The sequence below is a fragment of the Thamnophis elegans genome, chromosome 4 (assembly GCF_009769535.1).
Source record: "Thamnophis elegans isolate rThaEle1 chromosome 4, rThaEle1.pri, whole genome shotgun sequence".
NCBI classification, from domain to species: Eukaryota; Metazoa; Chordata; class Lepidosauria; order Squamata; family Colubridae; genus Thamnophis; species Thamnophis elegans.
The window spans coordinates 75,704,267-75,941,287 of NC_045544.1; the positions used below are offsets into that span (position 1 = coordinate 75,704,267).

Sequence of the window (237,021 nt, forward strand, 5' to 3'; positions counted from 1 at the left end):
AACTCCCCCATTTGAATAAATTGGAACCTCTCGTGCTGACGTCAGTGAAATGTTACCATTCATAAAAGCTTCTCATTTTGTATTAACAAGAAAAATAGTATCTGTTGGTTTCAGAATTATAATGCAAAGCCATGTTTGTATGGTTCAAAAAAGGAGGACAACTTTCTGAATTTGCCTTTTTTTTGAAATGCTCATCCTAAGGTATAGCTTTAAACCAAATGTTGCATTAAAACTAGTAGTATCTGTTTTGTTAATATTGGATGCCATGCAAAACCAGCATCTGTTGAATTAAACACACATGCAAAGGGAAGGATAAAAGTGTAGGAAGGATTTAAAGAGATTCTAAAAAATCAGCCATAATAATTACCTGAAGCTTGTCTGAACATTTCCAGAAAATCCTCTTGAGAAGAAGTAAAGAAATACATACCTAAAATTATAAGGCAAACAAACCAGAATTTGAAGCCAGAGTGTCTGACGGCAGAGTGGTCCCAGTTAGTTTGCCATTCCTATCACTAGTATCCATCCATCAGTATTCTGTGCCTACTAAAGAAATGAATGAAACAGGACAGTTTCAGACTTCAACAGATAGTTAGAACTGCAGGAAAAACCATTGCAACAAGCCTTGAGGATCTGTACACTGCACGAACCAGAAAGAGGGCTGAGGAAATAACTACAGACCGCTCAAATACTGGACATAAACTGTTTTAACTTCTCCCATCTGGACACCCGCTATAGGGCATTAAGACTCATGGTGGCGCAGTGATTAGAATGCAGTATGGCAGGTTAATTCTGCTGATTGTTGGCTGCTAGCAGTTCAGCAGTTCGAGTCTCATCATCTCAAGGTTGATGCAGTCTTCCAGCCTTCTGAGGTTGGTAAAATGAGAACCCAGATTGTTGTCGCAGGCAATATGCTGACTCTGTAAACTGCTTAGAGAGGACTGTAAAGCTCTGCGAAGCAGTATATAAGTCTAAGTGTTATTGTTATTGCATGCCAAAACAATTAGACACAAAGATAGTTTATTCCCCTATGCCATCACTCTGCTGAACACCTAATTCATGCAGCACTGTCTTAGGACTAAAAATATTTACGGTACCTATGTAATAGTGTTACATTGATATTGTCTTCCTCATGTTCTTTTTTTCTTTCTATTTTCTCATCTGCCTCATCTTCTCATCTTTCCTACTACTTTCTCCTATTGGTATCTATGATTTATCACATGTTGTATCTTATGATTAATGATTGTAATTATGATCTATGACCTATCATTTTTTGTTGTATGTACATTGAAACTTATGCACTGGAGACAAATTCCTTGTGTGTCCAACCAGGCTTGGTCAATAAAGAATTCTATTCTATTCTATTCTATTCTATTCTATTCTGTATGCTTAGATCATACTCAGCTGTGTATGTATAGAGACAATTATGTTTCTTATTTTTTTCCTTCATTCAGAGCCATTATGCTTGCCTACAACATTAAATTTGATATTAAATTTACTGTATTTTAATATATATTTCATTATTCTTTATCTCTGTTCAGATTTTTTAAAAGATAGAATTAAAAAACCAGTTTGCTACAATTAAATAAACATTTCCATCATTATTTATTTTGTCTAACTTTCTATTTTTGTAACTACGGACAAAGCAATTTTCAAACAATTTTACTGAGTAAAACAGGGCCTTATAGTCACTAGTTATTTAAAGCCATAATACTGGATTTTAAAGATGAATTTAATTGGATGCTGACAATAACTATAAACCTTACTAACATCATAATGGAATGGGGAACAATACAGAAATATGTAAACTTATAATTCTAGTCATAGACTAATGCTTAAAATATTGCATGCATTTTATAGTTTTTTCCTAATCTTCCACTAAATTTTATAGAGAGAGAAATTTGCATATGCCCATTTACATCCCTGTTGTCTGAATGGCTAGACTGTTTTAAAAAGACACTATAAAGCACCAAAACATATTGCTCTAAGCACCATAGACAATTTTTTTCAGGCAGAAAAAGCCAGAAGGTTTATGTGCCCACTTTATGTCTGAGGAAAACAGAATTTCCCATGGGCTGTTTTGCGCCCCAACCCCATGCCCCCCACACCTCCCTTTAGAATTCTCCCAAAATGTTTAACTCGCTAATTTACTCTGGAGAACATTTATAGCTTTTTTATTTTTAGGATTGTGTGTCCACATAAGACAGACTGCAGAACTGCCTTTTCTCTTTCCTGTCTAGAAGTTTTGGGTTAGTCTCTTGTGTGGGATTGTGGTTTATGATGCATATTGTCTTAAAATGGCTAGTGTGGGATTTCCCCCTGCTGCTAAGCAAGGCTGAACTATTGTGATTATTAATTTCCAATTATCCCTTTATCAGTGCTGTGGAAAGATTAGACATATGTTTTTTTTTCACATAATAAATTCTGAAATTGCTCCCTCTCTGAAAAATCTATTTCATTTAATATTCCCATTACGCTCTTGATCTGATCAGCAGTGAGGTGATGAAAGCCTTGCAGCTGCCAAACATATCTGTATTCTCGTGTGTGTGTGTGTGTGTGTGTGTGTGTGCGTGCGCGCGCTAAATTTATAGAACATAGAAGAATAGGGACAATTGGATTGTGTCTATTGAGAAATAAGCTATACATAACTACTTACAAAATTTTGGGCTCAATTTTTGTCATAAGTCAAGGACTACCTATACAGCAACAAAACAGGATGGGGACAGTTTCCATCCAATGTGACACCTTTTGTCTGTTCAAAAGGCAGCATTCAGCATCTATGAGATTTTGCCTGATCTGATTATGATTTGTCCATGCATGGCAAACAGTGGTTAAAGTTCCTTGTTTAATAATTCAGCATTAAAAAGTTGGATTATAACCTTTTGATTTATATGTCGATGCAACTGATATGGTTTTTGAGACTAAGCAAGAGTTTGAGGATGGGGAACATCCAATTCTTTCAAAAATTCCTTTCAGATCTTTTCAAACCAAATTTTAAACCTTTAAAAAAAATTGTCTCTAGAAAAGAATAAATAGAAAGGAAAAGGAAACTCTAGGAATCTCTTTGGGGTTATGAATTAACTGTGGCCAGAGATCACTAGCCATTTGTTTGCCTGGAAAAGATTAAAGACATTAAGTGAAGATTAGGCTACACCCACAAATTCCCATCAGCCAGGGAACAGCAATAAGTTGTTGATTTCCTGTCTAGATATGGAACTGATACCAAAACTGCTATGTGCAAAGGAGATATCATTGAAGCCAATGTAAATCTTAGGAAATCCCCCACTAAAAGGGGGAATTTTGTGATAGAAAGTAACAATTAAACACTGCCTGCTATCCTGTCATGACATCTCCCAGGCATACAAGCTACACTTAGAAATTGATAAACTCATCTGGGAAAATGTTGAGCTGGAGAAGCTAAGGGTTTTTCACATGTACAGAACCCTGATGGGAGAAGACAAAGAAGTTGAAATGGGTAGATGATGTGGCAGATAAGAAGTTTTGAAGTTGGTGAAAATAAATTATGAAAGGCAAATTTAAATTGGATTTAGATGGATTTATCTGCCCAAGAAAGGCAGGTTCCAGGATGAACTGAAAACCACTGAAGATCTAGAGGGTCCTGGATGAAGGGAAGATAATCAAAATTAAAGGAGATTTTGAAGGATCACCTTTATCAGCCCAGAATTCCAAAAGGAGAATAAAATCAACATTCTGTTAGTCATCAGAGATGGGCAACCAAGTTTATCCGACACCCTTGATAACTCTAAAAGGGAACTTATAGGTAGGCTTCGACTTACAAGCATAACTGAGCCCCAAATTTCTGTTGCTAAGCAAGACAACCGATAAGTGAATATTGCCCCATTTTTCTATCTTTCTTGCCACAGTTGTTAAATGAATCACTGCAGTCATTAAGTTAGTAACACAGTTGTTAAGGGATTCCCCACTAATTTTATCGCAAAGATGATCACATGATCTAGAGACAGTGCAACCATCATAGACATTAACCAGTTGCCAGTCATCTGAATTTTGATCACAGGACCATGGGGATGCTGCAATGGTCATAAGTATGAAAAATGGTCATAAATCACTTTTTTCAGTGCCATTGTAACTTGAATGGTCACTAAATGAACAGTTCTAAATCAAGGACTGCCTGTATTCATTGCTACATACAAAATTACATTCTAAATTAGCTGCACTCATTATAATAGTAGCCAAAGAGTTAAATTTACAGACAAGGGTATAACTAAGCTTGAAAAAGCAAGGGATACATTGAATTGTCGCATCCTAATCTCTCTTCTGATCCCTTTGCAGAGCGTCGTTCTGCAATCTTGAACAGGAGGGGAAAACATGATCTACTTAAGCTGAGTGCCTCCTACATGATCTACCTTACGTAGCAGAAAAAGAAATGACTTTTCTCTCTTGAGTTAGGTCAGGAATAAAGACAAAATGATTTACAAGGTTTGTCTGGGTTGAATCCTAAAAAGTCTCACTCCTATTTGTGACAAAGAGAAATGGGGGAAATCACTTTGAATTGAAGCTTAGGGCTAACAGAAATAAAGAGAATACCTCTTTATTTTGAATTTAATTTAAATCTTCAGGACTAGAATTGCTTCAGAAAATACTTAGTTTCCTGGTCTTACATACCTTTATATGTTATATTTAATAAATCTGGAAAAAATGATGATATGCCAGGCAATTGGAAGAAGGTGAAAGTTGTTCCTCTCTGTAAACAGGATGAAAGTATACTCCAGGAAACTTTAGGCAAGCCAGATACTATGTATTCTAGAGCTGATAATCAACAACCCTTTGTTGTGGTTAGTTGCGAAGTCGTGTCCATCGCAACCCCATGGACAACATTCCTCCAGGCCTTCCTGTCCTTTACCATCCTTTGGAGGTAGAGCTTTCAAGCTCATGGCTACTGATTCGGTGACTCCATCCAGCTACTTCATTCTCTGTTGTCTCCTTCTTCTTTCCCAGCATTAGGCTCTTCTCCAGTGAGTCCTTTCTCCTCATTAAGTGGCCAAAGTATTTGAGTTTCATCTTCAGAATCTGGCCTTCTAAAGAGCAGTCAGGATTGATCTCCTCTAGGACTGACCAGTTTGACCGCTTTGCAGTCCAAGGGACTCACAAGAACCCTTACCTCCCTTGAAAACAATTCCCACTGCTAGATTAATCTTCCATTTTTTGTTGGATTACTTTTGTAAATTGTGGAAATGTTGTAGATGTAATACTTTGACTTAAGCAAAGCTTGTGACAAAGTAGCACACAAAGTAGCTACTAAATAAATTATGTATTTATTAGATGGCATAACTTTTAAAAAGATGGGTCAAAACTTTACAGAAAAAAATACTGGTCAGTGGCATCTGATGAAACCGACATGAGATATCAAGTAGGAAATCACCTGGTTCGGTGTTATTTAACCTTATTATTAAAAATCTGCATATAAAGATACAGAGGATGCTTATCAGAATTGCAGATGACACAAAATGTGTCTAACAGTTAATAGTCCAAAGAGTAGAAAAAGGACTGAATATGGTATTAAAGAAATGGACTAAAGATAACATAATTGTTTGTTTAATAGACAAATGAAAAGATATTCATTTAGGAAACAGAAATCAAACACACAAGAATAGACTGGAAGATATCTGACAATAGTTAAGAAGATCTTGGAATTATAGTTGATTGTAAATAAAATATGAATCTGTAGTGTGATGTGACTGCAAAAAAAGAAGCAAATGCAGTTTGCATTTATTTCTGTTAAGCGACAGAAATATAATGCACAAATCACAGGAAATAATAGATCAGCTTTACTCTCTGTTGGACAAACCTACTCTTTAATACCGTGTCCAGTTTTAGAATGAGAACTCTTAAGTAGGGTTCAAACCAACTGGAACAAGGTCAGAGAAGGACAGACCAGCAGACTAGCAGCTAAGTCTTATGGAGAGAGATGGAAGGATCTGGAAACATTTAGCCTTGAAAAGAAAAGCCTGAAAGATGTGGGTGGGGGTAGATACGATAGCACATTAAAATGTGTGAGAGGATGTCACACAAAAGAACAGGTCCTGACCTTCATTGTATCAAGTGCAGGATATGCAGTAATGGATCGGCATTACAGGAAAGCAGACTCCAATTGAATGTGAGAAAAAAACCTCAGCTAGTTCAATAAGGGCAATTTCATGGTGGAAACAATTAGCCAAAGAAACAGTGGGCTTCCCCATCTATCAGTCTGGGAAGCTATGCTTTAATGTGGATTCCTGCACCAAGCGAGAAATTGGGTTTTATGCTCTAAATGGCCCCTTCCAACTCTAGAATTTTACTGCTCTATCATGGACTCATGGAAGATACTACTAATTCTAAAAAAAAGACCCTGATATACATTAAAATGTTAATATAGTATACAATGTTTAGTATACATACATACATTAGTTTTGGTTTAGAAAAAGCTTTCTAGCTTAATTGTATTCTTACCATCATTGCAAACATCCTACTGCTTTTAAACTATGATATTGTGAGTACACATGCATTTAACAAATTTATTCCTATCGTCATCACTGTTAGACATAACTACCCATGGCTTTTTAAAATGGGTTACACACCAAAAATGAATATAAGCATATATGCTACTTAATTTTCACCTTATACATTTGTGTTTAAAAAAAACAACAAGCAGAAACTGTTTTCAGATTCTCTCTACTTGCAATCTAATTTAGATTCTAGTGTAATAGCATGTTAATTAACATAATAAAAACCCATGTAGCCCAATTCAGTTGACCAAACATTTCTGGATTCAATGTACCCCTGTCTAGTGCAAGGTTCATAGAATAAGATACAGTACTCCTAATTTATGCTGATTTATAACAAAGGATTTGCATTAAGGATCCTTCAGCGGAGAGCTTCTGGTACTTCCACCAGCCCAAAGCAAAAAAAACCACAACTGTGTTTATGCATCATGGTATGACTTGGTTTTCTTTCATTCAATTGTGTTCGATTCTCAGAGATTGTATGCCCAAGCCAAGGCAGTTTTCTAGGCATGTTTTTTCAGAAGTGGTTCACCGTTGCCTTCTTTCTAGGGCTGAAAGACAGTGACCAGCCCAGCTAACTTTATGCCTAAGGCAGAACTTGAACTCACAGTCCTCTGGTTTTTAGCCTGATGTCTTAGCCATATTGCCAAACTGACTCTCATGTTATGCCATAGTTGGTTTTAATTATAATCTGTTGAATGACCACAATCAGGCTGAGCTTCTGACGCACAATATACCAAACCAGGATCAGTTGAACCACGTGGTGAATGGGTACCACATGTGCATCCAGCCAATATGCAGCTCTTGTTCTTGTTTCTCCTACACACTTTTTGTTCAAACTTGAAAGAAGCAGTGGGTTATAACTGAACTACCAAGAATATCTAGTGAGTGAAGGAATATTGGCTGAGTGGTATGATATATTAGGCTAGCTAGAATGTTGGTTGGTTGATTTTTGGTTTACATATGTAGTTGATTTATGATTCAATATGTTACATGAAGCCAAGCAGTTGGTTTAATCTAATAGACTGTGGTATAGTTGCATGTGGGCATACAGTTGTGTAAACACAGTTGTTATATGCCTTTTCTGAAAACTGCCTAAACTCTCTAAAATACTTTGTGGCAACTCAAATGCTCTTGTATCTTTGTAAAACCACAGAGTTGTCAGCTATTAAGCCCTGCTAACCATTCTGCATTATCTCAGAACCAGCTGCTTGTTATTCAGTGAGTGCCAGTTTCATTTCAAGTATTCATTTTGTGTTTATCAAGGAACTTGGTGCTATGAAATATCCATATACTCCATATCTGTTCATCAAAGCATTAGCATGGGTTGGTTTTGTATTACACAACAATTCTGTAGAGTCAATGAGAAATGGATGAGTTTTAGAGGGTTTTTTAAAAAATCCGCGTGAGGCAAAATAAAAGTGTCTCTTTTTCAATTGTTGAGGCCTATGCCTGTACAGGGCATATGTTAAGGCTGATGGTAGGTAAGAGAAATTAGGCTGTTGCCGGACTAATTGAATGTTGTTCCTTGAAAGAAGGCATAACTATTGGTTTAGCTATAAACTTCTAATTAGAGTTAAATTATTTATTATTATTTTTATTTACTGCATTTCAATACTATCTTTTCATTAGCCCTCAATGTAGCATACCATAGGAGGGACTTCTAGTGTTGTTTCCATTTTAAAAATGCAACCCTGTTTGGTGATTATATTACAAAAGAATGACTGTCCAAAATCACTCAATGAGCTTTATGCTCAAGTAGGAACTTGAATTTGAGTCTCACCAACTCAAGTACAGTACCTTGACTAATGCATTATATTTCCTCTCTTACTTCCAGGCAGTTCCCCCATCACACTCGTTTACAAATCCTTGAAATCACCACCTGGCCAGTTAAGCTATTAAACCTTAGCTCTATCAATATCTCATAAGATATGTAACTTTTGGCTTAGACTTCTCCCTTAAAGCTCAACATCGTATTTTTTGTCTGTCACAACTGACTAGACTTCAGAATTAATGCTCACAATAGCGTTCTGAAAAATTAAACTATAAATACACTTTTAAAAAGTCTTGGGATTATGTTCTCTATTGGAATTCAATCTCGACATTACATCGAACGGAGTTAATAAAAAGTAAATTGTCCCATATGGCTTCTGCTAGCATCTGTATTTATAGTGAATGAGGTCCATTTCTTACATTTAAGGAAATTCCAGAGCAGCATATATTCTATGCCTTAAAAGTTCAAAGCCTTTTACCAGTCTAGAGCCTTCCAATATGATAACTAGGGATTATGATATTAGAAGTGTTAAACACACTTCTAGAACATACGCTGGTGACCATTTGGTGACCAAGAATCCATGAAAGGGTAATGAGGCAATGGCTGAACATGTGTTTTTTGCCCTACGTTCTTTAAGGTAAGGGTTGCTCCCATTGAAAGTATTTAATTTCTCTCCTGTGCCACTAATTCAGTGGCCAAAAAATAATAATAATTGAGCAGTTTAATTAAGGGGAAATGCTGTTTGTTCTTGATTCTTGAGCTAGATTTAATAAAAATGTCCAGGATGTCTCTTAAATGTCCTGAATCGCATTAAAAAAAAGAAAGGAATTTTTTAAATGCAAATATTCTCTAACTTACTCTGGATTCTCATTCTCTGGAACATTATAAAAGAAAAATTACAAAGCCACAATATATTGTCTAGTATTTGCATTCATTTGGATCACAATTTAAATAAAAACAAGGGGATATACTTTCAAGTGGAACAACAGATGTCCAGCCTATTTTATTTTCTAATCTTTCTTTCTAATCAGTTCTGCTTAAAGTACTCCCTCCTCAATTTGCCAGTTGATGGTCTTATAAGAAATTCCTGATATCTCAGCTAATTACCTGCTGACATTTAGGAACCATAATCGTATTAAAAATAGATCTAAAACTAAAAGCTCAGGATTTGTGAAGCTCATGGCAATAAAGAAAAAGCAAAAAAAGCTACCTTGACAAATACGGTATATGGTTTGCTCTGTCAACATGGAAGTTGGTATCTTTTAAAAAGTATCCTTTTAAATTCCAATAAAATGATTTGGGAAACTGGCCAAGATTAAGTTGATCTTCAGATTCAAAAACTGACCAAGGAAAAGACAACATTGGAAGATCAATTCCTTTAAAAACTAGAAAAAGATCCATGTTTTCTCCAACTTACAATGGCTGGCTGGCTGCTTTCGTTAAGATAGCTATAGGCAGAATGTACCATTCAAACATGTCGATTGAAAATATGATTCTAATACACATCATCCCTGCCCTTGAATGTGAAATATTTTTGTGGCTTGCTCTTTTCCAGGATAGTTGGAGGTTCAGCACAAGGATAGACATGTTAAAGAAAAGCATTATTTTTATAACATTTTCTCTATAGTGTTGGCATTAATCATCAATATAATTGTATAAATTTGTTTATAATTGCATGACCTTATACCTATGTAATTCAGTTACAGGAAAATTATACATTTTTGTGGCTTTAACTACTACTCATCATGAATGTTGCATTTTTGGATAGATGATGCATTTGTGGTTATGAGGTACTATTTCTTCTAAAAATGGTATTTTAAAACAGACAGGCGTGTTAATGTACACTGAGGAAAGTATTAAATATACTGCTCTTTGGTTTTTAAATTGTCCTCCTGAAATAGGACAATAGATGGAGATGGTAGCTCAGACATTGTTTTGATACTTTATTTGGCAGAGACTTAAGTAGAGATGCTACTTAAGGTCATCCTCTCAGATTTGTCAGCTTTTCCACAATGGTGAGAGAACTTGGGCACTGCTCATCCATTGAGCTACTGCAGTTGAAGATATTCTTACATCATTTCTTTCTATTTTATCAGCAGATCTGAGAGAGGTTAAGATCTTCCCTTACCTCCTATGTCAACCAAAGTCTCTCTTTCCTTCTCTTTGGACACCAGTCAGATTATGGTCACACAGGTGACTACACTCACACTCTTTCTCCTCAGATAACTTCCCTCCACTTGGATGCTTGAAAATTTCTCTCTTTTAGACATGTTAGGTTTCTCTGATTGTGAGATGCTGATTGTTGGATACTGGTTGTAGATGTGTCGTGTATTGCTCAGCATGAATTACTGTGAGTTTTGCTACTGTTAGCGACTTTGTGTGCTGAACTGATTATATGATACTGGACTGTGTTTGATGGATCATCCCTTAACTGAGAATGTTGATGACTGACTGTCTTAATCGTGTATGAATTGGACTCTGGATACCTCTATTTCCACAGAAGTAAAAATACTATCTGTTTTACAATTCAGTGTCTCCATATGCTGGTTTATGCGTTTCTTCCACACCACTCTCACTACGCTTCTCTGCACACACTCGTTCTCCTAACGGGGAACTCACCTAACACATACTCACCTAACGGGGAACTCACCTAACACATACCACATTTGGGCTCCAAATATTGGGACAACGATGAGATGGCTTTGAAGAGATATCACAACCTTTTTGCTGTTAGCTAATGATCATTCAAATATTGGCAGCCAAGAAATGGTACAATTATTCTCTCTCCTCCTTTCCTATCACCAGAAGAAAGGGGATGCAAGAAGATAAAGAAAGGAACCAGAAGGGTGGGTGTGGCTTGGTGGGCATGGCATGACATGGTGGGCATGGCATGGCTTGGTGGCCATGGCATGGTGGGCGTGGCATGGCTTAGTGGGCATGGTTTGGTGAGTGTGGCTTGGTGGGCGTGGCAGGGGATGTTCATTCCCTCCCCACTCCAGGGGAAGGTTACTGCAAAATCCCCATTTCCTCCTGATCAGCTGGGACTCGGGAGACAGAGAATAGATGGGGGCAGCGCCAGTCACAGGTGGTATTTACTGGTTCTCCAAACTACCCAAAATTTGCACTACCGGTTCTCCAGAACTGGTCAGAACCTACTGAATGCCACCTGTGATATGTATGTATGTCCTTCCTGCCTTTGTTATTTTTATAAATAACTCATGGCAAACATACTGAGAGAATAGTTGATCCAAAATCTCCCAGCCAGTTTTCATGCATCCATCAGGACTAGAACCCACTCTCTTCTGGTTTATAGCCTCTAGTCTAGCTTCCCTCTCTGAGGGAGATGGGTGGTTCAGAAATGCGAAAAATAAATAAATAAAAATAAAACCACTAGACCAAATTTATATATAAGTGGAAAAAATATAGATATTTAATAGGATTAACTATATAGAAGACATCAATGAATTGGGAGACTAGAACCTACAGGTGGTCCTTCCTTGTGGTGGTTTAGATTAAGACTCGACAGCAGGAAAAATGAATCACTGACTGGTAGTGAGAGCAATGTGTGAGCACAGGAATATGTCATTTTCTACACCACAAACAGCATAGTGTTTGGAGTTGTTGGCGTAGGTAACCACAGCAAAATTGCTATGGCAATATTTGAAGAAGAGGAAAAACTTATAGTTGGCATTTATGGATATTTAATTTAGGGCAGACTGTCTAAGACAAGATTAAAATTCAGAAAGCGTCTCTTCTTTCCAAAGCAATCACACCTCTGGGAATCTGTCTAGTTAAACAAAAACAAACAGACTTTCTCTTTTAGCAATATTTCTCTCTTATTTAATTCAGCCGCCCGAGCCAACATAAAAGGTCTCCTCAATTACCAACCTGGCATCATCCAGATGTTTTGAACAGGAACTCCCATCTTTTCTAGCCAGCAGTCAATTAAATCCAGCTCAGCTACATAACAGTTGATTGGGAAAGGTTTCTCTAATATGAAGCTGGTTTAAATACCACTTTACCACTTGACTGGGGGAAGCATAATTTTCCACATGTCTACTTGTTGATAAAAGTTTGTACGTAGAATTCAAATGTGCAAGTCTGCTTGTAAGAAATCCCAGTTTATTTAAAATGTGAAGGTTAGGTTACATAGGACAGAATTTATACTTAACCCACCACTAAGCCTGGTTAAGATGCTTCAGTGAAGCCTAGACGGATTTTTCAGAGAGGGCTGCAATGCAAAGAGGAGCAAGAAAAACTTTTATTAGCCAGCTTCCACTTAGGCGATTCCTGAATTCAAGGTCATATTAGACCATCTTAAACTAATACCTGATATTCTATAAAAGAGGAAAAATTTAGAGACTTCCACAGTAGAAGCAAAAATGGTACCGAGGTCCTAAGGCAAAATATGACAAGTGCTCTGATTTGACAGTGAATTCATGTTGCCACAAGCATAAGCATGTTTTCTTGGATGTACCTACTTGATGTAGCTTCCACTGCCTTTAATGCGTCTAACCTAATGGACAGGATAGTCTGCTAGGAAAGCAACCATAGCTCTGTTAATTTTGATGGACTTGTTCTACCAGCAATTGTTATTATTGTGGTTATTAATAGGTTCAGAGATCTTCAGGAAGATCATGGTCACAGCAAAGTAGCTACACAGCAAAGCAGGCTCAAAAGAAAAAAGTCTGGATTGGAAGGAGAAATCTCATTGCTGGTAGAAGAGGTTGCTTTCACTGGGCACTTACTAACCTGAATCCTCTTGTCACTCTCCTCACCATGTCTTCAGGGCCATCAATACCATTTGACAGAGTCTGAGGTTGTATGCAGCAATGGGAAAGATTTTTTTCTCTTGCATTTCCAGATACCCAAATCCCGGCTTCTGGCATTAAGACATTACTATACTACATAATTCAGATATCACTCTCTGCCTGGCTCTTAAAAGTGCTACATATTAATATAGATCAGTAATGGCTAACTGTTTCCAGACCAAGTACCCAAAGCTCTGTCGTGCACAAATGCATGTGCGCCCCCCCATGCATGTGCACCCCTGCATGCCCTCTGCCCCCTGTCCATGGTGTGTGGCCCCCTGCATGCATCCTGACCCTGTGCACGCCCCCTGAACATGTCCTGCTCATGTGTGCATAGCCCCCTGCATGTGCCCTGTCCAATGCATGTGTGCATGCTCCTGCATGAGCCCCTCCCCTTGCACATGCACAGCAGAGACCCAAAGACCAGCTGGCCAGTGGAAGGTGCACATGCATGCACAGCGGAACTGAACTGGAGCGATGGCTCATGTACCCAGAGAGGCGTTGTGTGCCACCTCTGGCACGCGTGCCATAGGTTTGCCATCACAGATAGAGATAGTTCTTTGTAGCTTCACAATATGTGCCCCAGCTATCAGTGCAATGGTTTCTGATTGGTGCAAAGGCTGATTTTCAGTTCTAAAAAGTTGCCAGATTGTCCTCAAATAGTAGCTTTTGTAAAGAGAATTTGAAAAATTCTGAAAGCAGTTTCTCAGTTTCTTTCCTGTAATATTTCTTCTTGTCTTATATAGGATATATAATATATCCATAGAAACAGGAAACAAAATATTTCATTTAAATAAGTTCAATGGCTATTCCAATTGACAAATGTCCCTGTCAATCTTCTTTTGTATACAAGTAGAATGTAACATACCACGGCTCCTGTATAACTCCTTTTAAAATTACTGGTTCGGATAGAGTTTCAAAGAAGATGAAAATGCATAAAACCCTCTTTCCCTCTGACAGCAAGGCACCACTTCACAGAAGGTAGCTCAATCCAGCTGGCTTGAAGCAAGTAGCTTCATTATATCTGGCTGCAAATGTCAGTGATGGATGAAAGAATTAGATGTTGGCCAAGGATTTTTAGTCTTCTAAAAATCAGATAGTAAACAGTGTAATTCCTAAAGGTCACCTCTTCTGGCAGCAGAAAAGGGGAAAGGGACAACCACCTCAAGCTGTCACCATTGTTCTCTTTCAGGAGTACCAGCTTTTGAGCAGTTTAATCTGCTTGAGAGAATTCTTAATGTTCTTATGTTGCTCCAAGCTTTCCATTTTCATGCAATGTATGAAAGCCCCGATTTATAACAACAGTCTGCGGAAACAAAATTAGCTCAGAACTCAGGACTTTGATTTGTGTATGTAGGGTTTCAAATCACTGTTGATTCCTGGCAATTACTCAATTAATCCTGCAATTTTCTTGGCAACGCTTTTCAGGAATAGTTTGCCATTGCCTTCTGAGAGAATGACTGGCCCAAGGACTCCCAGATAGGTTTGTGTTTCTAGCCTGTTGCCTTAACCAGTAAACCAAATTATCTGTCTCTTTTTAAATTATTATTATTATTATTATCTCTTTCTAAAGATAAATATCTGTAATTATATCTGTTTGACACAGCCTTTCAAATGGTGTGTATTTAAACCTCATGAAAAAAAATGGCAGCATAAAATTCTTGGTGATTTTTCCAGTTTAGTTATCTGCACAATATTCTTCACCAATTCATCCTACTGGAATTGCTCATTCTGGCTCTTGGGGATATTTGGTCCATGGGATCTTTTGTAGCCTTGTCAGAGATAGGATGGAGAAATGAGACATAAACAGAGAGTGCACAAAATTACAGCAAAACTTATTCTGAGCACTTATGTGAACTTATAGGGTTCAAATCCGGCAAAAATCAAAACCCAGTTTTGACAGTAATAACCCAGTTCCATTTTTATTGCATATCTATTCCATACAGAATGGAAAGAAATAAAGTCCCTATCTTATGCTAAGGTTTAATGTACAACTCCTTCTGTATTTTAGAATAATACTAGGCACAAGAGGCTTTGTTGTTTGTTGAATTGTGCATCCAAGCAGGAGGGGGGGAAAACCCTTATCCCCTTCATGTAGTTTTCATAAAAAATAATTTCTTTTAGGAAAGAGAGATGTTCTCTTTGGCAACAGTAACAGCTTTTTTCCAATGGCCAGTTGCAACATGGGCAAATGTCAAATGCATTCCCCAATTCCCACTGGGCTGCCCCACCCTCTACCGGGCCCATTTCTATCAACATGTATTTTGTGTAGGAAGACACAAAATCCAAGAGAGCAAGCAAAGAAAACATATAAAGGCCAGAATTAACATGATTGTCTCTGTTCTCCAGTAGACCTGTGATCGAAGAAAGTCAGCATAATGATAAATCTAGATGAATAAAATAAGAGATACTGGTGTTAGTCAGATGAACTATCCTATGTCATTAGCCTGACATTAGCATTATGAATCCTAATACATTTGATACTTAAAGGTTGCTTCTTGGAGCTTTTCTAGAGTTTTTAAAAGTTCTTTTGCAAGCTGCTTTGGTAGCATTTGTTGTGTGAAATGCATGAAGCAAATAAAATATTTTATAATAAATAAAATAAGGAGGTTTGTCTTTTTAACTGACATTACTACTTGATGCGACATAGCTTGTTGCATTTACTTAAAAATAACTAATTCCGCTGGAGGAGGAAGGTGCAGTTGTTACTACTTATGGAATAGATGCAGCTAAAAAATAGACATGATCTCATTCTGACAAAGTTCAGAACAGTGAAGCCATCCCAAACATGCATATGTGTTCTTTTGGAGTGTTTTGCTACAACTGAAGAGGGGATATTTAGAACTTTTTGTTCTTGGAATTTTGCTAGAATATAAGCTGCAGACATATAGTTGCATCTCATTACCACAGACTTACTATAAACAAAAAAGTTCCCAATAATTAGCTCATGTAACAATGCCAGCAAACAATAATCATATGCCTTTATAGTTGAACTGAGTAGACTGTCTTCTCTCCAGCTGAACTCTTAACTCTATTGATAATTTAAAATTATAAGCCTGCCGAATTTATAGCAATTCAACATATGTGACAACAGAGAAGAGAATGAAAATGCAATACTACAGTAATAGTGCATCAGTATCAGAGATGTTCACATGTGCGTCTTGCTCGGAAAGTTATTTATGAGTGCATGCTATTGCTAATACTGGTATTTAAAGTTATAAAATCATAAGAGCTGGAAAAGGCAATTTAAGCCACTGAATTCAACATCTTGTTCAATGCAAGAATTTAAAATACAGCAGTCCAAACAGATACCTGTTTGCCGAAACAGAAGGGAAACTGACCAACTCTGGGTAATTGATCCACTGGTGAACTATTCTTAAGAGTGATAGGGTGGTTGTTTTTTTTTTAAACTCACACTCATTCAGAATCTGTATTTTTGTAACTTAAATCCATTATAAAGTTTATCTTGCACCCTGGAAGGAATAACAGGTCTTGACCTTCTTCTGTGTGACTTTCTTTTAGGTATTTGGAAAAGTGCTATCCTATTCCCCTCAGTCATCTTTTCTGAAGGCCAAACGTACCTTTCAGCCTATCTTCATATAGATGACCGTAAGTCCACTATCCAACTTTGTTGCTCTTGTTTGATCCTGTTTTGCATTTGTCTGAATCTTTGACGCCTAGAACTGGAGTACTCAAGGCGAAATCTGACCAATAAACTAGAACAATGGCTTTCCAGCAATTGGAACTTATACTTTGGTTGATGCAATGTAAAACTTCATTTGCTTTCTTTACAGCCACATTACACTGCTGGCTCATATTCAGTTTGCAATCAATTACTATTCCAAGATCCTTTTTTGTAAGCACTTGTAATCTGTCTCACCTCTAACCTGTTTCTGCATAAATAGCCTATCTTCACCCTGCATCACCCCAATTTAAATCCTCACTCTACACATCTGATGAAGTGACTGGCAGCTCATGAATGCTTATGCCTTTTAATAAAATGTGTTAGTTAGAAAAGGTACTATCATGCTTTTATTTTTTCTTACCATAGAGTAACACAGCTCTCCTCCTACAAAGGGATCTCTCTAGGGATCTAGTGATGCCTCATCAGGTTTGTCTAGTCACATGAACACCCCAAATATTGAACTGAGAGGGTTCATAAAATGCACATACTTTTTCCAGAAGTGGAAAAGTTGATTATCTTCTGGAATGCAGTCAGTATTAAATCCAATTAGACTTTGCTCTGGACAAAAGAATTGGGAAATAAAGTTTACAAGGGTGTTGTAATACCAAAATAAAAGGTTGGTAAAGAAGGGGCAAAAGCGGTTTTTATTCAATACTCTACTCAGAGATGACTTGACTGATGCATTAAAAACTAGTAGTGCTGTCAATTTATTGTCAGTCCATAGGAGCAATATACACACATACTGAACTTCTCTCTACATCTCCTGATTATCAGTTATGGGAACTGAAGTCCCAGTTCTAGATTTAGGTTTTTCATTAGTCTTTTCAGTGTTCAAAATACATGAACATGTTCTGATTCTGTTCTGTGCATAGACTTCACAAATGACAAATCTGATAGAATTTGCCAGAATTCTCTTTTAACCATTCTCTTTTAACCAGCTACATGATTTATCTATTTGAAAGACTGCTTAAATGAAATTGACCCGTGTCTAGATGTGCAATATGCATTATTGACAATAATTTAGACATTATCAATATATTACAAGACAACTTTTGGTAAGAAGCAACAGCATCAAGAAAGAATCTTTATACTTTAGAAAGGTTGTGATATATTTTTTATAGTTTTGAGGCATCAAATGTTTTTATATTTAACATGAAAATGCATGTCATACTAAATTTATATAATATGATTTAAAACTTTTCATCAGAACAAATGTACATAAAATTGTATAGCATTAACTTCTGGTGTTCAGTATCATTCCAGGCATGGGATTCAGAAATATTTTACTGAATTCAGTAATAAATTTAAATTTCTTTAGGGTTAAACCTTATAATATCCATATAACTATCTGGAAATACATTCATTAAATGCAGGCAGGACTTATTTTCCCATAAGCAATTCTAGGAGGATTGAAATAACTATAGTCTTCCAGATGTCGGTATCCAATTGCCAACAGCTAGCATGGCCAATAGTTAAGGATAACAAGATTTTTAGTTTAACATCTGGACAGCCACAAATCTTCCAGCCTCATTGCACTGACTTACCCTGTGTGATTACCATTACTTTTGGTCTTAAATATAATGGTACATAATTGTCAAAGATGTGTTTTTATAACACACTTTTCTTCCCAAAGGAATCTAGAATAGTTACAATTCTAAAAGGCAACAAAATATAAAAATTAAAACATAGTTCTTTTAATAAAGCAATATAATAAATAATAAAAATATATGAATGCTATTTAATCACAGGGAAAATATTTGATCCAACAGGTTTAAAGTTCAAGAGACAGAATTTTTACTGAATGTCCAACTATATGAGCTATTTGACAATGGAACAGGCTGCCTCAGAAGATTAATGTTCGTTTATGACAGATGTTTAAGCATCATGATCTGTATCTATGTGGGACGCTGTGAGAATAGGAGTCCTGCTTTAGCAGGAAGCTGGTCTCCATGAAGTTTCAAGTTCGAGTCTAAACCATGGAGTACTATGAACCATAACACATTTGGCTTCCATGGCTTACTTTTCAATGTGAAGGAAATTGATGGCAGATTGTGGTTTAATAATGTGGAATATTTGTAGCTCAGGGTTAAAATGAAGGTTCTTGGTGCTCTCTGAGCTTCATTGTTTTCTTGTAGACTTTTCATTACCCAAACTAGTAACATCATCAGTGGTAGTAAGGAATGAGGTTTGGTCTCACTTTATCATTTCTCGGCTGTGGCCAGGGGGGCATTTGCCCAGGTTCGCCTGGTGCACCAATTGCGACCCTACCTGGATCGGGAGGCCCTTAGAACAGTCACTCACGGCCTTGTGACCTTAAGACTGGACTACTGTAACGCGCTCTACATGGGGCTGCCCTTGAAGAGTATTCGGAGACTTCAGCTTGTCCAGAATGCAGCCGCGCGAGCGATTGTGGGTGCACCTCAGTACACCCATGTTACACCTATCCTCCGCGAGCTGCACTGGCTGCCTGTTGGTCTCCGGACTTGCTTCAAGGTGCTAGTCGTTACTTTTAAAGCCCTACATAATATTGGACCTGGGTACTTGAGATACCGCCTCTTACCAATTACCTCCCTATGACCAATTAGATCCCACAGATTAGGCCTCCTCCAAATTCCATCTGCTAGCCAGTGTCGACTAGCAACTCCCCGGGGGAGGGCCTACTCTGTGGCTGCTCTGGCCCTCTGGAACGATCTCCCCGTGGAGATCCGGACCTTCACCACCCTTCCGGCTTTCCGCAAAGCCACTAAGACCTGGCTGTTTCGGCAGGCCTGGGGCTGATGAGTTCCCAGCCCCACTTGAATTATTGCGACTGTTGTTGTGTTTTAATTTGCTTGTTTTTTTTTCTGTGTGTACTCCCCTTCCCCTCTGTTTGTTAGCCGCCCTGAGTCCCTCGGGAATAGGGCGGCATACAAATTGAATAAACATAAACATAAACACAACATAAACATATTCTAGTGGCTTTCCCTGTCAGTATTGATGGAAGTGGTCCTGGAGTCTCTTTGGTTGGACTATTTACTGTTCATTTGTTTGGCAGTTCTTTGATTGGGGTATTGTTTACTTCTTGACTATTGGTCTGATGCTAATCTTGGTATTAAATCTATGCTCATCTGAATGTTGATTTCTGCTGGGGAGGTGTTTTTATCATTTTTCTCTCTTTTTGCTTTGCTGACTGTCTCTTTGCACAGTATGTAGATGTTGCATATGTCTATGTGTCAATTGATGGCCAATTTGTAAACTTGCCAAGCTTCCAGGAATTCTTTGTTGTTTTTCGACTTGGCTTGGTCTAGGATGGTCCCAGTTTCCCAGTTGAAACTATGGTTAAGTCTGTCTCTATGTTGGGAAATTACAATTTTCATCACGTCTTCTGACTACTAGTTAGTGTTTATGGACCCGCTCTGCCCGGACCCTGAGGATGTGGTTTGTTTGGTCCATATGGTTACTCATTGGGAATCTATCCCCCCCTGAAGTTTATGAACTTTATATAGTAAGCCATAGTTAAACAAACCATGTTTGTAAAGCTGTAGTCTGCATTTAGTCATAGCAATCTATTCACACCATAAACATCTGTTAACTTCCCCACTTTGAACTTCTATGAAAATTGCCAGGGATCTTTCCACACCTCCCCAATGGCTTCCCCAATGTCTGAATAAAAGAATTAAAACATTATTATTATTATTATTATTATTATTATTATTATTATTATTATTATTATTAAATAAATAACTGAAGGCAGCAAACATATCAAATACTCATTCCTCTTCCTATTTTATTTAACTAAATCAGAATAGGCAAGATAAATATAGCCAGTATTCCCCAACTTGGAGCCCACTCTCATTGTCCCCAATGGGTCAATGGCAGGCAGGGAGTAATGGGGTTTGTAATCTCACACATCTGGATAGTGCCTGTTAAAGGCCAAGCTATCCACTTTTGGAGTTCCACATCAAAAGCAGCCCTTGGCATGCAGCTGATTTTATATGCTTTAACACCAGGGCTTTTCACATCCCTTCTTGACAGCAACACCAAAGAATCTTGTCTTACCTTAAGGACTAATAAATTTAAGGTGGCATCAATTTTTATGGATGGCAGAGGAACCTTTCTTCAGAAGTGACTCTTTGCAGACACAGCTCTTGAAATGGTAACCGAAAGAACTGCCATCCAGAATATTCTTTCCCCATCCCCAACTGTCTTGCTGGTGACTCAAAACTGACCAAAAAAAGGATGCTTAAAACACAGCCTGGGAACCAGACAAGGATAGCACTAGAGGAACAAGGGGGAAAATTAAAGAACATTCCGTATCACTGATAAGGAAAGCTTCTTTGCAACTTTCTATTTACCGGTACAGAACCTAGCTGTTAGGAAAATGCAACACATGCCAGCGGGTGCATAAAAATATGGCTAGGTAAGACTATCAGCTGAGGTTTACGGTCTTGCCATCGCGGAGGTAGGGAAGGCTGGCAGATGTGCATTAATTCTGTTTTTGAAACTGGGTTGTGACTTTGGAGCTCCAGCCCCTTTTATAGTTTTCCCAATTAGGAACGGCTGCCTGACGTCACGGCTATCTGGGATTGGTTGTGCAGATCCGACACTCAAGGGGAGCCACACAGCCAGAGAAACTTTTAAAAGACTGGTCCCCCCCCTCCCCGCCAGTCTGAACTGCCTGAAAAAGGTTAGTTCTTACCTAGGCGTACTAGCAGCTTGCTCAGCCTGCCTGTTTTCTCTCTCCCGAGAGGGGAAAACCACTGAACTACAAAATCAGCCCCTGCTGCAGGCTTCCAGCTATATTCCGCGAGCTCCCTCGCCTAACGATGTATTCTTCTTACTCGGTGCAAGAAACTTTTTGACTGAACTTGCCTCGCACGGTGCAAAGGCAACGCGGGAAGGCGGTGGATGAGACGCCGAATCTAAAGCACTTTGATTTGTGGGGGTGGGGTGGGGTGGGTGAAAGGAGCCGCACTTTCCAAGAGCAACAGAGGGGGATTGCAAAGCGCTAAGGGACTCCGTGCGTTTCTTTTGTCTGCGCCGAAAGTTGGTGGGAATTTGCCCGGCGGCAGAGAAGTCCCTGGAATTGGAGGAGATGGCTTGGATCAGGTGGGCTTTCCTGTTCTGTGCCTGCGCCTTTTGGTGCACAGGGCTTGACGCTTCCGAAAAGGCGAAGGTGAGGACGGTCACCTACGTGTTGCAGCCGGGAGCGTCTCAGAGCCGCTGGCAGAGCGGAAGGCAGCAGCAACGCCTGTTCAACCTGGAGCTGGCGGATTCTCCTTACGGCAACTCTTGGCGGCGCAGCAGGCGCAGCAGCAGCTTGGAGCGAACTCGCCGGATAATCAAACCAGGCAACCCCAGCGTGCAGCTCCGCTTGGGTCCCACCGTGCGTCTTCAACACAAACCTGCCGGCATCCACACGGCAGCCTCCTCATCTTCTTCCACCTCCTTCGCCAGAGCTGGAAAAATCGTCTTGCGCTCCAAGACCCAGCAGCGCCAGAGCAACGGCACCGCCGGCGCTAAGATCCACCCTAAAGCCCATCTGCGGCAGCTGCAAGGGTAAGGAGACAACGGCGACGCTCTCCCGCCTGGCCAAGGTGCTCTCGCCATTTGGGAGTGTCTAACCCTCCCCCCCCCCCACTCACCCACTTCCACCCGGGCCACTTAAGATCGCGCATGACTGGCAGACCCATAATCCGATGCATGATGCTCACGTTGCTTAGGGTTTCCCACAATGCCGTTCTATCCCCATTTTCCCCCCAGAGTGCAGTTCCTGTAATTCCCAAACAGAATGACCCGAAAGAGATGGAGGTGATTAGGAATTTTGAAAGTGGTAGCATAATATCTCTGGACAGCATCATGTGTTGGTCCTTTTATTTAGAATCACTTCCAAAGCCCGGTGTTCTCCAGATGGAGGGAAACAGCAAGGCCAGTCAGCGCTTGGGTGAATTCTAGGAGTTAAGGTCCAGAAATATCTGGAAAATAGCAAGTTAGGAAAAGCTGCTTTGACTGTGGTTTAAAGGACAGTGTGAAAAGGAGCAGGGGCAGAATCTCCCTTCTAAAGTTTTGGCTTAGTTGTCATTCACATAAATGAACATAGCTATAGAAACTGAAAGAATAATTTAAACACATGGTGTATATAAGTCTTTTGAGTTCATGGTTTTTGTAGAGGAGCATGTTAAACTGGAGATACTTCTGGCTGAATGTTCAAATAAATAAATAAATAATAAACATTTATAGGCCGCCCTTTTCCCTGAGGGGACTCAGGACGGCTTACAATAATGAGGGAGGGGAGTGCAGGACAAAACACAAAAAGAAAATGTGAGTAAAAATAATTAGCAGTAAAAACACAACATTCATTCAACATTCGGGAGGGGCGAAAATAAAGTCTTATCCCCAGGCCTGATGGGATAGCCAGATCTTGAGGGCTGTGCGGAAGGCCTGGACGGTGGTGAGGGTGCGGATCTCCACGGGGAGATTGTTCCATAGCGTCGGAGCTGCAACCGAGAAGGCTCTCCTCCGCGTAGTCGCCAGTCGGCACTGGCTGGCGGATGGAATTCTGAGGAGGCCTACTCTATGCGATCTGATGGGACGGAGGGAGGTAATCGGCAGAAGGCGGTCTCTCAAATAGCCAGATCTACTACCATGGAGGGCTTTAAAGGTGGTAAGTAGCACCTTGAAGCGCACCCGGAGATCAACAGGTAGCCAGCGCAGCTCGCGGAGGATAGGTGTTATGTGGGCGAACCGGGGTGCGCCCACAATCACTCGCGCGGCCGCATTCTGGACTAGCTGAAGTCGCCGGATGCTCTTCAAGGGCAGCCCCATGTAGAGCACATTGCAGTATTCCAGCCTAGAGGTCACAAGGGCCCGAGTGACTGTTGTGAGGGCCTCCCGGTTCAGGTAGGGTCGCAACTGGCGCACCAGGCGAACCTGGGCAAATGCCCCCCCTGGTCACAGCTGACAAGTGATGGTCGAAACTCAGCTGTGGATCCAGGAGGACTCCCAAGTTGCGGACCCTGTCTGAGGGGTATAAATTTTGTCCCCCCAGCCTGAGTGATGGAACGTCGGCCGAATTGTTGGGAGGAAAACACAACAGCCACTCGGTCTTGTCCGGGTTGAGTACCAGTTTGTTAGCTCTCATCCAGTCTTTAACAGCCTCAAGACCCCGGTTCATCACGTCCACCGCTTCATTGAGTTGGCACGGGGCGGACAGATACAACTGTGTATCGTCCGCGTATTGATGGTATTTTATCCTGTGCCTCCGAATGATCTCGCCCAGCGGTTTCATATAAATACCTGCTCCTTACTTGGATAAAAGAGTGAATTGTTTGTCAACACTATGCTTGATGCACGTGCAGCTGTCAAATTAAAAAAAGAGCTTGGTGGTTCCCTAGTTTATACAAATACAGAGAGTCCTCTACTTATGATTGGTCACTTAACAACCATTTGAAGTTACAACAGACCTCCCCAGATCTACTTATAACCTGTTTTTGGAGTTAGGATGGTTGCATAAACTCCTGTGGCGATGTGATCACACTTGGGTGCTTGGTAATTGGCTCACCTTTACAGCCATTTGCAGCATCCTGTATCAGGTGACCATGATTTGCAACATCTTTTATGGGTTTCCGGCATTTACTTCTGGTAAAAAAGCCTATTTGTGAAAATCGATAAATGTTAATCGTTTAACGACCTCCTGTTTACTTACAACCATTGTATAAAATGGTCAGAAATTCAAATGCAATCATGTGACACCTCAATTTATGACTGCAACAACTTAAGACTGTAATTCCAGGCTCAGTTACAATCATCAATTGAGGACTACCTATAGTACTTTAGATGAAAATGTGTTAAGCTATTTTCATATGATGCGTAAATCCATCTCATATGGTTAATTTAATAATGTTATAATAGAAAGCAGGTTCTTCTTTGAAACAATATTCTAATACAACTCTTTTCTCTTGAATCTTTTTCCACTTCAAAAATTATGGAGGACCCCCAAAAAACTTTTGTTTGTATGAATTATATTAATAGATATTCACCATATTAAAAATTAAAATTGATGCATTTGCTGCCACTATAGTTTTTTTTACTATAGTTTGATGGGGTTTTAATATTGTGTTCTTTTTCAACATAGGTTGGCAAATAATTTTGATTTAGTTAATCTTTGAAAGGATCTTGGGGACCCTTAGGGGTCCTAGGACCACACTTTAAGAAGTACTTGCCTAACTCATTAAATCATGGATTCAAATATAGTAATGGTCCAGTTAAAGGTTTGCTTGATTATATTTTAAGTAGTTAGTATGATTAAATATCTTTATTCTTTGCGGTAACCAACCATAGTTTTAAAGGGAAAAAGTCAACTTTACTTTTAGATGACAAAATCACACTCAGCTTATTTCAGTAGAAGCATATACTATGTTGGACAAACAGAGGAAATGCCTCTTACAAATTAGCACAGCTCTTTCAATATATTTGAAAGTCTTTGTGTTAAAAGGTAATATTTTGCTTGAATTTGTATATCACTCTTATTTCTTAAAAAATGTAATGATTTAGATATCATATTCAGTGTTTTGGGAACCTTACTCTTAATACCATTTATAATGATCACTGATTAAATTCTTGAGGGAGAAACTCAGACATGTTTTAAGTCACCCACTATTTTACAATATATGGGCATTTGCAAGAGCATTTCATTTAAGCTTGTGGAAGCCTAGCTTGTACCTGCAACAAAAGATGGCAGAAGTAATTCTTAAACTTGGATAAGTACTCAAACTTTCATTGATGGAACCTATCGGTGATATGGTTTATCTACTACCTCAATGCAGAAAAGCCAAAAATTATCCATAAGGATTATAAAATCATAATATTAAATATTTGTCCTCAGCTGGCCTTTATTTATGCCCCTAAAATGCTATTGGTCCACCTGGCATGAGGTGGAGTAGCCAATTTGGTCCCAGTTTTCATTTATTTGTTTATTTTGACTTCCTTTTTCCTTTGGCTTGTGGGAGGTAGATTGAGCCCACTGTGGTCAGAGACGTTCAGCTTTGGGTCCTTAATCTTAGAGAAGGTGGTGAGAATGTAAACAGCTGAGGCATTTGGATGCCTCTAGTCCTTTTCATGCTTATGCAGCCAAGAGAGATGTGCCTCTAGGTCACATACAATGAAAGTGAGGTAACCACAGAGGAAAAAAGAAAGCCCTCTCACAGACAGTCAGGAAAGACCTATTGCCTTCTAAGTACTGAAGAATCTATTCTTATTTGGGACATTTATAATTACTTTCCTTCAGGCCCAAAATCCGCCACTCCTCCTGCCTACCCCTAGCATTCCACTGAAGTGTCAGCCCAACTGCTCCCCCCCCTATTTTTTCCCTGTTTTAGTCTCTTGTTATAGTTCTAGCTGGCTTTTTTAGCTCATTCCCCCTCCCTCTCCCTGCTTTGAAAGGGTCCCCAAGGAGAGAAAAATAGTGAGCTATTGAAATGCAGCAGAATTTATTGGCGACGTCTGCACCTGGCAGTTGATCCTTTCCTCTACTATTTTTTTGCAGGGTGAATGTCTGTGGTGGGCAATGCTGTCACGGCTGGAGCAAAGTTCCTGGGTCCCAGAGGTGCACCAAACGTAAGTAACCATGTGGAAGGATAAGCTTTTAAACATGAAACAAAGGCCTCTCCTCTCCAAAGTAGAAAAATAGTTACTGGACCTTGCATCGTCCTGCAGTATGTAGGAGGATACAAGGCCTGAAATGATGGCCTAAAATCTCCCTCAGATACTTGTCATGAGAAATTTACCATGCTAGCGGCCTAATTTTATATTCAGTCCTACTTAAATATTATTTATTTATTTATTTATTTATTTATTTATTTATTTATTTTTGTTTACTTATTTATTAATTTTGCCACCTCTTTTGCTGCAATTAAAATAATGCACCCTTTATGAATTATACAAATCTGAGAGACTTCTGTACCAGGTCGCAAAATGAATTTGTGCTAGGAAATGTAAACCCCTCCCCCGCACACACACTTTTCTTTGGATTTGACAAGTCACAGCATGACAGTCCCAATGGTTTTTATACTTAATGTTTTAAACTTTGGATATTGGATTGGTTTGCATGTAGATCTCTCCATCCTTAATGACATTTAAGTGACTTCCTACATCTGGTTCAGATTTCCATAACTTCCTCCCAATGAAACAGGGTCTTTCTGGTGGTGAACTTATCTCTTAACGGGAGAGAGGTTTAAATATTGATATCATGGGAGAGAGGTTTAAATGTTGATGTCATGTTTGTGTTAGAGGAGCCTTAATCATTCTGTTTTAATTCCTCCCCACTTTCTAAATCACTAGGGTTCAAAATAGGAATGGCTTCTTCTCTTAAATGCAAGAGTTTGACTGTTCCTGAACAAAAAGCAGATATTTTGCAGAACAGCAACTGAAGGCTGTTAAAACATTTTGCAGTCAGAGGTTTCTCTACTGAACTCTGTGTAGCAGATGTGGGATGAGGGTCTGTTTGTCCTGTCCTGCATGAAAGCCAAAAGAGGGAGCAGTTTGTTTTCTGACCTGGGATGTGAAAAGCAAAGTTTCTTCTTCAGCACATATTATATTGCCACAATAGTTGCTGGAGGTGAGGGGCAGGTAGCTCTTCATTCGCCTAGTCTTCATCGAGGGAGCAATGAAAAACAAAACTATATTAAGATAAAGCAAGTTCAGCTTTCTAAGGAAATCTCTGGAGATATACAAATTCAAAGCCCTCTTTTCAGTCCCTCCCAATAAATCCATAATGGTAGAACTGATACAAGGAAAACATTTCAGCAAAAGGACTCGAGTGAAAATTTTGTTTTGTTGAGTCTTTTCTTTACATTTCATATTTTGAGACAGCAAGAAACAATAACATATAAAACATTTTGAAGCTGAAGTACCTGTGTCAGATTGCAATCAGAGTGCAGTTAAAATGATATGCACATCATGATGTCATCAGATGTTGCATTTATGTATGTTGGTGCAAGTGTGCAGCCATGGTAACTTGTGCTATCATGTCATTGCATGCGTGCTTCATTTGCCACCTCGTGAGTACTTGTGAAGTAAAACTGTTCTGAATTTGAAACACCTTATCTTAAATGAGAAAAAAACATGGAATAGGCTGTTTTGATTATTCTGAACATGTTTCACGTTCCAAACAGATAATTTTGCATTCAAAACAGGTGTTCTGAGCTTGGAATACTTCCAAACTATTAAAACAGCCTGGGACAGGGCATTCTGAACTCAAAATTAGGTGTTTTGAATTTGATGCAGTTCGTGTTCCAGAATTCTTTTAGCCACCCAGCAAGAAATCTACCTAGTGTCAGTGAAGAAAACCTTACTTTAGTCTGGTCTTCTGGCTAGACCTATAATAGAATTGGATTAGATTATGGAATACCTGGTACACAAATATTGCAATTGTATGAAAGAAAGGAAAGGGTGTCCCCAGTATAGTTAGGAAAAACATCAAAACTGTACACCAAGTTACCTCAGGATTCTTAAAGGATTTTGTCATGTACGCCTTACCTTAGTCATGAAATTTTACTGTAGGTATAAATGTTGTCAACTTCTGCATACAACTTCTCTTCTATTTCAATCACCTGTTTTAATTCTACAAAAATCTATTATAGAGGAAAAGATAAAATAATTGCTGAGATTCAGTGTTACACTCTAAATATATCACATAACCAGTGGTGGGATTCAAAAATCTTTACTACCAGCTCTGGGAGCGTGGCTTGGTGGGTGTGGCGGGGGAAGAATACTGTAAAATCTCCATTCCCACCCCACTCCAGGGAAAGGTTACTACAAAATCCCCATTTCCTCCTGATAAGCTGGAACTCAGGAGGCAGAGAATAGATGGGGGTACCGGTTCTCTGAACTACTCAAAATTTTTGCTACTGGTTCTCCAGAACTGAACTACTCAAAATTTTTGCTACTGGTTCTCCAGAACTGGTCAGAACCTGCTGAATACCACCTCTGATGTAAACCCAAAGAACTTAGCCCCAGGGATTCTCGGTGGCTACTTTCAGTTACCTCTGGAAAGATGCATGAAGCAATTCCTTTGAATGCTTCCAATATATACCGGTATCAAAGGAATAAATACACAGACTGCCTCTGTTACAGTTCTTACTGGGAAGACTTTTAATTTTATTAATTTTAATGTTTTATGAAAATGATATTGACAAATAGCTTTTATGAGCAGACCTTAATATAATCCTTGTGACCCCCCAAGATCTTGCTTCTAATTTTAGTATGACTTTGTTCATTTTTCTCAGCACTGGCAGGAGACAGACCCATGTGTATCTCACTGAATAGAAAATTAATGTTTTAATGCTTTGCACACAAACATGGTATTTATGCAGTATGTTATCAGTTGTTATTCCTTTGTAATATCTTTTAAGAAACGTTGGCTAACATTTTCAAACATCTATTGAAAAATTTAGAAAAATACAGGGAAGAAAGCCATAGTCCCATGCCAGTGAAATTACTGACTTCCTTTCCTCTTTCCAACATCCTATCAATTAATATTTATTAATATTTAATATAATGAATGATTCATCTTTTCAGCTCAAAGGGCTAGAAATGTTTCTAAAAATATCTGGTTTGCCATGATTTTCACAGTCCTTGCGGTGTTAATATCGAAGTCTGTATTAATGCAGTATTTTCACAGAATGAACAGATATTGCATTATACAGAGGAAAATGGCGACAGGTGGGGAAAAGTTAATTGGCTCCTGCCCACCTGGTCTTCATATGATGCTGTTTCCTTTGTTCCTACTGCTGAAATTGTTTCTATCAGTCTGGCTGGCAGATGTCCTGCAAAGACCTTGATTTTACATAGTCAGAAATAAATGTTTCTGTTTCATTCCACATTTACATATAGAGATATATCCAATGCATTCCTGATGAGAATGTCTGTCTCCCAGCCTGCATGCAGAAGTAGAAATGCTTTATTGGGGACACACTATAATCTAGTACATTCCCATCCCAGACGGAAAATAATCTGCCTTTAATGTGCAACAAAGCAATGGCTTTATGAGTCTGAGCATCTGTTGCTGAAGCATATGTTATTACAACAACGCATTTGCATTTTGATATGCATTCCTTAAGGTCCATGTTGAGGTTCATGTTGAAAGCTTTCATCTCTCAGGGCATGCCTTAATGGCCCATTCTTCCTTCCTCTTCTTAAGAAGTGAAGCAACTTATTTTTGTAGCTAACTGGTAGTGATCCCTTCTCCCTACAGCTGCAAAAGTTCACTAATGCTTTGTGTTGGTTTATTCACCGGTATAACTACTTGTATTGAAATTCGTTTCTTTCTACCATTTCTTGTGTTTGGAGAGTTTCTAATATGTGTATGTTAATGTAAGTGTATGTTAAGATTGTGATGGGTTTTGATTTTAATAGTGTATTTTTAACCATGGTAAATATGGTAGCTCTAAAATATATCATATTTTTCGGACTATAAGACGCACTGGAGTATAAGACGTACCATGATTGTGAAGAGGTAAATTTAAAAAAAGGTTTGCATTCTGCAGACACCCCAAACCCTCTGCACGTCTTGTTTCTGCCCCCCCAAAAGGCCATGCAGAGCTTTGGGAGGCTTGTAGAGTGCCCCTGGCGCTGGGCAGGGGGGCAAAAACCAGCAAAAAATGGGGCATTTTTTGCAAAAATAAAATAAAGGGCATGGGAGGCTTGTAGAGTGTTCCTGGGGGCTAGGGGAGGGCAAAAATGAGCAAAAATGATCCATTTTTGCACCCCCAGCACCCAGGAGCACTTTGCAAGCCTCCCAAACCCTCTGCACATCCATTTTGCAAAGGGGGCCAAAAATGATGTATTCACTGTATAAGACCCACCCAGATTTTCACCCTCTTTTGGGGGGTAAAAAGGTGCATCTTATACTCTTATACAGTAGTAAGCAAATAAAACTATCTTGCTTTGGAGTTTTCCTTCTAGGCACTGAAAAAGGAAAATGGCAACTTATTGCTGTTATCAAATGGTAAATTGCCAATCTATACATTATGTGGCAATCTGGAAGCTTCACTCCAGGGATGCATTCTCCTACATATACAAATTCAATATTGAGAAAGTAACATTGGAGCTCTGCCTACTGGCTTTATCTTTCATGTTAGATGCATTTAATAAGTGCAAGCATTTGACCTATTTACAGATGTCAAACTGGAAGAGATATGGTAGAGAATCCCCAAACTGATATTTGTAAATATTATCTGTTCTGAGGCAAAAGAGCATATGTTTAGTTCAAGTCAAATAAACTGTTGAAGAAGAAAAGCATGCATTGGCTGGCTTTGTAAGATAGCCAAAAATGACCATTGATACAAGTTAAACATGGGAATTTACTGAATGTGCAGGAAACGAAATGAATATCAAAATAATATAACACCAATAGAATACCGGGAAGGAAGAACATTACGTGGTCAACTTCTGCACAAGATTGAAAGGAAAGCGGTAAGGATAAAACCTGAAAATGGCTAACAACTGGAACATTAAAAAAAGAAAAGAAACTGAAGGCTTGATTTTGGCTGCTCAAGAGCAATCTATTTCAACTGATGCAATCTAAAGCCAGAACTGGAAAAAAAATCATCACATGATTCAAAGCACAGATTGTGCAAAAAAGCAGAAGAAACACTCAATTATACATACTCAGCTCATGCAGAAGATTGTGCAAATTGATTATAAACAAAGACATAACACCAAGGCCAAAATGATTCACTGGTACAACTGAAAAATTATCATGTGCCACTAATGAAAAATTGATTGGAATATAAGAGTTGAAAAGTAGTAAAAAATGAGTAGATTAAAACATTTGTGGGATTTCCAAATACAAACTGGAGCACCACTTGAACACTGACAACATTGACAAAATCACCATTAGTCAATTTCATAAGGCAGCTTGGGAAGGACTCAGTAAATGGACAAATATAAAATTCAGTCTCTATATCTGGCTGACTGATAATATATTAAATGTATATGCTGCATTACTACCAGTGACTCTGGGTGGTTAGGACTAGTATCCTTCCCATGCATGGAGCTTGCACGTGGGAGAAATGAACTGGTTGGGCCTCTAGAGTCTGACATCACCATGACTTAAAGTTTCTTTATCGTTTTTATGTGGTGAGTTTTTAAAAAAAATATGGTCTGCTGTTCACCATATTTTAAAGACCCATTGGAAAGATAAACTTCTCCAGGATGTGGTAAATTCCTTGTGGCTGTGCATTCTTAAGAATTACTGACCACATGAAAATGACTCTGACACTTTAAATGTAATGCAAACATTGGACCTTAAGCAGTACGCACTGAGTCCTGATGAGCAGGAACTGTATATATGCTCCATGTATCGGGTGTTGGTCAAATGAGAAGGCAGCCCACATGTTATCTTTATGATGCAGAAGCTATTAAAAACATCCTTTATGTTTTGAGTTCTTCATGTTGCTATAATATATAGTCATGGTCACATGTGATTCTTTCAATAGCCTGGAAACTTTCCACATGAATGAACCCTGTCCTTGGTGTTAGAATGGAAACTCTTTAGAGTAATAAGGATAACTGTGAGCTAATCCATTCCACATACACATTAACTGTAGAATCAGCCTTTTTATCTATGGACACAGTTGGAATTTTGAGATAATTTTGAGTGGTCTCTACTTGTATTCTCTTGAGATATGGATCCTGTCAGACATATCACGCTGCTTTAAAAAAAAACACCCAGTTTATTCAGTTTTCATTTTCTAGCAAGTGCAGCCTAAAAGGATTGACACATGATATAAGAGAAATGCAAAAGAAGAATCTTTTGGTTCCAAGCAGAGGCTGATTGCAGAGAGACAGAAGAGATGATGAAAGGACTGAATGATTGAAATGATTATATTAATCATATAAGAGTGGGTAAAGTAAAAAGAGATTTAGTGTTGTTGGTACAGACACCTGTGGAACTCTGGCTATTCCATCTCACTAATGGATGAATCAGGGATATTTGGTAGACAAAAAGCATCCTGGAAATTCTTTGGATCAGTATGTATCCAGTCTTGGATCTAAGTACTGAAGGTTTTGGGATTTAAGGGACTGTGTTGCAGATGGGATACACAGTCATGATTGTGGATGGGGCCATGTATATATGTGTGTGTATGTGTGTGTGTGTGTGTGTGTGTATATATATATATGTCTGTCTGTCTGTCTGTCTGTCTGTCTCTGTGTGTGTCTATGTGTGTGTGTATATATATGTATGCGTGTGTATGTATATATATATATGTATATGTATATATGTGTGTATATGTATGTGTGTATATATATGTATATATATATGTATGTATGTATATATGTATGTGTGTATGTGTGTGTATATATATGTTGCGTATGTATACACACACACACACATATGTGTGTGTGTGTGTGTGTATGTATGTGTATGTATGTATATATATATATATATATATATATATATATATATATATATATGTATATATATATATATATATATATATTTGTGTTGCATGTGTGCTGATAAATAAATAAAGGGAAACTAGTATAGATCTATTTCAAGCTATTTAGCTCTCATCAGCTAGACATACCCTTACTGGGATTTGAACCTGTGCTGTATTACATATTTGGCAGTTGTGTTAGCCACTAAGCCACAGGTTCTCCTCCTTTATCAGCTGAGCCAGGGAAATAGGTATGTATTTTATGTCACAACCCCTGGTATGCCCAAATATGGGAAGAAGCATATTGCTTCCTTTCTCTGTCTATCGGCTCATCACAAGAGACCATCCAGACAGAAAGCCATTATTTTTTACTGTTGCCTTTGTTACATTTGTGTTGCATTTGTGCTGATAAATAAATAATCCCTGTAAGGGTATGGCTAGCTGATGAGAGCTAAATAGCTTGAAATAGATCTATAATAGTCTCCCTTTATTTATTTATCAGCACAAATGCAACACAAATGTAACAAAGGCAACAGTAAAAAATAATGGCTTTCTGTCTGGATGGTCTCTTGTGATGAGCTGATAGACAGAAAAAGGAAGCAGTATGCCTCCTCCCATATTTGGGCATACCAGGGGTGTAAAACACACACACACACACACACACATAGTTTACCGCAGCTTTTTTTCAGTCTCAATAACTTTAACATGTGTGAATTTCTACTCCCAGAATCTCCCAGCTAACATCTTAAAGCTTTTGAGAAACACTGGTTTAAAGGATCTGAAATATAATGTAGACTGGCAGGTTCTAGATTCTGAACACCAAATATCTGTTGTGGTGAGTACTGCCAGTTCATAAAACGTTTGCCCCTGAAGATGTGGTCAGTCACAAAACACTCATTTGCTAGAAAATAAACTTGTTAAGAATGCTAACATATGGGGAGGAGCTTGGAGGCCTGAGAGTGGGGGATGAGGCCTGCAAGCACTATGTTGAGGCTTCATAATTATCATTGCAAGGATTGGTCACATGAAAAGGAAAATAGAGATCTGTAACTCTGATGATTATGCTAATGTCTCTTGGAAGTAGAAATCTGTGGCTAGCGGGTTTCCCAGATTTGGTCTGAAAACAAATGGCTATCGTAAATCCTGTATGATATTTCATATTGAAAAGTATGGATACATGCCAATAATTGAAAACTCTGAATTGGTATTTACAGAGAGAAGATTGAAGATTGTAGAACTCTGATTTGTAGCCTTGTTTCTTCATCCTTGTGAATTCCTGTCTGTTCATTTTCTAAACGTGGTTCTTTGAACCTGCAGTTGTAGGTTATGCTTTAAGCCTGAAGTTACCAAGGCAGAGTACTGATTATGGAAGCTGTATGTTTCAGCAGTCTCTCTTTATTTCTTTCTTTCTTTTCCAGCAGCCTTATGTTTTTTGTTTATTCAAAGCATCTCATCACCTAACTTCTTCTTGTGTGTTCCTTTTCTAAAGACATGGAGACAAGCAGTTTTGGCTCCAGATACATATCTTGAGAAAGATGAAAACATTTGTATTACATCTCATGCCTTGGTATGAAGCACTCAAGACAACTCATTAAAGATTAACAAAACCTTTTTAAAAAACTCTCACAAAGTAAAACAAACAAACAACCCAGAAAAGAACCAAATCGGATTATAGCAGTTGATCAGTTTAGATATTACTTTGCTGAAGAAAACCCCAAAATAAAATGCACATCTCCTTAGATTTTTGGCAAAATGCCGTTCAGAAAAAAGCTCTAAATATTTTTCCAAATGCCATTCAAGATAGGCAGCCTAATGGTAATGGAGAACAGTTTATTGTCATGTAAATTTTATGTGTCAGTGAATGATGTAGAATGGTCTAATGTGAAGAACAAATCCACTGTGGATAGCAGTTCCTTGCAGGTAGTCCTCAACTTACAACCATTTGTTTACTGACAGAAGTCACAACAGTACTGAAAACAGTGACTTATATATGATGCAACATCGCCATGGTCACTCGATTAAAATTTGGTTGCTTGGCAACTGTTATGTATTCACCGTGGTTGCAGCATTCCGGGATCACTTGATTGCCTTTTGCCACCTTGACAGATGGCTTTCAATAAGCAAAGTCAATGGGGGAAGCCAGATTTGCTTAATGATGGTGTGATTCACTTAACATCTTCTGTAATTCGCTTGACAATCATGGCAAAAAAATGGTTTGTAAAATGGGTTATGACTCACTTAATAACCATTTTGCTTAGCAATGGAAATTCCGGTCCAAATTGTGTTCATACATCGAGGACTATCTTTATATATTTCTGGTAGGGGTACCAGGTATGGATTGCAGGAAGTTGGACAGCTGCAAGGTAGCAGCAAAGGGGCAGAGCTTCCTGCAGGTCTTTGCTACGACTTAGTGGTCAACTGGATTTTACCAATTCTGATAGAATAGCCCTGTTTTTTTATAATATTCCTATAGCTGATGCAGAATTGATTGAAATTCTATTTTCTTTGTTAGTTTGGCGAAAGAGAAGAAGCAATGTAGTTGCTGATTACAACCATAGCAATTTTATGCCATGTCTTTGCAAGTGTAAAACCTAGGCTTGTGAGTGAGCGAATTTTCATTTTCCTGATATTTTAGGCATTTTTAGTTCTGATTATAGGGAAATGCACACTGGTCACTGATGTGGCTGTCATGGTAAGCTCTCATAGATTGCTTCTGCCACCATAGATATGCTTTCCACTTCTGTGAGGGGATGTAATTTTATTTTTATTTTATGTTTATTTATTATTTGTCAAGCATGTATAACAGAGAACAGATAAGTATAAACATGATTATGAATACATGAAATGGATATGAATAAATGGGGACATTAGGACAGGGACAGTAGGCACTTTGGTGTGTTTTTGCATGATGATGATGATGATGATGATTATGTGGTTAATCTTTGGTGAGATTCACAGCCTTTGCAGCTGGTTGGTAGCTCAACAGCTCAAGTCCTATCCAAGGACCTAGGAACTATTAAGGCAATTTTTTTATTATTTATTGTGTATTATTTATTATTTATTAGTTATTAGTTGTTATTTATTAGTTATTAGTTGTTATTTATTAGTTATTAGTTGTTATTTATTATTTATTAGTTGTTATTTATTAGTTGTTAGTTGTTATTTATTAGTTGTTATTTATTAGTTGTTATTTATTAGTTGTTATTTATTATTTATTAGTTTTTATTATTTATTATTTATTATTATTTATTGTTTATTATTATTATTATTATCATCATCATCATCATTACCATCATCATCATCACCACCACAACAGAATTGTATCACAGCGGCCAGTTGTTTCACCAGATTTGGCATTGATTACTAGTCGGGCCCCACCCAGGGGCCTAGGACGTCGTAACGTATTTTTGTAATATGCGTGCAGATCCAAGCAGTGCGGCCTTTTGCATTTGACTGATGGTGATTTTGTCAATTTTTAACTATTTTAAATGTAATTCCAGTGCTTTTGGAATAGCACCCAGTGTGCCGATTACCACTGAAATTACCACTGCTGGTTTGTGCTATAGTCGTTGAATTTTGATTTTTAAGTCCTGGTATGTCGCGATTTTTTTCATGTTCCTTCTCGGCGACCCTACTATCACCTGGTATTGCGATGTCTATGATTGTAGCCTTATTTTTTTTTCTTGTAAATATGTTTTATTTTCATTTTCATTTCATACAGTCACATATATACTGTGCATAACCGGGGCCATATAACATTGAACAATAAACACAGCCATTCTTGTCAACAATACCCCCCAAAATACAAACCCAATATACCACTTCAACCCTCCATACACCCTTTCTTTCACCCCCCTCCAACTTTCCTTTCTCCCCTCCAACATTCCCCTCTACCCTACTTCCCCTCCCCCTCTATCACTCCTCTCTCCCAATACACTCCCTCCCTTCCATCTCACCCTCCCTCCAATCCTCTCTCCCACCCTCTCTACCCCTCTTTCTTCGTTCCCTCTGCTCCTCCCTTCGGTGTATTTCTACTATCTATCAATATATTCAGCTTCCTATTTTTACACTAAAATTAAAAAAGCAACAGAGTACAAGTGCAATCATATTACTTTAAAATCTGATTGTAGCCTTATTTTTCTCAACTAGTGTGATGTCTAGTGTATTATGCACCAGTATTTTGTCTGTTTGTATGCGAAAATCCCACAAGATCTTGACCATCTGATTTTTGGTGACTTTTTCAGGCTTATGTTCCCACCAGTTTGTTGCTGATTTAATATTATAATTTTTGCACAAATTCCAATGGGTCATTTGTGCTACTGAATTGTGCCACAATTTATAATTAGTCTGCGTGATTTTTTTACAGCAGCTGAGTATGTGGTCAACAGTTTCATCAGCTTCTTTGCAAAGTCTGCATTTGGCATCATCAGAGGATTTTTCGATTTTGGCCTTAATGGCATTTGTGCGGATAGCTTGTTCTTGCGCAGCCACGATTAGTGACTCTGTTTCTTTCTTTAATGTACCTGTTGTTAACCATAACCAATTTTGTTCACTGTCCACTTTATCTTTTATTTTTTCCAGAAATTGCCCATGCAATGCTTTGTTCTGCCAATTCTCCATTCTTGATTTTATCACATCTTTTCTGTATTCTTGTTTCGTCTGTTGGATCTTCAATAGATTTTTGTTCTTTACTTCGATTAATAGATGTTCTTGACTTTCTTTTAAATAATCAGCCCGTGCATGTTTTTCTTCTTCAACTGTTTGCTTCACTTGTAATAATCCTCTGCCACCTGATTTTCGGGGCAGATATAGTCTATCAATATCACCACGTGGATGTAAACTGTAGTGCATTGTCATCAGTTTCCTGGTTTTTCGGTCCAAAATGTCCAAATCAGCTTGTGTCCAGTTAACTATACCAGCTGTGTATCTTATAACTGATATTACCCAGGTATTTATGGCCTTGATTGTATTTCCACCATTCAATTTAGATTTCAAAATTTTCCTAACTCTGTTGGCATACTCTCCCCTGACAATAGTTTTTACTTCTCCATGCTTGATGTTATCCAACTGCAGAATGCCTAAATATTTGTAGGCTTCATTTTCATTGCATTTAATTAGTTTAATTAGAAATGCCATTGGGCATTTCAATTCCCTCACATGTAGTGATTTTGCCCCTTTTTATGGATACAGTGGCACATTTTTCCATGCCAAAGTGCATTGAAATATCGGTGCTGAACACTCGGACTGTGTTTGTCAGTGATTGGATTTCTATTTCTGACTTTCCATAGAGTTTCAAATCATCCATATATAATAAATGAGATTTTTTTTCAGCTTCTTTGGCTGTTTGGTAGCCTAATTTCATTTTTTTAAAGATTACTGATAGTGGTATCATCGCGATAATGAAGAGAAGAGGTGAAAGTGAATCACCCTGGAAAATTCCTCGCTTGATATTAACCATTCCATAGTTCTCATTCCCTACTGTCAACTCAGTTCTCCACTGTTTCATCGCCTTTTCAGTAAAGGATGTAATATTTTTGCTAATGCCAGTTGTTTCTAAGCATTTTATGATCCAACTATGTGGCAGTGAGTCAAATGCCTTTTTGTAATCAATCCAGACCATATTCAAGTTTGTTTTTCTGTTCTTACAATTTTCTAATATCATTTTATCAATTGGGAGCTGATCTATTGTGCCCCTGCTCCTTTTTTTGTTGCCTTTTTGCTCTACTGGCAAGATGTTATTTGTTTCCAAATAATCCATGTTATCTACAATAATGCCTGTGAGTAATTTGAAGGTTGTTGGCAAGAATGTTATTGGTCTGTAGTTTTCAGGTGTTGTTCCTTTAGTTGCATCCCTCTGAATTAAGTATGTTTTTCCAGTTGTCAACCATTCATCCATTTGGCCCTTTTGTAAAATTTCATTCAGTTGTCTGGCCAATATTGCATGTAAACTGGTCAGATATTTAAGCCAGAAACCATGTAATTGGTCCTTTCCAGGTGATGTCCAATTCTTTACTTTTTTACTCGATTTTTGACAATCTCAGTTGTTATTTCTAATACTTGCATTTGTTTGTTGCCAATGCTTTTGTCAAAGTCATGTATCCACTTTGCTTCCTTGTTGTAGTTCTTTGCATTTTCTCACAGTTCTTTCCAGAATTCAACTGTGACCTGCTTTTCTGGTTTTTCACTTTTGGTGTCGTTGTTGTTGTTGTTGTTGTTGTTGTTGTTGTTGTGATGATGATGATGATGTAACCCTGTCCTTCTATAATTTTCTAAAATAAATAGAGTAGCCTTGGGCAGGTTTTGCACCATAATATGCAAATCTCTGCAACAGCTTTGTTAGTTTTGTGTGATACCAAGTATCTTTAAAAAATGTGGCTTTTTTCCAAGGCTTTGAGCTAGGTGGGTGGTGAGTCTTTAATGGGGCCCTGCATGTTGGGTTAGATGTTTTATTGCTCTCCTGGATGTGCATTGTTGTTTCTCTTTGGCTGTTGTTTTTGGATTGTTTCTATGGATGTCAGCTGTCCAGAGACACTATAGAGTTGGTCAGCTTTATAAATCAGATGGATAGATATTGTAGAACTTGGGTGCTTTACATGCGCATTTGATTTTTTTTTTAATAAGACTGTGAAGAGGTGTTTGTTCTGTTTCCCACTGCTGCCGTGGCATGTCCCATATTTCAGTTTACAGTTCCTGCTATAGTGGTGGTATTTTAAAATATTTCTGGATGGAGAAAATGGAGAGGCCAGACTGAATTGAGTGAACCAAGTTGAAATAAACAGCTGGCTAATATGGTAGTATGGTGTGAAAACATATAGTTCGAATATATATTTTTAAAAGTAGAAACAAATTCAAGCTGGCTGCTTTGCAGAGCTTACCTCTCAAAGACAAAAGGGAGATGCTTTTATTGATTCATTGTTAGAAAACACTTAATGCAAGTACAAGTCTGCATAAATTACAACCCATCTGGCCAAATGAAACTTCTAGTGATATAGGATAATTCACCAGACCCAACAATCATTTTTTTTTTGTTTATCAACTGTCTCGATTTGCAAGACCCAATAATTGGTGAGTCCTAAGTGATTCTGCTCTGCCATAATGTAATTCACTGCAAATGTGATAGGCTTACACAATGATGCGAAGAATGCAAACATTAACTGAAAAAAACATGTTGCATGATAGGAAGATGAGATCATTTTTAGTATCCAACCTAGTAAACTCAGTTATTAGGTACCAGAAACATTCCAGAACACTACATTTGTAGCAGCTTAGATAGCAATTGCATTTAACTAACAAATTACAAAGAGCCAAGAATATGGGCTATGTTGTTCAAAGTTAAAATTTAAGGTTTGATTGGGAGTGCAGGATTTAGACTGGCAAGGAGAAGGCATGACTTCTGCTTTATTTCTAGAGGTCATGTTTACACAACTGTAGATGTCACTACAGGAATGCATCAGATGTTTTTAAATGGGCCAACTAAGAATTCCAGCAATGACACACACTTTTATTAGAATTCCCAGTGCTTTCACAAATATGATAAAGTCATAGTCTTTATAGAAAAACATAGCCCTGCATATTTAACCCTCTGGTGCTGCCAAGAATTGTAGAAGAGCTCCTCCCTCCCAAATATAGTGCCAAAATACAGAACACTATTGACAGATAGCAAATTGTTATCATATGAGAGCTGTAAGTCTGTGTTTGTGCAGAAGTCATTCATTTATCTAATCCTTAATGTTTGTAGCGGGGAGAGATAAATGAAAAGATTGTGTAGCCAAAGATGGCTTAGTCGCATGAACTGAAGGAAATGGGGCAGAAGAAATCAGAAAGCAAAGATTTATTATAATGATGAGTGAAAGAAATTCTGGTTTGAAAGCAGAAATGGAAAGAGATGAAAACTTACAGTAAAGAAGAACCAGAGGAAAGTGGGAGTTCTACACAGTACGTAACAAACAGGAGAATGGAATGCTGAGTACTCAGGGGAACTTTCAAAAATATGGTTGGAAATTAGAAAACCAGTCTATATATATTGATTTGAACTTGCTATTAAGTATATTTCCACAATTTGTTTTCCTTTTTTCAGAACTTAGCTGTCACCTTCCGTGACCCGTCAAAAGCGCGTTCCACAAAAGCGCGGTCGACGAAATCGCGTATGTGACGTCATCACAACGCGACGAAAAAGATTGAAAAATTGAAATAAAAATTAAATTACAGCAAGCCGATTCACATAAAGGTAAGGGTTAGGTTAAGGGTTAGGGTTAGGGTTAGGTTAAGGGTTAGGGTTAGGGTTAGAGTGTTAGCGTTACGTTTAGCGTTAGGTTAAGGGTTAGCGTTAGGTTTTTCGTTACGTTAAGGGTTAGGTTTAGGGTTAGGTTAAGGGTTAGGTTTAGGGTTAGGTTTAGGGTTAGGTTTGGGGGGGTTAGGGGAAGGTTTTAGCTTTATTTTTACATTTTTCAATCTTTTTCGATCTTTTTCGTCGCGCTGTGATGACGTCACATACGCGCTTTCATCGACCGCGATTTTGTCGTCCGCTGTTTTGTGGTAGAACCGTCATCTTCATATAGACATGGTTCCCAACCTTTTTTTGGCCATGCCCCACCTAAGCATCTCTAAAATCCTGATGCTCCCCCATGACATATAATTCTTACTTTACTCAAAAGGTGAATTCTACTCATGCGGAGGAAGCCTAAAAAGCCACTGGTTTAAACAAGGTTTAAATTGCCCACCTGTGGCCTGGGCCCCATGTTCAGATAATTATTAGCGGTCTGGTCACCTCCTGATTGGATCATTGCAATGTGCTCTACACTAAGGTGACCAGATTTTCAGATTGGTAAAGAGGGACACCTTTGACCGGGGGGTGGGGGGGTTGATTAAAAATTTTATATGGAGCAACAAAAATTTTCATACAACGCAAAAATAGTATTGTTATGTTTTTTTTTATTTCAACATAACTACAATTTACAAATATAAATTGTAACTGTTGCCAAACATCCAAATTTTGATCACGTGAGGATGCTGCAACGGTTGCTAAGTGTGAAAATGGTCACTAAGTGTGAAAAATGGTCATCAGTCACTTTTTTCAATGCCATTGTAACTTTGGTCACTATATCACCTTTCTTGCCACAGTTCTTAAGTGAATAAATGCAGCTGCTAAGTTAGTAATATAAGTGAATCTGGTTTCTCCATTTGACTTTGTCAAAAGGTGATTATATGACCCCAGGACACTGAAACCATCATAAATACGAATCTGTTGCCAAACATCAAAATTTTGATCGTGTGACCATGAGGATGCTGCAATGGTCGCTAAGTGTGAAAATGGTCGCTAAGTGTGAAAAATGGTCATCAGTCACTTTTTTCAATGCCATTGTAACTTTGGTCACTAAGCCCATTATACCACCTTTCTTGCCACAGTTCTTAAGTGAATAAATGCAGCTGATAAGTTAGTAATATAAGTGAATCTGGTTTCCCCATTTGACTTTGTCAAAAGGTGATTATATGACCCCAGGACACTGAAACCATCATACATACGAATCTGTTGCCAAACATCAAAATTTTGATTGCGTGACCATGAGGATGCTGCAATGGTCGCTAAGTGTGAAAATGGTCGCTAAGTGTGAAAAATGGTCATCAGTCACTTTTTTCAATGCCATTGTAACTTTGGTCACTATACCACCTTTCTTGCCACTTAAGTGAATCTTAAGTGAAGATGTTATATCTTAAGTGAATCTTAAGTCTTAAGTGAAGATGTTATACAGTAGAACCTCTGGTCACGAACGCTTCTGACCAAAATATTCACATTCTCCCCCCTCCCCCCCGCTGCTGATTTCCCCTTCTGCACCATTTTTTTTGTAAGCGCCAAATTTCCAAAATTAGGTTTGATTCATGACCAAATCAGTTTGCGACCAATGTTATGGAACGAATTATGGTTGTGACTAGAGGTTCTACTGTATTCATGCCTTTACATACTCTATATCACCTCAAAATGTTGCACAGCCTTCATAAGTTTCTAATACAGATAAAATTAAATACAACATCAAAACCATAAAAAAGTAAAATTAACCTGGCTGGAAAATCCTATGCCTGTCTTGCTATTATTACTGACACACTTGCTGCAGTATTTGATGGCTAAAAGAAAAAAATATATTGTTAAAGTGTGTATTATATTCACTCCAGTGACGTGTGGTGACAGTTACCATTGGTGAGGCAAGACCGCAGCAGCGGCGAGAAGCAACGTCCCGGACATAAACGCGAGACACCTGTCGGACACAGTGGCGGGGGTGTTGCTTCTCGCTGCCGTCGCGCTCCACCGCCTTGCCCCCCACCTCCTCCGATGAACAATCCTGCTGCCCCGGCCTGCAGCCAGCCCACCACCCCTCGCCCGACCTGCTCCCTGCCTGGACTCACCGCTCTTCTCCTCCTCCTCCTCTTCCTCCTCGTCCCTGCTCGGTGCTGGGCTGGCTGCAGGCTGGGGCATCAGGATTGTTTGTCGGAGGAGGCGGGGGGGGCAAGGCGGTGGAGCGCGACGGTGGCGAGAAGCATCTCAGATGGACCCGGGACACCCAGAAGGCAAGCCGGCACTTCGGCATGCCTTTTTAAGTGCCGGCTTGCCTTCCGGGTGTCCTGGCTCCATCTGAGATGCTTCCCTCCGCCGTCACGTTCCACCGCCTTGCCCCCCCGCCTCCTCATACGAACAATCCTGCTGCCCCAGCCTGCAGCCAGCCCACCCACCCCCGCCCAACCTGCTCCCTGCCTGGACTCACCGCTCTCCTCCTCCTCCTCTTCCTCCTCCCCACTCGGTGCTGGGTTTTAAAGGGGTCTCCCCTCCCCAGTAGCCAGCCCACGCAGCCAATTCCTCCCTCCACCACCACTGTGTCCAACAGGCCAGGTGTCTCGCGTTTATGGCGGACATAAATGCGAGACGCCTGGCCTGTTGAAACACAGCGGCGAGAACGTCCCTGCCGCTTCCGTGCTCCGCCGCCTCGCCCCCCTGCCTCCGACCCCACCGCTGTGAAGAAAGAAAAAAAAACACACACACAAACCTCACAATAGAAAAATTACAAATTAAATTACAATAAATTTGAATCCCCCCCTCCCTCCGTCTGATCCACCTTTTCCAGATGTGGAAACTCTCTCAACTCTCCTCTTGTCCGCCCAACATAAGCGTGCTCAACGTAAGCGTGCTCATAAGGCATGATTTGCTGTTCCCCGATCAGGAGGCGGGAGAATCAGTGCCTCTTTTGCATATGAAAGTTTTCGGTTTTTAACTCCTCCTTAACTTTTAAAAGGCAAACAATTCCTTAGGCAAAAGAGGCCCTGAGTTCTCTGGCCTCCTCCCATAGTTAACACTGAGAGCAGACACCAAACCACTGTGACTTGGAATCTGGTAGCAACTACCCTGGCTTTAATTATTTTTTAAAAAAATATTTAAAATAGTCTGGGCTGTTTATGCTGTTTTATATTTTTACTGTTTCCTTGGATATCGTAACCCATCATCTGCAGAAGTGCCATCCATAACAAATTTAAAATAATAATTGTATTGTATGAAGTATGTCTTTTCACCTCCTTCCTCCTCCATTAAAAATATAGTTTAATGATGCTTTGGGTGGGTCATTAATGACATTGCTTGGAATAAAGACTTTACTTTTACTTATGGAACAATCTCTGGGCTGTGTATCATCCTGTGAAGCTGTGGCATGCTATCTAATCTAACACGCTATGAGTAACTATATCTGTTCTTCCAAACATGCCCAGAACAGTTATAGAAAAAAATACATTTTCAGCTTGATGTCTTCCACAGAATCTTTACCTAACCAGCACTAGCTATAATCTTATTTTTCAAACACCTCTAGAAAATATTTAATTTATTAGGCCAATTTATTTACTTTTATATATTTTTTAATGAAGTTAGTTTTATTCAGGCTACAGATAGAACACTATTTTTGATTGAACTCATTAAATAAAACATTTAAATAAGTAAGACCATGAAAGGATTATAATTCAAATGAACAAACCAGGAATTTAAAAATTCATATGTTATCTTACACTTAATTTGTTGTGATCAGTTAAACATATTGTATATATTTAATCATATTCAAAGTCTACTAGAAATGGGTATCGGGAACCATGTTAACATAATATAAATCGCTGAATAATGTCATATGTTATAAGCTTGATTCATATTACTAAGAAGCTATTCTGGTTTAAGGAACGTAAAATTCTATGCATAGATAAACTCAATTTTGGGCTGTACTAATTCATGCATTTGATTACAGTCTAGAAATAGTTTCCTGTTTGAGTTGAAATCTTTGTCAGATGTAATTTTAAGGTATAAGGCATTGTTTTTAAGATGCAGCATAATTCTGTGTTATTACATTCCTTTCCATGCATGAAAGGATTCAGATCTCATTCTGAGGCATGGAAGCTCACTTCTTGTTTTGTAACTGAGAACTTTGACCGCTAAGGGGTATTGGGGACCATAAGATACCAATGACTACATTAACTCTTTTGTAATGTGCATAACAGGATAGGTTCACTGAGGTTTTTAAGCTAGCATAACTCTTTGGAATCACCCATACACCATCCCAAGTTGTGGCATCCGAATGCCACTGAGAGCAACAGCTGTGATTTACAGTTCTTCAGGAGGCCATGCATAACTGCTTTAATCTTGGAGGGTGCACTGCACAATTCCTAAGGAGACACGAGTTACATAGTGACAGCTTTGTTGTTCTGGGGCAAACAGGAGGAGGAAGGGGAATATTAATATGTTTGCTGCTTTGAGTTATTTATAAAGTTTAAAAAAGGGAGGGAGGGTTTAAAAATCAAATAAATAAACATGGTCAATTAAACTTAGGGTGAGCCCTGTTTTAGCATTCACAAAGCCTTAATTTCTCCTCTGAATTGGGACTCCTAGCTGGTTGCATTTCTTATAAGGAAGAAATTTGCAAATAAAATGTACACTTTCTGGCTTGTTTGAGAAGAGAAAGATAGAATTCTCATTCAGATAACATACTAATTTTTAAAATAATCCTCTAGTTTAGTTGTTCCTGCTCATGGAAAATATTGAAATGAGAAAGAAATTATTCCATGCATGTGTATACAATCTATGAATGATAAAGAGGATGCCAGGCAAAGTAGCTTCATTTCTTGCCTCCTCAGTATTAGTGGTGGGTTACGACCGGTATGTCCCAGTATGGGCGTACCGGTGCCTGCCGGGAGCACTAGATACCGTTCCGGTATGGTGCTCCGGAGGGCCCACCCGCCCGCCCGAGCTCCTTACCAGTATTTGAAATTTTGGGGGCTTCTGTGCAGGTGCACGGAGTGCAAGGCGCCTGCGCGACACTCTGACGAGCAGCTGGAGCAGAGTGTTGCAAGCGGTAAATATGAATCCGCGCATGTGCACGTGCACTAAGCACATTGATGTGGTGGATGCCTGGCCCTGTTGCACCATTCCAGTTGCAACGGGATCTGGAACCCACCACTGCTCAGTATCTATTGATAATTCCCATTACTTTTTTCAGAAGTGAAGGAATACGACTCCCCATTTCTTGGGGTTTATTCAAGGATAGATCTGTCTAGTTGAATGAAAGAATGTAAGATTAATGCAAATGGATCACCTTCATCTGAGTTCAGTTTTTAAAATGTGGAAAGTTCTATTCATTGACCACTGCTTTGTTTGATTAGAGAACTTGCCTTCCTGTCTGAAAGTTGCTGAGAAACGTGTATACCTTGATTTCTAATGAATACTTATTGGCATTGCATCCTTCCTTGTTTTGTCATGAAAGAACATTCACTTTGGATAATCTTCATCACTAGAAATAGTCATTTGTAATCACAAGAAATGCATCAGCAAGCATTATACAAAATAGGTTCCCACTGACATGTTTCTGTCAACCCTAACTTGGGAGTGAGGGTTGGAGGTGAGAGTGTTGCAACTAATTTAGTAGAATGAGCATGCTTAGCTTGAGCTAGCTTATCCAATCTTACTACTAATAACCACCTGGATATGTCATTTTCTTAACAGCAATATGGAAGAGATTAGTCAGTGTCTTCTGTTTGGGTAGAAATACAACCATGGTATAAAACAGAACCATTTTCTCAGCTCACTAAGGCCACTGAGCCCAAATCAGAATAAGCAGATAACTGTTTAGCAGCACTCAGAAGAAAACTGCTTGTATCAGCCCTAGGTCTAATGTAAAGTTCATTCATTTGTTTCTTTACAATTATGTATTTGCTTCTTTTTCTCACATCTCTAATGAAAAGTTCTTTCATTGAAGAGAGAGAAGTCCTATCATAAGGAGAAAGAAGATCTGATGTAACAGTGGTCCATCCAATTCATTCCACCAGTGCATCTTGAATATCCCAACTACTGTAATAATTAAAAAACAAAACAACAGAAATTACAGCATTTGTGAAAATATCAACAGACCCAATACATCATGGTCATAAACTGTTTCAGCTTTTTCCCTCAAGGTGACACTACAGGACATTGCACGGCAAAACTGCCAATTACCTCCCTACGACCAATTAGATCCCACAGATTGGGCCTCCTCCGAATACCATCTGCTAATCAATGTCGACTGTCGACCACTCAGGGGAGGGCCTTCTCTCTGGCTGCCCCGGCCCTCTGGAATGATCTCCCCGTGGAGATCCGGACCCTCACCACTCTTCAGGCTTTCCGCAAAGCTATCAAGACCTGGCTATTTCGGCAGGCCTGGGGTTGATGAGTTTCCAGCACCACTCGAATTTGTTGCGACTGTTGTTTATCTTTTAACTTGTTTTGTCTTGTTATTTGGTTTGTTAGCCGCCCTGAGTCCCTCGGAAATAGGGTGGCATACAAGTGAAATAAACATTCCCAAACATTCCCAACAAAACAACTAGATACAAGAACAGTTTCCCCCCATATCATCTCTCTGCTGAACAACTAATTCCCATAACATTGTCCTATGCCCTAGAATGGTCAAACTACCTAGTAGGGCTGTATTACTGAGAAGCCATGGTGGCGCAGTTATTAGAATGGAGTACTGCAGGGTACTTCTGCTGACTGCCGACTGCCGACTGCTTGCAGTTTGGCAGTTCAAGTCTCACAGGCTCCAAGTTGACTCAGACTTCCATCCTTCTGAGGTTGGTAAAATGAGGAGCCAGATTGCTGGGGGCAATATGTTGACTCTGTAAACTGCTTAGAGAAGGTTGCAAAGCACTGTAAAGTGGTATATAAGTCTTAAGTGCAATTGCTATTGCTATCGTTCTCATCTTTCCTATTACCTACTGTATTTCCTTAACTTCTTATAACTTTGTTGTTTATATCTTATGATTTATGTTGATTGTTTTTATTTAGTAGCCTATTATGATTTATATTGGTTATTTAGTATCCCATGGCTATCATTAAGTGTTGTATCTTATGAGTTATAATGAATATATTTTATTGAAGATTATGATCATGATTTATCACTTGTTGCTAGTATGTACATTGAGAGCATATGTATCGGAGACAAATTCCTTGTGTGTCCAATCACACTTGGCCAATAAAGAATTTTATTCTGTTCTGTAATAAAACCGAGACAATCCCCATCCCGGTCATTCAGCAGATAATTTAACTTGCGGACCGAACATCAATGACCATGGAGTAAAATAATGGAAATTTTTCAGAGAGAACTGAGCATCCTAGAATACCCTAACGATGTATTTTGCTAGCATAAATAATTTCCTCCAAATGCTGTAATTTGGGGATAGAAAAGAGTTTGGCTACACTTGGAATTTTGAAATCATGTTGCAGGAGTTCTACAACATGCTCTCACATGACCACAATTAGTTACAAAATACCCCTTTACCTGAAATCAAACTGTTGATGTTATTCTTTTCATTTCCTCTAGGCAAGTAAGATGTTATCTGCATCTCTGCATCTCCCAGCTTATTTAGTTGTTTTTTTCCCCCGGAGGAGGCAAAATCATTCTAAGAAAGCTATGGGCTCTCTAATAGGAGCATGCTGGGATTTTTATAAAATAAGATAATGCTATAAGGCCTGATGCTTTTTGCCTTGCAGCATCTCAGCTTTTTATGTTTTAATTTAGAAAATTAACATAAAAATGAGGTCAGGCAGGGTGGGAATCTAGGGGAGGCAAAATTATTCAGAACAACAGAAGAAAGCTTAACAAAAGGTTAAGAGTTAAAAAGGTTAATAAAGGTTAATTGGATGTGTTTGCCCCTAATTCTGCAATTGTTACTTACTTGAACTGCATCTGGGGCCTGCGTGGTTGCATAGGGGCTTTTTGGAAGATGCAAGTGACAATAAATACCACACTGCATTTTAATTTGATATTAAAATATTTTGGGTTTAAAGAAAATTATGGGATTTAATGGCAGGTTTCAAGCCCCATTCATCTGGGCAAGGCCAAAGAAGTAAGAACAACATGTATTTTAGTCAGGAATATTTAATGTAGAATTCTGTTTTTCATACTTGGCAACTAAGATATGTGAAATCCAACTCACAGCCAGCCTGCTGAGTCTATCTTAAGGTAAATACTAACTCCACACATCTTAAAGTTGTCATGATTGGGAGGGAAAAGGCTAGACTAAGGTAAATACAGAATCCTGGAAACTTCCAAGATTTCCTACTGTCATCTGTATTGAGTTTCATAAAGTAGAGTAATCTATGAATTCCTCTGGGTTGAGTTGCTGTTTATGATATAAGCTGCCAATGGATTTGCCTTCTGTTCCTTGATTGTTTAGATCTACTCTCCTTTACATTATTTTCCCAGCCTTCATACATCTCTCACCTCCGTAATAGCAATAGGATTCTATGCTTAATTCCTTGCAAAATGCCTGCAAATTCAGGAGGATTTGGTTCTTGGGGCATTCTCTGAGACTAAAATCACATTGTAACACTGTGCTGGATATTTAAAACAATAAAAATAAAATGTTATTTAAAAGTTAACTTTTTATTCTGAATTAGAAGTAAAGCCTGATATTTTGTCCTTGAACAATTTGGTATTGTTTGTTATTGTGGCTTCAATTAAAAATGGCTCTGGTGACACAAAACAGCTTTTTCTCACTATTGCCAGCAATTGCATAAAAACTATTTGACTCGAGGGTATTTTCCTAATAGGTGAATTAAACATGCTGTGTCTTGTTCTGTATTTTCAAGCCAGAGGATGGAAGTGCCAGTGTGTTTAGAGGCCTGATATATACAAAAGGGTGAAATTCCAAAGTATTTTAGGTAACTAATAATAATAATCTGGCTATAAGTGATAGTCAAGGTATGTTATTGACAATTATCTGCTCTAATGGAAGAGCTGGATCTGCTCATTGAATTCAGTTGATCAATACCAGTTTATGTTTGTAGGCTGAGCAGAGGTGAGTTATGCTGTGCTAAGAAATCTGATGATGGCTTGAAATCATCCATGACCAGTTGCTTTGCCAGTGTTCTTGTGTGCTTACTAGTAGAAGCTTTCACGAAGCCTGTAGGAAATCTGTCTCAGCTACTCAATCATTCTCACCTAAACTAATCGTTATGGTTAAGTGTCAGGCTTTTGGTCTGTCAGTTCCTTGTGCATTATATGCAATTAAAGGTCCCATGAGACTAGAAGAACATGGTAGGGGTTTGGTTTTTTTTTCATTCATTGGAGACCTGAAAGCAATTGGATAATTTGAAATAACAATGAGTTCTTAGTCCAGAATAGAATAGAATAGAATAGAATAGAATAGAATAGAATAGAATAGAAGCAGCTTGCCAATGTCAGTTTTACAGTATGGAGCAGATTTGAAAGTGAGAAATGCATTTGATGTGTATCAGAGGGTGTGCTCTTTTTGTTTCAGGACACAACAAATACATAAAACATATGAAGAACTTCTGTGTCAACACTTTTCAATAGTACTCAGCAAAAATATTTACCCAAAGAGAAATAAAGTACAACTCTCAAGTGATATGTTTTAAAATAATTAAGTTTTCTTTCTGAAAATGTGTTTCTTGCACAGCAGTGTTGCACCGTAGGCTTTTTTATGTACATCTATTACATATAATATCTGTATAATTGAAGCAGGTTAAAGTTACTGGCTGTTTCTTTTTCTGGCTTATCTGTCCTCACAGGGGTAGCATTATTGATTATTAAAAGGCCATAATTCATGTCTAGTAAATTCTTACAGATTTACATTGTATGTCTTGATCTCATAGTCTTGAAACTTGACTGAATTGTTATATTCCTCCACACTTCAGGCAAACAGGCTACTGTGGTGATCTATGTCATAGTTTTTCATAGATTCTATGAAAACACTTCCATATATCTAAAAACAATCAGGGAGAAATTTGCAGCCTCCTTTGAATTTACAAGCTTTTCTCTTTTACAGTGGACAGAAGCATCAGCTTTTGGGAGAAAAGACATTAAGTATCACCACAGAAATCTTGGTTGGCACCTTCAAACTCTGCATATTTTAATCAAAAAAGGAAGTATACCTCAAATGGAGCACATACACATTTTAGAAAATGAAAGTGGGTAGCTGCCATCCAGTGCATTACATGAATGTTGGCCTACCTGCCAAGAAAAGATATTTAAAAAGCAAGGATGGTAGAATGCATGTTTTGGAAGCGACTAAATCCTACTAAATCTCCCTGATGAATGATTCCCAACTTTCATTTGAAATCCTGTAATGAAGATTAGTTCTCTATTCAGTGACCCTGTTGCCAGAAATTCTGCCTAATTGATTGGTAGTGATCATCTTGAAGGGAGGAGGCAGAATATAGGAATTTGCACATGTTTGGGTAAACCAGAGTTTTATAACTGGCTAGATCTCAAGCTACCAATTTGTGAAGTGGATGTATTTTGCTTGCAGCATATTCTAAACGTTCCATATGCTTCCCTCTTCCCCCCAATACCTGAAAACGCTGTACAACTACTGATTTGATTGATTTGACAAAAGTGAGGGTGGTTTTTACTAAAAAAAAAGTGCCATAAAGGTTGAGTATTTGTGTCAGGGTATATAAACCAAGTAGCTGATAAAGACAGATTTGTAGATTTGCTGGTAACAAACAACCTACATCAGCCCTTCTGCAGTTAGTGCCTTTCAACTATAAAGCTCAATGTCTTTAATTCCCAGGCAACATGGCTATAACCAGGTAGCAGGAGGTTGGGGAAATCTGGTTTTTATTTTCACCCTGAAGAAACTCTTAATTTGATAGTCACAATAACAGCTTATACCAGATTTAACTCTTCAGATAACTCCAGTAAGCAGCATGAGACCGAAGATCTCAGGAAGCTGTAAATTCTGCCTATTTTGTACAACTGTAAGTGTAATATTTGTGTCTGCTACTCAGCAATGACACCAATGACTTTAGATATGGGGTCTTTACTGCACTGTATAGAATTTAATCCCAAAGAGTTGGTTTTGCTTAAAGATTGTGTAACATAAACATATTTTATTTTTCTATTCACTTGTCCCTTTTGTCCCCTTAGCTAACTGTTCACCACCATGCCAGAATGGAGGGATGTGTCTACGACCCCAGTTGTGTGTCTGTAAGCCAGGCACAAAAGGAAGTATTTGTGAGGATGCCACCAAGCAAGAAACTGTTTCACCTGGGGGATCAAGTCCAGCTACTCCACCCTGGCCTATCCCTCAGCGGTCAGTTCAGCAGATGTTTTCAAAGAAGGTGCAGATCCATCAGAAACCGAATCCCATGGCTCAGATGACATTCACACTCAAACAGAAACCTCCTGGATTATCTCAGCAGGCACAGCCACAGTAAGCCTTTTCATTACTGTATGCATGTGAGCATGTTTTAAATTTGCAGTATGAACTATATGGGACTGTGCAGCTTTTATAAGGCAAATTTATGAGTGTCCTCAACTTCCTTCATAGTATTTGTATTTGTATTTATTAGACATTTATAGGCCGCCCTTTTCCCTGAGGGGACTCAGGGCGGCTTACAATCAAAAAAGAAAGGGAGTGTAGGACAATACAAAAAGAAATGTGCACAAAAGTAAATTAAACAGTAAAACTCAACATTCACTCAGCTTTCGGGAGGGGCAAAAATAAACTTATCCCCAGGCCTGACGGGCTAGCCAGTTCTTGAGGGCTGTGCGGAAGGCCTGGACGGTGGTGAGGGTACGAATCTCCACGGGGAGATTGTTCCATAGTGTCGGAGCCGCAACAGAGAAGGCTCTCCTCCGAGTAGTCGCCAGTCGGCACTGACTGACGGATGGAATACGGAGGAGGCCAACTCTATGCGATCTGATGGGACGCAGGGAGGTAATTGGCAGAAGGCGGTCTCTCAAATAGCCAGATCCACTACCATGGAGCGCTTTATAGGTGGTGAGTAGGACCTTGAAGTGCACCCGGAGATCGACAGGTAGCCAGTGCAGCTCACGGAGGATCGGTGTTATGTGGGCGAACCGTGGTGCGCCCACGATCACTCGCGCGGCCGCATTCTGGACTAGCTGAAGTCTCCGGATGCTCTTCAAGGGCAGCCCCATGTAGAGCACATTACAGTATTCCAGCCTGGAGATCACAAGGGCTCGAGTGACTGTTGTGAGGGCCTCCCGATTCAGGTAGGGCCGCAACTGGCGCACCAGGCGAACCTGGGCAAATGCCCCCCTGGTCACAGCTGAGAGATGGTGGTCAAAAGTTAGCTGTGGGTCCAGGAGGACTCCCAAGTTGCGGGCCCTTTCTGAGGGGTGTAAGTTTTGTCCCCCCAGCCTGAGTGATGGTATGTTGGTCAAATTTTTGGGAGGGAAACACAACAGCCACTCGGTCTTGTCTGGGTTGAGTATCAGCTTGTTTGCTCTCATCCAGTCTTTAACGGCTTCTAGACCCCGGTTCATCACGTCCACCGCTTCATTGAGTTGGCACGGGGCGGACAGATACAACTGTGTATCGTCCGCATATTGGTGGTATTTTATCCCGTGCCTTCGGATGATCTCGCCCAGCGGTTTCATGTAAATGTTAAATAGTAGGGGGGATAGGACCGACCCCTGCGGCACCCCATAAGTTAGGGGCCTCAGGGACGATCTCTACCCCCCCACCAACACCGACTGCGACCTGTCCGAGAGATAGGAGGAGAACCACTGCAAAACAGTGCTGCCCACCCCTATCTCCCGCAGTCGTCGCAGAAGGATACCATGATCGATGGTATCGAAAGCCGCTGAGAGGTCCAGGAGAACTAGGATGGAAGCATGGCCTCCATCCCTAGCTCTCCAGAGATCATCGGTCAATGCGACCAAAGCGGTTTCTGTGCTGTAACCGGGTCTGAAGCCAGACTGGAAGGGGTCAAGATAGTTAGCTTCCTCCAAGGTACGCTGAAGCTGGAGAGCCACCACCTTCTCAACAACCTTCCCTACGAAGGGGAGGTTGGAGACTGGACGATAGTTATTAAGAACAGCTGGATCCAAAGACAGTTTCTTCAGGAGGGGTCTTACCACCGCTGTCTTGAGCGCGGTGGGAAAGTACCCCTCCCGAAGAGAGGCGGTAACAACCGCCTGGATCCAGCCTCGTGTCACCTCACTGCTGTTGGCAACCAGCCAGGAGGGACACGGGTCCAGTATGCAGGTGGAGGCACTCACAGCTCGCATAGCCTTGTCCACATCCCCAGAGGCAACTTCCTGAAACTCAACCCAGAGATGGTTTGCCAAGTCTTCTCCTTGTGTCTCGGCTGGATCTACTGGGGTGGAGTCCAGGTCCACTTGAAACCGGGCAACTTTGTCCGCCAAGAACTGGACATACTCCTCAGCCTTACCCTGTAGGGAGTCCCCCGTCTCCCTCCTATTTAGGAGGGAGCGGGTTATCCTAAACAGGGCGGCTGGGCGGGACTCGGCGGACGCTACCAAGGAGGCAATATATGTTCTTTTTGCTGTTCTTAAGGTCCGAATATACTCCTTGGTGCATGCTGTTAAAAGTGCCCGTTTCGACTCGGACCTATCGGACCTCCACGAGTGCTCTAGGCGTCTCCTCCGGCGCTTTACCTCCCGGAGCTCCTCAGTGAACCAAGGAGGCCTCCGGGGGCCGCTGACCTGGAGGGGCCGTAGCGGCGTAATCCGGTCTAGAGACTCCGAAGCTGCCGAGTGCCAGGCAGCGACGAGGGTCTCCGCCGAACTGTGGGCGAGGGTATCAGGAAATAGGCTGTTACATAGAGAACTTTTTCTATAAATTTGAGCATTTTCATAAAGCCAATAGTTTTCTATAATTAAAGGTCGTGACATCATTTTAAAAAAATCAATAGGTCTGATTCTTATTGTATATTACATCAAAGGTAATGTTGGTAGGATAAGTGCCTTTGAAAACTTGTTGAATATGGTAGCAAGGAATTTGGTTTAGTGGCATTTTGTGGACCATAGGGTTATATCAGTGACAGCCCAATGGAGAGCCATGGCACTGAGAAAGTACAGGACAGTTTTGTATAATAGCACCAACAGTTGGATTCAAATTTAATTGTCTTGAGAGCTGGAAAATCGGGAGTAACCTAGGACCTTGAATGAAGTGCCTGCTATAATAAAAATAAAGTGGATTCTTATGTCCATTGATATAAATGCTGCTGTGGCATTTATAAAAGAAAATATTGTCTAGATCAATGGTCACTCATATTCTTCAGCATGCTTGTATGTAAATATGTAAATGAATGTCCCCATTCATAGATCTAGACCTAGATATAGATATATAGATATAGATGTGCATGTGCACCTCCTCCACCCCAAAAGCAATCTGAGCTATATCATGATTGCTGTAATTTGTAGAGGAAAATTAATGCCTTTTATAACTAAGGTATCTTTCGTCAGTCATCTTAAAGCAGTGGTTCTCAACCTGTGGGTCGCGACCCTTTTGGTGGTCGAAGGACCCTTTCACAGGGCTCAGCTAAGACCATCGGAACAACATATTTTAGAAAAAAATACAGAAAACATAAAATAATTTTATGGTTGGGGATCACCACAACATGAGGAACTGTATTAAAGGGTCGCAGCATCAGGAAGGTTGAGACCCACTGTCTTAAAGCAACCAACATTGCTTCAGAAGAAAGTTAAAATGTCTTCTGCCAGTGATTTTGCCAAAGATATTACTAGAACAAGTAAAGGGGGTTCAGGTTAGGGCCTTTAAGAAAATTATTGTCATCTACAACTCCTTTAGGAATTGCATTGAATTGAATTTATTCGATTTGTATGCCGCCCTATTCCCAAAGGGACTCAGGGCGGCTGAACAAAAGCCAAGGGGAGGGGATTACAATACAAAAAAGTAAGACAAAAACACAACAGGACAATACAGACAATTAAAAAAAACACAACAAGCACAGCCAATTCGAGTAGGGGTGGAACTCAACAACCCCAGGCCTGCTGGGACAGCCAGGTCTTAACAGTTATACGGAAGGCCTGAAGGGTGGCGAGGGTCCGAATCTCCATGGGGAGATCGTTCCAGAGGGCCGGAGCAGCCACAGAGAAGGCCCTCCTCCGGGTGGTCGACTACCGGCAATGGCCGGCAGATGGAATTCGGAGGAGGCCTACTCTGTGGGATCTAATGGGTCTATGGGAGGTAATTGGCAGAAGGCGGTCTCTCAAGTGCCCAGGATTGGAAGGAAGGATTGGAACAGAAAATAAGGACCGACAACTGACCATACTAGACCCACTTTTTAAATGCAGGTTTGTACTTGGACGTGAACAGAGTTACTGACTTATTTTGCACTCTCTAACACTTATGTCGGTTTTAAATTTTTACTTCTGGAATCTACATCACACCACATTGCAATTTAAAAGAATCCTTAATATGGCCTTTTATCCTTTTATCTTTTCTCCAGATGATGTAATATGTCAAATGTGTTACCACTGTTTTTCGTTGAAATGATGTGAGGCATGGCAGTACTAGGCATCCACAATAAAATTCTTATAGTAAGCATTCACAACCAACTTCCCCACATACTTGCTCAAAGGCAGTAGTTCTCCTTAAAAGCCTAAGAAGGACAAAAGTTTCATATCACATTAAGGAAGGATTTCCATATTAAGACCATTACTAGTCAAGGAGTCTGAATAACATGCAAGCTGGCAATTGTGTGGGTCCCAAGCAAAGCAATTGTTATCAAGAATCAGTACTTTTCTAGGAACAGAGTGCTGGCCTCTTAAGAACTATTAAGAACTTAAGAACGGTTTTAATGAAATCTATTTCTTGGGAAATCGCTTGTTAGAATGGTATTCCTTGACTATCTTATATTGCTTTGGGCTTGGATCAAATGGTGTACAAGACAATTTTCCTGGGGGCTGGGAGATAAAAATGAGCCAAAAATGGCCCATTTTTCATGAAAATTGTCCCGTTTTTTGTTAAAAAAAGAGAGGCATGCATAGCCTTTAGGAAGCTTGTAGAGTGGTCCTGGAGACTGGGGGGGGGGGGCAAAAACGAGCAAAAACCAGGCTGTTTTTTGCTTGTTTTTGTCTTCCCCAACCCTGGAGTACTTTGCAGGCTTCCCAAATCCTCTGTACATCTATTTTTGTGAAGCGGGTGAGGTTTCAGGAGGCCAAAAATGCTGTATTCAGTGTATAAGATGCACCCAGATTTTCACCCTCTTTTTGGGGGGGAAAATGTTCATCTTATACTCTGATAAATAGGGTAGTCCAGATAAGAACCACAACTATGAGTACTAGTTCTATCGTTATTAAAAGATTATGTTAATAGAATCTTCTGAAATGCTTCCCATGCAGTCTGTGGCTCTTCCTCCTGTCTTACAAAGCCCTCCCTCCTCCCTTCCTTCCTTCCTTTCCTGCCTTTATTATATTTACAAATAACTCAAGGTGGTTAACATATCCAACACAACTTGCTCCTCCTATTTTTTCCACAACAGCAAACTGTGAGTTGAGTTGGACTGAAAGAAAGCAACTGGCCAAGGTCACCCAAGTGGATTTCTAGCCTTTTGCCTTAACTACTAGACCAACCTGGCTAAACCACTAGATCTAGCTTAATCACTACACCAAACATACTATTATATTTACAACCATAGGATAAAACAATATTCCGCCAAAAATAAGAACAAAAAACAATAAAGCAGAAACAGAAAACACTGGCACCACAACCAAACTTCTCCAACACTTATCCTTCAACTCTGGTTTCATCCCATTCCCACATTTCAGAAAGCCAGTTCTTCAGTGTTTTCCAGACAGTTAAAAGGATGAGGGCCTGTTGAACCTCAAGAGGAGAAATGTCTATGGGGCAAAGACTGTCACAAAAAAGGAATACTTCCTTGGTCTCTTTTGCCATCAAGGAAAGTTTGCCTTGATGTCATCTTAAGTAGGGTTTATCAGACTCAAGAAAAGGTTTATGATATCTAATTATCAGTGGGAATACAGTGGGTAATTTAAAAGGCTACAGACAGTGATCTACTTACGATCATAATTGCGACCAGAATTTGTCTTGATGGCAAAATTTAAGGGAAGGGACCTGCAGTGTTTTTATTAAAGCAAGAATAACAGTATTTGGGGGGGGGGGAGCACAGCAATGAAAAGGACATGATTGATTGACCATTGTCAAAAGTAATCTTATCAAGTTTTAAAGTCAAAATTAATACTGTCTCTAGGACAATTAGTTAATTTATGTGCTTATTCAGTTCATCTTCCTATGTTAAAAATATCTCTTTGTACATGCCGTTATCAAAGCACAGCATAATTGGAGGAAATTGACTGCAAAAAGGGATTCAGTCAGCACTGCTTGAAGAGTTCTCATTCAAATAAGTATTGAATGAGAACTCTTCATGAGAGTATTGAAGTTCAGATTACCTTTAATCTACATGGTTAAAATAGAATAAGGGCTTCTCCCCAGCTTTTCAATAATACCTTGTGAAAACTGATCCCCTTTTCAAATGTTCAGAAATCAAAATTGCTATTTTTAAAGAAAGCCTCAGAGAACCCTGTCTTTTATCTTGAATTGTAGACATTTGCAAGAAAGAACGAAACACCACTAATACTCTTTTGTCCACTGAGACGTTTAAGCTTCTAGACACAAGATTGTTGTATGCTTGCCTCTAGAGTTCTCTCCCCATCCTCTTTGATGCCTTTAATTGAAAATGCAAAAACAGTCTTATGCAACTTTATGTGAAACTGAACTATTGTTTTATTATTCTGTTGTTTCCAATTTGATGGCAGACTTTTTTTTTTGAACACATGACATTGTTGGCCTCTTTTCAAAGGGATTCCTTGGTAGGCTGTATGCTATAATAAACTTTATTGTAATCCTATCACATGTATTATGCAGTGTTCATATGATACTCTTTTTAGTTAATAGAGTTTCTTTTGGCCTTGTGAATTGAAATAATATTATCTTAATGTATTTGCAAGGAGAAAAGAAGCAAATGGAAAGTATATTGTGTCTGGTAATTTAAAATATATAATATTCAATGAAAGGATAAATCATCGCTAGAGTTTTGAAAATTCAAAGCTAATACAGTGTTTTTACTGTTATGCTGTTGGGCAGTAGGTGGCAAGCTTCACTTTTCCTTTTCCTTGTATTTATTTTCAAACTACAGATAGGCCAGAATTTCAAGAGGCTTATTTGAGTTCTCTGCAAGATGTCATTTCTTGGCGGACAGAATTTGATTGACCTCTTTTTTATTCAACTGGAATTTTGAGTAGAAAGGCTTTTCCTATTTCCAGAAGGTAGAATAAATGTGAATAAATGCATAAATTATTGTTTCTAGACTGGATTTAACAAAAATATAACTACTATAGCCAGTACATTGCAAATGAGTATCTGCCAAATATTGTTCTATTTAATTTGTGTCATGGGGCTGCATCACATACATCTTCCCTAGTTTTGAAGGTATCCTATGAATAATCAGTTCCCAGTTTATCATATCTCACTTGCCACAAACAAAATACTTGACTGAAGGAAATGAAAAGAAGGAAATACCGGCTTAAATCCTTTCCTAAGGAAAAATACCAGTTACGAGGAAAGATGGCATTGTGAATATCGCTTCTCTATTGATTCTTCCTGTGGGATAGTTCTGTGAGCAAATCTGATAGTAAATCAATGAATTGGTCTGAGAAGGTTTCTTCCGTGTTATTCATAAATGTCCATAGCTGGCATAGTACAATACAATACAATAGCAGAGTTGGAAGGGACCTTGGAGGTCTTCTAGTCCAACATTCTGCCTAGGCAGAAAACCCTATGTCATTTCAGACAAATAGCCATCCAACATCTTCTTAAAGACTTCCAGTGTTGGGACATTCACAACTTCTGGAGGCAAGCTGTTCTACTTATTAATTGTTCTAACTGTCAGGAAATTTCTCCTCAGTTCTAAGTTGCTTCTCTCCTTGATTAGTTTCCACCCATTGCTTCTTGTTCTACCCTCAGGTGCCTTGGAAAATAGTTTGACTCCCTCTTCTTTGTGGAAACCCCTGAGATATTGGAACACTGCTAACATGTCTCCCCTAGTCCTTCTTTTCATTAAACTAGACATACCCAGTTCCTGCAACCGTTCTTCATACGTTTTAGTCTCCTAATCATCTTTGTTGCTCTTCTCTGCACTCTTTCTAGAGTCTCCACATCTTTTCTAAATCGTGGCAACGAAAACTGAATGCAGTATTCCAAGTGTGGCCTTACCAAGGCATTATAAAGTGGTATTAAAGTGGTATAAAGTGATCTTGATTTTATCCCTCTGTTTATGTAGCCTAGAACTGTGTTGGCTTTTTTTGGCAGCTGCTGCACACTGCTGGCTCATATTTAAATGGTTGTCCACTAGGACTCCAAGATCCCTTTCACAATTACTACTATTGAGCAAGGTACCACCTATACTGTACCTGTGCATTTCGTTTTTCTTGCCTAAATGTAGAACTTTACTCTTTTCACCATTGAATTTCATTTTATTAGATAGTGCCCAATGTTAAAGTTTGTCAAGATCCTTCTGTATCTTAAGCCTATTTTCTGGAATGTTGGCTATTCCTGCCAGCTTGGTATCATCTGCAAATTTGATGAGTTCCCCATTTATTCCCTCATCCAAATCATTGATGAAGATGTTGAAGAATACTGAGCCTAAAATAGAGCCTTGGGGTACTCCACTGCATACTTCCCTCCATGTAGATGCAGTTCCATTGAGGACTACACGTTGAGTGTGATTGGTCAGCCAGTTATGAATCCATCTGGTGGTGATGCTGTCTAACCCACATTTTTCTACTTTATTTAATAGCAGGTTATGATCTACCTTATCAAATGCCTTACTGAAGTCCAAGTAAACTATATCGACGGCATTTCTTTGGTCCACTAATTTTGGCACTTTGTCAAAGAATTAAATAAGATTAGTCTGGCATGATCTGTTTTTGACAAACCCATGTTGGCTTTTGGCTATTACTTTAGTATTGCTCTAAGAAGAATGGACCAAAAAGAATAATTCTATGTGTTCAAGGTTCTATAATAGAATGTATGAATGACCTTTCTTGGGGAAAATGCTGCCCAGGAAACAATCAGTCAAGGGAGGCAGGCCACCTAGTGGCCAGAGAAATAAACTTAGCAAATACCTATCTTAATGAATCAAGAAGTTAAAAGTGGAAGTGGAAAGTTTGTGCCTTCAGACTTGCAAGATTCTGCAAATGTAGCCTTACAGTAAAGTAGAATTAGTTCAACTTGTCGCGTTTTCTGTGGTTTATCTGGGAGGGTGACAAGGCACATGATCAAGGTCAATGCTTCTATATTGAAAAGGGATGGCATATTTTTTGTGCTATTTTGAGCTGGAGAACAGATGAAAACTATAATAAAAGTTCTCAGTGCTCTCACCTGCATTCCCTTGTGTCCCTCCCTCCCCTAAATATTAATGTGACCCCCTTAGTCCTAAAAAGCTTATTTATCTCTGATTAGCCAAGAGTTACTCTGGCATGTTTCACAGGGCACCCAATTGGTTTCTAAGAAGTTGGAGTAATATTTTGAGCTGTAAATGACATATCAAAGACTTCTTTCCTACTAAATGATCGTGTCCTGCAGCTGACTGAGATCATTAGCAAAAGTGGCTTCTCATAAGCTTGCCTTCTAATCTTTGACAGGTGGGGTCCTGGAGATATGTGGTATGCCCCAAATATGGTTTGTTCGATTGGTGTCATCCTTGTATATTTCTGCTTCTGAGAAAAGTTTCATTTGACCTTTAAGCAGCTGATTATTTCATTTGTTCTGGATGAAAAGTTTCTCCTGATGCCCTACTTAACATGGTCTCAGACTCTAGGCTGCATAGATTTTTTTTTGGGGGGGGGGAGAATTTACAAACGGCACTTTTTCCATTCCTGAATCCATGCAAACTCTTTTGAAGCCAACTAATGCCGTCATGTTTACCACTGTAGATCTTGGAAAGCAAGAAAAGGGCAAGGAATGAGCCAAAGCTCTAAGCGATTATTGTCAAAGAATAGCTGCAAAACCACCAAGCCGCCCTTCCTTCATTGCATTTAAAAACCTATTTTTACCTGTGAGGGTGAAAGGGAGAATGCTGTTGGTACTTGGCCAGTCAGACGTTCCCCTCAGCAGCTGTAACCATAGTGACACATTGAAGTGGATGGAATTGGGAGGGAGGAGTGTAAATTCTAAAGTAGGCTTACAGACAGACACCAGAGGTCAGAATAGTAAAAGTTGCCTTAGAAGAGAAGAGGTGGTTCTGAAAGAACCAAAATCCCATCATCCTCAGCCATGCATAAAGCAGAGGCACTTGGACAAAAAACAACTCTTTTCCAATCAACAGCATGGCGCTCTTTGCAGCTGGATGATTGTTATAAAAGAAAAGGGTGGGAGGCAGAAATCTTGTCAATTTCCCCTCAGCTTCTTCTCCCTGTCTATCACCAAGGGAACAGTTGCAAGAATCTGCAAAGAGACCAAACAGACTTAAACCCTATCACATTTGAAAGTGAAACCAGCAGGATACAGTGCCCAAGGATATGCAAAAATGATCTAAACAGTTCCTGTGAAGTTTGACCTGTGAAGCTGCCAAGGCACCTTTCCCCTTTAAGGACCAGTGCATCGAATGCTAGCTGAATTGAAAGTGTAAAGTTGGGTGGGAAGAGAAACAGTGTGAAAGCTCTGCAGGGCCTTATTCAGTGGTGGTATTCAATTTTTTTTTTACTACCAGTTCTGCTTGGTGGGGGTGGCATGGCTTGGTGGGCATGGCAACGGAAGGACCTGTAAAATTTTCATTCCCATCCCACTCCAAGGGAAGGTTACTGCAAAATCCCCATTTCCTTCCGATCAGCTGGGATTCGGGAGGCAGAGAATAGATGGGGGTGGAGCCAGTCAGACCTGGTATTTACCGGTTCTCCGAACTACTCAAAATTTCCGCTACCGGTTCTCCAGAACTGGTCAGAACCTGCTGAATACCACCACTGGCCCTCATTGCTGCAAATAGAAACTTATTTTTGGTTATTGCACAAATATATTCGTTCAATTGAACACAGATCATGAGAACGGAGAGCTCTAGAGAGCATTCTGGAGTAATACAAATAGCCTGTGTAGAAACACTCTTAGTTTTCCCTTTGAATAATTAATTGCTTTTATGTGACTCACTTGTTGACCAAAAGGTGGAATGAAATTTAAAATAAGCTTTTAAAACATTCTTAATATCTAAGAAATAGTTTTGTAGAGAGAAACCTACACAATGACGGAAAAAGTTGTAGTATTCAGCTGTATCCTTTTGATCCAACCTGCACAATATTTTATTTTCTTTGGATTTTTCTGGGCAAATATTTTATTTTCTTTGGATGAAAATATTTTGCATCATATTACTTTTCTGTTTCCCTAGCCCATCCATTCATCTTTTGTTTGTGTCATATCCATACCGTAGTTGTTTCCCTTGCAAATATGCCTTTTTTTTTGCTTCTCCCTATCCCTGTGGAACTTCCAGATTCCACTTATCCCCCCTTCTCTGCTTCAGTCCAGTCCAGTCCAATTCCTAACTCTTTCGTTGTATATAGCAGCTGTCCCCAATTTAATAGTATTTGCAGAAATGTTGGCAAATCTGGCCAACATCAACACACATTTACCCTACAAGGGACTCCAACTACACAAGCCTAAAGCTTAGGAGAAAAAAAGAATTTTTAAATTTTAATTTAAAGTTATATTCAGTCCAGAGGTGGGTTCCTGCCAGTCCTAACCTCTTCTATAGAAAAGGTTCCACAAATCTACAGTGCGGTTTAGAACCGGTCCCAGCTCCCTCCCCCCGCCCGTCCACACATCATCAAGATGCAGAGCTAGAGAAGGAATGCTGGGAGTTGCAGTCCCCAAGTCTTAAAGCTATCAAGTTTGAACACCCCTGCTTTTTTTTAAAGGGTTAGGGGTACAAGGGTCTTGTAACTTGACAGCTTTAAGACTTGCATGCTTCAAATGAGTTTCTGAGCCAACATTTTGGTTTCTAAGCAAGAGCATTGTTAAGTGAGTTTCACTACATTTTACAAGTTGGCCACACCCACCCAGTCACATGATTGCCAAGCCACTCCCACACAGTCCCATGGCTGGCAAGCCACTCCCACCCAGTCACATGGTCGGCAAGCCACTCCCACAAAGCAGGCCACACTTACAGAAGAGGTTCTAAAATTGTTTGAAACCCACCACTGATTCAGTTCGTAAATTTCATTTGAGATACAGTCAATAGCAATATATAAAAATAGGAATATTAATTTTTCATTAGACAGAACAAGGAGAAATTTCCAAAATCACTTGGATGGCCATCCAGGAGACAAGTTATGAAGAACTCTATTCCTGTGAAGTTTCCAAGAGTTGGCCTAATTAATTTACAAGCCTCCAGACAAAGTTCAAAGAAAACACATTCATTTATTAGGACTAACATCTTGGCACGGACTTCTGTGGAGCCGAAACTAAATCCCACTTAATGGCATCTGAACTTTACCCCTGTGTCCCCTCCCCTCTGGTTGAGGTCATTAATCACATTCGCCAACAGGACGTTACGGCAGGGTTTGGGATATGTGCATTCACACCCCAGTACAGAAATATGAGACTTTTACTCTGGCCAAAAGTATGCATGGCATCCCCCCCTCCTCAAGTTGATAATAGTCATGGAAACGCTTTAGACATTGACAGTTCAGTTATAGCACTAGCAAGAGCACATAGACTTATATACCGCTTCATAGTGCCTTTACAGCCCTCTCTAAGCAGTTTTACAGAGCCAGCATATTGCCCCCAACAATCTGGGTCCTCATTTTACCCACCTCAGAAGGATGGATGGAAGGCTGAATCAACCTTGAGCCAGGTGAGATTTCAACTGCCAAACTGGCAGCCGAAGTAGCCTGCAGCATTGCACTCTAAACACTGCGCCACTGCGGCTTATACGTCTGAACACCTGTGGGGACAGTTTGCTGAGTGCATGGTGAAACAGAGTTGTGAATTTGAAACCTTTTTATCCTCTGGGGCAGCCCAAAGATTAGATGATGGACATGCTGTCATAAATTATTTCTTTTTACTAGAACTACGGTATTAAAAAAAGGTCTTACCTGGCACCACCAGTGTGACTTACAGACAAGAGTGGTCGAAACTGCTTTTTGCTTGTTGAGATCTATCCAAAAACAAATTTTGACAGATTTAAAGACTTGGATCCAACTTGAGGCTCTTACAAAGTTAGGGAAGGTTTTTAGCCAGTGTTTCATTGTGGGAGTCTACTAATATTGGTTTACGTAGAATCTAGAAAATGGGGTTTCTATGCAAAAGCTTTTTGAAGCAATGACCATGTTTTGTATCGAGGTTGATACAAAATCACAATGTATCGAGTTTGATATGAATCACAATGTTTATGAAACCTTATACTTTATAATTTTTATATATGCATTATAATTTTAAATAAAAGGAAATGGGGAAATTAATAAATATAATAAAATAGCATACATATCAATTGTATTTGATTGAAATCAAATAAATTAATGGTTTAAAAAAGTTGCTATTGATTTTTCATGATAAAGTGTTGGGAAGTCCTCTGCCAATTGAGAAGCAATAACTGTCAAGTTCATTTTTATTTTAGCTTTGGTGGGCTTTGTAGGGAATTCCTAGAGAACGCCTGTTAAATGTTTCTTGCACTAAAAGTGAAGTTCAAAGGCAAACCTTCTTTTTGATGCTGAAAGGGGCAAATTACTGAAAGTTACTATATAATTTTTGCCAAGTTGTTTGACTTATTATGAATGTTACTGTGGTTTTCTCATTTCAATAATAGTCCCAGTGTTTTAAATTAAGGATGACTCACAAAGGATTTTATATCTGATCTAATATCCTGTGTAATATGCAATGTAATGTAGCTGAAATCCATGTCATTGTTTCATTTTAAATATCTTGATCAACGTCTTTGTAAACTGTTTTCTAGTGATTTTAGTTAGTATATATAAGCACAGGTTTTATCTATATGCAGACAAATTTTAACTATCAAAATAAAGAACATATTCTAGAATTCACTACAATACTCCTATTCATTCTTTTTCTTTCATATGGAAAACACTGAGCTAGCCTGAACTTTAAATGAATGCCCAATTGTGTGACCTGTATTCTGTTGTAAATTTCTCATTGAAGGAATAATACAAAATTCTGTACGGAGTATTGTTAGGATTTTTCAATTTTATGCTCAAAGCATCTTTTTTTTTTCAAGATGCTTTCACTTACTGTTTTTTTTTAAATGTCAGTAGCATATGTTTTATATGGTATCTGGCTTTGCTTTCACATAATACTGTATATGGAATAATCTGCAGGAATGTGTAGAAATAGGATTTGGTTCAGAAAATTGTTTGTGAAATGAAGTTTGCAGAATTTACAATGAATCAGATATCCTACCATATTTGGTCAGATCTGTTGTCCAAAAAAATATGTGCTTCTTCTCTAGTGTATAGTGCAGATTGTTTATTTGTTTTTTGGGATTATCAAATGATAAAAGAGGCACACTATCCCATTTAAGGCACATTTTTCCACTGAATCTCCTAAATTTGCTTTGTTGCATGGACCTGCTACTAATTCAGCTGTCACTAATTCAAAATTCTATGTGGAAAGTCTTCTTGGTCATATGTTTCATGGTTGTAGTTGGACATCAATTAGTTCTGGGTATGAATTGACTCTCTTTAAAAATGAGAATGCCACTTCATGAGCAAAGAGATTGTAGTTGGATAAGCTAGTTCTTTTATATCTTCAACAACCAGATTTTCTTTAAAAAGAAACAATAGAGCTGATTTCATCTCACATGTATTTCCCCACATTTCACATATCTACACTTTATGATCTGTAGTTCTGTTTGAAGGAATACTCTCACATATGTGCAAAATAGTAAAGTATTTTTATATATACATAAAATCCATTTTTAAGCTCTTGTTGCCATCTGGAGTGCCTAGGCTGGATTAGATTCCTTCATATAATGAGAGCTATGTTCGGTTTAGAAATACTTAGCCTTGTTTTATTGCCCTTTTTTCATTAGGCCTTTGCTGTTTTGAAAATAAAAGGCTTAATCCTATTTAACATCCCAAGACACGCTCTTACTTCTTAAAAATAATACTTTAGTCCATGTGTATATATCAGGGCCACTCCAGGATTGCTAAACACCTTTTCACTAATGGTGATGTAAGATTCCTTTTTCCAATATTTTTCAGCGGGGCTGTTTCAGTGTACTGTATTTTAATACTTTTTAAATGAATTCTGGTCATGATGTACCATTATGAGGAGATAATAATCTTTGTTCAGCAATGAAAGGAACATGATGTATAATCCAGAACCAGCCCTTTAATTATACACCATCTATTTTGTGCTATGAATGCCATGTATTTTGCCATATTCATTGCAAGACCCCCCCTATGCTAAATGGCTGTTTCGTGTTGTCCCTGATGTAGTTGTTTACTGTGAAAATGAAACAAAATGCCAGGAGTAGAATTAATGGACGCATTCACCATCCACTATCTCTGGCTGCCCACAAACTCATGACCATGTTCTTGTACAATAGATTTGTCCCCAAAGGGTCATGCTGTTGTATCAGTTTGTTATAGTGATGATTTATAATATACTTACTGGGCAGTAAATTGGGTAGCATATGTGGAAGGTAAAAAAACCCTGGGTATTTCTAGATGGAAGATTAACTAAAATTGCAAAACCTGAAGCAGAGGTATGTAAAAAGCAGCTATTTTACTTTTAGCAACAGATGGAAGCGACTAATATTGCTTCGGCTTTATTACCGTTGTTGTTAGTTATGAAGTCATGTCCGACCCTTCGCAACTCCATGGACAACATTCCTTCAGGCCTTCCTATCTTCTACCATCCTCTGGAGTCCATTTAAGCTCACACTTACTGCTTCGATGGGTCTATCTAGCCACCTCATCCTCTGTCGTCCCCTTCTTCTTTTGCCCTCAATCTTTCCCAGCATTGGGCTCTTCTCCAGTGAGTCCTTCCTTCTCATTAGACGGCCAAAGTACTTGAGTTTCATCTTCAGGATCTGGCCTTCTAAAGAGCAGTCAGGTGTGATCTCCTCTAGGACTGACTGGTTTATTACTATTAGTACAGTTCTTTAGAGGGACTTTATGGAAAAATATGGAAAAAATAAACTTTCTAAATGTTATGCTGATATAATTGAAGTTTGAATTAGAAATCAGCTATATGTAAAGTTGGATAAAAGACATTTCAGAGCCAACAATGTCTTCTAATTTGTTCAACTGCAATCCTGTCAACATTTCATAGTCCTAGAATTTCTAGGGCCTGCAAATTAAATGAGGTTGTCAGTGGGTTTTCCCCCCTTCCTTGTCCAAACTGTGGTTGTATAACTTGTATTATAGTGTCCTCATGGGCCATTATGCTAATATTATATTACTACATTTATTTATGTTTTTGCTCTTATTGGATTTAATCCTCTACAGAATGCCTTGGAAATGGGCTGCTGCATAAATTGATATAATAAATGCTAATATGCCTCCTCTTCTTCTGCATCAGACATTGGAGCATAAATTTGGATAATTTTCATATTGAAGGGTTGTTTGCAAAATATAATTGGTATTATTCAATTGTTGACTTCCTTGGGCCCAAGTAGTGTCTTTGCAATATTTCCCTGATACTATTATTTGTTTTTTGGGGGGACCTGATAAGTAAATAGTGTGATTTTTCTGACTGAAAGTGTCCAATTCCGGCGTCGTTCAATTTGTTGATGCCTAAAATGATATGTATAATTGATTCATTCATTTTTTACTGTGTTGAGCTTTTCCAAGTACATGCTTGGGGTGTGTGTGTGTGATGTTGGACTCATAGCTCCTGTTCAAAGAGCTGGTATAGCTATAGCCAAGGGGACTGTTGCATAAGTACTTCTAGTGTGCCACTTGTACCCTTAGGTGGACCAGGTGGGCCTTCAAACAGTCATTCACACCTAAGAAAGCTCATAAATGGATTAGTATTTTTACATGAAGCATACGTTACATGAAGCTACACTGGACAGCCACTTAGAAGCTATAGCTGGGCAGAATGCAAAAGCATGGGCGGTGGTGGGCATACTTTCTTATGCTTAAGTAACAAAATGTACTGTTACCAATTAGCTTCTAGGTGCTGGTTATCTTTACAAAGCTCTTTGTGCTATGAACTTGATTATTTGTGGAATTACTAATCCCTGGTTCTTTCTGCTTGTCTAGTGTGATCGGGCATTAGGTACGTTCTTCTTCTTATGGAAAATGGGCAGTCTTCTCTTTCATATTGCTTACTCTCTGGAGATCCAGATGGTCCTATCCTGATGAGGATGCTATTAAAGACTGTATATTCTCCCATGACCTGGAACAAAATAATGATTGAGCCTCTGCTGGATGTGTATTTGGTTATAGGTTGGTGCTGATTAGTTTTTATCCTTTGTAATTTTTTACTTTTTTAATTATAAGCTTCCATGTTTCCACTGTAATTCAATCTTTGCAACTTCAGATTTCCTTTCCTTTCAGAGTAATGTAACAACTAGTTATCCAAAAGGCTTTAATCTAGCTGTGTCATAAACACTATTAGTATTCCAAAAGATCTTCGGCTATTCTTCAACAGGATGAATGCCAACCACCCCAAGAGGCCCATGATTCATCATTATATTGCCAGTTACTTTTACCTTGTCTATTCATATAATCTCCTTGGTAAAATAAAGAAGCGGTTTATCATTGTTTGCAATTGATCATCCACCTCCAGCATCTTCCTATATGTTACCCAATACAGAATAGATGTTGCTTCTTTAGCTGGGATGACTGCCACACCTTGAATAATCTTGCTAGAAGAAAATATTTTTTGATCTAAACCAGTGGTGGGTTTCGGATCCTTAGCGCCTCTGCGAGCCTCAGCAATGCTCCAGCTGCTCAGCACAAGCACTGTACACGCCCTGCGCATGCGCAGAAGTGCCGAAGACTGGAACAGTATCCGGTGCTCTGGACAGACTCCAGTATGCCCGTACCGGGACGTACTGCCTGCAACCCACCACTGATCTAAATGCCTGGAATACTTTGCTCATCCCCCACAGGGGCACCCCAGCCCCGCTGCACAAATCACAGTGAGGAACATACAAAACTGAAGAGGACACTTTTTAAAAAAATACCTAGGTCTGAATTATTTGTTCATCCTCACATAGTTCCCTGAATGGGGCTTTGTCCAGCTACTGTATTAAAGAAACTGTTTTATTTTATAGGTAGAAAGATAAGTGTGGAATATGAAAGTACACTAATAGATAAGATTTTTAAAGCCATTGATTTGGGTTGGTGACAGATGGTGATTATGACAGATTTTCAGTATCATTCACCATTGTATCATACTAGAGAAGCTTTTCAGCTGTTTGAACAACATAATGGGTCACTGTAGCCCACTTTGAAGCAGGATTTATGGACAGGTGGGGGAGGAAATTACTTGAACTTCAGAAACTTAAAAGTCAGTTCCAACAAGGCACAATTGTTGAGCGTTGGGCCATTATTTGTGAGAAATGATGCTCTGGTTTTGGAACTACATTCTTCTTTAGCCTGGGTATTTTCTAGTTGTGTCATCTGTAGCTCCAAGAATTTCACAGCCAATGTGTCTGTTGTTGAGAATTCTGGAAAATGAAGGTCCCATCTATGGTCCCTAAGTTGTGGAGGCTTGCATGAAGAAAGGCCTCTTGATTTTGCTCAGTGTATTTCGCTGTGAGTTCCCATCATCTTGTCGGAAGTTAGCACCCACCCCTCTCCTGGGAAAATGAGATATTTTAGGAAATATTAAAAGGGCAGAATATAAAGGGAGGCAGAAACTCAGCCCCCCACTTTTGTCAATGGGCCATTAAGGCCTGACCCAGTCTATTCTACATAACAAAGATCTACCTCCTTCATGCAGAGTCATAATAGGAATCCCAAAGCCCTTTCATTACATCATCACCCAGCAAGAGTCAACCAAGCATGGGACTCAAAAACACAACCTACAAAGTTACCCCTGCATGGCCCCATGGGAGTCTGACAACCAATCAGAATACAAGCTCAAATTCAAATCCCAACAGAGGAATAAATCTCTCTCTCTCTCTCTCTCTCTCTCTGTCTGTCTCTGTCTGTCTGTCTGTCTGTCTCTGTCTCTGTCTCTCTCTCTCTCCCTCTCTCCCTCTCTCCCTCTCTCCCTCTCTCTCCCTCTCTCTCCATGTGCCTTTTTGGCTGGAATTCTCAAGCTATGTGGTCCTGTTCACCATTAAAGCCATCTTTACAAACATCCACCATTGTTTCCAGTGTCTTTCTCCCCACTTGGAACTGAACCCAGATGGACATTTCTTCCAACAATCTGAAATGAGGGGATCTTTCTTAGACAATGTTTTGCTGTGGAATTTTCTGTTTCCAAAATGGCTTGCCTGTTTAGTGTTTTTATAGGTGTTGTGACCTCTGATGTTTAGTTTCAATCGTCTTGATTATATTTAGTTTCACTTTTTATTGTGTTTTATTAAAATGGTTGGGCATTTTGCATTGAAGACAAATATAGAAAGGTTTAACTGAACATTTACATACATTTTTAATACCAAAAGTATATTGGTGAAGGAGGAACTTCCTGCTTTTTTTTTGACTGATTTAATTTTTTTGACAGATTTAATCTAAAATGGCTTTAAAAATTTTACCACTTTATGACTCATCTAGGAGGGTATAAAAGCTGTAATCTATATAGAAATGAAAGTGAATCGGGGTTTTTTTTTTGAGGTTTTCCTCAACAGATGTGTTAGTAGATTGATTTAATTTCTGTTGTTCATTCTCATTAAGACGTTGAGTATATCTTCATTTTGCCTGATGTTTGGGCGTTCTTGGCAAGCAGATACGGGTATTGAAATATATAAACTTGATCTATTTCCTTTGTGCAACAACTAGAACGGTTTATATTATACAAGTGTGATAAGATTCTGCAAGGAGAAAGTAGGAAACAGTAAAAAAAAGTTTTTACATTGCTGAAATAATCACTTTTTCTAGAATATGCTCAAGTGTATGTGTAGTGCCTATAATAAACTACAAATAGATTAAAGCTATAGGCTTTAATCCTGTGAAATGTTTGCTCTGAAAAATAGACGTTTATATTGTGCTTTTCTTTATGAAGCAAATACAACGGATTTACAGATCAATAATAATTTTCCTGCCAGTCCAGGTAGCTGACCTTTCTTAGTATTGAAATGATAGATGGTGAGATGTAGTAGATAAATTGTCAGACTAGGAGTAGATTAAAAAAAAATCCACCTTCACCTCACGGAAATACAGGAGTGACATTGGGACAGCCACTGTCATTTAGCCAACCCTATCTGACAGGGTTATTGCTATGGGGCAAATATGAAGAAAAAGGCCCATTGAATTATTGGAGGCGAGTCAAGTGATAAACCTACCTCTAACAAATGTATTGTTGCAGTTAGTGCCACGGGGACTTTATATGGGCAAATCTATTTATTTGGCTTCTTAAATTTCTTATCTTTTACAGTGAGACTTCCTTTAGTGTAAACTGTGCCAGTGTAAACTAAGTTATTAGTTTAATAAAGTGATTTTAAAGTTACCACAAAAATATAAATGTATATATGTGTTTTTGCACTTTGCCCAATGTACAAAACTTTTGCAAACATTTTTTGTACACATTTCAGTATAGCATTTTATCAATTTATACACTTTTGCATGTGCATTTTCCTAATTAACATGAACTTTTAATTAGTGAACTTTTAAAAACTTTACGTATTAGCTAAAACATGCCACATAAGGCATGTTGCATTCCAGTGTAAACTTTTAAAATGTCTACTTCAATATCTTTACTTCTCAATGGTAGTCCCATATTTGTGGAGGCTTAAATGCTAGTGGGCTAGTGGCACAGTGTGATGGATTATGGAAAATGGATGTTCATATTAAATAATATTTATATCACACTTAAAAATGAGGAAATAGAATGGAAATAAAAGAATAGCGGATGATAGAAATGTATAAATGAGATATGGCTCTAAAAATAATTTATTTTTAAGAGCTGAGGGGGCACAGTGGTTTGAGTGCAGTACTGCAGGCTATTTCAGCTGACTGCTATCTGCAATTTGGCAGTTCAAATCTCACCGGCTCAAGGTTGACTCAGCCTTCGGTACTTCTGAGGTGGGTAAAATGAGGACACAGCCTGTTGGGGGGAAATATGCTGACTCTGTACACCGCTTATAGAGGGCTGTAAAGGCACTATGAAGCAGTATATAAGTCTAAGTGCTATTACTGTTTTTAATTATAGTTTGTGCATTTTGTAGAGGGATAAGACAGACTTTTCCTATATGCTTCCATTTGCTAATTGCCATCAAAATAGTTCAATTTGCCTCAGCTCAATGCTGGCCAGGAATTTAGGGGCAATATTTGTTTGGTTCAGCTTTCACATAGTGGACAATCAGATCCCCCTGATGTTGTCTCATCCCCACTAATATTTTATTGGTGGGTTAGTAAACATTTCCATTACACTATCATGATATAATACTAGTTGTTGGTATGCCTGATTATTTATGTTGATGAAACTCTATTACCCCATTTGAATAGAATAAATAGGTTTGCTGAACTAGATCGTAATTTCTAGTTGTTTGTTTTATTATATTGAGGTCACATCAATATTGACAGTTATTTTTAACTTTGTGGAGATAAAACAATTGGGAATCAATAATAGTTGTTTATATGCAAAGAAATTATCTTCAGTTGAAGAAGGCACAGCTAGTGCCTTTACTTTATTAGTCTAAGTCTTGTGGTATTGTTTTAATTTAATCTTATTAGGGGTCTCAGTGTGTAGGTGCCTCTGCTTTTTCCCTCTTGATCGATGGGCAGTAACTGCTGCTTAAGATGATAATTTGAACTAGGCTAATATATTTGGGAATTCAAGCATGTACTGCTTTGAAGTCTGTAGGAGTGGGAGGAACAAAAAAAGTCTATAGCAGACATCCAATAATGAAGCATGTTAAATCAAAAGAATTAAACTCAAAGTTTAAGGATGCAATTTCAAACACCTTATAGCCTCTCTCATACATGTGTGTGTGTGTGTGTACACACATATGCATTTACACAGACATCAGTCACATACTTTTTCAAGCCATTCCATTTTTCTGCCTTTGCTGAAAGAATTTTTCTGCCTTCCCACAGAAAGATTACCATCTTACGTTTTTTATATATAAAAACTGTAGCTTTAATGTGTTGCCATCTGTGTTTTTTAGTGGAATTGTTTTGTTGACTTTGTCAGTTGGACCAATCTGAAGTGTATTGTTAAATAAATATGGAATATTTAATTATATCAACAGAAATCCAGACCACTAATTTAGAGCAGTTCGGAATACATTGACTAAGAATTGGACATACCCCATGGAATTTTTGCTTTTCATTTATTTATTTTTGAGTGACTGGTTTGTTTGTTTTTTTGAAATGCTTCAAATTTGGCAACATCCTGGGTAGTGTCCTATTTACAGGTGCTCTTGGTTGGACAGTGTGTTTGTGTGTGTGTATCTGAATTTGAAGTAGAGGGCAGGAGTTTTTAGTTTTCTCAAATGCAGAGTTTCTAGCCAGACAAATTTTTAAAAAGGCAAAAAAAAAAAAAAAGCATTTGTAGAAGAAACTAGAGATTTTCTAAACAGCCAGAGGAATGACTTATAGACTTTACATTTACCTAATGCAAATAAGAAAACAACCTATTCCTAGACTCCTGGTATGCAGTCTGGGGTTTTGGTCCAGAGCACTTAAAAAAAATATAGGCGAAGTAATTTTGGAATAAGAATGCCAAGTTATTCCAGACATTGTTGGTTCAAGCCTGTGTCTGAAATAGCTTATAGTTGCTTCTTGCGAGCTGATATTGGACCGAAGTTAGACCTATTTTTACAGCAGAACAGCAAGATTATTGTTCACATAGTTTATCTGTGTTGATCCCAAGATTGAGGCGAGGGATACAGTATTCCTTGCCTAGATTTGTTTGCATATCCCTTCATTAAAGGGTAACAGATTGGGCAGGGGGGGAAACAGACTATACACCATTTAGTTTCCTAAGTAAGGTTAAAGGATAGCAACTGTGATATTTGTATGCTTTACAAACCTAGGACATCAGCAGCTGATTGACAAGCAGCAAATTCCTAGGCTGAATTCCAAAAAGAAATTTTTCATTTGTGCAAGTAGTCCCAAGTGTCTACTTTTGCAAACAATCATGTTCGTTGAGCCAAGAATATGTGGCACTCAATTACTGCAACTTTTAGAGTCTCAAAAGTTAGTCATTTTCTGACTATGTCGTTGGGACTGTAAACAAGTTGCTCACCTGGGAATTGAATTGGATAAGATCTACACTAGAATAAGGTGACCAGACGTCCCGATTTTGGCGGGACAGTCACAATTTATAACAATTTGTCCCGTGTCCCAGGGCATTTTTAAAAAGTCCCGATTTTCTGGCTTCATGTTGAAAGCCCAGTGGATTTGCTTAAGAAATCCTAACCAGGGCAAGACAAAAGACACTCTGTCTAAACCCTCTCTCTGTCTCAGTACTTTCATTGAAGATATTAAAACGTTAAAGCAAGAAAACGGACACCCCCCTGCTCCCCTTTTACCTCATTTTATAAGAAAACATGACCTAGTACCATAGAGCTGCAGGAAATACTTGGCTAGAGAAGTCGCGAGTGTTCCTTCCTGGATTTTCTGGAGGGGAGGGGCACGGAGGTTGGAGGTCAGCTCGTGTGGAAAAAATGGTGGCAAAGTTTATTTGAAAAATATTTCCCTGACTAATTTCACCATTTTAATTTGCTCAGTTCTTTGTATTAACATCTACATCATTCTGGATTGACTTGGAGTGCTCACTTGTGCCTGCTGGTAAGTGAGCTGGGTTTTTTTCTTTTATTTTTTTAATATATTTTAAAATAATATTTTATTTATTGTGCATAGGATTTTTTAAAATAGTTTTATTCTGTGTGGATTCTTTTTTTAAATTGTCTTAGACTATTTAAAAAAAGATTCTATCCAAAATAAATTGAAGTGAAACCATTTTAAAAAATTCTATGCACAATACTTTGAAATATATTGTGCATAGAATTTTTAAAAATAGTTTTACTTCAATTTATTCTGTGTGGAATAGTTTGAAATGTTTTACTTCAATTTATTCTGTGTGGATTCTTTTTTTAAATTGTCTTAGACTATTTAAAAAAAGATTCTATCCAAAATACAAAATACCAGCTGCAGTTATTCACTTAAGAACTGTGGCAAGAAAGGTGGTATAGTGACCAAAGTTACAATGGCATTGAAAAAAGTGACTGATGACCACTTTTTACACTTAGCGACCATTTTCTCACTTAGCGACCATTGCAGCATCCTCATGGTCACGCGATCAAAATTTTGATGTTTGGCAACAGATTCGTATTTATGATGGTTTCAGTGTCCTGGGGTCATTTTAATTGCCTTTTGTGACCTTTTGACAAAGTCAAATGGGGAAACCAGATTCACTTATGTTACTAACTTATCAGCTGCAGTTATTCACTTAAGAACTGTGGCAAGAAAGGTGGTATAGTGACACCAAAGTTACAATGGCATTGAAAAAAGTGACTGATGACCATTTTTCACACGTAGCGACCATTTTCCACACTTAGTGACCGTTTTCACACTTAGCGACCGTTGTAGCATCCTCATGGTGACGTGATTAAAATTTTGATGTTAGACAACAGTTACAATTTATATTTGTAAATTGTAGTTATGTTGAAATAAAAAAATACTATTTTTGCATTGTATGAAAATTTTTGTTGCTCCGTATAAAATTTTTAATCAAGCCCCCCCCCCCCCCCCCGGGTCAAAGGTGTCCCTCTTTACCAATCTGAAAATCTGGTCACCTTACACTAGAGCCCCTTCTATAAGTGAAGTTAATTGGTTATTAGTTAGTACAAGTTAGTACCTGTTCCAAAACATAGCTCTTCTGCATGGGCATGTAACAGTGCAATGCCATATCTCCTCTGTTTAAATTGCACATGGGACACACATCTGTGGGTGCAAGACGAACAGGAAGTGCTAGAAAAGCCTGGTGTTTGGTCATTAACACCTTATCAGTTGCTACTGTGTATATGCAGGTTTTCTTATCTGAGAATATGTAGATTTTCTCATTATTATTTCTTATGCACCTAAACTTTCATACATTTTTTGAAACAATCACTTTTTAAAAAACTACCAGTTTCTTGATGACGTGATCTCTTTCTACTTTACTGGTATTCCTTGCTTACTAATTTACGACCATTTAGATCCTTTGCAGCCTCCCTCAGTCACATGATCACCATTAGAATCAGTATGTATTACCCTATTAACTAGTGTTTTCTCTTTTTTTTCTCCCACCCACCTACCTCTACCTTGCACAGCAGAGAGATTGGAGAGGAAAGCACTGTAAGACAGTATGCTATTTCCTCTTCTTTACATTGAAAGCAGGATGATCATGCTAGCAACCTGGCATAGGTGCCAGAGGTGCACTATGCAAACAACTTACAGCACTCTCTTGAAATCTTTTCCTCTCCAATTTCTGTACTCTTTGAGGAGGGGGGGGGACACACAAGATTTTTGCAAGCAATCTAGTCTTTGCTTGACCCTTTCCTGCTGCAGATAAAATTGCTTTGCTTTCGATGTGCAGAAGAGCCAGCAGCTCGTTCTCCTCTCATAGACAAAGGAATTGGAAAGGAAGGGATTACAGAGAATACCATGAGCTTTTTGTGTAGACTGCCTGTGGCTTTTAGTTCTGGGCTGTGGGACATTTGCATTGCTTTTGATGAGTACAAGTCACTGGGCAGGCACTGGGCATTCCAAGGGACAGGGGAGTGGTTAGGAAACAAATAAAAGCAGAAACTGTGAAACTGATTAGTCTTGCCTTTTTTCAGCCAGAATCTGCAGTTGTAGTTTATGTGATTCCCTACTTAGTGACCACTTTGCTTAGCGGTGGAGTTGTCAATCCCAATTAAGATTGTTAAACAAGAACTACCTGTATTTCAGAAGCTAAGTTTTTTCCTGTGAACCTGATTTAAGTCCCTTCTATTCAGTTTCACAATGCTTATTTAAAAATTCCCTATTCTCAAGTAGAGTATCCCACAAATGAAACTGATGGTGCCATTTTTGCTTGTTGTCTTTGGCAGCACATGGAAGCCACAATTCCTCAAAAGAACAGTCTTAAAAAGACAGGCTTTGTGTGTATCTTGAAGAAAAACGGGTAAAACACGAACTGTGCATTCTGAAATGCTTAAACATTCATACAGACCCGACCCTTGGACATAATAGGATATGCTTATACAGGCAAAGAAAGTGACTCTCAATCAACTTTTTCTCTACCTCTCTGCCTTCAAGAGTTTTCCCCTGTTACTTTGTGTAGTTGTAGGCCTTTTGTGAGGCCATTCTTCCTTAACCGTGGTGTCCTCTATATCATGTGTTTGCCTATAGTTTTCACTGGCAGCAATTGTTCTTTCCACATCATCAATTCAAAACCTTATTAGAGCAGACATTGTGGATCCCGTTTTTAACAAAAAAAACCTCGGCTTCCCACATAATTAGCCATTCTGGCTAGAGCTGCTGGGAGCTGTAAATTAGAAACAGTTGCCCTAGATCATACGGTTAGGAAAGCATACTTATTCATGAAAAACTTTAAGAAGATCCTCATTCATTCTTCAAAAATTGAAGTTTTCAGAGAAATGGATTTAAAATCATTTGATTTGGGGGGGGAAATATTCAGAACTAACTTTCATTGACTTGATGCTATTTGTAACAACTAAGACTTCAGCTTGTGTAATGCAAGTTATCACGTGATTTTACTAGCACTTTTGCCATGGTTGTTAAGCAAATCCTGCTTCCTCAATTGACTTTGCTTGTTGGAAGCTGGCTGGAAGGTCATACATTTAATTACATGACCCTTAGATGCTGCAATTGTCATAAATGTAAGCCAGTTGTCAAATACCTGAATTGCAACAACATGACTACCATATGGGGATGGTATCACAGTCGTAATTTTGAGGATGGATTGTAAGTCACTTTCTGAGGTCATCATAATTTTGAACCATTGTCAAATGAACAGCTGTAAATTGAGGGTTACCTGTAGCTACATGGGAACTTATCTGGGCATTCATTTTTTTTTTAAAAAATGAATCTATTTTGCTAGCCAGAATTTTAAAAGAAAAAGAAAGATCAGGACAAGTAGAAAAATTGAGATTCTTAAACAAAACAGTTTGGCTACAGAGTAATAAACAGAACCCAATGGAAATTATATAACATACCTATCACCAGCATCTGAAATACACTTCTAACAAACAATATTTTAAAAGTCTGTACTTTTATCGTTCTTATAATATTTATGACTTGGAATGTCAGAGTGTTTATCACATTTCATTGATGAGAATGTCACAGCATTCTGTATCTGTACTCAGATGCATCACGTCTATTACATTAGAATTGTTTCTGTTATCATAAAATATTTTTAATGTTACATAATAGACTATCAGAGATAGTTTCCTCTCTTAGTATTTTGGTATAAGAATCAAAATGTCATAGTAGCTGTCAATTCTCCTAACATATCCAACTTTATTCATTTTACAATCTCCTAATTTCAAAAATGCAAAAGCTTGCATTTTGCTGGCATCATCTCTCTTCCCCAAATTGCTTCATAGGCAAATAGCGGTCACCCCAATATTTTGTTTTGAAAAAAAAAAAAAACCAAAGACAAAATAATGATGGGGAATTGGAAGGATCCTTAAGGCTGAAAACTTCAAAGGCAATGTCCTCACCAGTCTGCCCTTTGAACAGGCTTTCTTCTCTTTCCCAAAGTAGCTACATTGTGGGAGCGCTCGTATTTTTTTTCAAATTTCAACTGTAGGCTCACTGGCCCAAAACCATTGAAGAAATACTCTTAAAACTCTAACTATCTCAGTGAAGACATGTGCTAGGACTTCCAAGTTTGATCTGCAAAAAGGATGGATGACTACTGTTGGCAGCAAAAAAATGCAAGAAGCTCCATTATTGTTACTGCACTTTTGCAGTGCAGATTTAATAACCCTGATGGATGCACGTACTTTATGTCCACTTAAAGCTATTGTATTTTAAGAGATATTGTGGAATTTTTAGAAACAATATTGGATTTACTTAGTGTTGAGTGTTTAAACTTCTTAGATTCCCTTGGAATGTTTCAAGACCCCTACAACATGTAGTGTGTTTGTGTGTGCCTTCAAGTCAGTATTGACTCTTGACAACTGCCATGGCAGGTCCCTACAGTTTTCGTGGTTATATTTCCAAAGTGGTTTGTCATTGCTTCCTTCACAGGGCTGAGATAGAGGAATTGGCCTAAGGTCACCCAGCTGACTTCATGCCTAAGGCAGGACTAGAATTCCTGGTCTACTGGTTTCTAGCCTGGTGCCTTAACTGCTTCCTCAAACTGGGTCTCTCTCTCTCTCTCTTTTTCATGAAGAAGAAAAGAAGAAACATGTGGTTCTATTTGTTGGCTTGTTGGATTTGTATTTCACCTTTCAGGAAAGGTGTGCCTTCTCAATTTTTCTCTCTTAGCAATCGGCCCAAGAACTTCTTGAGAGTTTTCATGTCTGAAGTTGGATTTGAAACTAGGTTTCTGTCATTCTAGGTGAACTCTGTCCCTGTTAGTTAACAAACCTAACAAACTAATTGTTGGGTGATTTGAATTTCCTTACCAAGGAATGTAGTATTCAACCCCAATTTATTCTATTAACTGGGGACAGCAGTAACAACTCTAGTTATTAAAGCAAAAGAGCCTGTGGTCCATGGCAGGAACAAGATTTACATCTTTCCTAGACAGCCTCTTTTAGTAGCAAGAAGTCTGGTTTGCCAGTATTTTGGGACAAACAGTTCCCATTTTGCTGCAGAACTAATAGTACTGACCCAGTTAGTATATAACTTCTCAGAAAGTTTCCAATAATAGCTACTAGTCAGTCTCTGTTTGTTATTATGCAACTGGTGTTTCTGGTTCTTGGCTGAATTTGTTATGCTGGCAGTTTATTGTGGAACAATATATACTACTTTTGACAGACTTTCATTGTCTGTTATATATAAATATAACTGTATGAGAGCAGAATGACAAATACATCACTCGATTCTGTAAGGAAAAGAGATATACTAGGACTGGAAATATTCTGACAAATTTAAATTAGAAAATATACATTGCCATTTAGAATCTTAAGCCATGATTTTTTTGGGGTGGGGGGGTGGGGATCAGGTTCTTTAAGCAGTTGTTGGCTGCACAGGAAGTATAAGACTTCCAATAAATAGCATTCATTTATAAAAGAAAGCTCAAGTTAGGATTGACTTATTTAGTCTAGACATCATTTTCCTTGCCAAAAGTTATTTTTCTCAACTCTGCCTGTCATAACTGTTTGATAAAAGGAGTCCAATTTTTTTTTTTATATCGGGATAATTTTTTTGAGCTCTAGATGAGTGATATTTGAGCTTATACTATAAACTGTAATGATTTTAAATTTGTTTCTACAAGGAGGCCAACATAACTGCCACAGTAATTTCTATCTGCATAAAAGAAACATAGGGAGTGTTAAGCTTTTATGATCCATTGATTGTGTTTGGCTGTTGGATCCCATATATTGACTTTAACATGCCTTTTGGTGTTAAGAGCAAGTTTAAAACCTTTGTCTATTCATATTCTGTACATAGCTGAAACTTTGAAATTGGCGAATATTGAATATTGAAATATTGAAAAGTGTGGTTTCTTTGTTACAGGTTGTATGTATGTCAAAATGTTGCTGTCAATTCTGAGTTAATAACTAATTGCTGTAAATATAAGCAACTTACTTGTACAGTAAATAGTGAATTTTTGTGTAACCAATAGGCCTAAAAAGTGTTCAACCTTGTATATAGTATATATATAGTATATAGTATTCCGTATACTATTAGACTTTGGCGGTGGCTATCACAAAGAAGAGAGATACAATGAAAATAAACCAGCAATATTTATTGCTACATATGAATGGACCCAATATATAAAAATATGTTTTTTAAGTGTGATCAAGATGATTATTATTTATTACATTTGTTATAGCCTCCTACTCCAAAAAAACTCCAAAAAAAGATTAATGATATCAGTATTGAAAAGAAAGTTTCTAAATTGTTTGGGAGAGATTGGGAGGCTTTGTGCTTGTGAAATATTTTGTTTTTCAATAGAAATCCAAAATCCATCAGCTGAAGAAAGATGCCAAAAAACAGTGAGAGAATTAAAATTTGAAAAATCAGAATTCACAGATTTATTTGAATGCTAGAACTGAAAAACACTCGCAATCCTTTTACATTAAACACCCAACCCTAGATTTCCATGGTTTTTTCATTTTAGTAATATATTTTTAGGAGGAAGAAGTAGCAATTTCATTGTGGTTTTTATTAAAGTGTGGAAGGCAAAAATTCTGGCTAACCTCATGTAATTAAATAAAGATCTAAGAGAAGTAAATCTACTTCTGTGTATCCTTGTTTTATTATATATTCCTGGCTGCTTATTTAAATGGTGGGTAGACTACTGATATGTTGCAGGCTTTTGTCTACACCAGGAATTGAATGTTACTTATTCTTTATAATCTCTGAAAATCAAAGATATTGTATTAGTAACAATGTTCAGTTAATTAAGTATTTGAATCTGTTTCACAATCCACTGTAATTGTATTAAAGATTGGGTTTATTCTAGTAGCATATTGGACTTACCATTTCCCCCCTTTTTCCTCCTTTCGCCCCACATTGCTTTAAGCTTAGTGCTGAAGTACACACTTATGTTCTGCACCCTGGTGAACTGAGAGTTTTAAGTCTTCCAGAATCATAGGAAGGATGGGCACTTATTAGGGTTCAATTGTAAGAAGGAAGGGCTGTGATTTTCTTGTATGTTTGCAACTATCACATAGCAAGTTTGCTTAGCTGATTTTTTTTAACACCAAGATTTAAATATGTTGCCATAGTCTTAGAAATTATTTGTTGCTTATGTTGTTATTAATTTCATTTCTGACCAACATAATGTTTTGCTATTAATTTCTCTATTTTTCTTATTTCTTCAAACAGAATTATCCCCCTTTCATCCCAGAGTTTGATGATGAACATGCATCATGGCCAAACACATGAATATGTTATCAAGCCTAAGTACTATCCATCAAAGAAAGTGCTCTCAGGAGAACAGTCCACAGAGACCTCTTTACCTCTAAGAATGAGCCAGGATCAGCTTGCAACATCATATCAGAGTAAGTATGGCTGAAATGCTGCAGTGAAATAAACAAACAAAAGTTAAAAGGGAGGTATGTTGTTATAATAATTGAAAATCGGTAGTAAACGTCTTCTATATTGTTGCCAAAATCACTACATGGACATATCTGGGAATTCACTAATGGTTGAGTTCAGCTTGAAAGAGACATTGATTTGGAATACAAAATGCAAAGGTTTTATTTGTCTTCTAGCAAAACAGGAGCTGATGTGATGGATTAAGACAGGCAAGGTTCAGATTCCAGTTCATCTTTAGCCATGGTAATTCACTGGGCAACTGGGTCAGTTGCTCTCTCTCGCAAGTTCCTCCAGCTTCAGATTGAGATTTTTGTGGGGAAAGAATGAAGAGAGATTCCCATGTCATCTGCTTTTGGTTTCCGGGGGGGGGGGGGAATGTATGATTTAAATCTAATAAATGCAATCCGTGATTGTGCACAAAACAAATAATTGTGGAATTCTCCTGGATTTCATGACAAAAGTGGGCTGAATGTATATGTGAAAACCTCAATTTGCAATACTAGATGGCCCTATGTAAAAAATTGAACAGCAATTGAATAGATGGAGCCCTGTAGAATTTCTAAAGCATAACTTTAGAACCATCCTTCAGAATTATTAAGACTTAGCCCAATTTTATAATTAAGATTGTAATTGGTTTCTTGATATTTTAAAAAAATTGATTGATTCAAAACATTATATACCATTTCTGCATAGTCCGTATCAAAATATTGTGATACTCTGGGATCAGCTGATGTCTTCAGGATTCTTCCACTGGTGCAAGGACTTTAGAATCTTTGGTAGCAAAATGCTTTCTATTAATTTAGTGATTTAGACGTTTTAAAAATAATAATTATGGATTTAAGTTGAATAGTAGCAGACGCAACCTTTTTTCAGCAATCTACGGAACTTCAGGAACAAAATCCATTCACAAAAAAACTTTCTCCTTTCTCCTTTGTAATCCTCAAAATCATCATCCTGATAGATAGTGGAACTTATTTTGATCCAAAGAGGAGGAGGAGGAGGAAAATGCCAGATGAGCTATTTCTACTTTAGCTTCTGCATTAATCGAACCTTGCAAGTCTGAAATTACAAATTCCACTCTCTCCTTTAGAGTCTGAGAACTTATTTCTGGTCTCTTTTGAGCCTCTTTCTCCATGCATTATGCAGCTGCAAAATAGCTCTTATTTGACCATTCCCTAGGCAACATCCCTCTCTCCTTATCCTTTCCCTGTCTCTGAAGGGCATTTCCACATACCATTGACATATCAGCAGTAAGCACATCTACTGTTGGCAATATACCATTGCATTTAACATTTTATTAAGATATATTACAATATTGGCCACTTAGCTTTTTTAAATGAAAGCAACTTCAGTGATTAATTGTAGTTGAGCTGGATGCTAAAATAAAATATGTACAGTGGAAGTTACTTGCTGATAGTGATAAAAGCTTCAGATTTTACTGAGGTTGATAGTGGAAATAGATAAACTGGGATCAGTTGGTTCAGTAGTGGCCTAGGTTTCTGTATAGACCACCGGTATCAAACTCTATTGCATCAAGTGATGTATCGTGATGTATCACATCCTTTTTTGCCTTTGCGGAGCTGGGGTGGGCGTGGCCTGTGCATGATATATCCAGCCCATGGGCCGCCAGTTTGACACCCTTGATAGAGCTTATGTTTGATACAGGAAGCATAAGATTTCCATTATTTCACCTGGCTTATGTCCTAGTTTCAGACTGCTTCACATGCATTTTAACAAGAAACCTCATCATCATCTGGTTTTTATATTAGAAAAGAGAGAAAATGGAGACTGAATACAGAGTGGCTTTTCTACAGGTGTGATACTTGAATTAGGAACTTTTTGACTGAAAGCCAATTTAAATTAATGTTGCTGTATATTCTTCTAAATCCAGTATTTAATTAATAGCTCTCAATTTGAATTCAGTTTTCTCAGTTTCGGGAAGGAATTACTTGTATGAGAATTTAAGAAAAAAACAAAGTTCTGGCACTCTGGAACTAAGAATGCTAAAATCAACATTTACAAACACCACCCTAGAATGTTCTTTCCAACAGCATGAAGTATGATTGTGCCAGAAGTCCATATCTGAAATTTTTTGAGCCTGCCACTAAATGGCCTAAAATTCCTGCCTGTCTTTTTATTTTCTCAACTGAACAGTTGAGCAAAAAATGTTACACAGGCACATCTCCATCTTTCAATAGGCTGAAATGATGCGATTGTTTACTTTCTAGGTAGAATCTAAGGTCACAATTTTGATCCTTTACAATAAGAATTGGTAGTTGGAGCCATGTTAGTAATTATTAGAGGAAACAACAGGTGAAATTAAAAGTGCAGAGTTTGCACAATAGGCAGTAAATATAGATTGAGAGTGCACACTGGAAGATATGCTTAAAATAAATATGGAACAGCTGTCTGAATTATGGCCCATTGTTGATGTTGTGCACTGAAAATAAGTTATGGGCTCCATAGAGGAATAATCAAATATGTGATCATCTAATTCAAGACCATAGAGTAGTTGAGAACTTTTAACCCAGGATTCTTGTAAACTAATCTTTTCATCTTTGCAAGCATTCTTAATATATGGGTTTGAGTTTTTTTAGTTCCTAAAGCCCTGGAAAATGTAGAGGTCAATCTGCCAGGAATTTATTTCTCAAGACTGTTTTAGTCAGTCTCCATTTTTTTTCTACATATCAAAACAAAGGATCAAGAAAGATATATTATTTAAGAATTGATTTATTACAATATGTCTTCTATAATATATGCTGAATACAGACTCTAATAATTAAAAAACATACTTAGCATTTTCATACTGGCTACATTGTTCTGAGAATAAAATATTACTACAATACATTGGAACTAAAAACTTCTATTTAAGCCACCATCCTGTTCTATATGTATTTTTGGACCTTACAAAAGTTCCATGATTTGTAACATACATCAGCATAAAACACTTTTTTTTTAAAGAATATGGAACAGGTTGAATGTACAGTCTGGCTTTAAATCTGAATCTAAATATTTGTCTAACATCATAGATCAATAGACAGACAGGCTTAAATATTGTAGAGAGATGTAAGATATCTCAGAATATATTCTATTCTTACAAGAACCTCTGGCACTAGAATAAAGTTAATTAGTCATTACCAAGTCAGAGGATTTTTATGGACAATGTTAAAGATAGGATTCTTCTTTCAACTATGCTTCTCCTTCATGTACCATCATCTCTTTCTTCTTGAATATTCTAAAGAAAGAATATTGTTTATTTATTTACATTATTTACAACAAACAAACATATATGGGTGTCTAACTCACAAACAGTGATTCTGGATGGCTTACAGGATTAGCTTCACATAATGGGTTTTAAGATTGTATGATTTGATCCATGTCCTTTGGCATATCTAGCCCAAGTCTTTACCTAGCTATTGCTCTTGGAGAAAATGGAAGCTGACAACTTCTCTTTGAAAAGTGATTATTGACAGTCTTACTCTACATATTTTATGGAATGGACATACTTGTTCAATGTATTTTTTTGAGAATTAGGAATACAGACAACCAACAGAGAAGTACGATTTCCCTTACACAGCTTTCTAATATCGATTTATAATAGCATTGGAACAAATCCTTGGAGCCATTAACAATCCCCCCCCCCCCATCTTTTCACCAAATAGACTATGCTTCACGGAGTGCCTATCGCCTTCTAGTGGCATAGCACTGCATACTTTTTTTAAATCCATGAGCTAGTTTGGTCTAGTGCAGTGGTAGTCAACCTGGTCCCTACTGCCCACTAGTGGGCGTTCCAGCTTTTATGGTGGGCGGTGGGGGTTTGCTGTAACTCTGCTTTATAAATTTTATAAAGTAAAGTTACTTCCCTACTTTATAAATCACCATTACTGTGGAACCGATGGACAGTTAGAAAATTTTACTACTAACAGAGATACAAAAGTGGGTGGTAGGTATAAAAGGTTGACTACCCCTAGTCTAGTGGTTTTAAGGCACTAGGCTAGAAATCAAGACAGTGAGTTCTAATCCTGCCTTGGGCATGAAAACCAGATGGGTGATTTTGGGCCAGCCATTTACTCTCAACCCAACTCAACTCACAGGATTGTTGTGGTGGTGAAAATAGGAGGAGGTTAGCAGAGATTGCCAAATTGTCTGCTTTGATCAAAGAAAAAAAATACAATTACTTTTGTCTTTACTTGGAAACCACTTCTGGACTTTGGGCTTTAGGTGAAAACAAATAAAATGTTGGTTTTGAGTTTTATTGTTATAGAAATGGCTAGTTTATATTATTGTGTAAAAGTAAAACGTTAATGTTTGATGTTTTATTCTACTGCACCAAAGAGTGTTGGAAATCAACACATTTTCTTTCTTTTTTTCCACTTGCCCCTTCCCCTCCCCCTGTTGCTTCCTGCTACTTTCTTTTGTATTTTTAATTATATTTTATAAATAAATAATAATAAATAAATGTGGTATGTTGCCTTTTCAAAAATGCCTAGTATGTATAACATAAATAGATTTATTTGATAAATACATAAATATGACTTTTGTTATCAAATATGGCAGTCAGATTTTGACCGCCAAGGTTCAAAGGAAAACTAGACAGTACCAAAGGGGTACAGAAAACATTTTGTTGCTATCAAGCAGTAATCTAGGGTTTTGTAGCTCAAATCTAATAGCCCAGTCAAAAACCCCATATTTTACTATTAACATACTTCATAAACACCAATCCCACATCAGTTTCATAGAGTAAAGCTAGTTGGGAAGAAACAACACTTACTCCTTAACCTTGTTTCTACAATATTTTTAATCTAGTCAGTTAGATTAACTGATTAGATTAATTAATCTAGTCAGAGCTTCCTTTTGGTTGTTCTAACAGCACATAAACATACTTTAATTATGTAATTGTATGTAATTCTTGGCATGCTAGATCCATTTTCTCTTAGAGCTTCCTGGTATTCCATATGCTGTCACATCAGATTACAAGCACGATTTCATGACATCACTGAAAACCTGCCCATTGGCTAGGTCAGGGGTGTCAAACTCAATTTCAGTGAGGGCCACATCAGGATTGTGTTTGACCTTGGGGGGGTTGTGGGTGTGGCCAGGGTGAATGTGACCGGTTAGCTCTATTTTCACTGGCAGAGGCTCCATTTTTGCTGGCCTTCGCTGTTTCCAGGGCGGCCCTGTGGGCCAGCTCTAAGCACCCCGCAGGTTGGATCCAGCTCATGGGCCTTGAGTTTGATACCCCTGGGCTAGATTGATAGCAGGCATATAGTTTGCCCACTAGAACTGGTCAGTAATTGGGGACTATTCTCTCTTGCAGTGAGCTCTCTAATATGAAGATTTCCTTTTTAGCAGCTTTCTCTTCAATTCATTTTCTTGGAAGTCTAGTTTAACCGTGTGCATGACTCAGTATGTTCTGCATTAAATTTAACTATTTTCAGATGTTCCTCTATCACACTATCCACTCTCTCCTCTCTCCAGTAACTGAGTCAGGCAGGAATAGGGAACAGGGCCATTGGTTTTCCTTTCCCATCTTAGTTGTGACTGCAGCTAATTTGATCCAAAGCCTCAGTTCTCTGGTTTTCATCTACTTTCATTTCAACATCACCAGTTCTTCACATAAATGCTTTGAGCACAAGTATTTGCACCTCTCCAGGTAGGTAGGTCTATTACCCAATCAGAAGACCAACAGCAGTCATTCAAAGCATCAGTATTCTTTTGTCCGTTCTTTGCATCAAGTGACATCTTAAACCAAATCAATTTTAATGATATGCATTTAATCTATATGACAATTTCTAGGAGATCAAGGGGGTGTCAATCTGTTGTAGTGCAACAAAAGGAATTGTATGACATTTGAAACCAAATTTATTGTGGCAGAAAATACATGTGTTCTAAGATAGCGGCATTCTGAACATTAGGGCAAAGAATCTATAATGGCCATTGTAATTTTATTGGAGACCTAGAATTAAAACTATGCCTTATAGCAGGGGTCTCCAACCTTGGCAACTTTAAGCCTGGCAGACTTCAACTCCCAGAATCCCACAGCCAGCAAAGCTGACTAGGGAATTCTGGGAGTTGAAGTCTGCCAGGCTTAAAGTTGCCAAGGTTGGAGACCCCTGCCTTATAGGACACTTGTAGTTTATGTGTACATCATTAGGTCAGAACTGAGATGAAAACAAACATTAAATACAATACAAAATATGGATATATGAACTATAGATAGTCCTCAACTTACAACAATTTGTTTAGTGACAGTTCAAAGTTACAGTGGCACTGAAAAAAGTGATTTATGACCATTTTTCATACTCACAACTATTACAGATCATGGTCACATGATCAAAATTCTAATTCTTGGCAACTGGCTTTTATTTATGACAATTGCAGTGTCCTGGGCTCCTGTGATCAACTTTTGTGACCATCTGACAAGCAAAGTCAATGGGGAAACTAGATTCATTTAATCATGTTACTAACTTAACAACTGTTGTGATTCACTTAACAAGAAAAGTTGTAGAATGGGACAAAACTCATTTAACAAAGTTTTCACTTAGCAACATAAATTCTGGGCTCAATTGTGGTCATAAGTCAAGGACTACCTGTAATAATATAGTACATAAATACAGCATAAGAACCCAGAATAGCTCCTAAGCTGTTGGGTAGTCCTTTCCCCCAAATTGCTTCCTTGTTGTAGTAGCCGCTGAAAGAAACAGTCACTAATGGAATGACCCTTGAAATGTTTACTTTTGAAGATATTTGGCATAAAATAAAATGGATTTGCTTAGTATAGGTGTTAGTAATTTTTGGCAGGCTTCACAGCAGTATACAATTTCAAAGCATAATAATATGTTCAGTAGATTTGACTTTTTGTTTGCTGTATATACCAACCATCAAAGTGGGGGAATTCCAGCATATCTTCCCTCCAGATTTGTGAATGAAATATGTCTGGTTTATGTAAAGATGACTGACAGAAGGGCTGATTAAAAAGAACTGTCTTCAATGTTGGTAGTACTACTGCGAATTGTACCTCACCTGATAGAGAAAAGCAGACAGCAGCCAAAACATAATGAGCCCTTTGGCTTATAGAAAAGCTCCGGAACAACTGTGGCAGGAATATAAAGTAATTAGGGCTTTTCTAAAGATGTATCTTCTCAGTAAGAGCTTCAGGTCAAGCATCCATGCCAGGCCTTCTGCAGTACAAGCAAAACATGGATTGTTTGGATTTGATTTGTGTGAACTCTGTCACTGTAGCTTAGGGTTTGTGTTTGATTATGTTTGTTAAGCTCAAACCAGAGCTTAGCAAAAAATATACAGCCAGTGCTACTCCAAAACTAGACTGAAGTTTGAATCAAGAATCTGTTCCCCAGATGTTGCTGTACGTCCAGGATCCCTTACTCTTAATTTTGTTGCCTGGATTATTTTAAGTTGTAATTCAGTAACATCTGGAAGGCCACATGTTTGTTGCCTACCCCTGATTTAAGTAATTTTAAAAAGAATTTGAGGAGAAAAAAGGCAAGAGATTTATTATAGGTTACATTATTTTACAAAGATGTATATTTTGTCATGATTGGGATGCCTTCTTTGGCCTTAAGTGTTTTACCAAGTTCTCAACATGTGACTTCTACATTAACAGAATAGCGTATGGTGGTGATGTTATATTTTGGAGCCTTTAAGAATGGTAGCTGCTTTGATATTATACTCCATAAGGATTTCACTGAGGGTGATTTGAATCCCAAATGATTATATATTATATATAATGTATTATATTCCAATCTTCCAGATGTGTTGGACTATTACCTTCAGAATTATCTACTAGCTTGGCCATTGACCATGCTGCTGGAAATGGTAGCCCCTCACACTTCATAGACCCCTACTGCAGTAATAAATATGTAACAAAACTTTATTTATGAAGTATAATTTCAGTTTAATTGGATTGATAGGATTTTTTTTAGCAAGGGCCCAAACTTTGCTTCTCCATTAATCTGTTGGGCTATTTAGTTGGGTCAAATAATTTTTTATGCTACTGTTCCTTATTTTTTTTTTTTTTTTTGAGAAAATTGATTTTATTAATTGCAAATAGAAATATGGCTTCTTAAAAAATAAGGCCACTTTTAAGAAGCAGCTGGTTTGGTCCTCAGTAAATATATATGGAAAAGGTTTCCAAATAGAAATATGGCTTCTTAAAAATAAAGGCTAGTTTTAAGAAGGAGCTGTTTTGATCCTCAGCAAATCTATATGGAAAATGTTTTCCTTTCATAAGCACATTTTAAGTCATAATAAGTTCAGGTTTAAAATTTCACCTCAAATCACCTCATTTCCTCTGTTTTTTTTTTCAGCAAAAAGCTGAAAGGGCTTTTCAAGAAATAATGTTATTATTGTTCCTTGCTAACTCCAAGACGTTAAGCGTGTCATGCAGCAGCAACAATCCAAAACAGCAGTCCCAGGGAGAGGATTATTCAAGAAATACTTGGTAGTTAAAAAAATATATGAAGAAATTATGATTTAGTTAAAAAAAAGTTTTGGTCTGTGTGGGATATTTCTACATATTCATATGGACACAAATTAGTTAACTCTTATGATAACTATACGCAAAACACAAAGGTAGAACTTTAATTAGAACACTGACTAGGCTTTCTTGAAATTGTCATCTTTTCACATTTGAAGAAACTGTGACAGCAGATGGCTGTCCTTCTATGGCTGGTTCTTGTAGGAGAATGAAGCAGATCAAATTTGTAACTCTATGGAATGTAGGTATCTGGCTAGAGTCGTATATCTTAGTGGAATAATGAATCAAAAACTATAGGATATATTGAAAAATGAATTCCTCAAAAATAGCTATATATTTATAGGCATGCTTTTTCATACATGTTAATTTTCATCTTTTTTTAATACAAGAACAATGTCCCCACCATTTTCCGACTTGAGTTTTTAGGATAATAATTGACAATACATATGTATCATATTCCCATAAATGTACAGTATGTATTGTCAATATGTCTCTTCTTCCTTTTGTATCTTGTAACACATCTTATATTTAATTCATGATTTTTTTTCTCCTACCACACAAAATTAGAGATATCTTTATGACATTCTTTAAATGTTACATCAGTTGTCAAAATGCGAATTGTCTGAAACAAAAATAGCATTCTAGGCAAAAAATTCATGTTAATTACAGAATTTATCTCCAACAATGACAAGCTATATTGTGTCCCATCTTAACATATATTTTTAACCTCATTCCATGTCTTAATGTAATTATTTTGAAATAACGTACAATTTATATTTGTCAAATGAATACCCAAGTATTTCACCTTTTTCTCAATCTCAAAATTGTTTTATTCATCAATTCTATTTAATTTTTTATTTTTGTTAACATTGTTATTGTCTGTTAGTCTTTAAATTAGCTAATGCACTAAATTCCTTTAGTTTTCCCATTAATAATTCAAGTTCCTTTAAGAGATCTTCTAAAGCCAGGACTAAATAATCTGCAAAAGTTCTCAACTTGTTTCTTTTTAAAATTTTACTCACACAATCTTTTCATCCTGTCTTATATATCTATTCAGAATTTCAAACACTGAAGTAAACAAAAGAGACACTGGGAAGACCTTTTTTATTCTTTTCTGTATCTTAAAAGTTTTTGTTAGTTCTCCATTAACAATGATTAATGCTTTCTGTGAAGTATAGATCAACTTTACCCATTTTTATAAATTTGCCTCTAAAATTCAAATTCCCCAAAACTTTAAATAGAAAAGTCCAATTCAGATTATCAAAAGCTTTCTCTACATCTAAAAAATGCAGCTTGCTTTTCATGGTGTAGAAACACACAATTTCATTCAAATATCCTAGAATGTCCAACACAGTTCTGACATCATTTTTTAAAAATGTCTTTTAAGAAAAAAACCCACATAAATAAATTTTGTAACAATGTTTCATTTATTCTTCGTCTAGAAGAAGTAGATTTCCTTGTATAAACTAAAATCAAAAGGATATGATCAGGAAAAATCTTTGATATAATCTATACTATAGATTATAGTATATACTACAGATTAATGGCCACATTTTTAAAAATCATATTTATTCTTGAGAAAGATATATGTCTTTCTGAAAAGTAGGTACATTCTCTAGAATTACAATTTTTCTATAGATTGTTCATCAGCTAAAAAAAACCCTTCATTCATAAAAAAAGATTCAGTAATATCTCCATGAGTTTGCTTTGTCCTCATTTGGGTAATAAATTCCCAGTCTTAGCTCCATGAAATTCAATTTCCACTCCAACAAATCTATTGTGATAGCTGTCTTAAACCTTAATAGAATTTATTAAGGAACCATGTGAAATCCATTCTGAGATACTTTTAACAAATTAAAGAAGAAATTATGCTATTCATATCAGCATTTTAAAGTATTCAGTACATTATTTAGTCTACATTTGTGAACTGAGATTGATTTATTTTGACAGGATTGCTTGAAGTAGGCCAGCTTACTGTGAACTCTCGTCTTGTTTTTTGTAGCTTATTAGTTTGATGTCCCTTTTAAGATTATTACATTTAGAAAACATAATATTTACTAACTGCACATGAAAGTTGTTTTCTTGAACAAAATTTTGAATGAGTAATGACTGGCTAATTTTAAGCCATGGTATAAACTGATTATGTGCAATGACTTCACCTGGATTCTAGTCTTCTATATTTTGAATTCAAACCATCTTGGTTGCCTTGAGGAATAACTTATACAGGGAAACAAATGGAAACCAGAGTGAAGATTGAATGCTTCTCAATTATTTTTACTGGATCTCTTAATAGCTCTGAATATCATCACATTTAATGCATTTTGGAAAGGTCTTCTGGATAAGGAATTCAAGTCACTCTCCATGGATTTACTTCTTTCAACAAGTTAGTTATAGAAAATAATGTTATGAGTTTCTACTTTAACCCCATGTTAGTTAGGCTGGAAAAACTTTCAGTATTTTTTTATGGAAGAGCTGTAGATAGATGGATGGATGGATGGATGGATGGATGGATGGATGGATGGATGGATGGATAGATAGATGGATAGATAATAGATAATAAAATGTTAAGCCAAAATATCATGAAAATCTGTTATATGTAGATAGTAATCCACAAAGGTAAGAGAGTGCAGTATTTAATAGTATGTATGACTAACAAAAAGAAACTATTTAGAAAAACATATGGAAAAATGCTGTGAAGGATTTTTGGGACAGTTGTGTAGGTGAACAAGTTGTTCTCAAAGGGAAAAAAGGTACACTTCATTGTATTTTGCCAAGATCAGATTTTTTTAGATGACTCTTCCCAGCAAGCTAATTTTGATGTGACAATTAGAAAGTGATATGGACCCATATTAGGAAATAAGTAATTTCCTCTTGAGTGTGGAGTATCAGCAGTTTAAATGATAGAAAATTTAGTTAAAGAGCATCAAAGGCTTTTAGTATCACTAAAACATTTAGTTATTTAAATACATTTATTCTTGTAAATAGTTGGCAATAGCTCTGTAATTTTAGTGTTTGCATTTCTTGCCCAGCACTGTGCTGCTTTGTCTGAAATTTTGTATTAATTCAGGCAATATATGGTGGTCTTTAGACAATAGATTTCCTTTGACTTCGGTATAAAAATTTCTGCAGAGTTTGGTGGCAGTACGATCATATTCCAAGTGGAAGAGAATGCAGATTTTCAGAGTCAAGACTCTTGCACAATATACCAATGGTGTGAAAACATTTTTTAAGATCCGTTCAGTTCATTACAGAACTAAAACAAAACAGCAACTGATCACATTAAAGTTGTAGGAAATCTAATAGGAGTCATCTCTTGAAGGAATAACATTATTATATGTAAAAAGACCTACAAACATAGTTTGTAGAATGCCGTTACCTTATATAATCTAAACTAGATATGGATTAAAGCTGTCATAATCATATCATCATATAACTCTTGCCAGATCCCCATTTTCCCCAGTTATTTTGCACTGTAGCACTAATGGCAAAATTATGATGGTTGCATGCCATGATGTTTTGAGTGACCCTTCATCAGTCACCAATACCCAACAACTAGCCTCAAAACTTGCCCCATTTTTGTCGTCAATATTGGTAGGAGTGGTCTAGGGTAATTTCTAGATTGGGCAGTTCTTTACTTTTAGCTTGTTTGACAGTTGCTTGATTGGGGTATTGTTGCTTCTTGATTGTTGACAGGGCAAGCCGCTAGTAATGGTGAATTAGCCAAGGATGTAAGGGCTTTGGAGGTTTCACTATAAAAAGTAGGCTGCACCAAATAGGATAGTCTTTTACAGACATAGTGGTGACTATCATAAATGTAAGATTCTAAATATTTGATTACCATATTTTTCAGAGTATAAGACGCACCAGAGTTTAAGACACACCAAGGTTTTAAAAAGGCATTTAAAAAAAAAAAAAGTAGGTAGGTAGGTAGAGGGATAGAGTGGAAGAGTGAGAGAAATACAATAGGTAGGTAGGGAGAGAGAGAGAGTAGTTAGCTAGGTAGATAGAGGGAGAGAGAGAGAGAAATACAGTAGGGAGGGAGGGAGAGAGAGAGAGTAGGTAGGTAGGTGGATAGAGGGTTTGTGTGTATGTATGTGTGTATGTGTGTGTGTGTGTGTGTATGAGTAGTTTATTTATATGAGTATGAGTAGTTTATTTATATGCCGCCCTTTTCCCTGGGGGGACTCAGGGCGGCTCACAATTCGGAAGGAAGGGAGGACAAACAGATTAAACACATAAGACAGTACATCATTAAAAGCACAACATTCATACAATTCGGGTGGGTTGCGGTCTTTAACCCCAGGCCTGACGGGACAGCCAGGTTTTAAGGGCTATGCGGAAGGTCTGGAGGGTGGTGAGGGTACGAATCTCCACGGGGAGATCGTTCCATAGGGTCGAAGCTGCCACCGAGAAGGCTCTCCTCCACGTGGTTGCCAGTCGACATTGACCGGCAGATGGAACTCGGAGGAGGCCTAATCTATGGGATCTAATTGGTCGAGTGGAGGTAATTGGCAGTAGGCGGTCTCTCAAGTACCCAGATCCACTACCATGAAGGGCTTTGTAGGTGACAAGTAGCACCTTGAAGCGTACCCGGAGATCGACAGGTAGCCAGTGCAGCTCGCAGAGGATAGGTGTTATGTGGGTGAAACGAGGTGCACCCACGATCGCTCGCGCGGCCGCATTCTGGACTAGCTGAAGTCGCCGAATACTCTTCAAGGGCAGCCCCATGTAGAGCACATTGCAGTACTCCAGCCTAGAGGTCACAAGGGCACGAGTGACTGTTGTGAGAGCCTCCCGGTTCAGGTAGGGGCGCAACTGGTGCACCAGGCGAACCTGGGCAAATGCCCCCCTGGTCACAGCTGACAGATGGTGTTCAAAAGTCAGCTGTGGGTCCAGGAGGACTCCCAAGTTGCGGACCCTGTCTGAGGGGCGTAGTATTTGACCCCCCAGCCTGAGAGATGGAACACTTGCCAAATTGGTGGGAGGGAAGCACAACAGCCACTCGGTCTTATCTGGATTGAGCACAAGCTTGTTAACCCTCATCCAGTCTCTAACAGCCTCAAGGCCCTGGTTCATCACGTCCACCTCTTCATTGAGTTGGCACGGGGCGGACAGATACAACTGTGTATCGTCCGCATACTGGTGGTATTTTATCCCGTGCCGCCGAATGATCTCGCCCAGCGGTTTCATGTAGATATTAAAAAGTAGGGGGGACAGGACCGAACCCTGCGGCACCCCATATGTTAGGGGCCTAGGGGTCGACCTCTGCCCTCCGACTAACACCGACTGCAACCTGTCCGAGAGGTAAGAGGAGAACCACCGTAAAACAGTGCCTCCCACCCCCACCTCCCGCAGTCGTCGCGGAAGGATACCATGGTCGATGGTATTGAAAGCCGCTGAGAGGTCAAGGAGTACCAGGATGGAGGCATGGCCTCCATCCCTGGCTCTCCAGAGGTCATCGGTCAATGCGACCAAAGCGGTTTCTGTGCTGTAGCCAGGCCTGAAGCCAGACTGGAATGGGTCAAGATAACAGTAGGGAGGGAGGGAGAGAGAGAGAGTAGGTAGGTAGGTGGATAGAGGGTTTGTTTGTGTGTATGTGTGTATGTGTGTGTGTATATATATATATGAAATATATATATATATATATATATATATATATATATATATATATATATATATATATATATATATATATATATGAATACAGTAGGGAGGGAGGGAGAAAGAGAGGGTAGGTAGGTAGGTAGGTAGGTAGGTAGGTAGGTAGGTACATGTTTCCAGTTGTATTTATCCATGTGCTGGAGAAGGAAATCGCTGACAACCTGTCGCACCTAAGACTTGTTGCTTCTGGCACAGCACTTGATTAATCTAATTCTCATCAATCACTCTAACTAAAGAGCTTTCTGAAAGGGAAAAAAAGTTTTTGCACTCTGCAAACCTCCCAAAAACAGCCCGTTTTTCACAAAAACAGGCCCGTTTTTTTTCAAATAAAAGGCATGAATAGTCTTGGGGGGCTTGCAGAGTGCTCCTCGGGGACAAAAAGGAGCAAAATGGCCCGTTTTTCACAAAAACTGGCCCTTTTTTGTCAGAAAGATTGCCTTCATAGCCTTGTGGAGGCTTATACAGTGTTGGGGGGGGGAAACGGCCCACTTTTTGCTTATTTCTGCCCTTCCCAGCCCCCAGGAGCTCTCTGAAAGGGTATGCACGGCCCTTTTTGTGAAGGGGCGGGGCTTCGGGAGGCAAAAAAATGCTGTTTTCGATGTATAAGATGCACCCAGATTTTCAGCCTTTTTTTGAGGAAAAATGATGCATCTTATACTCTGAAAAATATGGTAATCCTTTTAGTATTGCACCAGCATTGAATTAATATGACAACTGATTTTTCCCCCTTCATAATATTTTTACCTCTATTTGAAAAATATGATATTTTGTTATTTTTCTAGAGTATCAGTTGGACTATTTTCAGATATTGCTATATCAATGAGCTATTATTTTTACTTTGATTGTAATATTTGGGTATTAATCATTGTAATATATAGGCTATTATATAATTGTAGTATGTGGTGCCAGTTTGAATTTTGAGATCCCACAAAATTTTGATATCCACATTTTGTAAATTATTTTTTCAGGTACATGGTTCCATTAGTTTTGCAAACAGTAAAGTCAAATTTGCCATAGAAATTCCAATGGAAAACTTTTGCAATCCTTTGATAGTATTATTAATATTTTAAATGATTTTACTTCTAACATGATCGCATACTCTTTCATCCTTAATTGCAATTTGCATTTGACATTGTTGGAAATACTTTGGCTTTGATGCCATTGTTTGAAGGACTTGTTCTAAGCTGCTTTGATTGTTTCCTTAGTTTCTTTTTTAGGTGCTGCAGATTTCAAATATGTTAGATTTTTATCTATTTTTCTTCATAATTGTCCATATATTGGCCATGGAATAGTTTATTTTTTAAAATGTTAATCAACTTCATTTATTCCAGTTTAGTTTTTGTGTTGTCAAATGTCAGTCTGTCCGTCCTTCCTTCCTTCCTTCCTTCCTTCCTTCCTTCCTTCCTTCCTTCCTTCCTTCCTTCCTTCTTTTTCCTTCCCATCTCATTTCAAAGCAACTCTAGGCGGCTTACAGCATCAAAAGCATTAAAACCATAAAAGATACATTTCTAATATTTATATACTTGTGTAACTACTGTATGGTCATTTAGTTCCCTTATTTTTCAATCAAGATTATCCCATTTTGCTTGGAACCAATCAGTTACACTTGCAATATATCTAATTGGTGGACTGCCCAAACATTTACTGCTTTAAAAATGCATTCATCATTTAATTTAGATTTTAACCATTTTATACTCATTTGATACAGTCTTTTTTACTTTATTGTGCTCTAAATCAATAGTTTCTATCACTTATAATTAGTTGTATTGCTCAGGTGCCAAATGTCTAATAGCATTTTCATTCATTAGTTGTAGTCCATCTTCTCTTACAATCTTGCCTACTGTATAGGCAAAACTAGTATATTTGTCTAGGCCAAATATTATTCTCCTGTCTTCAGTAAAAATATGGATAAACTCAGTTTCAGATTTTGATTTACAAAGCACCTTTAGGTTATACATATGAACAAAAAAAAATCCCCCCGGCATGGTGATTTTGTATCCACAATTGGTTTTGTTCAAGTTTCTGTTGTTGCCACTGGTGCTGCTGCTAATGATTTAGGAGCTCATCCCATCTGTACTGACATGCTGTGGCACTGATGAAGTATAGCTGAATCTCAGCAAAATGACTACTAAATTGTTGATAATGGTTATTCACTTTGGCATGCTTTAATTAGATCTCTTCCTGGAAGGAAAAAAGTGATTGCAAAAGATAAGTAAAAATAAGAAAGATATAGACTTAGACTTATATAGTGTTTCACAGTGCTCTAAAGCCCTCTCTAAGCAGTTTACAAAGTCAGCATATTACCCCCAATAATCTGGATCCTCCTTTTACTGACCTTGGAAGGATGGAAGGATGAACTAGTCAAGATAGCAATAGCAGTTAGACTTATATACCGCTTCATAGGGCTTTCAGCGGTTTACAGAGTCAGCATATCGTCCCCACAGTCTGGGTCCTCAATCAGGATCAAACTCCTGATAGTAAGAATGCATAGTTAGCCTGCAATACTGCATTCTAACCACAACAAAGTTCAATAGTAAGCATCTCCCAATCCTCAAGAAACACATATTGAGGATTCTGCCTTATTATGTCAGGAGGAAGACCATACAACTGATCTAAGTGGACCCCACATTTAAATCAAACGCTATCCAAGTGATTGGCCTAGGGTCAGCTAGGGAACTTCCTGTCTGCCTTTACATCATGGAATTCCCTGATGTTCTCTTAAGGAATTATAACACCCTCACTCAAGAGTTCTACCAGCATTCTCCTGCTTCCCAACACAACAACAACATTCCAAGCTATGGTTCAATAAGAACTATGTTATTGTTATTTTTTTAAATCTCTTGCTATCGTTAACCAGACTTATGTATCCAATGCTACACCAACAGCTGCAAAGGATCTCCCCCACAGAAAAGTTACTACAAAGTGCTGGCATGCCAGAAAAAAAGAAAACCATGAAAACAACATATGGACACAAGTCATTTAAGCAGTCAAATCCAATGGCTCAACATCTCTCTGCAATACATCACATCAAATTCCTAATTAAATTGTTTAGCCATGATGAATTGTTACATCCTCCTCTGAGGACTGGGAGGCAAATTTTTAGGAATTCTATATGGATGTCACTTGTGGAAGTTGAAGCCATAGCAAAAATATAGAAAATCCGCCAATGTGACACCAAGTGATAGAGATCAAAAATCTTGTTGTTCAACTAAAATCAGGGAAGGCCCCAGGAAAAAACCCAATTCTTCCAAAGGCTATTAAAAACAATTTGGACTTTGGGCTCTTGCTCTGGCCTTGCTGTTTACCTGTATCAACACATGGCTAACAACCCAAGGATTGGGTCTCATGCACCAAATATAAAAAGGGTAAAAAGGATGATGCTACCAATTATAGATCAATTAGCTTCCTTGATACAATCAACAAACTTCATGAGAGATGGAAACATGCATACATTTATGGATTTATGCATTTAAGGACATTCCAGAACTGGCTGGAGCATACTTAAAGAAGAGCAAACTGAATTTAGAGAAGGACAATCCACCATCAACCAGTACTTAGTGCTCCACATCTAATTGAAAAATACAACCTCCCTTTATGCCATCTTTATATACTTCAAAGCAGCTTTCCATATCACAAACCAAACTATGGGGAAAGTTTGAAGCCTCTGTGATTGACAATTATTTATTTCATCTAATATGAATGGTTCATGAAGGAACATCACTGAAAAAAAGGGCCATCTTATTAATGCCATTGTAACTGAGAAAGGCTTAAAGCAAGGCTGAATATTGACACCTCCCTTTTACTTAAAGTTTTTTATAAACTCCATGATGGGCAATATCCTTGACATGAACTTTCACTCTCTAAAACTAGCTAGAAATCATATTTCTGTTTTACACTATATGGATGATGCAGCTGTATTCAAGAACATATGTTGGCCTTAAAAGAGCATGAGAACATGAATACCGTCTTGCAAGGAAGAACCAGTTGGAGCTCAATGATCAGAAAATCAAAAACACTCATGGAAGATAGATAGCCACAAGACCAAGCAGGTCTCCTGTTTCAAATATCTAGGAGTTCTGCCAAGAGTAGGAATCCCAATGGTGACTGCATCACTGAAAATGCTCAAAGAAGTTCATATGCCATCCTTAAATTCCTCAAGATAAGAGATCTCACTATATTCCTGCAGCACTCAAATTATTTCAAGTCAAGCCAATAGTGTGATGCCTCAATGGTGCCCATCTTGGCCCCTTCTCCAACTTTATACCATTAGAACTCGTTCAATCGAAATTCCTAAGCCTCTTCAAGCCTCCATATGGGTCTCTATTGCTACCTTTTCATTAGAGAGAGGCCTCATGAAAGTAGAGGGTAGAGTATGGTGGATACCATACTCAACTATTGGCTTAGATTGTACTTTTTCCCTCTAGGCCATGCCCCATTAACTATGAGGGATAGTTTTCTGTCATATGGAAAAAGTGAACTAAAATCTTATCCTTGGGATTCTCTCTAGAATTTCTATGAGCAGCAGAGACATAATCAGGCGAAAGCTCTAATTAAACAGTTGTCACAGACACAGGCTGGCAGTTGTATCTAACCAGGTCACCAACCTTTATTGCCAGTGAATCCAATGGGTAGTTTGCCTCCCTTATGACACATTTAATGAAGCTGTAAGTACCTCCCCATTGAAGGATCTTTATTCTGGCACAATGTCATACCGTGCCTCCAGTTGTCCTTGAATACCAAAGATTATTTACTCTGAGAGACAGGGCTCCTGTGACTCTGGACATGAAGAAGCAACAGAACCAATGCCTGTTACAGAAACATCGGTACTAGAGTCAGTTCACTATTGCTCTATACATCTTCAGGGCTCACTGGCAATTCTCCTCCTCCCTCTCCATACAAGTTGGCCAGACTCTGTGCAGCAGCATCTAAAATACATCACAAGATGACCTGTGGCACAAATCAGTTTTAATGGGCTCTTAGACATAAAATAAAGTGTTTTGTATCATGGTATATTTAATTTGTTCTGCTTTTCATGTGGATTTATTGTTCTCACCCCTTTCACTGTTTCCACTTTTTGGACTCTCTTTAGTTTTATAATTTATAGCTGTGTTTGTAACTTTATTTTTGTATTTTGCATTGTTTATGCCTTTACATTCCTTTACCCCACCCTCCCAATGTTGGCCCTTGACCATAATAAAGGTTGATTTGATTTCCATCTGTAGCAACTATTGCTTCATCAATTTTGCTCCTGTTCATTAAAAAGGGTATTGTATTTGTTCCTGGAAAATATAATGTAACATCGAAAAAGTCAATATTTAGCTTTATAAAATATATGTTTATTCATGCCAGCTGAAGTCATGATGATGAATTAAATGCAGGATGTTTTAACATACAATATCAGCTATGTATACTTAGAACACAGTGTTAAGTCCTAGCAACTGCCTGGAAAAGTTCCTGCAGTTTTCTTGGCAAGATTTCGGAAGTGGCTTGCCTTTGTCTTCTAACTTGGGCTGAGAGTGAGTGATTGGCCCAAGCTTATCCATTTTATTTGGTGCCTAAGGGAAGACTGAAACTCACAGTTTCCCAGTTTATAGCCTAGTGTCTCTGCAAAACTACTGTAGTTCCCATGAGGGCATCACCTTCCTTTAAATAAATAATGTACAAGTGTGAATAATAATACTGGGGAGTTACCAGATTTTTAACCCTGGTAAAAGGAAATGTATAGGATAGAGTTGGAAGTCTACTGCTGAATTGTAAGCTGCCTAGAGTAGCTTCACAATGAAATAGTGGCAAATAAATTTAATAAATAAATAAATAATACATTGGGGACATTTACTGTATATCTGATAGGCAAAATAATGCTGGTGTTTGTAGAAACATCAACTGGCATACAGTTTTCTTTCAAATTTTCAAACAGTCAAAAATAATATAAAATGATGTTCTTCTGGTTAGGAAACATTCTCTATGTCTCATTGTTCTTAATATTTCACCAGGAATCATTAAACAACAGATAAGCCAGACATTTTCCCTTATAGGGCAGAATAAAAAAAATGATAGAAGGTAAAGGTTTCCCCTGTTCAGTTGTATCCAATTCTAGGGGGCAGTACCCATCTCTGTTTCCTAGCCAAGGAAAGCAGTGTTGTCTGAAGATGCTCCCATGGTCATGTGGCACATGGCATCTTAATCATAAGGCTATCACACCCACTCTAGGCTAAAGAAAGGCTACTGATAAAAATGCAAAAGAAATGCTGTATTTGTGAAAATAATAACAATAGTTCAGTAAATCTATGTGATTGTTCAGAATCATGGACTTGATCAGTCAAATACTGCTAATTACGATAGCAGCTAAATGCCCTCAAGTTAGTATTGACTTTAATTTTCAAGTAAATCAAGTAAGTATTAATGTAGAAAAATGAAATCTTATTAAAGAATAAGGGGTTTAAATGGGTTTAAATATGAAAGACCTAAAACATTCATCTGAATCTTTAAAAACGTGCATACTTTTCAAAAACACAGCACATCTCTATATTATTTGGGTTCTATTTTGCAAGCCTTAAAATTTCTCCTGCAGGTTTTTTTAATCCTTTTTTTTTCCAGATAATTTGTTTTGTATAATACATTTTGTAAAAGAAACGTATGGGAAATGCCTCAAGTGATTCAATAAATGTGGGATTCATCTGCCCTGAACATAACTGCAGTTTGTTCTTTTGCTGTGGTGAAAAAGATATGCCTACTTCAAATTATTATTATTGTTGTTGTTGTACAATTGTATCACAGCGGCCAGTTGTTTCGCCGGATTTGGCATTGGTTACTAGTCGGGCCCCACCCAGGGGCCTAGGACGTCGTAACGTATTTTCGTAATATGCGTGCAGATCCAAGCAGTGCGGCTTTTTGCATTTGACTGATGGTGATTTTGTCAATTTTTAACTGTTTTAAATGTAATTCCAGTGCTTTTGGAATAGCACCCAGTGTGCCAATTACCACTGGAATTACCACTGCTGGTTTGTGCCATAGTAGTTGAATTTCGATTTTTAAGTCCTGGTATCTTGCGATTTTTTCATGTTCCTTCTCGACGACCCTGCTATCACCTGGTATTGCGATGTCTATGATTGTGACCTTATTTTTCTCAACCAGTGTGATGTCTGGTGTATTATGCGCCAGTATTTTGTCGGTTTGTATACGGAAATCCCACAAGATCTTGACCATCTGATTTTCGGTGACTTTTTCAGGCTGATGTTCCCACCAGTTTGTTGCTGTTTTAATATTATAATTTTTGCACAAATTCCAATGGATCATTTGTGCTACTGAATTGTGCCGCAATTTATAATCAGTCTGCGCGATTTTTTTACAGCAGCTGAGTATGTGATCAACAGTTTCATCAGCTTCTTTGCAAAGTCTGCATTTGGCATCATCAGAGGATTTTTCGATTTTGGCCTTAATGGCATTTGTGCAGATAGCTTGTTCTTGCGCAGCCAGGATTAGTGACTCTGTTTCTTTCTTTAATGTACCTGTTTTTAACCATAACCAAGTTTGTTCACTGTCCACTTTATCTTTTATTTTTTCCAGAAATTGACCATGCAGTGCTTTGTTCTGCCAACTCTCCATTCTTGATTTTATCACATCTTTTCTGTATTCTTGTTTTGTCTGTTGGGCCTTCAGTAGATTTTTGTTCTTTACTTCGATTAATATATGTTCTTGAGTGTCTTTTAAATAATCAGCCAGTGCATGTTTTTCTTCTTCAACTGTTTGCTTCACTTGTAATAATCCTCTGCCACCTGATTTTCGGGGCAGATATAGTCTATCAGTATCACCACGTGGATGTAAACTGTAGTGCATTGTCATTAGTTTCCTGGTTTTTTCGGTCCAAAAGGTCCAAATCAGCTTGTGTCCAGTTAACTATGCCAGCTGTGTATCTTATAACTGGTATTGCCCAGGTATTTATGGCCTTGATTGTATTTCCACCATTCAATTTAGATTTCAAAATTTTCCTAACTCTGTTGGTGTACTCTCGCCTGACAATAGTTTTTACTTCTCCATGCTTGATGTTATCCAACTGCAGAATGCCTAAGTATTTGTAGGCTTCATTTTCTTTGCATTTAATTAGTTGGCCATTGGGCATTTCAATTCCCTCAGATGCAGTGATTTTGCCCCTTTTTATGGATACAGTGGCGCATTTTTCCATGCCAAACTGCATTGAAATATCGGTGCTGAATACTCGGACTGTATTTGTCAATGATTGGATTTCTATTTCTGACTTTCCATAGAGTTTCAAATCATCCATATATAGTAAATGCGAAATTTTTTCAGCTTTTTTGGCTGTTTGGTAGCCTAATTTCATTTTTTTTAAGATTACTGATAGTGGGATCATTGCGATGATAAAGAGAAGAGGTGAAAGTGAATCACCCTGGAAAATTCCTCGCTTGATATTAACCATTCCGTAGCTCTCATTCCCTACTGCCAACTCAGTTCTCCATTGTTTCATTGCCTTTTCAGTAAAGGATGTAATATTTTTGCTAATGCCAGTTGTTTCTAAGCATTTTATGATCCAACTATGTGGCAGTGAGTCAAATGCTTTTTTGTAATCAATCCAGACCATATTCAAGTTCGTTTTTCTGTTCTTACAATTTTCTAATATCATTTTATCAATTAGAAGCTGATCTTTTGTGCCCCTGCTCCTTCTTTTGTTGCCTTTTTGCTCTACTGGCAAGATGTTGTTTGTTTCCAAATAATCCATCATGTTATCTGCAATAATGCCTGTGAGTAATTTGAAGGTTGTTGGTAAGCATGTTATTGGTCTATAGTTTTCAGGTGTTGTTCCTTTAGTTGGATCTTTCTGAATCAAGTATGTTTTTCCAGTTGTCAACCATTCATCAATTTGGCCCTTTTGTAAAATTTCATTCAGTTGCCTGGCCAATATTGCATGTAAACTGGTCAGATATTTGAGCCAGAAACCATGTAATTGGTCCTTTCCAGGTGATGTCCAATTCTTTACCTTTTTAACTCGATTTTTGATCATCTCAGTTGTTATTTCTAATACTTGCATTTGTTTGTTGCCAATGCTTTTCTCCAAGTCATGTATCCACTTTGCTTCCTTGTTGTAGTCCTTTGCATTTTCCCACAATTCTTTCCAGAATTCAACTGTGGCCTGCTTTTCTGGTTTTTCACTTTTGGTGTCACCATTCACATTAAGACTTTGATAAAAACGCCGTTGGTCTGATCGAAATTGCTGATTTTGTTTATATTGGATGATTCGTGCCTCATATCTTTCAATTTTTCTAGCTGTTGCTGTTATCTGCTGTTTTATAATCTCTACAGCTTCATTGATGTTTCTTGTATCCAATCTATATCTTCTGATTAGCCAATCTATGATTTTGTTGTTTTTAAGCTGTTGCTCATGCATGTTCTTTAAGTTACTAGCATTTGCCCTTAATTTTTTGATTTTTTGTTCTAGACGGATTTTCCACTTTGGCTTTGATGCTTTTTCTGTTGTGTGACTAGGTACTTTAATTTTAATGCCTAGTTCATTAGTGACTATTACAGCTGCGCTGTACATTAACTGGTTTGTTTCCAAGATGGATCCTGGTTCAATTGTTGAAAACACTGCATTAACCATTTTCATGATAGGGGCCAAAATTTTCTTAGGCACAGTTTTTAGTGATGGTAAACGTTGCCTTTCCTCATTAAGCAGAAAATGCTCCATGATCTTATCCTTCAATTCTTTTTGTTTTTGAGTTAGTTCATCAGTTGGTTCAGTGATAACTGGTTCTAGTGGTGGTGATGTTATTTCCTCCCTGAGAGCTTCTTCTGGGAGTTCTACTATAGTGTCTTTAGTTGTGTCTTGAATATCAGTTATTTCCGCTTGTGATATTGTTTTTTGGGTTTTGCAATTTGCCTGAATTTCCTCATGTTCAACTTCACTAAACACTTTATTCCGTATAATAAATCGCCTTTGATCTGCTAGTCGTTGTTCACTAACATTTGAATCTGGATATTGTTGTTTCCATAATTCATACATTCGCTTTAAATATCCTCTTTTTTCTGGCTCTGAGTTGTAGTAACAGGCCATTATGGCACGGTTTTCATCTGCACTATATTTTTGTCGTTTTGTTGGCTGGTCCACTTGTAGCCCACTTGTCGACGGATGTCCAGGGACCCCAACATCCGCCGCGGCCCTTGTTAACCCGCGCGACGACCGATGCGGTATGGAATTCTTATTCGTTTTTTTCACCATATTGTATGGGTTGGCGGGGTTTTTTTTACGGGACCAGATGCCAACCTGTTCCCAACCTTCCTCCTTTCTCATCCGGGCTTGGGACCGGCAACGGCGGAGTTGTTGTTGTTGTTATTATTATTATTATTATTATTATTATTATTATACAATTGTATCACAGCGGCCAGTTGTTTCGCCGGATTTGGCATTGGTTACTAGTCGGCCCCACCCAGGGGCCTAGGACGTCATAACGTATTTTCGTAATATGCGTGCAGATCCAAGCAGTGCGGCTTTTTGCATTTGACCGATGGTGATTTTGTCAATTTTTAACTGTTTTAAATGTAATTCCAGTGCTTTTGGTATAGCACCCCGTGTGCCAATTACCACTGGAATTATCACTGCTGGTTTGTGCCATAGTAGTTGAATTTCGATTTTTAAGTCCTGGTATCTTGCGATTTTTTCATGTTCCTTCTCGGCGACCCTGCTATCACCTGGTATTGCGATGTCTATGATTGTGACCTTATTTTTCTCAACCAGTGTGATGTCTGGTGTATTATGCGCCAGTATTTTGTCGGTTTGTATACGGAAATCCCACAAGATCTTGACCATCTGATTTTCGGTGACTTTTTCAGGCTGATGTTCCCACCAGTTTGTTGCTGTTTTAATATTATAATTTTTGTACAAATTCCAATGGATCATTTGTGCTACTGAATTGTGCCGCAATTTATAATCAGTCTGCGCGATTTTTTTACAGCAGCTGAGTATGTGATCAACAGTTTCATCAGCTTCTTTGCAAAGTCTGTATTTGGCATCATCAGAGGATTTTTCGATTTTGGCCTTAATGGCATTTGTGCAGATAGCTTGTTTTTGCGTAGCCAGGATTAGTGACTCTGTTTCTTTCTTTAATGTACCTGTTGTTAACCATAACCAAGTTTGTTCAATGTCCACTTTATCTTTTATTTTTTCCAGAAATTGGCCATGCAGTGCTTTGTTCTGCCAACTCTCCATTCTTGATTTTATCACATCTTTTCTGTATTCTTGTTTTGTCTGTTGGGCCTTCAGTAGATTTTTGTTCTTTACTTCGATTAATAGATGTTCTTGACTTTCTTTTGAATAATCAGCCAGTGCATGTTTTTCTTCTTCAACTGTTTGCTTCACTTGTAATAATCCTCTGCCACCTGATTTTCGGGGCAGGTATAATCTATCAGTATCACCACGTGGATGTAAACTGTAGTGCATTGTCATTAGTTTCCTGGTTTTTCGGCCCAAAATGTCCAAATCAGCTTGTGTCCAGTTAACTATACCAGCTGTGTATCTTATAACTGGTATTGCCCAGGTATTTATGGCCTTGATTGTATTTCCACCATTCAATTTAGATTTCAAAATTTTCCTAACTCTGTTGGTATACTCTCGCCTGACAATAGTTTTTACTTCTCCATGCTTGATGTTATCCAACTGCAGAATGCCTAAGTATTTCTAGGCTTCATTTTCTTTGCATTTAATTAATTGGCCATTGGGCATTTCAATTCCCTCAGATGCAGTGATTTTGCCCCTTTTTATGGATACTGTGGCACATTTTTCCATGCCAAACTGCATTGAAATATCGGTGCTGAATACTCGGACTGTGTTTGTCAATGATTGGATTTCTATTTCTGACTTTCCATAGAGTTTCAAATCAATTATTATTATTGTTGTTGTTGTTGTACAATTGTATCACAGCGGCCAGTTGTTTCGCCGGATTTGGCATTGGTTACTAGTCGGGCCCCACCCAGGGGCCTAGGACGTCGTAACGTATTTTCGTAATATGCGTGCAGATCCAAGCAGTGCGGCTTTTTGCATTTGACTGATGGTGATTTTGTCAATTTTTAACTGTTTTAAATGTAATTCCAGTGCTTTTGGAATAGCACCCAGTGTGCCAATTACCACTGGAATTACCACTGCTGGTTTGTGCCATAGTCGTTGAATTTCGATTTTTAAGTCCTGGTATCTTGCAATTTTTTCATGTTCCTTCTCAGCGACCCTGCTATCACCTGGTATTGCGATGTCTATGATTGTGACCTTATTTTTCTCAACCAGTGTGATGTCTGGTGTATTATGCGCCAGTATTTTGTCGGTTTGTATACGGAAATCCCACAAGATCTTGACCATCTCATTTTCTGTGACTTTTTCAGGCTGATGTTCCCACCAGTTTGTTGCTGTTTTAATATTATAATTTTTGCACAAATTCCAATGGATCATTTGTGCTACTGAATTGTGCCGCAATTTATAATCAGTCTGCGCAATTTTTTTACAGCAGCTGAGTATGTGATCAACAGTTTCATCAGCTTCTTTGCAAAGTCTGCAATTGGCATCATCAGAGGATTTTTCGATTTTGGCCTTAATGGCATTTGTGCGGATAGCTTGTTCTTGCGCAGCCAGGATTAGTGACTCTGTTTCTTTCTTTAATGTACCTGTTTTTAACCATAACCAAGTTTGTTCACTGTCCACTTTATCTTTTATTTTTTCCAGAAATTGACCATGCAGTGCTTTGTTCTGCCAACTCTCCATTCTTGATTATTATTGATAATAATAATAATAATAATAATAATAATAATAATAATAATAATAATAATAATATACCATGAAGTTACTCTCTGTCACCTGCCTAGATTCCTTTTTTAAAACAGTATATTCTTATAGATTTTTCATATTCTTATTTATAACAGGATATTTTTTATACCAGACTTTTATTTTGGTAGTTGATTACGTAACTGAACAGCTGCATTCTTGTAAATTGGAATGGTTTTCCCAGTTGCAATATATGGCTGTGAAAGTTGGACCATAAAGGAAGGCTGAATGCCAAAGAATTGAGGCCTTTGAACTATGGTGCTAGAGAAGACTCCTGCGAGTCCCTTGGACTGCTAGGCGATCAAACCGGTCAGTCCTAGAGGAGATCAACTCTGACTGATTTTTGGAAGCCCAGGTCTTTTTTTTTTCTTTATCCATACGGTAGTTTTTATTGTAACATCGGAAGCCCAGAACTTGAAGATGAAACTCAAATACTTTGGCCACCTAATGAGAAGGAAGGACAGACTTGGAGAAGAGCCTAATGCTGGGAAAGATTGAGGGCAAAAGAAGAAGGGGACGACAGAGAATGAGGTGGCTGGATGGAGTCACTGAAGCAGTAGGTGTGAGCTTAAATGGACTCCGGGGGATTGTAGAGGACAGGAAGGCCTGGAGGAACATTGTCCATGGGGTTGTGATGGTCGGACATGACTTCGTGACTAACAACAACAACAAAATTTGAATGCTGAAAGGAGTGTAGAAATTAGAGAGAATTTTGTTTTGTTTGCACTTTTAAGCAAAATTATCTTCCCACTCTAATACATAAATTGGCACACATGTATCATCTCCAATTTTTGACCTGGGGTTCTTTATCCCAAAACTGTATATCAGAATGTTGCATATAAAAATAGTTTTATAAAGGGAAAAACTACATAAAAATTAGGAAAACCTGTTGAGAAAAATATCTACATGAACAGTTTTATCCAAAAACACTTGCTTAACAAAGTAAATGCAAGCTTTGTACAGTAACTTTTTTTAAAGAAAAAATAATGACATAATTGGTCAGAAAATGCTTAGAACTGAACTTTGCAAAATGAGTAGGATTTGTCCATTCCTGATCTGTAATATGTTGAGCCACCACCTTCATTTACAATTGAAACCCCTGGGTACATGTCAGAAGCTAAGAATAAAATGAAACCTAAAATATGTACATCCACATGTAGTGACTGTTCCAAGAATCTGTGGAAAAAATAAAAAATAAAGGGTCCCAGCAGCTGCGTCAGAGGATTTGTTCAGACCAGGGTGCCAGGAGATTTGAGACAGATGTTTTCAGACATGCGGCATGCCTGAAACATTTCCAGGGGACGGGCTACAAATAGTGACTTAATAAGTGTAGAATCAGGAAAAGTATGCAGGGGAGAAAGACGCAAGAGTTTATTCACCCTCTAGGTGAATACTTAGTCATTTTACATTTTGTCTGCGTGTCAGGATTGGCTTTTGAAGCTGTCAGATCCTTGGTCTTGCTCTTTGACTGTGAATAAAGTGCAGCATTGTGATTTCTAATCCCACTCCAGTGACTTGATTTTAAATGTGGATTTGGAGTGAATCCCGGCATCCTGTTTGCTAAGCTTCCTACTCCTGTTTCAGAGGCATCACTGGATGTTGAGGAGAAAACACTAACGGCTGCCCTGTTCCATTTAGAACTTGTTGCTTTTCAAAACTTTCTTTATCTGTAAATCATTGGAAAGAAATCCATGGCTACCAAAGTGATCTGTTTGTTTTTCTTTTTTTCTTTGCCTCTGCTCCCAGTGGGAAATCACACCGGACGCATCAAGGTGGTTTTTACACCCAGCATTTGTAAAGTGACTTGTAAAAAAGGCACCTGTCAAAACAGCTGTGAGAAAGGAAACACGACAACGCTGATTAGTGAAAACGGGCATGCTGCTGACACCTTGACAGCTCCCAACTTCCGAGTAGGTAAGTTTGGTGAATCCTTATTTTCTCTTGTTAATCCTGTTGGACTTAGCTGTTTATGCACTTGGGATTTTTGTTTCAACCTTTTTCCTGAAGGATCTATCATATGTTCTCTGTAAGCCAGACTATTCGGTATCTTCTTCATTGCTCTTGATTTTCCTTCTAAAGTGCAAGAAAATAGATTTACTCAAAATCTGCTTATGTTTATGTTCACAGTATGGCAGTACTGTACTTTCATATGGACCCACACATTTTCATATGAACCCACAAGATAGAGCAGTGGCAAATAATAATAACACTCTTTCAGTGTTTAATGTTTAGTTTAATGTTTAATGTAATTTAATTTTTGGATAAGTAAACATAAAAACTCATTGGAGTTAAATGAAACATTCCTGAAAAACATTGTCTAGGAATTGTTTAACTATGTATTCCTATGAATGGAATGGGCACCAGCTTAAAAACATGTGCTTTGAATGCACTGTGAGAACCACAGATATTATGTCAGATATCCAGATAAACTGGACATTTAAAAATGTAATGAAAGGTATTATTACAATAAATGAACTTGGTATGCTTCCAAATATAACATTCAAACAGCTATCTATCAAATTTTAGACAATTGGTTTTTAAAAGATTGTTGATATTTAGGTCCTTTATGATTTCCCACCTGTAAATTAATTGACCAAGATTTAGAAAATGATTTCAGTGAACATTCATACCAATTTGTAATGCCAGGAGTAATACAAAGAAGAATACCATATATTTTAATGTTTTATTGCACAAACCTCACATTTTTGTTGCCGATTCAGGAAATTTTAGTATATTGCACTGCAAATACATTGTTCTTGTTAAGTTGCTTTTTGATTCTTTTTTTCAAATAGAATAAGTCTATTCCTATGCAGCATATAAAGCAGATTATCTCAACATACTATAAAGAAGCCAATGATAGAGACTGTCTAATTTCCTTTCTTTATAGTATGTTAAACTTTGCCTTAAAATATTCTCAGTACCTCTAACAACATGGGTGGTATAAAATGCTTATCAGTATGAAGAGCATCCAAGACTGAACACTTGATACATATAAAATACTAAGGGCTGGCTAGTCCTATCATTAAACTATGGTGAACAAAATTAATCTTATATTCTTTTTCTCTTACATTGACCCTCACTGAGCAATCAAGTGTGGGTGCTAAACAGAACACATAGTTTCCTCGACAACTGGGGAACCTTTGGTTTGGGACAAACCAAAATTGGGAACCATGGTTTACATATTGCTTTCAGTTTAGATTGTGGTTTGGCCATATAATCATATTTTAGGACAGTGGTTCTTAAACTGGGGATAATTTGGGGGTAATGGAGCAATTTGTAATTGCATGTTTGTGAATTGAGAATCCAGTTTGAGATTCCTGCTGCCAAGATGCTTGTGTAAAGCAACAGAATCTGTGTGTGCAGAGTGGGTGTGTAGGGATTATGATATTATTTGAGATTAGGAAAATAGATGGGTCCAATAGTTGAAGAGCCACCTAAACGTTTTCCAGTAAATCAAATTTGGCTTGGCATTACACATGAATGGGATCTATGCATGAAAATAGATTGTAAACTACATCAGTAACATACCATGGTGTGGATTCAGATTCTAAAGTATGTGGTAGTATATGAAGTGTTGAAAAAAAGTGGAGAATTTTTGAGCGTGTACTGCTAAGAAACTCAGTGGCTGTGATCATTGTTGAACCTAAATGCATTTGTTTGTTTTAAAGGACATGTATCAAGTGGCATAAAATGTAAGTTACTTCAGAATATCTATTTTTAAATAGGTAGGAAGAAATAGAGATAAGAAATTATCCATTTATTTCATACATCTATGTGACATATTGTTTGTCTAACAACTGAATGAAAACATTGAAAAAAGAATGTTTTGTATTGTAAGATTAAATTTTATTATTTTTAATTATTGTACTTTTTTTAAAAAAAAGTTTGTATTTTCATTTTCAATTTCCTTGAACATTAATTTTCAGATGGAAGAGCGGAATGAAAATTCAGTAATTGAATTTTTTTTAAAAAAATGATATTTCACATTTATTTCATTGTACTGCACTACAAATTTTAAAAACAGTAAAATTATTAGCTTTTTTAAAAAAGAAAGAAGCAGCAATAAGTATGGGTACAAACAGATATGGGTACAATTTTGTATTACATCAAGACTGAAATAAAGATTAAAATTGGAATAGGGAGCAAAATACATGGCTTTGTAAGTGAGAAGTAGGGCTGCCTTGTTTGCAAGTCCTAGAAGCAAAAAACCTGTAGATGATTAAGGACTGGGATGGACAGAATCCAGCTGTAGTAGCTATGAAAACAAAGGGTCTTTAGTCTACAGCAAAAGCATCTGCAGCTTTCAGAATCCATGTTAGCATCTGGAGTATTAATTGAAATGTAGTCTTTCAATACCATTCCTAGCTCTAGATTGCTCAGTTCTGTTGTTAATTCTCAAGAGCTAATAAGAGCCTAACCTTAGAAACCACAGCATTTATTACACCATGTTTTCATAATGAGGGATCCCAATGGTTCAGATTATTAATCACCTAATTGGAAATGCATGTAAAATATAAATATAAAATGTTTTTTAAATATTTGTTTTTAATTTTTTTTTAAAAAGAAATCAGCATATATATATCGTGGTGAATGCCAAAATAATATCCTTGTGGTTATTCTTTTGATACTAGCAATCTTTACATGATCAGAGTAGAATTTTGTAACTCAATAGTAATATTTCTGCGTGAGATATTTAACTTTCCCATTAGTTTATGAAAGCCTACTGGGTGACTTTAGGCCACTCTCTCTGTGACAATCCAATTTCTATTCAGTTTTGCAGTTGTGGAGAAAACTGGAAAAAAGTACAGTGTATTCTACCTTGAGCTCCTGATAAGATTGTTAGGGTTTTAAATTTAACAAACAAAGATAATTGAAACAACAGAGATTGTATCATTACTGAACTTTCTGTTTTGCATTAACAGGCATGTGTATCATTATTTAGAAGTATAATGATTCTTTCCAAGCATTTTGCATATGGCAAGTAACAATAGCCATCCATGATTAAAATAAAAACAAGAACACATTTACTTACTTTGGTGTGCACACCACATATGCAAACTCAGTCCAGTTTGGAAGGTGAAACTGAGGCAAGTTCTATCCCTGGTGACTCTTGGACAAATACTATGTTGACAAGCATCTGACAATATTTTATTCTTCTTCTAAGGCCACTTTGGTAATCTCCATGTCTCAATCCCACCATCTATCTGTGGTCTTTCTCTTCTATTTATTGCAATTATGTGGGTTTTTTTAGTCCATTCCCTGTCTGCATCACATGGCCAAAGTTCTGTACAGTATTTGAGTTTCTGCTTGCTGTTCATTATCTCAAAAGAATTTATTTCATCAAGAACTGATTGGTCCATTCTTCTTACCTTCTGTGGCATTTCTAATAACTTTCCCCAAATCAGAGTTTTCTATCTTCTTTCTCTTAGTTTCTGGCTTTTACAGTTATGCATTATCACTGGCAAGACCACTGCTTTAATTATTCTGTCCTTATGACATTGTCTGCTCTTCTTCCTATGACTAATCTCTTTACTCCTTCAGCCCATTATCTAGCTTTATTTGTTCTTGAGCACACACAAAAAAACCACCAATAGTCACTGTCAGCTATAACAGTCATTGTTATCTTAGCTGAATAGAAAAGCTAGCTGTTATGTTCTGAATATAATCTCAATCATATCAATATTGGGTGATATCAATTAAGTCCCCTCCATTAACCAAAGGGAATAGGGAAGGGAAACTATTCTGTGATTTCCATGTTGCACTTCAACCCCTTTATATCTCAGATCTGCTCTGGAGGATTGAAGAATCAAAAGGTTTTGGTGCTACAGAGAAAGAAGGAATTGCTGAATCCCTCACCCTTGGAGTGCTGATGAAAGCTTTCCATTAGTAAAGAGAAACTAGATAAATTCTTCTCATAGATTTTTTTTTTTTTACATTACATACACTTTTTCCATCATAGAATCTGCTTTTCAAAGAATTTATAATTTTAATTTCATTTATTTACTTTTTGGCAAGGAACTGAGTAATACAGGAAATGGAAAAAAATGATGAATGTTGTAGAATTTCCCAACTAACTTTTGTAATTATATGACTCATTCTTGCTTATAAATCTGTTCTGATTGAGGAAGATTGAACAACAGAAGTCTAATCTGGTGCTTATTCATGTACTGACAAAAATGGTATGACTCTGTTCTTGTGCATTTAAAGTTTTGCATCCAATTTTTTTGCATTGCACATCTGAAACGAAGTAAAATAATCTTGTGTTCCAGAGGTGCATGGCTTCCAATCATGCACAGGCCTCCTAAATCTTGGATGTGCTTCCAGGGATCTCCAAAAGCTATTACCACATTGCAATTTTTAAGGTGATAGAAAGAAAAGCTACAGAGTACATATATGGAGACTTAATCAAGTGTGTCACATTTGTAATGCAGTCCTTAGTGCACATTCAAATGCCGGAGGTGGCTATTGGTCCCAAAAAGGTAGTTCCTTCTTTGATCTTTTCATTGGTTATTCTTTCTTTGTCTGCATCACTGTACCAAAACATGCAATAAGGCTGCCAATTCTAGTTGTAACTATGACTTTTAAAAACCTGTAAATTTGTTCTAGAACCATCTATAAGCCCAGATTCATTCTTTTTCATCTTTCTCTTCCATAACTATTGACTAACTTACTCTAAGCCTTCCCACTATACCTTTTATAATAGATTATTCCCTGGAGAATTTGACCTATTCATTATGTTGATTTGTTGTAATCTAAACACTGCTCCATGTATAAATTCTTTTAATTATTTGTAAATATCACTGTTTGTTTCTCTACTGTATGGGCTATGTTTATTTACCCATAAATAAAAGAAATAAATCCAAATCCTCTCACTGCATCCCGCCATATGAAGGTCAAGTTCTGAAAAGTCATTGTTGTTTGATTCAGAAACTAGTGGTGGCACAGTGATTAGAATGCAGTACTGCAGGCTACTTCTGCCAGCAGTTCAAATCTTACCGGCTTAAGGTTGATTTTCATCCTTCCAAGGTCAGTAAAATGAAGACCCAGATTGTTGGGGACCAATTTTATGTTCCATGAAAATAGAATGCCAAACGATGCTTTTCTCCTCATTTCTGTTCATATTTTCTCACCTTATTATATTTTTCCATACTTTATGTAAAAAAATTAAGGGACAACATTAAAACTGTTTAATGTTAAAAATTTGAGGAACAGTTTATTTGTGGGTAATATGTCAGCATCTTGGACAAATGCATACTTTAATTAGCATTGGGGGGGGGGGCTGGACAGGAGAGAGACCTGATGACATAAAAGGATCCGGTGCCAGGGAAAGCAAATTAAGAAAAGGCCTAGTCAGACAAAACAGCTTGTGGAAGTATTTGGACAGAAGTGGAACAAAGCTTTAAAAATGTTTGGCAACTTGTGCCAGTCACTTTGTGCTTAGTGTTCTTATAATATAATTGTTTCATTGTGCATATTGCCCCTTGTGTCGCAATAAGACCAGTTATACTGCCAAAAGCAAAGCAGAAAAATTTAAAACATTTTTCTTTTTCCCAATGATATTCAGTTATCTAGCACTATTTGATGGACAAATTGGTCCTTCAGAGAAGATATGCACCAGTTCTGCTGTGTCATTCAGTGATCCTTTGAAAAGGAGGATAACATGGCCATGTTGAATAAAATAATATGAAATAGAGTTTCTTTAAGTCCGGTTTGTTGTGACTCTCCAGGGTAACCTTTCTAAATCTTGACAACTTTAAAATATATGTATTTCAACTCTCATAATTCCATGTTAGCCATGGAATTCTGCGATTTAAAGTCCACACATCTTAAAGTTGTCAAGGTTAAGAAATAATGCTCCAGGGCCCTAGAAGGTAGCCTTATGAATTGCTATGAGATCCTTTTATTTGGAGATACTGGGGATTGAACTGAGCTTTCAAAATGTTTTGATGTACAAAACTTTATTTAGACTATTCCCTATTGACCTTAAATAGGAGTAAGGTAAATTTCATATACTGGCTTTTAGAACATCAAGCATAATAAATTCCTCCCAAGAATTTGGCCAGTATTCCATCACTCAGGCTGGGGGGTGAAAATTTACGCCCCTCAGACAGGGCACGCAACTTGGGAGTCCTCCTGGATCCACAGCTGACTTTAGAACATCACCTGTCGGCTGTGACCAGGGGGACATTTGCCCAGGTTCGCCTGGTGCACCAGTTGCGCCCCTACCTGAACCGGGAGGCACTCGCAACAGTCACTCACACCCTCGTGACCTCAAGACTGGACTACTGCAATGCACTCTACATGGGGCAGCCTTTGAAGAGTATTCGGAGACTTCAACTCGTCCAGAATGCAGCCGCGCGAGCGATTGTGGGCGCACCTCGGTACACCCACGTTACACCTATCCTCCGCGAGCTGCACTGGCTACCGATCGGTCTCCGGATACGCTTCAAAGTGCTAGTCGTAATTTATAAAGCCCTTCATGGTATTGGACCTGGGTACTTGAGAGACCGCCTGCTGCCAATTACCTCCCAAAGACCCGTCAGATCTCACAGGGTCGGCCTCCTCCGGGTTCCGTCCACCAGTCAATGCCATCTGGCTACTACCCAGGGGAGGGCCTTCTCTGTAGCAGCTCCGGCCCTTTGGAATGAACTCCCTGTGGAGATCCGGACCCTCACCTCTCTCCAGGCCTTCCGGAAAGCCGTCAAAACCTGGCTGTGCCAGCAGGCCTGGGGTTGATGAGTTCCCCTCCCCTCTCGATTGGTATGGCTGTGTGATTTTCGTGTATTTTAATTATGTGTACTATTGTTTATGTTCCCTTTCCCCTTTGAGTTGTTCGCCGCCCTGAGTCCCCCCTGGAGAAGGGCGGCATACAAATAAACCAAATACTAATACTAATACTAATAAATGGGTTCAAAAATTAATGTTTCATGTTCATGTATGTATCATTTTTTGCTTTGTATGTCTGTCTGTTTCTGTCTCCCCCCCCCTCGATAGTTTTCAAAAATATAATATTCTTTGATTCTTTAAAAGTTTTAAGCTTTAATAGAACATTCAATAATTGTGTTTTAATGGTAATGTAATTTATTAAGACAATGTTACATTGAATTAGAATACAAGTTTTAAGACTGGATGCTAAAAGAGTTGAGTTCATGTTTATAACAAAACTGCCTACATTTTATTACTAAATCTGCAACTGAAAATTGGGTGTACCCTCTGTAAATGTTTGTTGGCAAACAACAATTTCCCAAGTTTTTTCAGTCATTTTTATCCTGTTCAGTACAGGTATTTAAAATAGACTGAAATCTGACAAAGTTTGGCTTGAATTGTGTCTCCATTATTAAAAGAAATCAAGATTATAGTAGATCATCTGTATTTTTTTATCAAACAGCAAGTTGATACACAAATATGATTGTACTATATCTGCATGATAAAGGTATCCTTGTGACTGAGAAATTAACATAGAAAATCAAGCTACCAACAAGAACTTACTTCAGGATAAGTGGCTCAGAATTTGGTTCAGGTCTTTTATACTTGTATAGTGCATACATTAAAATTGTATGTCATCTTCACCCATATATCAAATTCAGAATTTCCTAATTTACCTTATTTGGTTAAAAAAAATGAAACTTCTCGTTATGCTGTCACATTTTATTTTTGTCAAATTTTTATTCCATGCTAGTTACCAGAAAAATGAATTTCCACAGTGACTTCTAGCTATCAAATAGCTTCATATTTTTTTAATAATCCAACATTGGATTTCTATTTGGCAGCACCTGGATGCCCTATCTGGTGTGAAATCCTAAGCAGATGTTAAATTTGATTAGTATTTGGATGAGTATTACCAGGGAATCTTAGAGCTATAGAATAGATCAGGAAGTTGAAAACATTCTGGAAGAACACCACAGTAAACCATTCTGTTCAGTTACCAAAGAAATAGAATTGATGTTTCCATGTAGTCAAACCTGATTCAATGAATTTCACTTACAAAAAAAAACAAGAACTTTACTTCAGTGGTTAACACTGACTTGCCCTAAAAAATGGTATTTACTTGAAATGCAATGGAATAGTCATGTCTTTAAAGCTCCTTTAAAAATAGATAAGGAAAGAGTCATACATGTATCCCAGAATAGAAAACAGATTTTTTTTTAAGGACAGAGAAAGGGCTTTGCTTTTTGTATCTAGCAATCTGAAATCTACACAACCTGTAATAGCAGTAGACTTATAGCAGTAGACTAATGTAGGTATGTGATCAGATCCTCTAACGCAGGGGTGTCAAACTCAAGGCTTGGGGGCCAGATCCAGCTTGCAGGGTGCTTAGATCTGACCCACAGATCCACCCTGGAAACAGCCCATTTTCGCTGGCAGAGCTCTCGGGTCACCACAGGCTCCCCTAACACGAGTGATGTATAGCTGGCCGCCACCACCCTGCCTCCCAAGGTCAGACACAACGCTGATGCGCCCCTCAATGAAATTGAGTTTGATACCCCTGCTCTAACTTAAGCAAGATCTGTGTCTAATCTTAATACCCAAGAAAATTTGTACAACCTCATGTAGGAAGACAACGTCTTTGAAATATTTTAAATAGTTACTGTGCTTCCTTGCCACATAGTGGATCAAGTTTCTGTCTGTTTTTACAGGTTTGATTGTAAAACCTGCTTGCCAGTAAGTTGACAACTAGGCAGTTGTGCAAATAGCATGGATGAGAAAATATTACTCCTGGATGCATCCTTTAAAACTGAGGCGTTCCCACTGAACTATCCGCAAGAAACATGCTATTACTATAATATATCTTTCAACAAAGGCATTGCTATAGGGAAAGTGACTTCCACCCATTATCGATGTTTTCCATGTATAATAGTTCTTGTGTTAGGAATTTGTCATGACTAACAGAGTTACAGTTGATAATAATAATTTTCTTAGTCTCTTCATTATGAATTCATCCCTTAGCATTGTTTATTGCTATTAAATTTCGTAAGTAGCTTTTAGTAAGCTTTCACAGGAAGAAATGTAACATAAGAATTTCAGAGCGGTATTAGAAAACACAAGAAGCAGTTGTACAGAGACATCTATAAAGATAGCAAAGATGGAAAACAGACATGGAAAAACAAGGAAAGTCTTCCCACAAAATGGTATATTAAAGGATGTCAATGGTCAAATAATAACAAATAGAAAGTTCAAAGGAAGATGGGGAAAGTGTGTGGGCATTCTGTACAGTAGAAATGTCAACATACAAGCTACTTAAAAATATTCCTTATTTATATTAAAAAAAAAACAGTTACAAGAGTTAAATCAGCATTCTAATCTTTACCAAATAGGAAGGCTACAGGACATGATAAAATAGATTGGTTGATGGAAAAACAATGCTTCTTCTCTCCTTATTTAATCAACTTACATTGATTAAATAATGAGAAAGGCTAGACTGGAAAAAGATTGGGGGGGGTTACAATTGGAAGACAAAAAACTGAGTCATCTATTTTATGCAGGTTTATGTAGCCTAGAACTGTGTTAGCTTTTTTGGCAGCTGGCTCATATTTAAATGGTTGTCCACTAGGACTCCAAAATCCCTCTCACAGTTACTACTATTGAGCAAGGTACTGACTATACTGTACCTGCGTATTTCGTTTTTCTTGCCTAAATGTAGAACCTTACTCTTTTCACCATTGAATTTCATTTTATTAGATAGTGCCCAATGTTCAAGTTTGTCAAGATCCTTCTGTATCTTGAGCCTATCTTCTGGAGTGTTGGCTATTCCTGCCAGCTTGGTGTCATCTGCAAATTTGATGAGTTCCCCATTTATTCCCTCATCCAAATCATTGATGAAGATGTTGAAGAATACTGAGCCTAAAACAGAGTCTTGGGGTACTCCACTGCATACTTCCCTCCATGTAGATACAGTTCCTTTCAGGACTACACCTTGAGTGCAGGGGACAATTAGTTCACTTAATTAGTGTGAAGATTTGTTCATTACTCTAAGAGACTCCTTGCCAAGTATTTTCTTGTACAGCATTGCGTTTGGAAGATAGTCACCTGGCAGTTCTCCAAGCCTGATAAGATCTGTGGTTGTAAATTCACCCTTGAAAGACTGTTTGCCAGGGACTTTGCTGGATGTGAATGAGAGGAATTCAGATTAGTTTAATAAAAAGGGGGTTTGGTCAGGACAAGGAATCTGTTTTGTGATTTTGTGAAGCCTAGGTTAGAACAGGTGCTGCTGTCAGGCACAAGTATGTTCAGGCTGGGAGAAATGGTGCTGTGTTGCCACAAGAGTGCATGTGGACTGGGAAGAGAGTGCTGCTGCTTGGGGCAAGTGCAGGTGAGTGGCAGGAGGTGGGTACCGTGTCCTGAGTGCATGCTATGGAATATGAGGTCCCTGGGATCTCATACTCTATAGAGAAGTTCCTCAGGAGAAAAAATGGCAGGAGATATTTGCATGTGGGAATCTGGTGAGAAAGGTTGTAAAAATTGAAAACAATCAAGAAGTTGTTTGCAAGGTGTCAGCAACTATAACCCTAACTGACCCTTTTGTGAAACGGCCTACAATATAGGCTGAACATTCTAAATATATCTTCCATTGGGAACTTCTGCAGAATTAGGGTAATACCATTTTCTGAACTTCAAAAAAAAATTACCCTAATTCTGCTCCAGATTCCCCCCTCTAATGTACCAATATGATTACATGTCTCTTTTTTAATAAGAGGGTTGACTGATTATTAATATTGTTTCTCTTTTTTGCTTAATTACATCCAAGGATTAAGAATGATTCATCCACTTCATTGTTTAGGCCAAGCTACATAATTGCTCAAGGAATACGTAATTTGTAACATTTTAATAATTTGATGGACCCCACAGAAACAAAAGAAGGGAAAAAATCTTTCATTGGATTAAATGCTAAAAGTTGTGAAAGTTTTTGAATTTCATAAAATGCTTCATTGAGCAAAAAGACTATTCAGAGCCTGAGGATTTTTAGGGTTTAACTTCTGTGCTTTGTATAGCATCACTGATAATTAAAATTCCTCTTAGTCATGGGTGGCTATTTCTTACTAATACTTGACTTAGAGTAATGATGACTTACCACATGGCATTCTATTCCAATGATGAACATTGTGGGTGGCTTCATGAAAGTCTTTGAGGAGATGAGGAGATTCCATTCAGGAGCCACATACCTTGAATTTGTTCGGGAAACAAATGAGAAGAGAGCAATACCACAGAGCTGCCTGCTATCACCACAGGTTAACCTCTAATCAGAATATTTAGCTAGAACCGACCCTATATTCTTGGATTACATGATCCTCGCTTCATTGAGATAACAGCAGCTTCTGGCATAAGCAGAAACTGCTGCTGACAGAGCAAATGATTGGTATGGGCTTTTATGCATCTTGGTACATGTTTAGATACACAGATGACCGATACACAGATCTTACATGCATAGATACACATATGGCAGATGGGATCAACTTATTTTCCAGAAAACCAGAAGGCAAAACAAGAAACAATGGATCGAAACTAATCAGACAGAGAAGCAACCGCCTAACAATGAGGACAAGTAACCAGTGGAAGAGCTTGCCTTTGGAAGTTGTGGGTGCTTCATCACTGGAGGTTTTTAAGAAGAGATTGGACAGGCATTTATCTAAAAGGGTATAGGGTCTCCTGTTTGAACAGGGGGTTGGGCTAGAAGACTTCCAAGGTCCCTTGCAGCTCTAATCTGATTCATTGACAGCTGCATCGGCTAATAATTATTTTAATTAATTAAAAATGTAAGGCAAACCATATTTAGCACAATGGAAGGTTAGGAATACTAAATTTGAAGCATGTTGTCTCCTTTAAGTTAAAACAATAAATTGACACAGTAGGAATTCTACTAATGCTCAATGGCTACAAACTTAGGTAACAGTAGTTTTTCTATTAGGGAAATACTCTGGCTCATTAAGAAATTAATATCTACTACCATAAATCTATTAAAAACTCTTGCTTTGAAAGTTTAGAAACAGCCTTTGGGCACTGATCTGTGTCTTCTCCCACTCCATCATCTATTGAAACATAATCATAATTGTTCCATAGAAAAACAGCAAGAAGAACATTTTATTGCATAGAGAAGTGATGATTGATGGAACATTTTGTTACTGAATGTCTTAATTGTAAGATTATCCCAATTCCGAGGTTACTGGACTAGCTGTACAGTATACTTTCACATCCAGATGAAAGCCCTATGTACCATGATGTAGAGCCCTATCGTTGTGGCTTTTTGCCCCCCCCCCCTCCAGCAGCCGAATCATATGAGGAGGAGGCATGGGCATAAGGGTCAGCATCAAGTCAATCTGAGAGCTCCAAAAGGGAAGAGGGAATGGACCTGGCAGAGAGAGAGAGAGACAGAGGTGGAGCTAGGCCATCTGTCAGCCTTCAGATGGAGAGTCAACAGCCCCAGGTCTGGAGGTGGCTGATGAGGAAGAGGAAGAAAAGCTAGGTCCAGTGCCTGATTCGTGGATGCACAGAAGGCAGAGGAAAGGAGAGCAGTGGAAATCGTGCGCCGATCCTTGGGAAGGAAGAGCCACCGCTGCTAATTAAGCCCCACCCTAGTTCTGGGGAGAAAAGGCAGAGATGAATAGATGTGGCAGACAACTTTCATCTTCCTGCAGGAGAGACTTGTTAGCCTATGGTGAGAGAGAAACTTTTTGCCAGGGCTGCTGGCGCTCCTAATAAAGGAATCATTGATTTAACTACAGAGAGTTTGTCATGTTCTGGTAACTCAGTTGAAGTCCACCTATCTTAAAGCTACCATGCTAAGAGAATGTATCCCATGATGTATTGGAATGTGTCCTGTCACACCAGGAAAGATTATGAAAACTTGCGAAGATGCTGAGAAAGAAGTGAAATTAATTCTAGACACATAGAATCCAGAATAGGAAGAATTCACATATGATTCATCTCATAAATGGCAGCTCAGTCTGTCTTGCAAGTAGCATGGGAATTTCACCATGGTGGGTTTTTTTACAAGTGCATTTCAATTGGAATTCTTGTTTCAGCAGAAAATACATGAATTCTTTTTCTGTGACATTAGTGTGGCCATAATATTGTGCTCTTGATCTTCTCTGTAATAATACCAGAGATATTGTTCAGGACCTGGAGATGGCAAATTAAGTAGATTAGGTTGATTGAAGCAGTCATTTCAGAAAACAGCTGTTAAATGCCCTTAAAGCATGGAGACTTATCTTGTTTATTATTACATTAGGGTTTCTATTTTATTGCCAGATAGAGTCAAGCTTCTGTGTAGGATTTTGTCCATAAGATATCAAATAACTTGCCTTTTCAGTGTAAGTGATGGAGGTCATTGCCAGCCATATTCGCTGCATGTAGAGCTATTGCTAGAAAGCTGATAACCTTTCCTCTGTGAAGGAGTTTTTCCTCTTTTCAATTTAATATTTTATTTAAGGAGGGATATTCAAATAACTTTCAATAGAAGAGTATATATGCAGCACTGGGTTAAACTGGGGAATTCTTGGTGCTCTCTGGGCTTGGTTGTTTGCTCGTATATGTTCAATTCATAGTGTACTGGTGATGTTATCTAGTCGGATAATGAAATGTCTGCAGGCAAAAACAGTTTGGATAGCACCAAGGATGATATAGCTTTATATACCAATTTAATAACAATAACTTTCAGTTTCACAAGATATTTAATATCTGTCTTGGACTCATGAGCCATGGTGGCCAGTGGTTAGAATACAGTACGGTAGGTTACTTCTGCTGACTGCAGACTACCTACAATTTGGCAGTTCAAAAGGCTCAAGATTGACTCAGCCTTCTATCTTTTTCCATATTAGTTCTTTTATTGTAAAGTTTCCAGATAAACAATCACTTTGGGCTTCAAAGGATGGGACCAGGCCTTTCATACTTTAAAAAAATCTAGTATCCCAATAACTTGAACTAGTAAAAGTTCAGGTTATTGGGATATTACTCCAACTAGCTTGAATGATGTTTTACTTCTTTTAGTATTTTTATAAGCTTTTTTAATGCTTATGCCTTTCATACCTCCAGTTTATCAGGTACAATGTGATTAAAGGTTGCAATCCCAGTACACCTTCAAGACAGTATGTTGGGAAAAGCTAAATAGATTCTTGCATAGCATTTTTCAACAGGTTTTTAAATATAGCCTCTTTTCTGTTTAGGATTTTATTATCTCAGAGATAGCAATAGTACTAAGACTTATAAGTGTAAGATCCTCATTTTACCAACCTTGGAAGAATGGAAGGCTACGTCAACCTTGAGCTCTATCAGGATTGACCTCTAGGCTGTGGGCAGAGTTAGCTTGCAATGCTGCATTCTAACTACTGAAAAATCAAAGCTCATAAGATAATTTGTGGTAGAGTTGATGGAGCAAGGAGCAGAGCCATAAATAGAGATTCACCAGTTCTCTTGATGTCCTCGTTTTCCCCGCTCTCTGTGCTCTTTTTTCACTCCCAATTATGGATAGTATTTAATTTGTAGTTGATAGTACTTAATTGATAGCTCTTAATAGAAGAGAGAACTGATCTCTTGTAGAGTAGCTTTGATTTAAACTAAGATCTTGGTGGAATTGTCCAAGAGCCATAGATGACCCCCCCCCCATTATAGACCAGCCTGTTGGAAGGGGTTTGTGTCTGAACCCATTCTGGGAGATTGATTTCATCTTGTTATAAGTGTTTCTTATAAACTGCTGATTTTGAAATAAAATATTGGTGTTGATTTAACTTCCACAAAGAACGCCAGAGAAACTGCCTTATTCATATATTTCATTTACTGTATTTCATCTAAGTCACTTATCAATATTGATCAATATATCTCCAGGATTACGTAAAGGATTCTTCCAATGAAGATACAACGGCCAACAATCTTTTGTGCCTGTGTAAGCCTAATAGTGGCATTCTCCCTGGAATCTAGGCATACTTTAATATTTATCCAAGCATATTATTTTTTTACAAATAGACTAATTGTATTTGAATCCAGATTCATGGTGAATTGGTGATATAAAATGAAGTTTTCCGTACTCTGTACTCTGCTTCTGTAAATACAAAAGTAAACACAAACTATCAGATTCCAATAACTATTTCCATAAAACCCTGTGGTAATTCCATCGGCCTCAACTTGTAGTTCCAATAAAGTCTTTCATCATATATTGTAACTAGTCATCTAGATAATGTTAAGAGGTTCTCAGTGCAAAAAAATGAAAAGATTATACTATAATAGGAACTAGGAAGATGGACATGCTTTTGCTTCTCTGGAAAACAGCTTCAGTGTTCAATATCTTCAATAACACTGCTATTGAGTTATGCTTTTCATTATTATCAGTCATTAAAGCAACTTTCACCTTTCATCTATGGGACTGCCCTCCTTTTTCCTCACCATTAGCTGCATTTTTAAAAATGCCTTAATATTCTGATAATATAGTAGTAAAATATACTAGTGTACACTAATATACTAATTAAGACTTTTAGTCTGGCTTGAAGGCTATCAATGGTCCTCTCGCACCTGATGTTTGAGTTTTGAATCTTTTGAGGTTTCCCCCCCCCCCCCTTATTTATTTACTTAAACTTCTTGCTTCTGATGCCATAAAATAGGCAACTGAGCTTTGTGCCTATGTTAGATTGCTCATTTTCTTCCTTTGCATTAGCATCAGGTTATGTTGCACATTGATCTGGCATTTTAGACTTAAGAGGTTACAACAGATGTTGTCATTCCAGTTTTCCTCTGATCTGCAAGTTGATACCCTTAGTCTGAGCCTGGACTTCCATAGGTCTTCCTCTTTAATTTGGATAGGATGACACTGTTCATGAAGTATCACTGTCTGCTCATTTGTCCAGTTAATCCTTAGCAGGATCTTTGAATTTCCCTACAGCGTTCTTCTTGGCTCCTCTCCATAGTCATCATATATTATAAGTTGGCAAAGCAGTTTCTCTGGGCTGAGGTGAAAAATCCCTCCATCAAGGGCATGGATACTTTTTCTTCCTACCCTAGGGCAATCTCCGAGACTATCTTGCAGAATGTAGCCACCTGGTCCACTCTATCAACATTTGTGAAATACTTTGCATGCAAAGAACAGATGGTCTTTGGCAAAGCAAAGTTTGCTGCTTATTTTTCCTTATTTTCTATCTTCCAGGTATGTAGGTTAACAATCATCACATAAAAATACTGGCTAAAAACTATGAGAAACAAAAGTAGGGGGTTGTTTGTTTCTTTTTTTAACTGAGTTATTTGTACTGATACCATCAGTTTTGTTCCCCCTTTTTATGGTCTATAAATTCAAGAGTTCATCTCAGTAACATTGATAATAATGCAAAAAGGACCAAGTGTGCGGTTGAATATGGCACCAAAATTGGATAATTGCTGCGGGAGGCAAATTGGTTCTCTAATATAATCACCAACCTGCTCTGTCGCCCACTGATCACATCACTGATCACTGACCACATAATCAGCCACATAGAAGAGTAACCATTTTGGCCATCTTCTTTCTTTTGTACTTGGATAGAGGTTTAAGCAAGAGTTCACCACGAATGTTACAGCCTTTCTCTTAATGAATCTGCAGTTGAATCTAGCTGCAGTCCAGTTGAGGACTCTATTTCAGGTAATTTGATCCCTTCTGGGTGAGGAGTGGCCAAGGCAACCTTTGCAGGCTCATTGTAAGGACTATTGTAGTTACTAAGATTCCGGAGTTGGATTCTGGCTTTGGGGGTCTTGTGAAATTGACTGATGCACCACCTTGCTGTGTTATCTGGGGAGAATCATCTCTTTAATAACAGCATTTTAGGCATTTTACTGTTTGTAATGTTCAGTATTATACTGCCTTTACATCTATCCGTTTGCCATCTTGAACTGGCAAGATGTAAGGTGCTCATAGCTATTTTTTCGTTTTGTTTTGTGTTGAATTGGAGAATCCCAATATGATTCCCAGTACATTATTGACGATTTGGGGAAGATGCAGTTGGTTAATTATAATAACGATAGCACTTAGATTTGTATACCACTCCATAGTGCTTTATAGCACTCTCTGGATGGTTTGCTTTGTCAGCATATTGCCCCCAACAATCTGGGTCCTCATTTTACAGAAGGATGCAAGTCTGAATCAAGCTTGAGTCCCATTTGGATCAACCTCCAAGCTGTGGGCAGAGTTTGCCTGCATTATTGCATTCTAACCACTGCACCAGCAGGGCTTCTTTGAGAAGTGTGAGATTCTCTGTTCCAAAATAAAATTGTACATATTTAATTATAATGATCTCAGATTTCTTGCCTCTATCACAGATAAACCTTAGTAAACCCTAATCTTGTACTGCATCATGCCATTGCATTCAAATGGGATATTGCATATTTGTCATTAGGTTGAATCTAAGCTTGGTTATAATTGGAAAGGTTCCATTGATTTGCATCTGAATAAAAACCCTGTGGCAACACTGAAGATCATAGAAAATATGTTTGCCATTAGAAAAAAAAATAATGAAGTTAATAATGATATTAACAGTGCTTTTGAAAAAAAAATTAATACTAGTTTCTCTGGTATTTTTTTTCTCCATCAGTTATTTGCCACCTCCCTTGCATGAATGGTGGGCAGTGCAGCTCAAGAGACAAGTGCCAATGTCCTCCTAATTACACTGGCAAACTCTGCCAGATCCCTGTGCAGAGTGGAAGTACTTCGCAACTTTATCATAATTCGCAACAAGTAAGCAAAACTGTGGGATCTCATGTCATCCATTCCACACATACTTTACCACTGACTGTGCCTGGGCAGCAAGGAGCCAAAGGTAAACTTTTATTTTTTCTATTTCTCCTCTCCGGCTAGATTTCTAGGTTGGCTGCAATGAGACTTTATAATTTGACCTGCCAAGCTAATCAGAGATTTTGGTATCATCTCCTCACATAGCTGTGATCTGAAAGCCTACTGGAATGACACAATGTGCTTTCTAGATTCATTGCATTCTTGCAATTACAATCATTAATTATATAAAAAAATGGTTAGTGAAAAATTAACCGAAAGGATTTTTATCTTCTCTGTGAAGTTGATAAGTACGATTTTTAAAGGAAAATGATTTATCTTCCCATGCATGTTGGGTGCTCCTTACATTTTTCATATCTGTGTCATCAGACAACAATTGGGAAATATGTGCCATTAATTTCTGAACTTGAGGTTTTCATGCAAGCAATTTGTATTTCTCTGTTTATTTTAATTCAATAGAAATCATGTGTTTAACCTTTTCACTTAGACATTACAATTAATCAAAGCCTACAACTTCATCAATATGTTTCAAAGTTATAGATTTACTTTTCACATTAGATTTCAAGATATGGACACTGGGTTTTTCTTGACAGATTTCTTTTATTATTTGTTTGTTTATATTTCATATTTCTAAGTTGCTCACCTTCTTCAAGGAAGAGCTTTCAAATCGTTCTTCAAACTGTTCTTAAATTCCTTAAAATATCTGGAAAAGGTGGTTTTAGGGAAAGATGGAATTATTTTTTCTCAGATAGATGTTGCAAACATTTAATTCTACCCTTAGAGTTGAATTACTAGTTCAGACCTTTACTAAATATTAGACTGTTTTATACATCTTGAGTATTTCAAAAATAATTGGCTGACCAGCTTTTAATTTTTTAAGGTATTTTTTCTCCAGTGTAATTCAATGCCATTTATATTAAATGGTATTTTGATCCAGAATTTAATAATCATATTCACAGGTCATCTTATACCAAAAAAAGGAACTTAATAAGCTACAATTCCCAATTATTTTGTACCTCTTTTCTTCTCTCACTGTGTACATGGTTCACATGTCATCTAAGCTAGGGCTTATGTCTAAGTGTACCCAAACCAATATATATAATGCCTTGAACAATTTCAACCAATTGGTAGACAGATGACTTACTCTCTGGAAAAAAATGTTATTGGGGGGTGTTCTGTTCAGATATAGCCTATTGTGCCTTAAAATGGCTATTACTGTACTGCTGTAAAATGGTTTCTACTCTACAGCGCAGTGGAGTTGCCCTGGTAACGGCTTCACAGTACTCCACAACGGAACTCCTTTTGATAAGGAGGAAAATCCAACATTAGAAATTATGTTTGGTTCAGACATTTTCCCTCTATAAATGAATACCCGAACAATGCCAGGTTATCAGCTAGTAGTATTTAAATAAGAATAAGACTGGATTTAAAATTGGCTAAAGATTCTTCTACATTTGGGTGAACTTAATCATAATCCTGTATTCAAAGTCACGAGGAACTTTCCTTCTTGGGGAAGAGGAAGATTGCATATGTGTAGATGCCCTTCTAACTTATTGCCCAACAGTCTTTGGCAAAATTTAAGGTGTTTAAAATGCTGCTATGAAATCAATACATAATTTCTAAATTGATCAATATCTTCTCTTATTTGGAGATTTTTAATGCTTGATTTCTTACTTTTACAGTGAAAATTCCTCCAAACATTGTAAATATCCATGTTAAACATCCCCCTGAAGCTACTTTGCAGTTTCATCAAGTTTCAAGGATTGACAGCCCTTCAGCAGGTCAAAAAACAAAACCAAAGCTTCCCACATCGGGACATTCCCAGAGTCCTTATCAAAGCCTATCATTTCAGAAGACCCAGAAAATTCATTCACCCTACATCCACCAGCAGCCTATCACGCATACTTTTCCTGTTTCTGCTAAAACACAACTTGGACGATGTTTCCAGGAGACAGTTGGGACCCAGGTAATTTTTTTAAAATGCCTTTAAAAAGTAACTATGCATTTCCTGTAAACAAAAAAAAACTATTTTGCTCCATGTAGTAGACATCGTGCTACAAAAATGACTTTACAATAATTAATAAGAGTTAAAATTTAGGAGAAAAATAATGTTTTTGTGTAATGAATACGGTACTTCATTTTGGAAAGGTTCCCCACAAAGTCTCTTTATTATTCTTAATGTTTTTCCCCTAAATTCAAGGCATGATATAAGGCTGCTAGCAAAAGGTTCTGCTCCATGTTTTGTCTTTTGAATGAAAATAAGGAGTTTCTAAATAACCTCCACATATTTACCTTGCAATGTACGTGCCATATTTTTTAAAAGCCACATTTCTTTACATTTGCCTACAGATGCCATAAATCTAAATACTTTGTGGATTAAAAACAATGTGCTTCCAGATTAAGCTTTTAATGTATATGTTAGCAATGTAACTGATTAGTTCAATTTAGTAACATTTGTTTGAATGTTTTGTTGAAGTGTGTTCAGGTTTTATATATTTTTGAGTAGTATATAAAACACCTCTTTGGAGATGGAACTTTAACTTAAAATTTGGCCTTTTTTTTAGTTCTTAGTTATTTATGGGGTATCTTGAAAGTTAGATTTTTGTGACTTATATGATCTTATTACTAACAGATTTGTTAACCTCTATAAATCACATAGATCATCATTTTAAAATGAAATTTATTGCAATGCTCTAGATACTGAACCTTAAACATTGCAGTTGGAGATTGTAAACTAAAGAAATAACTGTTCATAAATGACAATTTATTCAAAAGAGAGAAGAAGAAAAGGGAGATGTTTGAACTGGGAAGCAGCCTAACATTTACTGGAAAGTCCCAGACTAATCCCTGCCATAATTCTACAGTCCAGTTGCCATTTTCATGATTATGGAATATGTCTGGCACAAAATGAGAACACAATATTGGCTTTGAAAATATCAAAAAAGTGGCAAAGAATAAAGAGGCTACAATAGGGAAAACTAGGACAGATTATGAAGATGGGAGGGGGAACGGACGGACTCATTTTGAATTTTTTATTTTATTATTTCCAGGTTGCCTATTAAAGTTATTCCAAAAAAGCATATGGTTGGTAGACCTAAAACCAGAGTCTTCACTATCATCTGCTTTATTTGAAAATTAATTTTACGTGTTTGTTTTCTATAGGTAGAAGATTTTTAAATTTCTCCCCAAAGTTACTTAGATTATTACTGAACTTTGTTCTAGGCTATATAGATAAATGTTAAATTGCCAATAATACAATGTCACTTTCATATTTAAAAAATCAAAGTATTTGGGAAACATCATACTTTCCCTTTCTCTACCCCAGGGGCATCAAACTCAATTTTATTGAGGGCTTCATCAAAGCTGAGGTAGACCTCGGGGGGGGGGGGACTGGATGGGTGTGGCCAACTGGGTGGATGTGACCAGCTTGACGCCACTCCCCAAACTGTTGGCAGTTTGCAATTCTTCACATTATATAGATCAGGCCGAAGCCATGCTGGCCCGATCTTTCCTCTTCACATTGGGTAGACCAGGGCAGCCGTGCAGGTCAGGCCTGGCCCGCAGGCCCTGCTCTACCATATGCACATGGTAATTGATCCCGAAGAGATTAGACATCCATTTGTCTGAGATGGTATAGACCAGGGGTGTCTAACTCAAGGCCTGTGGGCCAGATCCAGCCTGCAATGTGGTTGGAGTGGCCCACGGGACGGCCCTGGAAAATGTATATGCCATCACAGCTACTCATGTGCCCTTGGAGCAGAGATGGCCACCAGTGCCTGGGCCCTTGGGAGTTGAGGCGAGTAGGTCTCAGTTAGTGACCAGCCAGCCTTTATTAGTGGCCACGATGCAGGTCAGAGGTGTAGGCCATGAGGCATTCTAAAATGGCTGCTTCCACGTGACCGGTGAAAATGGCCGCCGGAGGCTCCAATCGTGCTGCTGACAGTCACTTTGAAATCACGGTTTTCCTTCTCAAGCCACAGCTCGTGCCAACCAGCTGTAGCTCTTCGTCAGAAGCCGGAGGCTCCAACTCACCCAGGAGCGCTGCAACGAACCGCGGCTGTGCTCTTTGAAGCTTGTGGCTTGAAAGAAGACTCCGACGCTCTGCCGGCACCACGAAGCCACGATTTGCCTTTTTAAAGGCGTGGCTCGCTTTTCTCACCCCGGCACGGTTGAAGGAGTCCTGTCCGCCTCGTAGCCTCCTCTTCGCTCCTGGGTGGAGCCCGTCACCCCCGCTGGCCCAGGGACCAGACAGGGTGCCTCACCTCGTGAGGTAGGAGGGAAAACACCAGGCAGGCTTTCCTATCTTGCACGGAACAGAAACTACAGTCCCTGAGGGCAGCAGCCAATTAATTTAGAAATTTTAGAGTAGTCAATTAGTCAAATTAAATTTTCAATGAATTTAGCAATATTTCCTACCTAGGAGCCAAAGCAGTGCTTGGACAAAAGACTGAGAGGAAACTGGGAGCCCATAGGGAATGGTGGAATATTAAAGAAAATTCCCTCAGTCTATGGACCAATCAGGCTTTGACTAAACCCACATGTAACCCCTCCCTCGATTCTATTGGAAAACATTTTATTCCAGATTTATTCTGCAAATTCCCTGAAGATTTGCATTATCTCAAGATAATTTTAATGCAAAAATCTTTTTCTCGTTTAAAACTGTTTATTTCATTTTCATTTTATACAATCACTTATATACTGTGCATTTAAAAAAAAAAGGAAAATCAATGAACACAACTCATCTTCCACCATAGAAAACCAACATAGCACTTCAATCCCCCATACACCCTTTCTTCTCCCCCTCCAACTTTCATTTCTCCCCTCCAACATTCCACTCTTCTACTTCCCTTCCCCCTCAAACATTCCTTTCTCCCCTTCCCTCCATCTCACCCTCCTTACATTCCCCTCTCACTCCCTCTTTACTTCTCCCTCTTCTTTCCCTCTACTCCTCACTTTGGTGTATCTCTACAATTCATTAATCTATTCAGTTTATATTTTACTCTAAAATTAAGAAAAATGGAAAAAAAAGAGAAAAGAAAAAAAAAGAAAAAAAAAGAAAAGAGAGCAACAGTATACAAGTGCATTCTTATTGTTCTAAAAATTGGGACTGTATTTCCACCCTCCCTCCTCCCCCCCTAAACCCCCCTCCCTAACCCCCTTTCAGCTTCCCAGGTCCCATACCCGGCATAACTCTTTATCAAGCACAGTCTGGAGTATATTAAAATCAAATAACTTTAGAATTAAAAGATAAAAGATAAATGAAAAACAAAAAAAAGGGAAATAGTAAAAAAAGAAAAAAAAACCACACACACACACAAAAAAAGGAAAAACGGGAAAAATCAACAAATTCTCTACATTAAACTCAGCTTCCCATCATTTTTAAATCTTAAACAATGTACCTCATTCCTAATTTCAGTTATTATATTACTTCCAGGATTTCAAACTATATTGAAACCAAGTAAGTTAATTAAATGGAATTCCAGCGAAGGCCTTATCTCTTTATCTAAATATCCAAACCTTTGATTTATCTCTTTTACCTCCTTCTCTATTAAACCATTTAAACATTCAAATACTTCTCTCAGTTTCCTTTTCCAACTCCTCCCATCCTGCCTTTACCCGTGTCCATATATATATTTTATTTTCATCCGTACTCCTCTTATATTTGTTTCACCTTCCTGCAGACTCTATAGGTATATCTTTCCAAACATTATATTCAAATAACAATTTATACAAAGATCAGCTTACTTTCTGTCTCAAAACAAACTCTACTTAAACCTTCACTACCCTCCCATCTACCCCACACTTCCCAGCTCCATTCAACCCGAACCACAATCCAAGAAGATCACGATCTCCGCTCTCCTCTCCCTAAAAAATAAATCATGAACAATTAAAGTAGAAATTCAAAGTTATCCATCGAATCCTGTTTAAATCCCATACAATATATATTCCAAAATCATCGCCACTTCTTTCAGTCTCTTTCAGTCTCAATGTCTCTTCGTCAGTATGCAGCTATACCGTTTTACCCAAGACAGAAATCACAAAGTATTATTCAGATTAAAAATTAAGCAAATGTTTTAGAAGCATAACTAAGTCTTTATTCTCTACTCTTCTGCCCTTCCGGAGGGGGAAAGCAATGCCTCTCGCCTTGTAGCCACGTGTTCCGCTGTTTCTCTTCTCCTTCTCCTTGTCTTTCTCCATGTCCGGGTAATTCAGGAAGTCCCGCCTTCAGAATATTGTAATAGAAATCTCGGGCTTCCCAAACAGAGTTGAGGCAATGTTTTTGGTTATCAAATGTAACAGTAATACCAAACGGCACTTCCCATCTGTATTGTATCTGAGAGTTTCTGAGTTCCTTAGTTAAGAAGGCATAGTCTCTTCTGGCTCTTAATATCTGAGGTGGTATTTCCTTGAAAACAATCAAATCCTGTCCATCAATTCGCAGCCTATTATTGTAGAACTCCTGTATTATCGCGTTTCTGGATTCTTTTGTGGTGAAATATATAATTATGTCCCTCGGAAGTTGTCGCTGTTTTGCTACGTACGAATTATGGCGATAGATTTTTTGAATCTGCCAATCAAAGTTAAGTCCCGGACTTCCCACCGAGCGACTAAAAGCCTCAAAAAAGGTCTGTTTCAAATTCTCCTGCTCATTTTCACGCAATCCCCTAACTCTTATTGCAGACTCAGTCTTCTTGTAATTTATCATGACAAGTTGTTTTTGCGCAATTTGGAGTTCCTGTTGTACTATTTCAATTTTAGATGTCAGGTTGGAATTAGCTTCTTCCAAAAGTTCCAATTTATCCTCCATTCCAGCAATATAATCTGTCATAACATTCATAACCTCGATCATATCCTCCTTTGTTTGAGCAATCTTGGCATCAAGTCTGTCATAAAAGTCTGAAATAAGTTTTTGTATTTCCTCTCTGAACTCTTTAAGGATTTCAAAAAGAAATTCTTTCGTTAGCAAATCTCCAGTAGGGGGCGTAGAAGGCAAGGACAGCGGCTTTGTAACAAATGCCTGAGATGAGCGTCTGGGTTTCGATTTCGGTGCCATGATAAAAAGGGAAGCAAACAGAGTCTCTACTCACGTTAATTTGAGATAAGGTAGTTTCAACAAACCCCTGGCAATCAATAAAAAGAAATCTTCGAGGGAACAGGGCTAATTAGTTTGTAATCCCTTAAGTCTGTCCAGGAAGTTGAAGATATATCGTTATAGCAAATGCGGAAGTTACAAAATCGCCATTTTTTTTTAAAGAAAAAAAAAGGTTAAACAAAAGGAGTCTTTTATAAAATTGAAGCTGGTATTTTAAATAGAAAAAAAGGAAAAATTCACAGGTATGTTCACTGCCCGGATTAGTCTTAAATGGGTTAATTACAAAGGCTTGTTCTGGGGGGGGAAGTAACTCGCCTAGAGCTGGAAAAAAAAAACAGCTGAGAAGATCTGGCCGGAGTAAATGACTCAGCTTTCGTTGATTCACTCTCTTTCGTTCGCAGCCAAAAAGAAAAAAAGGCTACGAACTTCAAAGAGGACTCTAACTGGCTGAGGGTCCCTCCCTACTTTTTCCTTAATGGAAAAAGAGTTATCTAAGATCTTAAATAGATATACGAACCAGAACTCTGAGGGCAGCTTCATTAAGCTGCCGACGGCGGCAAGCACCTCCCCCGGAACCATTTAATGCAAAAATCTTGATATGTCATGATATGTTAGACGAAAGGGATGAGTTTTCTTACTTGTTTCTTTTTTGTGTTTATTTGAGAATGGAATCATGGCATTCTAGAGTTGTGTAGCCTTGTTTGGCTGCTTTTTTAAATGTAAGCAGTTTAAATAATTGTGTCTGTTCTGAGTAATCTCCATAATGTTACTTCAGTCAGCAATTGTCACTGTTTATATATTTTCTTGCACGGTGGATTTCTGAAGTTGGCTTAGTAGTTTAAAAGCTTTTATTAATTACTTTGGGATTAGAGGTGATTTTATTATCTGCAGATGAGACTGATAATGTAATGCACATGTATATTTGGCCTTTTATCTGGCAAGCCACAGAGTTTGCTGCAACAACTGATTATCAAGATCACAAGAAGTGTTAACACCACTTTATAATGTCTTGGTAAGCCACTCTTAGAATACTGCATCCAGTTTTGATTATGTAAAAAAGATGTTTAGAGTCCAGAAAGAATGCAGAGAAGAGCAAAAAAGATGATTAGGGGACCTGAGGCTAAAACCTATAAAGAACGGTTGCTGGAATTGGGTATATCTAGTTTAATTAAAAGAAGAATTAGGGGTGACATGATAGCAGTGTTCCAATATCTCAGGGGTTGCCACAAAAAAGAGGAAGTCAAGCTATTCTCCAAAGCACCTGAGGGTAGGACAAGAAGCAATGGGTGGAAACTAATCAAGGACAGAAGTAACCTAGAACTAAGAAGAAATTTCCTGACAGTTAGTGGAACAAATTGCCTCCAGAAGTTGTGAATGCTCCAATACTGGGGTTTTTAAAGAAGATGTTGGACAACCATTTGTCTGAAATGGTAAAGGGTTTCCTGCCTAAACAGGGGGTTGGACTAGAAGACCTCTAAAGTCCCTTCCAACTCTGTTATTCTATTCTATTTTATAACTTCTGGCCTTTATTTTTAGACTGGTTTTCAAAGGTACTATATTTATTTCCTTTCTCAAATAATAATTTACAGAGATATTCTTTTATTTACAAAGGACTTGTTACTCCATAGAACCTTCCAGTGGAGGCTTCCCAGTGGTAGTATCCAGGTAGTATCTTTTTCTTGATTCCCTTTTTGAACACTCAGATAACAGGGTAGTGATGGTGATGGAGGATGGTGGTGGCACTGTAAACTTCAAGGAAAAGGGATTGAGGAATTTTACCAGTCACTTGATTTCCAATGCCAAACAAAAATAATCTCAGGGTAAGTCTCGACAAATTTATACATATTTAAAGACACCAATACTATGGATATGTAGGACATATAAATTTCAGAATAGTTAGAGTTAGGGTTCAAATCATTTGTACTGACTGGGATACTTCTTTTTGTTAGAATTCTAAGCATCCACACTGTAAGTTGGACCTAAAAATAAGTGGGCATCCAGTAAAATTAAGGCTGAGGACAGATAGTATAAGAAGGTTGGATTTGTTCCAAAATTCTGCAGTAACTGAAGAATCGGAGCCTTACTTACTTATTATGCAGCAATTCAAAAATCAAAGGCAGCTCTGCCTATTACAATGTATAGTAATCAGGATAAGGGTTGACTTCTGTAATATTCTAAAATCCTACTGCCACTTATCTTCAAGTTCTCTAAAGTGAAATTAATTAATGAAATGTTATGGATAAACTTGTGGAGTTTGTTCACAAAGAGTTTCCAGGTCACAATATATGAAAGTAGTTTTTCTTTGAAAGTCATAATTTCTTTCTTATTTATTTATTTATTTAAAATTTTTATATGCCGCCCAATCCCAAAGGACTCCGGGCGGCTTACAAGCAAAATATAAAAAACATAAAAACAATACAATTTAAAACAACAATCATCCATCAAATTCATTCTAGTCGGGGCCGGACCTCAATAGTGAGGTCAACAGCCCCAGGCCTGCCGGAACAGCCAAGTTTTTACGGCTTTCCTGAAGGCCATCAGAGTGGGTATGGTCTGGATTTCCGTGGGGAGCTGGTTCCAAAGAGTCGGAGCAGCCACCAAGAAGGCTTTTCTCTGAGGGCCCGCCAGCCGACATTGTATGGCCGACGGCACCCAAAGGAGGCCCAATCTATGCGATCTTACTGGTCGCTGGGAGGTATGCGTCAGCAGGCGGTCTCGAAGGTATCCTGGCCCTAAGCCATGTAGGGCTTTAAAGGTAATAACCAACACCTTGAATTGAGTCTGGAGACCAATAGGCAGCCAGTGCAGCTCACGGAGGATAGGTGTAACGTGGGTGTACCTCGGCACACCCACTATCACCCGCGCGCCTGCTTTTTGAACTAACTGCCGTCTCCGAACGCTTTTCAAGGGTAGCCCCATGTAGAGCGCGTTACAATAATCCATCCTTTCTTGTGCTTTGATAGGAAGACTGGTCATGCCAACTTAAAACATCTTGAAATTCATGGATTGTATTTGTGTGATTGCTTGTCAATATTGTATATGTATTTAGTATTGAAGAAAGACAAAAAAGTTAAAGCTGAACATGGTTTTTGAAGAATGAATAAGAGGAAAGGATAGCTGTTTTTTCAATTGTGTTTTTATGCAGATATGTATTGTTTTTCATGTTTCTATTTGAACACTATATTGCTGGGCCTATATCAGTGGTGGGATACGACCGATACGCCCTGGTACGGGCATACTGGTGCGTGCTGGAGCATCAGGTACCATTCCAGTATGGTGCTCCTGAGGGCCTGTCCTCTCTCCTTACCTTTATTTGAGCCGAATGGGGCACTTACGCATGCACATGGAGCGTATGGCATCTGTGCAATGCTCTGCTGAGCAGCTGGAGAGTCGCGGGTGGTGGGTACACATGCGCACGCTGCACGCATGTACATGGTGGACGCCAGGCCCCCTTGCAGCATACCGGTTGCAACAGGAGCCGGAACCCACCACTGCCCTATGTATATATATTTTTAGTATTATGGAATGTACATGCAGCAGCCAAAATTAATTCAATTGCAACTCTTGGCTTCCCCCCCCCCCCACACCATTTAAAATAATGGTAATACATGTTGTATTCTGGATCTTTCTGAAAGCCAACAACACCGGTAAAAGCAAGCGGAATAGCAAGTTTATATTTCTTTTCCTAGACTCCTTTTCCACTCAGCTGCTTTACATTTTATTTTCATAAAATGCTCTTGATATTACTTAAAATATTATATCATTTCTCACAGTATCTTTATAGTGTTATTAATAAAGATAGTAAAGCTTGCATTTCTGATGTGTGCCCTATTAATTTTTCTTATGACTAATGAGTGTGGAAATAGTGTTGGACATTTTGAAAGTAGGATTAATATAATTTAATGCATATGTTGACCATGTGTTGGGTTTATATAGAAAAAGGAAAAAAACCCACAATAGAACCCCCCATTGTTACATCTGTTTTGTTATAATTGCTATATTTTAATGTAGTCACTGATGTTAAATCAAATATTGAGTTACTTAATGTATATGTTTCTTAAAAGTAACACATTTTTCTTCATATTTTAGCTATGTATGTAATCTATGCAATTACATAATCTTTATACAATGTTATACATAATGTGTTAGCTATGCAGTACATTTGCTAAACATTGTTGTTAAGTTTAGCCTTCACAGAAGTTATTACTGCCAAATAATTAAATAAAATACTGTAGCTTAGTGTTTCTCAACCACAGCAACTTTAAAATGCAAAGACCTCAACTCCTAGAATTCCCCATGACTAAAAACTAGTCATGAAAGTATTTTTTTAGTAAACAACTCCACAAAAACTATTGCCTTGGATTGTTTTGTTTTGGGTGGGTTTGTTGTTGTTGTTTTGGTATTGGCTTTTGGGGCTGGCAGAGAACTTCTTTCCTTCTGCAATAATCTTATTGAATGTTCTTGTTGGACACAAAGCAGAGATGGAGAACGTCAGCTTATTTGAACACCTATGAAATTCCATTCTGTCATCATTATATGCGTATCTGGCTATTGCTTAAATACAAGGCTGGTGTAAACAGCAGGTAGCATTAATTTTCCAAAACAGAAATTAAGAATAAAATCAGCTCAGTCTAAAAAAAAAAAAAAAAAAAGCTCTTCAGTTCTCATCTTTTTTCAGATATTGAAAGGAACCGAGGTAAGCAAGTATGTGACAAAGAGAGTTATACATTGCTCTCTCAGATTGATGGCAGTTTTCCATTTAATAGATTGCCTACATACCGTTTTGGAACAGTTGATATTGCTAAAAAGATAGAATCCATCTCAATTCAGTAATTATTTATAAACAGTTTCATTAGTTTGTTTTATTTAAGTGAATGCTCAAGTAGGAATTGGCATGGATAGCATGTGGAAACAGCAATAATGCAGTTTAATTGTAAAGTTAGGGATTTAATAATGGAATGCTTTCTCCATTTGCAGATATTTACAAATAGCTCTTAGAGAAGTTTAAATTCATTGCATTCATTAATTCACATCTACATTGTAAACAACTACATTACTAATTAGCATTGCTCATTTAAAACAATATTAAAGATAAGTATTCCATGCTTTTTTGTATGGAGTATCTTTCTTCAAAAATGTTTTAAAATATTTTACAGCACACAAAATAATCTTTTTTATTTCATGACAGTGATATTTATATAACTATATATTCTTGACATTCTATTATTTAGACTACTTACAATATTGGAAATAAAAGAAAAGAAAATAGATATATTAATATTAGCCATAATTCAGGATATTTTGAACATTAAAAGGAAAGGGAAAAAATAAAGAACATGCTGCAGCTTGCATCAAAGTATTCGTTTCAGTCTTAAACTAAATTATTGGATATTAAAATCTCCACTGTATTGTTAGTTGATATATGTGTCTATGTATATCAGTATGTATGCTTTTGTGTGTATGTGTGTCAATGAAAAGTAAAAAAGATAAAATAGATGAACAAATATAAAATAAATAAAATAAAACATAAACATATTAAAAAATAAAAGGCAATAAAAATGATTAATTTTTTATTCCCCTGTTTTATACATCTGCTAATCTGCAATATTTGTACACATTTAAGCCCACTTAGAAACCAGACTGTAGGAGATTATATTTGTTGTGCTGCTATATGGGAACCATTTTTGCTTAAATTTAGATTTCTATTAAGGTAAATGTTCCCCTCGCGCATATATGCTACTCATTCCCAACTCTAGGGGGCGGCACTCATCTCTGTTCTGCTTCAAAGCCGAAGAGCCAGCATTGTCCGAAGACGTCTCTGTAGTCATGTGGCCGGCATGATTAAATGCCAAAGGTGGCTCCTATTTTTCTACTTGCATTTTTACATGCTTTTGAACTGCTAGTTTGGCAGAAGCTGGGACAAGTAACGGCAGCTCACTCCATTAAGCGGTGCTAGGGATTCAAATCGTTGAACTGCCAACCTTTCTGATCGACAAGCTCAGCATCTTAGCCACTGACCCAGCACATCCCTTTCTATTTCTAGATTTCTATTAAGTATATGTGTGTGTGTGTGTGTGTGTGTGTGTGTTTGTTTGTGTGTTGCATTTGTGCTGCATTTGTGTATATATATATATTGTTTGTTTTGCGTATTCTCCAAGTTTAAGTTCCCAACCAGATATCGTCAAAATTGTCTTCGTTCCAGTGTGGAGCAACTTTCATTCTCACTGCTCTAAGCATATATCTCATTAAATTCTTGAAATCTGATTTTGTTAAGATATTTTATTTTATTTCAACTATTTATAAATACAGCCATCAGATATTCCAGCCTTGACTAAATACTTGTTGCTTAGCTTATTCATAGAATCAGATTGAACCATATCTGCATATACAATTATACAAGTAGAGTCTTGAATTCCTTGAAACTAAAAAATATGCATCAGCAGAATGTATGCAACCATTTTTAAAAATCTGTATGGATACAATTTCAACAATGACTGTCCTATCTTCTGTTAATCTTTATAACATCAGTGATGTTTAATATCAGAAAATATGTACAAGATAGCAAAAGCATCAAATGCAAATTCAGTTAATTAATCAAAGTCAATACACTGATATATTGATCCTTTAAGAAAATATTGGAAGCCAAACTAAATGCTGGACAAGTTTCTTTAGCCAATCTGGAGTTACCTAATAGTCTTAGAGGTGAGGGGATTTGAAGCAAAGATGAGCAAAGCAGGTGAGGAGAAGTGTAATGTTGTTGCCTAAAAATGGCATAGACCTGGCCTAACAAATGCAACTGGGACAAAGCTGTGTGTTCATCTTAAATTCATCTACTGACCAAATCACTTGGAAATGGAAATTCTATTCTCAGATAGAGTCATTAAGCCAGAACTACCTGTAATATAGAGAAGTACTGTGTCCTTCCAATGACTTGCAGGGAGTCATTATCTCAGAAGAAAACACTGGCAATCACAATTACTGCTTCCAAGTGGAATCCCCAGCCATGCCTTCCCAGATTACATTAGTTGAATTCAGATATCTTCAATAGTATAATATACTTTTTATTGTTTTTAAAATGAAAATTCCCAGCAGAACGCAGCAGCTGGATCACAGAATTATGGGAGTATTTCAGATCCTCCCATGAGCAACATTTGGCATTGCTTGAGAAGCTGCTATTTCTATTAAAAGCTCTATTATTTTATTGCAGGAGTAGTTTATGTGCATGGATCACTTCTTGGCCTTTTGGCTAAACTCAAGTATGTGCAGTAGCTCAACAATGTTGAGACAGATGGTAAGCAAGGCCCTTTCTCACTTTTGGAGAGTTGGCTAGTTGATGAAGCACTTCTTCATTGAGTCTGAACCGCAAGCATGGATTTCCTAACATGTAGGACCAAACCTAACAAGCAGAATACATAATGTCCACTGTAATTGGTTCAGGGCTAATTATAGTGGAAAAGATGTGTTTATTTTATGAATCAGTATTACCATATTAAATATGTTTATTGATCACTGACATTTTGCAAGTCTGTTTCTATTAGTATGATTGAAAACATGAGTGTTGATAAGCAAAGGAAAATAGTAAGCATTTTGTTTAAAAAAGTTTTAAATTACAGTTAAGTAAAAGCACCCTTGAGTTGAATTCAGCTCCTAGTATCTGTATCCAAGCAATTTTGTTAGGACAGATGTGGAAATAGCTTGCCATTCTACTTTTCTGGCTCATATTTTTTTGGTTAACTTTTTGGTCTAGAAGCATCCTTGGAATTCCTAAGGATTCTTCCACCCGTATGCTAACTAGATCTGACCCTATTTGCCTTCTGAGATTAGCCAAGATAAGCAAAGTATTGCTGTCTGCTGAGGTTATAGTGCAGTTAGGAATTCATGTTTACATATCTAAGAGGCCACGCAAAACAAAATATACAAGAGAAAAAAGTGGAAAGTGAAAATAAGGGTTTGCACAAAATGGGTGGCAGAATAACCCACCATTCCCAAGGTAGTGCAATGATTGAAGTTTGTGAGGCAAGAACCAGACGTTCCCAGCCAAGGGCGGACCATGATATAAATACATATCAGTCTTCTAAGACCATCACTTGTATACTCCAAGAATCTTTCAAAAATTAATTAAATTGCAACAAGTAGAGTGTTAATTCTAGAAAACAATACATGAATCTCTGAGGTCTTTGCTCTGTAGTTGTTGATCAACTGAAGTATTACAGCCTATATTCTTGCCTATAATGAAGTTTAGAATCTTACTGAACTATGTTTTGGGGGTCTTCTATTGAGTCTAACCAAACTGAAGATTAGGCAGTTCTGTTTCTTTCCCAGTGCAGGTTTGAAACCTAGTTTCTAGATAGATTAAGTTTATATATTTTTATCATACAGTTCCTTAATTGCCTTGGCTTGTAGCACCAATAGCACTGAGTGACAATGTCTCATATAATTATTGTCAGCTATTTGAGATTCAAGCTATGTTGGACTATAATCAACCCATGACTGTTTTTCTGAATTCAGTGTGTCATCAGTGCTATGGCATCTGTAGAATAATTTTAACTTTTGAATTATTTTCTGAACAGTAAATTTCCCAAAGAGTGTAAATTAAGCACTTATCTGTAGTTTTGATTTCTTAATTTTCAACATGCCACATGTGGTACACCGTATTTTTCAGAGTATAAGACGCCCCCCCAAAGAGTGTGAAAATCTGGGTGCGTCTTATACACTGAATACAGCATTTCTGACCTACCGAAACCCCTCCCCCTTTGCAAAAATGGATGTGCAGAGGGTTTGGGAGGCTTGCAAAGTGCTCCTGGGGGCTGGGGAAGGTGAAAATGAGGAAAACTTGATGGTTTTTGCTTGTTTTTGCTCCCCCAGGAGCACTCTCTACAAGCCTCCCAAAGCTTCTGCATGTCCCTCTTTTTTTTTCCAAAAATAGCTGGTTTTTGAAAAAAAAAATGGGCCAGTTTTTGCTCGTTTTTGCCAGCCTCAGCCCCCAGGAGCACTCTACAATCCCCCCAAAGCTATGCATGCCCCCTTCCCCCCTTTTTTTTTTTTGCAAAAAGCGAGGCGTGCAGAGGGTTTGGGAGGCCTGTAGAGTGCAAAACCCTTTTTAAAAAAAATTACCTCTTCAAAATCATGGTGCATCTTATACGCCGGTGCGTCTTATAGTCTGAAAAATACGGTAACTATTTCGTCTTGTACTTTAGATGTAATTTTCATTACATCAGTTTCAGATTATTATGAAACATGCTATTTTATATTCAGGAAGATATATCAGTAGTTCAATTCTATAGATTATGGAACTAAGTCATTGCATTTGATCTGAGTGTTATCCTACTATATTAGCTGTTGATATGGATAATATCTAGTCTAGGTTGGAGTCAAAACAGAATAACAGAGACATTCAGTGCATTCAATAAGGCATAGCTTGGAGTAAACAAACTGTGTGATGGATTATATACTTCAGAGGGGAGAAGAAAGTATTGCATTATTTTACTTTTTCTTCAGTTGATATCCAGAGTATGGTATTATATTTCTTCTATCAATACCTCTTGAATGTTAACACTTTGTTATGATAGAATTATGCAGTAACTTCAGTGATCCTTAAAATGATGCCAGCAGCAGAATAAGATTCTGATGGAAGGGGTCACTTTTGCTGGTAAAGTCAAAGTCAGTAACCCATAAAGGGGATAAAGACATTTAGATTGGGGGGGGGGGACAAGCAATTTATGAAAAGAAATTCCAAATTCAGAAAGAAAAAATGGAAAACCAATTGTGTATAGTTTCTAAAAAATTCTATGGGCATAGATGTAACATTAATCCAGTTTGAGTGCCAGATAACAAGTCTGCCAGTATGAAAGAAATATCCTTAGTTATTATTACATCAGAGTATCATAAGCTGATCTGGAGGTGTCAAACCCATTACAGGAGGTGATGATGTGGCCAGAATAAAGTCTGGTTATTGATAATGCCAGTAGTGAAAGAGCAGTTCCATGACTGATGATGGACATAAGAACCACAGTCACAACATGGAATGTAAACTAAATCAGAGGGGTGGAAATTGAAATAGTAAAGTTGAAATCACACATTCTTTAGGACAAAGTGGACTGAAATCAACTATTTTAAATCCATTTTAACAAAGAGGCCTAGCTGGTGGGAGATTGTCAATGATCTTTAGGAGGGAAGGTGATGTTTGTGACCTTGAAAAACTACAACTCTTCCTAAAGAATCCCTCTCTGGATCCCTTATCATTATTGTCCAGTTGATAAGAGTTGTGGGAATTATGCTACAGAGTACCCTAGAGCAGTGTTTTTCAACCTTTTTTGTGCAAAGGCACACTTTTTTCATGAAAAAAATCACGAGGCACACCACCATTAGAAAATGTTAAAAAAATTTAACTCTGTGCCTATATTGACTATATATAAAGTAATTTTCCCACGGCACACCTTACACTATGTCACGGCACACTAGTGTGCCACGGCACAGTGGTTGAAAAACACTGCCCTAGAGGAAATGGGTTATCTAGGCTCCTTTTAGTTGGTATTCATACATAATCACAGAATGGAAATAGTATTGGTCTCACTGATGAATGATCTTTGTCTGGACTTACATAAAGGTAGTGCACCCATTCTGGTCCTGATAGAATTTTCATCTACTTTTGATTCTGTAAATAATAAAGTATCTGTCTGGATCACCTATGGTGTTAGGAGCTGTATACTGTATATGTATACAGTATACATATACAGTATACCATGGGTTCTAATCCTGCATTAACAGGAGGTTGCAGTCGGTGGTGATGGGGAGGAAAGGTCAGCCCCATGGCCTCTCATATATGGCATACCTTAGAGGTTGATTTTTTTTTTAATCTCTGTTGTTTAACACTTACAAGAAGTTTCTGGAAAATGTCAGCAATAGATTTCAGATGCAGTATCACTGGTAGTTGTCCCAGCGTCTGAAGGCTCTAGTGGCCTAGATGGGAAAAACTATGTGTGTGTAAGTGTGTGGGTATTAGTCAGCTATCAATCTGTAAAAAGATATGCAGCTCTTTACTCGGGACTTTTTATTCATGATTTGGTGTATTAAATAATGTTTGGAAAAGTTTTTGGAATTTTATCATCTTTATATACTTGATCGGTTTTCAAATTCTGATGAATATGTATGGGAAGTTTTCTCTAGTGGAATATAAAAAATTCAAGTATTGCTTTTGTATCAGTTCTAGCTTATTGCTTCTGACTTGTTCAAACAGCAGCATTTGATTTTTAATGAATTGAAATAAATTATCATTAGAAGTCAGTGTTCAATCATCCCACAACTGCAGTGATATAATTGTACTATAGTTAATATGTTGTCTATATTTAATGGCTAATTTTTGAGTGTGGGCTGTTTGAGACATTGAAAAATTGGAAGAGAAATTTTGAATTTTGTGATAATAGTTAACATTTTTGGTTAGTAGGTTTGTATTTCTTTAAAAAAAACAAGAACAGCTTCTTCTTGAATGTTTATAGTATGAATTTGAGGAAGTCAATTCAAAATTGAATTTTTAGGTCTGTTTTAGCTCTGTGTGTAAGTTATCCAGAGAGAGGAAAGGGTGTGTCTATCTTTGCAGTTCCAGCAATAAACAGAGCGTAAATTTGGCAGTGAGATGAGTAAGTAGAAACATTTTTTTAATAAACGTAACATAGAGGCTGGCAGAAACTATTCTGTGCAATACTAGCACTATTTTTTCCTTATAAGAACAATGAAGAAAAGCATTTGTTGGTATAAAGAAGGATAAACAGGTGCCTAGGTTTTTGTTCACCTATAAGTTAATTTCACATCTTTCACACAAAAAAGCAATTCTATCTAAGGCGGGTGTACTCTATTGATGCTGGAAGGAAAGGCTTGTACATTTAAGGATATGCTAGAAAAAACTGGAAAATCTGTTAGAAGATTCCTAACATTCACCTATCCTGTAATCTAGGCTCCTGCTCCTTCCTGAACCAGGACAGCTGGCAGTACTTTCTAATTCCCATTAATCCTCTTGACAATAATTAACATTTTCTATAGCATTTGGCCCAGGATTCTTCTGAACAGGTCAATGTTTTAGTACTGTATCTGTGTGATATACATCTTTTTAAAAATTCCTCTCTGATATAGTTTTTCTTTCTCTATGCAGTGATTCCAGTTGTTCCGGACTGAGATATTGGTTGTTTCTCTTACGTTTCAGTCTTTTAATCAGGGTGCTGACTGTTTCTCACTGGCTTCTGGCATGCCATTGCAAACACAGAATTTTTAGTGGTATACCAAATGTCACTTTGAGCCGAATTCACCAAGTATATAGACAGACAAACATTTCAAAGTCAGGCATGGATAGAGAAGGCAAATGGTTCGTGTGATTTTAGCATGAAAAGAACATTGGAGCACCAAACAGGATCATGGATCAGAATTCTTGGGCAGCCATAGGAATAAGTGAAGACTAATTTACAAAAGGTTTTTGAGAAATGTATTGTATGTAAAATGCTAATTCACACTGGAAAAACTGAAGATCTGAAGCAGTAGTTTTGCATTCTTGTGAATTTTTAAAGCCACCTGGTACAGAGTGATCCTGAATTAGCAGCATGGAAGAAGACATCTGTTCTTCAGAAAGACTAACTTGAGATTTTCCAACATTTTCCAGTGTAGCAAAGCACTTCCTGGCCTCTCCAAGCAAGAAGATTGCTGTGGAACTGTGGGAACTTCCTGGGGTTTTAACAAGTGCCAAAAATGTCCAAAGAAGCCAGGTAAGCTTTTAACAATATGTTTTCTGCTATTTTGCGTAGTATACATATATTTTCCTTTTAAAGAAAGTGGTGAAAGCATATGAAAACTTCTTTCCAAAGTAATCTGAAAATCAATAAGAAAGTTGGGTCTGTGCTACATGTCTCAAAGATCTTTTCAAATGACATTAGAGTTTGTATTGAAGAAAGAAGAAATAGGGCCCATTTACATTAATTAGTCTAATTAATTCTATTCATAATGAGACCCCAAAGAAGCAGAAGATTTCTCCTTCTTGGATTTGGTTGCAGTCTAGCTCACTAGTTTATTGGGAAGAAAAAGAATTCACATTCCTACTAATTTTATAGGAAAGTACAAGTGATTCACTTATGGGTCCCAATAACCCATAAGAGTAAAGGAAAACAAGATGTTCAGAATTTTGACTTTTAGGTGATGGTTGACAGATTCGAGAGTTAGTTTCCATAATAGTTCTACATTTTTTTTTCAAATGAGGGAATATTGCTTGTCTGATAATAATAGTTGTTGGATGAAAGTAGACTTTTGTGGCTTCTGGTGTCCTGAATTCTGCTGCCTTCAAGACTGAAATACTTTTAATGCCAATTTGGAATAATAATTCACAAAAGCTAATTAGCAGCAGCAATAATATTAAGACATGCGTAAATGTTGTACAACCTTTTATTTGGGATCAGGATTCAATCCTTAAAAAAGTGGTGTGATATTAAAATGGTTGGATGATAACAGATGGGTCACTTTTTTTTCTGTTTTGTTTCCTGTCAAATTTAGCTTATTTTGGATATAGCCATGTAGTGGATTGTCCACAAGGTTATAAGAGAATTAATGCAACGTTTTGTCAAGGTAAGACATTTGTATCATTTGTTTTGACTAATTATTCTGATTTAAAATTGTGTTTCTCTATTTATTTAATTGGAATTAGAGGGATACATTTGATTTAACCATTTTATTTGGAAAAAGACAAAATTCTACCAAAAAGCAACAATGATTATATAATTATCAGGAGCAAAAAACAATTTTAAGTGCATTATTTGTATGATTATCAATAAATACAATAATTATATATTATATTATTTGTATTAATATAGTATGAATTCCCAGTGCCAATAGCAGTGGCTAAGGTTGTTCACATTCAACCTAATTTAAAATCATAATACATATACATATTTAGTATTATGAAGTAACATCAAAATAATTTTAAAACTTAACTTGGAATTTATAGAAAACCAATAGTTAACTAAATCCATCATGGTAAAAATAGTTTAATCTGATTATTAAATTGGTTAGGAGGACAGATATTTTATTGTAAATTTATTTAACCTCTGAAAGACCTGAGGAGAGAGGTGGGTTGTTCCCGATTTGGCCTGGATCAGGCAAACAGGTAGTAGCAGTGGCGGGAGACACTGCCCACCCACCCAGAAACTTCTGTGCATGCGCAGAAGTGTCATGCACGCGCATGTGAACCGGTAGTAAAAAAATTGAAAACCCACCACTGCCTCGGGAGACTAGCCAGTGGAGACATGACATAATTTTATCAGGAGAAAATAAATGTATTGATCTAGTTCTTTTCTTAAGGAATAAATTTTGCTAGCCTTAATGTACAGACTTCACCTATAATTTCCCACTTCTGGGTTAAATGTTTTGGCCATGTACACTCTAGAGTCAAACTTGCAGTGTCGGGTTGCCATCACGTGATACTTTGTGATGTTTTTCCCCTTCACGGAGCTGGGATGGGTGTGGCCCACAGGCTGCCAGTTTGACACGCCTACTCTAGAGCTAATCTAGAGGTTGCAAAAAAATTCTGGTCTAGGGAGACCCCTTAAATAGGCAAATTTCACAGTTTGAATACTATTACAAAAGCATTCTTAGCCCAAAAATCAAGTAGATTTTTGGAGGAAACAAGTTGGTTTTTCTGTTGTGTATTCTATACAGTCACCCATTTCCTTAATTAAATTAAAATTAAAATATCAGTTTGATATTGTGGTTAAAATATTTACCTAGAAAGTAGGAGACTATGAGTTCTAGTCCTGTCTTAGACAGTTAGGTGACTTTGGGCCAGTTGCTCTTTCTCAGGCCTGCCTACCTGACAAAGAGCCATGGTGGCGCAGTGGTTAGAATGTAGTATTTCAGGCTAACTCTGCTAACTGCCAGCAGTTCAAATCTCACCAGGCTCAGGATTGACTCAGCCATCCATCCATCCTTTCCAGGTCGGTAAAATGAGGACCCAGATTGCTGACTCTGTAAACTGCTTAGAAGGGGTTGTAAAGCACTATGAAGTGTTATATAGGTCTAAGTGCTATTGCTATTGCGGGGAAATGAAAAAGAGGAAATAGTATTTATGTATGTACATTGCCTTGTGTTATTTATAAAATAATAAGGTGGGATAAAAATCTAATAAATAAGTAGTGTATTTACCACAAATGCTCATACACTCATCAACCTTAAAAGGTCTATTGATTTCACATAAGGTTCTGTCTACTGCAGTGTGCTGTAAATGGGGCTGCCCTTGAACAGCATTCAGAAGCTTCAACTGGTGCTATTGTGGCCCATCAGCTGCCAGTGGAACGGCAGCAGATTCGGACAATGAGGAGGTTGGGGAGGAACATGGGCCAGTCTGGAGTCTGGGGAAGGCTCTGATGAGGGCTCTGTGTCAGAGGCAGAGATGGGGCCAGGGCCGTCTGACAGTTATCAGCTGTCTTTGGGGTCAGACATCAGTGAGGCAGACAAACAGCTGGAGCCTGTTTCCAGTGTGCATATGTGCAGAGTTTCCTGATGAAGGGAACAGCTAAGGAACAAGGGTTGACTTGGGAGTAAGGCCACAGGTGGATGGTGAACGGCCCCTCCCATAGGGAATAAAAGAGGAGCAAAAGTGGAGGGGTGTTTGCAGGAGACAGTTCATTCCTGCATTCTTGCCGGGTATTGTGGCATCTGAAAGCTATTGGCCTGGCCACTCTCCAAGCCTGATAAAGGTTGGTAATTGTGAACTATCTTGAAAGACTGTGGAAGAGGAAAGACTTTGCTGGAGAGGAATTCACTGTAAATTAAATAAAAGGGGTTTATCGGGACGAGGACTCAGCTTCGTGCTGCTATGGGAAGCCTAGGTCAGAACAGGTGCAAAATGTGGCAGCATAGGTGGTAAACAGTGTCAGATATACAATTACTACTGCATGAGTTACATTGGTTATCGGTCTGTGTCTAGATGCAATTCAGAGTGTGGGTTGTCACTTTTAAAGACCTATATGCTTGGGACTTAGTTACCTAAGGGACCATCTTCCCAATAGATTGGCCAATTGGGTATGGCAGTTTGGGCAGGCTGCAGGTCCTTTCAATCAAGAAATGTCAACTGGTAGAGATCAGGAGATGCGGTTTCTCTGCTGTAGCCCCTGCTGCTCTTTGGAGATGACTCCCTTCAGAGAGTAGAGTGGTCCTGTTGACCTTTCCCAAGGTTTTAAAAGCCTGCTATGTTCCGAGGTCTGGGGACCCAAATGTGTTAAGGACCCCATTTCTTGTTTAAATTGGCAAATGCTATAATTTTCTTGGCTACTGGATACATTTATTTTTGTACTGCTTTTACTATTTTTATTTATAATTTTATTTATATTTTGCATTTTTGAACTGCCCATCTCCCTCAAACAGAGACTGGGCGGTTTGCAATAAGTCTTTCAGAATTATTTGCTGCCCAGAGTCACTGGGTTGAAATGGGTGGCTACAGAAATTAATCCATCAAATAAACAAATGGTTGGATCAGAGTAAAAGAATCAAGAAGACTTAAAGCTTTGAAGGAAAATGATTGCTTTATGCTCCTCTCCTGAATCTTAATCCTCTTGTAACCTCTACAGCTCGTCTTCTGTTTGAAGTGAGCACTCCTTGTATTTCATTCAGTGTAGTTCTGGTGCCTGACAACTGAACAGGGACTAGTTTTTTCTTTCCAACTAGATGTCTGCATTATTAGGGTAAAGTAATGTATCTTCAGGAAATCAGTTTTAACTGTGTTGCTTACAGTGGTCTACATATAATTCTTTGTACTAAAGTTATAAGCTTTATTCATCCTTCCTCTTATCTGTGATCAGGTCAAAGGATTTTCTCCCGTCTGAACTATGCATTGCAATTACTGTTCATAGCTGTTTGATACATGCTTGGATTATTAAATAAAGTTTGGAACTGACTGTCAGTTAACTTTAACCATTTATTTACGTTTAGACATATGCAATGACATAAAATAAAAAATGGAAGCACATCTTGTTGGTTTTTTACATAGGTTGAAAGGGGGAGTATTCATATGTATTTCCTGCATATTCCATTCAGACATTTGTGCTACAATTTGTTTCTTGCATGGTTACTAAATTATAATTTTGTGGGAGACTGCAGTAGATGGGCCTTCTTATTAACACAGGAGCTTTATGTAGGTGCTCTTGACATCCCACGGATCCATTCTTTCCTCTTCATTGTTTAACACATTTAACATCTGTTGAACATCTAAATGAAAGTGCTGGTAGAGTTCATCAGAGGTTTTGGGGTGAGGTTTCCACAGTATGTGTTATCCTATAGAAAGGGAAGCATAGATGTACTCTATGTTCAAAATATCTCCCTCTGCTTAGAAAGTGAAGGAATGTTCTAATATTATAGAGAACCTCTCAGTTAAAATAAGTAGAGGAACAAATAAAAGCTGTGCAGTTGTTAATGTTTAGTAAATTCTCACCCGAAGAAGGGGAAAATGGAGATGCCTTTCAAAAGCAAATTACAGATATTTCCAAGAGGACTGAAGCAATAGGGATGAGGGATTTAAATTCCCTTGTCATCTGTTGGGAAAAAACTCTGCCAGGCATGATGTTTCCAGGAAATTCCTCACTTGTCTTGCTTACAGTTTTCTTCTTCAGAAAGTGAAGGAAGGAAGGCACTAGAGAATCCGTTGCCAGGGAAGACTTTAAATTGTGAAAATTAAAATAACAAATACTTTGGGGGAAAGTAACTATGAAATTTTCTGGAACGAGGTACAGGAGGCTCCAGTGGATGGTATTGACACGCCCATCTGGCCACTCCACTTCATCTCAAAACAAACATCTGACCTACAATATATTTTAGTAAAAGAATAGGTTTGTTATTTTTTAGGCGTAGACATTTATGTCCTGACTGTACTGAATCTCATTGCCTTCCCTACTAATTCATAGCCTTGATGTTATCTTTCAGGTACACAGGAAGGTTTATTATTATTTTTGTGGGGGGGGGGAAGCTGGATAATATAAAAAAGATAATACACGAGTATTACAATACTCAGGAATCATGCTGCTAACTGCTAATATTCTTTTTATATTAAAGAATATAAGGGAGAACTAGGAAGTGGATAAATCCATGAAATTCTGTTTTTGGGTTGCTATAGGATACTTGTCCTATACTATTCATATGGGAGATCAGTTGTTACTAGTTTGATAGTCATGATCATATATTACCACCACAACTCTACAGGATTCAGTAAGGTTATGATGTTCCTTGCTAACTTATTTAAAACAATAGAACAATTTATCTATGAAAAAAAGTCCCCTTCCTATGTCTGACAGAAGAGTTGCCATATTATGTATGAAATTAATATTTTGCACAGTTGATTGTTCATATGATGGACAAACTGCAAACCTCTCTTCCTAAGGGAAGGTTTACACAGTTGCGATCACAGCACATTCTGATATTATAGTCCATTACTATGATGTACACTGTATTGTGCAATATAATCACATGCCTATTTTCATTAAGAGTAATGTAAAGTCCTTGGACAAATAGTTGAAATAGGCTAGGAGGATAGTCTGTTCCATATGTCAAAATATGGGGTAAAACCAGCTTATAGTGACTAGAGTGATAAAATATAGATTTGATAGATAAAATGTAGTTTAAAAAAAAAATTTGGTTCCCTCATTGCACAGAAGAAGGTTCAATGAATATTATCAGGTTATTCAGGATTCCCCCCCCCCCCACGGTTTGGATGTGTTTAAATAAAGACCACCCACTGTTTAATGAGCTCAACATAGTACTAGGGCTGTGATGGCAAACCTATGGCACGAGCCATATTTGCTGGCACCCCAGCTATCAGCTCTGGCGCATATGCACATGCTGGCCAGCTGATTTTTGGGCTTCTGGAGGGCCGGGGGGAGGCTGTTTTCACCCTCCCCAGGCTCCCGGAAAGCCTCGAGAGGCTGGGGAGGGTGAAAAATAGGCCCAACGGGCCAACTGGAAGTTCAGAAAAGATGTGTTTCCACCTTCCGGAGGGCCTCCCAGGCGGCGGGGGAGGCGATTTTTGCCCTCCCCAAGCTTCAGGAAAGCCTCCGGAGGCTGGGGAGAGGTCGTGCACTTTTGCGCATGTGGGCGGGGAGGATTGAATTGGTGTGGGCATGCGTGCATGTACAATAGTGCGTACAAACACAAATATGGCACCCCATAAGAAAAAGGTTCGCCATCACTGCACGGGGTTTATATAGTCTGTTCTTCCATTACAAAATTGTTGTCCTTTAAATCTGTTTCTTTCTAGATTATCAGAAACTCACACTGCCAATTGTTTTATGTATCTTGGTCTACTATTCCTTAAATTAAATTAATACTTTAAAACTGAGTATCAGATGTGGAGCAAACACATAGCTTTTCAGTAGTTGAATAGTTCAGTAGTTGAATTATCAGGAGCATTTTATATGTTTCAACTGTAAACTCCATTATTTATTACTTAATGATTTCCAACATATCACTCAAATCACTTTCAAGTTCCTCACCTCACCTCACCTCACAGGGATGCTGTTGTGCGGAAAAGAAGAGAGCGTATGTTCGATATCTTCACCACCTTATTTGTAAAAAATAATAAAGGCAGGATATAAATAAATATAAACATTTGGTACACTTATATCTTACAAATTAATGCCACTTTTCTAGGCATTCCTTCTGTGTTTTAAAGAGATAGGAGAAAAATGGGGACCAGATTTGAGAACTGAAAGATTCTTTAATGTCTAGTGATTAATAAAAGTGTTTATACGTATTCTAATATAGGTTTATTTAACTGACAATTAGTTGTGTTTCTTTTCAGACATTAATGAATGCCAGTTACAAGGGGTTTGCCCTAATGGTGAGTGTTTAAATACCATGGGGAGCTATAGGTGTACCTGCAAACTGGGATTTGTACCAGATCCTACTCTTTCCAGATGTATCCGTAAGTAACCAAAACAGTCCGTACCATTTAGTTGTGTGTTTCCTTTTTCCTGGTGTTCTGAAAATTTGTATTGGTCATTGTAAATTTAAATGTCCCTGACTAGAAGTTTCGCTTCACCATTTTGAATTGTTTTGATTTAAAAGTTAATGAGAAATGATAGTTCTAATCAGATTGTATGTTGCAATAGAATCCAGAAAGTTCATTTCCCCAAATAAATAACAAAAACAAAGTAGATTCTGGGGGTATGCACCAGCAGACCATTTGCCATCATCTCCTGCCTCTGCAGTGAAGTTTAATCAGTGGCTGAGTAAAATAACTGATATTTTAACATTTACTAATTAAGACCTACCGATCTCAACAGGGTTTGATTAAAATGAACAACCATATATAAACTATGTTTTGATATCTCATGATTTCTGATTTTACCAGCACTTAAATGCCCATATGCTCATGAAAGTAAGGGTTAGTACTAATGCAGGGAGCATCCCAGAAATATTGATCACAAGATCTTTGACATAATTACATTATAAAACTTTGTTTAGCTGCATCTGCAAATACAATTACATTGTTAATTTGTTCTTTTCATTTTCAAGAACTGCATGGGTTATTAAGGATCATTTTCCTTCACCGTTAATAATTACTTTACTAGGTCTGTTATTTTATCATATGTGGAATGCTATGAATGCTTCAGTAATGATTAGGAAGATCTATTTTGAATCTTACGTGAATACAATTTTTCCTTTCCATTTATTAAAGTTTCCTAACTTTGATAAGAAGACTTTTAAAGTAGCCACAATGTTTTTAAAGGGTTGCTTGAATGATCAGGGAGAGGTATAATGCTCGTGGAAAGTCTAAAATATTTCTTCCATATCCTTTTCAAATCATGTAAAGTCCTGTTATATATTTTAAAAAACCAAATCCTTTATCTATTAGTAGTCCCCTAGCTTTACATATGTATAAATTATTTTCTTCCTAAAGTTTTAATAACCCAGTGAGGAGCTCAGTATGCTCAATAACTAAAGCATGTTTGTGATTTATTGCAAAGAAAAAAAAATAGAAACACAAGAGGGGAAAATGTAAAGAAGGATTCTGAAAAGGTGGTTGGCTGAATTTTTTTGGTGGAATGAGCCAAACTCCAACAATTTGTTACAAGTCCCATTTGTGGAAACCTTTTGCTAAGAGTTGTAAATTAAATAAAATAGAGCCTTGTTCTCCATGTTGCAGTCACATTTTAAATAAAAGCCTTTTACATGATGGAGCTCTCAAGTGGCTCATAAATATATCACATGTCTAATTCAAATCCAATTGAGATGTCTGCTTGCATGGAGTAATATAAGTCAGTTGAGCAATCTGAGCTCAGAGTTTTCAGATAAACAAGTGTATTTTCCATAGTTGAAGTGATCCTTTCTCCTCTCTGCCAAGGTAATGAAAACTGTTATTAGGCATATCTTTGACCAGCCAGTTCACATGCTATTTTTGCCAATAAACACCTGGGAATGACTTGAGATTTTTTTGTATAAAGAAGAATAAGAAGATATGGGTTGTTTTTGAAACTTGGAAAAGTGGTTGAGGAGTAGAGTGTAAAACTTGACATTTAATTTAGTCCCAAGTAAGAATCACTTTATTTATGCATGGGTAAGTAGTGATTTCTTATCAAGGTTAAAAATATAAATTAATTATTGGAAATAAGAATAAGCATCAAGTTGCATGGTGCCACATGCAAGGATATTGTGTCAGCTCTCAGTGATATAAAGTTGCTGCATTCTCATTTTCTCTGCCAATTAAACATTGTTTGGTCTCTGGCATTATTTAAAACATGTGCTGGTCTCATTGCTTTATTTTTTAGATCATAACAGTGATTGCTTCGCTCATTCGTCAGGCCTGCAACCCAGAAGAGATGCTGCCCAGGGCGCATCTGCCCTCCCAAAAAATGCACCAGTTTCTGGTGTGCACATACACACAACCCAGCTATTCTTCCAGTTACTGGCATGCATGTGCGCATGATGATCAGCTGGCCATTGCGCATGCTCACGCAGGAAATCGGAAGACCAGGTCTTCCGGTTTCTGGCACTGTCGTATGCACCAAAGCCAGCTGATCATCATACATGTATGTGCACCAGAAACCCAGAAGAGGAACAGGTGATGCCGCGCATGCCAGGTGACATGCTCTGTGTGCCACTTCAAGCACGCGTGCCATAGGTTCGCCATCACAGGATTATAACAAGGTAGGGAATTATGACCCCTTTACAACTCATTGACTTCAAGTCTCAGAATTCCTGAGCCATGCTAACTCAGGAATTCTGGGAATTGAAGTCCACAAGTTGTAAAGAGGCCATAATTGCCCACTCCTTTATTTTATGTTTGCAATTGGAAGAGTTTTACACACACATAGGCCTTTTTTTAAAAAAAAAAAAATCTATTTCAGAAGAATGAAATGACTATGACTTCTTGTTGTGCTGGAGATTCCAAAAGGTTCCCTTTCTTTTAACCCAGTACTAGAACAAATATATAATAAAAGATGCTTTCTTTCTTCCTTTTCCCAAAGCCAGAAAATATAGAACTTTTCAAAAAATAATAATAGACATGGTAATTGAGCAATCATGCAGTTGCATATGGGAAAGCTTTGGTGAAAATTTCTTTTTTAAAATGATGCAGTGATATGTAGGGCATATTATTTGAGTCCCGAAACTAGAGGAGTGGGATTTATGTGAGAAGATAGCAATACCACATAATGAAGTCTGCACACTTTTTCGTACTTGGACAGAATTAATAATGAATCTTGAATAGGATTTTTTTTTTTACAGAATCCCTTAAACCTTTCTTATTTTTATGTGTTACTAGAAAGACCAAGATTGGGAGAAAAGCCTTATCTATTTATGGGAATCTTTGGGTCTAAAAGCCACCTCTTTATTAGAGGTGGGCTCTTTTGCTCATGGGTAATTTAGGCCATTTAAAAAATGTACAATGGAGTGCAACACATGAATTTTCTCATTGAAAGAACTGATGTCAATTATAAAAGCAACATTCTGAAAGAAAGCAGAGTTTCCCGAACAGTCCCCCCCCCAAAAAAAAGCAAAGCAGGACAAAATATTAACACCAGATTGTAGGCAGGTTTTGTTTTAAGAAAACTATATTTGATGGAATGTGCCTGACACTCTATGATCACTTCATAACTGTATTGTGTTGCTGACTTTCGTGCTCGGTAGAAAAAATTATAGGCTGTTTCAGGCTAGACCCCTAATAATCGTTTAACAAGATAGTAAATAATACAATGTGACTCTTTATAGGTACACTTCTGTTTTAAAACATTTTGAAGCCCAACAAATATATTGTCACTTTTTGGGGGGATTTCTCACTTTCCAAGTGAGAGATAAGTTATTGTGTACAAATATATCTACACAGTTGGCTTGAAATACAGGAGCTATATTTAAATTGATCATGTACCTTAATTGAATTAAAATCTGGCTGCATCTGTAACAAATTGTTTCAGGCTGAAATGTTTTCTTCCTATTTTTGTTTCTATGCAAATAGAAGAAGATAAAGAACTTTTTCTATGTTTGTTTGTACTTGAAGAATTATGAAGAAAGATGGTCTTTGTTAAATTGAAGAACATTTAACAATTATTTATTTAATGTCCTGTGCTTAATTTACAATATATCAGAATTTGGGTGAAATCTACCAATTACTGCTGCTGTGCAACATCTGTTAATTTAATTGGATAATTGATAGATTGATTCTTAATAGTTCCTTGGGGCTTAGGATAGAACTTTTGAACCATTCTTTTATAAAATAAATATGTATTCTGCTAGGAATCAATAAAACACTTTGGATCTAAACAAGTCTTGATAAGAAGACCTAGGAACTTCTTTGAAAAGGCAGAATATCTTTTAAAATAAAATTTTGCAAAATCTGCAAAAAAAAATTCACTAAAATGAATATAGCTAATCAGCTGTAAATTTGATAAATGTTTTGGGTTTTTTGTAGGAACGAAGAAACAGATTAATTTGTGTGGAATATAATTTATAACTTGATCCATCTTGGTGACCATGCCTTAAACTTTTGCTCAGCTATTATCACATCTGATTTGGCATTCTTATTCATTATATTTTTTTCCATATTTTAGTATGATTCAAATTTTCTGACCTGCCAAGATAACTTGTTTTATTTTTATAGTATCAAAAAAAGATACAATATATTCTAATTTCACTTTGACTCCTTGCTATCTGTTCTTATAACTATGGTTTTTTTTAGAGTAACAACAATAGAACAGTAGTTCTGTTAACTTAAGGAATTTCAGATTTTGGTGATGTGAATTTGGAAAGACCTGCAGAAGAAGAACAAAACATTGGGAACGATGATAGTGCTTTAGCTGATTTTTTTTTGCCAATGATTTAATTTATGTGCATTGATTGATTAGAAATGACTTTTGTTTCCCGTTTCCTTGGTGACCTTAAATGATCTTACCTATCAAGTCAAAGTTGTCATTTTGTCATTCATTTGTGACATAGCTTTGTAATGTGAGTGTTGGAAGCGAATGTGTGATCTGACAACATTCTGTATTTTTACTGTTCACCTGCTTTAAGCTTGCTTAGGTGCTTCTGCATGGGAATAAGGCATTCTCCTAATTCTATGTTATTGGAGCATGGCCGCATCTAATTTGAACACTGGCTTTTACTTCTAAACAATGTGGGCTTTACTTTTGAACTGTATCAAATTGTCAGATATGACTTATGAAAAATGTTTTGTTTCTAGACATCAGCATCGTTTTGTCTCTAATGATGTGTTGAAGTTTTTTTTTTTCTTATTTGGTGGTGGAACTCCTGTGGTGTTTCTCTGTTTTGTTTCTCAAGTAAACTTTAGCATCCTCCTTCCCTTTTTGCTGCAGTTGATAATCCCATGGTCACTGAAGAGAAAGGGCCTTGCTACCGGTTTGTCAGTGCAGGAAAGCAGTGTATGCACCCTCTCTCTGTTCAGCTCAGCAAGCAGCTCTGCTGTTGTAGTGTTGGCAAGGCCTGGGGGCCCCATTGCGAAAAATGTCCCCTTCCAGGAACAGGTAAGAGGTTCCCAGAAAATGGATGTATTTGCACCCATGTATAACATACCACATAGATAATAATCTAATGTCATTCACCCATAGTCTTATATTGGTTGTATCTCTTATCATTGGAAACTGCAATAGATGAGTTTTTTTTCCTTCTATGTTTTGCAATGACCAGTTTTTCAGTTACAAAGCATTTGTTGAGTGATGTTTGTTACTGCATAATTCATTTTACAAGATGGTCATAAATGCATTAAAACGTGTATGTCTCTGAGAATTTTCTAAAGGGATATTGTTCATGTTTAGACTTCAAAATATTCTTTGTAATTATCACAAAAGTGGCTTTCCTAAGGCTACTTGTCTGTATTAGGTGTCTGAGACAACTTAAGGTGGGAAGAAACTGTGATGCTAAGGATGGGATACCAATTTATTGTAGATGAAACATGGATGAAATTAAAGGAGAGAGGGGTTTTTTTTGCTTCTGAATAAAAGTTTTGTGTGGCAGAAATAGAATTTTCAAGTCATTTAAATAATAAATTGCCCAACCAACCAAACAATATGTTGAACAATCAACTTATATTGGGAAATTTGATTTTGAGTAACTAATATAGCTTCCAATCTACTATTCCAAGGCTGCACCAGAAGGGAGAGAGAAGGTTCAAGACTCAGAATCCTTCATGTGGTCCTGAACCAGAATTTAGAATTCATTTTAAAAATGCCCATTGTTTGGTTGAATTTATTCTCAAATTGAATCTTTTTCTAGGAGGAACAAAATATCTTCCCAAGTAACTTATGCAATATTACTGTCATGTAATTTGTGGTTTTGCCTAACAATGGAATACGTAATATTTATTGTTTTAAAAATCGTGTCAGATTTTCTTTATTATGTTTTCCAATGTGTCAAAAATGTTACATTTTTAGATTCTTAAAAGGAATGTTTTCCCATCCCAAATCTAGCTGCTTTTAAGGAAATCTGCCCTGGTGGAATGGGCTATACGGTTTCTGGCTCTCATAGAAAATATCATCACCCTGCAGTTAGAGTTCATCCACCTGTCTCTGGCAAGACCCAGATTACTCATCCTGTTGCTAAAGGTCCTTCTCCTCCACCTCTCCCAGCAAAGGAAGAGCCAGTGGAGGCACTGACCATCTCACAGAAAAGTGAGCCCGAAATGGCTGTGAGAGAAGGTGAGAGTGGAAAAGGATTTCTATATGTAGTTTAGTGTGTTTTTGAGTATGTTCATGTGTTTCTTATTTTCTGTGTATTTCTTACAGTGTAAAGTGCTTGTATCAAATGTGATGGCCTCCCAGCAGCCTATCAAGTATTTGATTGTATCATTTATTATAGGAACTGGTTTCAGATTCTACAACTTGGTGCATGTAAAAAATATTTAGCCCTCTGGGCAAAGAACTGAATCAGGTGACGTACTCCCAGTAAATTATACATTTCTTGCAGATGTATGCATGGGAGTAAATCTTAATTTTGTCCTTCATTATTTTCCTCTACCCAATCGGAAATTGAATTCTTTTGAGTTAAATGTTAAATGTTTGGAATCTTCTCCGTTTTCCAAATGAAACACAGCTTTTCACCATTGCCAAAGTTTTCACCATTGCAATTGTTACCTGAAGTATTTCTAGATGTCAGTTTTGTAGTTTTATGTCTCAGTCTTTGCATGGTTCCTGCAAATGCCTTTAAAATCAGCTGCTTCTAAGTGTCCTGTTTTTTTAACATGCTTAACATCAATGCAAACAAAAAGCAAAGAGCTTGCCGCATGTGCAGAAATAACTGCATTGCCTACACGCTATTGGTGAACAGAACATAGACTGGTAGATGCAGAGTGTTATGTGGAATGTTGTGACTATTTTGATTTTGAATTAATGCCTTTCCAGAGTATCTAAATGTGGCTGTATGCAAATGTGTCTTGGGTGGGGATTGAAATAATGCAGAAAGCACATAAACTACAAATTCATTGAAATGACTTTGAAACCCTACATCATATCTACAAAATACATTCTTTTGAGCTGGAAATGTATGCCTGAATATGTTTAATTTAGAAAGACGGGTCCAATTTTGCATAGAATATCTTCATGTTAATGTTTAATTGCCACTTAAATTGAGATTTCTATTTTTAATTATTATATTCATATCTTTTAATCTTTGAAAAATACATTGTCAACCTAGTGAACATCTTGAACAGATCTAAATCCAGTAAGATGAGGTTTATTTTTTTTTAAATGTATATAGCTGCAAAGATTGGTATAAAAACAGCTTAAATTAATGTGATTTTTTTCATGCTAATCTTTATATTGTATTTGTTCATTTTAAAATGTTCGTGATGGATTCTGTGTTAATAACAACTGATCAAAATTTGTTTTCCTGTTAGTAGTTTTGTATGGAATTTCTTTAAACCACAGATGTTTCCAGAGTAGTTAATATCAATGTATATCAATGTTAATATCTCATTAAAGCTTTATTTATTTGTCCTTTAAGTCATGGGAGTGGACAAACTGTCCCAGGAAATGCTAGTACTAAAGGTGAAATATTTCTTAAAAGGAGGATAAAGTTGAGACTAAGCCACATGATGACCAGCACATCAAACATTACAGCTGACTTCACTACCAACCAGTTGTCCTTTTGCTCTTTCATGGAATCAAAATAACATTTAGCTTTTATTTGGGTATGCAGTAATGAGTATCTCATTTGAAGTTAAAAGTCATGCTACTAATATCAGTAAGACTTCTGGTGCACATTGGGTTTAATATTCTTTGATTTTACCATCTGAATAAGAATATTTTTTGTATGTAAATAAGCCATTAACCACTTCTCATATGACGCTCTATTATAAGTATCAATGACACTTTTATGCACCTAAAATACCAATATGGCTTATTTTTCATTATATCGCTCCAAATATTCTAAAATGTCCAGCAGATTTCTAATACTGTCTTTTAACTGTCTTTTAGATAAAAATCCATATTGTCATGAATAAATCTTTACAAAATTATTTTTAGTCTATTAGCTAAAACTGATGTGAAACAGCTTGTTGTCATTATTAATGATTTCATCGTATTTGTTAAAGTCAAATCTAATCCTCTTTAGGTATTAATGCTATATTGGCTTCTTTCCAAGTCTCTAGCTTCTTTCTTCCCTGTAGATAGAAGTTCATTGTGTTTTCTAAAGATTGTATCAACTAGCCCTAAAATGTCCATTAAATTGAAGGAAACATTTTGTAGTTTACCCTGAATGATGTTACTATTTTTTTCAGAATTTTTGTCTAATAATAGAGAGATCATTAAGCAAAATATGCAAAGGAAATAATACTTTTTGTTATGTCCCTTCTTCATTTGCTTAATGGGTTTGTTCTTTAATTTTAAATTAAACTTAACATTTTGCTAATTCAGTTTTGATGATATTCCACTTCTTTCAAGTATCTTTTATTAATTTGCAGTGCTAGCAGAATAGATTCATTTTAGCACAAAGGATTGAGAAAAGTTATACACTTTGCAGTTAAATTCTTTTCATTTTAGATCCTCTCCAGTTGTCCCTCTTTCTCCTTTTCTTTATTTCTTGAGCATGCAGAAATAGTAAGTTATGTCAGAATAATTATTTAAATTCCATTTTGGTTTACAATTTGTGGGCCTGACTCACGTGGAACTAATTTCATGCTGTCTACATGTAGCTCTCTAGACTATTCACTTTTGTGGTCTTAAAACTAAGCTATATGAAATATCAAGTAGTTGCATTTTGATGGACCAAAATATTTGCAAACTTTGTTTATCCTCATAAATAATTTTATGAATATGCCTATTTTAATGAGTGAGTCAATGTGCAGACTGAGACTTAATCCAGTTATTAGTGAGATATCTGCTTTGAAATTGCATCATTTTAGAATATAAAATAGACATTTTCAGCTCATGATAATTTCTTAGTTTCATATCACAGGAATAAAATGCAATAAATAAAGAAACTATATTTTTAAAGTGATTTTATAAATTTGATATATTTTTGCTTTCTGCACTAGTTAATTTTCTTTCTTTCTAGTTTTATGGAAGCTTCAGCCCCAGTTCTGATGAAACATAACCTAAATGATCAATTTTGAATATTCATAAAAAGAATTATGCTCAAGTACTGAAGAAATATATGTACCGTATTTCCCTGAAAATAAGACAAGGTCTTATTTTCTTTTGACCCCGAAAACAAGCACTTGGCCTTATTTTCGCGGAGGTCTTATTATTTTTGAGGTGCAGGAAGCATTGAGTGTGGTCACCTCATGGCAGCTGCTGTGTTCCTATATTTTTGGGCAGGGCTTATTTTCGGTGGAGAGCTTATTTTCAGGGGAGCGTATGTGCTCAAATACCTGATTGGGCTTATTATCCGGGGAAGTCTTATTTTCAGGGAAACAGGGTAGACCTCGACTTGCAATAGTTCATTTAGTGACAGTTCAAAGTTACAACACTGAAAAAAGTGACTTATGACCATTTTTCATAGGTATGACCTTTGCATCATCCCCATGATCATGTGACCAAAATTCAGATGCTTCATAACTGGTTCATATTTATGACCGTTGCTGTATCTCAAGGTCATGTGATCATCTTTTGCAACCTTCTGACCAACAAAGTCACTAGGGAAGCCAGAGTCACTTAACAACCAAAAATTATAAAATGGGGCAAAACTCACTTAACAACTTACATGTTTGGCTCAGTTTTTGTTATCAATTGAGAATTACCTGTAATGAAAACTCTGGGAAGAAATTAGTTACATTTTAAGATTATAGTATTATAATCACTGGTTAATATAGATGTTGGTGAATATTCCCTTAAATTTAGCCCATATTTCATTTGCTAAAATATTTATTTCAAGAACTAAACCTTAAATCATGTATTTTTGATTGTTCGGGCAACCAGTTCAGGCTTTCTATTCAATAGAATTCTTCCAATAACAACTAAATTTGCTGACTAAAAATCTCATATAACTCTGATGTTCAAACATGTGTTGTTATTCAAGTATAATGCTATAATAATATAACAAACAAAAGGCCAAGGAGAATCAGAATTGAGGATTTTCTATTCTCTCCATAGTCACCAATTAATTCATTGGATAATATTTTTAAGATCCGCTAAAATTAAAATAAAACAATCCTGAATACCATTTAAAAGTATACAGTTTTGTTTGCACAGAGATCTTTGTTCTTGTCATTAGTTGTCAACAGGAGAAATTATTCTAATTCGCAGGTTCTTCAATTTGAAAGACCATAAATGCCACATTTATTTTTGTTTACAAAGTTTGTTTACATGACACCGAGAGAGGATTAAAAACATGCCATAAATAAGCAACTAAAAATAAATTTTAATAGGCAACTGTTTAGTAAACACCAAAATATTATATCCCTAATTAAGTTCACAAGAGGGCCTGGGCCTGCTAACCATTATAAAATTGGACCTGACAACAGTCAGTGATAGACATGAACACCATAATTCTTTTGATTTTTGGCAGCTGGAGTTGCATTTATTTGTCACTGATACATCTCTCTGAATTTAACTAATCATTTTGAAGATTGACTTTTTTTGAAGTTACTTGTTATTTGTCCCAGCTTATGCCAATCTAGCAGTTCAAAAGCATGTAAAAATGCAAGTAGAAAAATAGGAACCACTTTTGGTGGGAAAGTTTCAATGTTCTGTGTGCCTTTGACACTTAATCATGCCAGCGACATGACCATGGAAATGTTTTTGGATAGTGCTGGCTCTTCTGTTTTAAAATGGAGATGAGCATCGTCCCCTAGAGTCGGGAATGACTAGCACATATGTGCGAGGGGGACCTTTACCTTTTTAAACCACTAGATGTGAGCAGATCTATGTTTGTTTCTTCTTATTTCTTACTTTCCAAAGCTTGTTTTGTCTAATTTCCATGTTAATTTTAAAGTTTACACGAAACTCATCAGGCGCCTAGCCAATTTTCGCTGTGTCAATCTTGGCTGATTGGCATCTCGTCAATTTGATTTGTCAAAAAGTTAGCAGACTGGCATCTAATTAGTAGGACTGTGCTGCTAGTACACTTCAGAGCTTGGAATAGAAGGATTGCCAGAGTTATGAACTAAAGCAGGGGTCTCCAACCATGGCAACTTAAAGACTTGTGGACTTCTATGGTTAATTCCTTCTACCTTTTATGTTAATGTTAATTGCAGGAAGTCTTTGGTCTACACTGATAAATACTACCATTGTTTTTTAAGCTAAGGCTGCACTCTGCTCTTGATTTGCAAGATAGGCTAATGTGTCTGTGAGATCATCTTCTCTGTTTCACCTGAATTTTTTTAAAATTAAAACACATTCATTCTTTTGGTTTTTTTTAATGGAAGTTGGCATACTGAAAGCCATTCTACTGACCAATACACCTATACTGAAACTTGGCTTTAGATTTCATGTTATTTGGCTCAGATGTTGTAGACCAGCAGTTTTGTTGATATTTTGAATCTCTGCATCCAAGCTGATATTGCCCTTAATAGGGTCCAGCCATTCTGATCAATTGTAGTATGTTATCAGATTGATTATATGGCAGATTTTATTTTGCTGTTATGCTTTTGAGTTACTGCAAAAGTGACATCTTTCAGTGAAAGATTTCTGCTGTGCATCCATGTCAAAATTTTATGCAACTGCTAGAATAGTATTTACTCTAATTAGAATGGAATTTGCAGAATTCATTCGAGTTCTTGAGAAATTTCTACTTGAGCAATTGGTCCTTTCTTTGGTGGAGATAAGTCAAATAGTTGGCACTGTTGTTCAAGAGAACAATCTTTTCAGTCCCAACTGTTTATGGTAAAGCAATATTAAGAAGTTTTCAGAAACAAATAACATTCTTAATATGTAACCATCTAGAATAGATACAAGGGATTAATCATTGCATAGAATACTGTCGACAAAGAAAGGTTTATTCGCACAAAAATGGGATATATATGTAGAGTTATTCATATATATTTTAACTCAGATGTTATTACACTTGAATCAATGAACAGCTAAATATAAGTCATTGTTAAATGGATTCCAATTGTTGCACTCTGAGAATATACAAAAAGCAATATAGCAATAGCACTTCAACTTACATACTGCCATATAATGCTTTACAGTATTCTCTGAATAGTTTACTAAGTCAGCATATTTCCTCCAACAATTTGGGTCCTCATTTTATGGACTTTGGAAGGATGGAAGACTGGATCGAACTCCAGACTGTGGGCAAAGTAAGCCTACAGTACTGCATTCTAGCCACTGCGTCACCAGGGCTTAATGTACAAAAAGAGCTTTGTAGTGTACTTTAATGTAGTTTTTTGTAATACAATAAAACTGACCAGCTTTCACATTTAACTGGAAAACCTGACTACAACTGCATTCAGTAGCAAGGATGGTGAATTAGAATAGTAATCCAGATAACTGATGTGATTTCTATAATTATATGAATAATGTAAATTTACCCAAATAACTTAAATCCATATTGAATGAACGTGATTGTCCCCCAAATAGTCATTTAAATCAAGATTTACTGTATTATCCTGCTTATATTATAACATGTTGCAGAAACTGAGTCCAAAAAGTTAATACTTTCTACTTGTTTGGTTTTTTAAAGCAATGTATTTATTAATTTCCAATATCAAATGTTAAAGTACAAGCTGACATAAAAGGAAGAAAGAGTAACAAAACAAAAATGACAAAATAGATATTTTATAGATTGGTGTTATTGTTTAAATTTACAGAAAGGTGGTTGTACTATTGTATTAAAAGATGAAATGTATTATTGTTATAAATGATTTTTACATCAGTTTTTTGATGTAAAAAGTTGCTAGTTTCTACTTGTAAGGGAAGTGTGTTCAATTATCTATCATTTCCACAAATTATAGATCCTATGGATTGAAATAAATGTTGAATGGTAATAAATATCCCAGTTATTTCACAAGATATTAGAATGGATAATTTAAATTTTATTGACAATATTAATCAATAATAGGATATGCAGTCTAGTGAAGATTAGAAATAGTGCAATATTTCCTATCTGTAATTTAATGGTTAAAATCCTGCTATATGGCACATTGTTTTTGTGTTATAAAGTTCATCAGAGGCTATTTATTCTGCCTTTTCATGACAGGCAAATACGTGTCTGTGTTTAAACCTTTTAAAGTATTTGCTGGGAGGGATGGGATTCTTCTTTTTTTCTCTTTTCCCTTTCTCTCTCTCTCTCTCTCTCTTTCTCTTTCTGCTCTCTCTTGCTCTCCATGCTTTCTGAATGCATTATTATTTTCTACTGGTTCCCTGCTTTTGTGTGTGCTTTTAATTATCTATGAAAGACATTACTGAAGAATGTGATCTAATTTTAAATAAATAAATAAATAAATAAATAAATAGTATTAGTCATGGCAGAGAGGAGAAATTACACTCCTGATGTTCTTGCTTTGGATTCACCAGAAATGTTATGTCTGCACCAATCCTAATAATAAGAATTGTTTTTCCAATAGAATTACAACAAAATTTAACAAAGCATTTCCTGGCATGAATAGAATTTTTTAAAAAGCACAATGAATCCTTGTGGTCTTATGAATATTAGTAGACAGAATATTTTTCATGCTGTTTCGCTGCCTCCTTTACGTTATGGTAGACTGAGACTTCAGCATCAATCCAGACTGGACAACCTTGAGGATTGTACTTTCTGTTTGTGCATCCCCCACCTGACAGCCAATAATGGGTATGAATGGTAAACTTGGGATGTTACAAAAGAAGGCAGGGATGACATTTTCAGATTCTTTTTCTCCCACTTTGAGTGGTTTGAGCAGAACTTAAGTTGAAAGCCAGGGAAGATTAAAAATCAGACTGTTTTTCAGGGATTTTAAGGTAGTCTAGAATGTTTTAAGCCTATTCAGAGTTTAAGCACTCATTAATACAGCAGTCTCCAGCCTTTCTGGCTTTGTGGACTAGCGGCAGGGGTGAGAAGTGAGGGTTGCACATGAGCGGCGGGCGAGCGCACAGATGCGTGGCTCTATTTACATAGGCAGCAGGTGCATACGAATACCATTCGCACAAATGGAACTTTGTGCACACGCCTGCTGCTCGCACAATGGAGGAGTGCACACACACTTGCCCACTGCTTGCATAGCCTAATTCCAAATGGGCCATGGTACCAGGCTATAGCCCAGGGGTTAAGACCACTACCTTAAAATCCCTAACTCCATAAAAAAAAACCCTCATAAATAAGAGTTTCTTCCTACTCTGGGGAACTTTGGAGACTGGAGATGAGTGTTGAGGCTGCAGATTGCCAGATTCTGCAATTGAGGGGATAATAAGAAAATCAGTAGAATGAGACATAAAAATCTAATTGGATATATTTTACTTTACCCATTCTTTCTTTCAGTTTTTTGTTCAGCTTAACAATAATAACTACTTATTAGTCAGTTTATGATCCAATGTATTAATTTGGTTTTTGTCATTTTAAATTCATTACAGTTTATATATTATACAATCTAGAAAAGCACATTAGATAGCAGGTGAGTTATATATTTTAGGAAAACTTTTCAATTTTCCCATGTTTTGAAGAATATTGTCCACTAGAATGGGAAGAGGATTTGAAAATTGTATATATTTCAGGGTCCATGCAATATTTCTATGATACCCAATGAAGCCTTGGGTTATAGTCTTAGGGCTGATTAGCCCATTGAAATCTGTGGAGATTGTGTAGTTTATGCCCAAAAATGTTATATGCAAGAACATGGTTGGTGTATTGGCATATAATCTGCATATGCATATTTTAAAAGTGAATTGAATTGCAGAGGTAAATGTCTTGGAAGACACATACATGTCCATTTGAATGTGGAGGCTATCTGTTATCCTGAAATAAATAAGAAGCATGATTAGGTGATGATGCCTAGCATTTCTGCTGCAAACATCTTTTTCAAGCAATGCTTAAGCAATAAAGTTGATTGTCATGTTTTCTTCAGTTATATGTGCTGCACATCATTCAATGTATTGCCATGTATTGGGTAAACTGTAATAAAGGTTCAAATTTAGAATATATTTCTTTAAGACAAGATACTTTAGGTACTTTTTTTACTATTAATAACTATGCCTGGATGTTCATATTTATACTCCAATACCATCTGGAATCTTACATGTACTCTGGATATTTCTGAGGGTAAATGCAGCTTGCAGTATAAACTAGATGATTCCTTGTCACTTCAATTTTATGATTTGGAAGAAATTCAGTAGATACTTTTAACATGCATTTTTAAAATTGTTACAAATGAAGGGGATCTTAGTACATTTACATTGGTCCTTAATGCAGTAAGCTGTCTATATTTTTAGGAATGCCTATCTCATACAGAAATACTTTTCTTTCACTCAATAGTGGTGGAGAAAACCTCTCCTCCGCTGCCTGTAGAAGTTGGACCAGATGTCTCTACTTCAAGTGCTAGTCAAGTGATAGCACCAACTCAAGTTACAGGTATGATGCAAAAATCATTGGTGGTACGAATTGGTGCATATTACAACAACCAATGGAACGTTATTATCGCATCTTAGAAAGTACAGAGCAGCAGAAGAAAATAATGAACTCACAGGATTCATTTTTAGGTGGACAGAATGCTCTGTGTAAATGCCTGCTTCTGTGCTTCAATCCAATGAAGGATTTAGATGGAGAGATCAATTTCCTGCTAGTTCTTATATTCTGAAATGATTTCACAAGTTTATATATCAGCTGCAGTGATTCTGTTTGAGAAGTTTCAGGTTTGTCCTTTAAAAATGCATATCTACCCATGTAGTTTATTTTAATATTCATCTCAAGGAATTGGGTCTTGCATTGCAATGCAGATATTCATTAGCATATTACTGTATATTACTTATTAACATATGCATGTAACAAAATGGTACAGAAAATGATCATACTCTTATTCTGTCCTAAGTTTTCACAAAACCTCCTTCTCCTTTAGTGCCTAGGACAACATGCTTCTAAAGTAAACCACTGGATAATTATTATCTAAATTCTATGTTTAATTAAATAAAGTATAAAAATCACAAATTAGAAAATTAAACTTTATTAAGGATTATGTTCAATTCATATGCAATGGTATGTGTGTGTGTTCCTCAACATATGACCAGTCCCTTAGTGATCATTTGAACTTACAACAGATCCCTCAAAACTACTTTATGTTACTACATTTTGGGTGCTCGGCAACCAATCTGCATTTATAGGCATTTGCAACATCCTACATGACTGCAATTTTTGATATATTTTTGGGGGGAAAACTGTTTACATTTGATTTTTTGAAAGAAAGAAAAACACTCCATAGTGAACAATGGTTCACTATGATCATAGTATTCATTTTATGACCACAGCATTTGCTTTAGGATTGTTACATAAAAGATTGCAAGAAGAATCCATAATTACAACCGTCATGACTTATGACCATAATTGCCGACTCAGTTGTGGTCATAAGGTAAGGACCATATGTAAGCACACATAACACATAGAGAGAGAGAGGGAGAGGGAGAAACACATACGTGTATTTGAGTGGTTTGGGTCTTACATATTCTAGACAATCTATTTTCCACTACTATACATGTAAATAAATTATACCATCCAGCAGTGGGATTTGGGGCTTCTACGAACTGCACAGAATCTTAGCTAGAGGTTCTCCCGAACCCCTGAGAATCCCCAGCAGCCCACCCCTGATTATGTGTAAATGCAACAACAGGAAAAAAAGACCTATACAGGAATTTACCTAGATGCTTATATTATGTTGCACTTTGATGTGGAATCATTTTTTTAAAAATCCGAATTGATCCTAGTTAGTTTATGTTTTTATTTATTCTTCTTTTAAAATTGATGATATGATGAAATGTTTCAAATTGTTTACTGCAAGTATTTTTTCCTTCATTTAGAAATCAATGAGTGTACAGTCAACCCAGATATCTGTGGACAAGGACATTGTATTAACTTGCCCGTGGGATACACTTGCTTATGCTATGATGGATATAGGCTTAATGATCAACAAACAAAATGTTCTGGTAATCTACATTCCATGATCCCAGTTGCTAACATGATGCATGTGAGAAGGTTCTGGAAAAATACTACTATTTATTTCTGTGTTGTGACTATAGCAAATAAGAATGGTTCTTCTCTTTCGGGCACATGGTATAATTTTAATTTATTTTCCCGTCATCCTTCCCTGAATTTCTATATATGGCATGCTTGGTTTGTTGATTTCCTTTATAGACACAAAATTATAATTTGATTTACACATTTAAGGAAGGAAAATTGAAATTTCTTAAATCACTCAAGAATTCCATAATTTCATCATTTTGGAATCCTAATAAAACCTAAGCAATTTTATGATAGTTTTATTAGGATATTTGCAAAAAATGTAACTCAATATTTAAATTCCTCATATAATCTAACATTAAATCTATATAAGTAAAATAGAGCAATCTTTACCTCCTGATTTCTACAAGATTGTACAAGCTGAGGGCATACAATGCTTGCTCCTCATATTCATAAATATATAATGTTCCATCTAAAAGATCAGCAAATGTAGATTTCATCTCCAAAAAACTTAATGCCCCAAAGCTTAAAACTGGTAATTATATTTTTTGAATCAAATTTTATATAAAATCTTATGTAAACACATTTGAAGATTTTTTTAAAAAAATAAGTAGGTCCTTAAGTACATAACGGGGAGTGAAGCGATGGTAATGTAAAGAGCCTGGGGTGTTTTTGAGTCTTCATATATTTTTATTTCTTTTACAGATATTAATGAATGTTCTCAGACTCCTCATCTCTGCTCCCTTGGGCGTTGTGAAAATACAGAAGGAAGCTTCCTGTGTATTTGCCAGGCTGGGTTCATGGCCAATGAACAAGGAACAGATTGTGTTGGTAATTACTGAGCTTTATATGAGGCAGCTTCTTAATCCTTAAGGCTAATGATCAAGAGCATGAATTTGAAATATATTGGTGTGATTAGAAAACAAGTTAGAAGGAAAGAATTTGATTGAATAGATGCATTCCTAAAAAATGCTGCACAATGCCATACTATAGTGGTAGTTAATATTTGATCACAGTTACAGAGGAAAAGTTATTGTTCACAATACAGACTTCAAATATATATTTGAACAATTGTACTTCCTTGACAATAAAATGTTGGTATAAGAACTATGGTAATATCTGAAGCACAAGAATAGAGAGAATAGGGGTTCTAATCAAAGCATTTTCTTCAGTAGACTCTGAAGTTAATATAATTTCTAAATAGCAACAACAATGTTTACTGTAAATATTGGTTCATTTCCGATATCTATGCAATTTGCTGAAATGGTGCTTGAGAATGTATTTGTATGGGTCTATTCTTTCAATCTCTAGTTATTGGTTTGGGGATACATTGCCCTGGATGTTGAGGGATAATATAGAAAGAGAGATACTCCCAGATCCGCAAAATCAAAATTACATTTACTGGGAAAAGTTATTTTGAACACAGATCAAGCACTTGCCAGAAATTGCAAAAATTGTGTCTAATAATGTGGGTTTTTACATGCTAGACCTAAAACAATCATTTGTCCCAGGTATCATGGTTAAGTTCTCTATATAAAACCACAAAGTTGGAATATTTCTTTCATTCTGTTTCCACCAAGATACAATCACTTTAAAAAATGGATGCCTAATATGGACATTAATATATATGGTATATGTTGATGTAACAAGACTTGACTATTTTTGTATCTTATTTTAGCATTCTTTTCCCTCATAAGTATAACTCAATCAGTCTGCACTATTCTCTCTCTATTGATATTATCTCTATGTGTATAAAATAACACTAACAAAAGAGGGATAATGAGAGATATTTAAATAATGATAGATCAAGTATGAGCAATATAGTTAACATTTCATTTAGCAAAACTCAAAACATTTAATGTTTATTATTTTCATTATTTTAAATTTATAATTCATTTTAAAGAACACTGCCTATCATTAGGTTTAAAAAACAACAACAACCCAGGATCAACTTTATTTTGTATAAAGGTGTTACATTTTTCCTTTCATATAGGAAGCTTGCTAAAAAAAAAAAGACAAAGAATAAAGATGTACCTTAATGTTAGATCATATTCTTAGTATATGAAAGTCCCAGGTCCATTGTCTGACATTTCTAGATAAGCTGGAAAAGTATCTTGTCTGAAACTCTTGATGAGTTATTGACATTTATATACATTATAGATATACAGTATATCTATATACTTCCAACTAAGTAAGGAGTGTTTTTCACAGACCCCAGTCATGGCAACTTCTGTTGATACCCAAGTAGCAAAAAAGGTGTTTACAAATTGGGGCTACTGCAGAACAGACCCATGAGTTACAGGTAATATATGATGATATTTTTGCAAGGACCGAGCTCTTCTAAATTAAAAAAATTAAGATCTAAAATAATCCATGGATTTAGTATTCTGTGAGTGGTGTCTGTATCTGTCTGCCTGGTTATTATCTACCTACCTACCTACCTACCTACCATCCATCCATCCATCCATCCATCCATCCATCCATCCATCCATCTATCTATCTATCTATCTATCTATCTATCTATCTATCTATCTATCCTGCTGTATTGTTGCTTAATGTTTGTATTAAAATTATCACAAAATTGGGTTTTTAGATGTTGATGAATGTGCCAGGCCTGATACTTGTGGAGAAGGACTATGTAAAAACACCATTGGTTCATATAAATGTGAATATTGTGACAGGGGATTCCAGAGGAACAGAAGGGGCCAATGTGAAGGTGGGTTTTCTTAATGTCCCCTAAACAAATTTCCTGACTACTTAGCTTTAACTATGTTATAATTCCAGAGGGGGGGGGGAGTTCAAGGAAAATTAAGTCATTAGAAATGTCAATAACTAGCCAAGATGACAAAAACATAATTAAATGTGTATCATGACATCATAATCCTTTGTTACCTACTTGCCTGCAACATTTCAATGGAAGTAAAGAAAGAACTGAATTTGCTCTGCAGCACATACTTTGCCACTCTCCTCCCTTCTGGTAACACAAATAAAGACCATATGCTATTGAGAGTAGCACAAGCAAAGCAACCTTTCCTCTCCTTTTCACATGCTAACCCATAAGGATTGTATAGTCCATATCAGAATGCTCCTTAGGTCCTATGGCCTCAGTTTTCCTTTCCCTTTTTCCTGGGTGACTAGAGATAGTTCAAAATAAAGTATTAGGATGTAATTACCTGCCATTTTTACTTTCGAAGAATGCCTCCAGGGCCAATTCTTTCAAAGTAATTCTGGAGCCAGTTTTCTTTTTGAAAGCCTGGCAATCTTCTAAGGTCTTCTTGTATGTGCTTTCTTAATCTATTAAAATTCTGGAAGGACTGAGAGCCTAATGGACAACATGAGACACACCTACAAAATCAAATTGCAGATCTTCCAGAATCAGCATGGATGGCAGCCAACAATATCAGTAGCCTCAGTGCTATCTGTGTTTTGGGGATAGATTTCATTTATTATATAAACTCTATAAAACCATAAACAATTGAATGGCTTTGCCTTAGGAAACACATTATCTTTTTAATTTGTTAATCTTCTGTCCTGAAATTGCTTATAAGGTTGTTATTTCCAATGAAGGTAATTACTTTAGGTTATATAATAGCAAGAATTACATACCAAAAAATCCATTTGTACTTGGAACAAAACACTGGCAGAAAAAAATCAACTTCAAAGAAACAAAACATCTAACCACAAAAACATGTGAAATTGGATTTTGGCATGAAGTTTCCTGGTTTTGAATAGGAAACCGATGAAAATTTACTTGAAGATTTCATATTTTCATTGTCCTTACAGTATCTACAGCATATCATTTTTATCAAGAATATATTAATCATTTAAACCTATCATTTCTAGTTCAAATAGCTTTAAAAATGGATTTTAAAATGTGCTGTGTCTATGTGGTGTAGATATGAAAATTGTGGAAATGTTGCCATTATACTTGTAATAGGAGAAGTGGAAAGCCTGACACCAAGAAATAGATTTAAACAACCTATAGCTTTATTGGAGAAGCATAACATATGCATTAATAATGAATCAATGAAGAGTTTAGCCTCTCCTTGTTAATTGATTGAGAAGGCTAACTTTGGAAGTCAGGCACAATGTACCACTGGGTTTGCTGAGTTGCTGATAGAACATTTTTCTCTCAGTAAGTTGCAGATGTGAAGTTATCTTCCCTATTTTTTGCTTGGAATTAACCTGCCTTCTCAATCCTAGATAGTAACTACTTGTTCCTTATTGGTGTTTCTCATTCATGACATTCCCCATTGTCCCTCTTAATCTGTTCTCGAATTGTATGTAATTGTATAAGTCTCTTATCTGCAAGGTAAGTTATGCTTTGTACAAAAATCTTAATGGAAATGAGTTGTGGGAGATGCAAGTAGGGTTTAACAGGTAAGACTATAGTTTAATACTCATGTGATAAGTAACTATATTATTATGTATATTCTCTGCATTATTGCTAAACCACTGGGCTTAGATTCAGGGTTTTTTTTAAACAAACAAACAAACAAAAAACCCCAGGAAGCATCAAGGACAAACTTCTGCTTGATTTCAGAATAGGACATTTGCAAACATAATTTTGCTTAGTCAGAATGTATTCGTAGCATCTTTATTTCTTAATTTTATGTAATCATTAATCTATATTAATGTCTTTTTTGACAAGAAATTAAAATCTTTAAAATCTATAAGTAAGAAGTAAATATATGTAAATATATACATCGGGGAGGGGGGTAACACAGCCATTAACTTATTTACTACCCTTTTTCAATGGAAATCAAAGAAGAATCTTTATTCTTTTAGAGTGTATGGAATTAAATTAAGAAATAGTGCCTTGCCTGTGACCACTGTGAAAGCTGTATAGATTAATGGAGATGGAATTCTAGTTTTTAAACACTAAAAGTGAGCAAATTGAATGTAAACTGTTTTGAAGGGGAGTCCCCTGTTTTTGAATTGGAAAAATTCAAAGGATAAATGGGCGCTTTAACTGTGAACTTAGCTTGAAAAAGAGTTTTGTGATCAAGATGGAGCATTTGAAACTCAAAATGGTATATTTTGAATTTGACTCAGTTCAGATTCAAAATGTTTTGCACTTTCCATAAATTGCCAGGCACAGTCTACTTAATATTACATAATATATTTTAGTGGACCTCTGGCATTTGTATTACAGTATTTAAGAATCTGGTCTATAGCGCCAATTTTGAATACCTTCCTACATACTATTAATGCCTTGATCTTCATTTATTCTTTAATTACCATTAAAATTTTCACTGATGTTTTGTTTTCATAGACATTGATGAATGCTCAGTGCCACATACATGTCCAGATGCAGAGTGCATTAATGCTCCTGGTTCTTACCAATGTGTCCCTTGTAGAGATGGATTCAGAGCCTGGAACGGAAAGTGTCATGGTATATATTTTCTTGATTCCCCCCCCCCCCCCACTAAAATCATGTTGAAATCAGGATAAAAAGTGCACATAACTCAGTTTATGGAAGATATTTTTGTGCATATTTCTCCTGGATATAGGCAATTTTCCCTAGTATCTACATTTTGGATAGACTGTTTTTCCTAAGGTTTTGTTGTTGTTGTTGTTTGTTTATATTTAAACATATTTTGTTACACTTTCATGCCAGTTCATTGGCAAGAAAATTTAGCTCAATTTTAAGTCATCTAGATTTTCCACTTCCTAGTTGCCTTTGTTTGTTTATTGGCTTGTTTGTTCATTTATTAAATTTGTTTGCTTATTAAATTTTTATGCAGCCGATCACTCCTACAAGGTGACATTAGGCACAAGTAAATAATAGTTATAACAGTTAAAAGATTAAAATGAGTCAAATTAAAATATTATTAAAATTGTATTATATTATTGTTAAGTTAGTGAAGTGCTATTTCTGAATAGCCAATGGTGGGCAATGGTGGGCAAAAACTTTATTGCTTAGTTAAAATTTTAAAAACCATACTCTGATCTACATAATCACTTTTCCTGTCCATTTTAGTCATGAATTCAGCTTTGCAAATACATTCTTTTGCATTTCTGCTAAAATAGGAGGCAACCAGGAACTGCACTTATTTATTTAATCTGTATCCTTAATTTTAGTAAAGCTTTTAACAATATCAAAATAACATAATAAACAAAAAGTTGAAACAATAATAATAGGCATGGAATATAAAAATAGGAACAAATAATAACTTTTATAGTTTAATCTTTAAATAACTTTCAAAGATAAATTATGTTCTATAACATTTAGCAGTCAAACATCACAAAATGCCCCAGAAGCACAATAACTGCAGCCTACTAAAAATATTTCAAGTTTTCAGTGGAAAGTTTGGAGCTGGGAAATTTGAAGTAAAGTCTGTCTAGTTTTCTGGTGTCCAAAGGTATTGGTGAACAAAGATTTATGTATGTAAATATGTATGTATGATGTATGTATGTATCTGAAGGGCAGCTACCATGTTATTCATGTGCTTGTGCATAAGCCTATAATAATTTGTAAAATTTAATGTAGTGTACAGCCGACATTGTGAGTCTGACAGCATGGAGTCACATCATAGGAGGCAGGAACTGTTATGTAGTTAATTCTCCTACTTGTCTTGCTCCATGTCAGATCAGACATCAGACTTTGGGCTTCAGTAAAGGTCTGGAGGATAAGGCTAGTTGCCCGGCAGATGGTTAGATTTTTAGGCATAAAGGAGTAAATGTAGGATACTCTTGTACAGATTATGTCTGCACCTCAGAATGGGTCTAATTTTTTGGAAATGTTGGCCTTCTGCTAACAATAACAGCCTGTTTCTCTTTCTCGTCTTTCATAATAACCAGACATCAAGACATAACAAAATAAATGTCGTGGCATTTTTGCATTCGAAATTTCCCTGATCCTGCTTAGTTTCATCTGATGTGCACTTTCACCAAGTCATTTGCTTGTCATGCTACTGTTTATCCAGGAGTGGAGGCAGAAACCCATGGTTGATGCTTTTGACATTGGCCCTGTGTGTCTAAAAACATCTTTCTTTGGCGTCATTAATAATAAACTGAAGCCAGAATGTAATTCCTTGTTTACCAAGGAAATATATTTTACCCTTCGACTCCTTTCCACGGCCATTTCACTTCAAGTTTTCCATACCTCTATCATAGGCTCATATATTACAGTGAAAGAACAATAATATTTCAAGGAGCTTGGCCTAGCTCCTTCAGTCTGGTTACATAAACTGCATTATCTGTCTATCTCAAACATTGTTAGATTTTTCATGATTCAAGGCAGTTTATTGAATAGAAAAATAAGATCTCATAACCCATTATCAACCCAGATGTGCTGATATTTTCACCGCTTTGCGAAATGCAAGCAAGAAGAGGGTCCTCGCTATACTTGAAAGGGCAAAATATTCCTTCTAGTTCCTACCTCTAGACTTTATATGGGATTAATTCTTGAGTGCCAAGCCATGTAAGGTTTTATATTTTAAACCAGCACCTTGAATTGAGCATGGAAGCTTATTACTTATCAATGTAGTCAGCTCGGCACAGGTTTAACACTCTACTCCTATTTTTTTGTATAAGTCGAAGAAAATGTGTGCCTTATTTTTTTTAAAAGCTATCCTTTATTTTCTTTAGAATGTATATCTTTGAATACATTAGCTAGAACATATGAGAAATCGTTTTCTGAAAAGAAAATCCAGCTAAAAGAAATTATATTTTCCGGTATTGTCTAGAATCCGACTGCATGGCTTTTAGTGTCTGGCAGCAGGGAAAGATAATTTTATTACGTTGGCACTGACTCTGGCTTTTGGCATCTTATCCTGTGATGTCTGCTTTCAAAGCAGAAAGGAACATTTGAAAATGACAACCAGAGCAGACAAGCATTCCTTGGTACAGTCTTTCATTGTGCTAGTACTTGTTGGCAAACCCTGAGGGGCTTATTCAGCATTTTCTGTGATCTTAAGCAGACATCCTTTTACAGCCTTTCTGAACTTCACCTATAGATATACTTTCGTCCATTATAAAAACTTACTTTTCCATTCTTCTAAAAGCAAAATAAAAGTTGCTTTGATAAAATACAAATATCAAGGACATTTGGGGTGGGGTTGGGGACCCACCAAACTTGCTTTTCTTATGGTTCTCCACTACAAAACAAATCTTACTTAATGAGTAACATTAATAGTGTGGTGTGAACCATTTCCAAATGGCCAGAGCACCTAGTGAACTCTGAACCCTCAAAAGTCTGTGTTGTTACATCCTCTTGAAGATTCATGATCATGCTATCAAGGCCCTTCCTGTGCCATCAGAGCATAGAGTACATTTCGAGCAGAATTACCAGTCAGGCAAAGCTAACCACTGGTTGAAGAAGAAATCGGAGAGGAGCATAAAGTATCAGAATCAGAATAGGATAGAGCTGGAAGGGACCTTCAAGGTCTTCTAGTCCAACCCATGCTCAAGCAGGAGACCCTATACCATTTCACACCTGTGACTTAAAAACCTCCACTGATGAAGGCAAGTTGTTCCACTGGTTAATTGTCCTCACTGTTGGGAAGTTTCTCCTTAATTCCAGGCTGCTTCTCTCCTTGATTAGTTTCCATCCATTGTTTTTTGTCCTCCCTCTGGTGCTTTGGAAAATAAGTTGATCCCCTCCTCTTTGTGGCAACCTCTCAAATACTAGAATACTTCTATCATGTTCCCCCTAGTCCTTCTTTTCTCTGGACTAGCCAAATCCAAATCCTGCAATCTTTCTTCATGCTGGATGAAATGCCCCTCCAAATAATTTGCACCAGTTGAGTTTGCATTCATTTTTTAGTATTTGTACTTCATTTTTAAAATGTAGAAGATATATATTTAAAGACAACGTTTCTAGTACACAGCTTTACAGTTTACAGACTTGCCTCTCTAAAGTGACTGGATATTGTAATTCATTGTTCTAGTATAAATTAATTTATCCTCAGTGTTTACTTGATAAGTTTCCAGAGGGATTGGAAGTGACAATTAGAGTTAGGATTAAGAAGAGAAATTTGTTTACTCTGAATTTGAATATTAATTTATCCAATTTCATATTTTAAATAATAACAAATAAATATTGAATTTTTCAGAATAAGTTTAAACATTCATTTCTCCAAATTTTATGATCCTCTTTGCCAGCTTAAAAAACAATTATGGAAACAATCTAGTATATGTAGATAAAATAATGTATACAATTGTATTATATTAGAGGAAATTACAAAAATATTTGTACAGAAGGAAATTTGCAAACACAGATGCATCTGCTTGGAGAAAGGTATATATCATAGTACATATATCTCTTAGATTCAGAGGAGGGAACAAGGATAATTGGAGAATTAGAACGGTGAAAGAAATTAGAAAGGTATAAGAAGAGACTAAAGGAACTGCAGCCTTGAGAAGAGATATTTAAGGGAGTAAATAGCATTCTTCAAAAGAAAGAATATGAAAGACTGACACAGAAGTCCAAGAACTGTTCTCTATTATCCCTAGATAGACTTAAAATAACAGATATAAATTACTGGAAGGCAAATTGCAGTTGAATATTAAGAAAACAATGAAAAAAGTCTGAGAATAAAACTAATTACCAGTGACATAATATATTCCTTTCACTACATACACTGAAGCAGAACTGGATGCCCATCTATCAATGATGCCCTAGTTTTGGATCCTTGTACATGCCAGGAGTGAGCTAACACAAATATTTTTTAATTCTTTGATTCTCTTGTGATTTCTTTAAAAATAACAAATAAAAGCAAGTGTCAGATAAATGAGATTTAATAGATTCATCCATCCCTACTAGGGAAGCAAAAGGATGAGTATAAAAGGAAATTTGACTAAAGGTTTCATTGAAAGAAGTCGATAACAATTTATTAACAGATTCTATGGAAAATGTTTGCATCGTGTTAAGTAAACAATGCAATGTTTAAAATTTATCTTATGTATTCACAGATGTAAATGAATGTCAGTATAGCAGTCTTTGCACAAATGGCCAGTGTGAAAATCTTGAGGGATCTTTCAGATGCCTTTGTAGCCAAGGTTATCAACTTTCTCCAGCAGGAGACCAGTGTGAAGGTAAAGACATGACTAATACTTATGTGATTTATTTAATGGCAAGAAAGCTATTAAGCATGGTCATCCTTGTTTCTGGTGGCAAGATATTATAAAGAAAATGAACTACTACAGAAAATAGCCACTGTCTCCTGGTAGGAGCTGATCCTTAGCAGGCACCCACAATTTATTGAATAGGATAGACAGAAACTATTAGGAAATTCTATGATATTCAGATTTTGAGCCACACCGAGCTCTGTAGGTAGAGCCCAGCACCTTGAACTGCATGTAGAGATATAACATGGCAGTTCCATGTTCTGGACTAGCTGGAATTTCCGGGTAGTTTCAAAGGCAACTTCATGTAGAGCAAATTACAATAATCTAGAAATGACAAAGTATGAGCATCATCATTGCTTCTTGTTCCAAATAAGGCTCCGGGTAGGCAAAAGCCCTCATGGCTACAGTTTCCCCTGTCCTTTCTAGGGGAATGCAGCCCTATCAAGAGTCAAAAATGGCACTGACTTAGAGTTAGCTCCTCACTCAGCAGCCACTCCATCCTGTTTAAGTGAAGCTTCATTTTCCCCATTCAAATTTGGATAGCCTCCAAATGATACATCATGATTTCCACTGTCTCTCTCAAGTCGAGGGTGGAGAAGTATAACTGAGTAATATCTGCATATTAATCGTACCTCAACCGAAGCCTAATTCTTTGGTAGTTTCATGTAATTTTTAGACAAAATAGAGGAAAAAATTTAATTCTAAGACCTTCCATAACAAAGGGCCCATGATTTTTTCCATCCCACAATCACTGTAGGGACCTGCCTGCTTAGGTTGGAGTGGAACTACAGGTATCATAACATTGTGCCTTCAATTTCCATGTCTTTTTAGTAATCTAGAAGGATACTGTAATCTACAGTACTGAAATCTGATGAAAGATTTAGGTAGGCAAGAAATGTCTTATTGTCTGCATCCAAGTCCTATCCATGTCCATCTGTGAGAGCAGCCAATTCAGTTTCTGTCCAATGCCCAGGTTCAAACGTGAACCGCCATGAGTCTAGGTAATCTATATCCTCCTAGGTCTTCTGCAACTGCAGCTCCACTACCTTCCCCCAAAAGTTATGGTCTAATTTGAAGTCCCTCTCTAGCCAGGTACGGCAGGCATCCAGTCCACAAGTGGAAAAGCTGGAATTGCAAAGCACCTCATCCATTTGAGATTCACGGTTTTAAAAAACCCAAGTGACACCACAGTACATTACTTTGCTTATCTCCATAGATTCTACCCCCTTATGTTTCAGCTCGGAGTGAGTGCCAGCCATTTTGTTTGTGGAATGAATCTGCAACTAGTTATTTTGCTTGGTGTGTCAGCAGCACCATCCTGTAGCCACATATGTTTTTTCTACTTTTCATGTGGCTTTTAAATGACTATTCCTGCTGAAATGCAACCGTTGGCATGCCTGACAGTTTTTAAAGTATGAGAAAGGAAAAAGTTATTGTGAACTCATGAGTGAGCAACAGCTGAATATGATTGGAGTCCATTTCATTAAAAATAATAGTAAAGTTGTGTATCCAGATCCATCTATCCAATTTTTCCTGTTTTCAAACTGCCAATATTACAACATGGGTAATTAATACAGGAAAGACAACTTACTCTATCAAACAGCCATATTGAAATTACTAATAAATGTAATGTGTTTTGATTCAATTCTTAATACTCTGAAAATATAACTATATGAACATATTTTAAAACTCTTAAATAGTTAGATGTGGGGAGCAGATTTTAAATAACTACCTAAATGTTTATTGATCCTTTGCAGATGTAGATGAATGTCAACATCAGGAGCAGCAGCAGCTCTGCATAAATGGGCAATGCAGAAATGTAGCTGGCTCTTACAGGTGTATTTGTGAGCAAGGCTATCAGTTGTCACCTGCAAGAGACTATTGTGAAGGTATATCATAACTTTCATTTTTACCATGTTTGCGTGAACAGTTCAGCCAAATGCTATTTTGTGAATTACCAAATGTTATAATCAAAACAAATATTCTTAGAAAATTGTGTCTGGTTTAAATGTAGCATTGTTAGCCAGTGATCAAGTGCTGAAAAAAAAATACATAAATGCTTTTGCGATTCATGAAATCTGAATTTTTATATGACTTAGATTTATATAAGAAGAGAAATGGTTATAGCATTTAACAGCTGTGTGGAACATAGACATTCAAAAGTTTTCTTTTCTGTATAAATACAATTATCTTCCCTTGTTGACATTCCATCTGTCGGATATGTTACATATGGGCTCTGTTTAATTTTTTTTTCTGCTGGCAAGTGATTTTATAGATAGATAGATAGATTTGCCCTGAATAAAAAGAGACTTGAATTTGTCTGAGTCTTTCCCCCTATTATATTCTTATTTAAACTTGGTTGTCTACGAACTATGGTTTCCAAACAATCTGAATCAATTTTTAAAATACTTTGGTGGGGGGAGGAAAGCTACATGTAAGTCATAGTTTTTAAAATGTTGCTGGCGTTCTTATAGCATGTTCATATTATTGTAACTCTTAACAAATGAAATACCATTTGTTTCCCCTTCATTTCTAATTATAAGACAAGTTAAGTAAAACAACTGTAGGATTACATGGGATCACTATCATTGTAATATATTTAGTATCTGGATTTATGAACATGATCCTTATTTACATATATGTTAAATCTGTTCTTTCATAATTGTTTCATCTAAAATTGTAAGTGGTTTCTGGCCAAAGCATCTATTTTCTCTCCAGTAGCTTTAGCTTTGATAAATCATACTAGCACCCTCATATTTCAGCTTCATTATCAAGTAATATAATGAGCCATACATAAAATTATTATTTTATTTTGCTATAACTTCTATAAATATGATACAAGATTTTCTCAGTTTATTTTAAAAATATTGTTTTAAGCGTTTTTTGTACTTTATATAATTTAAATGAGCACATTTTTAAATTTTTATTGCCTTTAAAATAATATCAGAAAAAGAAAACAGTAAAAGAAACAAAACATAAAGTACATCATCAAAAAAACTAGCACATTTTTTTTTGTCTGTATTCCCCTTCCCTGGTTGAGTTGTGAGCCGCCCTGAGTCCCCTTCGGGGGAAAAGGGCAGCATATAAATGTAATAAACTGAAATAAACTGAAACATGTTTTTAAAAAGTGAAAATGCAACAAAAAACAAGATATAGATGTATAATATGTTGTTAAAACAATAAACATTTGCAGTTCTATATATAATTATATAATACAAATATTTTATGTATAAAATATACTTATACCAATATCATGCTTTATTTAATTTACTGTGTTTTGTATAAATGACTCCTATATATATCCATACAAAGTCTATCAGCAAATTGCTTTTTATATCCTAATACTGTTCATTCAGCCATCAATGATATACATGTGTATTCCAGTGTTGCCCAAATTATTAGAAAATTATTAGCACCAATTGTTGGCTTCCAGTGCTTGAAATTTAGTACATTTTAGTAATATTTGAAGGATAGGTCAATATTTTGTTGGCTTTATAGTACCCCAAAATATACTTTTTACGTGATTCACTCAAGCATTCTTGTGTGTCTGATCTTTCTATAGAGAGATGTTGCTAAAATAAGTATCGTCTAAAACAGTCTGTCTGAAATTGGATTTCTTTCAGATATTAATGAATGCCAGGAAGACAAGAATGTTTGTCGTGGGGGTACTTGCATTAATACCAAAGGGTCTTATGAGTGTACCTGTCCAGAGGGCTTCCAGTTAATGCCTTCTAGAGGCTGTCAAGGTACAGTATCACTCAAGGATTTCTAGTCTTTTTTAAAAAGCTAAGAAATGTAATTTTGTATGGTTAAAATTATTGTATGATCATTTGTTTAAAGAGTGAAAGATATGACTACTCTTGTCATTGTAGTGTTTGTCAAGCACTACCTTGATGTGCTTTTTTAGGAGGCAACTGGACTTCCTTGTTTTTTCTTTTGAGGACGTTTTGCTTGTTATCCAAGAAGCTTATTTCAATACCAGCATATGACTCTCAGAAACAGATTAAACATTAGTTCAGTAAGTTAGTGGGAAGGAGAGGAATCTCATTTCACTCTTGGAGGCTAGTTAATTAGTAGGACACAGTTATCAATCATGGAATTCAGAGGTGAGTTGCAAATCCGGGCGCTACCAATTCACTCGTCCTTGTGCACGTGCTCGCGCGTGACACTTCTGTGTATGCGCAGAAGCGTCCGAGTGGGTGGGCAGAGCCTCCCGCCGCCGTCATTACTGTTCGCCCGATCCAGGCTGAACCAGGAGCAACCCACCTCAGATGGAATTTTTATTATCTGTTAACAAAGATTTTCTGTCTGTGAGTTTCCCATATCTCAGTATTTCAGAAATGGTGGTACTATATTAAATATTGATGATCATTTTAGAAGTACAGGGCTCATATTAATATAAATTTCTTTGATCTCTGTTTTTGTGTTCCCTCCAGATATCAATGAATGTGCAGGATCCAACCTCTGTTCATCCCATGGAAAATGTTTAAATACTGAGGGTTCCTTCCGCTGCATTTGTGAACAGGGTTTTATGGTTTCTAGAGATGGCCGAACATGTGAAGGTGAGATGGGTTTGGCAGAGCTTTGATTATTACATTCGATCATTAGTTTTCATTCTTTCTCTACAAAGACTCTCATAGAATACCATGATCTACAAAGATAACCAAATATATCTTTATATTTCACTGTCCAACGTAGGATAATGATTTGGATAAGTTAACAGCAGCATAATGAATTTAGCAAGGTGTCAACTAGTGGTTCCCAGGCAAGAGAGAACCATTACATAAATGTGTACGAGATGCCTAAGGGCACCAAGTGAACTACCAAATATCCATGACACAAAAATATGGAGCAAGATGAAGTCTTTGACTTCCGTACACTCAAGAATCAAATCTAGCCAAATTGTGTATAAGAGTAAGCTACGGCTTTTAGATAAGCTACGGCAGCTATGTTTTACTAGGTGAGGCCCAAGAGGAAGAAAAGAATGAGATTGCCCTCGCTTCCTATTGAGCAGGTTAATACGATCTTCTTTCCAACAATATTAAGGAGTAAATGGTCAGGACAAATCCAGAAAACTACAGAAGAATATGTGGTTCATATTTGACCATAGAAAGATAGCATTGCAACAGTTTATTCCCAACATAAGCAGATATTTATTTCTAAATGTCTTTTTTTCTGTACAATTTGCCTCAATATTATGTTCACTAATATAAATGGATATAATGTTAAGAAAGTCATTGTAATATGATAGTTAAGGTTATAGCATGGATTAGGAATATTCACTTTCAACTTCTTTCAAACAGAAAAATTGGGCTGACTTTGAGCCATTCATTCATTTATTCGTTCTTTCATTCATTTAATCATTCAATTTTTACAGCCACCCATTTCACATATGTGGCTCTGGGTAGCTTACAAAATTAAACCCTAAACAATACCAATATCATTATCTTTCAGTCCAACTCAATCTCACAGGGCTATTGTTAGGAAGAGGCTAACTTGCTCTTAGAGTAAAGGCAGAAGTACTACTACTACTAACAACAACTATAATTTGCTATTTTCAGATATTGATGAATGTGCAAACAGCACTATATGCGGTGACCATGGTATCTGTGAAAATTCCCCTGGCTCCTATCGCTGTCTTTGTTATCAGGGATATCAATATCTACAGGATGGGCAGGGCTGTGTGGGTAAGATGTTACATTTTAATCATTTTCCTTGACAAATCAATTTTCATGGAAATGTTAAGTTTCTTTTTATTTTTGTTATGTGGAGAAATAAATTTATCAATGACTTTTTAATATCTTATTATCTTTATTATCTTACTTTTTTAGAATCTTTTTGTGAAAATATCAGGCTCTTCGTAAATCTGGTTAATATTATTGACATAATTTAATTTTTTAAGGTTTTTTTAAATTGAAAAGGTGACAAACCAAGAGAGTGGTTAGTATAATGGCATAAAGGAGCCATGGTGGCACAGTAGATAGAATGCATTATTGCAGGAAACTTTGACCACAGCCTGGAGTTTGATCCTGACAATCCTGTTATCCTTCAGGGGTCACATGGAAACTTGGTAAAAATTATATTAGAGTAACTTCCCAAACAAACTCTTTTTCCAATCTTCTGACCATGATTGTTGAGTAATTACAATAATAACAAGATTCATAACAATATACAGTACATCGAGTACATATCAGAAAGCAAAATTCAGAAAACCAATATGAATTTCAACAACAATACAATTATTTCACAGTCATCAACATAGTGATACATTTAAAACAATACCATGGTATAAGACCATGTACCCTATAAACACATCTGTAGTAACTGAAATTGGGTATTAACCTATAACTATCATATAAAGTAGCATGGAATAACTAAATTCTACCCAAAAAAATCTTATTCCAGTAAAAAGGCCTTTAATCCAGTGGTGGGTTCCAGGTGGTACGGCCCAGTAAGGGCGTACCGATGGCAGCTGGGAGCAGCGGCCACCATACCAGAATGGTGTTTCGTGAGCTCACTGACCCGCCCGCATTCCTTCCCTCTTTTTGAGGGGAACGGACCAATAGTGCACATGCACACAGCGTACGGCGCTTGCGTGACCCCACTGAGCAGCTGGGGCGTCACAGGGTGATTGTGTGCGCACGCACACATAGCAGACATGCCCGAGGTGGATGCCCGGCCCCGTCACAGTGTACCAATTGCGATGGGATCTGGAACCCACCACTGCTTTAATCCATTTTAAAAGCCAGCAAATTTCCACAGAGTGGGATGGAGTTGGTTTCAGAATTATAGAACAAGTTCTTGAAAGACTGGATCCTGAAGACCATGACACTGAATCAAGGAACTGAAAGAAAGCAACAAGGACTATAGGGAGAAATAAGGGAAGACAGTCACTGGGGAGCTTGTGACTGGAAAGCTGTCAACATAAGATGTGCTTAAACTGGGCATTGGTTCAAATTGGGACGCCAGTGAGTAGGCCTACATTGTATGGAGACATGAGAATAACATGGAAAATCCAGAATACGATTGTTTTGGACTAACATCACAGCATGACAATGAAATAAGAAATACCTCAAGATTGGTGGCACAAACGCTTTCCCTTCATTTTGAAGTTGAAAACAGATGAAAACCTTCTAAAATAGAATAAAATAGAAATTGTCCAAGTAAAGGAAGAAACTCCTCTTAATTCATATGTGTGACACTAGTTCCGCCATTCTTAAGTCCTACTGAAAATATCAAGTTTCACCTCTGATGCATCCCTACTCCAGGTTTCCCTTCTGTTCTTTTTCTACCTTTCCTCCATCTTCCTACCATTCTTCCAATAGACAAGGAATCTTGAGAGTTAGGGAGGGGGCACCAAGAAACAAATCTTATCAAGACCAAAAACCCAAGGATAAAGAGAACAAAAGCAAACAAAAAGGTTTCTCCAGCCTCTGTTTGTTTGGGGATTTAGAATGAGTTAGATAACAAGAAAAAATAATTAAAATCCTACCCACTAGAAATGCATTTTTTTCCTTCAAAAAACATTCTGTATACTGGAAATAGTTGAAGGGCAAAGCTGAGGAGGGTGAAGACCTTCCTCCTTTGTTTTTCCTGTAGAGCTTTTAAAGCCCCTGACTATTCCCTTTCCTAATATGGGAAAAGGAATGGGTCTCCCTGGCCAAAACTAAATAAATGAATCATTTAGCAAATAAACAATATTCCCTTCTCAGCAAGGTTATGGGCAGCTTTCATTATCTTTGATAAAAGTGCCTTTAGCTATTTTAATTTATCTGTTGCAGCCCTGCCAGATAAGAGGCTCAAGGCCCAGAGACCCATGTGATAAAAGAGCAAAACAAAGCTCTTTGGAAAATAGTTGAAGCATTGAACAATTTAAGTCATCAGTTGCAAATTCTGGATTCACCAAAGTAGTCTGCTTATATGTGCAGACTGAAAGTATCTCAGAACAAGAGAGTATTCCAAAAGGAAATGGTAAAATGATAATTTTAAGAAGAGTTTCTGCCCTGCTACTCTCATAACTGCTTGTTCATTAATCTAAGTTCGGGGCCATGATGGCCAATATATGGTTGAGATCCAGATTTACATAGAGGTCTAACATGCAGGGAAAACTATATTTGGAGTGTCCCTTTAGAAAGTCATGCTTCCATATCCAGGTTCAGCAGAGTGGGAGGAAAAAACATCACCCTGATGCCACAGAACTTCAGATCATTCATTGTTAGATATCTCATGAGTTATGACTACTGTAGATCTGAACCTAAATTTCAAAGTCCCAGAAAATCCTCAAAATTGTTAAGCAATATACATTTTCATTTATATAACCACTTTTTGTGTGATTCAGTTCTGTTTTATGTCAGTTTTTTCAAATCCTCTCAGAGTTATAAAATGTTGTAAGACAGGGCTCAGAAGAAAAATAACAATTCCTCACTATGGATTCCTGTTCTCTTAATCAATATGAGGGCATTCAACTTGCCTCATATTCCAGAACTAGAACGTTTATGCGGAATTATATCTGCCCTGGGCATACATGGATGGACTTTAGTGATGTCTGAGTTTCCCCCCCCCCCAAGTTTCTTATTTCCTTTTATGCCCTTGATACATGTTAATAAGTCTTTTTACTGATAACTGAAACTTATTACAATTGTAATAGTTTTCTAGGTTTTTGTTTTAAGACTTGAGAGGCAGTTTCGCTTTTTCTCTTCCTTGGTCTGACGGCAAGGTATCTCCTTACAAATTTGCTCCAAAAAGAGATGATATTTTGATTCTGCAGTATGGAACGCCTTCCATTTAACCCAGAGAATTTGTCTTTGGGGATTATTATTTTTTTTAATATTCTGAGGTCATTGCTGGAATATCATCTGCTTGATCCACCCTTAGCAAATGCAACATTTTTAGTATTATCGTACAGTTTGGCAAGTTAAGGTGCATTCCTGAATTCCAGTTGTGGGAATGTTAATGACAAATTGGAATAAATAAATATACAACAATAATTATGTTAGTTATATAATAAATGCAAATGCTTTAAAAAAATAAATATGTTCAGTTTCCCAGCTGATAACACTGATACACAGAGAAATAATAACATTTTGGTGGTGTGGGTGATGATGATGATGATGACGACGATGTTAAATTTAATAGAGCAGAACAAAATGAAGAAAGTTTGGATTAATATTATAATTTATTTTTCAGATGTGAATGAATGTGAAATGCTGAGTGGGGTATGTGGCGAAGCTCTCTGTGAAAATGTGGAAGGCTCCTTCCTATGTCTGTGTTCCAATGAAAATCAGGAATATGACCCAATGAGTGGACTCTGTCAATTCCGCTCCTCAACAGGTAATGCCCAATGACTCTAAATTATCTCCTGGTTAACATGTCTTTAGTCTGACATGCTGATTGTGCCAAATTGTTCAGTCATATATGCAGATATTAATGATAATAATGAACTAATGGCTGTGAATGATTTGAAAATTTGTTATTTTAAAAGTTATTTACATTTCCTGCCAGTTTCTGATGCTTATCCGTTCTTTAAATATCATTTATGCATAGATTTGTTATGTTTTCTAGCTTGGATTCTTGAAGCATCTCAGGATTACACATTTCAAAAAACTGATACACAAACCATTATCAGGTTTAAAATGATAGAATAAAAATAAGAACAAATAATCAATTAAAACCTATTGCAGTCCCTGTATTAGGTTCTTAAAATCATCTCTTTTAATGTATTGACTATGAAGCTAAAAGCAGAGGCTTTCATTGCATTGAACCAATTATTTTTGTTAAAACAAATACATACAGTACTGTTCTTTATCCAATTCAGAATTCAGAATAAAGTAGATTAAAAATACATAATATATCACTAATAGCAATAGCAAAAATAATGCTACAATATATCTGTTAAAATTTTTGCATAGGCTAATATAAGTGTAAGATTAAATTATGGATATTGTCTAACTATATAGTGTTAAAATTGCATACTAGCAAGCCTCAATAAAATTATTCTAAAACTAAAGCTGTACTGTCAAAAAATATCTGTGCCTAAAAAAAAATTAATAACCTATTAAGAAAGCAGTTGAAGAAGACCATCAATGAAAACTCAAAACAGCATAGCTTGAGCAATTCTGCCACAGAGTCTCCACAATTGTGCTTTGTAGGATCACTCTGCCAGTTCTCTATATCAAATAAAACACCTCTATGTTCTTTGGAAAGGTCATCCTAGGACAGTAAATAGGAACCTTTTGTACTTGACATGTGAAAAATCAGAAAATGATGAACTTGACTCTGCTGGTGTGCCACTCAAAACATCATGACATATCACCTTTAATACCCGTATGATGGGTTCTCCATCACTGTCTTAGGAAATAAGGAAGCTGGATGTCCAGCCCTTTTCTTTACTTGGCTGTCTATAGAATAAAGATTTATTTTGGCTATACCAGTATTATAGGATGGAGGTAAACTTGGAATACAAAAATTGATGTCCAAATTAAAAGAATATTGGAAATTGGAAATGCTGCTTAATTCTGTTCCAGAGATCAGCATAACAGAGACTGCTGATATCTCAGAAGTCCAGCAAAATAATGTCAATTTTCTTCATTATGACACAAATTAAAGCATGAATAAAAGAGCAAAGGTTACAGCTGGATGGAGAAAAAATATTTGTTTAAACCGATCCAAACACTTACTAGAATTAATCTCCATGATCTTCAATAATATTTTAATTTTTGTGTGTGCTTTAATACCTAAGTATATTCCTTTTTGTTGCCCTGAACGCCAATGATTTGCTACAGTGGTTTATTTTTGTGAATATTAATTGCCTTCTCATTTTACTGAATTATTTGCTTAGAACCACACTTCATGCCGCCTTCCCAAGTAAAGTCTTGCAGTCAGATTTATTCTGGACACCGTAAAGACTTTTCTTCTAACCAAGCCTAAAATAATCATCTCTGTAAAATAGATTACATTGGTACATCTTTCAAATGTCTCCAGAGATTTGCAGCATGAAGTAAATCATTACATCTATGTAGATGCTAATAATATCAAAGAAGACTCATAAATATGTAAAACTGGTTTATTCTGTGTCCATTTCTATTGTTTTCATAAAAGTGTTTTGTCTCATTCAGTTTCCAAACTTTCACAAAGCCTCTCTAACTTTTAGTCCCAGCTGTGTAAATAACTATTTTAAAAAATCAGGACACTAAATGGAGGAAAAATTGAAACAGAATTACAAAGGATGTTAAAAAAAAATCACTATGAGTTTCACATTCTGTTGCAGCAAAAATAATAATTTTGAGACTGTGTTAATTTGTACTCTGCTTGACACGGGAACCCAACTTCTTTAATTTGTCCCATTGGCTAATATTTTGGTCTAGCTGTGTATTTTTTTAATCTTCTCGATATTCATGATGTATGTCCATATATGTAGGTGATTATTTTGTGTGATAGAGATAGATTTCACTGGCAAAAGTCATGTTATGCCCTCTCCTCTTCCTCCTCCTCCTCCCCTGTTTCTTTCACCTGGTCTTTTGAGTGCCTTTTTGTTCAGTGAAAATAATGTATGCTTTGGGGATGATATACAGATCCTTCTCTCATCTTGGAAACACCAAATTATTCCAGCTACATATCATACATCATACGTGTGATATGTAACATTCTTAATTTGGTTCTTCTTAGACAGTGGATAATGCCACACATAATGTCATATATTTTATGAAATTCAGACATTTTTGAAAACTATACATGCCTGATGAAAAGAGAGAGACCTTAGACTGGATTAGTTTGTCTGCAGCATATTTATTGATCTTGCAAAGAATAAAAGCAAGATGAGAATGCTGTGTGAATGCAAGATGAGAAAGTGTGCTGAATTTTAAAAACTTCATGTTGCTTTATTTATGTGTTTTTTATAATAGAAACATATGTTCTTCTGAAGGCAGAAAATACATACATATCTAAATGTATAATAACCAGTACATGAAATGGAGCTACCTAACTTGAATTATTATTTTATATATGACAATTATCTAATTGTTTTGGGCAGCTCAGAGAACTTTTTCGGGCTATTCATTTTTAATTAGTGGTACTGTAGGCATCTCTTCTGGCATTGCATCTCCTGGGGCTGCTTGAAATACTAAGGAATATTGCAAGATAGGTACACAATGGGAAACTGTGTAGGAAAAAATCTAAATAAGGCCTTGTCATACCTCCCTTCCAGCACTCAGATCCTAAAAAATAAAATAAAATCCATGGATGGAGCACATCGGGGTTCATTAAATCATTAAACTGGATCAATCAAAATAGGTCCTATGTCCCTGCAGGATCCAGCAACGCCAGCAAACAAATGATTACTGTGGAAAGGAACTAATAGTTATTCCACCACTCTTACCATATCACGTCACAACTATTCCAAGACAAAAACCAGATCTAATATTGCAACCCTTGATTTGTGTCAGCCCTAAATCACTTGGGTCAGGTTAATGGTTGCCACAAACTCCCTAATTGTCTCCGTTCTACATCACCCAGGGGGGGGGGAATGAAAGTTCCCCCAGAACAATCAGCCTTTGGGACTCAACTGCTAACCCCATAACAGGACCTAGCCACTATTGATATACAATAGGCTACAGCATCAACAAACACAGCTCTCCCTAGAGTTGAACTTCCACCAAAGAGGCTCACATTTGGTTATCTGCAGATCAAAAACTTTACTAAACAATGTTCTTATAGCAACTAATGTCCATCTAAACTAGCAGGACTGTGGGGAAAGTGTCAGTTGGTAGGGCGAGCCCAATAATTCTGGATCTGTCCCCATCCTGTTCTGTCTGAATTTAAGAATAATCTCTTGCCTTGGTTCAGCAGTCTTAACGTGCTATTAAATTTGATTCTCTGTCAACTGGGTTGACGTAAGCACATTGGCATGAAACTGAAATTAAGTTTTACAAGCTCATGCTCAGGGATATTTATGAAATTGATGTCCAGAACTTGGGGGAATTACTGGAGCCAAACAGAAGCCGTATGAGAGCACATTGAAGAGGCAGGATGCTCACAGCTGCTGCTGGCTCAGACTCTATGTCAGAATAGAAGGAGAAACCTAAGAACTAGGTTAACACTAACCTTTCTTTCAAGGTGACTTCCTCTGTCTATACTAAAAGATGCTTTTTCAAAAGGCAATTGGAACTGTTTTTTTTCCTTGAGGTAGAAGAAGAAGAAGACATTTCACTTCTCATCCAAGAAGCTTCTTAGATGAGAAACAAAATGTAAGAGTGTTCTTCCTCAAGTCCGTTTGCTTTTTGGAAAAGCACCTTTGAGACAACTATGACTTGGATGACTGAGAATCTCTACAGACCAGGGGTGAAATCCAGCAGTTACTGACAGGTTGTGGAAAACCGGTAGCGGAAATTGTGAGTAGTTTGGAGAACTGGTAGCGGAAATTTTGAGTAGTTCAGAGAAGCAGCAAATGTCACCTCTGGCTGGCCCCAGAGTGGGATGAGAATTGAGATTTTGCAGTATCCTTTCCCTGCCATGCCCACCAAGCAACCTCATGCCCACCAAGCAACCTCATGCCCACCAAGCCACGGCCACAGAACCGGTAGTAAACAAAATTGAATTTCACCACTGCTACAGGCATTCCTCTGTACTAAGGAACCAGTCTCAACTACAGCTACCTCTTTCAAGATGTTTAAGTCAGGAGATAAAATAAATGAGCAAATCTTATTTTAAAAGGGTTCCTGAACAGAGGAAAGATTGGTGGTTGAGTCTGTAATTTCATTGTCTGATTCTAATCTCTGAAACATAACCAATAAAGAGCCTGATATTATATTTACATTGACCCACATCATCAGCTTAATATCAGGTTATAGATATTGTGAATTGTTTTAGATGGTTTTTGTTTAAGCACTGTATTTATTTTTTAGTTGATAACTTCTCTGCAGTTATCAACTACATATTGAATGTATCTTTTACTGTTTGCTTTTCCTAGAGATTCCAGACAGAACCAAAGAAACAATTGAAAAGAAGGAATGTTACTACAATCTAAATGACGCAAATTTTTGTGACAATGTCTTAACATCCAATGTTACAAAGCAAGAATGCTGTTGTACTTTGGGTGCTGGCTGGGGTGACAACTGTGAAATATTCCCATGTCCCGTGCTTGGAAGTGGTGAGTTACCCTTTTCCATTCAGTGGCAATTATTGTGCATAACGTTATGGGGAGGCTCAGTGGTTACGTAACTAAAAAGTTCTTGCTCTTAGCAATCATATTTTCCTAAACAACTTGGATCATTGAGGTTAATATTAGGGAGATGGGGGAGAGATGCAAGCTGGAATATTTGAGCTTTTCTGTCAACTGAAAGCTTTACTTGCATGAAAGATATCTACATTGGAATCATTCAGTCATATAAAATTAAAAGAAAGTTAATGTTTTAAATAGTAATAGTTTTTTAGAATACATCTGTCTCTCTCACACATGGCTGTAAAGACTATATGTTTTAAATTTTCCTTGTGCTACCTAAGATAGGGATTTTGTTTGCCTAATAGTAGTTAAATGTATAAAAATTCTGCCTCAGAACAAAAGTGCCCATAACAGATTGCAAGTCCTTAGTTCTTTTCATAACTCCGGGTTGTTTATTATTTTATTAAAAGATTGCTGTATTTCCTTTAAAAAGAAATCTAATGTTGTTTTGCAACAAATAATAAGAAAAAGGTTTCTGATTTACTCCTGTATATAACTTGTTGGGGATGGAGGAATGAATGTGATTGCACTGCAAGTAATTCTCAAAAAATATATTAAAAATGTTGCCAGTTTTCCAACTCCAATTCCATAGAATTGTTGCAACAAACTTGCTTTACAGATTACTTGTATTTGTGTGAGTATTTGGCTAGGAAACTTGCTTTTAGGGCCAAAAAAGATTTTTCAGGCTTAATTTTTATTACTTCCCCCCTCCCTTACCAACTGAAGTCTATCACATACTGAAAAATTGGCAGTGTTCAACTCATTTTTGCTTTCTAAAAGAAAGATTATCTCAGCCTTTGCATTTTCTTTGAATTGTGCAGCTTGTGTTGTATGCCGGTTGTACCTTTTCCTGGATCAGGAGGCCCTATTCTCAGTTACTCACATTGTAGCTACTCCCTAAATGGACTATTATAACATGGGGCTGCCCTTAAAGAGTATCTGGAGTTTCAGCTAGTGTAAAATGCAACAGCACTGGCATTTATATGTATCCCAACAACAGCACATTGTTTTAACAATTTGCTTCCAGTTCCAATTTAAGGTGCTGGTGAAGACCTTTAAAGCCCTACAATCATGGCATCTTATTTGAGGGTTCACCTCACCCTAGTTAAATCCAGCTGTCCCATCCCTTTCAATCCTTCAGACAAGGAGCTTTATTTGGCAGAACCCAAGAGAAGAGCCTTTTCTGCCGTGGTACCAGTGCTATCATTTCCCCCAATATGAAGTTGGTACCAGCTCTTTGCAATATCATTCCCCCCAACCCTGCTGGCCTTCCGGAAGACCCTCAAATTTTGATTTTGCCATAGGACCTTGGGAATCCCATGGAAGTATGGAACCCCTTAAATTACTAGCATAAGTTTGATTGCATTCTTCCCTATCCTTTTGTTATTATAGCTTTTAATTGTTTCTAATTCATTTTAATGGATACATTATACTGATTGTTTAGTATTTGTTTTAGTTGTGTATTCTGCCCAAAAGTCACATGCAAATGAGATGGGCAACTATATAAATCAGTCAATAAATGGTTGTAAATTAGTTTGGGTAATAGAAATCTGCTAAAGAAAAGAAGCTGAGCTCTGCAACCAAACTTAAATTTAGATTAATTACAATTCCAATAATAAGCTAAAATAAAGTTACACATGTACTACTATACAAATTAATATAAAGATTCCAAATTTGCATCTTGAAAATCTGTCATGCTCATGGAATCTTAAGTTGTACGTACTGATGGCAAACTATGCACTTAAATCTTACAAGCCATGGATACTAAAAGGAAAAGAACTGAGTTCTCAATAATCCCATATATTTGTACCATTTAAAAACTTAAAATCTGAAGCGTGATATTTAAAAATCCATTAACACATTCCTGTTATAGAAATGTTGCTATTGATTTCAGTCTGTAATGCACAAATATTCTAAATGGATTTTTGATTTTATCTTCCGGCTAGCTGAGTTTATTGAGCTGTGTCCTGAAGGGAAAGGGTTCATACCATCTGAAGAACCACATTATGGAGATATTGCACATAGTTACAAAGGTCAGCCTTGATACAGACTTGAATATAGACTTGAATAAATGCCATGGTTTTAATATTTGTTCATAATTATTGTTTCCTTCAACTGCTGTTTATTTGAATTATTTTTTAACTTTTTTTAAACCGACCAAGACTTTAATCCCGTAAAGTGTCAATGCAGTTAGATGATAAATGATGTGTTGGTTTGGTACTGCTGAAAATATTTTAAAATTCCTATGATGTATGTGAGCCAGTGTTCCAAAAGGTACAGTTGTATCTGTTGGACTATTTAACCAGGTCAACTAAGGAATATCATTGCTGGTTTTGCTTTTGTTTTCCCTCAGATTTCTTTATTTAAAGGAATATAATTGGTTCTCTTCTTTAGAACTGCTCATTTCCCTTTACAAACATATAATTCTCTTTCAGCAATCCTAGACATGCCATTTTGGAGATATCTGAGCTTCTAAAAACTTTGCTTTATTATGTGGGTGTCTAGTTTTTATCCAGATTCTATTTTTTTACTGTACTGCTCAATTTCAGGAAAAATGCTTTAAAAATATTAGAATAGCCAATTCTTTCATTCTCGAGAATATCTTTAGAATATCCAGCAAATAGAAAACATTGTTTTTTTAGTATGATATTGTTATGATAATATGAGTAGACTTCATTCTGTTCAAAACAACTACCGTATTTTTCGGAGTATAAGATGCACCGGAGTATAAGACACACCAAGAGGCAGATTTAAAAAAAAAATAGGTAGGTAGATGGATAGAGAGATAGAGAAATACAGTGGGGTAGGTAGGAGGAGAGAGAGGGTGAAGGTAGGTTGGTAGGGAGAGGGAGAGAGAGAGAGAGAAGGTAAGTAGGTAGGTAGGTAGGTAGGTAGGTAGGTAGGTGTTTCTGCTGGCACAGCACTTGATCAATGTAATTCTCATCAATCAGTTAAAGTGCTTTCCAAAAGGGGAAAAATAGTTTTTGCACTCTGCAAACCTCCCAAAAATGCTCCATTTTTTGTGAAAACGCACCCATTTTTTTTCAAATAAAAGGCATGAATAGCCTTGGGGTGGCTTGCAGAATGTTCCTGGGGGAGTTGGGGGAGCCAAAAATGAGCAAAAAAGGCCAATTTTTTGCAAAAGCGGGCATGGTTTTTGTCAAAAAAATTGCATGCACAGCCTTATGGAGACTTATAGAGTGCTGCTGGGGGCTGGCGGGGCAAAAAATGGTCCGTTTTTTGCTCATTTCTGCCCTCACCAGCCCCCAAGAGCTCTCTGAAAGCCTCCATAGGGGTATGCACAGCCATTTTGGTGAAGGGGGCGGGGCTTCAGGAGGCAAAAAATGCTGTATTCAGTGTATAAGAAGCACCCAGATTTCCAGCCTCTTTTTTGAGGAAAAAAGGTGTGTCTTATACTCCAAAAAATATGGTATCTTATATACCTGAATGATTTGACCAAATTTTATTTGGCCTTGTGTAAATAGCAAATTGGTGTTTAAGAAATAACACAACACATGGGATAAAAATTGAGACATTTCTAAAATTTAAGTGTAACATAAAATATGCATTCAGTAATTTAAAAAACTAAAACATTATACACATAAGCTAGTTTATAAATATAAAATATTGTAAAAAAACATTAATATTCCTTTTTCCTGATTGTTTAGATCATGAAAACAAATGTATGTAGAAGGCTTTACGCAGCTGTAAAAGGAGGCTTGAAAAACCTCGCGACCACTGAAACCACCGCAAAACGCTGTGAGTGCCTCCACCTGTGTACTGGACCCGTGTCCCTCCTGGCTGGTTGCTAACAGCAGGGAGGTGACACGGGGCTGGATCCAATTGCGCATGTGCGAAGGAACGGAATGGCGGCCAGGCTTTTTCGCCTTAGTACGATCTGGCGAAAAAGCACTGGGAACCTTTGGAACCGGCTTCTTACTGCTCTTATTGTGGTCCTCCAGGATAACTGACATTCAGGGGACGTGTGTGGACCAAAAACCGAGGGGAGCCGATGATTTCCACCAGCCTAGGACTCCAAAATCTCTAGCGTGGCTTGGCGATCTCAGCAGCGAAAACGGCGGCTCCATAGTGACGACGGAGGCGTTTGAGAGCGTTTTGCGGTGGTTTCAGTGGTCGCGAGGTTTTTCAAGCCTCCTTTTACAGCTGCGTGAGCCTTCAGTGACTGTGTTAGCCAATTATTGCCACTTTTTAGAAAGGGAGAGATCGATCAGGGCTTCTATTCGGATCAGGCAAATCGGGCGGCTGGCTGGGTGCACCGTGGCCGTAGCCTTTTCTGGATGCCCCTCCCCTTTCGCATCTGGCTCAGTTCTTCCATCAATGCTACCTTTTCCAGCAACGCTGCTCTTTCCACCAACGCTATCTCTTCTACCAACACTGCTCCTCCATCAATATAGCCATCAACACTGCTATTTTTTATTAATGCTGCCTTTTCTTCCAACGCTGCCTTCTCCACCGATGCTGCCTTTTCCATCAACGCTGGCCTTTCGTTATTCTGGGCTGGACGAGTGGGGGTATTTACAGCGAACAGGGGGGCCTCCTGCCACCCCTCAGCCCCCCCGGACTTTTGGTCCCTCCCAGGCTTATAGGAGAGGGGGAATACAAGATACCCCCTGTACACCATCTTCTGCTGGCTTTTCAAGCAACATTGGTCTCTTGTTATTCTGGGCTTTGACTATCTGTCTCTCCTCAACTATATTCGTGGGGCATTTGGACTGGCTTTTTCAGCCCCAACTGTTGCCATCATTATTTTCTCCAGCTGGACCTTTAAACAACAAGCCCTTATCTAACCACAATACCAGGACTCTTGGCCTCTCTGGACTGCACCCCCTCATTGAACTCATTGAACTCTCACCAGAACTCTCATCAGACTTACAGAAGAGAAGGTTAAGACTATTAAGACCTTTACATAAGCCTCATGCGTTCTTTGCACATCGCGCAATTTTTAATTTTTAAATTTTTAATTTTAAATGGTATGATGAGTGTATGAGATTGCATGTGATTGAGTGAATGCTCCCACTTTTTATTACCCTATATTGCTGTATTTATGTGTTCTTAATTATCATGTGGGGACTGTCTGAGTGAATGAATGAGTGTGTCTGATTCGGAGGGCCTGTCAGGGAATGCGGGAGCTATAGGTGTCGTCGGGGGGACCACGGACACGGGAGTGGGCCGGAGCATTACGGTTGTAACGGGGAGGGGCAGATATGGCGGGGACTTTAGGGCTGGCCATTACCGGGGAAGGAGGGTTCGCTACGTCACAGAGATCCCTCCTTCCGGCCCTATGAGTCCCACTCCGAGGCCAGATGGCGCGAGTAATCAGGACCCTGGTCTCCGGCTGTTGTCGCTAAATGCCAGGTCTGTTGTTCACAAGGCTCCCCTCGTCCGGGACTTAATTTTAGACGAGGGGGCAGACCTGGCATGTATTACTGAAACCTGGCTGGGCCCGGAGGGAGGAGTCCCCCTCGTAGAGATGTGCCCAGAAGGATTTCAGGTGCTTCATCAGCCGAGAGCTCAGGGAAGGGGTGGGGGTGTGGCTATTGTTATTCGGGAGTCTTTAGTACCTCGTAGGATCCCTGCTCCGGAGCTTGTCGGGTGTGAGTCCCTACTGGTGAAGCTGGACCTCAAGGGTCAAGTGGGCCTGCTGCTAATGTACCTGCCTCCCAACGGCGTTGCAGCAGCCCTCCCCTCGCTCCTCGAGTCGGTAGCCGAGCTGGCAATTGAGTTCCCCAGGCTTATGGTCCTGGGGGATTTCAATTTGCCTACGCTCGGTGAACACTCTGATGGGGCGCAGGAGTTCATGGCTTCCATGACAGCCATGGGCTTGACCCAGATAATTCGGGGCCCAACTCACTCTGCGGGTCACACGCTCGACCTCGTATTCCTCTCGGAGCAGTGGACTTGTGACCTTGGTCTGAGGGGTAATGAGATCATACCCCTGTCGTGGTCAGACCACTGCCTACTGAGGCTTGACTTCCGAAGACCAAACCCCCACTGTAGGGAGGAGGAACCGACCAAGTGGTTCCGCCCCAGGCGACTTATGGACCCTTTGAGGTTCCAGACGGAGCTTGGGGTTATTCCTGATACTCTCGCCCACAGTCCGGTAGAGACTCTGGTTGCTGCCTGGCATTCGGCAGCATCGGAGACCCTCGACCGGATTGCGCCACTACGGCCCCTCCGAGGCGGTGGATCCCGGAGGCCTCCTTGGTTCACCAAGGAGCTCCGGGAGAGGAAGCGCCGGAGGAGACGCCTAGAGCACCTGTGGAGGTCTGATAAATCCGAATCGAACCGAGCACTCTTAACAACCTGCACCAAGGATTACATCAGGGCACTTAGGGCAGCAAAGAGATCTTATATTGCCACCTTGGTTGCGTCCGCCGAGTCCCGTCCAGCCGCCCTGTTTAGGATAACCCGTTCCCTCTTAAATAAGAGGGATACGGGGGACCCCTTGCAGGGTAGGGCTGAAGACTATGCCCAGTTCTTGGCGGACAAAGTTGCTCAGTTTCGGTCGGATTTGGACTCCACCTTTGCAGAGCCAGCCGAGACACGAGAGGACGATTTGGTAGACCATCGCTGGGTTGAGTTTCAGGATGTTACCCCCGGGGACGTGGACAAGGCCATGAGGGCTGTGAGTGCCTCCACCTGTGTACTGGACCCGTGTCCCTCCTGGCTGGTTGCTAACAGCAGGGAGGTGACACGGGGCTGGATCCAAGCGGTTATTACCGCCTTGCTTCGGGAAGGGCACTTCCCCGCCGCACTTAAAACGGCGGTGGTGAGACCCCTCCTGAAAAAACCATCTTTGGATCCAGCCGTACTTAACAACTACCGTCCAGTCTCCAACCTCCCCTTTATTGGGAAGGTTGTTGAGAAGGTGGTGGCCTACCAGCTCCAGCGGTCCTTGGAGGAAGCCGACTACCTGGACCCCTTCCAGTCCGGCTTCAGACCTGGTTACAGCACAGAAACCGCTTTGGTCGCATTGACCGATGATCTCTGGAGAGCCAGGGATGGAGGCCACGCCTCCATCTTGGTTCTCCTTGACCTCTCGGCGGCTTTCGATACCATCGACCATGGTATCCTTCTGCGACGACTGCGGGGGGTGGGAGGCACTGTTTTGCAGTGGTTCTCCTCCTACCTCTCGGACAGGTCGCAGTCGGTGTTGGTCGGGGGACAGAGATCGACCATGAGGCCCCTAACATATGGGGTGCCGCAGGGGTCGGTCCTGTCCCCCGTACTATTTAACATCTACATGAAACCGCTGGGCGAGATCATTCGGAGGCACGGGATAAGATACCACCAATATGCGGACGATACGCAGCTGTATCTGTCCGCCCCGTGCCAACTCAATGAAGCGGTGGACGTGATGAACCAGGGACTTGAAGCTGTTAGGGACTGGATGAGGGCTAACAAGCTTGTACTCAACCCAGAAAAGACCGAGTGGCTGTTGTGTTTCCCTCCCAAAAATTTGGTTAGTGTTCCATCGCTCAGGCTGGGGGGCCAAATTTTACACCCCTCAGACAGGGTTCGCAACTTGGGAGTCCTCCTGGATCCACAGCTGACCTTTGATTACCACCTGTCGGCTGTGACCAGGGGGGCATTTGCCCAGGTTCGCCTGGTGCGCCAGTTGCGACACTACCTGAATCGGGAGGCTCTCACAACAGTCACTCGCGCCCTCGTGACCTCTAGGCTGGAATACTGCAACGTGCTCTACATGGGGCTGCCCTTGAACAGCATCCGGCGGCTTCAGCTAGTCCAGAATGCGGCCGCGCGAGTGATTGTGGGTGCACCTCGGTTCACCCACATAACACCTATCCTCCGCCAGCTGCACTGGCTACCTGTTGATCTCCGTGTGCGCTTCAAGGTGCTTCTTACTACCTACAAAGCCCTTCATGGTAGTGGATCTGCGTACTTGGGAGACCGCCTCCTGCCAATCACCTCCTCTTGACCCATAAGATCTCACAGATTAGGCCTCCTCCGAGTGCCATCTGCCAGCCACTGCCGGCTGGCAACTACGCGGAGGAGAGCCTTTTCAGTAGCAGCTCTGACCCTCTGGAACGATCTCCCCGTGGAGATTCGTACCCTCACCACCCTTCAGACCTTCCGCACAGCCCTCAAGATCTGGCTATCCCGCCAGGCCTGGGGGTAAAGACCATAATCCGCCCCCACCCGAATGTTGTATGAATGTTGCTTGATTTTAATTATACATTGTGTTTTTATGTTATTGTATGTCTTCCCCTCCCATACAAGTTGTTAGCCACCCTGAGTCCCCTCAGGGAAAAGGGCGGCCTATAAATAAACTCAACTACAACTACAACTACTACAAAACTTTTCCCAAGCATGTAAAAATTCCTGGCTATCACTTACATCAAAACCTCCCAAATAACAGAATAGATACATTTTAGAATTCTGTTCAATGATAATTATTGTCATAGCTGTACAGAGGAAAACATCACTGCTGTAATTTCCAAAAGGGATCCACAAAATAGTCATTAATTCTCAGCGGCTTTTATATCAGATATAATACAGAACCAAATCGTGAACACAAATTGGGGTATGTTGGTAATGTTAGTAGAGTACATGAAAGTAATTTTGGAGCTGGAGGTAAAGGAGGGATCTCCAACCTTGGCAACTTTACACCTGGTGGACTTCAACTCCCAGAGTTGGCTGGGAATTCTGGGAGTTGAAGTCAGCCAGGCTTAAAATTGCCAAGGTTGGAGAGTCCTGAAGTAAAGCGCTTGGTTGAATTGTCTTCTAAATGTTACCATTAATTGGCATTATCAAAACTGCTGCTTAAGGCAATCCTCACATGACAACAGGATTGCTACATGTAGTGGAATTGTCAATATAAAAAAAGAACATCTCAAATGAATAAATTGTTTCACATATATTAGTTCTATACTAAATAAACATCAAGAATAAGTTGCCAACATTCCAGATGAGGCTGTTGGTCTCAAAAGACAGGCTCTTGGTTGTTTAACAATTTAATCATGCCATGCAACTTCCCATGACAAAGTTCTGCAATTGATTCTTTATAAAAATAACACTTTTAACAAAAATAAACAAAAGTACTTCCCAGTTTGTTATTTTTTACTTCTAACTTATGAGTTTTAACTTGTTGTTAACTCTGTTTTTAATATGTGCTTTTACTCGTGTGTTTATATTTTTTGTTATGTTGTTTAAAACATATGTGTTTAAAACCTATGTATACACATAGGTGAGATGGGTGGTATAGGAATTTAAAAAACTGAAAGAAATACATAATTTCACCTGAAGAAAATGCAAGTCCCTTAGAGTAACTTTTTAGAAACATATACTTGTTTTGGTCCATCATAGAGGCTAATGTACAACTCCGGTGTTTTATTTATTGTTGTTATATACGGAGATTAACCATATCTGTCCTAACAATTTGATCTGAAAATTCATACTCCACTTACTGTATACTGTATATACTCAAGTATAAGCCTAGTTTTTCAGCCCACTTTTTGAGCTGAAAAAAGCCGCCTCGGCTTATACTCGAGTCAGTGAAAAATTTGCCTGAAATGGAGGAGAAAAGGGGCGGGGCCATGCCGCTGGGTGACGCTCGTGAATGGCCCAGCGCCCCTGAGTTTCCCCTCCCTCTGTGTCAGTTTGTCGCGCAGCGTGCACCGCACCATCCCCCCTCCTCACGTTCTAATGTAATGCAGGGCTATCTTACGATTCCCCTTCCTCCCCCTCCTGCCGCTCTGCAACGATGTCCCACCTCCTCCTTGTTATGGCAAGCAGCCACATAGCGATGTCCCACCTCCTCTGGTACAGTGATCCAATGATAGGAATCACTGTGCCGTGTGTCATAGGAGGCGGGACATCATCATCACAGCGGGACATCAGCATCATGAGGTGAGTGAAGTATTTCATTGAATACACCGGTATTGTGTGATAATAATTTGTTATGCAGAGCAAATTTTTACAATGGCTACTGTATATTTAATGGGCACAGGCAGGCTGTATATGTTATTCAATGGGCAATGGCATTATTGGTATCTATTTTTATTTTTGAAATTTATCGGTAGCTGCTGCATTTCCCACCCTAGGCTTATACTCGAGTCAATAACTTTTCCAGTTTTTTGTGGTAAAATTAGGTGCCTCGGCTTATATTCGGGTCGGCCTATACTCGAGTATATACGGTATGTTTTAGAATGTCTGTGTTTCCTTTTCAGATGCTGATGAATGCCAGCTCTTCGGCCAAGAAATATGTAAAAATGGCTTCTGTTTAAACACACAGCCAGGTTATGAATGTTACTGCAAACAGGGCACATATTATGATCCTATAAAGCTTCAGTGCTTTGGTGAGTGTTCAGGGGGAATCATCATATTCCTCTCACTGGGGAAAGACAACAAGATCAAGATCTAATTTTTGACCGCTTATATATGTAGCTGATATATGGAACCTGATTGCTTTTATTCCTCATATGTTTCTTCAAAATTCTTTAATCACTTATTATTTGGAGAAATATAGAACAATGGCTAGCACCAGTCTGCTTGATTGCAATGTCCAGAAAGAATGTTGTGCAGAAATTTTGCTACGTTCTTTTGTCCCTAAGGCAACCAGAGGAAGGGATATATGGAGGTAACATTACAAAGAAATAAAATACATGATTATTTTACAGTGGGATATACAGCAATAATCCCAATTATATTCAATTTCATCTTCCTATGGTAAAAGTTTTTACTGAGACTTATTACACAATATGTAATTAACTTGGGGTATACTTTCTGAGTTGCATAACAAAAGGAGAGTAGATAAATTTTATATTGCCATTACAGGAAGAAACCTCTGAATAATAGCAGCTGGGAAATAAAATGTGAAATAGCCTAGCATCCTCATTTAAACTTGTAGTCTTCCCAGGAATCCTCTAGAAAGTTACCGTGAAAAATGGTGGGATGAGTGAGATTTTGATGTGCTGTAGCTGAATATTTCTTACATTTTTTAATGAGATAAAGTTTGTCAACAATACCAGAAAGCTGAAACCGGAAGAAGTAATTAAATAATTTGTGGGAAACTGTCTGAATTTTCTAACAGGTTTTATATTACAGGTTTTACAGTTCTACAATTTGACTAATGTACAGTTAGACTCCCATTTTTTTAATGCAATATGTATAAATATACTCTTGGATTGTTTTTCAGTGAGGGTCACATTCTGTTTATAAAAAAATTCATTTGAGGAGATGAGTATTTTGGCATACTATTTCGTCCCTAAATATGAATAGCAATTCATACTTGTGATTATCATAAATGTATTCCCATTAATCCACTGAATTGCCTACTTATTTACTTTTTGCCATTTAACTGAAAATTATTCCTAGTCATGGCCTTGACTTTTGAAATCTAAAAAGAAAAACCATTCTGAATAGAGTAACAGATTGAAAGGAAACCACAGTGAAAGGTTTAATTATCTTGGGTCCAGATAACTTTTCTTTTATGATATAAAGCCATTTAATTTCTTGAACTTATGTTGTTGTTGTTTTTCTATAAAATGAGCTGTCTGAATAACAGTCAATAACAGTTTTTGTCTGAATATTCATGAAGATCGGGTTAGTTTTTGTCCAGTAGTACTAATAGTCTTGTTATTCTAGAGAGAGAACATGCATATAATTTATTGAAAATATACTTGCTGTGCTGATATACCAGATGTGTAGAAGAAAATAAATCCACAAGAACATTTATTTGGGTGCTTCAGGAATAAATGTCTGTTTAACAGTTTTCTTCCTTGTGAATATGTTCAGTATGATTATCTTGATTTTAAATACCTTCTAATGAAAAATACAGTCCAAAAGTTGATCATTGCAAATATTCTGTGCAAGCTATTTTTTAGGAAGTGATTTCCTTTGAAGTACTTTTCATTTGCATTTGAACAGATACAGATGAATGTCAGGACATCAACAGCTGTATTGATGGCCAGTGCATCAATACTGAAGGCTCTTACAGTTGTTTCTGCACACATCCAATGGTTCTGGATTCTACAGGAAAGCAGTGCATCAGACCAGCGGAATCTAGTGGTGTGCATTATTTTATGCATTGCTGTGTTCAGGTTGAAAGCCAAAATATATGAAATCAAAAAGAATATTGTAGGCTTATTATTAAAGTATTCAATGTGCTTCTTTCTAAAATACTTTTGATTCATAACTGCAAAGCCCTTTTGCTAGGTATGTCATTGTATTTAGTGGAGTCTAGGGTTGCAGTAATCTGCAAAACATAGGAAAACTACTGTATTTTTCAGAGTATAAGACATACCAAGGTTTTGAAGAGGTATTTTTTTTAAAAGGTAGATAGCAGGATAGAGGGAGAGAAAGAGAGAGAAATACAGTAGGTAGGTAGGTAGAGAAGGTATATTTAGGTAGGGAACGGGATAGAGAAAGAGAGAGAGAGAGAGAGAGAGAGAGAAATACAGTGGATAGGTAGGGAGAGAGAGTAGGGAGGGAGGGAGAGAGAGATAGAGGGGGAGAGAGAGAAATACAGTAGATAGGGAGAGAGAGAGAGACTAGGTAGGTAGGTAGGTAGGTAGGTAGATAGAGGTATATATAGAGAGAGAGAAATACAGGAGGGAGGGAGGGAGAGAGAGAGAGAGTAGGTAGGTAGACAGAGGGATAGAGAGAGAGAAAGAAATACAGTAGGGAGGGAGAGGGAGAGAGAGAGTAGGTAGGTAGGTAGATGTTTCCAGGTGTATTTATCCATGTGCTGGAGAAGAAAATCTCTGACAACCTGCAGCACCTAAGACTTGTTTCTGCTGGCACAGCACTTGATCAATGTAATTCTTATCAATCACTCTAACTAAAGAGCTTTCCGAAAGGAAAAAAAAAAGTTTTTGCACTCTGCAAACCTCCCCAAAATGGCCCGTTTTTCACAAAAACGGACCCGTTTTTTTCCAAATAAAAGGCATGAATAGCCCTGGTGGGCTTGCAGAGTGCTCCTGGGGGGGAGAGGCCAAAAATGAACAAAAAATGGTCTGTTTTTTGGGGAAATGGGCCTGTTTTTTGTCAAATAAATTGCATGCATAGCCTTATGGAGGCTTATAAATGCTGCACGGGGCTGAGGGGAGCAAAAAATGGCCCATTTGTTCTCATTTCTGCCCTTCCCAGCCCCCAGGAGCTCTTTGAAAGCCTCCATAAGGTATGCACAGTCATTTTGGTGAAGTGACAGTGTTTTGGGAGGCACAAAAAATGCTGTATTCGATGTATAAGACGCATCCAGATTTTCAGCCTCTTTTTTGAGGAAAAAAGGTGTGTCTTATACTCCGAAAAATAGGGTAATTATCTGCAGAGATAATTACTGTTATAATGTTATAATGGATATTACTACAAAATATCCATTGCAATGAAAACATTCTATATACAAAACAGCCAGGTTCACATGATTTGTGCCCAAAATGTGTGTTCTATACACGCACTTCCCCGTAACACATGTATTACAGCCAGGCCCAGATACAAAATATGTGAGTTTCAAGCATAGGTGTTTTGAAGTGGGGCACAGAAGGGAAACAACAAACACAATAGCAGCAGTGCACAGTAGTGGCAAAATAAAAGGAAAGAAAAGAAATGTTCTGGGAACATGAGCAAGTGAGCTGCTTGGGTTGTACCTCCCAACATTTAAGTGTGATGGTAGCCAAGGAAAGATAAAGAGAAATAAAGCACTGAAAAAATGTAGGGAAGAGGTGAGGAACAAGCCTTTTGGGGAAAAGAACGTGCTGAGAAAATTAGGGTGTGGTCTGATGTCCAGGCTATGCAGAAGATAAATTTATTATCCTATTTATTCCACCAGATCCCTCCAGAATTTATTTAGACTGGTGTTTCTCAAACTCAGCAAATTTAAGTTATGTGGACTTCTGTTCCTAGAATGCTGGCTGGAGAATTCTGGGAGTTGAAGTCCACATACCTTAAACTTGCTGAGTTGAGAAACACAAGCCTAGACTACATTCCAGAATAACCAAATATTTCAGATTCCAATTTGGCTGACCCCTGACCTGACCTGACCCCTGACCTGTCCAGAACAATATATTCAAACTTCTGACCCAGAGTATAGTTGTTCCACATATAAAACTAAATACATACCGCAGCAGATATGAATAGCTCAGGGATTTGATGTTCTCTGAGCTTGGCTGTTTTCCTCAGACATTTTGTTACTAGACTAGGTATCATCAGTTGGGTAGTTTTGAGAATTGAGAAAATCTTGAGATTTTCAATAAAATACAAAAACAGTATGAGAATCCTAAAATTGCAAATCTTCTCCATGTTATTGGAAATGTAAGAAAGTGATTGCTTTTCCCCCCAGTTTTTGATGATAATAATAATTGTCCTTAAAAAAGAATTGCCCAATATCAGAGATTGTTCTAGAGAGCCCTGAGTATTAATTCAATAAAATGGATGTGATAATTCCAAATTCCTTGTGTGTCCAATCACGCTTGGCCAATAAAGAATTCTATTCTATTCTATTCAACAGCCTTATTTGTTTATATTTGAATATATACTGTATATTCAAAAAATATCTCATTTGATTTTGCAGAAAATAAATATCTTTACAGTGTAATTCCACACATATTGAATTGCGTTTTTATTTTTACAGATGGGGATGTTATGATAAAACAAATACTTTCTGGGTTTTGTTTCAGAGCAAACTGAAGAAAGTGATGTCTACCAGGATCTTTGCTGGCAACATCTGAATGAAGATTTTGTTTGCAGTCAACCTCTTGTTGGGAAGCAGACTACTTACACTGAATGCTGTTGTTTATATGGCGATGCATGGGGCATGCAGTGCGCCCTATGCCCCATGAAAAACTCAGGTAGGACAAATATTCATAGGTTGAGAAATATTTAATATTTGTAATAATATCAATTCAGAAACATTACTTAGCACAAAGACAAAACATTTTCATTGCTGTTCAGATGACAAATTATTTTGACTTTCATTTTGCACAGTCTGAATTCAAATTGTCTTCAAATAAGATCACAGTTTAGTGATTAGTTATTTAATGTATCTCTCAGTAATATGATGAGTGCCTATATCGATATTTTCTAAAGCATTATTTGGGCAATCCTAAATATTTAAGTTTAGATGCTAATATGATTTAATTCTGCTGAAATATCTAGGATTTTACATTAAAATAATATCCCATTAATCGATTTGTTATGTAGTTCCAACCAACTTAAGTATGGAGTAGGTTACATTCAATCAGCAAATTGTTTGTGAACATACACAGGATACCAATGTATCCTAAAAATGCGATGACTGTGCTTCTGGATAAAGAAAATATTTATGTCTCTGAATCCATATTCCTAAATTTAGATTCAAAGTAACGAAGCCACATAATTCTTGTAGAATATTATTTGATGTATTTTTAAAAGATAGTATACCAAATACTAAGCTCTGACTAATGGACATGATTTATCTTTGATAATATAAATGAATCTTAGGCTTACATAATCAGTTGAATAAATTTTGCAAATATATCTTTCATTTTTTAGTTCCAATATCAAATTTGTATGAATTTTTTTCCTTAGTTCTTCTGATTGAAAAAAAAAATCAGTTTACTGGCTCCTTAAAAAGACGTTGAGAAGATAGATTAATAATTTCAAGTGGTAATAGGAATGGGAACTGTTTTTCTTCATGGCAGGAATTGGTTTATAAGTTGTATGCTTTACAAAGCAATGACCTACAATGTGTTATATATACATATACATACATACATACATACATGCATGCATGCATGCATGCATGCATGCATGCATACATACATACATACATACATACATACATACATATATATATATATATATATATATATATATATATATATATATATATTTGTTTCTTCATCCACTGTTTCAATAACCTTACATAGGTTGGAGATGGGGGAATGTTCCCCTAATATTATCTACAGTGGTTTTTTGCAATCCAATTCAACAAACTGTATTTTAATTTCCAGAGTGCTGTACCAGAATGGTTCAGATCGGAGGGAAATCACGGGCACAGTGGAGGAAAAAATTGGAAACTAAATATTGTGTACCATTGGCTTCTGCATATTTAAAGCTAGGGCTTGCTGGAGGTTTGCCAGAAAAAAATTCCCTTAAATATTAATTTATAACTTATTTTTTTCTGATGAGAAGAATTTATTGATTTTTATGAGTTTTACATTTTCCATTGATTGAGTATTCTCCAAAGTAGTTACCTTCAAATATTAGTTGAGAAATATAATCAAACACATCTAGGGAGAAATTATTAGGGAAGGTGATTTAGAAATTGTTGCCAGGATGTAACTTTGAAGAAAAATACAGCTTTGTTTAAAATTAAGCAAAGATGGGGTTATGTCTGATTAGGTTCGTAGAATTTATTAATTGTAATGATTGCTTTGATGAGGCTGTAATTTATACAGATACATGGTGTATACAGGTATCATCAGTTTTGATTTTTTAGATTGGCTGAAAAAATAATCTCAGTTTGACCTGTCTCATTATGAAATAAGATTTTTTTATATTCTGCCTTCTCTTTGTGGGCTGATAGATGTACAAATGAGATAAAAAGCATTAAAGATTATGCAGACTGCTTTTCTAATACACTTACTTGCTGGCTGGTGAATTCTGGGAGCTGAGTCCACACTTCTTAATGCTTTCAAGTTCAAAAAACTGTGTGAGATCTTGGTCTTTCTACGGAAGGAACTTGTGGCTTTTATCTCATCACAATGGAAAGTGTAATCCACAAATCTGTCACTCATGGCCAGAACATATTGTATCACTTAGAGCTTGCAATGTGTTCTACAGTCATGTAATACTCCAGTTTTTTTGCTTCTTATTTAACAAAGTTTGATGGCTTGCATTAAGAAGAAATAGGATAGATTATAGCATATATGGAAAAATATTGCCTCTTATACCATAGTAACAATCTTACTTTTAGTTTTTAATTTAAATTTGGAGAGAAGAAATTTATTCAAACTTTAAATGATGAAGTTGATACAAAGCTGATACAAAGCAATTTGTTCCTTTATTACTTGATCTTAGTAAAAAGTATTCAAGTTTTGGAATATAAACTTTCCCCAAGACAAAATAATTATGAATAGTGCCTGAAATAACAAAGTACCCAATTTTTAAGTTCAAATATTTAAAGTAATAATCTTGGTTCAAAATAATTTTAAAAGTTTTCAACCGGTAGATCATATGCTCAGTTCCTGTATAGAGAAATTGCAGTTACTCTCTAATTTAATTTTAGATTTATACACTATATTGATTAGACTTGGTTTACTACTAGAATCTCACTCTTCCATGATACTTTAAACATATGATTATGGCAACAGGGAAGCAGTTTATATAGATGATTCTCCAGTTTAAGCAATATATTTCTGAAATTACCCAAAACATTCTTAGTGTTGTTACAGAACAGCATTATCTGTTTTCCAATCATATTTTCTGATATTTAGAAATACAAATTTTGCATTTAAAAGAAAATAGGGGCTTTGAACAGCATGCATTTAATAATAAAAAAAGTATTTAAAGTTCTTTTATTTTTAGAATTGTATTAAACCTTTATATTCAGTTTTATTTAACTCTCACAGTGTTTTAAGCTATGCTTTGAGTTAAAGCTTTACAATAATTAGTAAATTATTTTTACTAAATTAATAAATTATTTTTAAGCTAAATAATACTTAAATACTTCAACAATACTTATTTAGTATTGTTAAATACTAAATAATACTCATTTATGTGAAATTTTCCTTTATCGTTGCCTGTAACTTTCCTTTATCTGTACATCAGTTCTCGTCAGTTAGCCTTTTGTCTCTAAATTAGAGTTTACAGACTTGAATTTATTAGACAGAGCAGAATTCGGCATTTTTAATGGGATTTTATTGCATCAGTGCTTTAGTATGGAATGCTAAACAGGAAGCTTAAAAGAAGTGATGCCAGAAAATGATACCAGTAACATGCAAGCCCATGGCACATTACAAATCAGATTGTGATTTGGAAATGCATTTGGTTTGTTGCCCTGTCTCGGTTAAAGTGAATCAGTGGAATTTTCCATTTGTAAAATAATCTACAAATAAATCTCTTCTGTTAAGCATGTCATTTACATGTTTCCAGGAAACTTTTCAGTTAAAAATCCAAGAATTATCTGAACAGAGAATAATGATTCAGAGTCCGTATATGTAAACATTATCAACTATTATTAAGCTGGTTAATATATGCTAAAATATATTTATTTGGGAAGCAAATAAATACCAACAGAAAGGCCACAGGAAGATGTTTGTTTTTCACATTAGGAAGAAAAGATATGTTCGAATAAATAGTGGGTGATGGTTAGATATGGAAAAAAACAAGATTTTTGTTATGAACGTTGATGTTGGGGAAACATCTACCTGGCATTAAGAAAGAATGAAGTGCGAAAATAGTTTAGAGTCACTGTGCAACTGTAAAAGGGCCAGAACCAGCCCTCCCTGAATTTCTTATAACTTTATCTAATAGTTTCCATGGGAGAGATGCTAGGCTGGGAAGATTCTTGTATTAAGGGCAGAACATAATAAAGTAGTTAGCTCGAACTCTACACATGTAGGCCAAGATTGCTTATGCCTGACAATAAATAAAAAGATGCTGACTAATGTGAATCCCAAGTGGCATTGTATGCCAGGGATAAAGGTAAAATATTTATAGAAATATTTAAGATTAAGTTTCAGTTTTCTTTCTGACTCAAGTTCACAAAGTACTTCCTTTGGTAAAAGTTGCTGGAGGTAACTAGAATGTGTAATTTAGGTCATCTGGCATGTTAGAATGAATATAGCCTCACAATAGTAATGTTGTGCTGGTCTTGCCAACTGATTTGTTAATTGAGTTTGTTTATGTGCAAAATCAGCTTGATGCTATACTATTCTATCTTCCCATGACTATTCTAGAAATAGTTTCGAGCACTCATAGATAAAAACATACAAAATTTGCAGAACTGTACTTAAACCCAGCTGTTTGTAAAATGGTAAGGGCCTTTGTATGAAGACTTGATTGAATTATCCTCAATAGTCGTAAGATGTAAACTACTTACTTAGCGTAGAATAGTTCTGAGAATGCCACTGTTCTGCCACAGTGCAGAATGTTCTGTTCAGGATAAATCTTGCTTTAGAACCTCAGATTTATACATATATATTAAAAGCATTATTCCCAGTCTATACAGCCACAAGACATTCTTAGAAGTGCATGAGCAATGTGTGCTAAAATCACAGATGTCCTGAGCAGGCTTAACCATATCATTACACAAATTGAGGTGGCTTGATTTGGAGCATTGTCAAAGTAAGTTTAACAATAGTCAGTTGTTCTGATCCCCTCTCCGGCCTGCGAATCACCTAGACACAGGCTTGGCTGTTTGCCATTCTTTAATCACAGAGTTATCGACTCCTTTGGCTGAAGGCCCAGACAAGACTCACATGCAAGAATAGTTGGCAGCAACCCAAATCCAACAGACATGGATACAAGACAGACAGAGTTTTCCAATACTGTTTCGAATGGTTGTTTCCTGCAAATGTCACCTCCCAACTTCTCCACTTACATACTCTCTTGGGAGGGGCCAAGCCACAACCACCTGGGCTTAATTATCATCTTTGAGTCTACCTCCGGAGCTGCTGCTTCAGTTTCTCCCCCCTTCTTAATCTTGCATCAGGGACAAACTGCCTTTGATCCTCCCCACTGCTCCATGCCCAGGCCCCTCCTGGTGGCCAACCAGCCTCTCTAGTCCCTGCTCTGAGTCTGAACCCTGCCCAGGGTCCTCCACATCTTCCCTGGCAGACTCATATGGTTCCTCGCTATCCGAATCCATCAGCAGCTCAACTGGATCCTGCCCGGCCACAACAGTCAGTTATTCATAATTTGAATTACTTATTGCATCCTTAGCCCAGGAAAACTGCTTGGGGAACATCTCATTATTATCTTGCCCATATTTCTTCCACATGTTCATAAATCTATCTTTTATCCACATAACCATTGGACATAATCTTAAAGAAGAAGAAAATTCATTTGGGTTAAGAGCATGACTTTATGGTCTGGAGTAAGACATTTAAGGACCATCAGATTATTTGGTTTAGCATCTCCAACAATAGAGAGACAGTGCTTTGAACTTGAAGACCATACTAAGGGAAAAGAAGTCTTTTAGACTTGTAATCAATAATTACAGTGTCTAAACTAAGTTGGATAAAATAAGGAATACCCTGAACATTTAGTTTTTGGCCATGTACAGCACTGTACATAAACTCACTGTGCCTAGAGCAGGAAATCTTTTTATCCCATTGGTACACTTTAATTTATAGTATTGTTTTGACTTTTGGAAGCTAGGAAAACATGTTACTAGATGATACAGGATCAAGCCAGAATTTTTAGCTAGGGGAAGCTTGTTTAGTTTTTTTTAAAGTAAGTTTTAAAAAGTTTTTTTTAATATTTTAAAAGTTTTTTAAATATGAGCCATGGTGGCACAGAGGTTAGAATACGTATTGCAGCTACTTGTGCTGACTGCCAGCTGCCTGCAGTTCAATTCTCACTGGCTCAAGGTTGACTCAGCCTTCCATTCTTCTGAAGTTGGTAAAATGAGGATCCAGATTGTTGGGGGCAATATTCTAACTCTGTAAACCACTTAGAGAGGGCTGTAAAGCACTGTGAAATAGTATATAAGTTTAAGTGCTATTGTTATTAAATTATTTACCCTATTGAAAGGTTAACAATTTGACTATTTATTTTTTGCAAAAGAACAATATACCTTCAACATTCAGTAGTTTGTGCCAAAATAAGTGACAAATGGGACAGTGGGGAACTGTAGCCTGTTTGCCAAGTCTCCAGACTAAATTCAGTTGTGATGAGGAATAGTATCACTACAGAATTGTAATTCTGCAGTTTTTAAATACCGAGTGCAAGGAAGTTGAATTTTAATTGATTTGTGAAAATAACTGCAGTCAGATGTTTGGCTGAAGAATTCTGGTTTATGGTTGAAGCTGAAACTACATTTCCTCCTACCAGACATATCAAAAGTCAGGAAAATGCCATTCTATAAAATGCCACAATTGCTGGATATTTTAAATGGGAATGGAAATTTTAAGCAACTCTCAAAAGTGTTATGTTAGATATATTTGATATTAAATTGTACATACAGACATTACAGTTCTGATTCAATTCAGAGTGCTGGTATTTATCCTAGTATATGGCATGGCTGCACTGGGGATATCCTTGCCAAGTTCAGTTCAATTTCTCTGAACATTGAATTGAATTGAATTTGAATTTATTTCATTTATATGCCGCCCTTTTCCCCGAAGGGGACTCAGGGCGGCTCACAATCCAAGTCAAGGGAAGGGGTACAAATAAGAAATAAAAAAGACGAACAGAACAATACACAATTTAAAAGCACACAACAACCATACCATTCGAAGGGGGGGCAAAAGCTCTTTAGCCCCAGGCCTGTCAGAACATCCAGGTTTTAAGGGCTTTGCGGAAGGCCTGGAGGGTGGTGAGGGTTCGAATCTCCACCGGGAGCTCGTTCCAGAGGGTCGGAGCAGTCACAGAGAAGGCTCTCCTCCGGGTGGTCGCCAGCCGGCATTGGCTGGCAGATGGAATTCGGAGGAGGCCTAATCTGTGGGATCTAATCGGTCTATTGAAGAAGAATTCACTCTGGATATCAGGAGATGTTGGAGATTGGTGTTTTTAGTAGCAATCCCTGCTCTATGGAACATGATCGATCTGAAACTGCAATTAGCCACTAATTTTGTTAAGTTCAAAAAAATCTCTCAAAACTACCGTACTTTTCAGAGTATAAGATGCACTTTTTCCTCCCCAAAAGAGGGTGAAAATCTCTGTTCTTATACACCGAATACGGCCATTTTTGGCCTCCCAAAACCCCATCCCATGCCTCCCATTTTATATATATGTATGTATGTATGTGTGTATGTGTGTATGTATATGTATATGTATATGTATATGTATGTATGCAGGTTTTGGTGTATTCGGGTCTTTTCCCGTGTAAGATTGAGAGTATCTTGGCGACGTTTCGACGAGGTCCCACTCGTCATCTTCAGGCTGGTGTCTTTGGCCTCGTGCCTGTGTGAGCAAAGCGTGATAGGAGCTGCCGTCCCTCTATAAATATTGCTGGGGTGTGTGGAGTGCATTAGTAATCAAGATGTTACAACACATCCAACCAATCTGCTTGCAGCAACAGAGCCAGCACTCCACATACCCCCACCAGCCTGAAGATGACGAGTGGGACGTAGTCGAAACATCGCCAAAAATATTCTCAATTTTACACGGGAAAAGACCCGAATACACCAAAACCTGCATACCAGGTTGTTTGCTGTTACAATTGCAAATATTGCTCTTTTGTTTGTAACATTAGTTGAGGTTGCCATTTTGATTGGCTTACTCTCCAGAGTTGCCCAGGTTGTGTCATTTTATAAGGATACATAGATAGACAGAAGAAGTTGTGATAAATGTATTTATTTATATTATATAAACTGACTTTCAAAAACTCACCACAGCTTACAAAATAATGCAAATATTAACTAAAATCAGCTCAGCCCAACTAAATGTATCATTATCCTCCTTAAAAACTCTACAAAACTGTTCAGTCTTTAAGATAGTGTGGAAAATTGTCAAGGAGAGTGTCAGATTAATCTCAGGAAGATTTGTGTTCTACAGCCTAAATCAAGAAGCAATGCCTTCTTTTATCTTTGCTTGCTGATTTCATTTGGAGTAGGATTTTTAACAGATTCCTTCTGCCTTGACCTACTAGTTGGGTCAGTTTTTGTGAGAGATTGTGGGAAAGCTGGGGGCGAATCAGTTGACAAATTATATCTAAAAGGCAATTCATTCAAGTTGGGATTCATCTGGGAAAGAAAACATTACAAACAGACTCCATCTTAATTAACTCACTATAAATGAATCAAAGACATTCTAGGAAATACCTATTACATAGCCAGATAGACTTCAAAGGAAGTCCCATGTAAAGCTAATTGCAATAGCTAATGCAAAATGATTAAGGGCATGCATCACGTTCCAGGAAGGGCATCTGCTGGCACATCAACTACAGCTGGTCAAAGACCCTGCCCCAGTCATGGCAACCACCTGTTAACTAGGACCAGCTTTACTTAGTTTCCAAAGTCAGCTAGGTGCTCTCACCTACTAAAATCTTGGCAGAGATATCTAATAAACAAGCCCTTCTAATTGAATATAGTGATAGTCTGACTGGCCAAAATAATAGATGCTTCTGAAAAATAATCACATAAAAGAATGCATTCCATCACTTAAGTAGCATCTTTGCTTGTTTCAGTGAAAAAGAAAAAAAAAGCCTTAATAGTTTTTTGTTTTAGATGATGCAATTCCACATAAGCACAGCTGAATAAATAAATACTTGAGATCCAAAATCTTTGATCAGGATGATAGATGTAACTGGCTCAACAAATGCTTTATTATGCCATATTACATTTGCAATTAAACTGTTGGCTGTGGAAATGCTGTTGAAAAATTACTTGGCTCCTTTGTTAAGAAAGTTACATTGCAATTGTTGGAGTAAAATAAATGTTTAAAAATATAAATTGTGCTTTTCTTTGCACAAGGCTAACAGATTGCAAAAAATATATATAAAATATTTGTAGCTAGAGTTTAAAGATTTATTTTCAGGGACAACATATATTTTGTTAGCATAAATCTAGTGCATTTAGCAATCAAGATATGTTATTTCTAAAATAATCACATTTGCTGCAGCATAATTGAAAAAAATGGCTCAATCATTATTAGTTCAAGGATTGTCTACATCACTAAGTACATGGGAGTTTTGACATTTTTTTGTACCTTCTCTGAATTCATTTGTCACTAAGTAAACAAGCAGGTGGCACTTAAGAGAGAAAAATCAAAGATGCTTGAAATTATTTTTACACGACAGGGTTCAATGATATCACCCACACAGCATTAATCAACCGAATAAGCATTTGGATTGTTTTTTCCAATTGCTGTAATACAACTTTTAATTTATTGCCCAATGAAATTATCTTGTTCTTTAAATAAATGTATTTCCAGTTATTCCTAGAAACTCTACTTGCACTTAATACACTTCACTCTTTACACTGAAGCAACATAAGACAGCAAAAATTAAGCAAACCCAGATTATTTTACTATTCATATTGTATGTGTTGTGTATATTCTTCTATTGTCTTCAATTAGTTTGTTAAAAAATAATATTGTCCCACAATAGATAAATAAAATAGATTTGCTTCAGAAAAAAAATAGCTGTTTCTCTACCCTGTCCATCAGTCATGTAGAATGTTTAGGAATAACTTCAGACATGCTGAGAAGAATATTCTACCTATCTGGTGGATTAAATCACTCATATACACTCAGATTGAGCTCTAAATGAGCAAGTTCAATGGAGGTGCCTGGGGCCTGGTCTTCTGGGTTTACCTGAAGAGAGTTAGTGCCTGTGACTTCCAATGAAAAAGTAAGGTCCCTATCAGTGGTGGGTTCCAGATCCTGTTGCAACTGGCATGCTGCAATGGGGCATCCACCACATGAATGCACGCAGCGCACTCATGCATACTTACTGCCCGCGATACTCCAGTTGCTCGGCAGAGCGTTGCACAGGTGCCGTACACTCCATGCACGAAAGCCCTGATTGGTTCAAATAGTGGTAAGGAGAGCAGGCGGGCGGGTGAGCCCTTCAGAGCACCATACCAGAACGGTACCTGGTGCTCCCAGCAGGCAGCGGTACGCCCATACCAGGACGTACCGTTCGTATCCCACCACTGGTCCCTATATACCTGAAGAGAAGCTCCATGTCCCTCCTGGACTGCCCAGGAAGTGATATGTGGTTGGCTCCATATAATAGCATAAGCTTGTCTGAGCAAGGACTCATCCCTCTAGACCTAAAGTAGATGTTAATGTACCACATCCACAAACCATCACTGGACCAAAAAATTCTGGACAATTTTAATTCAAAGGATGAAAGATTGTTGAGAAGAAAATCAGGCAACAGCCTAAGAGATCCTGCAGCAAACAGGTCAACAATATAAACTCAACACATACAACTGCCAGATCAGATCATTAGTCTACATGGGTAGTCATTGACTTACAACCAAAGTTGGGACTAAAATTTATGTAAATGATGCAGTTGTTAAACAAGTCATCACATACAGTAGCTAGATCAAATTTTACAGCTTTTTTGATCACATCATTCAGCAAATTACTATGGTTGTTAAGTGAATCATATGATTATTAAGTGAATCACATGGCCTTACATTTTACATGCTTACATTTTTTATTCTTATTGTGATATTTTTACATCAAGTAATTCTCCCCCAACATCTCCTGTTTCATAATTCTTATAAATCAGATTCTTTGTCATCCAGGTTAGATAATCTAGGCTAGTCCATGTAGAAGGGAAAGCTGCAAAAAGTTATACCCACTTCAATTATTGTGGAAATATTTATACTCAGTTTATTTTATTGGAATAGTTCATTGCTTATATTGCTACAAGTTATGTTCTTTAAGTTAGTAAGAGACAAAAACAGCAAAATCAATCATTATAAATGTCCAGCCCTGAGAAACACAAAAGCCAGTTGTGCAAACAGAAAAGTATTTGGAGCAAAAGTTATTTTACTGAAAACCATGCATGATTAGGAAAGTACCAATGTATTTCTCTGCTTTTGATCCCAAAATGACAAAATGAGCTTGTTCTTGGCTTTCATTCAGATGCTTTCATTCCAGCTTTCCTTTATACTGGCTGTCCTTCTACACTGAAGGTTCTTTTTAAATGTATGTAATTCCCTTGGTAAAGTATTCCATGCAAAACTGTGTTGTATTGATAAAATATTTGGCTGGATAATCACTCAGTTTTGTTTTTAATGGTACATAGAAACATCCATCAAGATCTTTTTCTTTCCTAATAGACCATGTTTCTAATACACTGGGCTGTTTTATACATAATGAAGTATTTTCCTTTTTTATAGTCTGCTTAATTCGTTTCTTTTTAGTCTTTTGCAAACCATAGTTTGTCACTAATTTGAATCAGCAATCTATGTTTATAGTTGCATAAAAATCAGAGGCTGTTGTGAGATATACCAACAATTTGAGGGGAGGGAAGTGGGGAGGGATGTCGCAAACCAGTAAGAACTAAAAAGAAGTAAGTCAAATTTGTAAAGGGAGATAGAGAGTATAGAGGAAGTCTTTGGTTTAGAACCATTCTGTTAGTGGCCGTTCAGAGTTACAACAGCACTGAAAAAAGTGACTTATGGCGTTTTACACATGTTGCAGCATCTCCATGGCCACATAATCAAAGTTCAGACAGTTTCAGTGTCCCAGGGTCACACAATCACCCTTTGTAGCCTTCCCAGCTGGTTTTGGACAAGCAAAATTGTTAGATATCCCCCCCCCCCCCCGCTGACAGACTGACATAGGTTTCCACCAAAGTCCTCTGTTCCAGCGGGAACAGAGGTTGAATCTCATTGGTCAAGAGGTCTGACAGATCCCTGTAAAAGGAGATGCTGCCAGACCATTCCTCAGCCGGATGTTTACTTGACTTGCAATAAAGAGCTGTTGTTACTGAAGCCTTTGTGTGCCTCCTTTACGCAATCTAACAAAAGTCATTGAGACAATCTAGCTCTCTTAACAATCACACGATTCATTTAACAATGCAGAGATTCACTTAACAACTCTGGCAAAAATATGTCGTAACATGGGCCAAAACCACTTAAGAATTGCCTTGTTTAGCAACTGAAATTTTGTTTCTTTCAAAAAGAAAATCAAAGTAATAAAGGCACATAACCTTAATGTATTCCCTTAATGGCAGCCGAGATAGTGATATCCAGAGTGAGACATGCTGTGTAACCTAACTCCCTTTTCTCTTGCAATAAGCCTGCTTACTCAAATTTCGTGAGAATCTTGCTTTTGGTTTTGAACTGCCAGAAGTACCTTGAGCATATTAATCTTAGCGTTTACACCATATCCTTGTAGATCAATACCACTACATCCTCATTAGGGATAGAAGGTTGAGGTTGTGAAATGGTGGCATGCCTAAGGCTTTGTAAGAGAAAGGTTCCCTGCACATGCGTGCTTCTTTTCTGACTCTAATGGCTCATCTCGGTTTCTAAGCCAAAGAGCCAGCGCTGTCCGAAGACGTCTCCGTGGTAATGTGGCCGGCATGACTAAACGCCGAAGGCACACGGACTGCTATTACCTTCCCACCAAAGTGGTCCCTATTTTTCTACTTGCATTTTTTATATGCTTTCGAACTGCTGGGTTGGCAGAAGCTAGGACAAGTAATGGGAGCTCACTCCATTAAGCGCTAGGGATCAACAAACTCAGTGTCTTAGCCACTGAGCTACCACTTTGTAGTTGATATTAAAAGCAAGATTTCAGTGAGGGAGTGTTTGTCAGTTCAGCCTTAAGCCTGCTGTGGTTTTTCCTTTACTACAGAAGTGAAAAAGCCACAAGGTATTTGCTTGATACTGGTAAGGATTAGACTTGTGGCTTCACTTCACAATATATTATATTTTTAATAAAAGGGAGTTGCCTGACAAAAATAATGGAAGTTTGATTTGCTCAACCCTACTTCCCATTATCTGGTGAAGCAAAAAGTACCGTATTCTGCATGTATATCTTTTATTAGGCAACAACATGGGAAACCTCTAGCCAAACATTCAAGCTTTTACTCTATGTCTCTCCCAATTTAAAATAGCACAATTTAATTGGCTTTAAACATTCACATGGAATGGTTCTGTGTGATTTTGAAGCAAATGAAAAACAGAATTGCTCAAGTTCAGTAAAGTTGGGGCATGGTGGTGATGTTTTTAAGCAACTTCAATCTTTTTTTAAAAAAGGAAAGCAACATAAATTGATAAATATGGGAAATGAGCATAGGATTAATTGTGTTCAAAATACAGGTAGTCCTCGGCTAATGATCACAATTGAGCCCCAAATTTATGTCGCTAAGTGAAGGATTTGTTGTTTTGCCCCATTTTCTTGCCATATTTGTTAAGTGAATCTCTGCAATTTTTTAAAAATAACCAAGTTATTAAGCTAATCTGGCCTCCCCATTGATTTAGCCTCTCAAAAGGTTGCAAAAGGTGATTACATGACTCCAGGACACATCAATAGTTATAAATATGAGTCAGTTGTCAAGCATCCAAATGTAAATCACGTGACTATGGGAATGATGCAATGGTCATAAGTGTGAAAAATGGTCATCAGTCACTTTTTTCAGTGCCATTGTAACTTTGAACAGTCACTAAATGAACTGTTGTAAGTCGAGGACTACATGTACGTTTTACTCTTATGTGTTTCTTTCCAGAGGACTATGCCCAGCTATGCAACATTCCTGTTCCTGGATCCCGGCCATATGGACAAGATGCCTTGGTTGACTTTGAACAGGAACATTACACTTCGGAAACCGATCCATATTTCATGGAAGACCGTAAGCCTCCTTTACTCCTTAAGTCTAAGAATATATAACTTATTTATTTATTCTTAGAGTTCACAATATTCAAAGTGTTGCATGTTTTCTATGTTTATTGTGGGTAATATTTTTGGGGGGGAAAGTATTCATTAGGAGTTATGAATGGGTTCAAACTATAACACGTTTTTATTTCAATAAAGTGAAGTAAGCAGGTAAGTGTGACAATCCAAGCACTTAAATTCAAATGAATATTCAGTGTTCTCGTTATCAGACAGTTGTCCCTTTGGAACAGACAGTGTTAGGTGTTGTAAAGAAACATGCTTTCTAGTGTACTATACAAGTGCAGACTTTTTCAATGGCATTAATTCAAATTTAATACTTGGTCTAGTACACAGGTGTGAAATAAAAGGCTTAGAAACCTTGCCAGATTTCCTTTAGGCTATGGATACACCTCGGAGATTCTATAGCAATAACTGAACTATTTTCAGAGTTAAAAGGAGATATTCTTGAGGGGGTAACTTTACAGTGGTTGATAACTTGATAACTACTTACCTATTTATTTGTTAGATTTATATCCTGCCTTTCGTTTGAAGCAGGATAAATAATAGTCCCTCCTCCCTTTGATCCCCATAAAAAACATTCTGATGTATGTTGGGCTAACACAGAAGACTAGCCTAAGGTTACTCAATGAGTTTCTATTGAATCTGCACCCTCTACACCCCAGTGCCAGTCTTAAACACTTCCTCACACTCAAATTTACCTCTTCAACTTTTAAAATAAAGCAATACCGTCTAATGCAATATAATAAAACAGACTCTAGCAAACCAAATTTGCTAGATTTCAGCCAGAGAATAGTTGTCTGTGGCCTGTAAACTGAAATATCATATGAGAAAAGCACCCAAATCACAGTTGGCCTCTGCTCAAACATAGAAAGAGAAGAATGGGATAATAACAAAACAATTTTAGGAGACAGAACGTACAATATTGGCATTGGCATCCAGTTACGATGAACAATTTGTATTTTAAAAAAATCTCATCAAAATTGACCACATTTTCCACTATATTTCTTACACATGGCTTCCATATCCTGGTCTGATAGACTATCCCTGGCAGTGATGGGTGGGGATAGCACAGAAATTACATTAACATTTTTAAACGTTTGGCCCAAGAAGTATTATCTATCTAGCTACCATATATGCTCTACAAGAGCTGCGGAAACTGTAAAAGAACAAATTATCTCTCACATACAAGCAGCATCCTTAGGAGTAGCCTTTTCATCTCAAAGCACAATTAGTGTTGAATTAGTGGCCATGGAATATAGTAATATCCAATGTTTTCATTTTGACAGGAGCCAGCAACATAATGTCCGTATAAGGGAATTTCTCTTGATTTTCTTGTGTCAGAAATGATGATATCTTCCTAAAATGCCATTCTATCCGGGACTGGTGACTGCACTGCAGTTTTTGTCTTGCACAAATGATGTTATTTCATGTTACCTTATGTTATCAGTTTTGGAACTTTAAACCTGAAAACAGAATATATAACTTGGATGTTCTGTAGAATTTTCCTGAAGATTATCCTGGGCATCTCTTGTTTAGTATTTTGTGGGTGGGAGGCTATTCTATGAGCATTTGTGGAGGGGGGGTGGAATCACCATGCTATATGCAAGACAAGAAGCAATGGATGGAAATTAATCAAGGAGAGAAGGAACCTGGAATTAAGGAGAAACTTCCTGACAGTGAGAACAATGAACCAATGGAACAGCTTGCCATCAGAAGTTGTGGGTGCTCCATCACTGGAGGTTTTATAGAAGAAACAGGACATCCATTTGTCTGGAATGGTATAGATTCCCCTGCTTGAGCAGGGAATTGGACTAGAAGACCTCCAAGGTCTCTTCCAACTCTGTTATCCTATTTGTTCTGTTATATATCATTATTTGCTAAGGTCTTTGGATTATTCTATATGTAACGAGACTTACAGTAGCACCTTTGTTCCTGCCTACTCCTGCCTATCACTGCCATCCTAAACAACTCCAATTTACTTTCACAGACTGAATGGGCAATCACTCACTTTTCAATAAGTTCTACATCCTTCAACAATTAGAGTTACATTTCTTTCAGTCAACGTCATTCACTGATGTTTTAAAAAATCCTATACTATAATTGCTAAAATTGCTGCCGGGGAAATATAAGGACCATTAATTCATGCATAGTTAGCAGAATAAATACAATCTTATGTATATTGTTCTCCTGTAGAATCATGTCGTATAGAAACTCATTATAATTTCCATGCGTATGTTTATCTTAGTAATCAGCTGCATACTATCAAAATGATTTTGTATATCTTAACCAGCTGTGGTAACTTGTTTTTTTTAAATGACTTATTATTTAAAATTCCAATTGCTGTTCCCCTCCCATCCAGCAAACAAAGGAGTGGTGCCCCCCCCCCCACCATGCTTAGAAATCACCCCTATTCAGAAAGTACTCTTCAAAAATGACCTCATGGAATTGTTCCTTCTTCGACCAATCAAATTTTACAAAGCTCTTAGTTCTCAGGTTTCCCCCCAAAGTACTTTTAACTTGTGCTTGGCTGCCATCTACCGTTCTCTTCAGTTATGCTGTTGTTTCTGAAAAAAAATCTATGCTAAGGGTCCTTCCTCATAGCTGAATTAAAATGCCATCTGCCAATCTTGAACCGGCAAAAAAGTATGCCAGCAAAAATGGTCTTGCCTATATTGCAAGTCCTATTCTGCCAAGTATATCTATCAATTGATGCTGGTTTTTCTTACTTATTATAGGCTGTTAATGTGTTTCCCCTGCTTTGTTTGTCCTTTCATCATTGACCTCCAGTCCAGTCAGTGTCTCTAATATATGGTTGTAATAAATAATCTTGGGAGATCTTGGGAAAAAGATGCTGCCTAAGGAATAATCAGATAAGAGACAACAGAGCCCACAGGAGAAGCAAGAGACTCAGAAGGGACTATTCCTTAATTCTTAGGCTATAAAGGTGTTTTGGGGGGGGGGAATTGTGCCTTTAGACTTGCAAACATACAGTAAAGTAGAATTAGTTTATTTATGTTTGTGTTTCCTGTCTGGTCTACATGAAAAGGCTAAAATCAATCTTGCAAGCCCAACTTCGTAACTTCTAACTTTGTGCTAGAGAAGCACTTAGTTTTTTGAATGAGCATGAGTACTAATTTGTGTATTTACATCAAAATTCTTTTTTTAAAATCCAGGTTTCCTGAATAGCTTTGAGGAATTACAAGCTGAAGAATGTGGAATTCTGAATGGATGTGAAAATGGACGTTGTGTCAGGGTGCAGGAAGGATATACTTGTGACTGTTTTGATGGCTACCATTTGGACATGACCAAAATGACATGTGTTGGTAAGAATGTATTGCACTGTTTATACCCAGACAATTCCCATAATCTTCAAAGATAGAAAATTACACTAATATCTTTCAGAGTGAGTGTCAGATGGCCCAGAGGGATATCACACTGCAAACAACAGGTTGTACAAGAATTGTCTAAGAAAAAAATAGCTTATCCCTTTCCAAGGGTACCTGGTTCTGACATCTTCAGTTTTACAATAGTTTTATATATATACTTTATAACTAAGACCTTCATTTAGAATCTCTGCAGTGTCCTTTAGTCACATGGTCACCATTACAATCATATGTTGTCCTACTCTTGACCTGATTTTTTTTTAATCCTTGCAGAGCAGAGAGATTGGAGAGGAAGGGATTACAACAGAGCAAGCAGGCACGCAATGTAGAATACACATTGAAAGCAATGTGCTACCCCCAGTATCTCTGAATGCACTATGCCAACTGCCTGGTACATTTTCCATTGTGTGCCTGCCCCTTTTGCCAAAGCAACTCTCGACAGCAAACAGAATTTAAAATTAAAACAATAGAAATAACTATAAGAGTAACATTAATTTACAAAAAAATAAGAATTGCAGTTGGGAAATATATCTCAAAGCCAAACAAGAACCTGTGGATTGCTAACTTCCAATCCCACGTGGTTGCAAACAACCAGGTCTTCTCAAAAAGCCAATAGGTTGGGGTTAATCTACTCTCCAGTGGTCAAGTATTCCAAAGGCATGCTTCCTGGGTCCCATAAAGTGGCATTCCTAATTTAACGAACCCAAAGCATACCCTATTATGCCTTCATGCCTTCCAAGTGTTGCTGTGCATTTGGATGCCAAGCATATATGTATTAAATTTCTATGCCATCAGTATCTGTTAGAAACTCAACCAGCATACATTAAGGGTGGTTGGGATATCCCTTTATTCAGTAGTATTTTTCCTGCCACCAGTATTATTTACTATAAGTGTCTACATAATTTGTAGGTAGATAGATTGTGATGATTTAGTTAGATTATTTTTATTTGCTCAGTCATTTTTCCCCCTCTTGTACCTATCCTCTGGTTGAACGCAAAGGGCTAAACCTGATCCAATTCACATTTTCTTCCAGATGTGAATGAATGCAATGAACTGAATAATAGGATGTCTCTGTGTAAGAACGCCAAATGCATCAATACCGAAGGATCTTATAAGTGTGTGTGTCTTCCGGGCTTCGTCCCTTCAAACAGGCCAAACTACTGCACACCCTTGAACTCAGACCCAGAAAGTGACCTGGAGTGAGCAGCTGCCCTGTGATTTTAAGTCCGTATACTCTGCACTGTATAAACAAAAGGCAACAGAGAGAAAAGCATATTTAACTTGTGTTAAGGTTGTGCCTAATCCAGAGGTTGGCTATATATAAAAAACAAGCAATAAAATATCTTCTTAAAAGTGAAAGGTGATGATTTAATATATATCATCTTCACTAAAGCAGCAGACCAAATGGACACATTTCCCTGTGTGGAAGAAGTAATTAAATATACTATGTGTTCATAAATGAAATTCATGGGAATAAGCAATAAATGCTGTTATTTTGAACAGAAGGGTTTGGGGTTTTGTTTCTATTTTGTTTTGGGGGGGTTGGTTTTTTTTTAAACTATTGCTTGATTTATTTGGTATATAATTAGTTGTGAAAATATGTTGTAGTCCTTTTTTATTTAGCAAATCTTTGCCTAATGTTCCTTTCAAAGCTTCCCCCCCCCCCCACTTTTAATCCAGCTATGGCAAGAGATTAAGCAATTTTCCAAACACAAACGAAGTAATGTTCGTCTTTGTCTGGAACATTGGCCAGTGACTTTTAAAAATTGCTAACTGACTGCCCTGTGGAGCAGGCACTGTTCTTTAAAAGAATGTACAGTCCATGGAGAGAAGTCTTTTGTATTCCTTTTGTACTTCACATGGCCTTTTACTGCACTTACCATGCATTACAGCCAGACTTGCCAAGTTTCAAAGCTGCTAGAGGAGTTCCTGTTTGTATTGTAATATATAAATTGAACACAAATCTTGTGTTGGTTACCCTAACATATTAAAGCTCAATAAAATCTGTTTTTTAAGGAAAAAAATGTCCCCTGTTTCTAAAATGTCCTTTTATTCCCTTTAATTTTATTGTAATTAATGTGACATAATAAGTGTCAATAATTATTCGAGTTCACTAGCTTGTGTTTGTAGGGTTTGGCTTTCATGATCATGGGAGATTTAATCTCGTGTCAATCTATTTGGATGGAAAGGTGGGCTGCAGCTGTTTTTCAAAAGAAATCTGATTCATTCATTATGCAGAAAATTGGGCAGCTTGCAGACCTTAGCATAGGGCGAGTTGTTTCATGCACTATTTCAGAGTATACACTTGGGCATTGAATTGGATCACTCATTCATTGTTAGAATAATCCTAATATTCAGCAAGTAAAAAGCAAACTATCACCGAGATCAAAAATAGTAAACCTTGCTTTGGGTTAAATTTATATTTACCATCAAAGAAAAAAAGGGTGACTAGTACAGATATATTTCAAGCTATTTAGCTCTTTTCAGCTAGCCATACCCTTCTGGGATTCATACCCGGGCTACCTGGCTAGCTGACAAGAGCTAAATAACTTGAAATATATCTATACTAACCTTCTTTTATTTTTATGTTGGTAAATATAAATTTAATAGTTTGTCGTAAAAGCGAAGGCTTCTGGATTGGGCCTGAAAGGCAAAAGCAATATGCTCCATCCCATATTTGGTAGACCAGGTTGCCCTGATAGATCAGTCTCACTGGAAAACACTTAAACCTTGCTTTGGTTCAAACGTGATTGCCAGGTAAGCCACAACTAAACCATTACTAAACCACAAATAACGGTTTATAAGTAAGCTACAAAGGCTGAATTCACATAATGTATTAAAAAAAAGGGAGTTCATCCACTCCATGAACAGCTTATCTTCAGACCTATGTAGATTTTTAAAAGCACCCCATTTCCCAAAGCAGCAGATTGAGAAAGACTACCCAATTTGAAAAACATAAGAATATAGATCCTAGATAGTTAAAAAAAAAAAAAAGTCAGTTTGTCAAAGAGAAAACTAAGTTGTTCTGCCCTAAGTGGCTGTTCCATTTATTTCTGGGGGCTGGGGGGTCAAATTTTATACCCCTCAGATAGGGTCCGTAATCTAGGAGTCCTCCTGGATCCACAGCTGACTTTTAACCATCAGTTGTCGGCTGTGACCAGGGGGGCATTTGCCCAGGTTCGCCTGGTCCGCCAGTTACGGCCCTACCTGAACCGGGAGGCTCTCACAACAGTCACTCGAGCCCTTGTGATCTCTAGGCTGGAATACTGCAATGGGCTCTACATGGGGTTGCCCTTGAAGTGCATCCGGCGACTGCAGTTAGTCCAGAATGCAGCCGCGCGAGTGATAGTGGGCGCACCGCGGTTCGCCCACATTACACCCATCCTCCGCGAGCTGCACTGGCTACCTGTCGATCTCCGGGTGCGCTTCAGGGTATTGATGACCACCTTTAAAGCACTCCATGGTAGTGGATCTGGGTACTTGAGAGACCGCCTTCTGCCGATTACCTCCCTTCGACCGATTAGATCGCACAGATTGGGCCTCCTCCGGATTCCATCTGCCAGTCAATGTTGACTGGCGATTACACGGAGGAGAGCCTTTTCTGTTGCAGCTCCGACCCTGTGGAACGATCTCCCCGTTGAGATTCGTACCCTCACCACCATCCAGACCTTCCGCACGGCCCTTAAGACCTGGCTCTCCCAGCAGGCCTGGGGATAAGTTTTTAAATTACCCGCCCGAGTGTTGACTGTTGAATGCAAGTTGGTGTTTTATTATCTATCTTGTTTACTCACTGTTTGTCTTGTATTATTGCACCCCCTTCCCGTGATTGTAAGCCGCCCTGAGTCCCCTCAGGGAGAAGGGCGGCCTATAAATCGTAATAAATGTCTGAAAATGTCTGAAATTTCAGAATAAATTCTATTCATTTTTAAATTGCTCACTTCCAGATGAGCAAATTTGAATGCATAACCGATGAGACATTTTTCAAACAGGAACGTTTGCAGTTACAGCTTCAATTCCATAAAAACATCTAGCATTTAAATCTCTTTTGACCTTGAAGTAGAGAGAAGTACAGACAGAAAGGAGTTGTGCCAGATATATATCTGTCTGCAGCAAAGTCTAGAAAATTGTTCTGTATTTAAATATTTGAAAAAGATTTCTCTCTCCAATCAAAATATCAAGTACCAGTCAGCTTAGAAACATTGATGTGACTTCCATTGAAGTCAGATTCTTTAGTTGCAGTGCTTTGATCTTTCTTTTCACACTACTCCATGAATGGGGAATTGGTTGTTACATTTGTTGAGAATAATAAACAAAAAATCCAATCAGCAGATGAAAGGCTGCATACAAAAAGGGCATTGTTCTATGTTAGATCTTTACAGTATTGTCTTGGTGGTGGGGTAATGCAACAATGAATAACAAGTTTCTACTGTTCTTCTGTAAGCCCTTCATCTGTGCAAAACTGGGCAGAGTATTCATAAATGTTTCTCCTGCTCTGATCTCCAATTTTTCACACTAAGCTAGAATAGAAAGCAACAGATGCTAGACAGACAGAAAGACATGAAAACATAATACTGGAAGCGAACAAAGAACTGGCTTGATAATGTTGCAGGCTGGGTAATACTGAGTGTGTATCCCAATCCTGTAAGGTAGGAAACATCTATTAATTTGTACTGAAATTCAGAAATGGATAGATTGATATGACTGATATCCAGTTTTATACTGGTCTTTAAAGCACATACAAGAAAAGAGAGGGATGTAAAGGTGGGGTTCATGGAAGAACATGCTTTCATTTTTGTTCCCTAGGTTTAATTATAATAGAATTCAATAGTTGCAAATGGTTACAGTAAAAAAATAAAAATAAAGGGTGGTCATATACAGTGGTTTATAAAACTAGGTGTCATGATACAGAATGAGATCATCTATTCCAGTGATGGCAAACCTTTTCGCACCAAGTGCCCAAACCAGAACATGTGTGCATGCACATGCATGTGCAACGCACAGAGCGCAGGAAACCCAAAGACCAGCTGGCCAGCTTGCCTGGTTTTTGGTTGTTTTTTGCCATTTTTTTGTCATTTTCTGGGCTGTTTTTCAGGCCCAATAATGGCCTGAAAATGGCCCAAAAGCAGCCTGGTAAATGACCTGAAAATGTCCCAGAAAACGTCCTGGAAATGGCCCAGAAAACAGCCTGGGTTTTGGTCATTTTCCAGGCCATCTTCAAGCGCTCCGGTGCCCGCGAAGACCAGCTGTGGGGAAACCAGAAAAGCAGCTGGCAATGGCACGTGTGTCCACAAAGAGGGCTCTGTGTGCCACCTCTGGCACCGGTGCCATAGGTTTGCCATCACGGATTTAGTCCTTCATATATGAAAGGTTTAAGAAAACAGATTGCTTTATATCCCGCTTGTTCCTTCTTTAAGCAGAAGTGATCTTTCAACTTATGTTCTCTCCACAGGAAAATTTTACAATAGCATTTTCAGACTCTTCTCTTATGGCTTGTCACAGACTAGGTGGGATCAGATGTTGGGGAGATACAAAAGCTGATAATAGGGGAAAACAGAGAAAATGGCTTTTCATTTCTGCTAGTAAGGATCACTTTTGATAGAGTTCCATGGGATGCTCCATAGAGTGGAAGAAAAGAACCAACATTAATAAAAAAAACAATCAGTTTGGATCTTATACATCTGGCTAGGTTAACAAATTAAAAGCAATTGGTTTTTTTTAATGATTGGCTGGTTCATACCATAGGCTGAGCTCAAACTACATATTTGAAAAACTGAATCCACTTTACTAAGAGGTATTTTGTAAGATACAAGTGTGTGTTTTTTTTCTGTAACAGAAATGAGCACTAAAAAGCTAGGGCCAACAAAAAAGATCAACATTGACTGATCAGTTGATAGAAATTTTATAGACCATAGTCCAACTGAAGCCTGGACAGACGCCGTGTCAGTTTTATGCACTTCCTAGCAGTGCCTTGAGGTGCCACTACAGCCTGATATTAAATGACTAAAATTGTGTGGCACACAGTTTCATAAATGAAAAGTGTTGCATGTGCATACACACGCTCCAAATTCCTGACTCTCCTTAAGTGAAAAACAAAAACATATTAAATTGGTATTGGGGCTATTTGCAGAAGTACCTTCTGTTTTAGGATTGTTCCATAAATTCTAAAATGAGCAGGAAGTGCCTGTGAGCACCTAGTGTTTGAGATCTA

General features: G+C 37.5%; 1 protein-coding gene across 3 annotated transcripts; it reads left to right on the forward strand.

Annotated features, from left to right (window-relative positions):
* Positions 1–16,635: 16,635 nt before the first annotated feature.
* LTBP1 (latent transforming growth factor beta binding protein 1) lies at positions 16,636–232,839 on the forward strand. Of its 3 annotated transcripts, none has more exons than XM_032216849.1 (31): positions 16,636–16,712; positions 26,312–26,382; positions 52,643–52,928; positions 83,600–83,775; positions 112,534–112,701; positions 130,323–130,547; positions 132,202–132,485; positions 150,259–150,361; positions 151,140–151,211; positions 157,426–157,548; positions 162,434–162,601; positions 163,544–163,771; positions 172,959–173,054; positions 174,491–174,616; positions 175,356–175,481; positions 177,244–177,366; positions 179,926–180,045; positions 184,569–184,691; positions 186,482–186,613; positions 188,348–188,470; positions 189,161–189,286; positions 190,286–190,411; positions 193,911–194,054; positions 198,688–198,867; positions 200,886–200,972; positions 209,151–209,279; positions 210,850–210,990; positions 213,597–213,767; positions 227,264–227,386; positions 230,604–230,753; positions 231,847–232,839. In XM_032216849.1, the coding sequence occupies exons 3-31, from the start codon at positions 52,675–52,677 to the stop codon at positions 232,014–232,016; spliced, it is 4,317 nt and encodes a 1,438-aa protein (XP_032072740.1). In that variant the 5' UTR covers positions 16,636–16,712; positions 26,312–26,382; positions 52,643–52,674; the 3' UTR covers positions 232,017–232,839. The 3 variants fall into 3 exon arrangements, with proteins under 3 accessions (XP_032072740.1, XP_032072738.1, XP_032072739.1); XM_032216847.1 differs by lacking the exon at positions 16,636–16,712 and adding an exon at positions 21,373–22,326; XM_032216848.1 differs by lacking the exons at positions 16,636–16,712; positions 162,434–162,601; positions 163,544–163,771 and adding an exon at positions 21,373–22,326.
* The last annotated feature ends 4,182 nt before the right edge of the window (positions 232,840–237,021 follow it).

Excerpts from the sequence above, each read along its gene's own strand:
- LTBP1 (XM_032216847.1), top strand. The coding sequence starts at position 21,863 with ATGGCTTGGATCAGGTGGGCTTTCCTGTTCTGTGCCTGCGCCTTTTGG. Across the intron at positions 130,548-132,201 it reads TGGGCAGCAAGGAGCCAAAG|TGAAAATTCCTCCAAACATT; the intron begins GTAAACTTTTAT and ends TTACTTTTACAG. Across the intron at positions 157,549-162,433 it reads TACTCTTTCCAGATGTATCC|TTGATAATCCCATGGTCACT; the intron begins GTAAGTAACCAA and ends TTTTTGCTGCAG.